This window comes from Notechis scutatus, chromosome 1 (assembly GCF_049901735.1).
Source record: "Notechis scutatus isolate UNSWTSFEM ecotype Mainland chromosome 1, rNotScu1.2, whole genome shotgun sequence".
In the NCBI taxonomy this organism is placed as follows: Eukaryota; Metazoa; Chordata; class Lepidosauria; order Squamata; family Elapidae; genus Notechis; species Notechis scutatus.
The window spans coordinates 20784341-21072698 of NC_142009.1; the positions used below are offsets into that span (position 1 = coordinate 20784341).

Below are 288358 nucleotides of genomic sequence, written 5' to 3' on the forward strand. Positions count from 1 at the left end.
TCAGAGCATTAATTTCTCCATGGAGGAGACAGCTTCTACAACTCCTGGTCTGGACCATCTGGAAACATTTGGTCTGCATTAATTAAGCCATTAAGTAACTAAGCGCCTAAAATTTTAGTACGACAAATAGCTTATTAGTAATTCTCCCAGCTTCCATCCTGACAAAGCTGGGGAAAAAAATGACAGTTTTTTCCCCACAAATTGTATGAATTCTTGTATCTCATCTCTAGATGTTGAGATCTCAGCCCCTGTTCTATGAAATCTTGGTTATAGGATGTGAAATGTGCTCTCAATAATTTTAGGACTTATCTTTATACAACAGGCTATAACCATAGCAAAAAACATGTTAATTTTCAGAATTAACTAATTGGTTAGGTTTCATAATATACTGAATCAAAATCTAATCATACTAGCTATATTCACATGACATCCTGAGCCACAAAGTATCCTATTACATTGCACAAACACACCTTTATTGTGTTGTCCCTACTTCTCTAATGCTACAAAAAGAGACCCCAGAATGACACAGATATAGATTTAAAATTTTTGAAATACAGATCCTTTTCATGTAGGGTGACCTGCATGGATTTTTACTAAGCTGATGGATTTCCATCATTCAAAGCTTGTGCCAAAGACTAGATTGAGGCCACAATATATTGTTGCAGAGAAAATGCATTCCTTTGCAGTTGCTGTAAAGAATGCACCAGAAAACTCAGAGACAAAACAAATGGAACAAATGGAAAACGAGGTCATTGTCCTAGTTTATAAAGTATTTTTCCTTCAGTTGCACCAGTGCTTCATTTACAGCATATTTTTTCCAAAACACAGCAGCTACAAGATATGAATCAGAAATCTTACCTACTGCAAGAGAATAGGGAACAGCAGATCTCACAAGAATATGGGTATGGCAGGTACAACCATTTGTTTAGTGGCTTCAAAGATATAAGGGCACTAAAAAATGTGACTTGGGACCATTGATGCAGGCTTTCAACAAATAATGTCAGTGGGGGAAGCTAGATTTGCTTAACCATCACTTGATTGACTTAACAACTACCATGATTTGCTTAACAACTGTGGAAAGAAAGGGTGTGAAATTTGCCGCAACTCACTTAATGATCACCTTGCCTTGCATAGTTATGGAAATTCTGGTCCTAATTGTGGACGACCTGTGGTATCCATATACAGTGGTACAGTGGAGCCTCGGGTTGCAACCGTAATCCGTTCCAGGATTTCGGCCGCAACCTGATTTGGTCGTGATTGGAAGCACGACCGTCTGTGCATGTGTGGACAAAAAAAATGGCACCGATGGGGAAATTGGCGTGGAAAGGGAATCTTTCCGCGCCGATTTGTTCGCCATCTGATTTTTAAATCGTGACCCGATTCAAATTGCTACCCGATTTGGTCGTGAACAGAAGCGTTCATGATCCACATTCCACCGTATTCTATGTTGTTAAGACATGACCTTGACCATTATTGCAGACATTAAGAAGGATTCTGACAAACACAAAAGTGAAGGAATTGGGACTATTTTGCCTTCTGAAGAGAAGATTCAAGGGTGGTATGATAACAGTTTTCAAAGGTCATGGGGAAGTGGTTAAAATCTATTTATTCAGTACAGGACATCCAATAATAAATTTAAGTCATAGGAAGGGAGCCCGTGTGAGTGCTAAGGAAAACATCTTACTAATTACTACGGTTGTGCAGTGTAGATAGTTACCAGAGAGATGGTGTGCTTTTCCCCTTCACTTCATGTCTTCAACAGAAGCTAAACACTTATGCTCAGTCTGAATGAAGCTGGATCTGTTCAGTCTTCCATTTTCATTCATGATCATTTCCTAACAGTCTTCTGCCCACTGATCAAGGACCATTCATTTCAAGTCCTCAGAACTTATCAGTGTCACCAAATGCAAATTATCTGACATAGTCATACTGTAGCCATCCAGATATAAGGCCCTTTAGGTTTTTCTTCGCACGAGGAACAGTTTTTTCCCCACTGTTTGTTTGCTTAAAGGTCAGTAGAGGAATTGATTTCTGTACAAAGCTTATACAGTAAATCTTTACAAAACAAATCATCTTTACAAACAAATCATCTAAAGTCTGAAAAGTAATCATGACATTCAGCACTGATATAAGGAGGGAAGAAAAAATGGAGAAGAGACAGAACGTCAACTGAGGTAGCCCAGAGAGGAACTAAAACCATGAGTACTAATACCATCTTTTCTGTAAGATTAAAGTCTGAAAGTATCCCCCCCCCCTCCGCCTTTATGCTCCAGAGAATTAGGGAGGGTCCAGTCTGAAGATTACTTCTTTACCCCCATCTCTCCTTTGGAATCAGATGTTGTTTATCAGACTGTTTGTCTAGGCTGAATTCTTTCTCCTGTCTCCCAAGGTTATTTTCACAGACTATTACACAGAAGCAGAGCAGGGGAAAAGTCTCTTAAGATTGCTCAGATTTATTCAAATAATTTCACCATCTGTTGCAGAATCTCTGAATCTTTTTTCAGTGGGTCAGATGGAAATTGGGTTCTGGAAAAAATAGGAAGCAATAGAATAATCCAACCTAGCAGATGATGCTGAATCTTCTCCCTCCCTTTTTCTATAGACACCTCCTCTTTTCAAATAATGTATCTCCATCCATCTCTCTCCCTCATTTTTTTTACCACATTTTTCCATAAACATAATCCTTGACTCACAACCATTTGTTTAGCAACTATTAGAAGTTACAACAGGACTGAAAAAATTGACTTGCAATTAGTCCCTGCACTTTTTTTTTGAACAAATTTTATTAATTTTTAAAGACATACAAAACATAAATACACAAAAACACAAAACATAAAAACATAAAAATCTCTTTTCTGAAAGTTGCTTGGTCCCGGGTTAAAACTCTTGGTACAGACACAAATTCAAATTCATATTCATTTTACATACCATTTCATATCTTATTAACATTTTCAATTTTCTATATAGCTTCTCCTCTCTTTTAAATTTTCTCAATTTTATTTTATTTATCTCCTCTCAATTCAAATCATAATATTTATTATTCTTTGTCTGTTCTATTTCCAGCTATCCATTTATCTTTCTTCTTTGAAAAAAAAACTTCTCCTATACACTAAATGGAGTATGATGCCTTTATCTCTTTCCCCTATCTTTATAATACTTAATATAAAACACATAACTTTCATTGGGATTCTGTCTGGTACATTCTAAAATTATACTATATTATCAAAACCAATACAAATCTATTCATTAATATTGATATTCATTTATATCTTAGACATTTAACACATTACTTTTCAGTTAAATCACATACTTTTATGGGAGCACCTATTTTCCATAGTTATTCCCCCCAACATCACATATTATAGATCATTATTTCATTACGATGTTCCTCCTTCTTCTACTTCCAGTCTCTCATTTCACAAAAGTTTCACTATGATAACATAGTCTAATCATTAATATTAACAATCATTTATATCTTAAACATTTTACTAATTTCAATTAAATATCATGCCTTTGTGGGAACACTTATGCTTTCCAAAATTATTTCCCCCATCACATATCTTAAATCATATTTCATTACAGTACTCCCCTTTTTCTTAACAAAAATTTCACTAGGTTATACTAAATATTTTATCACATTTTAAATTACATATTATTTCCAATTTTCTATGGTTATTTCTAAATACAAATATAAAAATGCAATCTTATGTACCTTTCTAGAATCCCTTTTTCAATAAAATTTATCCATTATCTCTAAAAACTTTGCTTCTTCACATCTTGCTCACCACCATTAAGGCTTCTCATCCCTTCCTTTCTCCCTTGCTTCTTCTTCTCCTTGTCCTCTTTAGCCCTTGTCTCTCCACCTCCCTTTTATTCTGCTTTCCCCTTTCTGTTGTTTCCTAACATAATGTCCCCTTTTCACCTTATTCTTCTCTTTGGGGTTGTTTTTCCAGATCTTAAAGTCTTCTTTTCCTTTTTCTCTTTCTTTTCCCCTTCTCCGACCAAAGTTATTTGTTCATCAAAGATGGCTTCTTTCTTTGTCCCCACCATCCTGTTGCTCATTCAGCTTTACATAAGTATAAACCGCCATTTCTAAAAATTGAAAAAGAGTGCCAAGGACATCTTTCCTTTCTTGCTTTTCTTTTTCATATTTTTGATATACAAGTTTCAGTCCATCCACAAGTGATGCCATTGTGTAGAGAAAAAGTTTTTCCAAACAACCACCCAAGTGCTTTTAATCAGAAATAATTCTCAAAAGTTCCAAAATCACCAGACAATCCAAACAGGCTGTTTCTTTTAAATACCTTCTCCTTCTTCACTTTCTCTTTCTGGGGTTAAAGTTTAATCACAAAGTTCCCTTTAAAATATATCTTTTAGAAGCCTTATTGATGTTTAGTAACTCTTTAAAGTTCTAGGCAATCTTCTCCTTATTTTCAAACTTTGCTCCAATTTTTTTTCCTCTCCCTTCCCACTCACAGCCAAAAGCTTTTTCCCATCCGCTGTCACGTTAGGAAGGAGAGTGAAATGAAAAAAAAAAAAAAACTTTCCCTTTTAGGATATTCGCAGCTTGTAACTCTCACAAGAAACAATGTATACTTAGCAGCCTTCAAGATTCCAGGTCACTTTCTCTTGCTTTGTCCCAGTTGAAAGCAGCTTTCATATTTCTTCCAGCTTTCTCCCTCCTGCACCTGCTTGTCCGGCTGCAGATTTCTTTGCTGGCGGCCATTGCTGACCGCCATTCCTCCGCCTTGGGAAAAGGGGTTTTTGCCAGCTGGGGAGGGGGTCTGCGACACCCCAAACCCCTGTCCGGATCCCCTGTCTTCAGCTGCCTCTACGGGCAGCTATATCCCCAGATCCAAACGGATCGGGGGAACCTTGGCGGCGACGCAGCAGGGATCGCGCAGTATCGCGAATTCCTGCCGCCGCCGAAACCTTGCACACGGAAGTCTAATTAGTCCCTGCACTTTTGACTGTCACAGAATCCCTATGATTTGTGTGCTTGGCAATCAGCATGTATTTATTATGGTTACAGCATTCTATGATCATGGGTATCACCATCTGTATTCTTCTCAGCCAGCTTCCAACAAGCAAAGCCAGTAAGGGAAGCTGGATTTGCTAACAACTGCCTGATTCACTTAACAACTACAGTGATTTGCTTAACAATTGCAGCAAAAAAGATCATAAAACTGGGCACAACTCATTGAACAACTTTAATAAAACCTGAAAGAAGGTTTGAAGAGGAAAGTAGCATGGATCAAGGAAGACGGTCCTATATTTTAAGAAAATACATTTTTACAGAAGTTTATGCCAGTTCTTAGTTCAGTAGGTCATGGATGTCCCAAAGGTGCTTTTTCAAAAGGCAACTGGACTGGACTTTGTTTTTCCTTGAAGATGTTTTGTTTCTCATCCAAGAAGAAGTTGAACTGGACTTGTACAGAAGAAATTATATCAAAGCAAAATAAGAATCAGTGCATCTGGGTAAGAAAATGATCTGTCAGAGATATTTTAAACTGGTTCCTACATTGAAAAGGTTGCTGAACCTGATGGCCTTAAAATAAAATCAAACTATTTGATTTGATGAGTTTGAAAGAAAAACATTCAAGCCAGCTTTGCTCAACAAGGATACCAGAAACTAATACATTATAATTAGTATTCGATAAACACTGACACAATCTGGTTGTCTTTCTGAGGAAAGTGGCACCCCAAATACATCAGGAATTCTATTCACAACATAATTGCTGTTTATTGGCTTTGCCTTATAACGGTTTCTTGTTCTTGAATCTTGCTTACACAAGGCATCTTACATAATTTGAACCTTGTTTGTTAGGGGTGGAAATGTACAAAGCCATGCTGGCTTTTCTCACAGACTGCAAAAGCTGATACCATCCAGACCTTTTTCCTACTTGTTTGCATCTTTCTTCTGAATCAGCTTGAAAGACAGAATGAAAAGCCAGCTGTGGGAATAATAAGCATGCTGCTGTAAAAGAAATGCACGTGCAGCCATGCGTAAGAGCACTTGGCCTCTCTTCCTTCCTGCACAAAACAATTACTCATTCTGAATGGCTGCAGCAAGACTAAAAGAGCAAAAAAGAAAGGGGAATTAATTTGTCTCTCTCTGGCTGTGTTCACACAACTTGATTAACCCAGTTAATCATATTATGGGTTTGCACAATACATTGAAAAGTAAACGAATTAAATAGGTTGGGTTTCCAACCAGGATACACCCCAAGAGAAGAATAAAACATTAACCAACGGGATTTACAAATGAATTTGTTTGGTCTTTCACTACTACTGACCTGTTAAAGGACATATTCTCTTGCTTTCACTGCTCTTGGGTAGCTTTTGTTCAAGAAAGAACAAAATTAACTCATTTGTGGAATGGATCCAGTGGCCCGGTCCATCTGTCATGTTTCCTTCTTCAGGACCAGTGCAGAGAGTGAGCAACCTGTGATCTTGGGACCATATGTAGGTCTTGGCTTAATTTATTGTGCCTTGCTCCTTCCCAGATCTCTGATAGGAATAATTAACTCTTTGGCCAGCAACCTCCCATTTAAGAGAAAAGGAAGAAAGAAGTTGATGTCCAGAGGAATTGAAAAGGGATGGTGGTGTCTGATACTTTGGTATTGTTCTTTACCAGTTGCTTACCTGCTTCCCATTACCAAGGGAGGTGGCTTATCAATATATTTTTCTTATGAGAATGGAGCTTTTTTATGGCAAAAAGGTGATTCATTAATGAAAATGGATTCTCAGGTAATAGGCAAGATTGAGTTACTGGGGTAGTTTTGGGTCAAGAAATAAGGAGGGAGTGTTGGGTCAAGTTTTGGGTCAAGAAATAAGGAGGGAGTGTTAGTTCAAATCTTTTTGAGCAGAGAAACTAAATAATCAAGAATCAGCCTAATTAGCAGGCAAAAAGCATACAGTACAGATAGTCCTTAACTTTGGGACCAGAATTTCTGTTGTTAAGTAAGGCAGTTGTTAAGTGAGTCACAGCCAATTTTACAACCTGTTTTGCCATGGTTGCTAAGTGAATCTGGATTCCCCCATTGACTTTGCTTGTTGGCAGGTGGCTGAGAAGGTTGCAAATGGCAATCATGTGATCCCAGGATCTATAAATAAATATATTGTAAATATATAAATGTATCATAAATGTATGCCGGTTGCCAATCAACATCGTGGGGATGCTACGACAGTTGAAGGTGCGAGGAACCAGTTGTAAGTGATTTTTTAGGTCACTCAATGAATGATTGTAAGTTGAGGACTGCCTGTAGCCTCATCACTCAGGCTCAAATCCAATGGACGTGGAAAGAGTGTAACACTTGTTTTCAACTGCCTGTACCTCTGTCTTCAGATTTGCAGACCCAGTGGCTGCTATACTGGGTTAAAAGGGCTACACAGGAGCAGATTGCTTCCTGAAGAGAGCTGGTTCTGTTGTGTCCACTTAGAAGGTTTGTCACCTCTTGCCTTGGGAGTGGTCATTTCACCATGTACCCTCTGGCTTGATTGAATGAATTGGACTCATCTGATGGGTCCTTGGTGAGTCCAAAGAGAGGGCCTTGGCGGAGTTTCTCCAGCTGATGTCTAATCTCAGCTCTCCCTTAGAAGGCTAGAAGAGGTGAAGATCTCAAGTGGGCGTGGGAGAGGAACTGTGATGAATCATTATCCTGGTAACATGGCTGTATTTAACCATTTTTGCAAATGCAAGAAAGGAGGAGAGACATGCAGAATGTCTTGACACAGATTTGCTTGGAGCTGAGGGGCAAGGATTTAACTGTTTCTCCTCAGGCTAATAAAATTTCTCAGTTTCCCAGAAGACAGAACTGTTACCTAGCAACCAGCAAGGTAGAGGTTCGTTCCTTTCTCTGGGCCTAGTTAAGAGGCATGGCCCTGCTTTGTGGTCAAGATGAGAAAGTTGCTTTATTGTAGAGAAAGAGGGAAAAAAAAACCCCAATGGGATGAGGGAAGGGCAATAGAAACCTAATCTGTGATATTGCTATGGTTCTTATTGGAAGATGTATTCTGGAGTAGACCACCTTTTTGACATGAATAAAATACACGGGTGCAAAAATGAGTTTATTTCTTACAATCCTTATATATTGAAATAATAACAGTGAATGAAGCATAGCATTCAATCACCCAGATATTGATCTTTTTTGTTTCTTTTATCTTTCTGAGAAATTAGCTGAGAAAGGATCAGAAAGACTTCCATGGGGCTACCTTCAAAAAGTATTGGCCCACTGTTGCTACTCTTCATCAGTTTAAAAGCTTTCCTCAGGGACCCATGGAGCAGCAGAGCTAAGGTTCAGATGCATTAGCGTGACTGCAATTTGCCCTTCGGATAAATAAATAAAACTTTGAAGCTGGCAAGAGAGACAACAAATGTGCAGAGAAATACAAAAGCAAGCAAGGTCTATATGAATGGAACTAGATCTTTGGGAGGCATCTTCTGTCACATTTTTAAAGCTAAGCAGCAAAACCTAGTAACCTTTTACCTTATAGTTATTGTCAGCTAGTAAAGAAGCTATACAGTTTAAAGAATAAAATAGGCTGTTATGTATTAAGAACCTGCCTGAAGTTCCCCTTCTGGTCCGCCATCTGAGCGGGAGCGCCGATCGCTCCCATTGGCTGATGCCGTTTGACAGCCGGCTATAAAAGGGAGCTGTCAACGGCATCAGCTGTCGCCGCCAGCTGGCTGTCAGATTGCATCTGAAGCCGCGGCGACCCTTTATTCCTTGAATAAAGTATGTTAGCCTAGCCCTGGCTCAGTCTCCCTTCTGTAACCGCCGCTCTACAACACTGGCGACGAGGGCGGGATGCAGTAAAGACGTCCAGGCGAAACAATTGAGCCGAAGTCACACAGAGAAAGAGCTGAAGCCGCTAAGTGCCGAGTGAAGTCACCGCCGCCGGCGCTCCAAAAGAGCGCAAACTTCAAAGCTTCGCAGCTGAGGACGAACGCCGCTGACAGGCGCTACTGAAACGCTTTTCTAAAAGCGACCGCTAATTTTTTCCTCACCTAGCAGACCCACTGTTGTCAGCTCAAATGGCATCTACGCCGACCTTCCCACATTTCCAGCCCGGAACAGAGACTTGGGAATCCTACATTAACAGATTTGAATGTTTTTTAAACGCTATAGACTTGTCTAGGGCTACAGACCTGAGGAAAAAGTCTTATTTTTAAGCTTCTGTGGGGCTACAGTTTTCGACACTGCCTCAGCATTAGTGTCACCACGACCCATTAAGGCTATTCCCTGGGAAGAGCTGAAAGATATTTTAGCCAACCACTATTCCCCAAACCCTCTCAGATAGCTAGGAGGCTAGCCTTTAGGAGAAGGGTTCAAGCTGAGGGAGAAACCGTGAGCCAATATATGGCAGCCCTAAGATCTGCTGCCATACACTGCGGTTTCAGGGATTACCTGGAGGACATGCTTCTGGACCAGATAGTGGGTGGTATTAGGGATTTAAAGCTCCAGAGAAGGCTGTTAGCAAAGAAAGATCTAACTTTATCCATAGCCATTGAAGAAGCTCAAGCTGCTGAACTATCTGAAATATCTGCAGCTGAGATTCAGGGAGCTACCCCAAAACAAGGACAGGCTACAGTCCATTATGATGATGTATCCCAGGAGGAAATAGAAGAACCATTAGAGGTAAATCGCCTCACACACCCAGAACACCTTTAGCTCCACCAAGAAGAAACAACAACCAGTTCACCAAACAACAGCCCCCTTGTGCAGGCTGTGGAGGTAACCACCTTAGATCCAGTTGCAGGTTCAGGAATGCTATTTGCCTAAACTGCCAGAAAAAAGGGCATATAGCCAGAGTTTGTCAAGCTGAGCAAGCCCCCTTCCAAAGATCTCGAGTCTCTGCCTCATCCCAAAGGCAAGTAAAAACTGCTATACCTGCCATCACGCGGGCAGTTTCTCCACGAACCCTAACAAAATAGCGTTTCTCTTCTCTTAGAAGATAAACCCTGCCACATGGAGGTGGACACCGGGTCAACCCTCTCCATCATCGCTTGGTCCATGCTGAAGAAGATTCTACCTTCGTTCCCAAGGACTGCCTGCCACCTGAACCTTCGGGACTACCAGGAAAGACCATTCCGGTCCTGGGTAAGGAAAATTCCTTATTCAATTCCAAAACTTTAGAGGTTACTTGCCACTGGTAGTTGTTGATGGTGCCCTACCTAGCTTGCTAGGACTGGATTGGTTCCCTGCCCTAGGTCTAAACATCACAGGGATTCACTCTGTCAAAAACTCTGAAGTTGATGCCCTTTTTAATGACTACGCTGATGTCTTCAGCAATGACCTGGGCTGTTATACGGGCACCCCCATATCCTTCAATGTGGGCCACAAGCCACCCCTATCCGTTTGAAACCTCGAAGGGTTCCCTTCGCCATTAGGCCCAAATTAGACGCTGAGCTAGACAAACTCATTAATCAAGGAGTTTTGGAACAGGTAGATTTTGCCAAGTGGGAAACACCCATAGTCACCCCTTTAAAAAGGATGGTAGCGTGAGAATTTGCACGGACTATAAGACGTCCATCAACCATTTCCTTCAAGTTAGCACATACCCAGTACCTGTTATTCAACACCTGCTTCACACATTTGAGCCAGGCGTACTTTTTGCAAAATTGGACATGTCCCAGGCATACCAACAGTTCCCTGCGGACCAGCACACTGCTGACCTCCAAACCATAGTAACACACAGGGCGCCTTCAGATGTAAACGTTTACAGTTTGGGGTCAGCGTAGCCCCAGGCATTTTTCAATCACTCATGGAAAGAATCCTCCAGGGCCTACCCGGGTGGTTCCATACTTTGATGACATTTTAGTTTCGCCCCTAACAAGGCACAACTGCTACTCAGAGTAAGGTCTGTTCTTGACAGATTTAGACTAAATGGGCTCAAATAAAAAGATAAATGCACCATAGCTACCAACCAAGTAGACTTCCTGGGTTATCGAATTGATGCCTCAGGGATTCACCCCATAGAAAGTAAAGTCAGGGCCATTCACGAGGCACCCACTCCCTCTAACAAAACTGAATTACAGGCCTTTTAGGGCTCCTAAATTTCTATGCATCCTTCCTACTCCACAAAGCCTCTGTAGCTGAGCCCCTACATAGGCTCCTAGACAAGGAGGTCTCCTGGCACTGGGGACATAAAGAAGCCAACGCTTTCCAGGCAGTGAAGTCGCTGTTAACCTCAAACGCAGTGTTAGTTCAATTTAACAAGGACTTGCCCCTAGTACTGCCGCTGATGCCTCACCTTTTGGGATAGGAGCAGTTTTAAGCCACAGGCTTTCAAATGGATCTGAGGCACCCATTGCCTATTTTTCAAGAACATTCTCTGCTGCTGAGAGAAATTACAGCCAGATCGATAAGGAGGCTTTGGCAGCTGTAGCTGCTGTAAAAAGTTCCATGAGTTTCTCTATGGCCATTTTTTGAACTGGTAACTGACCACAAACCTTTGTTAGGGCTGTTAGCTGGGGACAAACAAACCCCACAGGTACTTTCCCCGAGAATGACTAGGTGGACACTTTTTTTGGCCGCTTATTCATACACCTTGATCCATCATCCTGGAATTAACCTGAGCCACGCAGATGCCCTCAACAGGTGCCCCCTGCCTACACCAGTCGAGGACCCAGCTCCCATCCACACAATCTTCGAGTGCATGGGACTGGACCTCCCACTTTCAGCCGGGGATGTTGCTGCGCACTCAAAAAGACCCATTGATTTCCCAGGTCCTGGACTGGGTGGGAAGGGGTGGCCAGATATACATTTTGCCCCTGATTTAATTCCTTTAAGATTCGCAAGCAGGAGTTGTCTGCAATACAGGGCTGTTTGTTATGGGGGACAAGGGTGGTCATTCCTGCCTCCTTGCAAGAGCCAGTTCTAAAAACACTGCACGAGGTCATCCGGGCATGGTACGGATGAAGGCCTTGGCCCGCAGCTACGTTTGGTGGCCTGGACTAGATGCCCAAATTGCCAGTTGGGTCAACGCATGCCAGGCCTGCCAGGCGACAAGGGCAGCTCCACCCATAGCTACACCCACCAGATGGGAAGATGCAGGGGCACCCTGGGCCAGGCTGCATATTGACCTAGCTGGCCCCATGCTGGGAAAACATTCTTGGTGGTAGTGGACTCGTTTTCCAAATGGACTGAAGTAGCCATGCTGTCTTCCACCACAACTCAAGCCATCACTAGGGTTTTGACCAGACTGTTTGCTACTCATGGACTGCCAGACACCTTGGTGTCAGATAACGGGCCTCAATTCAGCTCAAAGCGAATTTGCCATCTTCACTGCCAACCTGGGCATCAGGCATGCCCTTACAGCCCCCTTTCACCCCGCCAGTAATGGGATGGCAGAGAGGGCTGTTAGGTGAGCCAAAGAAGTTTGGCCAAACTGAGGCAGGCAGACTGGCACTCCAAGCTGTCCACTTACCTACTCACGCAACATGCCACACCATGCCCCACAACCAACAAGTCACCTGCTGAACCTTTGATGGGCAGGCGACTCCGAACCACCTAGACAGGTTGCACCCCCACTACTCACTCAGCACACCCTGGCATCTGCAGCCATGCCAGGGCTTTGCCTGCAAGACCTGGTATATGCCAGGAACTATGCAGGGCACCCGTTATGGCTGCCAGGGCGGATAGTTTCTATTACAGGGCCCAGGTCTTACCGAGTCCTCCTGGAAGATGGGAGAACCTGGAGGAGGCATATCTCGACCAGCTCAGGAGACGCTGGACCTCGCCTGCCGCCCAAAGCCTGGACAACCCGCCGCCGAGCCACCCAGTCTACTCGCCGCCTGCCGCAGCCGTCCCACAGAACTACCCGGTCTACCAGAGGCCCGACTTCCCAGCCAGCCGACCACCGCAGGAAGACTCACCAGAGCCGCCTCCAGATAGCAGGTCCGGATCGGCTGTCGACCCTCCGCAGAGACGCCTGGCACCGCCGGAGAAGACAGAGACTGTGTTGCAGCCCCAAGCCTCCAGAGCCGCGGAGGACAAGCCGCGAGCGAAGGCCGCCATTGTGGCTACAGGACTACGCATGCGCGCAACCAGGGGAAGGAGTGTTATGTATTAAGAACCTGCCTGAAGTTCCCCTTCTGGTCCGCCATCTGAGCGGGAGCGCCGATCGCTCCCATTGGCTGATGCCGTTTGACAGCCGGCTATAAAGGGAGCTGTCAAACGGCATCAGCTGTCGCCGCTCCAGCTGGCTGTCAGGTTGCATCTGAAGCGCGGCGACCCTTTATTCCTTGAATAAAGTATGTTAGCCTAGCCCTGGCTCAGTCTCCCTTCTGTAACCGCCGCTCTACAACATAGGCAATAATATTGTCCCTATGACAGGCTATGGAAGTGAAACTTAGAGCAGGATAGAAAAAGTGTTGATGCTTTTGACTTTGGTGTTGGTGAAGACTCTTGAGAATATCATGGACAACCAGGAAAACTAACCAATGGATCATTGAATACAAATTACCAGGTTGAGATTATCCTATTTTAGACACATTATGTGAAGACTTAGCTCTCTGGAGAAGGTTCTAATGTTAGGAAAAGTGGAAAGAAAGAAGACAGCAGCAAAGTAGGTAGGCTCAATTACAGATTGATAGCTACATCACTGGAAAATTTGAAGGATCAGGTTTGGGACAGATGTGCTTGGGAAAATCTAAAATACTATCAGGTTGCTAAGATTCAACACCAACTTGATGGCACCTAAGGAATCAATCAAACAAACAAACAAACAAAGGAAGACTAGACAGCAGTTATCTGACTGCTCTGGAATTGTTGCTAGAAAAGGAAGAATTAAATTTTGGCATGAACCCAAATAAAAATTGTGCTGTAGTAACTCAGATAGATTAGATTTAGATAAGACAGATGATCGATTCAGTGTAACCTGCACAACAAAACCAACATTCTGTGTTTGCAAATATCTTCAACTATATTTTCCAGGATCTTTCATAAACTGGAAAGAGGAGACTTGGGGACTGCAGTGCAAGACAGAGATTATCCAAGTCAAAGTAACATATAAATGAACGTGCTAATGGTGAAGTACATGCTAGATGGGCAGGACTTGACTTTTGCAAGCATATATGTTGCTCACATACGTATCCAATCAATACTAACAATACTCACCATCTGCCATATTGTGGGGCATATTACTATAAATTACAAATGTGGTAAGCATGTTACCCTGAAAGCTTTATAGCACTTCTTAATTATATTCTCAGGATGCATCCAAATGCTCTTAAATTGAGTAGGCTGTCCTTTCTGATTATCTCCGCTGCCTCAAATTCTCTACATTGCCCAGCTTCTGATGTACCTTGCAACCTTGACCATATAAGGAGGCATTGCTCTGGGCTGAATTCTCTCTCTCTCTCTCTCTCTCTCCCCCTCTGTGCCCTGGTCAACACTGGAGTTTAGAGAATCGCCTGCAATCTGATCCCATCAGCGATGTTGGTTTGGTATGCTTAATGTTAAGGCTTCTAATGTTCGCAAGAGAAAAAGCTTTCACGGATTTTCTGTTCTGCTGCTGGTGTAACAATGCGGTTAAAAAATGTGTGTGTATTCAAAAAAAAAATCAATTGATGGCTGTAGTGGGAATGTAGATCTTACTTACAAAGAAAGTGGTTGAGCTGAAATGCATTTTGATGCCCTTTTGAAGTCTGTAAGTTTCGTCAGGGCAGCCAAATGCATTTCACTGTCTTTCGTGTAGAACTGAGGATGGGTTTGTGCTCATTTTAATCATTCTTCCTTCTATGGAAACATAATGGGAAAACTTTGCTTCACTGTCATCTCCCTTTCTCATCTCTTGGAAAGCATTATGGAGAAAAGGTATAGGAGAGAAAAAACAGGAGGCTGGACTGGAACCAAGCTTAGCTGGGCCAACTTATTTTTACTGATAAGCCTGTACTTTTTCTTTTTATTCCTAACTGGAGCCATTGCTGGTGTGAGGACAAATTTGTCTGGAGGAAAGTTGGAGAAGGTTTTAAAATTCCTTCTTCCCCTTTCAATCAATGAAGCACCCCACTGAATGTTTGTTTGTTTGTATGATGCCTTTATTATTTTTAGAAGAGTGGCAAAAACATCCAACACACCCTCCTCCTATTTTTAAGAAGAGATTGGATAACCATTTGTCTGAAGTGGTGTAAGGTTTCCTGCCTAAGCAGGGGGTTGGACTAGAAGACCTCCAAGGTCTCTTCCAACTCTGTTATTCTATTCTATTCTATTTTCCCTGCAACAATGACCCTATGAGGTGAGTAGGGTTGAGAGAGAGAGGGACTGACCCAAGGTCACCAACCTGGCTTTCATGCCTAAGACAGGACTAGAACTCACGGTCTCTCACTTTCTAGCCTGGTGCCTTAACCAATAGAACAAACCAGCTCTCTTTATACCAAAATTCTTGCTATTTATCTTTTAATTTCTACCAAATTGTATGCAGCTCCTGGATTGCAAAAGTTTAAGATAAAGCCATTGGGTCTACCTATTTCACAAAGCATACTATGAGAATGAAACCAAGCCCCTTAGGAGTACTTAGAGAAAGATGTTTAAAGGACAAAAGCTGCAGATTCAAGAGGCTGTGAGTGATGTTTAGTCAGGAAATACGTTTTGATTCATATTTATATATCCTTTTTAAATATATTTATTTCCCCCCTTTCTCTACCTTTTTTCCTCTTTGTACTTTTCCATATTTTTATTAATTTATTTTAATTGTTTATCTTTGTATTTTTAAACTTCACTGAAGTTATTATTAAAGAAAGGAAATATGTTTTGATAAAATTCATGCTCGAACTAGGAGGCACTGACCATCTTGTCACATCTTGTTGCCACATCCTTAACAAAGAATATTAGAGGGTAAAACGTGACAAATGGTTGCAGGAATTGGGTGTATCTAGTCTAATGAAAAGAAGGAGTAGGGATGACACGATACTAATGTTCTAATATTTGAGGGGCTGTCACAAAGAAGAGGGATTCAGCCTATTCTCCAAAGCACCAGAAGGCAAGACAGAAATGATGGATGGAAACTAATCAAGGAGAAACAACCAAAACTAAGGAGCAATTTCCTGACAGTCAGAACAATAAACCGGTGGAACGGAATCCCAAAATCCCTTCCAAAATCCCTTTTCTACGTTGGCTCCAATTTGCCTGCACAGATGCAGAGTAACAGTGACATCATTAAGCAGACTTTGCAATTACCTCTTGCATCCCAGGATCTGATGCAAGTATGTAGATTACAGTGTTCGCATGATGACATTGTCATCCATGTATAGCCTTTTTCCTCATTCCGCCTCCCTTTCCTGGAAAAAGACACGTGAGCTCTACCCTCCACCTATTCTGAAATTGGCAGAAATTTCAATCGTTTGTTTAGTGACAGTTCAAAGTTACAACAGCACACTGAAAAATGTAACTTATGACCATTTTTCACGCAACCGTTGCAGTATTCTCATGGTCACACAATCAAAATTCAGATGCTTGGCAAGTGGTTCATGTTTATGACGGTTGCAGTGTCCCAGGATCTTGTGATCAGCTTTTGCGACCTTCTGACAAGCAAAATCAATGGGGAATTCAGATTCACTTAACAATCGTTTTACAAACTGAACAGATCTAATGATTCACTTAACAACACTGGCAAGAAAAATCATAAAATGGGTCAAACTCACTTAACAAATATTTCACTTAGCAACATAAATTTTGGGTTCAGTTGTGGTCGTAACTTGAGGACTACCTGTATCTGTATGCTCATGTCATCAAAATTGACAACTGTCTCCTAGTTATGATGGTAGCAGTGTTCCAATATCCTTTTGCGACCTTCCCATCAGGAAGTTCAATGGGGAAGCCAGATTCACTTATCAATTATGTTTCTATCTTAATGATTGCGGTGATTCGATTAAGAACTGTGGCAAGAAAGGTTGTAAAATGGGACAAAGCTCACTTAACAAATGTCTTACTTTGCAATAGAAATGCTGGCCTCAATTGTGGTCGTAAGTAGAGAATACTTATTTCTAAAAGAGGTATAACCACAGTAGATTTAAAACTCTCGCACTCATGGGCGAAAGGTAGGATGAAGGTAACATCATGGACACATACTTGTGCTTGTCCTATGATCAGTTAGGAAAAAAAGGTGCAAGTTAGGAAAAAAAGATAATATTTTCTGTCCTCTTAACAGGGGAAGACCAGAGCAGAGAGAAGAAGAGGGATAAAGGGAGTTTTGGCTTGCTATTTCAACTCCTAAAGACCCTAGTAGGCAGGGGTGGGATTCAATTTTTTTAAACAACTGGTTCTGTGGTAGTGGCTTAGGTGGTGGGCATGGCTTGGTGGTAATGTGACTGGCTGGGCGTGGCCAACTCAACATCACTCACATCAAGGTACGCATCTCCTCGTCTGGCCTCTCGTGACTGTGGGGATGCTGCAATAGTCGTAAGTGTGAAAAATAGTTATAAGTCACTTTTTTCAGTGCTATTGTAACTTTGAATGGTCACTCCACACAAGCAAAGTACCAGCAAAGGAGGGGGAAAAAAACTCCAGAAAAGTTCCAGAGACAGGAAGTCTAAGCCTGCCAAAAATATAATAAGGGTTAACGGAGAGGCAGTTTCTGTAAGCAACACCAGAATGTTTCCTTCCTGCCTTCCTTACAGGATTAGGCCAGTAATTTTCTTCTAACAACCGGTTCTCCGAACTGCTTACAATGTTAACAACCGGTTCTAGCGAATAGGTGCGAACTTGCAGAATCCGACCCCTGCTAGTAAGCAATTGGATAAAATGTTCAAAAGAGTTTGAAGTTTTTCTGGAGCTGTATTGCTTATGTTGAGTCATGAAGCCTAGGGCTGTTTACACTGGTGTTTTTCAAACTTGGCTACTTTAAGATGTACGGACGTCAATTCCCAGAATTATTAGTGGGCAAAGGCTTCTCATATTTTGCGTTTACAGGGAGATGCTTTGAACTGCGTAAGGACCTTTTGAACAAAATGCAGATGCATGGATAATGCCTTTAGATCTAATTGAGGAGTGGTATATACCGGGATCTCACACATACTCATAACTTGGGGTTCTCCTGGACCTCACAATCCCTGTTTGATGAACAGGTGGCAGTTGTGGGTAGGAGAGCCTTTGCACAACTTCATGTTGTGTGCCAGTTGCAGCCTTTCCTGGGCTAGGCTTCCCTGTGCTGAGTCGTTCAGTCCCTGGTCATCTCACAAATGGACTATTGTAATGTGCTCTACATGGGGCTACCCTTGAAGAACATTCAGAAGCTACAGCCGATGCAGAGTGTGGCATGGTGGGTAGTTTCGGCCTTCCAAGAATGGCTCCTATGACACCGCTGTTCCATGAGCTGCACTGGTTACCAGTCCACTTCCAGGTGCACTTTAAGGTGTAAAGCCCTTCATGGCAAGTGTCCAGGTTACTTGAGGGACCGTCCCACCCCACTGGGATTGGCCCATCCCAGTTGTGCCAGCAGAGGAGGCAGCCCCAATATTCTGGCGGGTGGGGTCCAGGAGGAGGGCATTCTCAGCTGTTGTTCCTTCCCTCTGGAACATCTTGTCCCCCGATGTGAGGTTGACCCCAACCCACCTATCTTTTCATAAGGGCCTAAAGATATGGCTGTGCCAGTCAGCTTCGGGCACCAGTGGGGGATCAACGCAATGGAGGTGGTTGATTAATAACAGATCCCATCTCTCCCACATCTCTCCACGTGTCTTTGGTTTTTAAGGTTTGATTTTAACATTTTTGTTTAACTAGGATGTAACTGTAAGCTGCCCAGAGTTACCTTATGATAAGATGAGTGGCCAATACATTTTATAAATAAATAAATAAATAAAAATGAATCACAGGCAGGTTGAGGGGGGAATTCTTCTAAACTAGCTGGAGATGTTTATGGGGAAAGACCAATAAGGAAAGATGCCCAGCGGTCTCTTCCTCTTTGCTTACATTCTGAAAAGGAAAATAAATACTGATATTTTTTTTTTTAAAAAAAAAGTAGAATCCTATAGGGGTTTAAAGAGTTTTATTCGGACGCCTGACTACAATGATGCCTTTACAAAATGGAATATACGGGAGATTTTAAATGCCCATTTTCTCTACTATTTATGTATCTCAAAAGGTCTTTATTTCTTGGTGGCCTCTTCAGGCTTCTTGGCATCTGATGGGGGGATCTGGGCATGGGCTTCAAAAGTGACTGGGATTGTGATCTCTGCAGACTGAATGGCTGGTTTGGGCAAGGGTGCCTCTACGGTCAGCATGCCATCTGGGGAAAGCGATGATCGGACCACGGATGCATCAATGCCGGGAGGCAACCTGTGAAAGAAAGAGCACATCAGAATGGTCTGGGAGGCTTATGAGGTAAATCCAAATGACTTCATTGGGTTGTTTCCTTCCTTTAAATTGGGCATCTGTTACTGTGAATGACCCTTTCCCACAATGAGTTTTAACCAGTATTGAGAGATACCGGCAAATTATTGTTTGGCAACATCTGGAGGTCCATTGGTTCCCCCTGGTCAATCTTGACTGTAAAAGAGACTCCAAATTGCCATTATGTCCAACCAGCAGTACTCAGAAGAGTTTGAAACTGACTTGTAATAATCCTGAGGAGTTCAAGACACCGAATATTTAGGATTAAAAATAATTGCTTATCTTAAACTACAGGCAGCCCTCAATTTCACAACGATTCATTTAGTGACCATTTAGAGTCACGGGCACTGACAAAACACCTGATCCTCATGCTTGGCAAAATTTGGGAATTTGACCCCCAGGGTCATGTGATTGCAATTTGTGACTTTCCCAGCCAGCTTTTGGCAGGCAAACTCAACAGGGGGAAGCCGAATTTGCTTAACAAATGCACGATTCACTTAATAACTTGCAGTAATTGGCTTAACAACTGTGGCAGAAAAGGTCCTGAGATCTGGTGTGACTCACTTAACAACTGTCTTCCTTTGCAACAGAAATTTTAGTCCCAACTGTGGCCAAAGATGAGGATTACTTGTGTTGCAGATTTATGTAGCAGCAAAAATCCCTTCATCCGCACTCCTCATATAAGGGAAGTGAAAGGAAAGTGTTCTTCTCTCAAATTGAGCAGGAAAATATATCAGCATGCTCTGGTTTCCTTTGATTAAACAAGGTCACTATTGGAATCCTAGAAGTGTTTCTTCTCTCTAACGGTATCTGCCTTCTGGAACTTGGTTCCTCCTGTGACGTGGATGGCCTCCATTCTGCTGTGTGTGTGTTTTTAGAAGAGTTGTGAAGAACCAGCAAAGGAGAGGAAGATCACACTTGCCATAGTTTGAATCTCACCAGGTTCAAGGTTGACTCAACCTTCCATCCTTCCAAGGTGGGTAAAACGAGGGCCCAGATTGTTGGGGGTAACAGGCTGTAAACTCTGTAAACTGCTTAGAGAGTGCTGTAAAAAGCACTGTGAAGCAGTATATAAGTTTAAGTGCTATTGCTATTTTACCTTTTTATCTTGAATCAATTTTCCAGTAAGTTTTTGTTCGACTGTTGTTTCACTACTTCTCACCTCCTACTTTTGCATGGTTTTTTTAACTACTAGTTTTTTTTAACTACACTGCACACTACTCTTGTGGGGCACATGGGGGTCCAGAAATACCTCTCATTTGACATTGAAAAAGGTAAGAAGAGGTATGTGATGCCCCCTGGAAATCTGATAGATTCCAGCAATGCCCTAACTTAGTCATCCCCAAATGTTCTTGCTTGGTGGCCCAGCGGGGGTGGGTGGGGAGGAGGGAATTGTTCCGTGTGATGGTAGGCATGCACACAGCTCTATTTGCACAGCCCGATTCTGAACAGGCTGCAGCCCACTAGTGGCTGCGGCCCATAGGAGACCATCCTCTATGGCAATGGTCCCCAAACTTGGCAACTTTAAGACTTGTGGACTTCAACTCCCAGAATTCTCCAGCCAGCTATGCTGGCTGGAGAATTCTGGGAGTTGAAGTCCACAAGTCTTAAAGTTGCCAAGTTTGGAGACCTCGGCTCTATGGTCAGGGATAATGGGGCTAGGAGTCCTATGTGATCTGGAAGGCCACTGCTAACCCACATTCCCTCTAAAGGTTTCCTCTTGATATAATGTCAGTATTTTACAACATTTGAAGTATTAGGATGATGGAACTATATGGTATTATTTTTCTCCCTGTTGAGAATCATGATAAAAAAACTGCCTATATAAAACTGCTTATATAATGACCCCTTTATAAAGTACTGTATATGTGGTTGATGTATTAACTGAGCTCACTTCTGTTCACTCTGCTATAGAAAGGCAAAGAGCAAGAGAAGGTTCAGAAAGGGATATGCAACATTTTTAACAGCCATTATCTTCTGGAGAGGAAGGAAACTAAGGTGGAAAGCTTATTTGCGTGCACAGCTGGGGGAAGTATGCTTCAAAGACCAAAAAGAGGATATAAAGCAGGGGTATCCAACCTTGGCAACTTTAAGTCTTGTGGAATTCTGGGAGTTGAAGTCCACAGGTCTAACAAGTTGTCAAGGTTGGACACCCCGGTATAAAACCACCTCTCCACACACAGATATCTTCTAGGTCAAACTACAAGCAGGTATTTATTCAACAATAGCAATTAGCAATAGCATTTAGACTTACTGTATATACTACTTCACAGTGCTTTACAGCCCTCTCTAAGTGATTTACATTACAGAGTCGGCATCAGTGGTGGGATTCAAAAAAATTTACTACCAGTTCTGTGGGCGTGGCTTGGTGGGCGTGGCATGGCTTGGTGGGCATGGCAGGGGAAGGATACTGTAAAATCTCCATTCCCACCCCACTCCAAGGGAAGGATTCTATAAAATCTCCATTCTCTCCCCACCCCACTAACCTGCTTTCCAGCTCCACTCTCCTGTGCAGGGCAACAAAAGAAAACTCAGCCGATCAGCTGGGATTTGGGAGACAGAGAATAGATGGGGGCGGGGCCAGTCAGAGGTGGCATTTGCCGGTTCTCCGAACTACTCAAAATTTCCACTAACGGTTCTCCAGAACTGGTCAGAACCTGCTGAATACCACCTCTGGTCGGCATGTTGCCCCAATCTGGTTCCTCAATTTACCAGCCTTGGAAGGATGGAAGGCTGAGTCAATCTTGAGCCAGTCAGGATCGAACACCGAGCTGTGGGCAGACTTAGCCCACAATGCTACGTTCTAACCACAGTCTCATCGTGGCTCCTGTATTCTCTCTATTCAGAGAATATAGTGGAGAGGCAAATCACGTGTTTGCTATTGCTGCCAACTTTCTCACCTGCATGGGTCATTTGGGGAGTCATAACATCTACTTACGTGTATTTCCTTGTGAAACATCTGGAAATGAATCCATGCTCATCTTGTTTTTCTTCATGTTTGCCTGGAAAAGAAAATACCTCTGTGACAGAACCATCAGTGCTTTCCTATTTTAAAAAAATGAAAAGATTCTATGTAGTCTATTTTAGACTACGAAGACTATTCTACATAGATTATTCAGACTATTCTGAATAAGGCTTAAAAGGCTGACTTCCCAAGCCCCGGCCTGCAGTGGCCAGTCCCTCCCACCTGCTTCCAGGACACCCCTGCAAGTAGCTATTGGAGGTAGAAGCCTTTCTCTTCTGATGTTTTTCCCAACAAAAAATAGTTTGGTTTCATATAGCCATCATTCAGAAGAGTACAATAGGACCAGTTAAGCAAAATTGTGCCTTAATTTTAGGTGTAGTAATTTTGTGTGTAATGATGTTGGATAACCTTCTCCATTTAAAAAAAGGTTAAAATAAATGAAAATTTAAATGCACAAATGTCTTTTTGGAAGAGTATGAACAGAAGGTTCCTTGCTGAATTTGGAGAGAGTTCTTTGGGAGGAGCCAGAGGCTGTAGACACAGTATAGATAATCTTCAACAACCACAATAGGAGTCAAAATGTGCATTGTTAAGGGAGTCACACCCAATTTTACAATCTTTTTTTGCCACTTTTTTTAAAGCAAATTCACTGCGCTTGTTAAGTGTCATTAAGCAAATCTGGCTTTCTCCATTGACCTTGCTTGTCAGAAGTTAGCTAGGAAGCTCACAAATGGTGATCACATAACCACAAGTCGCACATGCAACCATCATAAATGCATGCCAGTTGCCAAGCATCTAAATTTTGATCCCCTGTCCAAAGAGATGCTGCAACAGACGTAAGTATGAGGACCTGTTGTGAGTCAGTTTTTCAGTGCCATTGTAATTTTGAATGGTTGCTAAAGAAATGATTGCAAGTCAAGGATTAACTATACATTCATCTTGCCTTCAAAGCATCAGTCAAGGTCCTGCTGATTGAATTGTTATTTTTCTCTCTCTCTCTCTCTCTCTTTTTGCATGACTGTTGCTGAATCATCAACAGAAGCTTCATCTACAAACCATAATAGGCTTGTTGGGCCCAAAAGGCCCAAAAGTATTTTGGAATGTTCTTTTTAGGTCACTTGGCTACTCTTGCTATTATACCTCAAAAAGGACAACCATACACTTCTCTTGGCAACAGATGAAGTATATAGAACTAGGCCAAGATAACATTCAATGGGCTTGGTGGAAAAGCCTCTTCTTATTTGTCTATGGCGATTCTCAGTTATCCAGGTCATGGTTGTCCCAAAGGTGCTTTTTCAAGAGGCAACTGGATTTTCTTGCTTTTCTTTGAAGACGTTTCGCTTCTCATCCAAGAAGCTTCTTCAAGCTTCTACTAAACCTCAAAAAAGACAAACATCCAGTTCTCTTGGCAACAAAGTACTTTGCCACAGTCTACTTCTGAGATATTTTTCAACTTCTAAATATAGCACCTGGATTATTGGGTGGTCTCTCATCCTATCACCAAACAAGTCCGTCCTTGTTTATCTATTCAAGATCAGTCGTGCTGCCTTTTGTTCATATGAGAATTGATATATTAAGTCTTAAAATCAACAAAAAATGCTTGAAGTAACTCTAATGGAAGAATTCTAATTAACACAGAGGATGATTGGTTGGACAGGGATGTCAATGGGAGGTGGAATTTTAAAAAATCAAGTTAACAGATAATAGATAATCAGAGTTGGAAGGGACCTTATAGGTTATCTAGTCCAATCCCCTTCCCAAGTGGGAGACCCTACACCATTTCTGACAAATGGCAGTCCAATCTCTTCTTGGAAGTCTCAAGTGATGGCGCTCCCACAACTTCCGAGGACAAGCTGTTCCTTTGGTTGATTGTTCTCACTGTCAGAAAGTTTCTCCTTATTTCCAGGTTAAATCTCTCCTTGCTCAGTTTCCATCCATTATTCCTTGTCTGGCCTACAGGCGCTTTAGAAAATAGCTTGACGCCTTCTCTCTGTGGCAGTCCCTCAGATATTGGAAGACCGCTATCATGTCTCCCTTGGTCCTTCTCTTCACTAGACTAGCCATGTCCAGTTCCTGTAACCATTCTTTATATATTTTAGTCTCCAGTCTCCTAATCATCCTGGTTGCTCTTCTCTGTACTTTTTCTAGAGTCTCAACATCTTTTTAATAGTGTGGTGACCAAGACTGGATGCAGTATTCTAGGTATGGTCTTATTAAGGCTTTATAGAGTGGTATTAGTACCTCCCTTAATCTCAATTGTATCCCTCTGTTAATGCAACTTAGGGTTGCATTAGCTTTTTTGGCTGCTGCTGCACACTGCTGGCTCATATTTATCTGGTTGTCCACTAAGACTCCAAGATTCCTCTCACAGTTACTGCTATTGAGCCTGGTTTCATCCAGTCTAGTCAGGAGCCATGATTACATGATCAAAGCCTCACCCCTGATTTTCACGTATTGTGTCTGGTGGTGTTTTAAAAGGGGGGCAGGGCTTTCATTGCACAACTGTAGCCACCATCTTGATATTTTGTCAACCTCCACAGATCGAAAATTCAAGATGTCTGCTGTGATCACATGACTGAAGCCCTGTCCCTTTTAGGTAATGGGCATTGAGTTTGGTTGCTTCAATCTCACAATAATAGACTCTGACTTGACTTTTTTAACCCCCGCCCGCCCTCCCCAGACAGCTTTGCTTGGTAAGCAGTTATTGTTATAAGCGTTGAGACAGAAAAATGTCCGTGATGTGATTAAGTGAATGCACTGCTTGGCTAACTTGCTGCTGTAATCTTTTGAAGCTCCTTTAGTTGGCACATTTCAGCAAAAAGCAAGAAATATCTTTTGCCTTTGACTGAGTATGATTTAAACGTGCATGTTGAATCCAAGAGACCTATGTCATAGGGAAGTTGGATAATATACTTCCAAAAAAGTCTATCTGGCACCTAATCAGATTCCTTGATTTTAATCAGGCATGGAATAGGCCAGCTGCAATCCAGCTGGCAAGGGAGACAGGGAAGTGAAGTTTCCCAGCTAAGCAATTTCTTTGTTTGCTTCCTCTGTTCTCACCCACCTTTGTTCTTTTTATCTCCGCTCGTAGGCATTGCACAACTGATTCTGATAGAACCACCTCTACAAGAGGTCCTGATATATGAACCATATTTGTCTTTTAAGAGGCAGAACTATTCTGCTGCAGTAGACCAACCCGAAATTAGAAGTCCCCAGCTTTTAAAATAAGACCGATAAACTTTAAACTTGATTTGTTGTTTATTTTGTTCCCCAGCTTAGTGTGTTGTGTCTACCAAGCTCTTTGGCTGGTTTTCATGTATTGCAGAGAGAAAAATGAGATAATTTGGTACTAAATTCATAGCGTTGTACAGACCACCGTGGAATTTGGCATTAGATAGCCAGCTGGGTGACCTTGGCCCAGTCCTTCATTCTCAGACCTCGAAGAAGAAAACAAGGGCAAAGCACTTTTGAAAAATGCCGCCAAGAAAACCGTGGTTGCCTCTAGTCAAGGCTGACTCAAAAACACACAAGGCACACAAACAAAAACTTTTCAAGGCTCATAGACCTGGAAGCCATTACTCTCATTTCAGTGGGTTTGCACTACACTTTGCTCAACTGAGGCGATTTCTGTACCTGCTTATACAATTAATAGGCAAATATAAAATCCCGTTAATTTCAGCAATGTTGTTATGGTCAGCCGAAGGCTGTAATGCCCACCTAAGTCCCAAACAAGCTCCACACATGTCTTAAAAACCAGCAACAAGAGCAGCTACAATCTGTCCTTTTCCTCTTCTGCTTTCGAGAGGTCTCATGGAAAAACTAAACTTTTAGGGCAGATCTGCAGTTTCTGAAGGGCCAGTCCCCACATTCTGAATGTAAGAAAAGATGACTTTATCCACCATCACCTCCCAGCGTATTTCCAGGGTGTTTTCACCTGCAATAGAAAATTGTTAATTTCTGACCCAAGAGGGGGTCTCCAGCAGCAGCCCGAACTCTGACTGGCTCCAGTGCATGTATTAAAGATGCTTTTTCAAGAGGCAGCTGGAGCACACATAAACTTTCCAGTGGGCTGCTGCATTGCTTTTGAAATTCATATATAGAACTAGGGCAAGATAACATTCAATGGGCTTGGTGGAAAAGCCTCTTCTTATTTGTCTATGGAGATTCCCAGTCATCCAGGTCATGGTTGTTCCAAAGGTGCTTTTCTCAAGAGGCAACTGGATTTTCTTGCTTTTCTTTGAAGACATTTCACTTTGTATCCAAGAAGCTTCTTCAAGCTTCTATACCTCAAAAAGGACAAACATCCAGTTCTCTTGGCAACAGACGAAGTACTTTGCCACGGTCTACTTCTGAGATATTTTTCAACTTCTAAATATAGGACCTGGATTACTGGGTGGTCTCCCATCCTACCACCAAACAGGTCTGTCCCTGTTTATCTATTCAAGATCAGTCTCTTGTTTGAATGAGAATTGATATATTAAATCTTAAAAACAACAAAAAATGCTTGAAGTAACTCTAATGGAAGAATTCTAACTAACCCAAAGGATGATTGGGTTAGGGTTCATGCTCAGGCCACCACAGGTGCCCCCCAAGACAAGTGATGTCATGCTGGCTGGCCACGCCCACCCCAGCCCCACGAGGTCCAACACAAACCTGATGCGGCCCTCAATGAAATTGAGTTTGACTCCCCTGCCCTAGTGGGCTGTTAAATGTGGTCTCCCTGGGAAATCTCCTTTGCGCTCCTTGCCAAAAGTTCTCCAAAGTTCCTCTTCTCTTTCCTATATCTAAATACCTTTAGGTTGCAATGTAGGATTGTTGCTATGGTTAGTCCTCGACTTACAACAGTTCATTCAGTGACCATTTGAAATTACGATGACGCTGAAAAAAGTGACTTATGACTGTTTTTCACAATTAGGACCATTGAGTTGTATCCATGTCACATGATCCAAAATCAGACGCTTGGCCACCGACTGATATTTATATGACGGTTGCAGTGTCTCAGAGTCGTATAAGTCAACTTTTGCGACCTTCTGACAAGCAAAGTCAATGGGGAAGCAGGTTCCCTTAACGGCCATGCTACTAACTTAACAACTGCAGTGATTCAGGTAACAAACCTGGGGCGAGAAATGCCATAAAATGGGGCAAATTAATGAACGTCTCACTTAGCAACATAAATTTGGGGGCTTTATTGTGGTCGTAAGTGGAGGACTACCTGTGCTTTGCTTCTCTGAAGCTGAAAGTCTCAGCTCTTCATTGCTACCAAGTTTCCAACAAGGAACACCTTTTTTTTTTTGCTTTCATTAGGATGGCCTGAAAGCTATGAAGCTACAAATAAGGGCGTTTAAAAAAGAGAGAGAGAAAGGAGTTGGACCAATGACAGGATCAAAGGAGCTGGTGTAAGAAGTGGGTGTGAACATACGTGTGCAAACAACTCTGAGAAAGCGAAAGAAAAGCACAGAGATTAGTGAGAAGAGAACAGTCCCTAAAAGGAAAAGAGGGAGACTGGTAGATTGACCCACCCAGGAACCAGCCAGAAGGACAGAAAGAGCCAGATGCAAGGGAATCACCCAGCAGGTGTTCTAGTGACCGTAGTCCACAGCCTGGACTCATTGCCAATCCCTTGCAGCCTGGACTGGAATAACAGAATAACGGAGTTGGAAGGGACCTTAGAGCTCTTCTAGTCCAACCCCTTGCACAAGCAGGAGACTGTATGCCATTCCAGACAAGTGGCTGTCCAGTCTCTTCTTAAAAGCCTCCAATGATGGAGCACCCACAACTTCTGGAGGCAAGCAATGGTTCCCCTGGTTGATTGTTCTCACTGTTAGGAAGTTTCTCCTTAGTTCTGGGTTGCTTCTCTCCTTGGTTGCTTCTCTCCCATCGCTTCTGTCTTGCCTTCTAGTACCTTGGAGAACAAGTTGATCCCCTCATCTTTGTGGCAGCCCCTCAAATATTGGAAGAGTGCTATCATGGCACCCTCTGATCACCCCTAGCGCTGGAATGTCTGAAGTTGATGAAGAAACAACCAGAAGCAGCAGCCAGGGAGAGAAGCAGCTTAGATTGCAGTGTGGAATCACCCCTTACAAGTAGTCCTCAATTTACGATCAATATTTAGCAACTATTTAAAGTTACGACGGCACTGAAAAAAAAGGTGAATTACGGCCAACCCTCACACTTATGACAGGTGCAGCGATCTGGATGCTTGGCAAACGGCTCGGCTTGCCCTTAACAACAGTTGCAACGTCCTGCACTTACGGGATCCCCCTTCGCAAGCTTCCCAGCCAGCTTCTGTCCAGTAAAAGTAAATAGGAAAGCTGGCAGGGAAGGTTGAAAGTCACAGTCACATGATGTCTCACTTAATGACTGCGCCCCCCCCCAAAAGTCATAAAACTGGGTACGGTCACATGACACCTCCCTCATGTTTTTAATAAAACAATACATTAAAATGAACATGCTGCCTTTTGTATAGGACGTGAACCTCCTGAAACCAAAGAACGGAGCTTCGTCATTACGTCCTGTTAAAAGCGTGGTGAGCACTCAAAGAGCCTTCTGTACAATCCACTAATAAGCCTCTTGTGACCAGTGAAGTAAGAGCTGTTGACGAGGCTTTCTAAGAAAAAGGGCTGCTGGCATCAATTGACTAAAACGTTAGACTTAGGGCTCAAAAAGGCCCACTGATTGATTGGTTCACGTATGGCTCATTTTTTCCACTCGAAATGCATTGTCTAAATACGCGTTTCTTTTGGCTTGGAGACTACTAGTTCAAGTATTAAAGATTTTTTATATACATATTTCATGCAATGTTAGTGTCCGTATTATTTAAAAAAAATAACAAATTCTAGTTCTACAGGATGGGTCGATACAAAGCCCTCCAATAAAGTTTATAAAGAAAAGGGGGGGGAAAAAACTAAGAAGAAGCGAAAACTTTAAAAGGATCGGATTAAAGAAGTAAACAGGGGAAAGGATTAACGCCTGCATGATATAAGGCAGCTGTATTCCTTCAGATTTCTTTCAATATAAATTCAATCAGTAAAATAAATAAAAAAATAAATATATTCCTTAAGCACTTAATCTGTTCCTTTAAAAATGTTTCTCCTTTGATAGTGTGGCTATTAAAATCTCAATTATAAACACCAATATATAAAGGAGAATATTTGTAGCTCAGGATTGTCTTCGGTGCTCTTGAACTTGGTTGTTTTCTTGAAGACGTTTCATTACCCAAACTAGGTAACATCATCAATGCTAATGAAATGTCTGCAAGAATTTTCTGACTGAGAACAATCAACCAACAGAACAGAAGTTGCCCTCAGAAGTTGTGGGAGCTTCATCACTGGAGGCTTTCAAGAAGAGACTGGACTGCCATCTGTCAGAAATGGTGTAGGGTCTCCTGCTTGGGCGGCGGGGGGGGGGGGTTGGACTAGATGACCTACAAGGTCCCTTCCAACTCTCTTAATCTGTAATCTTACTCTGAGAGACCTCAAAGAGAAGCTACTCACCAGTGATTTCTACTATGCCATCCTTCGTCTTCACCATCAACTCTTCCGGTGCAAAATGATTGACATCCAATGCCACTTTCCAGCTATCTGAAGTCTGCCGGATCTCAGAGACGCCGCTGCTCAACTGGCGGCTCAAAGCCCGGTTGTAGGCAGGGTTGGGTCCTGGCGAGCTGACGACGGGGCTAGCAGCCACTGGCTCTGGACTTGAGCTGACCAGAGGTCGTAGGTAACCTGGCCAGCTGGTGGTCCCGGCAGGCCACTTGTACCAGTCCTCGGGAATCAGCGGCATGCCAAAGGACTGGTCCAAAAGCCTGCTGCCCCTGTACCAGTCCCAGCTGGGGCTGCGTAGAAAAGTGAAGGGCACTTGACGTTCCGACATGTCCTGTCCCAGAGACGTCCCAAAACTCTCTGCCTGGACCTGGAGTGTGAAGATCTACTCCCTCTAGCTGGCCCTTATCAACACACAGCCAGCTATTTTGGGACAAGAATCCCAGTTCTCTATTAATGGAAATTACGCTTGGCTGGAGGAAGTTATTACACAGGTCTCTATGACATTCCCCCTGTGCATTTGTCATCCTCTGCTTTCTCGGCTGGGGAGGGGGAGCAAGGAGGGAGGGGGAAAGGAGAACAATTCCCGTTGCAGGACTGCAGGGCCTCGAATTCCGATCTTGCCCTTTTGATCTCGGCAGTCTGAAAATAAAGTAAGACTAAGTCAAAGAATGTCTGAAGTACAGCAAAAATCACCCCATCATTCTTGCAACACCAGAACTTTCCGGACAGAGTGACATGGGTTGTTTATTTTCGCCCAGTCTTTCTTGGCTCCTATTCTCCTTTTTAATATTGTTTTTTTTAAGCACATAAAACAAAACTCTCAGACATGTGCGTGCTAAAATGTGCATAAAACATATCAAATGAAATGTGTTTTTTTTTCAATTTCTAAAACAGAATCAGTGGAGATACTCTGGAGAAAGGAAAGGAGAGGAGAAGGGAGGGGAGGAGAGGGGGAAAGGGGGAAAGGAGAAGAAAGGGAGGGAGGGAAAGAGAGAGAGGGAGAGGGAGGGAGAGAGAGAGAGAGAGAGAGAGAGAGAGAGAGAGAGAGAGAGAGAGAAACCCTTTACATTGAAGGCTGGGACAATCACCTTCCATTTAATATAGAAATCTATAGCGGGAGATCTAAGCTAAAAGCAGCAACTTTTGTAACTCTGTTAGTAAAGATTCATACATTAATGCATACCCATTAGCTTCTAAATTTTGTTACTGAGTGCTTGGACTTGCTTTTTTCTCCTGTTTTACTTCTGATGTTTGTCAGTCAGGCTTTTTGCCTTCCCATTAAAGAGAGGGGTTAAAATATAACAGTAGATATTTCCCCATATTACTTAACATTCATTTTCTCAAGCCATGCTGGTTCTGAGAATAACCCAGCATAATTTGGGATAGAATTCAATTCTGAATTATGAACTACTAGTTGATGGTCGGTGGTCCTCATGAATTATGACCTGGCTGAACACATTTTGGCACCTGGATTAGAAAAGTCTGAATGTCACCTTCTTTTGGTTAATTAAGATTTGGGACATAATCCAGCAATCTCTTCTACAAACATCAAGGAAATGAATGGGAATCAGGGCCAGCCCTAACATTTGGCAGAAGAGAGCAGCCTACATTAGGCCAGAAGGTCTTATGTGACATGAAAGAGTAGCACATTTGAGTCACTTATTTATCATTGTATCCTTTTTTTTTAAATGCCAAAGTGGTCAGAGGGCTTTGTGGGATCTTGTGCTTCATGTATCCAAATTACTTGCTTGATTCCAGGCCCTGAATTGTGAATACTGTAGTTGTAAGTGGGAAGGTGTCATTCATTGCCCTGCCATTGGGAGCCAGTCTCTTATTGCTTAACTCATTTGACCCATGACTTTTAAAAAGCAGTAACTCCAACCAATAACTCCATAGCTCATTTCTTTCAACACTGTGCTTTAAGAGCAAATGACAGTTGAAGATTGGGTTGGCCCTGCCGTTAAGCAGGACACTATACTGGGATGTCAGAAGTTTGACAATTTAGCTGGGGTGCCAAGTAGATGGCCCTGGATCTGCAGCCATTCCATGTCTGGTCGTGTTTAGTCAACGTCTCTCTTAGTTGTTGGACTAAGGAGTCAAGGGTGGTGACTCGTCTTTCCCTGAGCAGTAAAAGGACATCGAGGTTCTGGAGGGAGATGAAGATCTTTCACACCTTCCTAGTGGCCATGAGTCATCAAGTGGAAAAGAGCCACTTCAGAAGGAAGAGACCCTCTGAGGTCATCTGCCTCATCTAGCCAAGATGGTCCCTAGAGGATCCAGTGGCTTTTCTGGCACATTCTATATGCTTGACTGTAAAGTATGACTTAGCCTGGTAGTTAATAATATAGCCCATTTTCATCCCAATGCTTAAAGGGAAGAACTTTCTACAGAAGTAGACTAATTTTGAAATATTGGGGGGGGGGGTTGTAATTGAAGCAATTTGTATTTTACTACAAGGAGAAAATAAAACACCTGGGAGTTATCTGCCTTCAGGTCAGAAATATCATAGCTGGCTACCCTTGGTGAGATAGAGAAGGCAGATAAAAATGTTGGAACAACCCATTTCTAACCTCCAATTCCATGCTGGAACAAGGTTATGCCATGCTTTTTTTTAAAAAGTGTTTTGTTAAATTTGTATTTTGTCTAGAAGCTCAAAGGTGATAGCATTTCTTTCTTCCATTGTTTCCTCACAACAACAATCTTATAAGAAGTGTTACAAGAGAACCTATGGGTATACTCAGGGGTAGGATTCTACCAGTTCGCACCTATTCGCTAGAACCGGTTGTTAACATTCTAAGCAGTTTGGAGAACTGGTTGTTAGAAGAAATTACTGTCCTAATCCTGTAAGGAAGGCAGGAAGGAAACATTCTGGTGTTGCTTACAGAAACTGCCTCTCCGTTAACCCTTATTATATTCTTGGCAGGACTAGACTTCCTGTCTCAGGAACTTCTCTGGAGTTATTTTTCCCTCCTTTGCTGGTACTTTGCTTGTGTGGAGTGACCATTCAAAGTTACAATGGCACTGAAAAAAGTGACATGATCATTTTTCACACTTACGACTGTGGCAGCATCCCCACAGTCATGAGAGGCCAGGCGAGGAGATGCGTGCCTCGATGTAAGTGATACTGAGTTGGCCACACCCAGCCAATAACATGACCACCAAGCCATGCCCACCAACTTAGCCATGCCCACAGAACCGGTTGTTAAAAAATTTGAATCCCACCCCTGGGTATACTGGTGAAGGTGTTGGACCAGAAGTAAAAGACTGCCCATTCTTTCTCAGACCATTCAGACCACCTTATCTCAGGAGATTGATGTTACATTGGGACAGAAAATAGCAGACTTCTCTATCTCCATCTGTACATTATGAATGGTGTGATATAAAGCTAAAGAGAAAAAAAACAAATAAATTAGGGCTGAGAGTTAATGACTGGTACAAAGTTATTCAGTGATGGCAACCAAGTCAATTAAGGATTTAAAGATAATAGTTTGGGAAGCCCCCACTCCTAAAGAATGAAATAGTTTGAGGAATATTAAAAGAGGCAGAATATTATATTTCCCAATGGAGAAAGTGAGAAAAATCTTATCAAAGGCAGAAAGCAGCCCCAGTCTTCCTGCCACAGCCTCAGGCAGAAGCCTGAAGCCTTTAGAGTTCGATATTTTGTACCTATTCACAAAGCCAGGCTATCCTATTCATAAACAAAAGACCTTCAGTCACAGCAACCACAGAAAGCTGGAGCTGATGAGATTAAGAATTTACATTCCCCCACTGAAATCCTAAGGATAGGACATGACCTTTAGGACATAATAGGAATAACCCACCACCATTGGAATAGTAAAAGACACAAGGCTCACTACATTGCACAACCCTCTGGAGCATCTCAATCACCAAACCCCAGAACTCTATAAAAATCCACCCATTCATCCAGCCAATTGGGCAGCCACCCCAGAAACATACTACTGCCACTGAAGTTTCTGAAAACCAAATAAACAGAGGCCTTCTTTCCTTGTTGCCAGCCTCCATTTTATTTCCAGCGTATTTCTCCCAGCTTGGAACCGGACCGGATTTTTCTTCCAACAATAGCATTTCCACAAAGCTAATTTTAATTTCAAGGGTTGAAATGAATGAACCTTTTGGTTGAATAAACCTTTTGGTTGAATGAACCTTTTGGTTAGTTCACTAGGTTTTATGCTAGTGAAAATGAGCATCAAGCAGATTTATCAGAAAACGAGCATCAAGCAGTTTTCTAAATATTACTGAACTACATATCCCGGCAGTCTCAGTTATCCCATAAAGAAAGACATATCTTCCAATGTTCACAAAATAAGTACACCCATTTTTTGTTTCAAACATCAGGACCATGTCAGCATTATAGCTTTTGAGAGTGAAGAAATGTATATAGGCAGTGGTGGGATTCAAATAATTTAACAACTGGTTCACCCAGGGTTAGTTTGGCTCTTGTGGGAGGTGTGGCCCATACCCATCTTCCAGCTCCACTGCACATGTGGGATGAACCTCCTGTGACAGCCAACCTGACCCTTGGTGAACCAGTTGTTAAATTTCCACCCTTTGCCAAAAGGCTCTTTCCGAGGGTGCTTGTCTGCATGTTGGTCTTGCGGCTGTTTCAGCCTTCTGGGCACAACTCCTTTAAGAGGTGAGGTTTCCCAAGGAACGAGGAGGGGGGGGGTTACCATAGAGACAAGGAGTTGATGCTCCCAAGAGCTTGTGCGGGAAGATGAAGAATTGGAGGGGAGTGGAGGGAGGGATTCCACCCTCCCCATGGAGCTGTGTACAGGGGATGTTGGTCAGCCTGCGGGCAAAAATGAGAGGGGCGAGGAATTAAGTTGGCAGCACGATCAAAGCTGGGCCCAATGTAGGGGAGACTGCGGGGTTAGTTTGGCCAGGCAAATTATTACACACACGTATACACATTCTATCAATGTGGATCCTGGGCGCTGCACTGCACTGCAATGGAGAAACAGGCAACAGAGCAGCCGGCATGAGGGAAGGAGCCAGCCGCTGGCTGGCAGGGAGAGCCAGCCGCTCTGTTGCCCATTTCACCATTGCAGCGCAGTGCCGCGCCCAAGATCCACTTTGATAGTGGGGGGTGGGTAATTTAACAACCAGTTCGCCTGAATTGGTGCGAACTGGCAGAATTCCACCACTATATATATATGCCCAGAATTTTCAGGGCTTCACTGCTTAGAACAGGGGTCCCCAAACTTGGCAATTTTAAGACGTATGGACTTCAACTCCTAGAATTCTGGGAGTTGAAGTCCACAAGTCTTAAAGTTGCCAAGTTTGGAGACCTCTGACTTAAAAGTGTGCAATTTCTGTGGAAGTTAATTTGACTCTCCTTCACAGGGTATATTCCCGCAACATCCATCCATTCCTGTCTCATTGTTTTTCATCTACTAACGCCAACAAGTCACAGATCAGGAAAGAGGAGGAACCATTATGTTGAGTTAGGGGGAACAGGGGATTAAAATAACTTTTTGCCATTCTAAATTATTAGATTTGCGGCCCTAAATGAAAAAAAATATTAATTCAATGTTGAGGCCCTGGACGCCCAGTGTCCCCCCTTTCAAGGCCATAATTGCTTAATTCCCATTGACAGCAGTTGCCTTTTTATACCCTGTTCTCTGATCCCACCTTCCCTACCCCAACGACATTGCCTTGTGTAATTGCATAGTTGCAACTTAAACCCATCTAAATCCCTCATCCTACTTTTCCTTTATGCTCTTTTGTCAGGGCAGTGTAGAAAAACTTTTAAAGAGCTCATCTTTAATTAAGGATTGGTTTCCTAGAATTTATATCCATCTAGCAAGTTTATCTTTTTATCTACCCATCTTGATGTATCTATCTATCAATCTATCTATTTGGAAGCTACATTAATATATATAAACTTAAGAAAAGATATATATATATATATATATATATATATATATATATATATATATATATATATATATATATATATATATATATATATATATATATATGGATCTTGTTATTCGGGTTTCTCCCGCGTAAGATTCAAAGTATCTAGGCACGTTTCGGCAAGCCACTCGCCATCTTCAGGCTGGTGCTTTGGCTTAGTGCCAGTGCAAGCAAACACTGCTTGCACTGGCACTAAGCAGCACCAGCCTGAGATGGCAGTGGACCCTGCAAATCCTAGATACTTGAATCTTACGCGAGAAAACCCAATAACCAAAGATCCACATACAAATACCATATATATATATATATATATATATATATATATATATATATATATATATATATATATATATATATTCTTTTCTTAAGTTTTCGGGTACTACATGTATGGCATTCAGCTTTGTTCGGGTATTTTCCCACGTCATTGTAGTTGTGCTTTTAAAGTTGTTAGTAGCGTTTGGCAGAATCTCATCTGCCATCATCAGGCTTCTGTATGGTTGATGAATGATGAACACTATACAGAAGCCTGATGATGGCAGATGAGATTCTGCCGAAACGTTGCTACAACTTTAAAAGCACAACTACAATGACGTGGGAAAATACCCGAACAAAGCTGAATGCCGTGTGTGTGTGTGTGTGTGTGTGTGTGAATTGCAAAAAAAGAAATATAGAAAATACAGAAATTTTTTTTATCTGATATTGTAAAGGGGAAAAATAAATAAAGTACAAAATTTTCTTTTTCTTTTTCTTTTTCTTTTTCTTTTTCTTTTTCTTTCTCTCTCTCTCTCTCTCTCTCTCTCTCTCTCTCTCTCTCTCTCTCTCTCTCTCTCTCGTGAGATGAGTCCTCTTGCGTTAGAGATTATTCTGCAGCTGGATTGAACTGTGAGTCACTAGTGGAGAGGCAGCCAATTTTCCGTGCTTGGTTGCTGATGGTGTTAATATATTCTGGGTAGCAGCTGCTGATGGGCATGCAAATGACATACTGATTTATAAATCCATTTTCCCTAAGCTGCTTTTTTGTTGTTGTTGTTGAAAAAGGGTGGGCATGCTTGATCCCTCTAGGTTTAATACAAAAATCAAAGCAACTTTTTACAGATTATGATGGGACTAATTGCCACAACATGTAACAAACAGTGGGTTTTTCTGTGGCCAGTTGAGATTCCTAATTAATTAAGTAGAGAGTCCATTTGCTTGATTCTGTACTCTTTCAGTTTCTTTTTGATGCAACAATCAGTATTTTCCAACCCATGAAAAATGTGTAGCGCATGCACCTACACACACACACACACACACACACACAGATATACACACACACACGAAGGCAGATAACATGGACAATTTACCTTTTCCCCCTCTACAAATGAAGAAGTATTTATAACCGCCATAATTTAACAGAAACCAGTATGGTAGCCAAAGGAGGAAGCCATATTAGGATAGAATCATAGAGTTGCAAGGAGACATTTTGGATAGTAACTCCAACCTCCTTTAAAGCCTCTATTTCACCTCCTCAATGAAGGAGAATCTACACGTCTATAACTGAATGCAGTATTGAACTGCTCTTTTGATTTTCCCCCTGATATTGAACTGGGATCTGCTTTCCTTTCTTTTAAATCCATTACAGGTGGTCCTTATTTAATGACTACCTTATTCAGTAATTATCTGTAATTCCGATGGTGATGAAAAAGTAACTACTGCCAATTCTTGGCATTTACAATCTTTACAGGTCTATAAAACAAGGGAAACCTGAAGTAAGATTGTGAGTACAGGTGTGGTTTCACTTGGTGATTATCTTGCTTAATGACCAAGTTGCCAGTCCCAATTATGGTCACTAAATGAGTATCTGTATTCTCTCCCCTGAACATTAGAAAAAAGGTTATTGGTTTTCGTCTGTGTGCTTTCAAGTATTTAATGTGTTTGAAGCGTATTAATATAGCTGATCTCAGACTTTTCAAGACTAAACATTCCCATTTCCTCAGTTTCTCTTCATTACCTTTATTATCCACCCCCAGTAATAGTTCTTGCCCTTCTATGTGTATATCTTAGTGGAATCCCAAAGGCGCTTTTTCAGGAGGCAATTGGATTTTTTTAAAAAAATTTCTTTGAGGACATTTTGCTTCTCATCCAAAAAGCTTCTTCAGCTCTGACTGGATAGTGGGGAATGGAAGGATTTATATTCCTTGCAGATGGCTGATCATTTGCATATTTTTGAAGCAGGGCTGTCAAACTTGCAGCCCATGGGCTGGATGAATCACATGCTGGCCACGCCCATGGCTAGTTTAGTGAAGGGGGGGAAAAGTCACACTATGTCATGTGATCACATCGTATGACACAAGTTTGACAGCCCTATTTTAGAGGGTCATTGAAGCACTTAGATGTTTATCTGTGTCCTCAGGGTGACACCATTCAAAGAGTGGGATGAGTCTTAGTGGGATGCTAAAAACTGGGCACAATTCTCCAAGTTGGGCCAACTAAGGCAGATTAAAGTGGCACCATTACTTCCCATGGCTTGGAAATTATGCTACCTTTGATATACTATAAAATTGCAGTGAATTTTTTGAAGCCACATCACACCACTGACTCACCTCCAGTTTGCCACCAATATTCCACATTTTTTCCCTACCATTAGCATTACCAAACCCACTATTACTGAGTCTATATCTATGCCTTTCATTTTTCTTTCCTAAAGGTGATGAACTTTGCATTTCATTCTGTTAAATTTCATTTTGTTATGCTCAGTCCATTTCTTTTCCACATTGATTGATTTGAATTTTATTTCTGTCTTCTAAAATATTAGTTTTTCCTTCCCCATTTTGTATTGTCTGCACAATCGATTAGTATTCCTGTTGTTTCTTCATCCAAGTCAATTTATGACAACATTGAAGACTACCGAAATTAAGCCCTAACCTTCTAGCACTCTAATCATTCTAGTTTGATGAGAAACCATTAATTAGCACTCATGAATAGGGTTTTCAAATCAGCTGTTTTTCCACTTAATTGTTATGCCATTCAGCTTACACATAACTAGCTTATCAAACAGAATGTTATGGGGCATTTTATCAAATGTTTTGCTGAAATAAGTATCTTTTCCTCGTTATATTAAATCACAGGAAGGAAGGCCCTGATAATGTTTCCTGTGTTCACCCATCTTGTTTTCATCTCATAAAAGAGATAGCCTTAAGCCATCCCGTACTGTGTTAAAATCCTTTATTTCCCTCCTTTTTCCAGCATTGTCCAAAAACAGGCTTGAGGTATGGAAACACTGTTAAAGTTTGTCACCTGTTATCTAAAATGTCAGAATTAATTCCCACACAATCAGTGAAAAACAAGATATTTTTACCCTTAGGAGATTGTGCAATGTAGTGAGTTTTGTGTCTTCTGCTAAATGGTAGAGGTTAGTCCTATTATGTCCTGAAGGATAATCCCATCATCCTGGAGCTGAAGGTCTTTTGTTTTGTAGATAGGCTGGCCCAGTCTTTCTTAATGGGCACAAAATATCTGCTGGGGACAGGGAGCTGGGACTCTGAGTTTCTGTCTCTAAGATTTTTTATTTCTCTTTTAGGGCAAATATTTTATCCTGCCTTTTCAATATTCCTCAAAATATTTCATTCTTCCAGGTGTATGGCAGGGTGGTGGCTTCCCACAGAAGAAAAGTTCAGTGCAAGAGAGTTTGAATGTTGTTTCTGTAGATACAGGTAAGCCTCGACTTGCAACCACAACTGGGACTAGGATTTCTATTGCTATGCAATGTGTTAAGTGAGTTGCACCTGATTATACAACTTTTCTGCCATTGTTATTAACCAAATCACTGTAGATGTTAAGTGAATCAGAATACATAATAACAGAGATGGAAGGGACCTTGGAGGTCTTCTAATCCAACCCTCTGCTCAAACAGGAGACCCTGTACCACTTCAGACAAGTGGCTGTCCAATCTCTTGTTAGAAACTCCTGATTTTTTACAACTTCTGGAGGCAAGTTGTTTCACTGATTAATTGTTCTGTCAGGAAATTTCCCCTTAGTTCTAGGTTGAATCACATGGTTAATTGAATCTGGCTTGCCCCATTGACTTAGCTTGTTGGAAACCAGTTGGGAAGGTCACAAATGGTGATCATATGACCCTGAAACCATTATAAATACAGGTTGGCTGCCAAGTGCTGCCTGAATTTTGAACACACAACTGTGGGGATGTTGTGAAGATTGCAAACATGAGGACTGGTTGTAAGTACCTTTTTTGGTGCTGTTGTAACTTTGAATAGTTATTAAACTGTTGAGAATGGAATCAAAGGCAATTAAATAAGGCCGTGGTTGTAGGCAGCCCTTGTTGTTTAGCCTGTAGAAAGTGGACTGCAACTTGTAGAGCAATGCTAAGTTCAAAGCATCTTTGAAGATGGCAAATAATATCCCTCTGATCTCACTAGGCAGATCCTATCTTCCACGCAGCACCATCTGATTCCCACTAGGCTTTAAAGCAGATTAGAAAGTTGATTATGTCATGGACAGGCTAGGAGAAACCAGCATGATTTTGGGGAGAGGAAAATCAGATGTAGCAGCAATAGCTGCTTACATGCAAAACAGCTTCCAGGCAAATATGTGGAAACTGTAGACTTCATCTCCTCCTGCTGGCCAGATGTGCACACAACAACAGAATCCTAGCTGTTCTGTTTTTCAAAAGCCGATTGTCTATTCAAAGGAATCATCCACTGCTGGAATAGACTGGGCTTACTACATCTACCTGTGCAATCCAGGAATACTCCTTTGAGATTGGAGCTGAGCTAGCAGTGCTTTCATACTTTCATTCCAGGTTATACCAATTAAGCTTTCCATTTCAGCTCCCCAATTTACATGGGGGCAAATCCCTCTTGTGAAATTAGACCCAGTAATTTATTGCTAACCTGTTGCGGAACATGCCGAGACCTAGCCCAAGAACCGATCTATCTATCTATCTATCTATCTATCTATCTATCTATCTATCTATCTATCTATCTATCTATCTATCTATCTATCTATCTATTCCCTCACTGCCGTACTCAGTTTTCAGCCCATTGCTGATTTGGAAAAAAATGACCAGTTATAGCACAGCTTTTTCCAACCTAACAATTTTCTGATATATTAGAATTACATGCCTAAGTTAATTTACATACATGGAAAGTTCCAAGCTTCCTATGCTGCACTATTGTATCTGCTATGTCTTTATCACTCCTTGGTTATCTTGCTGCCCAAATTCTGCCATCATGTCTTGCATTTTTCTAAGTGTTCCATTTAATGTGAGGATGGTGATACAGTTGGGCATGAGGAGGAGATATGCAAGCAGTCTCAGTGTTCTATATTAACATACTCCAAACCCTGAATCCTGATTGGTCCACACGGACCGCAACCTGATTGGACAACTAAACGGCCGTGATTGGCACGCTAAGAATCAACCGCGATTGGCCGAGCTGATCGCGGGAGATTCAAAGCCCTGTCATTGGCCGCTGAGCCGCGAGCAATCCCTATATGAAGGGTTGCCGCGGATCGCAGGTCTTGTACAGAACTGTATACTGAATAAAGAGCTGAATGATCACTTTTGGTCTCGCGTCTCTGTGGGGACCGATCTACCCGATCTAACACTCTGGTCACTGGTATCTTAGTATTTTATATTTGTGTTTTTTTCCTATAGAAATCTCCCACCCGCCAGTGAAAATTTTTCATCCTCTCTTTATAGAAACAGCATGATACAGTGCAGCGGTGAATTCATTCTTGTGTCTAGGAATCACATTTTCTAAAGATTAAGATCGCTAAGATCAGACCTATAGCACATTTAGTCCAACACCAAGATTTTGTGTCACCCAAGAATCAACTGGGTACTGCACATCCAAGAAACATCCATGCAAGAAGGGCAGGAGGACAATGGTTTTAATTTTTAAAATCTTGCCCTAGTAAAAAGGTGACAGAGTAGTCATGACATCACCAGAGGGGCATGTGAGATATATAGCCAATTTCCTTTTTTAAACTGTACTTTTAAAAATATGTATGTCCTATTATGAAGTTATTTGACTTCCTTCTTGGCTAACCAAATACAGTGTAGAAGTTGTTTTAAGTTTTCAATCAACTTTGATTCAATCATCTCTCATTTATTGTATTATGCTTCCAACACTGATATGCCCAAAAAACCCTCTTTTCTATATGAATGAAATACTATAGGAAGTGTCATTTCAAGCCAGAACTGAATTGCAAATTTAGGACAGTTGGAAGAAAAGAATTTTCTATCCAATCTGTTAATATATCAAACTAACAGCTGTAAAATGTATCAAGTATTGGATTAGGTAACTTTGAAATAGTAGTTTGAAATATTCACACAATGTATTTGACTATTAGTGGCTGTTTTCTATGTTGACTGAACCCTTTGTTGTGTTGAGACAGTATGCCTGAGCTTCAAATGCTTCAATTCGTTAGGCCTTCTCTGGCATCTTCGAAAGCATCTGAATAGCCCTCTTTGGCCACTGGATGCTGAGCTGAGTGGACTTTTACCCCGATTTTATAGGAGCCCTTGTTCTCATTAGCTTGAACACAATGGAACTTCTGCCTTCCAGAATGCCTGGTGCTGATGATCTCCTTGAAGACAACTGGGTTGGTGGATATTTAAGTGGATTCATAAAGGGTTTTTTTCTCACATTTTAGACACAAATGTAGCCAAATTCCCCTTCTGTGAAAAGAAGTGAAGGAGGACGATACATTCCGATGTGGTTAGGTCTCATTTTTCAGAGTCTTCTCACTATCTTTCCCTGCATGAGGGCATAAATATAGAACTCTTTATTAAATTTAACAGATAATCAGAGTTGGAAGGGACCTTGTAGGTCATCTAGTCCAACCCACTGCCCAAGCGGGAGACCCTACACCATTTCTGACAAATGGCAGTCCAATCTCTTCTTGAAAGTCTCAAGAGATGGCGCTCCCACAACTTCCAAAAGCAAGCTGTACCATTGGTTGATTGTTCTCACAGTCAGAAAGTTTCTCGTTTCCAGGTTAAATCTCTCCTTGTTCAGTTTCCATACATTATTCCTTGTCTGCACTTGTTAATCTTGTCATCACTCCTTATCACCCATCCCCTCCCACTTGTTACTGTATGACTGTAACTTTGTCGCTTGTATCCTTACGATTTATATTGACTGTTTCCTAGTGTGATTGATTGTTTATTGTACCCTATGACTGTCATTTTGATTCTCGACTCCTGACAAATGTATCTTTTCTTTTATGTATGCTGAGAGTATTTACACCAAGACAAATTCCTTGTGTGTCCAATCACACTTGGCCAATAAGGTATTCTATTCTATTTGTACCTATTTCCTGTATTCTTACTCATGTTTATACCTATTATCTTGTAAGCGATTGACAAATAAAATAAAATAAAATTATATGTTTAAAGATTCCTTATAATCCTGGCCAATAGCAGTCTTTAAAGAGAAATATTTATGCAAAGGTTTTGTTTTTTATAATTGCAATTGAAATGAAAACTGCTCATTATGTAGATTACCTTTTTCATTCAGGATAAATACGAAATTCTACTGTAAAATGTTTAAAGTCTGAAATATGAGATATATGCTGCATTTAGGAAGCTAGATACTTCAGGGTAGAAAGGTATTTTTTCCAAGAGGCTTCTAAAAAGAATTCAGAAGTCAAAGCTACTCAGTAAACTTGCTTGGAAGCAACTGCCAAAAAAAAAAAAAAAGGATAAAACTTTTGTTTTCATTTTTAAATGTTTTTGTCTATCCTAGGATTTGGATATAAACATTTTTTAAATGCAGGGGCTCCCGAGCACTTTATTAATTGGTTATTATTTGAAATGTAAAAGCAGCATTCTTTCAGAATATTTAACATTTTCCCCTACTTTTTAGAAATTCACAATCTGCTAGAGGTGTTTTAATTTTCATTAATAAATTTTTAAAATGTATAATGGAACAGAAATAAGTGATCCAGAAGAATATTTTTAATATTGGTAAATAAATGATTTAATAACTATATTGCTTTTATTAATTACTATGGCCCTATGTTCTATGTATGCTAGATGTTCCAGAAATTCTACATTGATTTTTTTGAATATCTTTTTTAATTTAGCTGTGGATCGGAGATTTTAGAGATTTGTTAGAATGTAATTCTATTCAAGCTAAATTTAATCCCTTCCCTGTACATGGAGAGTGTTAGAAGATATTAAAATGTAATGGTGTGCCTTCTTCACAGCAAGAACATATATACACACACATATACATGTATGTATGTATGTATCTATATCTATATGTATATGTATATCTATATCATCTATATCTATATCTATATCTATATCTATATCTATCTATCTATCTATTATCTATCTATCTATCTATCTATCTATCTATCTATCTATCTATCTATCTATCTATCTAGACATATATACATTGTTCTCAACTTGATTAAGTTTAGAAGCATGATCCTTAGTTACCATAATCAAATAGATGAATATAGATTCTGTTACAATATCCAATCATGGTCCCATAACTTCCTCAATTATTACAAGAAAAGACTCATCCTACTTTTGGAAAATAGTATTTATAACTTTTTATAAAAGAGATAAAACATTTTTTAAAACATTTTTAAAATGTGAATCTGCCAATTTTAATGAGGTTTTGGGAAGATTTTTTGGGATGTATAAATATTTCCACTGATGTATTATTGCATTATGTCATGGAAAAACTAAACAGGAACAATTAAAAAAAACTAAACAGGAATTTTGGGGAAATAAATTGAGGGACTTTTAATTTATGTTATGTTTATATAAAGTGTTTATCCTTCAATTGGAATAATTCTTTTTGTCTCTCAGAACAATACTTTAATGCACTTGATACAAAATATTAACTGAATTGCACAATGAGAAGATCCTGAGAATGAGGGGAAAGATCTGGTATAGTACATCACTGGTCTCTTGTCTGAAACAGCAACAATAAAAATTTATATTAAGGATGCTCAAGGCAAAATATGTAATAACTCTCATCAGCAAATTTTACATTTTTATCATCTATTTTATAATACTAATCCATATTTACATGGAATAAAATTAATTAAAATAGCTCTTATCTATGATTACCTATGGCCATTTTGTTTAAGCTAGAAGTTCCTTCATTTCCACATGAAATAAAAGACATTATTAAATCCATGCAAACAAGAAAAGTTCCTGGCCCTGATGATTATGATATTGGTTTCCCAAAAAGCCATTAAAACCTGACTTCTCTAGAGAGTCTTGAATAAATTGGTGATGTGGAATCCTCCCACTATGGATATGGATATATATAGTAGGTAGTCCTTGACTTATGAACATTCGCTTAGTGATGATTGAAAGTTACAGTGGCACTTTAAAAAGTGACTTACTAGTATCCCCATGGTCATGTGATCAAAACTTGGCTACTTGGCAACTGGCAGTCATTTATGTTGGTTGCAGAGTATCATATGATCACCATCTGTGACCTTGCCAACAGCCTTGCATAGCAATGGACATTTTTATTCCAAGTGTGGTTGTAAGTTGAGGACTACCTGTAATGATTGTTTTTTGGGTCACAGTTGCTTTATTTTAATTTTTATAATTAGTTTTATTTTAATGGTGTGATTTTTCCTATTTTGACATATTTAAAGCTTAGTTATTATTACCTTTATAGTCAGAGTACAACATGTGCACCCCCCCAAGACAACTCACAGTGAGGACAGAAGTCCCTAACCCAGTCCCAATCTTATTATACTATGTGACCTTGTTGCACAATGCACCAGCCCCGCAATACTATGTTGACATGAAGTTATTTTCCGTTCAGAAGTCTGACAGCCCACGGGTAGGAACTGTTCTTCAGCCTGTTGGTGCTGCTGGCTATGCTTCTATATCTCCTACCTGATGGTAGGAGAGTGAAGAAATGCTGACCAGGATGTGAGTCATCCCTGAAAATTTTCCTCACCCTTCTAAGGCAGTGAGCCCTATCGATGTCATCTAGTGGTATCAGGGAACAGCCCACAATGTTTTGTGCTGTGCTCACCACCCTCTGTAATGTGTTTCTATCCGTGGCTGTCAAGCCAGCATACCACACTGTAATGCAATATGTGAAGATGCTTTCTATAGTGGACCGGTAAAAGGAGGTCATCAGTCTTTGTTCCACTTTATTCTTTCACAAGACCCTGAGGAAAGGGAGTCTCTGTTGGCCACCTGGGTTGTGTTGATTTTCCAGGTGAGATCTTCGCTGAGGTAGACTCCCAGGAATTTAAAGGAGACTCTCTTCACACATGTAAAGTGGGGCGGGTTCCTCTCTCTTCTTCCGGAAGTCTAACACCATCTTCTTTGTCTTGCTGATGTTTAGTTGCAGGTTGTTTTCTAAGCACCATGAGGATAATTTTTGAACCTCCCCCCTGTATGCTGTTTCGTCTCCACCTGTAATGAGACCCAATATGGTAGTATCATCTGCAAACTTAATGATCACAGTGGATGGGTCAGACGATACACAATCATGTGTGTACAGTGAGACTGAGCACACAGCCCTGTGGGGAGCCAGTACTAAACTTCAGGTTAGATTACTTAGTTAGATTGACTCAGTAAATAAATGTTTTTACTTTTATTGGAAGTTTATAAAAGCTTATAAAAATGAATTTGAGTAATTTTTCCTAAGTTCTTCTCACAAGGTCTATGCAAGTGGGACTTGCTTGCTAATTTTGCAAATAATTATCCAAATTCTTTGTTAAATATATTTTGTTAAATGCCAAAAGTTTTATTCTGAACCCAAACTACAGAAAAAAAATATCTTTGCACAATATAATTTCATAAAATGCTAACATGTCTCAAATGAGAAGCGACTTTGTTTTGTGTGAGAGAGAGAAAGAGAGCAGAATGCAGGCCTAGAGAGTGGTGGCATCGTTGCTGGTGGTTGGGCTCAAACACCTGATGGGACGTCCAGGTGACAGTCGGAGTGAGAGGTTGGGAAATGAGCCCGAGATGTGGCTGTGGTGGTGGTGGTGGGGAGGAGGAGACCTCATGGGCTTTTCCATCATGATCCCAGTGCCAAGATCCCAATGCTAAGACACCCTGGTTAACACGTTTGAACTCAAGAGGATGCAGCAGTGGAAGGCTGTCGCAAGCATGAAATGGGTGCGCCAGGTCTCACATACACACTCATATGGCTGGGATGGGCCAGCATTTGAAAGTCCTTGGAGACGCTCTCCTCTAGGCTGCCCTGCTTTTCCTTTATCCTTTATCCTTTTGGATAAAGAAACTGGCATTCAAGAAGGTAACACCGTTCTCTCTGCAAAAGCTGATACTATTCAAGGAGAGAAGCAATCTAGAGCTAAGAGGAAATTTCCAGACAGTTAAAATCAGGGGTGGGATGCAAATATTTTTACCACTGGTTCTGTGGGCGTAGCTAGGTGGGCATGGTCACGTGATTGGATGGGCGTGGTTTCTTTTTTTGCAGCATCCCCCTACGGTCCATTTTTTGGGGGGCCCCTGGGCCTCAGGGAAGCCTCCTGGGAGGCCGTTTTTGCTCCCAGGAGGCTTCCCTGAGGCCCAGGAAGGCAAAAAAACAGAGCGCGCGGGGGGGGGGGCAGCCCCACCACCCCTGCATTCCATTTTTTTTGGCCCCCTGGGGCCTCAGGGAAGCCTCCTGGGCAAAGCAGTAAGACAGCGAGGGGGATCTTAGCACAGCTGATCGTCAGGAGGAAAAAAAAATACCTTAAGGAATGACTGGGTGGGGGGGGGGAGAGAATCCAGTCAGCAATGCCAAGCATGCACGGTAAGGACTGACTCGGTGGGGAGGGGAGGGGCGGGAGGAGAGGAGCAGGGCCAGCCAGGGGCACGATTTGCCAGTTCTCCTAACTGCGCAGAATCGTAACAACCGGTTCTATAGAACAGGTCCAAAACGGTAGAATCCCGCCCCTGGTTAAAACAATTAATCACTGAAGCAACTTGCCTCCAGAAATTGTGAATGCTCCAACACTGGAAGTTTTTAAGAAGAGATTGGGCAACCATTTGTCTGAAATGGTATAGGGTTTCTTGTCTGAGCAGGGGGTTGGACTAGAAGACCTCCAAGGTCCCTTCCAACTCTTCTATTCTATTCTATTCTATTCTATTCTATTCTACTCTATTCTACTCTATTCTATTCTATTCTATTCTAAACAGAGCAGTAGATATTTTAAATATACTTTATACTATATATTTTATATTTATTTTAGATATACTTTAAATATACTTCTAAAAAATGGAATCTGTAGTTGGCAGTCTAGATGGACATACAAAAGTTATTTGATATTGCAGTGGAAATTTTTGCAGCTGATGTTGGCCCAATATGGATTTATTGATAAACTTTACTAATTAAAAAGGCATCAGTTATTAAAATAGCAAACAAGTGAAAACTTTCCTTCCTTCACAAAACAGGGGGTCCAAGAAAGAATGAGAAGTATCCAACAAGCATTTTGTGCTCTGAAAATTGCTTTTTATTAGTCCCTCGTTTGAAAGTAGAGTACTCGTTGGAGTTCTTGTGTTGGAACTTTTAACTTTCCTTCTAATAAACATGTATTTCAGGTTCCACTTTTTCAAAGCACTCACCTTCCAGCTCCCTTGGCAGTTCCTTCCCTTGTAAAATATGTGCAAAAATCATAAAAAGGCTTCACCATCAACTTGGATTTATAGAGAACTCTCATTTGCAAGTAAAGCTAAAGCTCTCATAGGAATTCATGTGTTGTAAACTCAACTAATAAATATTAATAACCAAAGGACAGATTTCCTCTTTGGAGTAACTGGTTCTTGTCCAGACTCCAGGCAATAATGTTAATCAAAACTCTTAGATTTATTTTTTTTACTGTTAGTCTATTTCAGACTGCAATGAAGAATTTTAAATAAAATGTGGTATTCCAATCCTTCATCCAGGATTATTACAAATAGAATTTTCCTCATCTTTTTGTTTTGTTCTATCTCATCAAGGATCAGAGGCATCCATGAAGTGGGAAGAAATAATGGAATGACCATTGTGCTATTGTGATTCAAGCTTTGTGGTGACATCATGCACACCTACAATATGAGCAGATGTTGGATTATAATGGTGCAACACTCCTTTCATCATTTTGATAAAAGAATTGGAACCTGCAATAAAGGATATACTTTTATTGAGGATGTGCCTTATCTCTGTCTTCTTATATTTAATTTGATATTGAGACTATTGTTCAGGCCATAGAAATAAAGCCCTGGCATAAAGCCAGCTGGAATTGAACACAAAATTATTACTCCATGCTGATATCTTATTATTATGAAAATTGTATATTAGAATTCATTAATGCATTAAAAAAAGTTTGGAAAGTTATGAAGTTACTCATTTAGCTGATTTAAGTATCATACATATCCTATACACTCTTAAGATAGTTATGGAATTTTTACTTGGTGTCTAAACATGCTTAAATATTTCAACAGATTAATATTGATGTAGAAATATGGTAAAACAAAACAAAACACCACCCTCAGTGAGTTTACTGGATGGTAAAATTAGGCAGCTGATGGTCTCATTTGTCCAGTAGTAGGTGGGATACTTATGCACAAACACATACATTGGCTCTTAACGAATGCTGGATATTACCCAAAGTTGACTCAGCCTTCCATCCTTCCGAGGTCAGTAAAATGAGGACCCAGATTGTTAGGGCAATATGCTTGCTGACTCTGAAAACCTCTTAAGAGAGGGCTGTAAAACACTATTAAGTGGTATATAAGTCTAAGTGCTATTGCTATTATCACCTGCCACTTTTACACACCATCTACTAAGAAAGACTTGTGCTGACTGCAAAGGATTTCCCGTTGTGAGGTCTCGGGTTCCACTCCCAATTCTATATCTTTATGGGTGCCCTCCAGGGTTTTGAGAGGAATTCTTTGCACACATATCTGGATATTCATTTGAGTATATCTTTGAAATAGACTTTGGCAACAAGTCAGTCTATTGAGCGTGGTTGTGCCTACAGTGACTAGCAGCAGCTCAATTTCAGATCAGGGTTTTCCCCCAGCTCTTTCTCTACCCACTGGTATTGAACTTTGGACTTTTCCATGCAAAGCATAGTTTCTGCCACTGACCTATGGCTTTTCATTGACACTGTCCCATCCCCGAGCAAGGATTCTATTTCATCACGGAGATTCCATTACAATATAGATATTGTACATTTTATTATAATTGAACCAGATCATTGAATCTACAGCTTAACTCACAATCTAGAAAGAGAGAGAGAGAGAGAGAGAAGAGGAAGAGAAATATTTTCTACAACATATTTTGTTCCTGTTTGCTATCTCTTGCAGAGACTGCCGATGAATGCTAGGAAGACTGAACATTTTCCCTGATAAACCACCTTTTTTCTGTTCATTACTGCTGGCTGGGTTTTGCTGTTATAGAAACTAGAAAGCCAGGGAGAATGCAATAATGGGGAGGAGCACTGTGGTTGCAGTCCTTGTTAACTTGGTTTGGAAACTGCTGTCCATTAATCAATGTTTAATATTGTCAAATTGGTCATAGAGTGCCAACCCACACAAAGGCTGTGTGTGATTTAATGGGAGAAGTTTTGACCAAACTCATTGCCTGCCCTCCTTCCCAAACACTTATAAAAACAATAAGAATATAAATTGTTGAACGCTAGACAGAACAGAACTCTGTTCTGCAGAGAAGCCTCAAGCCATATTTTTTAAAAATGGAGTCCGTTATTCCTTTCATCTTGTCAACCAAACCAGACTTTCTTTTATGTTATAATTGTGCCTGGCAGTGCTTGATCTCCATAATCCCAGAGGTACTTGGTGTACCACATAAAAACAGAGATAAACAGAAGTCATTTTCCTTCAAAACATTTTCAAACTCAGACTGACTAAACAGGTTCAAAATAATAAAGGTTTCAGAACACAGGAAGAATTATTTGGCCAAAATCCATCAATTATACCCCATCCCCCAATATTTCTACCAGTGGTGGGATTCAAACTTTTTTTACTACTGGTTCTGTGAGCGTGGCTTGGTGGGCATGGCAGGGGAAGGATATTGTAAAATCCCCAGTCAGAGGTGGTATTTGCTGGTTCTCTGAACTAATCAAAATTTCCGTTACCAGTTCTCTAGAACTGGTCAGAACCTGCTGAATACCACCTTTGATTTCTACACTGAATTTCAAAATACTATTCTGGAGTCTAAAATTTGGCTATTAAAAGTTGAGGGCTGAGATTTGGTGGCTCTGAGCCTAAAAAAACTGGAGGATAATAACAGCCCATAAATTTGTATGACAAAAATTCTTTCAAAATGTCTGCCTTATTTTGGCTTTGGAATGGCTATAGGTCAGAATTAATTGTTCCGGTTTCCACAGGAACAACTTCTGGAGAGAAACCTTAAAACTAAATAGGATGATTTGCAGATTTCATATCTATGGAACAGAGAAAACCTAACCAACAGAGCAGTGTTTCTCAACTTCAACAGCTCTGAGCTTCAACAACTTTAAAATATGTGGGCTTCAGCTCCCTGAATTTCCAGCAGGCTGGCTGTGGAATTTTGGGAGTCAAAGTTCACACACTTTAAAGTTTCCGAGATTGAGAAATGCTGCAATAAAAAGTGCTTCCACAGATGTTATAGACCCATCATTTTATTTTTATTATGCTAACAAAGGATCTACCAATATTTCTGTTCCCCTATCTTGCATGTCTTCAGCTATTCAAATTCAATTTATTAGTCCTCATTGTGTCTTTTATTTTTTTAGAAATACCCTTTGACTTGATTGAAAGGGTTCTTAATAGATTTCAGTGGCTTGTCAAGGAAATCCTATAGATGCATGTATAAAATGTATAGAAAATCCTATAGATCAGGGGTCCCCAACCACTGGTCCGCGGACCGGTACTGGTCCGCAGAACAAGTCCTACCGGGCCGCTGGCTTGCTGGGTGCCGCCATCTTTTTTTGATGAAAAAGTGCTTCCGGTGAGCTTTTCGGGTAGAAAGCTCACCGGAAGCACGTTTTCATCAAAAAGAAGATGGCGCGCTGCTTCGGTGAGCTTTTCCGGGTAGAAAGCCATTTCTACCCGGAAAAGCTCACGGAAGCTAGTGCCGCCATCTTTTTGATGAAAACGTGCTTCCGTGAGGTCACCGGAAGCACTTTTTCATCAAAAAAAGATGGCGGCGCCCAGCTGATGCCGGTACCGGGCCGCGGCGTAAAAAAGGTTGGGGATCACTGCTATAGATGCATGTTTCTTTCCTGCCCCCATGGTAACTATAATGCCCTACAGCAGGGCCTCCAACCTCTGGGCCCCAGTGGGCTGTGATGTGTTTGCAACCGGGCCGTCGAAACAGTGGGCAAGTGCGTAGGTGCGCATATGCGTGAGCAGCAGGTGAGTGTGTGCATGTGTGCTCCATCTGCATGAGCGGCAGACGCGTGTGCACGCTGCTAGTGCAAATGGAGCTGTGGATATGCTAGCGCTTGCCAGCTGCTCGTGTGGAACAATCCCCTCTCTCCCCCAGCTCCGCTGGTCCTCAAGACCGGAAAGATTTATGCCCATTTGGGCATTTTGCATTAAAGCTATCATTTGTGTACTGTAAACTTTACTGAGTTTTGACATGGTTTGCAAGGAAGGTACCTGGTTCTGCTCTAAATTACATTACTGCCAATTCCAGCACAGCTCACCTGTACGATTAGAAACTCTCAATCTCTCCCTTTCTCTTCTGGTTTTGTTTAGCTGATTGAAGAACTTGTCGTCCAAGTTCAACAGCTCGAGGTGTGTAGATTACTATTCATACAAAGTGCTTTTTTATACTACATCAAGCTGGCAATCCACCATTTCCAACAACCCTTGGGCTTTTTCGCCAGCTTGCTGTCATGGGGCAGGGGATAGTATCATCTGTCAGTTCAGATTATTTGTCCAGCTAGCTCTTCATTGTTTGCTCTCAGCAGCAGTTCTCCAAAGTATTAGGAAGGGAACAATCAAGAAATATCACTTGGACCTTTTCAACAAATATACCTGAAATCAATTTGGTTTCTGCAGGTGGCAGCATCTACCAGGAAATGCTTGGCATCTGTTATTGGTGACTATATTCAATAATCTCAGGGTGCAGCAATTAGGCTGTGGCTGGTTTTAGGCCCACAGAGGTGAACCCTCTTTTAAAAGCTAAAAATTCAGTATTCATCTCTGCATCCTTTTGAAGCCTTCCTTCCTTCCTTCCTTCCTTCCTTCCTTCCTTCCTTCCTTCCTTCCTTCCTTCCTTCTTCTCCATACATCCACCTCAATTTTTGACAGCTATCAGAGCTTTTCTTCCCCCATGAACATGACTGAATTATGCCCATTCCCACCCATCTCCTTTTTGTCCAAATAAATTAAACCCCAAACTTCAGTTGGTACCAAAATTGAAATAAATATCTGCAAGAAATAAATTAAAAAGTCAATCCCAAGGAAGAATCTTCCGTGGCCTGTTTGTTAAGAAAACAAGAGCAAGAAATTAAAAAGCCCCCCTGCCTTTTCTTCCTTTTCCGGCATCCAAAGTTCTTTGCTGGAATTGAAATTTGTTCATTTGTTCTACTTATCTTATGGAATCATAGGTGCATTATATTCCTCTGGAGAATTCTTTCTACCTTTTATTGGTAGAAATTAAAGAATGAAATGAGAGCAATGTGCCTCTCCTCCGTGTAAGCAGCCATATATTTGAGTCCTCACCGGGAAAGATTTGAGCCACATCAAAATGTCACATCCTATTTGAGTTTTTCATCCTTTCTGCTGAGCTGCATTTTCAAAGATAGCTTCATGGTTTTCCCTGGGGCACACGGGTCCCGCTTACAGCATTTCTGACTCCCCACTTAAGGTTTGGGCCCAAATTCATAAGGCTCTGGCCCACGGGACACATCTAGCATCTCCAGGAATGCCAAGATGAGTCCCTGAAGGGACCAGAGAAATGACAGAGACAAACCCTGGTGGAGGAATTAAGTTGGGCCATGCCTGGAAAAAGGGGATGGAGACAGGGTTGGAGAGAAAGCTGGATCAGTTCATTGCTCAAAGTGGCTGGCAGGGAGTGCTCAAAATCCAGTGCTCTCAGAACTGCTTCGGCTGTTGTAGCTTGGACTGCGGCTCTGGGTGCGAGTCCGGCTCCTGCTGCTGCTGTAGCTGTCATAGCTGCGGCTGCGGCTGCGACTGTAGGAGTAGCTGGTAAGTGAGCTGGAAGAGGAAGGGCTGGGTCGATAGTAGGGGATTGGACGCTTCCGAGCACTGGGGGAAGAAAAAGAAAGAGTCTCATACCTTGGCAATAATAATAATAATATGAAGTGGATGGAACTGAATGGGGAGGGAGCGTTGGCTTTAGCACAGAGGACAGCTTTAAAAACTTGGAATGGAGGACAGCACTGACGATCATGATATCACCACATTAACTTTGAATTCTTGGAAGTGTTTTGTCAAGTCTGCTCACTTCCCATTCATTTTTTAAACTGAAATTTCTTTTCTAAAATAAAGTCAGATGGGATATACAGCAAATAAATATGATCATACATAGAAGTCTTATAAAGGAGTTTCAAATGTTCAGTTCATAATTTATTTATTTTTTTAATGCAAACAATGGAGAATAGAATCTGTAATTGTTTAAGATTAAACTACAAAGTTTGCAGATTTGTTCCTTTTTATCTGGTGTGTACGGATTAAGTGGACTTGTAACTCCTCCTAAATACCTCCTCTTATTAAACTGGACTCCTCAGTGCTAAAGCTGCTGCCCCACCAGTAGTTAGTCCTGGATTAGCCAGCTAAAACAACCAAATGTGAAAGAATTAATAGTGCTTGTGATTTGCTGGAGACACTGGAGAATTAAAGCTGTAAAAAACAGAGGTTAGATGTTAGTTAGAAGCAGACTTTTTTTCCTGGAAGCAGCACTGCCTCACTCTAAAGAAGCATTATTTCCTGGCCAAAAGCCCACCCATAATTGTCCACATAATTAAAGTCCTAGGAGATGCAGTAGACTAACTATAAACATTGAATACAGTCCCAAGCCAGGATATATGTAAGTTAAATATAATTTCAAGCCTGTTAATTTGGGCTGAAAGAATCACTGATCTAAATCACGGGATCTTGAATAAAGGCTCAGTAGAAACAGTTGGGAGTATCCTGGATCAGGCATGCCTTGACTGCACTGAATAAAACAATTAAAAGGGTGTATACTGAATATACTGGGAGTGGCATGAGTTAGACAATCAGTTAGATTGTTGGGTGTACCCTTCTCTGGACATTGGTATGTGTGAAACTGCCTTCAGTCACTCCAATAAATCTTCAGATTCCTCCAATTTCAGATAGCCTGGCACATGCACCTCAGCTCAGTGTCATTCTGAACTTTTTAGAATCCATTTGAGTTTTCCATTACTTTTTTGTGTGGCAGGCCAGTTTAGATATCTCTACAGATGATATACAAGGGATATCTTTATTCTGAATGTATCAAAGATTTCTACTAAAGCTAGGCTTACAATACCTTAATGTTGCACAATGTTGAGAAATCATCTCTCTCTCTTGGGCTGGGTCCCAATTAATGGCTAATCAATGCTGCAAGATGTGCCCAAATTGCTTAGACAGCCTGGATGTATGTTAAATTGCCCCCAATTGCAATAGGAAGTCAATTAGTTGTTTTGCTCAACATAGATTTAGACCTAAGGAAATCATTTGATGCCTTGGGAATGTTTGGTATACAATAATGATTAAGGTATCAGGCTAGAAACCAGGAGACTGTGAGTTCTAGTCCTGCCTTAAACATGAAGCCAGCTGAGTGACCTTGGGCCAGTCATATCCTCTCAGCCCTAGGAAGAATGGCAAGCCACTTCTGAAATCTTTCCAAGAAAACTTCAGAAACTAATCCAGGCAGTCGCCAAATGTCAATACTGACTCATGTATCATCTTCAGCAATAGACATTTTCTTAAGAGAGTATTTTTCATATGAAAAAGGAGTGGAAGAGAAAATAATTCTTTATATCACTTCAAAACTTACCTCTGTTTTCAATGTTTTGCCCTTACTGACTATGAAAATAAACCAGTCAGAGATCATGGAATCAGCATTATGTTATAGTGCCAGATTTCATTTGACATGTGATAAAATCACACAGCCTGATCAGAAGGAGGGCCACGTTTCCTATTTTTTGAAATTCAAAACATTTCACCTTTTTGACAAATTGTCACTACAGTATGGAGATAGAGAAATTTCCCAGGAGGCAATTTTTAAAATATGTGAAAAATGTAGCCCTTTTTTCATCCAGTCCTCTAATCTTAGAGGACAAGAAAAAGTCCCATTCTTCCCATCTGCAGCCAGATAAACTTCTCCTGGTGTCGAAACGTGAAGGTGAAGCAATGCCCTGTGGAGAACATGAAATGTGTGAGGAAGATAGGAGGGTCTAGAAAGAAACCAGGCTGTTTCATCAACACCAAACCCATCTATAATTCCTTCACGCCATTAGATACCAATCAAAGCAACACTTGAACTACATCATCCTAGCTTCATTATTAATGAGAAAAGAGAGAAAGAGAGACAGACAGGCAGACAGAAACAGAAGTGATAAAGCATAGCTCTACAAAGCTTCACAAAGTGATGGATTCAAGGACACACAACAGGTTTCTGATGGAAGGGAATGTTACCATGGTAACCCAGCCCTGCAGCTATGGGCTTCACTTGAAGTTTCTTCAGGAAGAACCTTGAAAGAGGATGGAAAAGGAGAGATTTGCATCTTTAACAGTGGGGAGAGCAAAGCAGAAGACAGTAAGAACGTGGGGAATTGGTAGGTGAAGGGAGTTACATTTGCACAAGAATAATAGAGCTCAGTTGCCTTTTAGATTTGACTAAAGGTTTTCATCAATCTACAAAGCTGAACCTCCTTCCAATAGTGAGCTTGAGGGAGTAGTGATTATTAAGGAAGTAATAAGGAAGTGGCTTTTAAATATTTTGCATTGTAGGCATCATGTATGCAGAAAAAGGTAAACTTGTGAATCAAAATATATTATTTACTTATGTAAAAAAAATGTAAATCAATGTGCTACCCATCTGCCCAATAAGTTGACAGTGGCCAGCAGAGGTGGTATTCAGCAGGTTCTGACCAGTTCTGGAGAACCGGTAGCAGAAATTTTGAGTAGTTCAGAGAACCGGCCAATACCACCTCTGACTGGAGATTTTACAGTATCCTTCTCCTGCCACGCCCACCAAGCCACCCCCACAGAACCAGTAGCTGACTGGTCAGCTTATATTATTTGATTAGAAAAACTCCCAAATTCCTTGATAATAACTTACGAGTTTGTAAAGTGCTGGTGGCAATTGAAGAGAGGAAGAAGGGAGGAAGAAGAGGCAGAGGGGAGTGAAGTTAATTTTAAGGCACACTTCCCCAATATGATGTCCTCCAACTGTGCTGCAGTAAAAATCCCATTATCTTATCACACTGACTGAGGCTAATAGGATTTTCAGTCAGAGAGATCTGGAGTAGTCTGAGTTTGGAAAGGCAACTAAAGCAATTACATCAAACCAATATTGTGAATGAATGCATTAGCTTTACATTTAACTTTAGTTTGAACCATGGTTTGCTTCTGTGTAATTTGGGGAAGAAAAAAAAAAGAATGTGGAAGGAAGAAGGAAGGAGCAGACTGACTGACTCTCTGTAATAACCATCTTAGGAATGTGTCCCCCTGAATATGTTTCCTGTGTATTTTCTACACAGAAACACAACTGACAGGTTAATGCAGAAAGTCAAGGTCTATCAGACATTTCAGACCAAAGCGTTTAAGGCTGGTTTCTCAATCATAGCTGCTTGAAGATATGCGGACTTTTTCTTTTTTTAAGGAATAGTCAACTTGGTACAGATAGTCCTCGACTTACAACCATTCATTTAGCGACTGCACAAAGTTACAACAGCACTGAAAAAAGTGACGTATGACAGATTCTCGCACTTATGATCATTGCAGCACCCCCAAATTACATCATTCAAATTCAGGTGCTTGGCGACCATTATGTATTTACTAGGGTTGTAGTGTATCAGGGTCATGTGGTCACAATTTGTGACCTTACCAGCTAACTTCCAATAATGCAAAGTCAATGGGGGAAGCTGAATTTACTTAACAACTATGTGATTCACTTAACTGATGTGATTCACTTAACAACTCTTGCAGAAAAGATCATACAATCAGGCACAACTCACTTAGCAGCTGCCCTGTTTAACAACAAAAAAAATCTGGTCCTAATTGTGGTTATAAGTCAAAAACTATCTGTATGCCAGGCAAAGCAAAAGCTTTTCTAGACAAAGAATTCAATAGACATGCAGGACTCAAATACACGTGCAAATTGTGAACAAAGTCAGGTTGGGGCTGACTGCTCTGTGGAGTTAGACATTATACCAGAGGCAAGTTCAAGAGAAGAGTGAAAAAAGATAAGCTTTAGTTATCTCTTCTGCTGGAAACTCTAACCTCCTTTACCCTAATAGATGTCTGAATGTATCTCAAGCCCCCAATGCCTCTTCTTCTTCCTCTGTAGATGCCTATGTTTCCAAGTTATCTTTCAGAGATAAAAAGATTTTAAATGCTAAATAATTTAAATAAAAATGTTTCCATTAATGCCAATATTATCTGTATACCAGGAGTGGGATTCAAAGTTTAAATAACCGGTTCTGTGGGCGTGGCTTAGGTGGTGCACATGGCTTGGTGGTCATGTGACTGGGTGGACATGGCTTGGTGGTCATGTCTTGGCTGGGCATGGCCAACTCAATATCACTCACATCGAGGCACGCATCTCCTCGCCTGGCCTCTCATGACTGTGGGGATGCTGCAACAGTTGTAAGCGTGAAAAATGGTCATAAGTCACTTTTTTCAGTGCCATTGTAACTTTGAATGGTCACTCCACACAAGCAAAGTACCAGCAAAGGAGGAGAAAAAAACTCCAGAGAAGTTCCTGAGACAGGAAGTCTAGTCCTGCCAAGAATGTAATAAGGGTTAACGGAGAGGCAGTTTCTGTAAGCAACACCAGAATGTTTCCTTCCTGCCTTCCTTACAGGATTAGGCCAGTAATTTATTCTGACAACTGGTTCTCCGAACTGCTTAGAATGTTAACAACTGGTTCTAGTGAATAGGTGCGAACTGGTAGAAACCCACCCCTGCTGTATATATCAAAATGTTATACAAATTTCTGAAATTATAAGATGGTAACATTTAGCTAAATTTCACAGTCATCTTTACTTGTTTTGTCTCGGTATGAGTTGAAGTTTAATTCTGAAACCACGCCTAAGGTTTATTTTTGGAATTCTTTCAATTTTATTTATTTATTTAATTTATTAATCAAATTTCTACACTGCCCATCTCACCTAAGTGACTAGGTGGTTTCCAAACATTTTATTAACGCTGAGATAATGTTCTGGCCTATCTTCTTTTTATGATGATTTTACTCTGTAGACTCTAACCCCAAACAGACAGAGATAAATTTGCCAATGCAAATTTCTTGGCTTAATTGTACTAGTTATTAATGTCAACTTTCTTCAATATAGTCTGGTTTTTATATAACTGCTACTGTTAGTATAATGTTTTCAGATGTGTATATTGTTTTTTTAGCTGCAGACTTTAGATTGAAGAATATTCATGTTGTCAATCTTTTAGGATATTTTTCTATATGAAGCAGATCATGTAAATCTGTCTCCAGTGAAATCTGAGTGCTGGGCATATGCAGCATTGTTACCTCTAGAAAGGTAGATGTTTGGAAAATACAGATCAAGGAATTTTTAAATCACTAGGTAGGACCAGATTTCTGAAAATTTCAGAGAATGCTTTAATTCTCCTGAAATCAGTTTGCATTTGCACACTTTACAAATTTTCAGACCAGCAATTATCTGCCATGGACTCTACAAGCATTTTATTTTATTTTTAAATTTTTTATTCTACATTCTGTTTGCAAAAGAATTTTATGAAACTCAAACGCTATTTTCCAAGTTTTGCTGTAAATAACAAATTTTGGCCCCCATGTTCAGGGGCTTGCCATAGGAATGGAGAATCTAATATTTACCTAGTGATTCTTCTAGGCTCCATGAAACTTGGAGAATCACGCCTTCTCTTTCTGATGGGGGAATAGCTGCGGGAACGTCGCCGGGCACGGGTTGGTTCTGTGTCACTATGACGTGTTCGTGGCTCATTGTCCTTCTCTCTAGTAGTTAAAAAAAACACATTTACATGCTACTTCCATAAATATTTAAGACACTCTGGACTTGAGGAGTTCAGGTTATGAGATTGTGGTCATCCTGGGCTATGCGTTGTAGGTAAAATAATAATCGAGTTCCCACCAGGCCTATAAACAAACCCACACTGTAGCACGGATATAACATTTATTTTACATGTTTATGTACTGTCTATGTCCAAATGTCTCTCCTTGTTTATAAAATATTAATGTGAAAACAGCACTGCAAAAGGCAGATATTCTACTGTTGCCTGAAAAAACAATTTATTTCTGAAAAAATAAATAAATAAAACCAATATGTAAATATTTAATTTTTTTATAAAAAAGAGCAACTTTTACCCAAAATCAGGCAAAGCAGGCAGGCAGATTGAGTTGCTCACAGAATCACAGATTCATTCAGAGATCTATCTTTCTGCCATTGCCTACCTGAGTCTGCACTGAATAATAGAACCTTCAGTCCTAAGGAAGGTTTGGCTCTGCTTAAGATCTAAAGATTAGCTAGAAAGCAAGAAAACCAACGATTTCCTGCTTTCTAGTTAATCTAAATCTTCGGCACAGCAGAACAGCTGATGGTCAGGAAAAAAAGAGGAAAAATAGCAACTTAGCAGGCAAGTTTGCCAGGTAAGGAGTGAGTGGGCGGGGAGGGTTCCCGCAGGCCATGTGGGTAGCACAGCCTTGTGTTCCTGTGCAGTCTGGATTAATTGCTTTGGGGGGTGCTCTGGAGGTGACATTTCTCTGTGGACCATCAATTTTTTTCGTGGACCACTAGAGGGCCGCAGCCCACTGGTTGGCAACCACTGATCTAGTCCAACCCCCTGCCCAAGCGGGAGACCCTACACCATTTCTGACAAATGGCAGTCCAATCTCTTCTTGAAAGTCTCAAGTGATGACGCTCCCACAACTTCTGAGGGCAAACTGTTCCATTGGTTGATTGGAATAAGCAGCTCAGTTCAGATACTTTGCGTGAGAGAAAAAGGGTATAACCAGGGGTGTCAAACTTGTGGCCCATGCCCGGATGCGTCACATCCGTCCAGTTTAGTGAAGGAGAAAAAAGTCCCGCTATGTCATGTGACGACACAAGTTTGACGCCCCTGATATAAGCTATTACCATTAACTCCTTCCTAATAGTTTTCAGAGTATATGCTTGATGTAGATTGTAGCGTGCTTCAGTTTTGCAAGATTCTATGTATAGGCGTAAAAAAATAAAAAAAATCTGCTTGGAAGAAACATCACGCAACTTTCTTGGTTTTGAGGCCTCACACAGCCCTTAATTTCCAAACACCACCAGAACAGCAACAGGGTCTCTTCTTAAAGGACCATAATAACTCACACCAGATGAGCACGCAACTCACCAGGAAGGGCTCTGTTAAAAACTGCAATTACCACTGTTTTCTCCATTCTGCAAACTGAGAGGAACAGGACAGAGTAGACCAAATATATTTATATTTTGAACCAAGTATTATGTGTACAAGTATTAATTAATGGAAGAAGCATAACAAGAGTCCTGAATTTGTTCCTCAGTTTGTTGTGTACTCAAAATGCATAATTGTTAAAAGGAATGTACTTTAAATCATAGTATGAGCAAAGAAATTCTAAAATCAATGAAAAGGTATGCATTAAAAATGATCCTAAAGTTCTCAGGCAAGACTATCACTTTCCCCATCTTGTTAGAAGTAGGGATTGCAGCCTCCATACCTGCTGCTTGTTGTTTTTTTCTGTGATCCCGATCGAGTCCTGCTGCGCCCAGCTCTCTTCTCCCGAGATCGGGATCGGGATTTTGATGGAGACTGACTAGAGCTCCAGGAACTGCTTCGAGATAGACTCCTCCTTCGTTCAGAATTGTGTCTGGAGTGTTTGACTGAAGTCGGAGAACAACTATGTGGTCTTCCCCGGTGGTGCCTCTCTTTTGCCCTAAAAGATGCAGTGGGTTAAGATTTAAAAGGCCGCAAGATCAGATCCATGCAAAGGTATGGACACAAAATATGTTACCTTTTAAGGACCTAGGAAAAGCCTACTGGGTTAGAATACAGATCGATCTAATTCGGCAGATACTCCCACTTCCTGTAGTTGCCACAGCAGTTCTCCTGACTTGCACCCTCAGCTGTTTTCACTTATTGAATCTGGAAGTTCAATTTTGTATTGGTCAAAAGCAGCTGATAATCTAATTTTTAGTTATTCAGTATGTTACTCCAGTGCATTACACTTGCATATTTTCTCAGATGCTGTATGTGTCAGCAAAAAAAGAGATTGCTATTTAGATCTATCTTTCCTAATCCGATGGTTTCATATATGTTGGGATGCTAACATCTCAAGATTTTCCATAGAAAATGTTGGTTGTTGGAGCCTCAACACATCTGAAAAGTACCAATTTGGCAAATTTGCATTACATTTGTTTTAGAAGAGATGCAAACCCGAATACAGATATCTTATTATCTGTACATGCCATTTGCTTCACTCATACTAAATGCTTTCCAAAGAACTGATATGAATTCTACTAACCTTGTGAACAGAATGGGATATCTTATTTAAATAAACCCTTAGATCATTAGAATGGTCACCCAATGGCCACTGAATACTACTGTGGAGTTCTTTCCCATGAAAGGAAAAGCCAGTTGCATTCTCTACCAATCTCTTCCATAGAAATACATGGGTGCCAGAAACAGGTATGGGAAGAAGGTGGACAATAGGACCGGTGAACAGCTATTTCCTCTTTTGATTCTGCCTGTTTCCTTGATCTGAAGCAGGGGTGGGTTTCTACCAGTTCTGTCCATTCTGTAGAACCAGTAGCTCTGACGAGCAGCAGACATAGAACCAGTTCTATGTCTGCTGATGTTTTTGCCCACCCACCCACCCGGGCTCTTACCTGAATTTTATTTCCTGATTTTTTTTCAACTTCAGCTGCCGTGCGAGGCAGTTAAAAAAGCAGGGGAAAAAAGGGCTGCTTCTCTGCACACAGCATGCTGATGACGATTTACAGGCGAGCACCGGCAGCGTGCAGGGAAGCACATCATAAATCACCAAACCTCGTAAATGACCGAACTGGTAGTCGGATCCCACCCCTGATCTAAAGGTTATTTAAATCTAGTCAATGACCAAAGTAATGCACATTGGTTTTGAGTAGGCACCCTTTAGATATTCTTGAAGGATGTAAGCTTATTATTATTAATATTGATCATCGCACAGTCAGCCAGATGTACAGACTGGGTTTGGCATTTTTGTCTACCTATCGAGTCCTTACCAAGGACCTGGGATAGGCAGATCTGGATGCTTGATGGTGTTACAGATATCATTGCGGGATGGAAGTTGTTCCCAGTAAAGCCACCTTTTGCAAATGACTGATGGCAAATTTGTCAATACCAATGGTGTTCAAGTGGTACTCCAGTTGTTTTGGGCTTGCAACCTATTACTATTGGTACTACTCCTACTTGCCTTTGCCACAGTCATTCTACTATCTGTTTGTATTTTGTTATCTTCTCCTTTCTCTATTATTATTATTATTATTATTATTATTATTATTATTATTATTATTATTATTATTATTAGTAGTAGTATTGATTTAATATTCAATTTGATTCACAGTTGGGGATTGGTAAAAACCTGAAACAGTTCAAGTCCTAAGAGATTATTATTATTATTTCCAGGGGTGAGATTCAAATTTTGTAACAACCGGTTCTGTGGGCATGGCTAGGTGGGCATGGCTAGGTGGGCGTGGCCATGTAACTGGGTGGGTATGGATTTTTTTGCAGCACCTCTCCCCATTTTTTGGACCTTCTGGGCCTCAAGAGAGCCTCCTGGGGGGCGTTTTTGCTCCCAGAAGGCTTCCCTGAGGCCCAGGAAGGCAAAAAATGGAGGGGGTGGATTTTTTGCCTTCGTGGGCCTCAAGGAAGCCTTCTGGGCAAAGCAGTAAGTAAGTGAGGAGAATCCCGGCACAGCTGATCATAGGAACAGCTGATCATCGGGAGGGGGAAAAAAGGAATACCTTAAGGAGTGACTGGGCGGGGAAGAACGCAATCAGCGATGTCTGGCATATGCGTGATATTGTGCATGTACGATAAGGACTGACTGGGAGGGGAGGGGTGGCCAGAGATGGGTGGAGCCAGCTAGGGGCACGATTTGCCGGTTCTCCGAACTGTGCAGAATCATAACAACCGATTCTATAGAACCAGTCCGAACTGGTAGAATCCCACCCCTGGTTATTTCAGAGAAAATGAACATGTTGGATAGAGAGGTTGGAGACAGTGAAGAAGCCTGTCATCTTGTTTGTGATCTTGCTGGAAATTTCTCACTTGCAGCTGAAAACACAGGACAGTCAAAAATGTCAGGAGGTATGATAGCCATATACATATCACCAAACAATGGGGCAAAGAGCATACATATTTATATAGAAGTGCAAATGCTAATTTGTAGGAATAGATTCAAATGTGGAAAGAATTAAGTCTGTCGCACCATCATTCATTCCATTGTATCACTCAAGGCGCTGTAAAGCCAAGTCACATCTCTCCATTGAGCTCATTAATAGCTCTTTATAAAGGTATTTTATCATGGTGCCAGAATTAAGGAGAGATGGAACTAGGAGTTGAGAGAGCTTTAAAATGAATATGATGTAAGGACGACCAAAAAAGAATACCTAATGAAAAACAGAGTGGGGAAAAGGCAGTCAAGCAATCTAATTTTGTTTTGATAATTAAGTAGTTGACACATTTTCTAAACCTGTGTTCACCTTTCAGGTTGGAATTAAATTCTCACAAAAAGGAAAGTTCCTTTATAAAGCTATTCCAATTCAATTTTTGAGAGGACAGAGCTGTTTCCATCAGCAGGATGTGGAGCAGAATTTTATCTTAACATCTGGTGTGCAAAGTACAGGAAGAAAACAGAATATTTCAGGATTTACAGCATATCTATGCTTCCTGGGGAACTTTTATCTTAGGATGGCTGACATATATACCACTGTAGATGCAGGATATTATCTGCAAGTGGTAGTACTCGATTATTATAATTTAAATTTAAATCTATCTTGCTGTGGTGACTGATCAGGTGACCTATATGTCTAGGTAATCTGCTATCTAAAATGTCATTGTGGGACATTTCGAACCTCTTTGTTTCTATTATTCTTTATCTTTAAATCAGGCTTGTTCTGGCCATTGCTCCAAATAATGTAGTGTCTTTGAAAACAGGATATACTTTACATAAATTCCTTTCAAAGGGAATTTTAAAAAGTTTAAGAACTGTAATCAATCCTCAAGGATTTTTTTCAAAACAGATGGTCTTTATTTTTGGGGTCTGGAGTACACAAAACCCATTTTTGCAAATTTGTACTGAATCCAGGAATGTGACTTACGTAACAAACATTTTTGCTCAACTCAAAATGTTGGCCGTCAAAAGCTACCCATTTGCCACTGAGATACAGCTAAACTCAATCCCAGATAGCATCTAATCCAAGGAGGTATTCCTGACTACAGGGTTGGATGCTTGAATTGAACTATTCATTCATGCACTGAGCTAGTCATACATGCACCACAATCTTTGGCTCTTACGTTTTCAGATGTACCCTGTGGTTCTTTTCTGCCCCGGTTGTTGCGTGGTATTGATGTGAATAGGTAGACCCTTCTGAGTCACTGCTATATCCTGTATGGCTGACCGACCAGGATGATTCCTTGCTTGCAGAGGTTTTGGCCCTGCGACGCCCTTTGCGCTTGTGTTTTGATGTGGATCTGGTGTGACGCCTGTGGGAGGGTTTGTCTCCTCCAGAGCATCTCCCTGGGGATGTGGACCTCCGGGGGGTCTTGGCCCCATGTTTGTTCCCCCTGCTTTCTTTGGCGTGGAGCGATAGGGTTTCGGTCTTTATGTGCCCTTTGGCTGAAGGCGACAGGGAACCCAACCTCTGGTAGAATGAAAAAAAGGGAGCGAGCAGGAGGGGGAAAAAGAAAGAAAAAGGAGAGGAGAGGTTTTTAAAAGAAACCCCCCACCAACAAGGAAAGCTGCAGTACACAACGGCAATGCACAATGATTGAATAAGGCAGGCTACACAGAAACTACTCTGCACCTCGATCCCCTGTTCAATCTCTCGTCCTTAAACAACGCAGCTCATGCAAATCTCTGGCATGCAAAACAGAAAATGAACCAAAACCAAATGTAAATAGGAGGGAAAGTTCAATCGGGAGGAGGGAATCACCTTGGAAAAATGAAATTACATGATATATAATTTTTGTAATGATTTAAAATGATATTTAAAAAGAGAGAAAGGGGAGGATGTGGACGAGGGAATATTATGGGATGAAGAAAGGATTAGAAACAGGGGTCCAAGTGTGGGGTTGGATTAAAAAAAATTATTTGTTGATAGCCAATCGAGGAGTAGAAGACAGAAGTATGGGGAGGAACATGGTGGTGTAAATGATGGAAGGGGAAAGGGATGGTGTGGGGCAGGGGGGGGGGAGGAAACAAATTTTAAACAAAAAGGAAACTCCACAAATGTCATCAGTACTGAAAATAAACAAAGAAAAGTTTCTGAACTCTTCCTGGGTTTTGAACTTTGTGCAGAGTCTCCACCAGCGTTCTATTCTCTTTTATTTCTCTTTAAATTTCACTTTATAATATTTTTGTTAAATTACCACTTTTTTTTAAGTCCCTCTTGGTTAACGTCCACTTACCAAGAAAGTGGCATTTCCTCCTTTAGTAGGTAAGGTATGAAGAGAAGGGAAAAGTTGGGCAATATAAGTGAATCATTAGATTGACAAAAATGCAAGAGAGAAAGAGAGAGAAAGAAAGAGAAAGAGAGAGAGAGAGAAAGAGAGAAGAGAAATAAAAAAACAAAACCACCCTTGTCTCCTAGGGCCTTGCAGCAAACAATTAGGGAAAAGAGGGAAACAATCTCTCTGTTCCTCTCTCTGGGTCAATTATCAGAACTGGATTTCTATTTGGCTCCTTTAAAAAAAAACCCTCCAAGAACTGGTCTTTGTGCCTTGACTTACTTCCCACGGAGAAGCAATGACAACATGGGGGTGATGAGGATTTATTTATTTATTTGGAGAGTTGAATATGATTGGCTTTCTTATTAAACCCAACCAACAATGTGGTTTCCATCCAGATTTGGAATATGAGAAATTTGTAATCCCCAGACCTGAAGCAGGAAGCCCTTGTCTGCTGAAGATTTGAAGCAGTTTCTCTCCTTATCCTGATGTTTCATTCTGTCTCTGATCCTGAGCAACCAGGTCTCCTAATTCAAAACTTCTCCACTCTCAACAGCCATGCAGACTGGGGATATTGAAAATTGTGTATTGAAAGGATAGCATACTGGTGACATCCATTCAACTCTGCCATTAGCTTTGGTTAACCAGGTGTATTTTGAGAAATATTTCAGAAGAACAGCAGTGTTCCTTCATTCCTCCCTTTCATCTAATCTTGTTCTATTATAGGTTCATGGATTCTCCTTTCTTTAGCAGAGGAAAATCTTCCCCTTCACTGCTGCATTTCCCCTTTTAATTTTAGTCATTGGAAAATTAGCCATGGGATTAGTATGGAAACATCTACTTTAGGAGATGGGCTTTCCCCCCCCCCCCACAAATAAAAAGCTATATAGTTATAACATATATTTTTTGTTCTAAGAAATAATTATTGTGATACAGAAAAGCTTAATGTGGATTCTGTGCTATTTCAAAATTCCATCACTGTAAATAATGTATTAAGATAGAAGAAACTAGGCTGACAGACATCATTACCAAATCAAATCTTTGTTATGATCATAGACTGGCATAAACAGAAATCATCATATTCTCTGTACTTCAAGCATTTATAAACTTTTAACCAATGTTACCATAATATTTTTCCCAGAAAACCCTGATCATTGTAATTTCCCATGGATCTTCAGTCTCACTCTTTACAGAACAGTTTAAAAAATCCCCTCATTAGAATAAGAGGCTGTACCAATGTAAATTTTCCTTGAACAATTGAATGGCAGAATGCAACTGGATCAGATAACAAATCTATTTTCCTAAAAAGTTTAATGGTTTGCTCAAATTCTTTCAACAAACATGGTAAGGTAGCCTTCAAATGTCTGAATCCCAATTGTACTTTGCCCTAGTCATTTTAAGTTTAGTGGGCCTACATACACCAATTTGCTTGTTTATAATAATTAAATACACTGTACAATGCCTTATTCCCATTAAAACAAAGCCTTGTTTTCCATGTTTTTGGTTAGTTTTTCCATCCAGCTAAATGAAAACAATAAGTTTACATGTGGTGCCTTTCCTAAAATGGTGCTTTCCAATGGCCCTGCTAGATGAGCAAAATAAAAGCTGCAGTCCAGTTGCAGTCAAAATAAAAGTTGCAGTCCAGCACATCTGGAGGGCATCAGGTTAGGCAAGGCTGATCTACACATATCATGATGCTGATAGGAACTTCTTATGGCTTCTCTTGGCCAGAAAAGGCCTTCATATTATTATCAAGATTAATTCAAAATGGAATTAAAAACAAGTGTGTGGCTTAGTTCTACAAATACACATCAGAGATTATCTGAACATGTCTCTACCAACTCAGCATCCTAGGGATGAAGTTCTACCTCTGAATTATTCTTACAGAAGATTAAAATTATAGGTATCACTGGGCACTTTGATTCTGGTGTTGTCATTGAGGAGCTAGACTAGAAACAGGGAGACTGTGCATTCTAGTCCTGCCCTAGACATGGAAGTAGACTGGTTGACTTGGGCCACTCTTTCTTCCCAACTCGCCTATCACCATAGTTGTTGTGAGGGAAATAGGAGAAGTAGTGGTATATATATCATCTTGAGTTGTACAAAGACAGGTGGGATATATCTCAAATGAATAAAATACATTTCCCACTTCTGAAGTCTGCCAGATGCCCTTGGACAAGTATATTGTTCAATCTAAATTTGATTAGTAAAGACTTTTACAAAGAAAACCTTGTTCTGAAGTTGTAGCTAACAAGTGACTCTTTAGTGAGAAATCAAAGGGAATCTTAAGGATGACTATGAGGTGGACAGTGAAGGAATGAGGCATTTTACAAAGATTGCAATTGTTCTCTATCTAGTAATCAATATAGACACAGACAATCAGCATTTTCTTTTTATAATTACAGGAAAAAGAGTAATTACAATGATATATAGCTTCCAAGATATTTGGAATTTATCTTAAGCATGGATATTATATTTCCCAGGATCCAAAGCTGGAATGTTATGTTATGGGGATAAAGCCCCATGAAAGCAATGAAGCAGAGCTGCTGACGTTTGTAGTACTATCAAAGTATTATGATTTTTGCATATCCATATTTACCATAAAAGCACAACATTATGAACTTAATGCTTTTTTGTTTTTCTTACAATAAGAGAACTGAAAACAATGGACAAAATGGCATTAAGGGATTCTGCTTTATGAAGTACTACATATTTACAACAAAAATGAGGAATGCTATCTATCAAGCTTCTTCTTGGTATTTTAGGGTCAGAAATAATTATTTTTAATTCAAAAGAAATTAAATATCTGATAGATCACCTAGGAATTCCAGGATCAGGTGGGAAGCGGGGAAAAATATTTTGGAAAAAACCATGACAATCCATTTCTGTAATGCTAATAAGAAATTGCATGGATGGTATCAGCAGACATTAATCTTGACTCAAGGGCATCGTTTCTTTTTTATATTTTTATTAAAAAGAACTTGCTTTTTAAGGCTTCAGAAAGCTAAAGTTTGGGAAATAGCTTGAGAATATCACCTCTCCAAAAATAAAAAATTCAGGCCACCAAAGCTTTAGCTGTTTTGGATAAGGGTGCAGGCACAATAGACTATGGGCAACACCTGGAGGAATCTCAGAGGCTGGATGTAGGAATGTAAAAAAACTCTTGAGTCAGAAGAAAGAAAGGGACTTCTCCATGTGTTTCTGTGATAAGCATATGACCACTACAACTCCTTGCAGTGGAAAAAACTATTAAACTCAGTGAAATTATGTATGGGGACACGTGCAGAAAAATTCAGTACACTTTTTGCCAAATCCTCAAATATATTAATGTCTAAGATCTGTGATCATGTAGACTTGAGTTCATCATACAGAACTAAAAACATTCCTGACACAGGATTTGTAATGTGTGGTTTTAAAGTCACATTAACTGTGAATGTATAGATTATACTTACAAATCTTTAAGGAATAAGGACTCTTTTGATTCTTTCTTCATGTTCTACCAATATTATAATTCCATGTGATGCTATAACTCTTGTCATCTCAGATAGTCTATCCTAGTTTGGTGAGCTGTAGATATCCTGATGAGGTATAACTCTGAACATGGACCTGATAGCTCGATTTGATACAGGATGTAGTATAACGTTTTTGGAATATGCCAGGTTGGAAATTCTTAAGTCAAAAGATTATTGGTGTAGTCCTTCAACATTTCACTGACAGAAATAAGGAACCACATTCATGTATTTGGAACTATTTCACAAAGAATTTCCGTACTCGTAAAGCATTACTGCATTATTCTTGATGTACCAATATTATCAATTTTTTCTTTCTCCCTTCCTTTTATTCTTGTTTCATTTTCTAGTGAAATGTGATAGCTAATAAACACACAATAAATAATTATTATTGGGACATTAAATGGATCTTAGTAATTCTGAAGAAATATACATATATATATATATTTGTTTTCTTAAGTTTTCATGGGTACTTACATGTATGGTATTCAGCTTTGTTCAGGTATTTTCCCACGTCATTATAGTTGTGCTTTTAAAGTTGTAGCAACGTTTCGGCAGAATCTCATCTGCCATCATCAGGCTTCTGTGTTGTGTTCGTCTGTGAGTCTTGGAAGATCTGCTTGTAAGTTTCAACGTGGTTTCACTATTCACTCAAGTCCCGATAAAAAAAACTCTTGAAATCATCAAAAATATATACCAACCAGCTAAACACCTCATGGAACTAGCAGAACACTGCTTAACCAACACATATTTCATATACAAAGGACAAAGATACAAACGAATTGAAGGAGCCCCTATGGGATCACCACTGTCACCCGTCATTGCAAACCTGTTCATGGAAGAATTCGAATCCAGAGCCCTGGCCAATGCCACCCACAAACCCAAACTATGGTTAAGATACATCGATGACACATTTGTGATTTGGCCCCATGGAAAAGAAAACCTAAACAATTTCCTAACACACCTAAACAGCACACACCCCAAAATCAAGTTCACCATGGAAACGGAAACAAACAAACAACTACCATTCCTAGATGTACTAATCTACAAAAAAACAGATGGCACACTAGGACACACCATATACCAGAAGAAAACACACACCAACCACTACCTCAATGCCCAATCCCACCACCACCCAGCACAGATAAACTCCGTGGACAAAACACTAATCGCCAGAACCAAACACCTGGCAGACAAGACACACATAAAGACTGAACTATGCACCCTGACTAAAGTACTGACAGTTAATGGCTTCCACAAAAGCAAAATCACCGGCTTGATCCACAAAAACACATTGAGGCATAATGGAGACCTAGAAGATGAACAGACCTATGGAACAGCTGTCCTGCCCTACATAAGAGGTACTACAGACAAAATCAGTAAGATACTACACAGACATCACATCAAGACTGCCTTCAAAACAGACAGAAAAATAGCAGCCATCCTAAGAAACCCCAAAGATAAAATTGACCTGGAAAACCAAAGCATATATGAAGTCCCCTGTGCATCATGCCCTACCACATACATTGGACAGACCAATAGAAGAATAAGTACCCGCCTGGATGAACACAAAAATGCAGTCAAAAAGCTGGAACACACTTCCTCACTAGTCCAACACATGAAAGCCACAGGTCATAGCATCAACTTCAATGGCACCAAAACCCTAGCCACTATAGAAAACCCCAGCCACAGAATTATCAGAGAAGCCACAGAGATTGAAAAAAGACCTGAAAGCATGAATAGAAGAGATGATTCCACCAGACTGTCAATTATTTGGAAGCCTGCACTCACAAACAAAAAAATCTCCACACCACAAGCCAGGCAAACACCTGGGCACAAACAGATCCCCCCTGATACCTCCAGCTCAAACACACCCCAACCAGGCACCCAGATAAAACCTAGCTTCCTAATAAATGATAGCCGTCCATTTACTTGGAGCCAAGCTGCACTAAAAGCCTCCAATACAGGAACACAATGTTGCCAGCCAATCAAGACAAAAAAAGCCACAAAACAGACAGAAGATATTAAAAACACCAATCAAGCAGAACACAGCAAACTCCAAGACCAATAAACACAGACCAAGACTCCCAACCAATCAGAATGAAGAAAAAACCATTCTGGCACAGCAGAAGGCTCGCCCCAAATTTAAAACTGAAACAACTGTAAAAGTCTGACTCACAGATGAACTCAATACAGAAGCCTGATGATGGCAGATGAGATTCTGCTGAAACATTGCTACAACTTTAAAAGCACAACTATAATGACGTGGGAAAATACCCGAACAAAGCTGAATACCATATATATATACATACATATATATGTTTTCTGAGGTTCTCGCGGGTATTTGTATGTGGATCTTTGGTTATTCGGGTTTTCTCCCGCGTAAGATTGGAAGTATTTAGGCAACGTTTCAATGAAGTCTCATTCATCATCTTCAGGCTTGTGTCTTCGGCTCTGTGCTTCTCAGAGGAGCACAGAGCCGAAGGCACAAGCCTGAAGATGATGAATGAGACTTCATCAAACGCTGCCTAGATACTTCCAATCTTACGCGGGAGAAAACCCGAATAACCAACGATCCACATACACACACACATACACACACACACATACCAAGGATCTCACTGCAAGCAAATTTAAATATTTCACTGCCAGTTGATCTCTCATGGGACAAGTGCTGCTAATTATGACAGGCTACCATTTAGTCCTTTCCTTGAAAAAAAACATCTAGAGTGGGTAATGAGATATTTGAAGGGTCTCTTCCATCTTTTGTTTTTTAAATAAACTTGTAAACCTGTTTATGATGTTCAGTGGTCTAAAACTACTCCATAAAAAGCAGGAATCATGCTTCTATTTTCTAGTATGTCCTGCCATAGATATCTCGGGCTTATTAAAAATTAAAGGAAGATAGAAGACACCTTTCCCTACTTTTTCAGAATTAACTTGTAGAAATCTGGGGAAAGGGATTGGAATTTTAAAAATTGTAACACAGTTTGCATGCATCTATGAAAAGGAAAAATATCCTCTAACTAATCCCAAAAGAAAAACTGGGTAATGATTTGAAAACTGGAACATTGGGAAAGGACTGAAAAGCCTTTAGCAAGCTTGTCAGGATATGAAAGGAATATCTTTCTCTTGGGCTCTTTAAATTTCAATTGCTTGAATTATATTGCATTGGCAAAAACATGTATGTCATGTCTCAAAGTTTGTTGCAGAGTTGGCTGTAAGATGGGCAGCTAAATGAATGTTTTTAATCAATCAATAAATAAGGTCAAAATGGCCTCTCAAATGGCAGTGGTTGCAAAAGGACACGTCTAAATGTTGCTCTTTGCTTTGGGGTTGCTGGATCTAAGGAGCTCCGTTGGTTAACATCAGGGGGCTGGTCAATGGCAATCCTGCTGAGGGGTTTCGGCCTGGGCTCAGCTGGTGGCCAATCTACCTTTTCCAAGCATGCCCAACTAAATCTCAAGAGAGTTAGCAATCCTTCTAAAATGTATATACCTACCAGTGAGGCACGCTATGGAGGCTTCAGCATGAACAAGAAAACAAAAGGAAATCAGTATATGTCATTCTGAAAAGTTAGCATTTCCACCACCAAACTAGCACCACCATGAGCTCAGGCAACAGTCTTTAACTCCTTCAAATTGTTAAATACGTATTGGAATTGGGGTGGTGATTGTGAAAACCATCTGATTCAGGCCAGAAAGGGCGGGAGGTACAGAGATGATATAGTTGTTTTCTACCTACAAAGTACGCACCTTGACTTTTTTGGTGCCAGTATTAGATCAAATAATATTTTTTCCATGATGGATTTGTCTTGTATTCTGCTCCAGCAGGATTACATTGTCAAATCATGATGGAAAACCAATCAAGAAGTGGTGAGCAGATTGTTCTTTCTGTTCCATATGTTCTAATATGAGTTAATTCATTAGACAATTGTGGTAATATATCCGTCCCTTCCAAGCCCTGTTTCATTAAATGCCCTTAAATTTAAGGGCTTTGCCCTTAAATCGTTTTTGTGCTCAGTTGTGACATTCCTGGATTTTTTTATGATATGCATGAGGGATCCCAATACTACAAGCAGTTCCATTCTTTCTGTGCTTCTTAACCTGAGTTGAAGTGCTGTTTTGATAGACTGCAAAATGCTTTATGCTTTGTTGATAAAAACAGCTTATTAAAAGGTTGTGCTTGTGTGTTTATGAATGTGTGCATTAAATCAGAGGAGGATCATTGGAGAAATGGTCTCCATATCAGTGACCTATCTTGAAGGAACCTCTAACAATCCTTTGCTTCTGGACATTTCTTAATGCAAGTCAGACTTGCTTCATTACAAATGTCCCCTGCAATAAACAGCATAAGATGGAAAAGCAAAGAGGGTCTGATTTGAACCAGGAAAATAGGAGGCTTATAAGCACGCACTAAATGGAGCAAATTAATTTATCCCTGGAAAAATAATTGGAAGCATAGTGGAGTATGAAACTCAAAATCCATTGGGGTATGTGCATTTTCTGGCCCAATTCAGTTGTTTAGGTATTTCATGTTAGGTCAATTGACTGCAGAAAGTTAGTATCAGAAACAGATCTTGAAATCTACCACATAGCTCAAACTTTCTGGCATTCAGTATTTTCTAGGATTAAGATTTGGGTGATAATGGTATTTGCTTTACTATGCAGCAGATACTTAGTTTCTGTTGCTGCTTCCCAAAATGTGAACCATGACAGGCAAGCAAATGTTTGTCAGCCTTAAATAACTTGGGAAGAACCCTATAGGGTTACTGTTCATACACCTGAGGATAAGGGATTGAGGAATCTTTGTTCAGATATCAGAACATAGGGGGCAAAGGGGTATATAGCAAAGAGGATAGGGGATTGTGCTTTGGAGTAGATTGGGGACAAATCCCACCAGTTGCCTTACCTTAATCTTTCCCAATCCAGTACCCTCCAGATATGTTGGGCTTCCACCAAAGCTAAATCCAGAGGACATTAGGTTGGGGAAGGCTGCTTTATCCCTAAGCAAAGCTAAGGCGGAGAAAAACCTGAGTATACAAAAGGATGACCAAGTAAACTTTACAGGAGGAGAAATATGGATATAATTTTAAGTAATCTTTGAGGTAATTGGCTATGGAATGAACATAGAAGGGCCAAAAAAAATCCAAATCCTTATTGATTATGGGCCTTTATAATGTGTTATTTTGCTGAATGAGAATCGTTTAAAGTTCAGAGAAAAACACCTGATTTAGGTCAAAAACTTTTAGTGCTAGCTATCCTTTCCACTATTTTTGAGGCTATTTTTAAAAACTTTGTATGTTTTAGAGCTAATCATGTCCCTTTTCTTAAGATAATTCAAAATATATGGGACAAAGTGGAGAGGAGTTGAGGGAAGGAAGGATGATTTCCTAGACTGGCCACATAGGAACGAGTGGGAGAGCAAACCATCAGAGAAGCTGCTTTTCTGTTTGACAATGACTTCCCAAGAAGAAAAAAGGCATCTGAAGGCTTATTTTGTGGTAAACATTCCTGAAAGTTGTATCAAAGCCAGATCTAGTCAATGGAGTCACTCCAAAACTGTGTTATTCTAGTCATACACTGACATTTATCTTATTCTTCTAGTTTTTAACTTCTTTCAACTTTCCATGAAGTGATATCCTATGAAGTCTAGCCCAACTTGGAACCTCATCAAGAGCCACCATTTTAAATACAAATAAATGTTTGTGGCAAACTGAAAAATGTATACAGTCAGTCCTCATTTAGCAACTACCTTATTTAACAACCATCTGCAGTTATGATGGTGACAAAAAAGTAATTTTATGATCAATCCTCACATTTGCAACCTTCCCAGTCATTAGAACGAAGGAAAAACATACTCATGATTTCCTTTAGTGACTTCAGTTGTCATTGGCAATTGTGGTCACTAAACAAGGACTACCTGTATTGTAATTCATTATCAATCTCTGTCTAGGCAATATTTTAAGATTATTAAGGTTGTTAAAGTTATTCTTGCTTCGCTTGAAACTGATGCTTTGGTGTAAATAGCTTTATGTTTCTGAATTGTGTACAGTATACAAAATTGTGATTACTACTGTATATTTGGAATTAACTTTTTCACAGCTTCTGCAAACTCAGTAACTACTAAATACAATGATGAGGATTCTATGGATAGTCCCTCTATTTAAAGATTCTTTAATGGGGATCATTACATGACTTATTTTTAATCAGCCATATTAAAAATCATATTTAAACCACACAGAGGAAATCAAATCAGCTGACATAATTATACCATTTATGAAAACAAACACAAGATCGAAGAGCTGAAAACACACAGAAATGCATTCTAACAATATAACATTTTTTAAAAAGAAAAAAGAAAGAAAAAACACGGGGAAAAAGAAAAGCATGATTTTGTAGCTGTTTTTAAAAAAATACAATGAAAATTGTACAGAGCCACCAAAAAGAGACAAGCGTAAGGAGAGAGAAAGAAGGAGAGAAAGAATGAAAGAGATACAGAGAGAGAGAGAGAAATAGAAAGACAGAAAAATAACATTTAATCAAACTACGGTGCTTTTCAACAGGCTGATCTGTAGAAGTGAACGTGCGGAGGGAGAAAAATACCTACCTTCTGTTTGATCAGGAATGCAATAATAAAAAAAGAAACAATAATCTCCACATTTGGAGGGCAAAATGGGAAAAAGACAATGACTCTTTAGTAATGCACTTCAGACCCCTTTGCTTTGCTCTGAGTTTTCTTTTGACTCAGCTTTTCTTTTTGATCCATCAAGGTAAACATATTTTTTGCTATCTATATATAGGCATATTTATCAATTGTCTAAAAAGCACAGCCATTGGGAAATAAAATTTTAAAAAGTTACTATGTAACATTTAAAATTTTTAAAGTACACAAAAAGTCCCAACAGCATGCAAGAAAAGCAGCAAATGAAAGCAGAAAATGTCAAGATTTAAGGTTCTCTTTGTAATGGGGAATAGGCCAAAAGTGACTTCCCTCAAAAGATGGAGGCATTATATAAGGTGACCATGAGGGAAAGATATAAGTGGGGAGGAGAGGGGGAGGCACAGTGAGAAATGGGAGGGTAGTGTATGGACCGAAAGAGTTGTAAAGGAGGCCCACAAGTGTAAAAAGTTGACATGAACATTGAAAGAATCTCTTTATAAGGGAAGTCAATGTCTCTTTGAGTTTAATAGAGTTTCAGTCCTGTATCTACCTCTCAAGGTGTTTTAATTGGTTTTGCAGAGAGAATTGGATGATTTGGGGATAGGTGAGGATACTGCTGATTTTATTTTATAAAATCTTTATGAAAACCTACCAAAGATATCAGCTCAGAGAAGTTGGTATTGTACCAAGGATGGATAAAGGATGGCACTTGTATCATAATACGGGGGGCGGGGGGTGCAGTAATTTTCCTCACCTACCTCCACCCTTTTCTACCTATGGCTACAGTCCATCCTAACTCCTATTCTCCAGTAACTGGTGTTTGGAATTATACTGAATATGGAGGTAGCAATTCAGGGCACAGGCAACTTGCAATCTTTAATGTTGTGTTGTGGGTTACATTTTATAAAGTGGGTGGAGCTAGGATAAAGAGAGGACTGGGCAGAACAAAAACTAAGTTTGATTTTGCTTAATGTTACCTTAATAAAAATTAAATTCAACATTGTTAGTATGATTGTTTGGAATATCAGTATATGTCTCTCTGGTTTAGAGGCAAAAGAATTCCTAATTTTTGTGTCTCTAAAACCAGAGATCAGGATAGGGAATCTTATAATTAGCCTAATGACCAGGTGAAGGAAGATAATTCGGATTCTGATTTTTCCTGATAATTTTATTAAAATATATTTGGATTCAAAAGTTTTTGATTTTCTTCTAACTTTTTCAAATCTGCCTTTTATATTAAAAGAATCTCTGGAACAGCTTAACAGATCTTTCCATTTGGCAAAAGTTAAAATTTAAGTAAAGTTTAATTGAACATATGTGTTTTAACGATGTATGTAATTGTCTTCCCTTTTAAACATGAAATCTAAGGGACCAAAATGCTTAAGAGTCATAAATAAGTAAAGAAAGATATCTGTGAATTTCTTAATTGGCTGGAGGGTTCTAGAGTAACATACATACATGTGTATATATACACACACACACACATTTCTAGATTCATATATACATATATATATATATGACAATAGAGAAAAAAGAAAAAGCTAATGGTTTGCATTTCTGTACATTACAAAGTGGCAGAAATCAGAATGAAATAAAAGTCCCTCTAGTCCCCTTTCCTGTTTCTACTGAGCAAGAAATCAAGCTTTATAATGTCACATTTCAAATTGGGAGCTAAAAAAAAGCAGTGTTTCAGATAAAAAATAAAAACAAAGACTTTTAGAAAGTCATTGGCCACTGATGTTTAAAACAGGAAAATATGAAGCAGGACAAGAAGGGCTTTGTTTTGGAATCTTTAAAACTAGCTATTTATTTTTTTAAAAAAACTCTTTTAAATAAATATTTCCCAAATTTCAGAGATGTGAAGCATATTAATAGATTACATATTAGGATTTAAGCCAGTTTCACTAACTTGGATTCATCCTGATATTTATTGGTTATTTCTTCTGAAATTAAGCCATTATCTTGGATCTCTGCATTAATAGTTAATTGATTGCCCAATCGCAGCTGATATTGGAGGAAAAAAATAGCTGGTCCAATGAAACCGATGCTGGAATAGGGATTCAGACAGATAGTAAAATCAGGTGGCCCCTATTGAGGTTTCCAAAGCCCATTTTGTTCTCTAACTGATCCAAATCTCAGGGCATACAAGTCACGTTATGCTTTAAAGCATTATTTTAAAAGCAAAGAGCATAAAATTGAAATGACTAATGGAATAAATACAGTACTTTGTGTTTATGTGTACATGCATGTATGTTTTGTACATGGAAAGAAGAAAAATAAAAATGATAAGAATAACAACAAGCAAATGTGTCAGAAAGTGGATGTGATATATCTGAGACACAAAATGGGGGGTAAGGTTTATGATCAAGAAAAAAGAATGGGTAAGCTGAGGAGAAATAGAGAGCCCTATTGAATTCTCTGTGAAGATGACTTGCAGGGGCTTGCATTAATAAACCATTAACAATTGGGAGGACCAGGAACTCTGTTTTTAGGTAATGGATTCCATGCTGGAGCATGATGCACCAGTGGTTGTGATCAGCCCAAAGCCTGAACACCCCTCAGCCAGAAATGAGGTCTCAGTACATATGGCTCAATACAGCTAAATGCCTCTTGAAGAGACAGGCAACAGAAAATCATGTCATGCCTGACTCTGTCCCTAGGGTCAGAATCTCCGCTTTTTCAAATAGAACAGTAGTGCAATCCAATGCAACAATCTCATTAGCCAGAGTTGGGTCAAAACAAATTGTCAAGTAAGAGATTGACAATGAATAAGCAGCTTTTCATCCAAAATTTGAGCTAAGACATCTGAGGGGACACATATATTTGCCTTCATTTGTAAGGCATCTGAGATCAACTGAGCTAAGACTTGTTCCAAGTGCTCTGTGTCATCCTGAAAATGTGATGGCCTTTCCTTCCATCTCTAGGGTGCCTGAAATTTTACTGCCGGTTCACTTCAACACTGGATCACTTCAGTAATCAATCAGTCACTGAGTTCTGCCATGAAACACATTAGCTGATTCTGGACCTGTTATTGCCTCCCAATCTAATTTATATCAAAGGCTTCCTGAGAATATAATACGTTTGCATGTATGCAAACTGTGTCTTCTGTCATAAGATTCTTTGCAGAAAGCAAATAGCTGGGAATCTGTTGGCCACTGGTCATATTAGATAGGGTTGGTGGGATTATAATTCAACAATAGTTGAAAGGCTACAGATTTTCTATTCCTGTGGCAGATTATTTTCTTTCCCCCCAGAATGACAGATATGTTACAATATAAGGAATGAACAACCAGCAATGCTATTAATAGAGACAAACAAGATTTTTATATTTATTAATATTATTTCAAGTGATTTGTATATCCTCTTTCCATTACATATTTCCAATTGTTGAAGAATTTAAAAAAAATGAAGCATAACTGAAAAACATCAAGTTTCTTGTAACCATCTTTTGCAAAATTAGTTTTCAAAGTTTTCAGAGCATTTATTAAATATTTGGACCAGAGGCAACCATGAAGATGAAAAAAAAGTGGATACTACTTGACTATCAATGGTTCTATAATGGTCCTTTGAATTTTTCGATGTGAGACAAGAGCAAATTTATTACTTATTTCCAATTATGTTTGGGTTGGGTTTAGATGATATTCTTATGACAGTGTAGGAGAAGGAGTAGCAGAACCTGTGGGTGGAATTAAAAGAGAGATCAGCGTAGAATCCCTACATAACCACAAGTGAACTAAGTCCATCCTCCTTTGAATTCCATTGATTTGAGAAGATTAATGTCAGAGGCAAAAGATTAGGTCCACTTCTGGTTAATGACTGAAATGGAAGTTATTTGAATTTGAGATTAGGTCCACCTATGAAGATCCAATTAAACTGATTTATTGCTAATCACACTAATGCATAAGAATCTTTTCAATTAATGATTAACACCTGCTTGGGGTTAGATAAGAATCAACGGAATTATATATGTATCCATGTATTCATAACTATGTTTTTAGTTATACCTATTATTTTGTAAGCAATTGACAAAAATAAATAAATAAAATAAAAATAAATAAATAAAAATAAATTCAAGGGAGGTTGGGCATAGTTTACTTGTGGCTATATACGGATTCTAGGCTTATCCTACTTTTAACTCCACCCCCAGATTTTGCCACTCTTGTTCCTTCAGAAAGGCCCACCAACAAACAAGCAACTGTCCCAGGAAGCTGTGGGTAAGTGTCATGGAGAATTGTTCCTTTCATTGACCTTTTAGAAAGGAGGGTATATGATCAAGAATGAATCATCTTCCTATTCACAGTACAGATGATTGTGCTCCTTGTCTTTCCCAGTAACAATTCTTTAGTGTTTAATTTATTATCATAAGTATTATTGCTATTAAAATGTCACAACAGTGACAGAAACCACTGCCCTGTCACTAGAGATTTTGATTAACACCCAGCTATGTTTGACATCAAAAGAACAAGTCAATGTGAACAATACCTTCAAAATAGGAAGGTGCCTTATACACTTCATTGAATTCAGCATTATCTGTCCTAAATGGACTTTCTTTCTCATCCTGCCACCCTCCAAAGATGGTGAATGACAACTTCCTGTTTTTGGCCACTTAGCAATGGAATTTTATGAGTTGTAATTCAATACATTTAGAGGTTACAGAAGGATGATCTGTGGTTGCTGGGGATTTATAGGAATTGAAATCCACATATCTTCAAGTGGCCAAGTTTGAGAAATACTCAGTAGCTTTTGAGGGGTTCAAGCAGTTACAGACTGCCTCTGGGGAACTTCTGTAAACAAATAATATGCTCTTTCTCGCTGATTTAAGGAATGTTCCTATCCTCGAAGGGGCTTGTGGATAAAAGTTAACAATCTCTACAATTGCTAGAAATCATGAACAGGCCATGAAAGAGGGTGATAAAGGTGTCTGCGCATTTTGTGTGTGTATTTGTGTGCACAAGAGAGAGAGAAAGAGAGAAAGAAAAACAGGATTTAGAATGTTTTACACTTACAACACCCCAGCTTTTTGAACTGAAAAGATTTGCCAGCAAACTTTTCCCCTCATTCCTAATCTTAACTAAAAACCTGAGAAACGGTTCATTTCTCCCCATGGTTTCATTTTTTTGCCCCTTCATATTGCACAGGTATATGAAGTTGCTTGGATATAGATAGCTGGATTGTAATTATCATAGCAGAATAATGGTTTTGGGGAATCTTACTCTGAATCAACAGAGTCTTTGCCATCCATCATATCCTGAGCAAAGTGTCCAAAAGAGAGCAAGGGAGGAATGAAAGGAGGGGACAAGGCTGCTTTGGAAAGGAGGAATAGGTGAGGCTCAAATCATGGTAAAAACAGAAGCATCCGTACCTCCTGTTTCTTCTCCGACAGGGCACCATGGCTATGGCGACCATTCTGGGCACTGCCCTTGTGCCCATTTTGATGAGGCGTGGCTGATCGGCTGTGGCCAGTGCAAGAGGAGGATGGGCTGTGGCTGGATCTGTGGCTGCTGGCCCTTTGACCATCCTCTCTGTATTTGGGGCTCAATCTGTAGACAGAAGGGAAGGCAAAGGAACTGTCTATCCTTGTAAGTCATACTGAAGGCAGGTAGCAGAAGGAAGGCTGCTGCTTATCACAACAAGTCGGGGATGCACAATGTGGCTTTTATGGTTGGGCTGTGATTTTTCTTTTTCCTCTGAGTACACATGTGTGAGGGGAGGGGTTTGGGATTTTAAAAAAATCAACTGTATTAATCTTATTTTGGAGTTTATGCTTTTTATATATTACCTTTCTCAGCTGATGGAAAGCCTTGTTGCTTTGTTGCTCTTATTAAATCAGAGTTACAAGCCACTCCACAGATTGCCAAAAGGGCGGGGGGGGAGAATATTTGGAGGAGTCTGCATGCCAGCCTAGGTCTTCCACTGCCTACCCCTGAATCAGAGGAAGCCTACTTGTGGAAAAGCTGTACAGAAAATAGTACATTATTGTCTGTACCATGGTATTTAAGGCCAGTTTTCTCTGTCTAATGTCTTCCTTATATGGGAATTACTGCATTAGGTATTATCTTCAAACAGCCACATTTACAAGATTTCAATCCAGTGTTCTCCTAATTTCTGACACACTTCTTACCAAATAATGTTAATATTATAGCTCAGCACTCTAACTGAACAGCAGCCATATTTTAATTCAACATTGCAGAACAGTTTGTGTCAAATTTCATTTCCAGTTATTTAGACATATGTGTTCTGGTACAGATGTAGTTAAAGTTAGGAAGGATTTTCAGGGGCTGCCTTGAATAAAATGAACTCTATTTAGTAGCATTCCTCTTTCATGCTCCTACCCTTTAAAAGAAAACTGGAAGGGAAAAAAACCTGGGTCATCGAGCAGACTCAGAACCATAGCAATGTGTGAACCTACTGCAATGTTGAGTTTTTGTAGTCTTTGCTACCATTTTTAGTTTTTATTGTGCATCGCCTTGAATTATTTGAGGATCAGGCAGCCTTAGAAATTGACTAAATGAAATCATAAATAATATTGTATGTCCACTAAAAATGTGCCATATCAGACTCAACCACAGCTTACCTGCCTGTGGATTTGCAGTCACTGTATTCCGAGGAAATGGAAAGGCTCCGAGAACTACAACTGCTATGTCTGTGGGAGCGACGAGGAGACAGTTCACTGTGAGATCTGTAAGAAGGCAGTGAGAAGCTGGAGCATAAGGTAGCTAAGCAGAAAACAGTGATCGGATACTCTCTCATGGGATTAGCAAGGTTGCACTCGAAATTATGGATTGTTCTGCCCCTCAAGTGCTGCTGGCTAACTCTCTGGTTTTCACTGCAGTGGTGGGAAAGGAGGAAGGGAAGAAAAGAAGAGGATGACCAGCAGCAAGGACTCAATAACAATGCTGATGGGTGCAAAGACTTGAATGACCAGGTTAAGGATAGATGGTCATCGATAAAATCCAGTTATGCTGTGCTAGGAATCAAAAACAACTTGATTGCATATAATTAACCAACAAATCAAATGATCAATCAATCAATCAATCAATCAATCAATCAAACCTGCCCTGTCAAGTGTTGCTGTTGACCTTGTTGTCTTATTGCAGGGAAAGGCAAACTGTGTTGTGGTTCGCTGGCAGCCTGTGCAGACAGCAGCGTAATTGGACAGTGGAGAAGAACAGGGACCAGTCCGGGAGTCTGGAGAGGACTTGGACGAGGGTCCTGCGTCCAATGCAGAGATGGGGCCAGGACCATCTGGGAGTAGGGTGCTAACTCCGGAGCCTCCGGAGTCTGGCAACAGCGAAGCAGAGGACCCAGGGGAGCCTGTTCCCAGTGTGCATGTGCACAGAGCTGCTAGAAGGCAAGAGCAGCTGAAACAAAAGGGGCAACTTGGGAGTAAGGCTGCGAGGTGATTGCCCCTCCCATAAGGTATAAAGGACAGGCAAAGGTAAAGAAACCTTTGCAGGAAGCAAAATCACTCATTCAGTTCAGATTCATTCTTGAAGCTCTTTGTACTTCGGTGGATTTTTTTCTAGCTCATTGGACACTTCTATTATTGGCAGCACTTCACAGGGAAGAAAGATGGGTGCTTATCTCGAGGGACTGTTTGAGATTCATTACCAACTGAGAATGAAAATAATTCCCAGAATTGCAATAAAACAAGACTTGTTCTTAAAATAAGTGTCTGTGTAATTACGGTCAGAGAAGCCTTGGTCAGAACAAACTGTTTAAAATTGGATGTCACTGGGCAATCTCATTCTATGTTCAAAATATTACAAGAGTTCTTAGCCCTCTCACCCTAAAATTTCATATGATCTTATAGGAATGCCCTGAGATACTGGGAGATTTGGCAGGTGTGCAAGATTCAGATTGTGTGGGTTTTTTTCTTTATTCATTTCAATCTGGGGACTCTCTGGATATTAACTGGGGTGCTCCATTTCTGATTCTTATCAACTTGCTGTTTTCACAGACATTTTAATGGAAAATATTTAAATGTTTGTAATGAAACTCTTATGAAAATATGGATCTTTAAATGTTGGAACAGAAAAGGAGGTACAAAGAAAACACAATATTCAACAGCAAAACCTTCAAAGACATTGGACTTTTATTTAGAGGCTTCTGAACAAGAACAGAGGGGGGGAAAATTCAGAGTCAGATTCTCTTCAAAGTCCTCAGCCAGCCAGAAAGCAGGAGGGACAACAGCCTGAGCCTCCTTATGACGGTGTCCCAAACCTGGATGTGAAAATTTACTTTTTTTCAAAAGAATTTTCCCAAGCTACGGGTATTTTTTTTAATCAATTTCACCCTTGCTTCTTCTGGAGACTTTGCTGCACTATCATTGATGTTTCTTGTCACCCTTAGAAGCTATGTGTACACACACACACACACACACACACACACACGTTTGCTGAATCCAGTGATCCATGAATTAACCAAACTTGCTGGGTTCATACAGTAATTTACACCAAGTATTTACACCAAGACAAATTCCTTGTGTGTCCAATCACATTTGGCCAATAAAGTATTCTATTCTATTCTATTCTATTCTATTCTATTCTATTCTATTCTATTCTATTCTATTCTATTCTATTCTATTCTATTCTATTCTATTCTATTTTAAACCGAAGTCATACAAAAGGAATGCCTAGAACACCCTACCCAACTCCATTGTTACAGCCTCAACCCCTCACAGCTTCAACCTCAAACTGTCTACTATGGACCTCACCCCATTCTTAAGAGGTCCTTAAAGGGGGCCGTGCATAAGCGCACCAGCGTGCCTACCGTCCTTGTCTTACTGTCCCCATTTATCTGTATTTACTTCCTTTGTTCTTGTTTATATTCATACTTATATCTTGTACATGTTTGGCAAATAAATAAACCTAACCAAATTGTGCAACTGATCTGATTAAGAGTCTTTCAAGAACCCAGCCTGAGTCTATTCTGAAAAACAATTGTCTTGACACAGCCCATTATCTTGTAAACAAGGTTTTTGTAAGTTACTGCCCTTACATTACAAAACATCTCCCCCCTGACAATTTGGCAGGTCTCCACTCTTTTAACCTTTGGCATTTTACCCAGACCTGGCTTTTTACCCAGGGGCTGGGATAGAATAGAATAAATAGAATGAAATGTTGGAGCTGGCTGTGCAGTTTCCTAAAACGATGATTATAGCACCAGGGTTTTGTTTTGTTTTTGGTATGTTTTTATATATATTGGGTTTTACTGCTGTTGGGAGCTGCCTGGACTTGTTTAAGATGGGCAGGCATACAAATCTTTTAAATAAGAGCTCTCTACATGCTTCCCAGGTTGTAAATCTAAAAGTATTTCTGATATGCATAGGTTTCTACTGAAAATCGAGGGAGAAAATTTGCTAGACACAGGATCAAAAAGTAATGTTAATGCGCAAGAAATCATGCATTGCCTATTCTGAATTAAAAACTTTCCCACAGGTGTGGGAGGGTTAAATCAGATTCAGCTCTCTGGAAGAAAAAGCAAAATGTTCAGAATGATCTCTCCACCCCCAACTCAATTTTAATTCCCTTCAACCCCACAAAATTTATCAACAATCTTTATCTCAGTTATTCAGAAGTTATTACTTTAATCAGGGATAAGCAACCTGGAGCTCATGCTGGTGCTTTTCAGGACTCCTGCTCTATTTGATCTTTTAAAAGAGAAATGGAGATTTATTGTTGCAGATAATCCAGCTTTTCCTAATTTGCTCATTGCAAATGTATTAGGGTGTAATTCCCAATTTTTGTTGTTCTTCTGTTCATACATTTAAATTGTTTTAACATTGTTTTCACTTTCCAGAGTTGCAAGGAACACAGGTGGCCTTATATGTTTAATACGTTAATAATCCCATGCTAGCAAATGAATTCTGAAGGATTCTGAATCAGGAAAGTGAGTAACTTGGCAACTGCAAGTTCCAGCAGTTTTCTTGGTAAGGTTTTCAGAGGTGGTTTTCCCTTGCCACCTTCTTCCTAGGGCTGAGTTTCTAGCCTGATATCATAACCAATACCCCAAGCTGGCTCTCCTGTAAGTAATGTGAACAATACACAGGAAATTCCCTTGTGGGCAAACTATGATGAATTCAGGCCTGGTCAACAAGGCAAGTGCCCCAAATTAATCACCTTCTACCCACTCTATGTAAAAATCAAGTAATAGCATTTATTCCACCTTCTGATGAATTCCTCCCTCTTAATTCTGCTTCATAGGTCACTGCCAGTGGGATGTAACACTATCACAGGTAGATTATCTGGAAACTTTAGAAAGATGCTTTCTAAAGCAATAGTTTGAAGCAGAGACTGAAATGCTTAGACGGAGATTTTTCAGCATTTTCTTGCCATGTTTCGTGTGTTGATTTCACTCCCTTTTGTGATTTGACAACTTCCATTAAGGTCTATTCCAGTATCAATATCAGCACTGCTACATCTGTTAATGCTATGTTCTTGCAGCCAACACAAGCAACAAGCCAACAGGAAGAAAAAGAAATTATTGATGAATTAAAATTATTTAAATTAGAGGTTTATAAAAAAAATATTACAATTACATGATTTTAAAGGCTGTCTTAAAAGAGGCATTTTCCTCCTTTCTGATATATAGGAAAGAGTGCCTCTTCTTGGATGAAGCACTTCCCTTACATCAGAGACTATGCATCTTAAGTGTGGCATTTTCACTTCCTTCTACTTTCCACAGGAAGGAATGTTTTTATTAAATGGGAAAAAGACACCAGCTTTATATCACACCATCCAGATGTGTTTTATAGATTCCAACATCCTACCCTATCTGCTCTCTAGCTTTAGAAATTCATAAGCATTGCAGACTGACAATTGAAAACTCACCTTTTTCTGTCTTTATTTTTTTCTTTCCTTTTGCTCTTGGGACTTCTGGATCTACAAGAGAGCAGGAAACAAAATGTTCAGAAGGAGGAAGAAAGAAGAGAGAGTACCGGTGGGGTAAAACAAACAGAAGGAACAGCCATTTGGTTGGGCCTATTAAGTAATTTGCAGATAGTCTCACCCCCCTGGCACCTTCTTTTTCTTCATTTAACAAATGCCCCCATCTCCCCTCCCCCATCTTATTTTTATCCTAATCCCAACCCTTATGAAACCTCACTTCTCGTTGCTCTGCATATGCAGACCTTTTATGTTGCTAAAATGAAAGGGGATGTGGGTAGTGTCAGGGAAGGCTGTATGGGCACAATATGTGGCATACAATTCTTCTATTATGGTTAGGTTGCTGTGGAGCTATTCCTCTGGATTTTTTATTGGGATATCAAGATCATATTTCTTGATGAGTTGCTATCACATCACTTGAAGAGGTATTTCTGCCAAGTGAAGCAGTTTTCTCACTGCTACCAAGCTTTTCAACTTTTCATTCAATATGATAGGTGGCCTACAGCCAGTGGTGTGCTAGTGCTGGCTTCTACCTGTTCACGAGAGCCAATTATTGAATTTTGGGGAATTTTGCAAGGTGGTTGGCTGAAAGTAGAGCTGAGCTATGACACCTAGTGAACTGCAGCATATCCCCAGACATGGAGCTGGCAGAATTCGTTGTTATACACTTATCAGCATAGCACTGCTTACAGCTATAAAGCTATCTTTGCTATAGTCTCTAGCCCATTTCAAAACAATCTGTATGAATATGCCAGGCTGTTTTAAGCCCATCACAGGAAAAAGGGTCAAATGATTAAGTTTAAATTAATATTTTCTTCAAACTGCAAGTCAATTTATTGTCTATCTTACTCACTATAAAGCAGACAGTAGCATATACTTGACCTTGGCTAAATTCAAAAACTAAACAAGATTAAAGCTGGTCAACACTTGGACAGGAGACCAGCAGAAAACTGAAAAAGCCTCAAAGAGGAAGGCACTGGCTAATCTTCCTGGTGTTATTGCCAAGAATATATGGTTCTTCCATGTAATCACCAGGAATCAGGCTTGATTAGGGCCAGAGTTAACTTCTATGTACAAAGAAAGGAAAGGGGTGCTAGCCTTGGAATGCAAAGCAGTGAAAACCAGAAGGGGGAGAAAGCTATACCGTTTGCCCTCACCTGTGCCTCCTCTTCTTATGAGATCCAGATCCAGACCTGACAGGCAACCAACCAGAGGAAAACAAATGGGAAGGAAAGGGAGAGGGATACATTGTTTGAAACAGAGGATTAATAGCACAACCAAATATTAACTGGAATGTTCAAAGGCTTTTTTTCTTTGACCTCACCCCCTTCCTAAGAGGTCTGTAGGGGGCGTGCATAAGCGCACCAATCGTGCCTACCGTCCCCGTCCTATTGTTTTTTTTTATTTTTCTTATAAGTATCTATCTCATGTATTCAAAACTATATTTATTCTTATACCTGTATCTTGTGAGCAATTGACAAATCAAATAAAATCTAAATGTAAATATGACAATATTGTATGACAAAACTGGAATCCAAGGTAGAGACAGTGTAAGTGTGTTGACATTGACTCCTAATGACTGAAATTTTGACAGGAAACTTTAGTCTTCACTCAGAAGGGTGTACATTTAATTGTGTTATATAACTATTTCTCTGTGTTTGTGTGTGTAGGGGGTGAATGTGTGGGGTGAGAGAGAGGGAAAGAGAGAGGAAAGGAGGGAGGGAGGGAGGGAGGGAGGAAGGAAGGAAATTGTACACACTATGGAGATTCTCAGTCATATTATCCCACAGACGCTTTTTCAAAAGGCAACTGGACTTCGCTTTTTTCCTTGAAGACACTTCATTTCTCATCCAAGAAGCTTCTGAAGAAGATTTTGAAGAACATCTTGGATGAGAAGCAAAACATCTTCAAAAAAAAAAAAAAAAAAAACCAACAACAACCCAAAAACAAAGTCCAGTTGCCTTTTGAAAAAGCACCTTTGAGAGAGTGGTCATTTGTTTCCCTAATATTACCAACCCTTCAATCTATTCCTGCTGTAAGTTAATGCATCTTCTAAAGATACTGTCCCAAATTGTTAGGGAAGGCTCCCGTCAGGAACTTTTCAGAGTTTTTGGTATCAGTGGATCCTTTAGCTCAGTGATCCCCAACCTTTTTGACGCCGTGGCCCGGTACCGGCATCAGCTGGGCACCACGGCCCGGTACCGGCATCAGCTGGGCGCCGCCATCTTTTTGATGAAAAAGTGCTTTCGGTGAGCTTTTACCCGGAAAAGCTCACCGGAAGCACTTTTTCATGAAAAAGATGGCGCGCCCAGCAAGCCGCGGACCGGTAGGAGTTGTTCTGCGGACGGTACCGGTCCGCGGACCGGTGGTTGGGGACCCCTGCTTTAGCTGTTGGGAGGCTAAATCAATATCTTTTTCCTTAATGGATTTGCTCCAGAACTGAGTTGTAGCATTTCTTCAAAACAGGGATACATCATTTTTTCCAGTGAGTCCTTCATGTATACAGTATTTTTCTATACTCAACATTGTATAAAAGTTCTTGTGTATAGTTTAGTTGTGTATAAGTGTCTATGTACATTTGTATATACACACTCATATACAAGCACAGAGTCATTCTCTAAATCCCATCACATGACCAAGAAACTAAATCCAAAGTGTGAATATTAAAAAGGGAATATTTTGACAATCTGCTCTGAAACCTAAACCTTATGAGTGCCATAAAAGCATTTAAAAAAACATAAAAGTATAAAACATGTAAAGGTGCTCCTTGGCTTATGAATATACATTTAGTTGTCAAGATTCTGACCACATTGAAAAAAGTGACTTATGACTTGTGCTTATACTTCTGACAATCGCGGCACCTCACAGTCACATGATTGTGATTCGGGCACTTGGCAACTGATATGCATTTATGACAGTTGCAGAATCCATGTGTGTTGTGTGTGTGTGTGTGTGTGTGTCACATGATCTCAGTTTGTGATATTCTCAGCCAGCTTCCAACAAGCAAAGTCAACGGAGGAAGCGGGATCATGGTAAAAAAAAAATTACCAGATGTGGTCACATGATGACCCAATGACCACATGGCTTAGTGACTGAAGTTCCAGTCCCAATTGTGGTCATAAGTCAAGGACTACCTGTACCATAATTTGAATGGGAGTGAATTTTGTTTTTTTAGTGCAGTCTGTGGTAGCCAAAGATCAGAAGTCCTTTTATTTTCACATTAATAAATTTCATTAGAAGGCATAAATTTTCATGATTTACAGCACAATGCATCGGATGCAGAGTGGCTAAACTGCTGTAGTTTTTACACTGGGTTAGCGGAGGAAGCAGAAGAGAGGACTGTTGTACAGATGCATGTTGCACATTAGACAGTCAGGTTACCAATATATTATATGATAAATTCAGGTGGTTTTTTTAAAGTTTAAGAAGAAAGACAACAACCTTCTTTGTAAGATTTATAAAGTGCAAACAATTCTATCCATATCCAAGCCTGACAAAGTTCTTTCAAACCAAGATGAATGCTTGCTAATATGGCTAAATTGGAAATCTGTTCTCAAAAACACACAGTTTAAATGGGACAGACTTATTTTGACTGCTTAATCCCTAATGGTATATCGTCTCTTGAGTAACTCAATACACTGACCCATTTAGCCCACAGTTTCTCAATATCAACAATTTTCCTATGTTTGGATTTTAATTTGCAGACTTCTCTAGCCAGCTGAGAAATTCTGGGAGTGGAAGTCCACACATAAAATGGCTGACATTAAAAATTCTAGGCTAGGCCAATGTTTCCTTTGCTCTCCTCAATCTCGCTTGAAGAACAAACTGTACCCGTTGGCTACGTTCCTTTTAACTGGAGATACATGAAAATGCCCTTAGCCGCTCAACAAAGATAGCCAAACAGATTACCTGTCCCTCCGGTGTTTTTTTCCACTTTTCTTCTTTTTCTCCTTCCGAACTGGGGAAGAACTACCCCTACTGTAAGTAATAACAAGTATCAGATGTTAGTTAGTAAAAGGTAGGAAGGAAAAAAACACAGGCAGGGATGGATTTACCATATAATATGTTGGTACTGTGTATCCCCAATATTCTGAGTGGGTGGAAAAGCTGTAGTTTTGGAACATGGGAAAATGGAGGGACCGTCCTATTCTCTTTCTCAGTCTGTGTCTCATGTATGTCTTGCACTCAATGCATCAGTATTGGATTTTTTGTTAGTTCTGAGCAGGATTTCTCAACCTTGGCAATTTTAAGATATGTGGATTTCAACTCTCAGAATTCCCCAGCCTCTGATTATGAAGGATAAGAAATATGTTTTATAAAGTGTTTCTTCTCTTTTAAGAATATATTTTGGTATTATACTGCCAGAATGCTCAGTCATCAAGGGAGTTACAGTTCCCAAGGCAAGAAGAAGGGCACCAAATTGGAGTAGATGAATGACCACACACAAAGTGAATACACACAACCACACAACCTCATAGATGTACACCTACATAATCCCATGCAAGGGGATTTCTTAATAAATTCCAGCTATGGGTATATCTGATATGAGCTACAAAATTCTGGATCAGTGGAGTCTAGATTGGTGGGATATCAAAAAGGCAAGATGGCAGGTGCGTCACAATGCGAGTCCTACCTCTTTTGTACATGCGGATGTGCATGGAAAACAGACAGGACTTGCATTGCAGTGTACCTTCTGCCATCTTGCCTTTTTAGACATGCACATGCCACCATGGCCCTGGATATCCATTGGGTCACTGATGGCAAACCACAACATTTTGAGTCACACATGAGTGTTCATCAATGCCCAACAACAACTATTCTTGAAAACATACAAGATTCTTGTGTATTTTTCAGAGACTGTGAAAGCCTCATGAGAATGGGGTGTGATCTTGCATAGCCTATGGACGGTCTGCAAGTCATACAAAAGAGCTGTGCTCTTATATGGGCTCCAGAGCCTCCAGAAATCATGTGAGAACAGAGCATTTTCCGCAGCTGAAGGCCTCATATGATCTGGGTATCTTGTGTAGGGCACAGGGGTCTGTCAATAGAAAGAAAACATTGCCTAAAGGTAATTGGTATATAACAGATCCTGAGATCACTGGGACCTGGGGGAAATCTCATGCACCTTGGGAAACAGCATGAAGCGGCCTTTTTGAGAAACTGCGATGGTGCTAAGACTGAAGTTGAGTTCCATCATTCAAAGGATTTGGGGGAGAGGGAAAAGGTGGGTGGGAGAAGGTTTGTTTAGAGACTCCAGTCCTAGTTCTAGCTGGATACCTAATCTGTAAGGGAAAATAACATATAACAATTCTTTTGTAATCATCTCATTATAGGCCATGCACTTCTAGGAAATGCTTTCCCCATTCAAGAGGAATAGGATTTTCACTTTCCTCTGAAAGTGTACTGCCTTTTGCAAAAGATAAATGACTTCACAAATGCTGAGACAGAGTTTATAGTTATAGGTAGGTATGTTTTCCACAAGGACAAGAAAATTACAAGGTACAAATGACAGGTTAGCAACTTAAACCAAAGGGCCAGATTAATCAATAAAAGAATTTTGTTTAAAAACCTCTGAAAGAGCCAGGAACAAAGAATTTTGGACAGGATTTTCATATCCAAGTTTCAGATTGCTGGGGAAAAAATGCATGACATCAATTATGTTTGCCCTCCCCACAAAAAACCTGAGACTCACCTATGCTCTGATCCAGGTTTCCTTTTTTTGCTGAAGTTGCAAAACAGAAACAGACAAAGCAGATATTAAGGAAAATCTCTTCATAAAGAGAATTTGGGAAAGGGACCAGCTTCTAAAATTGGATTTATTATAAGATGGGGATTTCCCTTTCTCTCACCATCCCCAAAGATTCTATTTATTAACTTTCTGCAAGTTCTGTCATTCTGCATGAGCTCTGAATAAACCCATGAGTATCTAAAGAATCAAGATTTCCTGAACAAGGTATTCGTTCACATTGAGATGAAAAAAATAGGCTTCAGAAGCTGTGGATCCTCTTTGAAAGAGATCCTCAGAGATGCATAAGGATTTTGCAGCATTGCTAAGTGACAAAGCATAAAACATTGACATGCAAAGTAGTCAATCATATTTGAGTCTAATTTTTGTATGAACTCAAACCAATTATTCAGTTTTCAATACAGCATGTTTTGTAAATGCTAGAAATAGGATTAAAATCATGGATTTTAGTTATCCATGGGAAAGTGCAACATATAAACATAGTCAATCTAGAAGACTTTAGTTATTTAATTATTTAATATCCTACACATTTCTCCAAGAAGCTCAAGGAATTCTAACAATTAAGTGAAAACCATTTCATGAACATTAGGAATCAGAATGTGTGTCATATCTGATATTAATGGAAGGATTAGTGCCATCTAGTGTTGGAAGTAACAAGAAGCTACCCTGCCAAAATGTAAGGGAAACATGACATTTAAGTCTTCCTCTGGATTCATCAGGACAGACCTATATTTCATCCAACTGAAGACCAGTCAGGTACCACTATAATTTCTTTCCTTGCCCATGGTTCAGGGTAATTTCTTTTTAAGCAAAAGTTATTTGTGGATACACTTAATATTGCTTTTGTATGGTTAGCACTAGTAATGAGCATTTATGAGATAATTCATTAGGAAGTTGTAGTTTGAAGTATCATCATACAGCAGGTGCTATAAGTGCCTAGAAGGGACTTTAAAAATGCCTAAGAATTTAGGAACCAACGGGGAGTTACATTTTGCAAATCTTCCTGAAAAATGCTTTAATCTGCATTTGACTAGTTACTGTGTAGATTGAGACATGGTTGTCCCATTTTACATTTCCCAACCATTGGAGGAAGAGAAGATTAAGCTGTTAAAATGGTTGTTCAAATATGGGAGGGGAAAGAATGACAAATACATCATTGCTATAAATGCTCAAGGTCTTTTTAACATCCCTGGAGAGACCTGAAGGGGGGACTTTAATTGAAATCTGCTGATCCAGCCCTCCTCCTTCCATTTCTCCACATTTTCCTCACTTCATGCTGGGTCAATTTTTTCCCCCCATTGTTTTTGTCCTTTTAAGCCAGTAACCCAATATAATAGAATGTGTATAGAAACCCCACTAACTCATGGTATTACATTCTTGTTTTCCTGACCAGAATGAAAAGTGTCCATCGATTCAATCATTTCAAATTCTGAAATATTGTATTTCTGTACAGAGCCTCCCTGTGAGGATTGAGGCCAGTGGGACTAAAGGCAAAAAGTTAAGATGATGGTTGCAACTATATAATCAAATCCATCAACTTTTTGACACCCTCTCCCCTGTAATATCTTGCTTGAGGCAATTGCTGTCACTGTTGCTCCTAAAGGCTTTCCCAATCCCTATAAAATATCTTAGTTCACCTGCTAGGCAGCCATTTTGCCTTTGTCAAAAGAGACATTCCAGGGTGCTCTTGCTTTGAGTGATTATTTACTGGGCTCACCAAAATGGCTAAATAAATCTAGTTGGCTTGGCAGACACCAAACAAGCAAGTCATAGAAGAAGCAGAGCGAATAGCAGATACAGCCAGATAGTTTTATCACCCCATAGTTCCTCCTTTTAAATGCTTCTCACTAAAAAAACTTGTTCCTCAAAACAGTTGTTCTCTGAAGAGAAGAGCACACTGAAGCAAAGAACCTGGAAGGTTGATGGGAAGCGGGAAAGGAAATGGGTGTTCCTGCTCCTTGGCCTACATTGCCTCTTACAGCTGGCTGCAGTTCAATATCAGGCTCGAGATATTACTGACAGAGCTGGGCAGCCATTCATATTTAAAAAGATCTGTGACACAGGAGCAGGCTGGTCTTTACATTAGGTGGGAGAAACTGGAGATGTCAGCTGTGGTTGTGATATCCTCAGCATTTCATTTTGATCTATTTCATTCTGATATATGGGGTCTCAGCCTTAATTGTATCCTGAAGATCAGGAACACTGCTGCCTAAAAATGTCCAAGAATTGGGGAATTTCTTCCTGATGGCTGTCTTCCAATATTTGAGGGGCTGCCACAAAGAAGAGACAGTCAACCTATTCTCCAAAAGACCTGAAGGCAGGACAAGAAGCAATGGATGGAAACTAATCAAGGAGAGAACCAACCCAGAACTAAGGAAAAATTTCCTGACAATGAGAACAATTAACCAGTGTTAATTGGCTTGCCTCATAAAGTTGTGGGTGCTTCATCACTGGAGTTTTTGAAGATGAGATTGGACAACCATTTCTCTGAAATGATTTAGGGCAGGGGTGTCAAACTCATGGCCCGCGAAATGGATGCATCACACGCTGGCCATGCCTACCCCCAGTTTAGTGCATTTGATACCCTTAGTATAGGGTCTGCTTGGGCAGTGGGTTGGACTGGAGGACCTCCTTGGTCCCTTTCAACTTTGTTATTCTGTTATTCTTTCTGTGATCATGTATATCCATCCAATCAAGCCCAAAGAAAGTCCAGAATGATATAGGATGTCCTGCTGTGGTACGGAGTTGGACAAAAAGAGCTTTCCCACCCTTTTATTCTATTCTATGCATTTCCCTTATGTGTTTGCATCATGATCTAATTGAGTGAGATGCTTCACTGCAGCCTTGTTGCATCTGCCCCCCCCCTTAGGTTTTGGAACTGCCACTCCTGGAATTTTCCACTAGCAAACACATCTGGAAGTCAACAGTTGGAGGAAGGATGGAAACATTTTGGAAACAAAGATGATAGGCTGTTTGATTCTGTAGGTAATCTCTTAGTCTTCAAGCACAACTGCTCCTGTTGCCATGCCTTCCTTCTTTAATGGATGTGAATCATGTTTAATGCAAAGAACATCATGCTCAATTGTATAGGGAGCCTCCTAAAAGTCCAGCTCGCTTGCTCTCACACAAGGCAACAAGGCCAGGTAATCCTTTGGCAGCATCTTTACAGAGGTCTAACCATTGTCAGATGCTACTGATGCAATAGATTTTGCTCTCTAAAGCAAGGGTGAGATGGCGTCCACCCTCCCTATTCCCTTTATTGAAGGCCATTTGACTGATAAGTGAGCCCTAATGAATTTGTATAAAATGAAATTTAGATTTATACTCTGTTTATCAGGCAGAAAGTCAAGGCTGGCAACTGAGTAGCATTCTTGCCTAAAGCTGATGGCAGCAAGCTAGATTGGGAGATAAAGGCTCTGTTCTCAATAGGCAGAACAGCTTGGGAAGCTAAAGATCATCTAGACCAGCTCATTCCTATTGTCCGTTAGCATTTATTCCTCAGGTGATTGTTTCCCTTTGCTTCTAGGATCGACAGCCCAGCTGAGGAGAGGGAAATCAATTGCCCTTTCATGGGGCCTTTTCCAAGTCCTTCACTACCTTCAGCCACCTACTCCAAATATATCTAATTGAAAAAACTTCATTTGGCATAGTGGGATGGGGGAGGGGATCCTTTCAGTTTTGATACAGTTTCCAAGGTAGAGGTTTCTCAAGGAGTGGAGTAAAAACGGAAGGATTCAAAGTCTCATTTGCTCCATCTTCTCACGTGTGTGTGTGTGTGTGTGTGTGTGTGTGTGTGTGTGTGTGTTGTTAATATTAATGCTATCAGTTCTGGTTGCAGAAAACCAGATGAGCCCTTGATGTAGTAAAAAGATACAGAACACTCTAATTCTTTATTGCCATTTGATGATTATCTTGATTTATGCAACCCAGATCTGGTAACTCTATTAATGTGCATGCTCCAAACAATGGACCATTTAATATCATATCTGGCTTGCCCACAAGATGGCGACCATGAAAGTCTATTTATATTCTCTAGATATAAAGGGGTGTGTGTGTGTGTGTGTGTGTGTGTAGCCCTCTGTCTCAGCAAATTACTCTGGGCAGTTAATAATTTAAAACATATATTACAATTAAAAAAAAAACATTTTAAAACAAAACAGTAAAAAGTATTAAACAGTAAAAAATATGAAAATGTCTAATTCAAAATACATACAAAAACAAGGTATCTAGCCTATTAACAATACACTCAGGAGGCTGAGCCCTTGGCACATGTTGCGCTCCAGACTCGCAGGCATAGCCAGGTTTTTAGTGCGTTATGAAAGGCTAACAGGGTTGGGCCCATTCTAATCTCCAAAGGGAGGTTGTTCTACAGCGCAAGAGCCACTGCAGAAAAAGCTTGTCTTTTAGTCCTTGTCAGTCGATATTCTTTGGCTGACAGGATCATGTGATGTGAGAAAGACCTGAAGAAATGCTGCTTAAGGAATGGTCAGGTAAGAGATGACAGAGCCTGGAGCTACATAATGTACTCAGAAGGGACTCTCCCTAACTTCTCAGACTGTAAAGGAGATGGCAGGAGATTTGTACTTTCAGACATGCAAGATTTTGTTAATACAGTATAGTTTTACAATAAAGTAGAATTAGCTCATCTGGTAATCTTTCCTGCCTGGTTTACCTGGGAAGGTTGACAATAGATAAAATAATATTGAATCAGACATCAGCCAACTTTTCCAGTTAAGGAAGGAGTCTTTTTTGCCAGATTCAGGCTCTAATACCTCTCTAACTTCCCTAACCCATGCTCTCAAAATGCTTTAACCTTGGCAACTATGACTTCCCAAATGTCTAGATCATCAAGAAGTTGTAGCCTATTGCATCAGGAGAGTATCAGGTCAGAAAAGGCTATCAACTCATTGATTCATCTAGCCGAGTGGTTCTCAACTTGTGGTCCTGGATCACTGGAGGTCCTCAATGTCATCACAGGGTGTACGTGAAGGCTTGAAGAAATGTTATGATCTAAATATTGAGTTAAGTCTTGGGGGTCCATGGCCATGGAATATGGCCACACAAGAAGGAGGGGTCTGTGGTGAAGAAAAGGCGAACAACCACTGATCAAGCCTATTATATAGCAGACTATGCTACTTGGCAGCAGTGTAAGACTATTTTTTATTCAAAATGCAAACAAGCAATAGAGGGTAATACAGAGATATAGAAAACTCTCTTTCCTGCCATCTAAGGATCATTCTGATTATTTCAGCCTAGATCTGGAAGCCCTCGGTATAGACCTAATTAGAGATGTCAAGAATCACACTCAGAATTTTTTGCATAAATGCATAAATGAAGCAGCTCAATTGGATAATCCCAGATTCAAGTCATACACTTCCAGACATCAGTTCCATTGAAGAGACTCACCGGTTTCGCCGGTGACCTGATTTTTTTTTCTTTTTTTTCTTTGGTGGTGGAGAGGTGGAGCTACTAGACTGTCTCTTCAGCCTAAGGAAGAAGTAAACAGAAGACACTAAAGTCATTTCTTTAATGATTTCTCACAGGAGAAGAGAAGATATGTCTGAATCAGAGGTGGTATTCAGCAGGTTCTGACCAGTTCTGGAGAACCGGTAGCAGAAATTTTGAGTAGTTCGGAGAACCAGCAAATGCCACCTCTGACTGGAGATTTTACAGTATCCTTCCACTGTCATGCCCACCAAGCCATGCCCACAGAACCGGTAGTAAAAAAATTTGAATCTCACCACTGGTCTGAATCTGAACATAAGTAGTACCACTAATGACTAAATCCTCATCTTTACAACCACCAATTCATTCATTTCTTGACACACTTATTGGTTTTATTTTCATTTGCAAATCTATCACCTTACGTGATCCTTTCCCCATACTACAACTGTAATTGCAGGGCTCAAATTATGGTTGTAACTCGAGGACTAGATGGTAAGTCAATGTACGATGATTGAATCAAGATAAAAGGGAGCTCCAGCAATCCCAGAAGAGTAAAAAGAGAGTTCTTAAAATTTTTAAGAGCAAAGACAAAAATGATAATACCTGTTTTATAATAAACCTTAGATACATAATATGAAAACAGCTGCATAAGCAGAAAAGGCATTTCCTGATTTTAGAAAGATATGTTTGCAATGATTGAAAAGATGTTTTTATTTGTGAGCCATGGTGGTGCAGTGGTTAGAATGCAGTATTATAAGTTAACTCTGCCCATAGTCAAGAGTTCAATCCTGACCGGCTCAAGGTTGATTCAGCCTTCCATCCTTCCAAGGTCGGTAAAATGAGGACCTAGATTGTTGGGGGCAATATGCTGACTCTGAAAACTGTGAGAGAGTGCTATAAAGCACTAAAGCACATTATATAAGACCAGTCTAAATAATATTGCGATTGCTATCTTTGCCACTATTATTTCAAGCCAGAGGAGATGCTTGTACATTTGAAGACCCTCACTGATGGTATTAAGCTACATATAGGAAAGGTCTTCCCTCACAGGACTCCTTAGCATTTGTCCCCCTGCCTTCACTTATGGAATAGTCTCTCGAAAGAGGTACATATTATAGTTAGTGTTAGCATTTATCGTTTCAAAGTTTCATGTATATAAAAACTTAATTATTTCTACTTCTTGTTTGCTGCTGCAAACGACGCATCAGAAGGGAAGCAAAAGATAATTGTTTAACATAAACATGCCTGTAGGGTGGAGGTGGGGGGTGGAGGTGTTTGTGTATCTGTGGGTGTCAGTGACAACAGCATTTTATTTATTTTTTATTTATTTTTGTCAATTGCTTACAAGATAATAGGTATAAGTAAAAACATAGTTATGAATACATGGATACATATAAGAAAAATAAGAAAAATAAAAAGAAACAATAGGACAGGGACCTACACATTGGTGCGCTTATGCACACCCCTACAGACCTCTTAGGAAGGGGTGAGGTCAATAGTAGACAGTCTAAAGTTAAAGTTTTGGGGTTGGGAAGAAACCACAGAGTCAGGTAGAGTATTCAGACATTGACCACTCTGTTGCTGAAGTCATATTTCCTGCAATCAAGTTTAGTGCAATTAACCTTGAGTTTCTATCTATTGTTTGCTCTTGTGTTGTTATGGTTGAAGCTGAAGTATTCGTTTGACAGGTAGGACATTGCAATGTATGATTTTATATACTATACATAGATCGGACCGAAGGCAGCGTAGTTCTAGGTTTTCTAGGTCTAGAATTTCGAGTCTGGTGGCATAAGGTATTCTGCAATGAGTAGAGGAGTGGAGAACTCTTCTTGTGAAATATTTCTGGACTTTCTCAACTCTGTTAATATCAGATACGTAATGTGGGTTCCAGACTGATGAGCTGTATTCGAGTATTGGTCTAGCAAATGTTTTGTATGCTCTAGTTATTAGTGTAATATTACCAGAGAAAAAGCTACGTAAGATTAGGTTAACAACTCTTAATGCCTTTTTGGCTATGTAGTTACAGTGGGCTCTAGCACTTAGGTCATTTGAGATGAGTAGTCCAAGATCCTTGACAGAGTTTGGATCATCAACGAGATCTTGACTATTCAGCCTGTATTTTTATTTTTATTTTTTTGCCAATATGTAGGACAGAGCATTTATTTGTTGACATTTGAAGTTGCCATTTGCTTGACCATTCTGATACATAGTCAAGGTCTTTTTGAAGGGTAGCAGTATTGTCTGTTGTGTTGAATAGCATTACATCATCAGCGAAGAGAACGCAGTTGCTCTTGATATGATCACAGAGGTCATTTATGTTGAGCAGGGGTCTCAAACACAATTTACCTGGGGGCCACTGGAGGCAGAGTCTGGGTGAGGCTGGGCCGCATAATATTATATTTTATATTATACTTTATATTTATATTATACACTAATATTATACTTTCATATCACAGTGGGGGCCACAGGATATCATCCTGCGGGCGCAATTGGCCAGCGGGCCGTGAGAATGAGATATCTGATGTAGAGTATGAAGAGAGTTGGTCCTAGAACACTGCCTTGGGGTTTGTTTGTTTTTTTATAATATTCTCTCTGGGTGACAAAGACAGAAATTAAAACCATAAAATAGAGAAATGGAAAACTAAGGTAAGATTAAAAGCAAATTAAAAAAAAGCAGTGAAACTAAGCCAGCAACAGTAGAGTCAAGGTATGTACAGCACTTAATAAATAAAAGTGGGTCCCTTTACAGGGAGTAGAGATATGATGACTTCATTTATTTCACAAAAAGGGCCTTGTGTGCCTATTTCTTCATATCACCATGAGGGATAAATCAGAAAATGACCTGAATTAAATGGAAAGCTCAGAATTGTCAGGGCCTTTTCCATACAGAATTAACTGCCGGGTAAAATTATTGGTCCTTAAAATTGCTGAATGCAGAATCCTAGAATTATACATTGGATTCGTGAAACACTCTACAGTACATCCTGAATTGGAAAGGAAAACTAAACACAAATAGTCTTCACAGCAATCTAGGCTTTTTTCACCACACCCTGCAGACATCCCTGATGAATTCTCTTAAATTCATCAGTCTGCAATAATGAAAAGAAATCCTACACAATCAATATAGAAAGTAGATTTAAACTAGGCAGTGGCTTGAAGTTATCTTTTTGGTTACATTTGTACAATTTGTTCCCCGTTCAAGTTCTTTGGCATTGGCAGTCTGCCCCCAAAGCATAGCAGAGATGTATAAATATTATCCCTTTTAGCTGAGTACAACCTGTGGACCTGACCTGGTTAAAAATCTAGCAGCCACATTTGCATGAATCTTCATTTGTTTCTTTTGGGTCTTTGCATATTGTGCAAACCCAGCTTGTTTAGTTCATTTATGTTCAATGTTGTATAATCAGGTTATTCATAAAGTATGGAGCCACCTGCATAGTATGTAAATTAATGTGGCCTTTGGGGGATTAATCAGCCCATTGCAGTCTAGTCCCCTGAGTGCTGGCAACTTTGACACAGATCTGACAATAAAAAAGATTCTTTGTTTTGGCCAGGGAGGAAGATTTTTCCATCCCAGTTTAAAATAAGCAGTGGTACTTTACCAGAGAGATGCATTAAAAAAGGCACATCTGGGTATTCGGTGTATGAATAGACAGTGCAGAGAAAAAGGGTAAAATATGATTGAGAATTTAGAGGGTTTTATCTTGACACATGGGACATCTATTGTGTGGGATAAAAAAAATCAGGATGGCAGCTATAGTGTGCAGCAAGTGTCCAAATGAAGTCAGAGACACTGACAAGAACTTGTAGTTTTATATAAATAAATATATGCTACAGCAAACAAGATAATCGGGCTAAAAGGAGCACCATGAAGTAAATCATAGAGCATACAGGGCACACAGAAGAAAAAGGTGGGAAAAAGGGAAACTCCCCCTTCACACCCACAGCAACCAATCAGAGTGCAGATTGCCTCATGCAAGAGCCAGCATTCTCCAATCAATCAACTATAACGGTGTCCTGGCTCCCTGCACAACCCACTGCTCCTGCTACTAAATTTAAATATCTTAAGATATAGTCATATGAAGACCATCAATGTGGCATCAATGTATATAGAAAAGGGATGGGGCATTAGCTGCCTGCCATCTTGATTTTTTTTTTTTTTTACATTTCCCCTCTATGGGCATTCCCAGTGCTATAGCTATCATCTTGTCTTTTGATGGATTTTACTTCAAATACATCCAACTCCTTTAACCTTTCATCCCAGAAAATAAATAACTGGCAAAACTGGTCACATGGAATTGCATAGAAGTCTGGCCCCGAACAAGGGCAAGGAGATAAATAAGAAATTTTATCACTTCCAAAATGACCAAAAACTTTGTCTCCCAAAATCAAAAATCCCACATGACAGCTGAAATCTAAGCTTTTATCTTAGCTAGAATTGTGATGTCATTGGTGGATGTGGGGGCTTATCCTAAGAACAGTAGAAGAATCTGAGATTTCTCTACCAGTATTTGTTATAATAAGATTTTCTGCATTTGTCAGGAAGTTAGTATTTCATTTCAAAATTTCACTGAAAAAAACCTCTTTTCCTAGGCATTAGAAAATTGGCCCAGCTGCTCCATCTGTTTCCTTGACTTGCTCATTTTAATATCTAAATAACCATTTGTTCATGGCATAGGAATTTTTTTGTTTTTTTTAATCTATTTGGAAGTTATTATTTAGCAGATGAAAATCCATAGTTCCGTTTGAAATGAACCAACAGTAAAGCTCTTATCTCTAAGATTAAGTTTCATGTAATAAAAGAGCTGTGATTAAACTTCATAGAATACTAAAATCTTGCTAGAAAATCAGTGCACCAAACTCCCAATAGAGTTTCCCTTGCAGCCGCAGCTGATATCTGTGACACTCACCTGTATTCTTGGTGACTGCTGTCATATTGGTAACAGTCAGCTGCACAGTCACACTGCAATGGGCAACCTTCTTCATACTCTGCATATTGTATGGCATATTCTTCTCCATCTACCATATGATGATTTTCTATCACTCTGTCCAAGAAAAAAAGAGGAAAACAATCCTTCAGAGTAGTGGTGGGATTCACATTTTTTTAACTACTGGTTCTGTGAGTGTGGCTTGGTGGGCGTGGCAGGGGAAGGATACTGTAAAATCTCCCATTCTCTCCCCATCCCACTAACCTGCTTTCCAGCTCCATTCTCCTGAGCAGGGCAACCAAAGAAGACCCAGCCGATCAGCTGGGACTCAGGAAGACACAGAATAGATGGGGGCGGGGCCAGTCAGAGGTGGGATTTACCGGTTCTCCGAACTACTCAAAATTTCCGCTACCGGTTCTCCAGAACTGGTCAGAACCTGCTGAATACCACCTCTGCTTCAGAGCTTACCTTGTTGTAGTATTATGGGGAAAGCCCCTTTGTGAATATGATTTTATTCATGCTTGTACCAGGATTCTTTGTGTGTTTGACTGCACATTGTAAAACAGCAGAGAAAACAACTCTCATTATTACTATAGGCCACAATCACATTTAAACTTCTTTTCTGTAATGTTTTGTTAGTATGTGTGTATCTGTGTATATATGGATGATATAGCTATACATACACGTATCCATTCTAATTATAAGGGGAAATGGAGTGACTGAGCAAAATTTCAATTTTCAGCAAATTTGCAGGGGTTAATACATTCCTAGTTCAGATTAATTCCACAAATACAGATAATCCTCGACTTACAATCACAATTGAGACCAAAATTTATGTTGCTAAGTGAGACAGTTGTTAGGTGAATTTTGCCCCATTTCTTGCCCATTTCTGTGAATCACTACAGTTAAGTTAGTAACATGGTTGTTAAGTGAACCTGGCTTCCTTATTGACTTTGCTTGTGGGAAGTTTGCAAAAGATGATCACATGACCCCAGGACAAAGACTGAATTTTGATCATGTGACTGTGGGGATGCTGCAGTGGTCATAAGCATGAAAAACAATCATAAGTGATTTTTTTCAGTGCCTTTGTAACTTTGAACGGTCACTAAACAAGCTGTTGTAAGTCGAACACTATCTGTACTTATAAGGCTGTCCACCCCATTATTACACTTTTGTGTTGAGTGGTGTTTCTAAAATGCTTTTGAAAAGTTGCTTTAAAGTAAGTTTTGGAATAAATTATATTTCAAAATCTACTTAGGTATGTGCATGTTCTCTAAAGCAGTGATCGCTAACCGGTGGGCCGTGAGAACATTTTGGTGGTCCACAGAGAAATGTCACCCCCAAAGCACCCCCCAAAGCAATTAATCCAGGTTGTGCGGGAATACAAGGCTTGTGTTGCTTGCATTGCGAACAACTCGAGATAGTGAGGGGAGGGGGGAAAGGGAGGAGGGCGGAACTTGCCCAACTTGCCCCACACGCCTCACCTGGCCACAGGGCTGCTTCTTTCTGCTTCTTTCTTCTTCTGCTTTTGGCTGCATGCAAGGAAAGCAGCAAAAGTCTTTCTTTCCCCCAACAGAAAGAAGTCTTTCTTTCCCCCAACAGAAATGAGTCTTTGGAACCCTGCAAGCCATCCTGCTCCAAGAGGCTGTGCCATTCTAGTGGAGTTTTGGGGAGAGAAAGAAAGACTTCTGCTGCTTTCCTTGCATGAAGCCCAAAGTCTCTCTCTCTCCCCCCCTGAGAATGGAGCTGGAAATGGTATCCTGCGATCCCAAATAAAGAATGATCGATCCGTAGGAAAATGGGGTGGGGGATTTTCCTGCATAATTTTGGGGATTTTCCCAGGGTCTCTGCTGCTTCTGCTTTTTCTGCAGAGACCCTGGGAAAATCCCCAAAAAAGTCTGCAGGAAAATCCCCCATCCCGTTTTCCTACCGATCAATTGTTCTTTATTTGGAATCGCAGGTAATGTGTGTGTCTCTCTCTCTTTCCCCCTGAGAATGGAGCTGAAAAGCAGGTTAGGAATGTGGCTGCCATGGAGGGGGTGGGGGTATGACGGACATATGTGTGTGTGTGTGTGAGAGAGAGAGAGAGAGAGAGAGAGAGAGAGAGAGAGAGAGAGAGAACATCACCGCCAGCCCTCCAAGATTAGACTGGATCCCTCCCTCCCTCCCTCCCTCTCTCTCCAATGTCAGTAAGCCACCGCCATTCAAAATTCATATTAGTGGTTTGCGGGATTTAAAATTATGAGATTGGTGGTCCCTGAGGTCCAAAAGGTTGGCGACCCCTGGTCTAAAGATATTATTTTAAAACATAGATACCGTGTTTCTCACATAATAAGGCCAGGCCATATTTTAAAATAGACCTAAATTTGGGGAGGGGCTTAATTTGATTTTATGCCCAAAAAACATGCTGGGCCTTCCTATTGGTGGAGGCCGTATCGTTGGAGAAACACGGTAGTTCTCGAGTTACAACCACAATTGAGCTCAACATTTCTGTTTTTAAGTGACATATAATAACAACATTTCTGTTGCTAAGTGAATCTGGCTTCCCCATTGACTTTGCTTGTCAGAATATATGAACTAGTTGCCAAGCAATTGAATTTGAATTTTGATCACATGATCATAGGATGCTACAAAGGTTGTAACTGTGAAAAATTGTCGTTAGTCACTTTTTTTCAGTAATGTTGTAATTTTGAATGATCACTAAACAATTTTCTATGTCAAGGATTACCTGTATTTTAATGCATCTGAGTATTATGATATAATATGGGGAAAGGCTTCACCCAATAATTCTAATGTCAACTCACATTGAAATTTATAAAATTTAAAAATGCACAAATATTAAATTGAGCAGTTTTATATAAAAAGTGTAGGAATATATATCTAATAATATTACCACTACTTTGGAACAATCAGCTTGAATAATCTCTTTTGTGTCCCAATTGAAGTTTGCCTTAATGAAAGTGATATTTGTTGTATTTGGCATATGCAGTTTCTGCAGAACTCTGCCAAATAGAATGGTCAGCAAAACTAAAAATCCCCCATCAATTTTTAATATCTGGAGAAAGACTGAGGAAGAGGCAGACAGTCCATTTGGTCTTATATTTCTTACTAGAGTGAAATATATTAAATTGCTATTTTAAGCTACTATAATTCATTCTAAATTTGCACATATAAATTAGCATCTTAATATAAATTAGCATACACTAATCTTATTCAAAGACCAGCATTGTCCAAAGACCTCCTGTGTCAGCATGCAGTTGCCTGGAGCTCTCTGCTATCATGTCACATTTACAACCAGCCTGACATATTGTTCTTTCTAGCTGACCCTGACAGTACAGGCAGTGTAGAAAACAGGGACAGCTACTGAGCTGGTAAGAGCAGGGTGTAAAGGCTGGGAGAAAGAGAAATGAAATCTAATGGTTAGCAGACGAATATGAATTCTAAGACAGCCTTTTCAAGACACCTCAGGGCAAGACGCTTGATGGGATCAGAAGTGAGGAGAAATCTCAAGATCCACTGAAGGAAAGAAAGTATTGTCATAGCCAAATCTACCAAAGACAGATAACTTGGGGGAAGAAAAAAAAACTAGAATAATAAACACCCTTGCTTATATTTAAGAGATTGATTGATTGATTATATGCCATTTTCATTTTGTACCACATAGAATTTCCCCAGGAAGATCTATGATAATCTATAAGAGAATAATAGAATAACAGCATTGAAAGGGACCCTGGAGATAAAAGATAATCAGAGTTGGAAGGGACCTTGTAGGTCATGTAGTCCAACCCCCCACCCAAGTGGGAGACTGTACACCATTTTTGACAAATGGCAGTCCAATCTCCTCATGAAAGTCTCAAGCGATGGCGCTCCCACAACTTTCGAACGCAAGCTGTTCCACTGGTTAATTGTTCTCTCTGTTAGGAAATTTTTCTTTAATTCCAGGTTGGTTCTCTCCTTGATTAGTTTCCATCCATTGTTTCTTGCCTTCTGGTAATTTGGAAAATAGGTTGACCCCCTCTTCTTTGTGGCAGCCCCACCAATATTGGAACACTGCTATCATGTCACCCTCTAGTCCTTTTTTGTTTTTTACAAGACTAGCCACATCCAATTCTTGCAACTGTATTTCATGTTTTAGCCTCCAGATCCCTAATCATCTTGGTTGCTCTTTTCTGTACTTTTTCAGAGTCTCAGCGTATTTTTTATAATATGGTGATCAAAACTGGATGCAATATTCTAAGTGTGGTCTTACTAAAACTTTATAATTGGTACTATCCTACTTATCTCTAAATAGGGAGTGGGAAAGGTATGTAAAAGTAGAAGAGTTCTCAAATAGTGAAGAAAATTCTAAGACTGAAAACTTTACTTTGCTAGTAGAAGAGTATTTTAGCCCAAGAATTTTTGGCATATATCAGTCAAGTTAGTTGACTTTCCTTTGCATTATGGATTTATTGACACTTCCTGGGTATTTCAGAATTTGGTTGCTGAGCTAAATTGTAACACTGCTTAAAATGAACCTTACCTTGTTTTGCTACATTAATAAGAGAATAATCACAAAAATGATTTGGGTGCTGCATCTTGGATCAAATCCACAACTGCCAAAGCCCTCATGACATCTCTGTAAGTACTATTTATAATCCAGATGACATTTTAAATCTGGGAATTTGGCTGTGGTTTCCTCAATTATTTCTTGGATTAGGTAGAATGGGAAGAGGAGTCCCTTTAATTGTATTTATTTATTAAAAATTAACCCATGCTTTGTCAATAAGAGTAAATTATTTACTGAGAGCTTTCTATCTTTACAATTCCAAAAAGTATTGAATCAGCATGCAAGCAATGCCTCCTCACCAAACAAGAAATCCATCATGGACAAAAATAAGAGAAAATCACTATAATAACATTTGGAAATGTCACCCCCTCTGCCTTTGTCTCTGCTTTTTCAGAAAAAGCGTGTAATTACAATATTATAGCTGACTAATGTTTTAGGTGGAACTCTCCAGCCTTCCCTTGGAAAGATGTCAGGAGGGGAAAATTGCAGGAAGAGTAATACAGCCCAGCAGATACTGCCTGGGAGACATTAATCTCTGCTGTTCAAGAAGCTTAACCCGATTATAAGCCAAGTGAATAATTGGCTGTTGTAAGGGAAATGAACCCCAGGATGTTTGAGGGAGCAATATTAGTGGGCTGGAGAAACAAAAAAAGGGAGCATAGCGTTTGGATGGGTTAAAAAGCTTACTCATACGGTAGTTTTCTCCAGGATAAAAGATAGTATCCTTTAAGTCAAAGTTTGTCCTTTGGTAAGTTCATGGACATATCCATGCATTCTTCTGGTTAACATTACCACCTTTTTTTCTATTGTTATTGGAGAGCAAAATAAAGGGAAATTCTTAAAACAGTACTCATGAGTTTCAATTCATCATTGTCTCGTGACAGAGGACTGAGAAGGGGATTATATTGTCTGTGTGTCCAGTTTGTTTGCAATAATTTGGGGGCAAGAAAACAATGAAAGACAATACAAATGTTCTTCTAATGAATGAAAAGTTGAATCTCGTTGCTCTCTATTAGATTTTACTTTGTGATACCGTTATGTATTCATAGCTGATAGATTGCAAGCTACAGAACAGCATCATAAAGCAGGCTGTACATCCTTCACTAGTTCTATCACAAGATCAACCAAAAGAAGGTTATGTTGGATTGGGCCCAAAACCTAACTAATCCAGCCCAGGCAAGCCAAAGAGTTGGATATCCATGATCTAGACCAGGGCTGTCAAACTCATGGCCCATGGGCTGGATGCGTCACATGCTGGCCACGCCATGCCCAATTTAGTAAAGGGGGGGAAGTCGTGTTACTTTATGTGACAACACCATGACAATGTGAGTTTGACACCCCTGATCTAGACCAAGAGATGGAAACTCTTCAGAATCAGGATTCCCTAAAACTCAGTCTTACAAGGTTGAGTTGAAGTCTTTTTTTTTCCTATCCAAAACCCCAGTCTCCAGACACAAAGACAGAATCTCCGCAGCATCATTTCAGTGGGCAGGGTAGAGATATAAAATTACTTTGTAAAGTTATTACATAAAGTTACTGATGATAATTCACTCCTTGTTGCCAGATTACCTTACTTAATGTCATGCCCCTGTCAGAGTCTGAATCTGAGGAGGAAGATGAACAGCTGAACAGGGAATGGGAGTGTGGCTCCGTTGGTTATGGAGGAGGCTGGGGAAAGATAAAGTCCGGCTGGGCAGAGCAGGGAAGAGATAGAACAAGAGAGAGGAAGTTTTGAGGAAGACCCAGGCCCACTCCCTCTTCATCTTAGGGCACGCAGGGAGGAATGGAGAAGAGAGCAACATGGGTTGCATGGTTTATGGGGGAGGAAAGGGTCCTGATTCCCTTCATTAGCCACACCTGGGAATGAAACTTTATAAGAACTGCATGCTGTCTGTGGCAGCTGCTGGGAGCAAATGTGACTTTATCTTGTGATGACTTTGCTTATCTGTGTTCCTGGCATCTTCCCAACCATGTGAGTTTTGCTGTGCCTTCAAGTCTGGAATTCTTGCTCCTGCCATGCCAAACTAATTACCTCAGTTTGGCTTGATTGGACTTCAAGTTACATTTTTTGTTGACCATGTTTTGGACTCGATTCTCTGCAGTTAAAGGCTGTTCCTGGGAGAGTTTTTCTCCAGCCGGAAGGTAACCTGAACATTGGGGGCAAAGTTGGAGCTATTAAAGGGACTCTTATTGATTATCTGACTGTGTTGCCTTTGTGCCATGCCCCAGATCATCACACCTACAGCTGTCATAGGTAAGGATGTAAACAGGAGTGGAGAGAGTGCTAAAGCCTTTGGGACCCTGTAAATCAGGACTGTCAAACTCCTGGCCAATGGGCCGGATGCTGGCCACACCCATGACCTGGGTTAGCAAAGGGGAAAAAAATCCTGATGTGTTACGTGACACTGCCGTGACAATGTTTAACACCCGTGCTGTAAATCATAGGCCACAGATTAAACTCCTACCCTCATCAACACTGACTGGAACTAGCCCTAAAGAAGGAAGAAACACCATAATAGAATGCTACCCATTCCCCAATCCAATTCAGAAGAATACCATGATAAATTGTGTGCTGAAAACTACTAAGAGATCAAAAGAAGAGGTGACCATTATCCACTTCTGCCAGAGATCACCTACAAGCATGATCAGTGCCATTTCTGTCCTGTCCTCAGCATATCCTTAATTCTCACCTCTAAAATGATATACTGTATATACAATATAGTCATGTAGAACATAAGAGATGACAAGATTTGCACTAAAATACATGATGGTATTGTATATGTATAAAATAGAAGAAGTGGGGCAGGCAAGAAGAAAAGGGAGTTTTGAAGCACTTCAATCCCCCAAATGATCTCCTTTAGCTGCTTTTCATCTGGTAGAAGAAGCTTTTACATTGTGGTTGAAATGAAACTTTTGGGGGTCTCAGTGGAGCTTGAGATACAAATGCAGCCTGCTCTTGCTAATCTATAGTTTAAGTTACATGTAATAAACATCATTTGGGTTTACATAACATTCTTATCTTGTAGTACATTGACCCATACACTAACCAAATATCACATTAACCTAACCAAGGCCAGCAGCAATCAACTTTTCTGGTACCTGTGAAATGTGTTATGTAGATGCTGCCAGCAGAACCTTAGCTAACCTAGTTAATCTTATTACATAAATGTGGCTAGCTAGTCCTTACTTAAAATAAGGCATTATATCTGCAGCAAGATCATGATTACAAGCAAAGTGGATGGAGGTTGCAAAAAAAAGAAACCGATCTCACCTTGAAAGCTAAGGCTTAGGACTCCTTTGGCATCTTTTGACTCCATTCTGAGCATTATGCCTTGTTTAGAGTTTTGAAGCATGAATTCAGCTCCAGAAAAAGAACAAACTAGGTTTCTGGCTCCATCTTATGGCCGTTGGAGGAGCCTTGGCCAATCACAATTACAGCATTCTCTTAAAGATACAACAGTATTAAATGACTATCCTGGTTTATATATTGCCAATCCAACTGTTAGGTGACTATCATTCCTAACAGCCAGTGTCTCATTTGCATTCAGAAATTAATTGAAAATTAAGGCAAGATAAAATATATCACAGTGGCAAGTACCAGCCAATAAATGAATCACTGTATTTTAGATCATTTGATGCTTCCAGGTGGTTTTCAAGAGTAGCCCTATGTAAACAACAGATGGCTGATGCTTCATTTAACATCTTTATAAACATAATAAGTAAATTTTACAAACCAGTTGTAGATTTCTCCAACACAGAGCAAACTCAAACAGAAGTAGACATGTTACAAGTTCAGAGGTTCAGCAGTAACTTCAGCAGCTCAGAAACAGACATCAGTTTCACTTTAGTTCAGCAAGCAAGCAAGATACAGAGGAGCAGTTTCATTTCAATAGACAGACTCAGAGCTCAACATAGCTGCAGAGTTGCAGAGCTTAATATAAAGCCACGACTAGGTTACTTCTAATTTCAGTTTCCAAACTCTCCTCATTGGTTGATTTAGTTGCTGTGCCTATTCATTGGCTGACCTTGTTACCATGCTCTATTCCAGATCATGGATATACTCTGACATGCCTGTTTTTCTCCTTAGGACCATGGCTAAATCTCTGTTGTCCCAAATGGCCAGGCCTAACAAAGTTTTCATATTAATAAATTAACTTTATTCGTGTCCTGAAAATCCTTCTGATTTCTCTCTTGACTCCCTGATGGCTGTCCTGGCTGATGGCTGTACATTCATATGTAATTCATTTGCTGTGCAATGTGTAGTTCATTAGTTCAATCAATCAGTCAGTCAGAATAGAGCTGGAAGGGACCTTGGAAGTCTTCTCATCCAACCTCCTGCCCAAGCAGGAGAATCTATACCATTTCCGACAAGTGACTGTCCAGTCTCTTCTTAAAACCTCCAGTGATGAAGCACTCACAACTTCTGAAGGCAAGCTGTTCCACTGGTTAATTGTTCTCTCTGTTAGGAAGTTTCTAATTAATTCCAGGTTGCTTCCCTCCTTCATTAGTTTCCTTCCATTGTTAAGAAACAATGAAAGAGTCTTGCCTTCTGGTGCTTTGGAAAATAAGTTGATCTTCTGTTCTTCGTGGCAATCCCACAAATACTGGAATACACCCGTAGTCCTTTTTTTCTCTAGTCTAACCATACCCAATTCCTGTAACTGTTCTTCATATGTTTTAGTCTCCATGCGTTTAGTTCAGGAGAAGCAACATCCTTAATAATGAAAAGGGTTGTGTAGGGGATGGACCACAATCTTTATCATCCATTAGGAAATAAACTCCAGAGATGCAGAAGAGAAGTTTACAGTTCTGTTCACAGCAAGTTGTATTCTTCTTTTCATAAGTTGGTGGCTTTTTGACAAGCAGCAAATAGACTGGTTAACTAGCCAATGACATCAGGGATGGTTGGTCATTTGACAGAAAAAGACCTCTTTGGTTGGGATGATGAATTTAGCCTGAATTGAATTAGCTTTGACACAATCTATCCACAGTATAGGAAGAGTACTTCAGAAACCAAGGGTTAGTTTAACAGAGAGCAATCTCTTTGCAGGCTTGCCCAGCCAATTAACCTTTTCTAGTGTTCAAGATGAATATTGAACTTAATGAACTATCTGTTGAATGGTCAGTCAAGTACATATACATGAATACCCAGGTGCATGCAAATACAAATATTGGGATAAACTAAAACAATGATATACCAAAGATCAGGGAAAGATCAAAGAACAACTGCTGGATAAAAGAGTTGGCCAGGACTTGAATTTCAATGATGAAAAGCTGGCTAAGAACAGCCCAATCCCTTTCTAATAGTCACCTCCACGAGTCTTTTGTAACAATACTCTATGATAAAAGCCAGCTGGTCAGAATCAACACTTTTAGATTATAAAAGGAGACGAAAAGGAACTGTGCTTGCTTATCTCTGTGTGTGCTTGTGTGAAAAGTATAAAAGTTTCTCGGATCCATACCTTGCAATTTTATTTGCTGTTTTTTGCTATTACTTCTCTGCTATTCCCCTCAACTCAGCAATCTTTCTAGAGTTACAAAATAACTTTTCCCAACTATCTGATGACTAATTTAGATAATTCTCCTGCTAATATTAGTTGGGAAAATCATGTTCATCATCAGTGACTGTCTCTAATTAGTTGTGCTGGAAGTGAGGAATGTACTAAAGCAGGGGTGTCAAACTTGTGTTGTCACAGCGGCGTCACGTGACATATCAGGACTTTTTCCCCTTCACAAAATCGGGTGGGGGCGGGGCCGGCACATGGGCTGCGAGTTTGACACCCCTATACTAAAAGGACAACTATATTCAAGCTGTGATTCAATAAAACTGTGCAAAGGCTGTACTATACTAAAAAACGGTTACTTTCTGGAGTGATTGAACCAGATAAGGACAAAGTTCCTGAGAAGGAGTGAAAAGGTTGTCTCTGGTTTCTTCCCTTAAGATACACTTTCCCAGAATTGAAATTATTGTGCAGTAAAATCTAGACCCCCATCTGAACTGGACAGAACCATCAAAGGGGCTACGTTGGGGGGGGGGAGAGAAAACTATGTTTCCTAATAAGTATTTAGAGACAGAAGAGATTCTTACAACTATCTTCCTCTGTGGTTTCATGGATAAAAACTTAAATATCTTTAGTCCAGCATTTTGCAATTGGATTCCTTTCCAATAGCCATATTGGATTGTAATTGAGAATAATCACCATCACTTCAATTATCTGATATTTGGGGCACACTGCTCCTGCTATTTTTATGGCATTGATGGCAGTTATATCTTAAATAAACTGGGTAGAACCGTGATGGCGAACCTATGGCACGCGTGCCACAGGTGGCACACAGACCCATTTGTGTGGGCATGTGAGCCCAGCCAAACTTACCTGCACTGTGTACGCACGCCTCCCAGATGATTTTCAGCCCGTTTGAGGCCATTTTCGTCTTCCCAGAGGCTTGAGGGAAGCCTCTGCAGCCTCGAGAGGCCAAAAAATGGGCCTTTCAGAAATACCAGAAGTGCCGAAACTGGCCAGTTTTCAGCCTCCAGAGGCTTCTCTCGGGTCTCCGGGAGGGTGAAAACAGTCTCCCCTGGACTCCAGAGGCCCTCCAGAGGCCGAAAAAATGGGCCTTTTGGAAATACCGGAAGTGCCGAAACAGGCCCATTTTTCGGCCTCCCACGGCTGCAGAAGCTTCTCTTGAGCATCCGGGATGGTGAAAATGGCCTCAAATGGGCTGAAAATCAGCTGGGAGGCGTGCGCATGTGCAGTGCAGGTAAGGGGGCAGGGACGGGAGTATTGCATGTGCATGCGCAGGGGGGCACATTGCATTGTGGGTGCTGGCATGTGCATGCTTTCCGCACACCACAACAAAAAAGTTCGCCATCACTGGGATAGAACAATGTACAGGATAATTATGAGCACCAGAACTCTTCTGGTGAAGGTTTGTATTAGTTGTATCAGAGCAACAGTAAGCGATGAAATTTTAACTGACTGCCATGGGATTTACTGTTTCCTTCAGCAGGGAGACTTCCCCCCCTCAGTGGATAGAAAAAAAGAATACCGGATGGAATGTCCAGCTCATCCTTCTTGGTGGCATTCTAAGTTTCTACATGCAAGAATTTGGGTGCAATTAGACTCTTTTGAGTCTCCTCCACAGAGCTGGAAAGAGAGAAGCCAAATTGACATGATTGCATAGCAACTCTCCATACTTACATATGTCGTCCGTGTTGGTCTTCACGAGTGAGAACACCCTCCTTTTCCATCAGCATTTGCCGGAAGGTGCCAACCTTCTGCCGGATATCCTCTTCAGAATACCTGTTGGAAAGAAGGAAGGAAGGAAGGAAGGAAGGAAGGAAGGAAGGAAGGAAGGAAGGAAGGAAGGAAGGAAGATGGGAAGCACATCAGCAATGTTCAGAGTTTACCCTCCTACAGATATCAATCTTTCCTTTATTAAAGGAATCTCCTCCAAATCACAAGTCAACCATCTTGACTTTTTTTATACCTCCCTTCCCCCAAGAACAATCCTGCTAAGAATAATTAGCATCTGGGGCTACTGAATATCTCTTATAATTAGCATCTGGGGCTACTGAATATCTCTTTCCATTTCCCCATATTAATTCAATAACAGAAGACTTTACTTTGGCTTGCCAAAGCAACAGCACCAACAAGAAACTGCACTAATGGCCTCATTCTGCTTGGTCTACTACAGCATTTCCTCTTTGATGCTATAAGGTGCTGAGCACACCATCTGCCTTTGGTCTCCATAGCAGAGCCTCTGGGATTCAGTTGTGCACAAAGAGTCCAGGAATTAAGATATCAATAATTCTTATTTATCTAACTTCAAAGAACATATAAAGCAACATATCTGGGAGTCCCATAGTGACTCTACAATGTGGAATAAACCTCACAGACATACAAGGAGGAAATTAGGAAGGGATGCATACTGAAAGAACTGATGCACGCTTTCACACAAATTGGAAAATTGGCCTTTTTTCAAATTGCAGCTTTGCCTTTGGAATGGTACTTATTGTGTTATATAAACATCTCAGATCAAATAATTTGTTGTTATTGTGGCAGGGGTGGCTCCTATATTAACAGAATAAGAGAATAACAGAGTTGGAAGGGACCTTGGAAGTCTTCAACCCCTGCTCAGGCAGGAAACCCTATAGCATTTCAGACAAATTGTTGTCCAATCTCTTCTTAAAAATTCCCAGTGTTCACAACTTCTGGAGGCAAATTATTCCATTGATTAATTGTTCTAATTGTCAGGAAATTTATCCATAGTTCTAGGGTGCTTCTCTGCTTGATTTGTTTCCATCCATTGCTTCTTATCCTGCCTTCTGGTGCTTTGGAGAATAGGTTGATTGTCTCTTCTTAGATATTGGAACACTATGCATAATAGCCACCCCAAATCTTCTTAGCATTGACTGTTATCACCCAATATACTGTACACAGTGGCCATCTTTTTGATCTTTCCAGCAACTTCCTACCAGCCTATCCTCTGTTCAACCCTTCCCCCAACCTTCTTACTGCCCTCCATCTTCAATGATATGTTTTTCAGCAACTATAAAAAAAATGAATGCTTTATTCAATTTGCACAGAACGGCAAAAAGATGAGATGTAACTTAGAGAAATAATTAACAAACCTAACTCCTTAATGCCTCTATACTTAACTATATTCCAGTGAATGGAATCAGCCATAAAGTAGACATTTCCCCCTTAAAAATTTAATCTACTTCCCCTATTTTCAGATGCCAGTATCTACCTGGCAAATCACTGACTGTCTTCACACTTTACTCTCAGTCTTAATGTGCTTTGTTTAGTTTTCACTTAGTGTGATGTGTGAAGCCAGTCACCATGCCTTATTTAACAAATCCTATTTAAATTAAATCAGGATTCAAAGCAATGTATACGGCCAGCCACTGACCTGATTTCTGGGTGCATTTCAGAATGTCCATGGAACAGTGGTTCCTAAACTGGGAGGGTAATTACCCCCAGGGTGGTAATTTGAGCATGTCCTAATTGTACAAATAGAACAATTTGTAATTGCTTGATTGTGAATTGAGGGTCGAATTTGGGGCTGCCACTGTTAAGATAATTGTAAAATAAGAGATTCTGCAATTTTTGTCAGGTTAATGACATTATTTGAGAAGAAAAAAAGGGTTATTGGGTTAAACAGTTTAAGAACCACTCCCCTCGAAGTTAAGTCCCCAAATATGGACTTCTCTATCCTTTATCACTATAACAGAAGTGTTATGCAGGTTTCTACTGCTTTGTTGAATTATTTATGTAGGGTGTGTTTTCCATGTAGCTAGTCACTTAGCAAGTATGCAGCCATAAACACTGAATAAATAAAAAAATGCATAAATAATTAAAGTATGGCATAAGCTCTAAATTCCATGCAGGTCATAGGGTCTTTCCCCACGACTGAATTAAAAAGCTTTTTACTCTTGAATGGCCAGAAAACAATCCCAGCATTAAATTTGCTATTCTCCTTAGTAGTCGGTATCTTGCTTCTATTGTTCCTCTCCCCAGTCAGAGCAAATCTTGACCCTGAAGACTCTTCTTCACTTAATAGTTGGGAATTGAATTCAGAGGCAAGGATGTCTTTATCTACTTCTGTGAAGCATTCATCTGTTTTAGGTTGAAAATGGTTCTTCTCTCCAAAGTAAATGCTAATAACCTTTTAAGAGATTTTATTTTATTTATTTATTTATTTATTTTGTCAAGCGATTATAAAATTACAGGTATAAGCATGGACATAGTTATGAGTACATGAAATGGATACATATAATAAAAATAAAAAGAAACAATAGGACAGGGACGGTAGGCATGTTGGTGCGCTTATGCACGCCCCCTACAGACCTCTTAGGAAAGGGTTGAGGTGAATAGTAGACAGTCTAAGGTTAAAGTTTTTGGGGTTTGGGGAAGAAACCACAGAGGCTGTTGTTAGACCTTGCTCAAGTAAGTGGGGAAATGCTATTTTTATATAATCACAGCTTATAACCATTTATTTCACACTCATGGGCTAAGGACAAGATGAAAGCCATGTGAAAGGGGAAAATAAGAATGATTGCAGAATTATACGGGCTTGTAAATAATTAACTGCAACGTAAGATGCTTTTGCTCTGCTATTGTATCGGGATAAAAAGACACCCCTCTCTTTAACCAAGACAGGAGAAATAAAAATGAAAGCAGATGGAAGGTAATATTTCTACATCACATTTAACCAGGTCTAATGAAGATCTGGCACAGTGTTTCTCAACTTTGGCCACTTTAGGCTGGCTGGGGGATTCTGGGAGTTGAAGTCCACACAACATAACATTGCCAAGGTTGAGAAGCACTTGTCTAGCAGCTACTTTTGTACACTCCCCTGTTGACTTTGGCTAGTGTAATCCTTAGTTTTATTTGTTGTCACTTAATGTGTTGTGTGAAGTTAACTCAGATCATTATCTCATTGCATGATGTAGTGTGTGAACCCAGAAAATAGATTAATTCAGAAATAAGGTTAATTGTTATCAATCAATCAATTAATCAGAATAAAGCTGGAAGGGACCTTGGAGGTCTTCTAATCCAACCTCCTACTCAAGCAGGAGACCCTGATCTAGAAGAAAAAATAGACCCATCCTAAAAACTGATTGAATTGAATTTGGATTTGATTCCACTACTGCCAAACTCCAAACCAATTCAAGCAGCTCACAATATATGTGTGTGTATATATATATACATACAACCATACACACACACACACATATATAGGCATAGGCATAGGCATAGGCATGTAGAAAGATAGATAGATGGATGGATGGATGGATAGATAGATAGATGATAGATAGATAGATAGATAGATAGATAGATAGATAGATAGATAGATAGATAGATAGATAGTGTGTGTGTGTGTGTGTGTGTGTGTGTAAAAATTCAACCAGGTAAATAAAAATATACTTAAGGAAATAAGATAGAAAATGATGCTTCAGATATACTACCATTTGGGAAATGAGGAAATCAAACCAAAGCAAGCAGCTTGTTTCTGCTATTAAGATGGAAAGGAAAAGCTTGTGTGGGTTCTTACAGATGGCTCAGCTGCCATCAAAGCCCTGATAAATATTTCATGGCTTCCTTGCATGCTTAGCTTTTCAATAATAGAACAGTTGACTTTAGGTTGGCATTCAAATACACAGAAGGGACTATTGGCTCTTCCCCACCTCTGTCAGCAACCTTCTCTCTGCCTTGCATATTTTTATTGCTGTCACCCGTTTCCTCTCTTCATGAAACAGCAAGGTGCAAAACATTTCCCCTTCTTTTTCCACGTAGTTCTCACTCCTTACACGCAGGTGAGACACATATGCCAAACTAGATGTAAGAGATCATTGCTTGCAGATGATGGTGGTGATACTGGATGTATTGTAATTCATATTCATATCTATATAAAACTATATTGTTCTCTGTTTATCATATTTTTTATATATTTTGATATTTTTCTGTTGGGGGTTTTAATTTCTCTGCTATGGTCTTTCAATTCTTACACCCTGCACACAGGTGAGATACCTGTGCCAAACTAGATGTAAGGGATCATTGTAGTACAAATGATGATGATGATGATGATGATGATGATGATGATGATACTGGATATATTATACAAGTAGTCCCCAAATTACAACAGTTCATTTAGTGACCGTTCAAAGTTACAACAGCGCTGAAAAATGTGACTTATGACTTTTTCACATTTATGACCTTTGCAGCAACCTCATGATCATGTGATCAAAATTCAGATGCTTGCTAACTGGTTCCTGTTTATGATTGTTGCTGTGCAAAGTCCATGATGGGGAAGCCAGATTCACTTAACAACTGGGTTATTAACATATCAACTGCAGTGATTCACTTAACAACTATTCCCCATCCCTAACACTTTCTCACCACAGTTGATGATGGGAACTGGAATTCAGTCTTCGAAGAATGATACTTTGCACAGCCATACTCATTTGGGCTGTATTTTGTTTACTATAGAGCAGTGTTTTTCAATCTTGGCTATTTTAAGATGTGTGGACCTCACCTCACAGAATTCTGGCTGAGAAAGTTACCAGTTTTTTTTTTTAAAAACATGTTCTAAAGTGAAGTCTGTGAAATCAGCTTCAAGCTAATTGTCTCTTTTCTTTTCTTCCCAGAAGGAAATTGGAATGGTCTCCTTAAAGAAGGTTCCAATTAACTGTTGTAGTGAATAAAAGTGTAAAAAAAAATTGACAGACAAATGAGAGTTACCCTAATTCTTCAGAGGGCATCAGCAAGATACCACTGGGTGTCACCTGATGAGATGGTGGGAAGGTTAGACAAGGAGTGGAAGAGAAAACAGAACACAGAAAAAGAACCAAGTCAGTTAGCAGATGATCTCATGAATGGGTATCAGGTTTTAATGTTGTTGTTTATTAAATGGCAACTTAGCCCAAGTGACCAGAAACCCAGAAAGAAACTTTCCAACTTCTTCCAAGAGACTTCCTGCACTAATAATGTTAACCTAGTTTGGTAATTAAATGTCTGCAAAAAAAAAACCCAACCAAGCTCAGAGAGAACCAAGAACCTTTCAGACTCTTCCTTATTGTCAACCCTACAAGGCAGACGAGATGAAGAAACCAGCATCAGGACCAATTTTATGGTAACTATAAAAGCAAAACAACCTCCAAAAACATTGCCAAGAAAACTTTAAAGTCTTGTTCAAGATGTCACCAGGAGTCATTACTAACTTGAAGGCAAACACACATAGAGTAACAGAACCTTGCAAATCTGAATGGGTTCCCCTTTCCCTTCCTCTATCTTCATTTGAACTAAGGAGGGGCTTATCTAAGATACTTTCTTAAATTATTTTCTTGGCCTGGTCTCAAGACTCTCTTATCTGATTGTTGACTTTGATACTTGCTTTTCCTCCTGTCCTACAAGTCCATTCTCTGTGTCCTCCACACTTTTTGAACTCATTATAAATGAGGGTGGGAAATTATTTTTATTATTTCTAAGATTCTCTAATTATCGCAGTGTTTTTCAACCTTGGCAATTTTATAATGTATGGACTTCAACTTTTATAATTCTCCAGGCAGCAAGCTAGTTGAGGAATTCTGGAGTTGAAGTCCACACATCTTAAAGTTGGCAAGGTTAAAAAAACACTGATTTACCTCTTACAGTAAGAATTTCTTCCTGATATCTGTACTGTTTCTTCTTTCCTGATCTCACCCCGGGTGCATGGGACTTGACAACTAGCTACAGAGCACATAGCAATGTGCTTAAGTTCCAAAAGGAATACCTTTCTCCTATTGCCTGCCTCCAACCCCCTAATACAGTGATACTCTACCTCTGGGTAGCTTACAATTAAAATCATAAATATTTAAAATATTTAAAACACACACACAGTATGTGAAGACAGCAAAATTGCCATTATCATGTCTGCCAAAGGAGGACCATTTCCATCTCTGTTGTTGCTAGGCAAAATGCCAAGGCCGTTTCCTTGAAGAATGCCATAACTATGGCAACAGTCTTACACCTTGGTCTATGGAGGTTATAATATAAATATTACATTGTAAGTGCTAAGTATGGGGACAAATCTTCCCACTGTCAAGAAGCAAGATTAAACAGAGTGATACCACTGTGCCAGCAATATGTGGCAGGAGAGGTTTGCCAGAAAACAATTAACTTTTTTTCCCTCAGGAACTAAGGAGCTGATTCAGAATTGAGTAGGATTCCTCCCTCACCACTGTTATTTGCCATTGAGATCAGCAATGTTTTCAAGTCCTGGTCTTTGTCCTAACATCCTCCCCAAAACTGCCCAAATTATTATTGTTAAATTTTTAAATTTCTTTTGTTTTATTATATACAGCATACAGAGTCACTACATGAGATGGGAGGCTATACAAATGTGATAAAATATTTTGAATTTTGGTATAAGAACACTGACATTTTGTGAAATTGTGATGTACCTCTCACGAGGTCTCAAAATGATGTGGCCGTTCTCATGAGTGACCTATGCTCATTTCTCCTTTTTGTGGGAGACCCACAACAATCAGACACAAATAGAAATTGGCTACAGTGGAGCTAACTCTAACATCTATTTTCTTGCATGATGTGCCTCTTCCTGAATAGAATCCAATCCATTATCTTTCCCCTGCTGATACCTGCTTCAGATCAACCTAGGGGAACTTTGCTACTGTTTAGGAGAGCTTGGTTCTCCAGAAAGTCAGGCAGAAAAGGTGAAGAACCCATTTTTTTTTTACATTGGTCAAACCATGCTTCTATTTTAATGACACTTTTCACTGCAAAAGGCTCTCAGAATGACTCTTTTACAATCAAAGATGGTCAAGAGTGAAACACTCCCTGTCTAATAATTCGGGGGGGATCCATCTGATCACTGAAATAAAATGATTTTGATGATCAGATGGTTATTTTTTCAAATGACTAAGAGTTCCATTCAACAAAGCCACCAACTCTTCTATCCCTCATTAAAGCTCCCCTCCTTGACTTTTAGCAATAGGATCTGAATAAAAATAATAATCAAAAGAGGCATTTTTAGGCAAAGAAAACTTGCATCAGCCTGAAAGCTATAGCCAATCTAATAGACTGTGCTATTGTGATTAATCCAGCCTTAGATGGAGCTCTGCTGCCTTCCCTGTTGCCATCAGCCCCAAATCTATTTATTTATTTTATTTTATTTATTTTGATTTGTCAGTCGCTTACAAGATAATAGGTACAAGTATATACATAGTTATGAATACATGAAATGGGTACATATAAGAAAAATAAAAGAAACAATAGGACAGGGACAGTAGGCACGTTGGTGCGCTTATGCACACCCCCAATCTACACTGGTAGATTGTGCTTAGTAAACGTTGTGACTAATCCAGTCTCAGATGGAGCTCTATAAAGAGTCAGGCCTGAGAGATTAATAATAACCAACAGTTACCCATTGGGTGGTGAAAGATCCAGCTGAACGAGGTAAATATTTGCCATTGCACATTATTCATATCAACAATGTACTTGGTGACAGGATGTCAAAAGATTGTGGCATATGGGAGGCAACAGATGGCCACTCTTCTTATTAGCCCCTTTATATTTTATTTATTTATTTGCAGATGGAGCTGCTCAGGAAAAAAAAACTGGAGAGGACAGCTTTGAATGATAAACAAGGAAGAGAATTTGTGACTCTCAGTAGGAAGGAGACATAGAGCATTACCAATTAAACAAACTATGTCTGATTTTGGGATGCAAGCATATTCATTAGGGAAGTCCTTCAGAGTTCCTTCTTTAGTGCTTTGGGGTGTCATCTGATTAATTCTGAATTGCTCTGATCATGACTTCAGTATGTCCTGTTGAAAATAGGCCATTTTTTCAGTAAACTCAAGATGAGTTTATAGGAGATAACATAAACAGCTGTAACTTTTACATTTCTGACCCAATTACAGATAGTCCTCAACTTAAAATGAGTTGCTTAGAGACCATTTGAAGTTACAACAGACCCCAATAAAGCTACTTATAACCTGATTTGAAGTTCTGATGGTCAGGCACCCCTTGGTTAGGCATGGTCATATGATAACTAGCTAAACAACTGCCATGATTTACAACCATCATAGTGAGTTAATTTAGGATCGTAAATCAAGGACTGTCTTTAGGTCAATAGTATGATGGTATGGCTGTTTCGAGCATCCTGCAATTTGTGTTTTTGCTGAAAAGCAGCATTTTTTTGTTTTCACATGACCACAATTTACAACATTTCTGCTGAAAGCCAGCTTTTATTTCCAGTTACCAGTAAAAAAAAACAACACTAAACCCATAGTGAACAATGGTTTGGCTTAATACTGCATGACCACAGTGTTCACTTAACAACTGCTGCAAAAAATGGTTATAAAATTAGGCATGGTTGTATGATAACTAACTAAACAACTGCCATGATTTACAACCATCATAGTGAGTTCATTTAGGATCGTAAATCAAGGACTGTCTTTGGGTCAATAGCATGATGCCAAACAGCCATAGAGAGGTAGGGCTTTTTTAAAAAAAAAAAGGAGAAGAAAAGATTTTCTTGCATTCTGACTGTTTGTGAGAGATGTGTAGGACAATGATCTATCCAGTCTATCCAGGCAAAAAATCCTGCAGTATTTCAGACAAACAGATGCAAGGAGCATCCTCCCCTTTTGCTAAGAGAGTATTTGCATCACTATTTCAACCCAGGGGACACTGTAGAGATGCCACTAAATAAATAACATATAGAATGTAATACAGAACAGAGGGGAGAAGGAATTATGGAATCAGGGGTGTTTCAAAGGGTGTAAAAGAAAGTTAGATGATGGGCACAGCCATGTGAGTGAAGTCGCACAATGTGATGCAGATAAAATCATGGTGCTTTGAAAGCATGGCTATGGCTGTCATGTACACTTTTCTCATCCCGCTCCAGACAGCCATGTATAGAATTAGACTGAATAGAAAGCAGTTAACAAAAAATGTCAGGTTCCTCTTATGCTATTCTCAAAAAACACTAGAAAAGTTGATGGGGGAAATAAAAAAGAAAGCCCCTATAAGCAATAAACTTATAAGCAGCTTGGAAATCATAGCCTATAACCTACTCCCCTGTATTCCTTGGTGTTCTTTGCCTTCCTTTTATTCATTTGTTGGTTTATTCGTAAGATGTATATGAGTGCCCAACTCGTAATAATCACGTCCAAACTCATGCAATTATATATACTGAATAATTATAGGTAACAAATCAAACAAGAAGAAAAACATAACCCGTTACTAAATGAATTGCTGCAATTGTTAAGTTAGTAGCATGGTTGTTAAGTGAATCTGTGTAGACTATGCTTGTCAGAAGGTCACAAAATGGGATCACATGACTCCAGGAAACTACAACCAACATAAATATTAATAAGTTGCCAAGCATCTGAATTTTGATCATGTGACCATGGGGATTCAACAATAGTCATAAGTCTGAAAAAAAATGGTCCTGTGACTTTTTTTAGTGCAGCTGTAGCTTTGAATGGTCAGTAAACGGACTCTTGTAAGACTGCTTATATTTTGGATTTTCCCCATTTAAATATTTAGTGCCCAATTATATTGGTGACCATAAAAGCATTAGGAGAAAAGAATATTGACATAGGGATAGGATGCACTGAAAAGTGGAGGTTCTGCAAATGAATGTCCTACACATAGGCTTCTTGGAGTCTTGAAAACATGCAGGAAACATTTTGTCAACGTTCCAGCAAACCTCCATTCCAATCAGTAACTCCAAGACCAACATATCTCAAAAGTACCTTTATTAGAAAAGCACCTGGCACATCTGTGGAGACCTGTTTTTTCGGCTTCCCACAATTTCTCAAACTACAAATCCATCACCCTTCGGTCATCATCACATCGTCCAATCATGATCCGTCCAAAAGTAAGATCCTTATTTCATCCTGCACCATGCTAAATGACCTTGAACTAACAAAGAATTTTATTTTGCTTACTTAGAGCTACTTAATTAAAATCATCCCCCTTCCACCCTCCCAGGCTATGGAATATGGCTTCCAAAGTTGACACATCTAAGCATCACCTATACTAACATTATTTTATTCCAATTCTTCTGCAAATTGTATTTAGAGAAAATCTATGTCTTTTTATGCACAGCTTTGCCTAACAAGCACAATCTTGTGGCTTATCCAAGCTTTTATTTCAGTTACCATCAATATGCTTTTAGTTTTCAGTAATATACTCGGGGGTGAGGGTCCCCGTAATTTCTTTTAATATATTATTTCATAGAATAAAGAATGAAGGAATGAAGAATAAAGCGTGCTGGCAGATATGTGTACATTATTACTACTTGGACCATGGTGAAATTTGCATGTTGCATTGTTCACCAAGCTATTAACTTAAATTGGAAAATGCTGGACCGATATTGGCAGTGATAATGCTATATCTACATATAAAGGATCTATTTTGCTAGGCTAATGACTTTCTGAATGTATCAGTGATCTGTTTAAAAATCCTAGTCAATTAGTTAGGAGCTTCTAATCAAATATATCTCATATTTTCTTACAATGCTGTCTTTCTACTGAGAGCAATAGAAAACAGGCCTTCTGCCAATGCCAAGGAAGTGAATCTGACAGGCTTGACCTCTTAAGACAGTTGCTGCTGCTAGTTAAATCTGAGTCACAAACCAGCTGGCTGAGTTAGAAGCAGCTGCTTCCCTTTAGGAGGACAGAAAAACTCATGTCATACCTTCCCAGTGGCCTTCTGCTCCCCTGCTCCCTGTGATGCATCAGTCCCTTGGTGCACCAGTAGTCAAAAACAGAAAAGCGACGTAGGGTTGAAATGGGAGACAGCATTGCCTGGGGAATCTCTCTTTCCAACATTAAGAGCAAAACACCTCTCTTCCCCTAACTGGTTTTTCTTCTCAAAGATGCAGGAAACCCGTCACTCAAGCAGATGATGCCCTGCAGCAAATCTGAACTATACAGATTCATGTTCAGGTTGATTTAATTTGAATAGCGGATTAGCCAGTAATTAGAGCATGCCCTTTCCCTACAATTTTGGGGATTATGCAATCTGTGGTAGACTAGCAGGTAAATCATAATGTTTGAGATTTCATGTGATGGGAAGAACTGCATTTTTTTTTACTACTCTCTTGCAGAAAAAAAAGGTGAGGTTTCAGTGTGTGGAAATCCAACACCTAACCAAAGATGCTTCCCCTTTATGTACTGTTTTTTATAAGGATGGATTAGATGTGCATGTGTTCATTTGCAGTACAGATACCTTAGATGAAAATATTGTGTGTTTTTTAAAAAAAGCAATCTCTTACTTGCTATTAACTGTTACAATATCCACATATCCTTAAGTTCTTTAAACTTTAGGGTTTTCATATGACAATCTTTATTTTTTATTAAAATATTCTCTGCAAAACCTGTGGCTGATTTCATGTAACCTGCTAAAATAATGATTTCTTTGGTTTGGCCTTTATGACTTATGAAGTATAATTGCTGAATGTGCCAAAGGTGTTATATTCAGTGCACAATTTTTATTTATTTATTTTATGTATTTATTAGAGTGTCATGGTGGTCTAGCGATGAAAGTGCTTGCCTTCCATTTGGAAGGTTGAGAGTTCAATACTAGGTATCGATAGATGTTTCTTTCCTAGGATGCAAAGAAAAAAAAATCTGCTGTGAACTGCACATGGCATCAGGAAGGGCTTCTGGTCAGTAAATGCTCAGCTCCATCCAATTACCCCAACTCTACCCCGAATAAAGAAATTACGTGGTTGTAAAAAATGAGTTTTTTATGTATTAAGTTTGTTTGCTGCCCATCTTTCAGTGTGATGACCCTGCTACTGAGTCGCTGTCGTTATTACATTATGCTTTGATGCAGCATATAAATTTTGTGAGTATGGCAGGTGCAGAAGCAAAACGGGTCAGAATTTGAGAGGGGAACAAGACAGAATATCCAAAAGGAATTCAATTGGTCAAACTCTCCTAGATATAGTTCCCCAGCATGGCAGAGAGGTGGTGTTGACCATGATGCTGTTTTCCTATATGAACAATGTGGGTGTGTGACAGTCAGTTCTAGAAGGGCCACAAGCAAACAACCAGAAACAAGATGGGACTATTACTAAATCAAGAGGTAGATGGAAACCATTACATCATATGAGCGAAAGGTGGCATGGAAATTTGATCCTTAGTTTCACTATAAATAGGGCTTCCATTTAATACACAGCAATTATTGAAATTCTTTCACCATATCAATATCAATCGCATATACTACTTCACAGTGGTTTACAGCCCTCAGTTTACAGTGTCAGTCTATTGTTCCTAGGTCCTCATTTTACTCACCTCTGAAAGGTGGAAGATTCAGTCAACCTTGAGCTGGTGAGAATAGAACTGCTGTCAGTCTGCAGAATTAGCTTGCAATAACAGAATTCTAACCACAGCACCATCAGGACTCTTCACGATAATTTCATTACTTTTTCTGCAATATATCTATTTATTAGAAGTTCTTGAATCAGTTTTTCAGCTTCCGGTTTGTCATGAGAAGCCTGATAGGGTAGATCCCTCAGAAACATTGGGGTAGCTATTGTGCAAACTTGGGTACTAGGTCAAACAAGTACTCACTAAACCAATAGTACTGACGATGCTATCCAGTTTGGGTAATGAAATGTCTGCAGGAAAACAACCATGCTCCTCACTCACTCAACCCTCACTTACCCTTGCTCCTCCATCATCTCCTGCAGCTCCATGCACTTCAGCTCCACCCGCCGTTTCCTCTCATGGTCCAGGATTTCTCGGTGTGCCTTCTTCACCAAGCCAGATTCTACCAGTCGTACCTCCTCTTCTGGTTTGTGCCAAGTACCTGAGGCACTGGGCTGGGGGAAGCCATTAGATGTCTCCTGTGGTGAAGGCATCTTGGTGCCGTTGTTATAGACAGACATGTAAACTGGGTGGTCTTTGGTGGTATAGGCTGAAAACTAGGAAGAGAGGAAAAGCACATGTTTATTTTTTCATTCCGGAGGGGGGGGGAAATCTGCTCATTTACAATTAAAATTAACATCAGCAGATAATTTCGCTGGGATCACACTCTGGTTGTGTTCACTCAACACACTTAATTGATGAATGAATGACTTCATTTCTGAATATGAACAATGTATTGAATCTTGAACAAGTTAGTTTTATATAACATGCTAAGCCACAAACAATCCAAGCATAGTATGTAGATTCAGCAACAACTTTTAACTAACCTGGTTATGTTGAATTCACACAGCCAAAATACTTTTAAGGTGCAAAAGAGATGCAATAATAATGATGAGTTGAAGTCCATGTATCTTAAAGCTACCCAAGTTGGGAAATACTGCCCTAGGATGCATTTCTTATGAATAAATATCTGTTATAGGGATAAAATATGCTTCACTAATAATTATTCATTATTCACAACAATCAATACATTAAAACATATTTAAATGTACATGTGAGTAGATGCTAAAAAAATAACATCTGAGAATCAGTTGTTATTGAAACATTAAGTGATTCTTGAATGTCTACTTAAACAAAAGATCTGCTTAGGAAACACTTGCCATATTTTGAAGGCCACCATGGAAATGGCCCATGGAGTCTCATACATTTACCATTATGGAGATTCAAAAAAGGGCTCCCAATGCCACATTCAACCCTTGGAGAGCTTGATATCTGAATGGTTCATGTATTATTTTGCTCTCAAGCCTTTAAGACTGCTTTTCTCAATCTAATAGCCTCCAGTGTGTTACCCTTTAATCTCTATGCTGGTTAGGAGATGATGGAATCTCAAATGTAACATATGAAAGTCACCAGTTTAAGGAAGGCTGTGTTTAGTCACTTGAAAGTGAAAGCATAACGCTTTAATCCTGATACTGACACAAAGAAACCATAGCCAACAAAAGAAACTGGCATAAATTGCATGAGATAAATCAATGTTTGAATTTCAGAATCAGAATTTGATTTCATTGTGGAGAATAATACTGAATGGAGGAAAGCAAGCAGAGAGAAATTTTACTGATTAGAATTACTCAGTGTTATAAGTCATCAAACAGAAACTCATATCTTCAAAACTGCTACATATCAGTAACCAAAAACAGGCAATGTCGATAGCTATGTATTGCATTTTGTCAAAATCTGATTGCCAGAATTCAGCTATTGTCAATTTGAATAGTTGCAAAAGCTTTGAATGGCAAAGAAAACTGATAAAAAGACACATCTACTTTTTAAAATTAATTTATTCTAGCTCCTACCTTCTCTTATCTTATCCAGTCAAGAAGTTTATTTTCAGCTTAATAAAAAAAAAATAAGCAACAGCTGAGGAAGGGAGGAGGATGGCACCCAAGAATGATCGAGAAAGAATCTGCAATATCATGATGCACACAGTGCTGGGAATTAATTTAAACAATGTTGTTTTAAATAGGTTTAAGCCATGCATTGTGTCAGGGCTCCAACAAATCCACCCTCATTCAAATCAAAAGTCTCTAACCGCATCTCAGAAAAAGTAAATTGGTTTGTTAGAAGTGGCCACGTTGATGCAGCCGATACTAAATCCCATCATATATTTCCCCCTTGACCCTGGTCTTCCCCCCCGCCCCCGCCCCAATGTGACTTCTCCAGTGGGACAAATCCATCTCCAAGAGTCATCCATCATGCTCTACAATAACCTTCTTATGCTCTGTCAACTTTGGGCTACTGAGGTGATTATCTAGGCATTTCAAGAATGCCTTGTTTCCCCCCACTCCCTTTTTCTGGCAGCTAGAAAGACCAAAGGAGTATCTTTTTAGTTGACACATTGATGACCTCAAGAGAGATTGATGAACTGCTATTCTCACAATTTCTAAGCCAGCTGAAGGTCAATAGAGGATCCAAAATCTGGAAACCACATCTCTAACCCAACTGAGATTCCAGATTGGGAAAGATGATGGTTCTTTCTCCATGTAGGGGAGTGGGTTCCCAGGATACCCACAGCAAGAATCATCAGCTTTGCTGCTGGGTACAATCAGGCATGAAAACCCATGCCTCTTTATAATGTGAGTTGCATGCATTGCACAGTGTAAAGGTGGGCAGGGCTACTGTTCCCCGCTCCATTATGAAGCTTGCCCATTTCCCCATGATGCTGTGGGTGTTCTGAGGTTGCTGCTCCAAAGAAAATTCAACCTCCCTTGCAAATGACAGGGGGAGTTCCTTGAAAAGGACCCCACCTCCCATTTCAGGTGGCAAAAATCTATCATGCTATCCTCCAGTCCTTCATGTTTGTATGGAGGTACAGTTCGCACTCTTTTCACATTGTGGCTGGTTGTTAATCCTTATCACGAAAATGAAGTGGAGTAAGCTAAGAAGAAAGGCTGGGATAAAACTGTCTTGTTTTGCTCCTCCCTACTGACCAGCTGATCATTGAGCACTGTTACTTTCCCATCAAAATGGTACCCATTATCTACTCGCAGTTGTATACATTTGAACTGCTAGGTTGGCAGGAGTTGGGGCAAGGATGCAAGTAAATCCCATTGCATAGCACCCAGATGTTAAACCTAGTGTCAACCTGCAAAACAACTTCAGCTGAAGCCATGCTTCCTTCTGCTAGAAAAAGTGCAGAGAAGAGCAACCAAGATGATTAGGGGCCTGGAGACTGAAACATACGAAGAACGGTTGCAGGAACTGGGCATGGCTGGTCTAGTGAAGAGAAGGACCAGTTGAGACATGATAGCAGTCTTGAGGGGCTGCCACAGAGAGGAAGGGGTCAATCTATTTTCTAAAGCACCTGTAGGCCAGACAAGGAATAATGGATGGAAACTGAGCAAGGAGAGATTTAACCTGGAAATAAGGAGAAACTTTCTGACAGCGAGAATAATCAACCAATGGAACAGCTTGTTTTTGGAAGTTGTGGGAGCTTCATCACTTGAGACTTTCAAGAAGAGATTGGACTGCCATTTGTCAGAAATGGTGTAAGGGTCTCCTGCTTGGGTGGGGGGAGAGAGTTGGACTCAATGACCTACAAGGTCTCTTCTAACTCTGATTATCTAAGTCCTGACTTTCCTCAGTTCATTACTCGGAACAATGACACCTGGGCTACCAGATTTCCAGCCAACAAGTCCAGTGTCTTAACCGCTGACCCACCATGCCACCCTAAGTAAGGTAACAGAAACTTGCAAGCCTAAAAGTACACCTCCCCACTCCACAACCTTATAGTCCAAGAAACTTGGGAGGGTTCCTTTTGAGACTTTGCCATGCTGTCCTTTTTTTCTGTGGGCTCAGCTGTCTCTTCTGTGTTCATTGCGTAAATCTGCTCTTCTTTCTCTTCTGTCTCTTGAGGATGTTCTCACAGACCTTTACATCGTGAGAAGCACTAACCAGCAATGTGTGAAGATGGAGCTCAGTACAGTGACACTTGCCCCATGGCTATGAGAGAGAGGTGGGATGGCTTTGTAGAGCTGCATTTTTTGTAAGGAATTGGAATAGGGCAGAGGTCTTCAAACTTGGCAACTTTAAGACTTGTGGACTTCAACTCCCAGAATTCTCCAGCCAGCATAGCATTTTAACAAGATTCCTCAAAGATACATTTTAATTGAAACTTGGTAACAAAATAATAGAACCCCAGGAAGAGAAAGTGGAAAAAAGAAGCAAGTAGAAACAGCCTTGGATTATTTGGATTACTTGGTGATTTTTGGTTTTTGCATCTAGATGACTAAAATTAACCGGGTGGTTGTTTAAAAGTTTTTAAAATGGTATCACTCTTAGAAGAACTGAAAACGGAACTTAAAAATGGAAAGAAGATGCACAAGAAGGAGAAGTTCTTTTGGCTTCGTGTTTCAATTCTTAGAAATGGAGATCTGGAACTATGAGAAGCAACAAGAAATGCTTGCAGAACAAGAAGATTGGGACAAAGAAGAAGCTATCTTTAATGATCAAATAATTTTAAGTGGGGGGAAAAAAGAAAAGGGGGGAAAGAGAGTGAAAGGTTTAAGATTAGAAAAAACAACCAAAAAGAAGAACAATTTGAAAGATAAGTATAATATTAGAAAGCAACAGAAGAGGGGATTACGGATGAGAGAGTTAGAAGTAGAGAGACGAGGGGGTAAAAAGGGGAGGGAGAAGAAGAGGGGGAAGAAGGCAAGGAAAAGAAGTTGTAAAAGACAGAAACAAGAAATGGAGAAACAGGGAAAAGATATCAGGATTGTAAAAAGTATTTAGAGATAATGGGTGAAAATTTAATTGTAAAAGGGATTCTGCAAAGGTACCTAAGATAGCTTTGTTATATTACAAATAGAAATAACTTTAGAAAATATGATGATGGATAAAATATTTATTGTAATGCAGTGGGATGTTTGTTAATAAATAAATGAATTTAAATGACTGAATTAAAAGGGAACATTTTTAATTATTAGTAATGATTTATAAAAATAAGTGAGAAATATGGAAAAAAAAGAATTAACTATGGAAAGTTTATAAGTGTTCCCAAGGAAGTATGATATTCAATTGAAAAGAAATGTTAAAGATATTAAGATTTTAATGCATATTAATGATAGAATTGAATTGGAATGGAATGTGTTTTATTTACATATATATATATATATATATATATATATATATATATATATATATATATATATATATATATAATTTTTTCTTTTTAAGAATATAGTGTCTATTTTAAGAATGTACCAAGCAGAATTCGATTGGAAGTTATGTATTATATTGAACGCTATAATCTTAAAGCTATACATTGAAGCTTAAATAAGAGCTTGAATGGATAAAATTAAAGGATATAAAGGTGTCATACTCTAATTGGTAACTACAGCGAGAAATTTGCTTAATAAGAAAAGATAATGTGAAATTGTAACAGGACAGACAAAAGTATAAATATAATGATTTGAATTGAGATAATTAAATCAAAGTTGAGAAAATTAAAAGAGGGGGAAAACTATGTAGAAAATATAAAATGGTAATAAGATATGGAATAGAATATAAAAATGAGCATGAAATTGAGTTTCGTGTCTGTATGAAGAAGTGATAACCTGGGACCATGCTATTTTCAAAAAAGATGTTTTATTTGTGTTTTGTTTTTGTGGAAACCTGAATAAAATTTTCAAAAAAAAAAAAAAAAGAATCTGCACATTTACACAGTGTGCTCTTTTGCTTTTTCAAAATTAGTATCATTTTGGTAGGTACTGGCTACCTTTGACTTACAGTCATTTATTTAAAGACCATTCAAAGTGACAAGGGCACTGGGAAAAGTGACTTACAATTGGTCCTCACTCTTATGACCATCACAGTCCTGTGATCAAAATGTGGGGACTTGGCAACAGGCATGTGTTTGTGGTGGTTGTAGTACCATGTGATTGCCATTTGCAACCTCATTAGCTAGGTTCCAGCCATCAAAGTCAGTGGGGGAAGCTGGATTCATTAAACAACTACAGCAATTTGCTTAACTGTGAGGGGAAAAAAAGATTGTAAAATCAGAAGTGATTTACTTAACAAGCACCTTGCTTAGCTATGGAAATTCTGGTCCCATCTGTGGTCGTAAGTCAAGGACTACCTGTACGTGCAAAAAAAAAATTACTCTCTGCTTCCACATATGTTTAACTTTTATAATTGCAAAAAAAAAAAAAAAAAAACCAGCCAAAAATCCCAACCAGACCTCTTTGAAAAGAGAATGAAAGCTGGGCAAATTCCATGACCCTGGAATTTCTTTCCTCATCTGAAGAAGCAAAGTGAGCATAACCATTTAATAGCTGAGTGTTATCTTCATTCATTTAATTTCTATTAATTTCTAATGTAATAGGGCCTTGCAAGATAGGATGTCTTGGTGTCTTCCCTCAATAAAGCAGAAATTGTGAGATTGGAATCCAAGCTTAATTTTTTTGCCCAGCTTGTTGCAATTCACTACTTCAGATCTTTGTCTGCAATCCCTTTGTTGCCAAGAGCAAAGCTACGCTGATGCTAAGAAGTACTTGCCTAATGCACTTGGTGTGGGACTCAAGGATTTCCTTCTTTCATTTTTTGTTTTCCCTCTGCAACCCAGTAGACACCACAACTTTCCTACTGACTGATATTCAATGGGAACAAACAAAGAATGAGGCCCTTTCCATTATGGGCTCATCGCTGTACGGTTTCTAATACCACACAAATATCTGGCTGCTTAAAAGAAACCCAGGGAAGCCATCATGTGTTCTGTGTTATCACATATTTGCAGTTAGCTTGCTTTTTCTTTGAGCAAAAGAATGAAGGTGAAAAGATTTCAAAAGCTGAGATTCAAAGGCAGGATTTTCTCATTCAGCAGTCTTGGATCTGCGGGTAGCGGTTGTTTTGCGCCTGTAGCAGCTGTGACAAGATTCAGAATGTTCTGTACAGAGTAGAACCATGCACAAATGTACTCTAATCTGCTTCAAGCCAAGGGCTAGTGCAGGCTATGTTAATTAAAGAACCTGAGCAAGGAAAACAAAGGCCAAGCAGAAGGAAATTAAGCTGGGAAGGCTGCCTCTTGTCTCTGAGCTTTATCAACATTCTCCTCAGCAGTCAGAAACTGTGACTGGGATTCTGCTTTGGAAGCACAGATCCTTTTGGGAATTCTGCTTGGATGTTTTATGAGCTTTTTATTATGGGAGTTGTAATGGCTTGCCTCGCCTGCATACGTGATCTCCCCAATTCCCATTCTTTGCTTTCAACTCGGTGGAAGACAAGATGCTTCCTTTTCCTTGCTTCTGCAGAACAAAAGATGCTGATTTGCCAATTCAGTCATTCACCTTGCAGTGGACAAGAACAAAGATTCAGGAAGACAGCAGTGTAGGGCAAGAGAAAGGACATTGGAATATGAATGAATGACTGAGTGAGTGAGTGAGTGACACTGTGCATCAAAAGATACACTACTTGCCTTCCAAAGGAAAAACACCAATTAGAGAGAACTGAGAATAATAGAGTTGGAAGGGAACTTGGAGGTCTTCTAGTCCAACCCCCTGTTCAAGCAGGAGACTCTATGCCATTTCAGACAAATGGCTGTCCAGTTTCTTTCTGCAAATCTCCAGTGATGGAGCACCCACAAATTCTAGAGGCAAACCTTTCCATTAATTGTTCTCACTGACAGGAATTTTTTTCTTATTTCTAGGTTGGATATCTCTTTGATATCTTCCATCCATTACCTCTTGTCCTGCCCTCAAGTGCTTTAGAACCTTTAGCTTTGCTGGCTGAGGGACTCTGGAAGTTGAAGTCCACAAGTCTTAAAGTTGCCAAGGTTGGAGACCCCTGCTTTAGAAAATAAGTCAAGAAATAAGAGCCTCAAAAAGTATCACAATGCAGTAAAGGACAAGTCATCAGAAAGTGAAGATATTAAGCTATGGTAGAGAGTTGTTTTTTTTTTAAACTCTGCAATGTTGTTTTATCAGAGTCGCATTCTTGTGCAGAAATCTTAATCTCTACCAGAGACTTGTAACTTTTGATTATTTCTTGAATATATGAGCAACGTTCATAGCCAGGAGAAAGCATAGGCAAGCAGGCAAAAATAGTGGCTAGTCTGTCAGCATTCCAATGAAACACCCCATTTCATTCAGCACTCAGAAATGAAGTCCATCCAAGTGTAAACATTTATTTAAGAAGTCATATTGGCACATCTGGGAAAACCTGAATCTGGGAATTCTGGGTTTTCTCTTCCCAATTGAAAATCAAAAGCCCATCCCCTGCACCCACCAGTCCATCACATGGTCCAATCAACCATCACCTCAACTGGAGACATTCCTCCGGACACTCGTCTCCAGGTGCAGGGTAACTTGTCCTTCACTTTATGAGAAGAATGTTGTTGAGTCTAATCTTCCACCTCTCTATGAAATCCTTCCTCCCAAATTCCCAGGCACTAAATGTGGCAGCCTCAAACTTCTAAATAAAATATGGCTTTCAAGGCTGACATAGTCTTTACCAAAAGCAGCAATTTCTCCCAAATCAAGCTGCCCCTACCATCAGCCCCATAAGGGTGGTTCCTAGAAAGCCAGATGTAACAACTCACCTTTTTATCTCTATAAGCCATGCAAAGACAAGACCCCCCCCAAAAAAACAATAATTCACTGTCCTTCTTGAATCTGCCATGGCTTCCTTGATGCTGCTTTTTATGAGTTTTGATTGAAATTCACTCAGGGAGCTCTAATTCATAGGTTATAATCAGAGGCATGATGGGATACCAGTCTCACCATTTATTTTTACTCATTTTTATTTGCCCATAGCATTTCTACATCACTTGTCTCACCTAAATGACTCTGGGCTGTTCATAATAAGAATTATGAAGAACAGAAAAGGAATTGGAATCAGCGATGATCAGTGAGGCAGGGTAGTTACATTCTCATTATACAGTAGACTAGGTTACAACAGGTACAGGTAGTTTCTAGGGAAATTTAGCTATTCTATGAGCACTTTGTCTGATTGGGCAACTATGCAGGACAGAGCATTTATTTGTTGAGATTTGAAGTTGCTATTTGCTTGACCATTCTGATACATAGTCAAGGTCTTTTTGAATGGTAGCAGTATTGTCTGTGGTGTTGAATAGCTTTGCATCATCAGTGAAGCGAACGCAGTTGCTCTTGATATGATCACAGAGGTCATTTATGTAGAGTATGAAAAGAGTTGGTCCTAGAACACTGCCTTGGGGGACACCACTGTTGACAGGTACAGAATTTGCTAGGACGCTCCCAATTTTGACCATTTGTTGTCTGTTTGACAGGAGTGCTTCTATCCAAACTATTGCAGAAGATGAGATCGAGGCAGTTGTTAAGTCTAGTGTTTGTTGGTTACTAGTTGTTCTAATCCCAGATTTGTTACTGCATTGTATAAGGTTGCATGTGTGAGTTCAGTTGTACATTCGTTAAGGGTCCAGTTAATATGAGGTAAATTGAAGTCACCAAGAAAGATAAAAGCATGTGGGCAGGATGCTGCCCATGTTAGTAGTGTATTTAGCTTGTTTGCATGTTCGATGTCATAATCAGGGTCTCTGTAACATAGTAAGAACCAAAATGTGATATTTAAGGACAGTTCACAGATGATGGTGTCAGGATAAGCAAGCTCCTGGGTAACTTGGATGTTTTTTAGATGTAGGGATTTTTTTATAGAAGATAGCAACACCACCTCCTCTATGGATTTCACGATCTGATTGGTAAACATGATAGTCTATTACTGTGGTAATGGAGTCAGGGAGAGATGCACCGAGCCATGTTTCACAGACAAATATAATGTCGAATTTAGCCATATTTAGTAAGAGGAGAAATTCAGGTATTTTATTTACAAGGCTTCTTGCATTGAGTAGCTTGCATTTAAGGCCAGTTGTGGTTGGAATAGAGGTAATTAGGAGTGTGCGTGACTAGTTTTGAGTGATGTTGGATTGGATGGGGTGGGGTTGGATGTGGAGTTGTGGGTTGTGTGACTTTCTTTTGATGCAAACAGCTCGGTAGTCAATGTATAGATCCTTTTCTCCATTGTCTAGACCGTTTTTGAGTTCTTTGTGGAGTTCACGGGAGCGGATTCTTTGCAGTATGGATAAGTCTGGTCTTGAGAGAAGTTTTTTGTGGTTGGGATTGGTTTTTGCAATGGTGTTTCTTGGTGAATCTAACTCTAAACTCAAGACACCAGAACCATTTTCTCAGTATCACTGTATGGAAATGCACCTTGTTCCCTCAAAAACTAAATCAATCTTCCTTCAGCAGGAACCCTGCAGAAATTTTCAATTATAGCTCCATTCTGGATCATCACAGGATTGGATTTGTATTCCAACCCTTCTGGGAGGCACTGGATTGAGAAAGGTGGATTAGATGTTTCTGTGGGCAGATGATAAGCAGGCTTCAGATTTGAGGGACTGTTTTGTTTTTAACAGAATCCTAAGAACCACAAACAGGTGCAAAATACCAAGAACCTATTCCCACAAAAATCTACTCATGGCTTTCCTTTCAAGTATTCTGTCTACAACCTAATATCTTTAGATGGTGGGGATGATGTTTTTAACTCATCAGATGAAAGTCATGGCTAGCTGGGTGTGCCACTTATAACTCTACCTAAACCAGGACGCCCTGAATATAACAAATCATGACTTCAGCATCTTAATTATCACTTTGCTAGACTACTGTAACATACTTTAAGTCAGTTTCTTAAAAGGTGTATCTGGTACAAAATGTAACAGCCAGTCTGCTGGTAGGACAAACATATTATTGCAGCACTTAGTATAACACCAGTATAGAAGTCTTGGCATTACACTAAGCTCCCAGGCTTAAGTCAAAGTTTTAGTTATTACCTATACAGAATACAAAGCCCTAAAATGGTAAAACTGGGATAGGTCAGGTTGTCAGAATTGGCTTTGCTATTTTTGGTCCAAATATCTAGGGAGGGCCTCTGAGTCATAGCCCCTCAAGAGGCAAATGGAGTGTGGGCCAGAATGCAATTGCTTTCAGGCCTAGCTGTAAGCTTTCCCATGGATGTACATTATCATCATCATCTTCTTCTTCTTCTTCAATGAACCCATAATCCCTTGCGGGGTGGAGTCTGGGCAACTGAATGGAGCCAAGTATACTGGCCGGATGCCCTTCCTATCACCAATGCAGTTATATTCAGCAGATATATTCTCATTGTGCCCAGAGAGAGAAATATCTGCCTCCACCTAGGAGCGAACTCACAGCCTCCTGATTGTGAGGCAAGCACTCCACCTCCAGGCCACTGGACCACTCTTTCCCGTGGAACCCATTATTCCTGGGATTTTGTAAGACTGCTGAAAGTGTCCCATTTAGATATGCTTCAAATGATACTGTGCAATACTATCTTATATAGATTTGTTTAGATCTTGGTGTTTTACTCTGTTACATCATTCAGAATCTCAGTTTACAAATATTAGAAATCAGTACATGTTTTGCTCATCCCCCCTCCCCCCCGAAATCTTGGGGAAGGTTTTCCTAACCAGAGGCTTTCCCATATATAGAGACTGCAGCTCCCAAATTTCCAAGCCCTGGCAATAGTGGTTGAAACTTTTGGCTATTCTGCCCTGCCACATCTGGAAACACCAGGCTGGGAAAGGCTGATATACACTGATTTCTTTACCTTGCCAATCAAATACTACCAATTCCCCCTCCCGACCTCTGTCCCACTTTGTATTTTGTTGAGCGTTTATTTTTAAAAACAGTACTTTCCAATTCTGAGTAAATTACCCCAAATTGGGTAACGATACACAAACCCCACAAATATACAAATCACAACAGGGGCATTTAAATGGACTTGACTGAGTGTTTTACCTACAGAGGGACTTTCTGATAAGTGGTTTTGGGTAATGAAGGAAAAGGTATAAGAAGAAAATTAAATCAACATCATTCTATTGTTTTGAAGCTAGGGCTGCCTGCTCATTAAATATCTTTTTTTACTTGATTGATCACCTGTCTCCAGGTTGATTAATTAAGTAAATTTAAATCAACATGTCCATTATTAAAGCTTCACTGCAACTGCCTTTTACTGATTTCAAGGAGACTATGAAATGACTTTCAATTTAAGAAGCAAAACATGCATATAATCAGGCCATCTTTAAAAATACATACCTTACTCACTGCTTGAGAAATACACTAATATTAGAATAGCTTCCAGGGACAAACAACCATGCTCTTACTCCTTGACCCAATAAAATCATTCTCCCTGAGGAATTAACTAACAATAAATGTTGTTCAATCTGCAGATTATTTCATTGATTCTAGTTGCCTTTCATTGTGTCACAATATTTAACCTAAAAAAAGAGTAAAATTGTACTGATCTGACCATTCAGACATATGGGGGGAAGGGGGAGATAGAAAGTGAAAGAATTATTCTCTGTGGAGCTAACATGGTGCCAAGAAAGAGTAAACTTAGTAATCCTAGATCAGTGGTTTTCAACCCTGGCAACTTTAAGATGTGTTGCTGCCTAGGGAATTCTGGGAGTTGAAGTCCACACATCTCAATGTTGCCAAGGCTGAGAAACACTGACCCATATGGATATATGGATAGTCCTTGACTTACAACAGTTTGCTTAGTGACTGCTCAAAGTTACAGCGGCACTGAAAAAAGTGACTTATGACCATTTTTTACACATTTGGATGTTTGAAAACTGACTCACATTTATGACGGTTGCAATGTCCTGGGGTCATGTGGTTGCTTTTCGCGACCTTCTGACAAGCAAAGTCAATGGGGAAACTAGATTCACTTAACAAAATGGTGTTAGTAACTTAACAACTGCAGCGATTCACTTCATAAATGTGGCAAGGAAAGTCGTAAAATGGGGCAAAACTCACTTAACAAATTTCTCACTCAGCAACATAAATTTTGGGCTCCGTTGTTGAGGAGTACCTGTAGCAGCTAACACTTGATGAATTAAGGAGAAATCTTGCTTGATGGGCTTGGTGAACATGTTTATAGGCTGAGGAAATAGTAGAAGCTCTCCAGACAAGCAGATAAAAACTTTAAAGCTTATTTTGCACCCCTCTTCTTTTGGGGTTCTAATGTTTAAAGTCCAGAGCAGGAAATTAAAATATGACATTTTACATTAACTGTCAAACCCCAAATTCCTATGATTATAACAATACTCTAAGGAAAATAACTGCAAGCCCAGAGAACTTGTGAAATCAGGTTCCCATAGCTTTATACAATTGACCAAAGTAATGCCACTAAGGAAAGCAATTTTCATCCTTGAAAACCTCCCATTTTTGCAGATGTGCTCAACAGGATGGAGCCAAAAGAGTCAAGGTGGAAGCTACAACTGCACCATAAAAAAAAGGTCAGAGCTTTGATTGTGCAGCTGTAACTACCATTTTGCATCAACACATGTAAAGAAGGTAGGGGCATTGATGTGTGATTGTGACTACCACCCTGACATTTTTTTTAACTTTCTTGGGGACTCCCCCTTCCCCCCTCAAATATGCATGCTTAAAAATACTCTAAATGCATAAAAATAACACTACAGTATCTTTACACAAACTTAAACATTTGACCTGCAGCAACAAGGGATAGACAAAATTGGCACACATTGTTAAATGATAGCAAAGGGCCAATTATCTCTGTTCACCTTTTGCTATCTTTGTCTTCCAGACCTTTCCTTCCTTTTGCATTTGCTGTCATGCACAATTCTTCTCCTGTCCCCTAGGAAGAAGGCAGACATAACTCAGCTGGAGAAATAATGAGAATCCTGGTCCTGACAAATAATCCCAAAGAGCTGATGATGCACAGAGGCAGATTGTATAACAGCCATACAGTATGTGGTGGTCTCTTAATTCAGTCAAGAAGAAAAGAGCTCAGTCAGTGATATCTGGAGTGCTGGACAAACCTCCAGATTATAGAGTTGGAAGTCTAATTTATTACAATCCCTCTCAGCCCTAGAAAGCAGGCATCTAATCTAATCTAATCTAATCTTATCTATCTATCTATCTATCTATCTATCTATCTATCTATCTATCTATCTATCTATCATTCATTCATTCATTCATTCATTCATTCATTCATTCATTCATTCACACTCTGGGTGGCATACAAAACTAGAAAAAAATATAAAACTAAAAATGAAAACAGATGCCCCAGTCTAAAAGGAGCAACAAAATCAGCAAAACAAAACAGGGGTCTTAGACCAGGGCTGAAGAACCATGGCCCTTTATGACTTGTGGACTTCAATTCCCAGAATTTCCTGAGCCAGCCATGCTGAAGTCCACAAGTCATAAAGGGCCATGGTTCCCCACCCTTGCCTTAGACTAGGGGTGTCAAACTCATGGCCCGTAGGCCAGATGCGTCATGTGCCCCACCTGGTTTAGTGAAGGGAGGGAAAGTCCCGATACATCACATGACAACACCGTGACAATGCAAGTTTGACACCCCTGCCTTAGACAAATAACAAACATCAACCCCAGGCCTGGGACCAACACCAGCTTTTTCAAAGCTTTCTGGGAGATATTTATATTAAGGGGAACTGGATGGGAAGATGATGTATGATTTTTAAACTGAAGAAACATCAATAACCTGCCACTTGAGGAAGTCAGGTCCAACCTTTACATTGTCGGTTCCACCCAATTCTTAATTGATGAGGTCTCATGGTTGGTTAAGGCCTTCTGTGAGGTGGCAGGAGGCTGGATCTGAGCAGTAATCAATGTGTCAGCTTTGGAAGCTTCTAGTTCTAATCAGGGGTGGGATTCTACCAGTTCGTACCTATTCACTAGAACCGGTTGTTAACATTCTAAGCAGTTTGGAGAACTGGTTGTTAGAAGAAATTACTGGCCTAATCCTGTAAGGAAGGCAGGAAGGAAACATTCTGGTGTTGCTTACAGAAACTGCCTCTCTGTTAACCCTTATTACATTCTTGGCAGGACTAGACTTCCTGTCTCAGGAACGTCTCTGGAGTTTTTCCCCCCTCCTTTGCTGGTACTTTGCTTGTGTGGAGTGACCATTCAAAGTTACAATGGCACTGAAAAAAGTGACATGATCATTTTTCACACTTACGACTGTTGCAGCATCCCCACAGTCATGAAAGGCCAGGCGAGGAGATGCGTGCCTCGATGTAAGTGATATTGAGTTGGCCATGCCCAGCCAATAACATGACCACCAAGCCATGTCCACCCAGTCACATGACCACCAAGCCACGCCCACCACCTAAGCCACGCCCACAGAACTGGTTGTTAAAAATTTGAATCCCACCCCTGGTTCTAATTTAGCTTCCAAAGCTGACAGGAACGCTGACACAATTCTCCTTTGTGTGAGAGGAGGTGTTTCCATCACCTTTGAAAGAAGCAGAGATGCCTTTATTAAATAAAACTGTTTTTAATCATTATATGCCTGTCTCCATACCACCTCTACATGAGATGGAGTAGCAAGTACATTAATAAATAAATGCCAACTTTTCTTTTAAAAGTTGTAGCAAAAGTCAGAGCCCTACATCTATAAAAGACCCTAAAAGAAGCTGATTATTATCATGAAAATTGCATGATGGTTAAGGGTGGTTAAGATCTTCAGAAAGTCTGGGATCAGAATCCTCTAGATTGCTCAGTAGTTTTTGTTACTAACAACCATAATTGTGGGGAATTCCTTATATAGAGGTATTCTGTAATTTATATGTTCTCCTGGAGTCACAGCTCCTGCTTAAAGCTCCGTCTTTTCCCCATCACCTTTAATAACTCCTGATAGACCTATGGGAAGAAAGGCACACTGTAGACAGCAATTCCTCTCCACATATACATGGCTCCTGGCAGACCCTGCCATGCACATCAGCCTGTGCAAATGATTTTAATTGGGTGCACGCTGCATGGGTCTGAAATGCCAGGTGCTGAAATTCTCCCCATAAATTTCAATCTGAGAATGTGACATGAAATCCATTTCCCAGTTACTGGCACATTTTTGTTGATTAGCTAAACCCTGCCTCCTTGTAAATGGATGTAAAAATCTATCCCTCTAAACAAGCAGAGACTGATGTCAGCGATGGAGGCAAGCCGGTTTTTGATGGCTGTCCTGAAAAACCATGTTCCAAAAATGTACAGAGACGAGGCTTCTATCAATGGCCACAATCACAGTCTAATACAGGTTGACAGACAGCCAATACATAGGAGGAGGATAATTCATAATCATAAATCATACATATGCTTATTTTCAGTAGTTAGTGGGACAATTTTCATTTGAATCACGACATGCAAGGAGGGGCAATTTCATTTCCTTCCAGATATGATTCTGGTGAAATTGTTCTTTTATATCCTGCTAAAGGGTTTAGGGAGAATCCCGCTCCCCAGCAAAATGGAAGGCAATAAAAACCGACGATCACTTAACCATGAGCCAGCCATGTGTGGCGGCAGCCAAAAAAGCGGATACAATCCTTGGTTGAAATGTGTTTAAATATTAGTAGCTCGGGTTGTTGGTTAGGTTGTTGGTTTGAGCTCAGAGCGTGGCAATTTGGTTGCAAATGTTTTTGTCATCATTTGAGGAGACATCGTCAGTGTGTTTTGAACAAGAGGGTCAACTTATTTTCCAGAGCACTAGAGGGTAGGACAAGAAACAATGGATAGAAACTAATCAAGGAGAGAAGCAATCTGGAATTAAAGACTTTCCTGACAGAGGGAACCAGTGGAACAGTTTGCCTTCAGATGCTGTGGGTGCAAGGGGTTTGGACTTAGAAGACCTCTACAATCCCTTCAAGCTCTATTCTGATTGATTGTTTGAAAAGAGAGAAATTTAGTGGGGATGTGACTGAAATGGAAAGGCTTACATTTTCCTTTCTGCCTGATGGGCTCCAGATGAAGATTGCTGCCATCTGTAATGTCAATAATTAATGGAGGGAGAGAAAAACTTAGCATGATTCTTAATGGTAGATTATGCACTACTTATTATGGAACAGAAAAGAAGACTTTTAAATAAATCAAAGACACACAAAGCTAGGTTGTATAGCCTATTTAAATCAGGGCTACTTTGTGTTCTTTTTCTTCAATAATTTTATTAAGAATTATATAAAATGATGAATTAATACAAAAACTATATATGTGTGTGTACGTGTGTGTGTGTGTGTATACACACATATATACATACACACATATACATGATATATGTACATACATATATACATACACAATATATACATACATGTTTACATACACAAACACAAGTGCATGCAAAGAAAGACACATCCATACACACATCCACACACACACCCATACACAGCATGGGGGGCGGCGGAATCCATTCTCAAAAAAGATTATAAGAAAAAGAAACTTTCTTCTTCATTTTCAGCAAGCATATTCAATATTAACAACTTATCTCTATCTCTTAAAATACAACCAGCTACATCTTCATTCCATACCTCACCTCATTTACTATAAATTATCTCTAAATCTTCAGCTCTCCTTATTAATCAGCAAAGGTCCAGTAAAAAAGTAACAATACCTAACAAAATAAGTGTATAATCCTTCTTTCCATTTAATTTAAATACCCCTCTTCTCTCTCTTAACCATTAAGCATTGCAAAATAAAAAAGCTATTAAACATTACCAGATATAATAATATCTTATTTGAACTAAATGTTAGAAATTAATGCATTACACTGTTAAACATTTCCAAAAGAAAAACTATCCAATCCAAATAAGCAGGCGTGGGATTCAAATTTTTAACAACCAGTGGGTGTGGTTTAGTTGGTGGGCGTGGCTTGGTGGTCATGTTATTGGCTGGGCATGGCCAACTCAATATCATTCACATTGAGGCACGCATCTCCTCGCCTGGGGTCTCATGACTGTGGGGATCCTGCAACAATTGTAAGTGTGAAAAATGGTCATAAGTCACTTTTTTCAGTGCCATTGTAACTTTGAATGGTCACTCCACACAAGCAAAGTACCAGCAAAGGAGGGGAAAAAAATTTCAGAGACGTTCCTGAGACAGGAACTCTAGTCCTGCCAAGAATGTAATAAGGGTTAACGGAGAGGCGGTTTCTGTAAGCAACACCAGAATGTTTCCTTCCTGCCTTCCTTACAGGATTAGGCCAGTAATTTCTTCTAACAACCGGTTCTCCAAACTGCTTAGAATGTTAACAACCGGTTCTAGCAAATAGGTGCGAACTGGTAGAATCCCACCCTGCAAATAAGTATTAAACATTCACCAAAGATAGCAACTCATTTAACTGTAGTCAGATAAAAGAATTTTGTATTTTTTCCTTCTTCCAGGGTTACATCATGTTCTTAGTTAATTGGTTAGTTAATTCTCCATAAATGACTGTTCAGTTTTTATAATATTGCAATATTTTTCTTCATGATTAACTTGTTTGCTTGTTTGTTTGTTTTTTCTATTTTTTTTCCTGATCCTCTACATATAGTTTAAACTCTTTTGCCCATATTTTAGTTAAAGAAGAATTGCAAGAATTGCTAGGAAGATTCTTAAAGTTCAATTTCTGTTGGTTATGAGCTGTTTGTCATGTCAATTATGAAACCCTTAAAGTGCTATTGTTTGTAAAATGTTGACAACTAGAAATCATCTTTGCATGTCAACAAATTACCTATTAGCAGGTGTATAAATCAATTAAAGAAATAAATAACCTGCTAACTATTACTACATTTTCATTGTCAAATGCAAATGCAGTTATATGCAAGGCATTCAAGAATGTAAAGGATGTAATTTTCAAAGATACATTCTAAGAAAAATGATTTTATTACCATGGCTTGCTTCAAAATATTTTTCAAAAATTATTCTGCAACCCAGACTACCAATAGCTGCTCTCTAATATTAGAAATATCCTGCCAGTGGTGAAACCTTCAGGGATCTCGTGAATATTCAACATTTAGAAAAGATAATTTTAGGGAATAACTCATTTGAATGCTTGTAGGAGGGCATCCATTTCCCAGAGATTTGCAGACTTGCAGGGAAGAAAATTCTCTGTTTTCACACACATGGCATTCTACGAGTTTCCTTGTAATTCTAGAACAATCATTCTTATCTCCTGCTGAATCCACCACGGTAAGTGGCTGATTGCTTAATTACATTCTGTCCTCCCTTCTTTTTGTGCACTGATAGCAGACTAAAAATATGCATAGTCAAAGCTGAGGCCAACAGGGTTAGACAGCTGTATTTACGTTTCTCCTTGGTATTTGAGTGCTTCTTCAGAATTGGCTGAAAATTAGAAATGCATTAGCCAGCATATGTCCCCAGCTTGTAGTATGCCACCAACATTGATGAGGTTGCCATGAATCACATGCACAGGGTGTTACTTAAATGCATAATTGGGGGTGAGGGTAGGCAAAGGACCGGATCTGAATAATAAATCCTTGGGTGTGTTTTCCAGAGCCCTTTCCCAAAAAGTAATTAAATTCACCTTTGTCATATGACAGAGGCAGGGATGATTAAATCAGAAGGGACCCTCATAATAATTCCTCATTTGATTCACTTAACTTTATTTAAAAGTAACCATATTTAGTTTGGGTTTTGTACATCCACTTTTCCCTAAAATTACATAACACATCTAAAGCAGCTAATCTTGGATCAATAAAATACAACTGGTATTTGCAAAATAAGCCATTATACAGAATAACAGAATTGGAAGGGATCTTGGAGATTTTATAGTCCAATACCTTGCTCAAGCAGGAGACCCTATAACAGGGGTCTCCAAATTTGGCAAGTTTAAGACTTGGATTTCAACTCCCAGAATTCTCCAGCCAGCCTAGCAAATTCTGGGAGTTGAAGTCCACAAGTCTTAAACTTGCCAAGTTTGGAGGCCTCTGCCCTATAACCATTGTAGGGCTGTCCAATCTCTTCTTTAAAACCTCCAGTGATGCCTGAGCACACCTTAGCATGGCTCGACATGGTGCCTTTCCTCACACAACGTTATCGGGACAATAGCTGGCACAACCTAGCTATCCTCCATTTTAGATTAGACTAGTCTGATCTGTCTGCCCAGTCCCTGTGTAACCTTCTTTCCTCCTCTATACTTTTATCAGGTTTATTTGTGCATGTACCACATCAGGTGCTGAGTTGCTAGGAGACATTCAAGGGAAAGGTAGCAGTTGCTAAGTGCCCAAGGAACAAACACAGTGACCAGGATGCTGAGAAATAATTCAGTCAACTACCTCAGTCGTCCCTCACGCAAACTGGTTGAAAGAGAACCACTGCCAAGGAACAGCAAGGAGGGAACCATCATTCATGGAATTTGGCTAACTCTTGGTCTCAGAACATACAGAATTGACATAGAAAGCCAAGAATTATAGGTACCTTTCCCATTAATCCCAGATTTAAGTTTTCCTGTTTTACAACAAACCTAGCTAAATATCACTGCTGGTGGGGATACTTTATAGCTCTCCTTCTATTACATTTTTAAACACCACCCTATTTAATATGTATCCCAAACATATTTGTGTTTGTCTTCCACTATTTCAGTTCTTCCTGTGATGCTCCCACACATCCTGATCTTCCTAGAGCATCTCCTGTTGCCATGGCACCCAAGAAGAGTCTCACTTTTCTCTCCCCATAGCCTGCCTGAACTAGGCCTGGTGGAATGAAAGGGTGGCCTGGTCACCTGGGCAACCAAGCTGATATATCCCACCCCACTGGATGATGCATTACCGTAGAAACCTACCTGCTGTTTGCCCACCCATCTGTTTATTCCTCACCTGGGTGTTTTCATAGCTCCTGTCCCTGGCCCAGGTCGTGCTCTTCACATCCCATATAGCAGGTGGGCATAATTCTGGTTTCAAAAGAACTTCAAATTCCAACATTGCTTCCAGAAACAAAAGGGTGGCTTTGGGGGAGGCCCCAGAGGCAAAATGGCAGCTCAGATGCTAGAAACAAATACTTAACACCGCATTCAGCTTAAGAAAGTTTCTAAAACCATCAACAAAATAAGATATCACTTTAGGCACATAGTTGTGCACAGAGCATCAATACCAAAGACCTGCTCACCTCGGATGCCGTTCTCATTCAATATAATGAGACCCTACCCATCGCCGTCACATGCGACGCCTCACCATTTGGCGTCGGCGCTGTCCTCAGCCATACACTCCCAGACGGAAAAGAAGCACCCATCGCTTTCTTTTCAAGAACACTCAGCAAACCCGAAAGAAACTACAGCCAATTAGATAAGGAGGCACTGGCCATCGTCGCAGCAGTAAAGAAGTTCCACAGTACCTCTACGGCCGCCGATTCACCCTCATCACGGACCACAAGCCGCTGCTAGGCATCCTGGCGGGGAACAAGGCCACCCGAACATCCTATCCCCAGGATGACAAGGTGGTCTGAGTTCCTCGCCGCCTACGACTACCGGCTCACACACAGACCGGGTAAGACGATCTCCCATGCAGACGCGTTGAGCCGCTCGCCGCTTCCCGACCTAGACGGCGATCCAGCTCCCACGACGACCACCCTCAGCATAGAGACATTGCCGGACCTACCCATAACCCGCGTCAGACATTGCCCGAGAGACTAATAAAGACAAGCGTCTGACGCGGTATTACATTGGGTAGCAAAGGGATGGCCAGAGAAAGACAGCGATGATGCATTCAGGACATTCCGAAACCGGCAAACAGAACTGTCACTACAAAAGGTTGTTTGTTATGGGGGACAGGGTGGTCATACCGGAAAAACTGCAAGGGAAGGTATTACAATTATTACGAAGGGCACCCGGGGATTGTGAGGACTAAAGCTTTAGCCAGAAGCTATGCTTGGTGGCCAGGTATGGACAAGGAGATCGAGGCCTGGGTAGCCAAGTGCTCGCGCTGCCAAGAAACCAGACCAAATCCCCCGCAGCACCAATTTTAGAATGGGAAACACCCAGGGGACCATGGTCGAGACTCCATATAGACTTTGCCGGGCCCACAAAAGGGAACACATTCCTCATCACGGTGGATGCTTACTCCAACTGGCTGGAGGTAAGCAACATGAAGACCACCACAACAGATGCGGTAATCAAGGTCTTAAACAAACTCTTCGCAACCCACGGTCTCCCGGATGTCATCGTGTCAGACAACGGACCCCAGTTCACCTCGCTGGAATTCGAAAGATTCCTAGCGGAGCGAGGCATACGACACGCACTGACAGCGACGGCGCATCCGGCGGCCAATGGTAGGGCAGAACGGATGGTTCAATTTACAAAAAGAACCCTCCAAAAGATCGAACACGGGGACATACAAGAAAAAATAAATAAAATGCTCCTAATACAACATATCACCCCTAACACAACGACTAACAAAAGCCCGGCAGAATTACTAATGGGGAGAAAACTAAGGTCACCACTCGACAGACTACACCCCACATACAACCCGGAAAAACCCCCGGACTCATCTAGCAAGCACCGGGTTTTTGCACCAGGCGACGCAGTCTATGCAAAAAACCTTACCGGAGACCCACTATGGGTACCGGCAACTATAACCCAACTGACAGGACCCCACTCCTACCGGCTACAGACAACCGACGGACAAACATGGAACGCCACATCGATCAAATAAGATCAAGAACAAAAAACACAACCGACACGCAACCAAACACAGGCGACCCCGATAACACAAACCAAGAGGGGAGGGAAGATACAGAGGATCAAATAGGAAATAACCAGCAATACTCACCAGTCAACAGCCAGCCCGAAGTCTCACCAGGAAGGAACAGCCAGGCCAGCTCAACCAGCCCGGAAAGACCAGGCAGGAGCGGCGAAAGTCGCAGCTTCGACCAACCCGGGTAGACCGGGAGGGAGCTGCAACAAGAGGCCCAGCGACACCTTCCAGGGGTTCCATCGACAGGGCCAAGAGAAACAGAAGTCCCGACCGAACCGGCCGGGAACCAAACAACAACTAAGCTGCGCAAGTCAAGTAGACAAGTACGAAGCCCGCCTACCTACGGGACTACGTTACGTAGGACCGAACCAAGAGGGAGGGTGTTCTGTACAAGTCAATTTACATACTCGTAGCCCAGCGTCGCGATTGGTTAAGACGCGCGGCGACGGATTGGTCGGCGAGCCGCACTGATTGGTCGTTCACGAATCCCCAGCGATTGGTGGAAACAAATCGCGGGAGATTCAGCGGTGTCATTGGCCGGGGCCGCCGCGGCTCGGGAATAAAAAGCCGCAGTTTTTCCCTTCAAGCTTAAGCTGTATCAGGAGCCAATAAAGAGCTGAAACCAAGTCACTGACTCCGAGCTTCCTTTCACGACGGACACGACAGAATCCATTCTCAAAAAAGATTATAAGAAAAAGAAACTTTCTTCTTCATTTTCAGAAAGCATATTCAATATTAACAACTTATCTCTATCTCTTAAAATACAACCAGCTACATCTTCATTCCATACCTCACCTCATTTACTATAAATTATCTCTAAATCTTCAGCTCTCCTTATTAATCAGCAAAGGTCCAGTAAAAAAGTAACAATACCTAACAAAATAAGTGTATAATCCTTCTTTCCATTTAATTTAAATACCCCTCTTCTCTCTCTTAACCATTAAGCATTGCAAAATAAAAAAGCTATTAAACATTACCAGATATAATAATATCTTATTTGAACTAAATGTTAGAAACTAATGCATTACACTGTTAAACATTTCCAAAAGAAAAACTATCCAATCCAAATAAGCAGGGGTGGGATTCAAAATTTTTAACAACCAGTGGGTGTGGCTTAGTTGGTGGGCGTGGCTTGGTGGTCATGTTATTGGCTGGGCATGGCCAACTCAATATCATTCACATTGAGGCACGCATCTCCTCGCCTGGGGTCTCATGACTGTGGGGATCCTGCAACAATTGTAAGTGTGAAAAATGGTCATAAGTCACTTTTTTCAGTGCCATTGTAACTTTGAATGGTCACTCCACCCAAGCAAAGTACCAGCAAAGGAGGGGGAAAAAACTCCAGAGAAGTTCCTGAGACAGGAAGTCTAGTCCTGCCAAGAATGTAATAAGGGTTAACGGAGAGGCGGTTTCTGTAAGCAACACCAGAATGTTTCCTTCCTGCCTTCCTTACAGGATTAGGCCAGTAATTTCTTCTAACAACCGGTTCTCCAAACTGCTTAGAATGTTAACAACCGGTTCTAGCAAATAGGTGCGAACTGGTAGAATCCCACCCCTGCAAATAAGTATTAAACATTCACCAAAGATAGCAACTCATTTAACTGTAGTCAGATAAAAGAATTTTGTATTTTTTCCTTCTTCCAGGGTTACATCATGTTCTTAGTTAATTGGTTAGTTAATTCTCCATAAATGACTGTTCAGTTTTTATAATATTGCAATATTTTTCTTCATGATTAACTTGTTTGCTTGTTTGTTTGTTTTTTCTATTTTTTTTCCTGATCCTCTACATATAGTTTAAACTCTTTTGCCCATATTTTAGTTAAGGAAGAATTGCAAGAATTGCTAGGAAGATTCTTCAAGTTCAATTTCTGTTGGTTATGAGCTTTGTTTGTCATGTCAGTTATTAAACCCTTAAAGTGCTATCATTTGTAAAATGTTGACAACTAGAAATCATCTTTGCATGTCAACAAATTACCTATTAGCAGGTGTATAAATCAATTAAAGAAATAAATAACCTGCTAACTATTACTATATTTTCATTGTCAAATGCAAATACAGTTATATGCAAGGCATTCAAGAATGTAAAGGATGTAATTTTCAAAGATACATTCTAAGAAAAATGATTTTATTACCATGGCTTGCTTCAAAATATTTTTCAAAAATTATTCCGCAACCCAGAAACCAATAGTTGCTCTCTAATATTAGAAATATCCTGCCAGTGGTGAAACCTTCAGGGATCTCGTGAATATTCAACATTTAGAAAAGATAATTTTAGGGAATAACTCATTTGAATGCTTGTAGGAGGGCATCCATTTCCCAGAGATTTGCAGACTTGCAGGGAAGAAAATTCTCTGTTTTCACACACATGGCATTCTACGAGTTTCCTTGTAATTCTAGAACAATCATTCTTATCTCCTGCTGAATCCACCACGGTAAGTGGCTGATTGCTTAATTACATTCTGTCCTCCCTTCTTTTTGTGCACTGATAGCAGACTAAAAATATGCATAGTCAAAGCTGAGGCCAACAGGGTTAGACAGCTGTATTTACGTTTCTCCTTGGTATTTGAGTGCTTCTTCAGAATTGGCTGAAAATTAGAAATGCATTAGCCAGCATATGTCCCCAGCTTGTAGTATGCCACCAACATTGATGAGGTTGCCATGAATCACATGCACAGGGTGTTACTTAAATGCATAATTGGGGGTGAGGGTAGGCAAAGGACCGGATCTGAATAATAAATCCTTGGGTGTGTTTTCCAGAGCCCTTTCCAAAAAAAGTAATTAAATTCACCTTTGTCATATGACAGAGGCAGGGATGATTAAATCAGAAGGGACCCTCATAATAATTCCTCAGTTGATTCACTTAACTTTATTTAAAAGTAACCATATTTAGTTTGGGTTTTGTACATCCACTTTTCCCTAAAATTACATAACACATCTAAAGCAGCTAATCTTGGATCAATAAAATACAACTGGTATTTGCAAAATAAGCCATTATACAGAATAACAGAATTGGAAGGGATCTTGGAGATTTTATAGTCCAATACCTTGCTCAAGCAGGAGACCCTATAACAGGGGTCTCCAAATTTGGCAAGTTTAAGACTTGTGGATTTCAACTCCCAGAATTCTCCAGCCAGCCTAGCAAATTCTGGGAGTTGAAGTCCACAAGTCTTAAACTTGCCAAGTTTGGAGGCCTCTGCCCTATAACCATTGTAGGGCTGTCCAATCTCTTCTTTAAAACCTCCAGTGATGCCTGAGCACACCTTAGCATGGCTCGACATGGTGCCTTTCCTCACACAACGTTCTCGGGACAATAGCTGGCACAACCTAGCTATCCTCCATTTTAGATTAGACTAGTCTGATCTGTCTGCCCAGTCCCTGTGTAACCTTCTTTCCTCCTCTATACTTTTATCAGGTTTATTTGTGCATGTACCACATCAGGTGCTGAGTTGCTAGGAGACATTCAAGGGAAAGGTAGCAGTTGCTAAGTGCCCAAGGAACAAACACAGTGACCAGGATGCTGAGAAATAATTCAGTCAACTACCTCAGTCGTCCCTCACGCAAACTGGTTGAAAGAGAACCACTGCCAAGGAACAGCAAGGAGGGAACCATCATTCATGGAATTTGGCTAACTCTTGGTCTCAGAACATACAGAATTGACATAGAAAGCCAAGAATTATAGGTACCTTTCCCATTAATCCCAGATTTAAGTTTTCCTGTTTTACAACAAACCTAGCTAAATATCACTGCTGGTGGGGATACTTTATAGCTCTCCTTCTATTACATTTTTTAAACACCACCCTATTTAATATGTATCCCAAACATATTTGTGTTTGTCTTCCACTATTTCAGTTCTTCCTGTGATGCTCCCACACATCCTGATCTTCCTAGAGCATCTCCTGTTGCCATGGCACCCAAGAAGAGTCTCACTTTTCTCTCCCCATAGCCTGCCTGAACTAGGCCTGGTGGAATGAAAGGGTGGCCTGGTCACCTGGGCAACCAAGCTGATATATCCCACCCCACTGGATGATGCATTACCGTAGAAACCTACCTGCTGTTTGCCCACCCATCTGTTTATTCCTCACCTGGGTGTTTTCATAGCTCCTGTCCCTGGCCCAGGTCGTGCTCTTCACATCCCATATAGCAGGTGGGCATAATTCTGGTTTCAAAAGAACTTCAAATTCCAACATTGCTTCCAGAAACAAAAGGGTGGCTTTGGGGAGGCCCCAGAGGCAAAATGGCAGCTCAGATGCTAGAAACAAATACTTAACACCACATTCAGCTTAAGAAAGTTTCTACAACCATCAACAAAATAAGATATCACTTTAGGCACATAGTTGTGCACAGAGCATCAACCTGGGTGAGAAGCTGTTTAGACCAAATGTCCTTGAGCAATACTGTCATGGTTTGACAAAGGATGAAGAAGTTCAACATTTAAAGGAAAGCAAGAGCAAAGACCTAGCTGACAGAAACTGGAAGGGATTTTGTCATACATGAATGGGAAAGGAACTGGGGAATTGGAGGATTGGGTGCTTTGTTTTATAAATTAGTGTAAGCCTGTTTAAGATTGGACTCTTCTGGGGTGTAAGTTTCCCTTGCTACAGAGGAAGGAAATATGCCCCTGGTTTTCAGCAGTTGTGGATAAGGGAGATGGGTCAGAAAAGCTGCCATGACCCTGCAACTGAGCTCTTTTTTTGCATGCATCAAATATGTGATGCACATAAAAGGAGGTAAGGCTTTTATCCCATTATCACAGTAAACAACTTGATTCTATTATTTGCACCTTGGTTGTTGGGGGGGGGGGGAGGATATGGATGGCTACATAAAAGAAAATAATTGGCTAAATGATGTACAAGTTGCAGGGCATCTAGACTAAGATAGACCACCTACAGTTCCCAGCACCCAGTTTTTGGCTCCAGGACATCTTAAATTCATATCACCATGTGTTATTACATGGCTGGCTCTTGTTAAATCTTTGCAAAGCACATCACCGTTGGAATATTTAGAAAATCCTTTCCAGAAGGCAACAGATGGTACCTGGCTTTATATATCTTCCCTTTAAAAGGTCTTCTTTTTCAGAGGTGATGTAAAGGATCTCCATGCAAACACATCAAAGTGACAGCATTATTTTCCCTTTCCAACCATCTCCCCTCCTGCTTTGTAAACTCAACAGCAGCACCTAACATTCTGTATCTTTAGATGGACAATGACTAATGCTACAGACTTTCTGAGGGACAAAGAGATGCAGTTAGATGAGACTTCAAGTCAGGACTCCTCTCTGAGGCACTTCATTGGGCAGGGTAAGGTTGGATCATTTCTGACTGTTTCCATTGCATCCCTCAGGGTAAAATATTTTCAAGTGTTGGCAAAAGTGGTGAGCTTCCATACTAGTCAATGTGTAAAATGTGATTCTACATGCACATTTGTATCCCTTGGGTATTCAATCTGTTTGCATAGCAACCAAGCTGAAGAATCCAAGCTGTTTATAGGGCTTCAGTATTGAAATATTTTACTGTCAATAATTACTGGTTATCAAGACCTTGGTATTTGCTAGAAAGCTGTTTCTTTCAGTCTTGGATATTCTGAAGTTCTCATAAATCCAGAGCTTAGAGAAAGGAATCTTTCAAATGCATACTGAGATTTTTGGTTTTTTTAATTGCTTCATTTATTTTAAGATAAAACAGAGTTCAGAAGCTCAACCCTGATATGTCTTCCTTCAAATTAAGACTTTTTAGAATCTAATATATCATGAAATGGCAAACATGTTATACGATATTATCTTGATAATCTTGTCCAGCAAGATTATATTCTGTTCTAAAGAAATACTACCAGAGTGCTTGGCCCCTTCCAACAGGAATATATTCTTATATACTGTACTCATACTTATATACTTATTTATTTATATCCCCTCTTTATTATTTTTATAAACAATTCAAGGTGGTAAACATATTATTACTCCTTCCTCCCACAACTATTTCTCCCAGAACTTTGTGAAGTGAGTTGGGTTGAGAGGGATGTCTGGCCCAAAGTCACCCAGTCAACTTTCATGCCTAAGGCAAGACTTGAACTCACAGTCTCCTGGTTTCTAAACTAGTGCCTTAATATCTGGACCAAACTGGCTCCATTGTTTTGTGATGTGTAGAAGTACAATATCATATTTTTCCTTCCTCAATCCCTTTCAATCAGTTACATCATCTCTTCTACCCCTGTAGGTATCAAGGAGTTGTACCAGGATCAACAGCTCTGTGATATCACTCTGGTGGCTGATGGAAGAAGATTTCCATGCCACAGGTAGGCAACTGTTGTCAATAAATGAATTAAAATCTTCTATACAGTTTCTGCAAAAGAGGTTGTTTGCAGTTTCCATTTCTAATTTTCTGGCTTATTCTCAAGGTGATTGAATTTTTAAAAACTTAGTTTGGCAGTCAGAGGGAATATGATGTTACTGCTGATACTGTTCATTTTTATACATCATTCTGTCATTTTGAAGCTTCTGTAATTGCCCGTGTCTCTGAAACTCGAAAAAAAACCTAAATAAGAGGAGTTCCTATGTAATTTTTTTTTCCTTTGGAATTTAATCTAAATTTAGGAAATGAAATGGAAGTGGGAAGCACTGCAGGTCACTAAAAGGGGATTGACCACTGAAAAATAGGATATTTGGACATACTTTTTCATCATTTCCTAATGAATGAAAAAATATCACATTGCACCAGTGAGAATTTCAAAGTTCTCTTCTTTGAAAAGTTTAGTCCTCTTTAATCCACTTGAATAAAAACTAGTAAATATTGTATGGCTCTAGGAATAACTCATGATGTATTTAGGGGGAATTCATAATTGATGTTGAAATGAAATAGGTCATTTAAAAACAGTAACTGTGAAAGGGACCTTGGAATCCTAGTGGATGATCACTTAAATATGAGCCAGCAGTGTGCAGCAGCAACCAAAAAAGCTAATACTGTACAATTCTTCATTGTATAAACAGGCATGGAATCAAATTCACGTGAAGTATTAATACCACCTTATAAATCCTTAGTAAGACTATATTTGGAATAATGCATCCAGTTTTGGTCACCACACTACAAAAAAGATGTGGCAGCTTTGGAAAAAGTGCAAGAGCAACTAAGATGATTAAACACCTGAAGATTAAAAAAAAATGAAGAATGGTTTGGGTTTCACTAGTCTAGAGAAAAGTATGACCAGGGGTGATAGCAATGTTTCATTATTTGAAGGGCTGCCACAAAGAAGAGGGGATCACCTTATTTTCCAAAGCACCAGAGGGCAGGACAAGAAACAATGGATGGAAACTAATCAAGGGGAGAAACAACCTGGAATTAAGGAGAAACTTTCTAACAGTGAGAACAATTAACCAGTGGAATAGCTTGCCTTCAGAAGTTGTGGGTGTTCATCACCAGAGGTTTTTAAGAAGAGTCTGGACAGCCACTTGTCTGAAATGGTATAGGGTAGGGGTGTCGAACTCACATTGTCAAGGCGGCATCACGTGACATATCGGGACTTCCCCCCCCTTCACTAAATGGGGGGAGATCATGTGATGCATCCGGCCCATGGACTGCGTGTTTGACACCCCTGATATAGGGTCTCCTGCTTGAGCTGGACTAGAAGACCTCCAAGGTCCCTTCCAGCTCTATTGTATTTTATTCTATTTCTATGGCAGATTGATAGATTCTAATTCTTGTTCTATCCTAGCAGCAATATTGAGAAGAGTTGGAACTCAAACAACATCCAGATACTCACTGGCTTCTCAGATTTGTTAGAGGATCTATCCACAAAGAGCCCACCAAAGTTAAATAATTGGCCCACAGAAAATAACTCATGATAATAGAATTATATGGAGAATATAAAGCAGATTAGCCCTACACTGAATGCAATTACTCTTCCATCTAGCAGCTTATGGTAGCCCGCAATTTAGACCAATTGGAAGGTCTCTGCTGAGTCTTTCTTAAATCCTGCTTTTTGAGATCTTGGAGATACTGTGAATTAAACTAGAACAATTTTCTTGCAAAGAGTGTGCACTTTTCCACAATGATTACTGCTTTCTCTTTCTTCTGGTTGCTTCCCCATCAGAATACTCTTAGCTTCGGTCAGCCTCTACTTCCAGCGCATGCTCACCAGCACCTTCAAGGAATCACGGGAAGGAGAAATCGTGCTTATGGACTTATCTGCCACTTGCCTCCAAAGCCTCCTGGATTATGTCTACACTGGGGAATTGCTGCTTCTTGGAGATGAGGCAGAAGAACTGTTCACGGCAGCCAGTAGACTTCAGATTACTTCTGCACTAGATATTATCACGAGGTATAGGAAGGAATCTAAATCAGTTTATTTACATGTCTGAATCAGTGAAGATGATTATTTTTATAGGCCTTAAGATCTTGTTCCTAATGTGTCCCGGATAAATAATTCCCCATGAAACCCTGCTTCTTGGCATTGCCCAGAAATACCAGGATTTTGGTAACTTCTGGAAGTATTGAGGTACCACACATGCAATCCCTTGTGTTATTGGCCAAACTAGCTGGCACTGAGAGGAATTGAACCCCAAATTTTTGGACAATACTAGCTTGACTACTCTAGGATGCCAGCAGATTCTGTTTAATTGCTTTTTTTTTTTTTTATGTCAGGACAAAATCTGTCTGGGGGAACCACACCATTTTGTAGGAATCTGTGTTTCCGTTGCTAAAGGTTCTATCAATCACATCCAATACCTCTTACAGATCTTCCTAATTTGTCTAATTCCTTTTAATTTATTTTTTTTGTTTTAAAAGATATGTGCACTGCCCTTTGAGTATCAGAATTACTTAGAGAAGTACAATAAAATACAATAAAAACTAATCTCATTAGAATATAACAAGCAATTACACAAAATGAGACTGAGTGTTCAAGGTTCATTTTTACCAAAGTCTATTATGTCATCTCTTGCTCTTTATAGATTTCTCAGAGAAAGGATTTCCATGGAGAATTGTCTGGAGCTTTATGTGCTGGCATATTCCCACAACCACCGACCTCTACTCCACTCAACGTCAAGTTACATTGCTTTTCACTTTGAACATCTCTCAGAGCTTCCTGCTTTCTTATACTTGGATGTTGGTATCCTGATTACCATTATTGCTTCAGAAATCCTGGTTGTGGACTCAGAACTGATTGTGTACAGAGCTGTGCGCCGTTGGGTCACCTATAATCTTGCTGAGCGACTCCCAAAGTTTGCAGCACTTATGGATTATGTTCGTCTTCCCCTCTTGACCCCAGAGGAACTTGCTGAGGTCCGGGCTCAAACAGAAGAATTTTATGAGTGTGTGCGTCTCCCTTGGGAGGAGCTTAGTGTGGAAGAAAGGTTGTGGGCAAGTAGAGGGCTGAGGCATGGCATGTATCGTGAAGGAATGGTGTGCGTGGGTCTCCCAAAATGGAGTGAAGTCAATTTTGAGGATGAGAAGTTGGATTCTCATGTGCATTTCTTTGACCCTTCCATCGATCAATGGGATCAGCTCCCTGACCTGAAATCAGTGACATCTCCCAGTTGTACCTCCATGGGTCATAAACTCTACATATCTGGTGGGCAGCATTTAGATGGTTCATATTCAGACAACCTACTTGTATATGATACTCTTGGGGGCTGCTGGTCCCAGCTTCCCTCCATGTCCACAGGTCGAGCTTGGCATGCTTTCCTCGTATGCAAGAAAAAGATATACGTTGCTGGTGGCTGGGATGCTGCAGGGACACTGATAAGTGCAGAGACCTATGACTTGGAGCAAGAAGAATGGATAACCATCTCTAGCCTTCCCTTTCCACTGTCCTATTTTGCTTCTGCGGCACTCAGGAGCAAGCTGTATCTCATTGGTGGAGAGATGGGTGACTCTGACTTGCCAATTCCCCACAAGGGATTCCTGGTTTATGATGTCATATCAGGAGCCTGGTCCCAGATCCCCACAGCCTTGGAATTTTATGAAGCCAGTGCCGTCACGTTGGGCAACAACATCTTTGTGGTTGGTGGGCTCTCTGGAGAGGATACTCAAGGAATCCGCCACTTCACCCAGTGTTGTATTTGCTTGCTCAGAGATGGTACCACCAATCCTAACATCTCTGTCCCATTGCTTCCCATAGCTATCTCTTATCCTGGCGTTGCCTGCTGGAGAAAGAGGATCTATGTCTTTGGAGGAGACAGCAATAACCGTTATTCCAGTATAATCCTGTACTGGGAGCCAGGCCAAAACTCCTGGACCCAGTGCTCAGCAAGCCTACCTGATCCTAACTATGGGGCATTTGGGTTTGGCTGCATACCACTTAAGGTGCCTCGAAAACATATCCTCAGCATCTTTCATAGGGGATCAGCCACAGCAGTAACAGAGCACGCAAGCTGCAGTTAAGTATGCTACATGGCACCCCACCTACTTGGCAACCATTGCTGCTGTTTTTCATGAACGAGCTAATATTTCAAAGGAGAGACCGGAAGGCAAATATCTAGTGGTTATCTTAGGTCACAGTATTAATTCAGACGTCCTCTATGAGCAACCAAATCAGCTTCCACCGCTTTTGACATGAAACAGTCATTTTGACTCTCATCTCCCCTTTCTATCTCCTTGACTTCTCCAAAACTTTGCCTCTGCAACAGAGCCCAACATATTGTACATCTTGCCTCAATTTTCTATGTGAGTTTTCTTCTATCTCAGTCAAACTGACATTCCAATTACTGCAGGATGTGGAAAATCAGGGCCACTGCTGAAAATTGGGATGTCTTATATTCTCCGGTTTATAAATATTCTCTGAAATGCAAAACTTCAGCCAACAATTAGAAGCTCTAACTGTTCTTCAGTCTGTTTATTATCAGGCTCCAAAACTGTGTACAGACTGCAGTAGAATATCTGGACCAGCTTACATTCCGCTTCCTGATGCATTGTTTTGCTTTAGGCATTTTTAGTGCTCCATGTGAAATATTATGTGAGAGTCCTACATCACCCAGAAAAGGGTCCTTCAAAGAAGGTTCTAGGCCTCTGTAGGCCCTTCCTCCACTCCGGGAATGATCCAAAGGCAACACAAAACTGGGTCGAAGAAATAAGAGAGTTTTCAAAATAGCTATGGAAGATTTATAGGGAATACTGAAAACAACAGGACTAAGGCCAAGGAGCAAGAAAGAAACAAGAGATGGCAGAGTATATGATTTTCATACTTTGAGCCACACACAGTGAAAAGTCTGCTAACAGAGGAAGTTTATATGAGGAGAAGAAAAGACATGGAAAAGGAGGGAGCCAGGCAAAACGCCAACTCTTAAAGCAACACAGCTTCTGAACAGAAGCAACATTTCTGACAGCTGATTGCCCCAATGGTGTCTGTTTCCTTTACTATAACCAGTAGCTACTGACTATCCTTTGTGATAATCATCTTGGTAGGAGATGACAAGCAGCTGCAGCTGTTCCTTTATTCCATGCTGTCTGCTGCTTTCCCATATCTAGGGAAGGAGGCAGGGGGATCAAATTTAAAGTTATGCCTTCAATACACAGATAGCATAGAAACAATTCTGGTCTGTGCTAATTTTTGAATCTCTTTGTCTGTTTGTGGGCTTGTAGAATATTGGCCTGAAGATCAAGCTGCATCTGCAGAGCTGTTTATTTGTTTCCCTGTGGTGGTTTTGTGATAAGCAAGCTTGCCCAGAGATCCAGATTGATACTTCCTGAAGCGAGGTATTACCTACCAGCATTATAACGTAACATGATGATCTAACTTCAGTTATGTGTGGTTAGCTTAAAAAAGACTCAAGGAGCAGAACCAAAGTTGATGCTAGCGATGACTGGATATTAATTGATCTAGAACTGTATTAAAACTGATCTGAAATACCTTTTGGCCATGTATTTTTTTCTGGATTTGGGGTGCAAAAGTGCCTGATATTACAGCGGAATCCCTTGTTATTCCATATAACTATAACAGTGTTTTGCTCTTTTATTCTTAGAAGTTCATTTGGATTCTTTCCCATGGCCCGCCCCCACATCCCCTCAAATTGCTATTTGTGCACTGCAATAAACCAATATGCGACATAAGCACATACTTGATTCCAATACAATTGAAATGCTTTGCTAATTTGCAGAGCTTGGATCCTGGTAACATATGAAACAGGACTCAGATCCATTTCATGGATTTATTTATTAGATTTTCCTCCTACCTTTATTATTTCATAAGTAACTCAAGGCAGCAAATATACATAATAGTCCTTCCTCCTCCTCTTTTCCCAACAACCCTGTGAGGTGGGTTAGGCTGAGAGACAGTAACTGGCTCAAAGGTACCGAGTCGGCTTTCATGGCTAAGGCAGGACTAGAACTCACAGTCTCCTGACAGGTTTAATTCTTATGACCAAATAATCAAAATCACCTCTGCACTATATCTCAGAATGAATTCTGTGTATTTGAAGGCCCTAATTTAATAGCCCTTGAAGAAGAGTGAATGGGTTCAGAAAGCATTGGAATCATCCTAATAGCCTTTTGAGGACTATTTTGGTTATTATGGCCTCACATCCAATTCTAGGTTAATAACAATATTAAGAAGATTCATTTGTACTGAATGCAAACCCACTACAATCTCAACACCATTATTTTTTGTAGCACATTATCAATACTGTATTATATATCTGCAGGTGAAGGGTAAAAACAAAAGAGGATTGAAGGAGTTTGAATTTGCGACAGAGATTTTCCAAGCTAATCTGGGAAAGGAGAACACTCCATCCCACAATTTTCTCCATTGTTGTCCAGTGTCAGACATAAACATGAACGCCGAAAATGTTTTCTGGGTCACTTTGTAGTGAGGTTCAATCTTAAGTTTTTTCCCCTCCTATTTTTATGCATGTTCACAGGTCCTTAAGTCCAGTCATCTCCCTCTTCTGTATGTGTCAGGCACTGTTTTAGTTATATAGATCAGGGATCCCCAACCTTTTCGACGCCGCTGCCCGGTTCGCGCCAGCTGGGCGCTGCGGCCCGGTTCCGGCGTCAGCTGGGCGCGCATGCCTGGTTCCGGCGTCAGCTGGGCGCCGCCATTTTTTTGACGAAAAATCACTTCCGTGACGTCACGGAAGTGATTTTCGTCAAAAGATAGCGGCGCTAGCGCTCGGTGAGCTTTTTCGGGTAGAAATGGCTTTCTACCCGAAAAGCTCACGAGCGCGCCGCCATCTTTTTGATGAAAAATTGCTTTTTTACCAAAAAGATGGCGGCGCCCAGCAACCAGCGGCCCGGTAAGGCTTGTTCCGCGGCCGGTACGGTCCGCGGACCGGCGGTTGGGGACCCCTGATATAGATGACATTCAAGCCCAAATTCTGGAAATAGAGAAGATTTAAGGCACTAGAATTCACAAGGAGTGGAGTGTAGTCTGGAGTGAATCAGAGCATGGAGAAACCCACCTACCCACCCTTAATGTGAAAGTAAGTAACATTCATCCAAGCTGTGTTATTTCCCATGGGATGCAGGTGTATCTAGCTGTATATCCTCTCTGTATTTTGCCTAGCTAGTCAACCAAATAGGATGGGATGAGAGGAGATAGCTTGGGTCTAGTTGCCTTGGAAATAGCAACATTTCTCTTGCCACAGCTCTGCAATTAGTTCTGTAGACTTGTTTTGGGCAGGGGGGGAAATCACCAAAAGGAAGCGTTCATGATCACACATATACAGTAGTAATTCTTTCTTTTCTAGCTCAACATTGAGTCAAGCAGAACTGTTCCTCCTCCTGTTTCGCACAAAACTTTAAGCGCTCACCTTTCAGAAAGTGGGATACATCCCTGCTTGGATAGAAGATTTCAGTGAGTGAAGTCCTAGTTCTCCTCGCTAAAAGGAAGACTCGAGATGTTTCTGCTTGATGCTTTGAAATCTATGAAAAGGAAGAGCAGAAAGTGTAACTTCTCCCAAGCTTCAGATATCACCCTAAAATTGAAAATTCAGAAAATGGGATTTATATTTCTCGGACAGGCTTTAAGTTCTGCATTTTCTTATCCAGAAAGGCTGTTGTTCCTCACAGTGATTCAGGAAAACAATATAAATGGAAGAGGGATAAATCTGCAGCATTTAGAAATGTAGAAGATGTTGCCCACTGATCCTTCTGGACAAATCTCTGGGGATGACACAGGATTTATTCTATACTATAAAAGGTGCAAAAATCTTAAAGCTTCCCAGTCTAGACTATAGCCTGGATTTCCAAGTACCAATCGGATCTAGGACTAAAGGGCAGGACTGAAGGCTGGGAATTTGTGGATACAATTTAGACTTTATGTAAAGACCAAAACCCACTTCTCAACTTGATGTTTTCAAGAGCTACTTCATTAGCTTGAGAGCTGCCACAGTGAAACCTTTTCACACGTCACTTTTAGTGAGTCCAAAAACAAAACAAAACAAAACAAAAAAAGAGGCACAGTATGCTATTAACTCTTTTAAAAAACTTTACTGTGAAATATTGCACTACTCAGAGTTTTTTCATTTTGGTCAATTAGCTGGGACATTTTTCATTAACCAATGTTTGGTTTATTACTGGGTTTGATATGTAATATATTTTCAAGATCATACTTAAGAAGATATAATCTAAGAAACCAGTCCTGCTAAAAATTACCAAGAGTCCAGATTTTCCTTTTCACTACTTAAGTATGACCCCTTCTTCACCCACTTAATACAACTCTTGCATACAATACAATCAACAGGAGGGGGAAAGTCTATAAAAGAAAAGACCAATAAAAGATTCAATAGCATTAGCTTAGAATAGATCTCTACCAGAAAGTTCTACTAACTAAAGTCTTTTTTTAAAAAAACAAAAAACTTTTAAACTTCTTCAGAATTGAAGAAGCTTCTTGGTTGAGAAGCGAAACATCTTCAAAGAAAAACAAGAAAGTCCCATTGCCTCTTGAAAAAAACCACCTTTGGGACAACTATGACCGAGAATCTCCATAGACTTTTAAATTCCCTAAGACTTTTGGGATACTCTATAGCTGTGATGGGGAACCTATGGCACGCATGCCAGAAGTGGCACACAGAGCCATTTCTGCCACCACACGAGCCATCGCCCCAGATCAGGTCCACTGTGCATACGTGTGCACCTACCGCAAGCCCTCTGATTGTCAGATATCTGCCGTGCATGAACAGAGATGAACGACGCACAGGAGGGGTTTCGCATGCATGCACAGAGATGTGTGGTGCACAGGGGCACACACGCATGCACAGGGGTGGGGAGTTGCACTTCTTCTTCTTCTTCTTTTTCTTCAGCGTTTGTCTCGCGCTCTGGCGAGGTCCGCTAATGTCCTTGAGTACTGCTTCCACGCCTCTGTCTGCCACGTATGTCGGGTCTGCCTTCGCGATCTCTAGATCGGCCTTGATCGTGTCCATCCAGCGTTGCTTAGGTCTACCACGCGGTCTCGCTCCTCCGACAATCACCTTCATCGCAGATTTGATGATGGATTCTTCCTTGGCGCGACTCACATGGCCGAACCATCGTAGCCGGGACTGCCTTATGACCGTAGGGATGGGCACGACGTTGAACCGTCTGCGCACTTCTTCATTCCTGACGCGATCGAGTAGGGTGAGGCCTACCGACCATCGGAGCATTCGCATCTCCATTGTCTGGAGTCTGCTTTCGACTTCTTTGGTCGTCGGCCAGCACTCTGCGCCGTATATGGCCACGGGCGCACCACAGAGTTATAGATTTTTGCCTTCAGGCGCATCGGCATCTTCTTGTCACAGAGGACGCCCGTGACGGACTTCCATTTGCCCCACGCTGCGTTGATCCTGGCTGCCACCTCAGTTTGTAGTAGGCCTTCTTCCCCAAGAGTAGTTCCCAGGTACTTGAAGGTGGAGGCGCGCGGTAGCTCCTGCCCGTTCACGTGGATGGAGCCTGTCGTTTCGTTGTCAGTGGTCAGGTATTCGGACTTCTTATGCCGTGCATGAACAGAGATGAACGACGCACAGGAGGGGTTTCGCATGCATGCACAGAGATGTGTGGTGCACAGGGGCACACATGCATGCACAGGGGGTGGGGAGTTGCACACGCATTACATTATGGGTGCAGGCATGCATGTTTATGTACGCTTGCACACACCCACACTTTTGGCACACGAGGACCAAAAGGTTAGCCATCACTGCTCTATAGATTAGAGATCAGTTTAATCACTGCTTACTGGGCTATCTTCTAACCATCTCCCACATCCTACTGGACATCTTATCTTTTGTGCTATTAGACTCAATCCCAGCCTGCCAGATCTTACAAAGCTTTGGCCACCGAGTTTGTTCCCTAGTCTAGAAAACTTGCTTTGATGTCAGAGATGCCATTGAAGTCCCTGCCTGCTGCCATAGAATTTCACTCTGCCTCACTGGTGCTTTTTTTAAACTCCTTTGAACCTCATGCCATGTCTGGATTCAAAGAGGCGACACAAGTAGAGCAGAAGCTGATGAAGACCAATCCATTTCTCAAGAGGATTTTGTTCATCTTCGAAACTATTTGATGGAGGACCAAGTATAGAGAAAGGATTGGCTGTTCCCAGGTTCTTGCATGCATTGGCCAGACCTTGGGTGTTGTGTCTAGTTTGGTGAAGGAGAATTCAGTCAGAATGGAACAAATGCAGAGAAGGGGAATGAAGATGATCAAGAGGTTTAGAAACTAAGTCCTATGAAGAAAGTTTAAAGAATCTAAATATATTTTCTCTTGGGAAGAGAAGCTAGGTATTGACAATGAAGGAAGAATAGGACTGCTCTTCAGTTCCACTGTCAACTCTGAAGATGGCCTGACTGAGGGCATCATGGAGGCTTCAGTGTTGCTACAATGGTGCTGAGGGAAAGGAAGGCGGGGGGGGGGGAATGGTGATAGCTGGGGTTTTGTAGCCAAAGCAAAGTAGTTCCCCCTGAGAACCAAGGACATTCCCACAGGGGGCTGAAAGGAGTGAAGTTTCCAAGCAACCGGACAGCACTTTGATTGGACCATGTGACTGATTGGGAAAGGTGAAAGCCATGGGAAGCCATCAGTTTTCACCAGTCTGTGCCAATATGATATGTCCAATAAACCTGTTCTTTGAAGAAATTGCTTGCCCCGAAGTTCTGCTTGCTATGGCCCTATTACTTGGAACCCTGACGTCCTCTTCTAATTCTTCATGGTGTAATTGACTTCATTTTATCTGGACAGGCTGTTACCAACTGTTTCTTTATTTTTTTGTATACTCCTGCCATGGGCACTTTGTCTTTTTTCAGCCTCTTGCTATTGTATTCCAAATTCCCATTAGGATCTTCTCCAATTACTCTTGCTTTTACATTATCGGTAATGCAATGTTTTGTCTAAATTTAACATTGCCTTTTCTCAGGTAGCAGGCAATTCTTTGTTTCATGCCTACAGTCATCATCCCTGTGAATGTTTAAGTGCTGAAGATAAAATCTGTTACACTTCAGCTTCTTCTCCACTTATTTGCGGCGTTGCATTTAACAGGTTTTTTTTTTTTCAAAAAAAAATATTGATCAGTAAGAATGTCACACAAAAGTAGGTCATTGTCTGTTCTCTATTGTTCTTGTGTTTGGGACACAGAAAAATAGATTTAGATTCTGACTGAATGTTAGGAAAAATATCCTAATAGTAAGAGTTGTTTGATAGTATAATCTAAAACTCAGAGAAGTGGATGGGCCACCACTCACTCAACGCATTCAAGCAGAGGTTGGACAATCCTCTGCATTAATGCTATTATTGAACTAGGCAGGAGTTGGCTTGATGGTCTAAACAGCCTTCCAAATTTATGACTGGAACTTGTTTTCTACATATCCACAGTAATAAACTTAGGATGACGTTTGGCTCACATGGATTGCAAAATCTATCTATCAGGAAACCCTATTCCAAATATAACGTTGCCATAAAAGCAACAACTGCCTTCCTATTGACGTTTAAATTGATTTTACTAAATAATTTGACCTTTACTCTATAGAAGTGCTATTCTGCCCTTATACAGTTATAACATCCTTAGATTGAATTCAATATAGATTTACAAGAACCATTTTCACGTCCCCAATCCATATCTAATGTTTTACTGAAACTTGAATTAGGATCTCTTTCTATAATTGCTTGCATACAAATGTGCTGTCTGGTTGAAATTATATTTGGGGAGCAATTCTTTTGTTAACTTGTTCTTATTGACAAATTCCACAGTTCCTGGAAGAAAGTCATATCAAATACTCTCTTATGGGACTTCCCAATACACATTCATTTTTTTTATTTCATCTTCCTTGATATTCCCATAATTTTTAAAGAGATAGTTTCTCCACAGAGAAAGGCCCTTAATTCACTTGATCAAAGTTTGTGGAAGGACAGTTAAATAATATCCCCTGTTTAGATAGTTACTACTTGTGTTTGGAAGTAGTCACTGAAACAATAGTTCACTTTCTCCTGAACTGCCCATTACATCTGGATTATAAATTTGTTCTGATGTACCCCTTCTTGCCATGTATACACACTGGCCTAAAACTGAGATTGTGCACCTCTTATTAACAGACATGTACCTGAATTTTCCAAGAAAGCTGCTAAATGCTGTTATCAGAAGACAATGGATTTAAACTTAATTTAGCCTGGAGTGCTTGGTTCTTTAGGGGACTATAAAGAGAACTACTCACTGCTATTATCTCTGTTATTATTGCTCTTTATATACAGATATAAAAACACTTTATTTGATTTTACTGTATTTTACTTGTGAGGTTATTCCCATTGGTTCCCATTTACTCGTCTTACAAATACATACACTGCTTTTTCCATCTAATTTGTTCATTGGCCATGAATTTATAACTAATGAAACACTTTCTGCTTCTTGTCCTTGGTTTATCTTTGTTTCCTTTCCAACTCTGAAGATGAGTTGGAAAGTCAAAGCATTGAGACAACTCCACGGAAGAGATGCCTACCAATTAGGGCTGCACAGAGACCCAGATTCAAAGGACAAAATGTGGCTCTGCGTGTGTGTGAGTGTACACATAGCACCTATTGGGAAAAAACATTCTGTTTTTTAAATAATTTGAAGGTTGTTTCTCTTAGCTCACTATGCAGCTGCACACTCTCCGATGCCTCTTTTGTCCTATGAATCCAAATAGGGCATGGCTAGGTGGGCATGGCCAGGTGATTAAGTAGGCGTGGGTTTTTTTTGGCAGCACCATGCCACCACCCTACCCCATTTTTGGGCCTTCCTGGCCTCAGAGAAGCCTCTGGGGGGCCATTTTTGCTCCCAGAAGGCTCCCCTGGTGCTCAGGAAGAAAAAACATGGGGCATAGGAGGGGCACACCGGACCCCCTCCATGCTCTGTTTGGGGCCTTCCTGGCCTCAGAGGAGCCTCTGGGTGGCCATCTTTGCTCCCAGGAAACTTCCCTGGGGCCCAGGAAGGTAAAAAATGGAGGGGTCTATGCCCCCTCCCTCCATTTTTTGCCTTCCTGGGCCTCAGGGAAGCCTCCTGGGCAAAGCAGTAAGAAGCGAGGGGAATCCCGCTTTGATTGAATACCTTAAGGAGCGACTGGGCAGGCGAGCATCGGGTGGATGCATCAGGTGGGTGGGGCAAGCGAGCAAGCAGTGACTGGGCAACAGGGTTGGCGGCATGGCCAGCCAGAAGTTACTACCGGTTCGGCGACCCACGCCAAATCCTTGCTACCGGTTCCCTGGAATCAGCGTGAACTGGCTGAATACCACCACTGAAAGTTGATTTTGGGAAAACATGCAGGAAATATCCAGAGAGTGGTATGGTGGCCTAGAGGTGGAGCTCTCGCCTCACAATCAGGAGGCTTTGAGTTTGATCCTAGATAAAGGCATCTATTTCTCTCTCTGGACACACTGAGTATATCTTCTGGGGGAAAAAAACTCTGCATTGGCAACAGGAAGGGCATCCAGCCAGTAAACACTCAGCTTCATTCAGTTGCCCAGACTCCACACTGCAGGGGATTATGGGGTCATTAAAAGAGGTTGATGATGCAGGAAATACCCAGAGAACAAGAATATCCATAAATGGCATCTCCAGGGGGAGGAGCTGACATATAAAAAAAGTGGCAGAACTTGCATTGGGATGCTTTGTCCACCAACTGGACAATTTTGACCACCTCTCCCTTTCAATGCCAGTGACATGCATAAAACATAGCAACATACTGGGATCAAATTTATATTTATTAATTTAGATGTGAAATTTTAGACAAGATTGTATCTCGAGCTACAGTTTTCGCAGTGGTCGGAATGCAATATTGCAGGCTAATTCAGATCACTGCGAGGAGTCCAATCCTGACTGACTCAAGGTTGACTTAGCCTTCCATCCTTCCAAGATTGGTAAAACGAGGACCTAGATTGTTGGGGGCAATATGCTAACTCTGTAAATTGCTTAGAGAGGGCTGTAAAGCAGGGGTCCCCAACCACCGGTCCCTTGACCGGTACCGGTCCGTGCTTGGTGGGCATGGCAGGGGAAGGATACTGCAAAATCTCCATTCCCACCCCACTCCTGGGGGAAGGTTACTGCAAAATCCCCATTCCCTCCCCACCCCACTAACCTGCTTTCCAGCTCCGTTCTCCTGTGCAGGGCAACCAAAGAAGACCCAGCCAATCAGCTGGGACTCAGGAAGACAGAGAATAGATGGGGGTGGGGCCAGTCAGAGGTGGTATTTGCTGGTTCTCTGAACTACTCAAAATTTCCGCTACCGGTTCTCCAGAACTGGTCAGAACCTGCTGAATACCACCTCTGCCTATAATACAAAAGATACAGATGGGATACAGGTGAGTGTGAGGAGTAAGGGCCAGAGAATTGCAAAGCATAGCAAAGATAATCATGTTATAAATAGCTTGCAAACTGCTTGGTGTGCACCAATTTGCTCATCTTTTGGACCACAGAGGCCCAATAATGAATAATTTGCAAGCTCAGTAGAAGAGCTTGTTAAGGAAAGCCGAGCAGGTTAAGGAAAGAGCTCTTCCTTCCTTCCCAACTAATGTCAGCACAAAGGGAAAACGTTCACCTACCACTTCTTTTATCCAAGCGTGACGGTGGGGAAGAGGCAAATTTGGGTGAATGGCTAGACCAGCAGGTTTAGCAATCTGTTATAACTCATTCCACATTTTGTCTAACTGATGACAGTCAGTGCCAAGGGAAACTGTGGAGAAGCTGGAAGGTTGGCTTATGCTGCCTTCCTGCACCTGTCAGCTATTATTCAGGCTGCCTTTGAATATAGGTTGAGTGCGCTTCTGAAAGACTGGAATACCCATGTTTAAAAATAATCTGTCAACCAGGAGATGACGAACAACCAGGTGCTGTCAATGGCTCTCCAGTTGCCCTGTGATGTCTCTACTACAGAGAGTGCCACCTCTTAGTTAAGCAGATTCTTCTTTCAAAACCAGAGCCTCCAAACTGGGAGGAACTCAGAAACCTGGCAAAAGTTGGGAGAAAGCCTGGTTAAAAAGACCCATAATTTCCCACTGCCCAAACCAGAAGAGCCCTTGAAGAATGGGACAAGCCCACTCCAACCTAAAGAGGCTAGTAGAGTCAGGGGAGCAAGCCCCAGAAAGTGGGAAATGAAAACATAATAGGAATAAAATGAACAAAGAACTAGGGACATCAGTCAAAAAGAACAACAACAACCCGAACTGATTTGGGTACAAAAAAAAAATTCCTGCTCTTTTTTTTCTACCAGTCCAATTTGATGACAGAAATTCTGCTCTCAATTTTCTTTTCAAAAGAGAAGTAAGATTTTGATCCTGGAGTGTGGGGAAGGATGTGGGATATTCTCAGTCTTGCAACAAACCTCAATTTTGTGGGAAGAGGCTATCCTTTCCCTTCTAAAACCTGTTATGTCACAACCGTTTGTAATCTATGGCAATTTAAATTATGCCGATGATGTAAATTGTGAACAATGGCACAAAATCAGTCTGGGTTCCAGTGCGTTGTTCAGACCAGGGGTCTCCAACCTTGGCCATTTTACGGCTTGTGGACTTCAACTCCCAGAATTCCTCAACCAGCATGACAGGGGAATTCTGGGAGTTGAAATCCACCAGTCGTAAAGTTGCCAAGTTTGGAGACCTCTAATCCAGAGGTCTCCGACTTGGCAACTTTAAGCCTTTAAGAAGGTTACTGCAAAGCTGGCTGGGGAATTCTGGGAGTTGAAGTCTGCCTGGCTTAAAGTTGCCAAGGTTGGAGACCCCTAGTTCAAGACTATCTTGGATGCAAATCACTATTATTTTGGGGAGACGTGCGAATAGAAATTTGATCTGTTGTGTACGAATTCTGCTGAACGGGAGCTCATTAAATTAAGATTTAACTGTACTTAGTTATGAATTGGCCAAGAAAAGATGAAAGAGCAGTCATATTTTATCTTTCCAGTCTAGAGGTGAGATGCATATATATCTTACTCATGATTTGCAGCTCTCTTAGCTTTCTGTTCCTCAATTCAACAATTCAAGAAAAGTCAGCATTTGAGGAAACTCTTAAATGTGGCAGGTTAGGAATTTATGCCACTGTTGCTGCTTATAACTGCCTGTAATAGTTCCTGGAGAAGTGAAGGAAGGAGCAGGAGCATTATTGGAAAGATTCCTTAGTCCAGGAAAAGAGACAAAAGGTGAGTAACTCTTTACTTTTATTATGCTAGGTATAAATTGATCTGAAGAATTAATTTGCCCGGCTTTTGAGATCCTCTTATCCTGTTAACAATAAAGACAATCCAAGACGGTCTTGCTTCTTCATCACATTTGCCAGGCTTTGACACTTCCCACAGCATCTGGGATGGAGTTCATAAGAGAGATGACCATGCATTCCACACCCTTTTTGTATAAACGTTGACAACAAGCGCATGTACAAGAAGGATGGAGTGCATGTCTGGATGCCGCCCCACCATCATACCAATCTTGACTCTCCTCCCGCTGGATGCTGCTGGGAATTCTTGATCTTGAGAACTTGTGTGAGAAACTATGACAAATTCGAAGAGTTGTTTTGAAAGCCCATTGATGCCTGGCCCTAATCCTCAAGCACCGCTGAAAAGGAGAAACACACAACACCAGAATGCATTTGCCAACTATCAAACTGATCAAGGAGAGATTCAACCTAGAAATAAGGAGATTTTTTTTTTCCAGAACAATCAACCAATGGAACAGCTTGCCTTCAGAAGTTGTGGGTCCCTCATCACTGGAAGCTTTCAAGAAGAGACTGGACAGCCATCTGTCAGAAATGGTATAGGGTCTCCTGCTTGGGCGGGGATTGGACTAGATGACCTACAACTGGATTTCTTCGTAGTTCTCCGCTGCTGGGCAGCCGTAGGGGCAGAGAGGTGGATGTCTCCTGCAGCACCCTGCTGGCCAAACTGGGGCATGGGGGGCTGTGTGCGCTCCCCCCATGCCCTGTTTCAACTTGGATGGCCTCCTGCACCATGTTGTTGGCCAAAATGGGGCATTGGGGGACTGCACAAGCCCCACACACACCAGGGGTGGGATTCTACTAGTTCGTACTTATTCGCTAGAACCGGTTGTTAACATTCTAAGCAGTTTGGAGAACCGGTTGTTAGAAGAAATTACTGGCCTAATCCTGTAAGGAAAGCAGGAAGGAAACATTCTGGTGTTGCTTACAGAAACTGCCTCTCTGTTAGCCCTTATTACATTCTTGGCAGGACTAGACTTCCTGTCTCAGGAACGTCTCTGGAGTTTTGCCCCCTTTCTTTGCTGGTACTTTGCTTGTGTGGAGTGACCATTCAAAGTTACAATGGCACTGAAAAAAGTGACTTATAACTATTTTTCACACTTACAACTGTTGCAGCATCCTCACAGTCTTGAGAGGCCAGGCAAGGAGATGTGTGTCTCGTTGTGAGTGATATTGAGTTGGCCATGCCCAGCCAATAACATGACCACCAAGCCACATCCACCCAGTCCCACGACCACCAAGCCACGCCCACAGAACCAGTTGTTAAAAAAGTTTGAATCCCACCCCTGCCCCACACCCCATTTTGGCTGCCAGAGGCACCACGGGGCGGTCCTCTACTATTTCCAGGCCAGCCCCACAGGCCAGATTTAAGCACCCCACAGGCTGGATCTGGCCTGCGGGCCTTGAGTTTGATACTCCTGATCTACAAGTTCCCTTCCAACTCCGTTATTCTATTCTATTCTAAACCATCAATATGAAAACAGCCAGAGGGATTTCCTAGGGTAACATAATCAAGCAGGTCATGTCTCTCTGATCGGGTTGCCCTAAAGATAACCAAAACAGATTAGCAACATATGTAGGAAGCAGGATGAAGGGAAGGGGTGGCCCTTTAAGTATTGTCATCCAAAGCTGCTAAGGCAGCAAATCCCAGCCTTGATGCCTCTGCAGTCCAACCTTTCCACAGGGCTTTATTTGAGCATTTGGACTTTCAACCAGGATTCTCAGTTGTGATCAGCAATGGACAGGAAGCTAGTGAAGTTCTAATCAAATCTCATTAACCCAATGAAAATGCATGAAAGACGAATAAATATAAATCTCAGTAAATGATCTTTTGGAGACACTGTATGTGCATTCTCTAAAGCTTAGCAGAGATTTCAGGAGATTAAATGGTTCTGAAAAGAGATTAGATGAATCTGTGGAGGAGAAAAGGTCATTTGGTGGCTATTAGTCATCATAAAACTGCATAAAGATGTTACAGGCTGCAGGATTTTCATTCATGGTTCCAGCCACACACTTTCCCCATCATTCCCCAACTTAGCCAGCACGTTTTGATTATTGAATATAATCAACTGGCATTGGATTCTTTGGCATCTTTTTTTTCCTTTTCCCTTAAAAAAAGCTCAGTTTTGAAAATCTTGTTTTTCCCCCCAAACCAAACCTGATGCATGGACAGTCCTGTATTAAAAGGTAAGGACACCCACCTGCACTGTACAATACTGTGGTTCAGATAACAGATAATCAGAGTTGGAAGGGACCTTGTAGGTCATCTAGTCCAACCCCCCCGCCCAAGTGTGAGACCCTACACCATTTTTGACAAATGGCAGTCCAATCTCTTCTTGAAAGTCTCAAGAATGATGGTGCTCCCACAACTTCCGAGGGCCACTTCTGTTCCATTGGTTGAGTGTTCTCACTGTCATTCCTTATTTCCAGGTTAAATCTCTCCTTGTTCAGTTTCCATTAATTATTCCTTGTCTGGCCTTCGGGTGCCTTGGAAAATAGCTTGACCCCTTCCTCTCTGTGGCAGCCCCTCAAATATTGGAAGACCGCTATCATGTCTCCCCTGTTCAAGCCTACAGGGAGGTTTCCACCTGGATACCCAAAGTGGAGAGTCTCTTGTGCTTCCCCTTTCTCCCACTTTGCCCAAGACTTGCAAGAGCTAGGCAGAAGGATGGAGGGGCTAAGTAGAGAAGAAATTGACTCCTGAGTCAACAGTCCCTACATCACTGCTGCAGAGGTGGTATTCATCAGGTTCTGACCAGTTATGGAGAAATGGTAGCGGAAATTTTGAATAGTTCAGAGAACCGGCAAATACCACCTCTGACTGGCCTTGTCCCCATCTATTCTCTGCCTCCCGAGTCCCAGCTGATTAGCTGGGTCTTCTTTTGTTGCCCTGCACAGGAGAACAGAGCTGGAAAGCAGGTTAGTGGGGTGGGGAGGGAATGGAAGATTTTACAGTAATCTTCCCCACGCCACGCCCACCAAGCAATGCCCACCAAGCAACACCACGCCCACCAAGTCACGCCCATGGAACCGGTAATAAAAAAAAAATGAATCCCACCACTCCACTGCTGCCATGACCTTAATCATGTCCTCCACTGGATTGGCTGCAAATGGAGCCAGGAAGGCCTGGGCTGCACAATTTAAGTCCATGGAGGCCTTGGTAGCTCCCCACAGTCCTTTCCTCACTCTGCTCCTTCCTGCTTGTGAAGAAAGTGGAGAGAGGAATACAGGTAGTTCTCGACTTAACGGCCACAATAGAGCCCCCAAATTTTTGTTGTGGTTAAGTGAGACATTTGTTAAGTGAGTTTTGCCCCATTTTATAACATTTCTTGCCATAGCTATTAAGTCAATCACTGAAGTTGTTAAATTAGTAACCTGGTTGTTAAGTGAATCTGGCTTCCCCATTGACTTTGTTTGACAGAAGGTCGCAAAAGGGGATCATGTGACCCAGGGACATTGCAACTGTCATAAATGTGAACCAGTGGCCAAATGTCTGAATTCTGTTCACGTGACCATAGGGATGCCGCAAAGGTTGTAACTATGAAAAATGGTCCTAAGTCACTTTATTCGGTGCCATTGTTTGCTTTGAATGGTCGCTAAATGAACTGTTGTATGTTGAGGACTATCTGTAGATTATTAGATGACCAAGGGACTCCTTCTAAGGCAGGGGTGTCAAATTCAAGGCGTGCAGGCTGGATCTGGCCCATGGGCTGTTTAGATCCAGCCTGCGGGGCTGGCCTGAAAATAGCAAAGGACCGGCCCATGGTGCCTTTGCTAGCAAAGCCTGGACAGCTTCCTGCAGCACCCTGTTTTTGGCCTGGACAGCCTCCTGCAGCACCCTGTTTTTGGCCTGGACAGCCTCCTGCAGCACCCTGCTGGCCAAAATGGGCTTGGGGGGGGCATGGAAGCCATCCAGGCCGAAAATGAGGCATGCGGGAGCTGCCCACGGGCCTCACAGGCCCCATTTTGGCCGGCAGGGTGTTGCAGGACACTGTCCGTCTTGTCTCCTACCCCCCATTCAGCCAGCCCGCAAAGGACAACTTGAATGCTGATCCAGCACCCCAAGAAATCCAGTTTGACCTCCCTGTTCTAAGGTGATGGGGAGCAACTGTGTTCTGCAAGGGCTAGTAAGAATCTTTATTGCATGCTCAGAAGAGGCCTCTAAAAGAGCAGAGTGCCTTCTGCAAATATCAAAATGCACCATTCTTTTTATGCCTACCATTTGGCACTTCTTTCTCTCACCTTTCAATTGTGCAATAGACTTCTTAGCCAACAGTTCTTGGCTTGAGCAACTGGCTTTCCATGCCTTCCGGAAAAGGAGATAACAAACACTAAAACAAAGGGCAACAGATAAACAAAAAAAAACCAGGCTGTTGTTTTTCCTAGTCTTGTGAACAGAGGCAGTCTATGGACATAATAAATATCATATTTAGGGTACACAGTGTTAATATCCAAAGCAAGAATAGAGTCCTGTTAGTTTAGAGTGGCTCGGGATCCCTTTACATTCTTAAAAATGGTTGAGGACTCCGAAAAGCTTTGGGTTTTTTTTTTTTTGTGGGTTATATCTATCAATATTTACTGTATTAGAAATTAAAACTGAGAAATTGTAAAATATTTATTTGAATTTGCAGGCCCCTGAATGGATCCCCTGGGGTCCCACACTTTGACAATTGCTGATTTAGAGGAATGTAGAGACACTGTTGTAAAGTCATCCCCTAAGTATTTTCTAAAATGTTCCAGTTACAGAGGTTGTAGTATGACTGACAAGATTTTCTTTCTCATTGCCATGCAACAAGCCAAAGATGACCAAACCTATAACTTTGCTTTGTTCATGGTTCTTCTGCAATGGTTTTGGCAAGAAACCCAATGATCATTGCAGCTGAGCATGCGAATAAATGACACTTTGGTTCCAATTGCTTTGGTTCCTTATTAACCTAAATTAAAGGCATTTGTCTCAGAACAGTTTGTTGACGTTATTAATATCTCAACTCGCACATTTGCTTCCCATCTATCTACTCTTTTACAATTAAGATTTATTTTTTTTTACAAAAGAGAGGCATGTCACACAGAAACCATAAGATGCCAAGGAAAGGGGCTATGAACATACTACTGTTCATCGATAATCAATTGCCTACTTGGCCCTGTTGCTAACTGTGCCTGCTTATATCAAATAGGATATTCAAAAGAAAGTGATTATTTACAGTATGTCTATTTACTTCTTAACAGAAAACACCTGCTAAGCTCTGTTTACAAAACAAGTGAATTCTCAGTCTGCTGATGCTCCATTCTACCAGCTAAAGACAACAATAAAGCAATTGCCTCATTTTCATTGTGGGCTGCAATGTTGTATATTAGAGTTCCTCCCAACATTTTCACCTATACCGTATATTCAGCTATTGAGCAGTGTGGTGGCCTAATGGGGAAGACACTCACCTCCCACTTGGAAGGTTGAGAGTTCAATTCTAGGTATCAGCAGAAGTTAGGTGTAAAATAAAAAATATCTGCTGCTAACTCTGTGTGGCACAGGAAGAGCATTCGGCCAGTAGAAACTCAGCTTCACCCAGTCAGCCTGACTCTACCCCAAATTAAGGAATTACAGAGTCATAAAAAGAGAGTTATTCAACTACTGAATATTAGGCAAAAATGCTCTGAAACATTGCCTTCAAACTGATTTCCGAATTTCAAAATTAAAGCAAATAAGATGAGAAAGCTGGTTTTCACATAGTCAGTGATGAAGATCTGATTGTTGCAAAGACAAACGACCAATGGAAACCATCCCTCTTCTGCAAAACAGGGGATCAGCCACCTTTTAAGATGGTACAGGAGATGAAAATAGATTTAAAATTGTTTCGCTATACACAGCTTATTCTGAAAACACAACAGCCACTAGAAATCTTTCATTATGGTTCTTCAAATTTTCTTGAATAAAGAAAATAACATTACTAGTTTGGGGATTCCTGTTGAGGTTGCTTATTTGATTCTACTCCTCCCTATGAAATGAAGCCAGAGTCAGTATGATTGGGGCAGTTTATAAATATTGTAAGTACTGTAAATAAATGAAATTTACTACAACCCAATAACATTCAGGAGTGGGGGACAATAAATCACATTTTAAAAAAGAATATGCTTCGCATGGAAGAAAAGCAAATCTCAAATTGCTTTAGTTCAAACAACACGATAAACCACAAAAAATTGACCTGAACTAAATTTAGCATGATGGGCAAACACAGCTGCTAAGTCTTTTGCTGACCAATATAAGCAATCTGTGTAAATATATATTTATTCTTTGCCATGGTTCTACAAGCAATTTATATAAAAAGCTTCACTTCTAAAATAAAAACATATACTTCATATATTCATACCATACCTGGCTCAACTCTCAAGAGAGGGGGAGAGGGAGGAAGGGAGGGAGAGGGGGAGAGAGAGGCAAAATTAAAAAAAAAATATTTTTAATTTAAGTACTGTAATTAAAATTAAATTAATTTAATTACATGCAGTTGATAGGATTATACCTCATCTGTTTATCCCTTAGGCATATTACACATTATTCTTTGATGGCAACTTTTAGTAGCAGCTTTAGAGCTACATTTGAGATTTTCAATGAATCTCAGATTCTATTCTCTTACCATAAAATTACAATTTACTAATCACAATGACTTGGACCATAACTATTAAGATTAATCAAATCAACCCCAACCCTGTGATGATCACAGATTCAGCAATATTTTTTCAGTGCATGAAGGCCTTTAACTTGATGTTTCATTTATTTGTTCACAATATTTGTAAACCAGCAGTGAAATTATTGTTAGGAATTACATTTATACTGCCTCAGTACCAACACGCACAATGTGGATATGCTTAATACAGACTATTATTTATTTAAATTTATTGGGCACCCAACTCCAGCAGTCTCTGGACGATGTAGAAAAAAATAAAAAAAAGACATAAAAACAGCTAAAAGTACTAAATCAGATAGCCCAGGCTAAAATGATCAAATAACAATGTCAACAAATAAAAAACAAACAGGAGCCATTAGATAAATAATATATATCAAATCCAGATCTGGGATCAAAGCCATGTTTTAATTTTTTTCCTAGGAGGGAGAGAACACTGTTCTTAATATCTGAGGGAAGCTCTTCCATACATTGAATGATACATTAATCAAAATATTATTTGCACAACATATTAAGCCACAAAAACTAATCCAGGTTAAGAATAATCAATTTTAACATATTGTGTAAAAACACCTCATTTTTAAAGGGACTAGTTTAACCAGGGGTGGGATTCAAATTTTTTAACAACCGGTTCTGTGGGTGTGGCTTAGTTGGTAGGTGTGGCTTAGTGGTCATGTTACTGGCTGGGCGTGGCCAACTCAACATCACTCACATTGAGGCATGCATCTCCTTACCTGGCCTCTCATGACTGTGGGGATGCTGCAACAGTTGTAAGTGTGAAAAACGGTCATAAGTCACTTTTTTTCAATGGTCACTCCACACAAGCAAAGTACCAGCAAAGGAGGGGGAAAAAAACTCCAGAGAAGTTCCTGAGACAGGAAGTCTATTCCTGCCAAGAATGTAATAAGGGTTAACAGAGAGGCAGTTTCTGTAAGCAACACCAGAATGTTTCCTTCCTGCTTTCCTTACAGGATTAGGCCAGTAATTTCTTCTAATAACTGGTTCTCCGAACTGCTTAGAATGTTAACAACCGGTTCTAGTGAATAGGTACGAACTGGTAGAAACCCACCCGTGAGTTTAACTATGTTCAGCAAATAGAGTCTTGGAAAAGGCCCAAATCAGAACACACACACCCAAGAAAGTTGAAGAAAGTTAAAAGAATATTCTACAAGGATTAACTATTATTTATCTGTCTTAATGATGGCTAGAAAGGTGTAGGGTGTAACCTCTGCTGGCCTTGTGGCACTAATATATTGTGGGAAGCTACCCCGCTCCTAGAAGAATGAAATATTTTGAGAAATATTTTTAAAAGGCAGGATAAAATATTTCCCTTAAAAGAGAAATAAAAATCTTAAGGGAGACAGAAATTCAGAGCCCTAGCTCCCAAGCAGATACTAAGCTGAGGCCAGTTTTAGAAATGCAGATTTGGTAATCCATTATTCCCTGCAGCAAGGTCTGGATCTGAACGAAGGTAGGGTTAGCCTTCAGCCACAATAGGAATTGCCAACAAACCCCTTCATTGTATCAGCCAAACTTCAACCAAACATAAGCTCAGACAAACTCCTAAGACTTGTACATGGCTGTCTGACAATAGCCAATAGAATACATGTTCTTGCACAGGAACAGGAAGCTCAAGTTCAAAGCCCAAGAGAAGGTATACAGTAAATACCCCCCACTCTTCATTTCATGTGGTCAGCTACCCCAAACCATGTGCTTGGTGGTTCTGCTTCACCATTAAACCTTCTTTCCAGCCTCCATTTTGTCTCCAGTGCCTTGGAACTGAACCAGATGGATATTTCTTCTAACAATATGTTTGATGATGATGCAGTCCTGCATCAGTCCTGCAACCAAGCCCCATTGTTTCGATGCACGAGCGATAAATCATATTTTACAGTTTTGCTTAATGTGAAACTTCTGAGGGTGTCTGCAGTTTATTCAATAATGTATAGATAAGCATATTATAGTTTAATGTGGTGTGTGAGCCCAGTCTCTGAATAAATTTGCATAAAATTACCATATCTGAGGAATGGTATGTGGTCCTTCCCCATATCCTGGATGCTTAGCTCCAGTGCATTCCACTAATCAGTGTGAGATGATCACCTCAGCTGCTACACTTCACTCCAAGGCTTGGTGGTAAATCAAAGCTCTCCAAATACTTGATTCATATGTAGAACTTGACTAGTCTTGGAAGATTTTCAGACACATTCATCTAGATTAGAGATTATTGCAGGCAAGTACAAACTCCCTAATGCAAGAGTTGATTGCCCACTGCAGGACAATTTCAGAATCTTCATGCACCAGATTTTAAACTCTCAGCATCTCCTCCTGCCCTTTTGAATTAACAGATACAAGGCCATTTGGGTGGCTGAAATATATTTACATAACTTTCCTCTCTAACTGGGAACTGCTCGTTTCTGCCTTGTCAGCTTCAGTTCTTACATTAGCTGTCAAACATAATTTACATTTAGGTCCTACTAATTTTCCTCCCTTGACGGTTAACAGGGCCAACCGAAAATCTTTTTTATGGTAATTTTGACTTTTTGCAAACTGCCCTGGGAAGCTGTTCAGGGGGTCAGATGTAAATCAAATAAATCAGAGTTGGCATTTTGGGGCCAAAGGCCACACTTAGACTTTTACTGGTGTCCTAAGGGCTGCATTTCAAAGATGAGAGGAGGCCAAGATGAAGTCTAAATTTAATTTATATCATTTAATTAAATACAGTAGATGTGAATAATCCCTATGCATTTAATACTTTCCCCTTTCCATCACATTAAAAGTATTATTTAGCAGCAACTCTGGAAGGATCTGTAAGTCATACACAAGGCTTTGGGGAACCATATACAAATTCCGGGGCCTCAGGCTGTGACCCCTAAAGTAAATAATGGAAAGATGTGCATTTTATATAAGATAATGAAACAGATGCCCTTCAATGACTCAGCAAAGATTTCTGATATTACAGAAATCCCATTCTTAACAAAATAAGCAACGTGGTCCTCCTTAGACCAGTGTTCCTCAACTTCAGAAACTTAAAATGGGTGAACTCCCATAATTCCCTGGGATTCCCATACTGAGGGGGGCCATGATAGCAGCATTCCAGTATTTGAGAGGCTGCCACAAAGCAGGGGAATAGAGTGTCAATTTATTGTCCAAAGCAAGAAACCATGGATGGAAACTAATCAAGGAGAGAAGCAACTTGGAATTAAGGAAAAACTTCCGAACAGTGAGGACAATTAACCAGTGGCACAGTTTGCCTTCAGACATGGTGGGTGCTTCATCACCAGAGGTTTTTAAGAGACTGGACAGTCACTTGTCTGACATGGTATAGGATCTCCTGCTTGAGCAGGGGGCTGGACTAGAAGACCTCCAGGGTCCCTTCCAGCTCTATCCTGATTGATTGATTCTGATTGATCAATCGATCGATAGATTGACATCTTAATTGTGGAGGTTGAGAAACAGTGCCTTAGACCATGAGCCCTCATCTTGAGAGGTTAATGTCAGAGGATTTACCACTGAGTAAATGGGCACGGGGACAAAGCTTCACAGATGCTAGTCAGCTATCTGAGTTTGGCTTTACAACAGCTTTGGATTCTTTCTCCTGAACACAAGGTGGAACTATATGGCAGAAGACCTGCTCTGACTCAGTTGTGGCAGGTTTTTCTTATGCTGTATTTGGTAGCCACCCAAAGTTGGGAGGGAGTTGGATAGCCCATAAATCAAACAAACACACAAATACCAAGAAAGGAGAATATTTGTATCTCAGGGTTGAAATGAGGGGTCCTTGGTGGTCTCTGAGATTGACCATTTTCTTGCAGAGAAATATGCTTTCAGAGGACTGATGATGTTACCTAGAGGGGTAATGAAACGTCTGCAAGAAAACAACCAGGCTCAGAGACCACCAAGGATCCCTCAAATACAGAAATAGCTTTTAAAAAGAGGGAAAGTACAATGAAAAGATATAGGCCAGAACACTTAAAAGTTCCATCTACTTTACACATTAAAACAAATGTACCATTCCCAACCATTAGTCAAATCAAAATGTCATTCTTTTTTATGCTTCCCTGAATGTCATAATGCAGTTGGCATGTAAATACACGGGCAAACACATTCAAACAAAATTATGTAGTTCCCAATAGAAGCTAGTACAAGTTTTAATCTTTTTTTTAAAAAAATTTGATTTAAAAACAGAATGGAACAAACTTATGAATGAACACCAGCGACGTTGATAAAGATCAGGCTGCAACATTTTTCCTGGATGGAAATTTTCAAGTTACAACGTTCTTTGACTCTTTTGTCTTCTGTTACTTGATTTTGGAGTCTTGCCCAATGAAGCAGTTCTCTCAGTAGACAGAAGAAAGTAATTTTTCAGGGGCAACACCCCAGTTATGGAACTATTTCACAAGGAAAGGACTACTCTGTCTTGCTTTCTGTGATGGCTGAAATATATGTTTCACCCAGGCCAATGCAGGGTAACCAATGCTCCAGGACTGGATAGTTTTCTCTAGAGGAGGGGTAACCAGCAGTGGTGGGATTCAAAAGTTTTTACTACTGATTCTGTGGGTGTGACTTGGTGGCCATGGCTTGGTGGGCATGGCAGGGAAAGGATACTGTAAAATCCCCATTCCCCCCTCCCCAACCCACTAACCTGCTTTCCAGCTCTGTTCTCCTGTGCAGGGCAACAAAAGAAGACCCAGCCAATCAGCTGGGACTCGGGAGGCAGAGAATAGATAGGGGCAGGGCCAGTCAGAGGTGGGATTTGCCAATTCTCTGAACTACTCAAAATTTCCGCTGCCGGTTCTCCACAACTGGTCAGAACCTGGTGAATACCGGACTCCGGTCTACCGGCCTCTGGGCTGTGTCCTACTAACTGACCATGGCCTATACAGAATTGGGCCACGCAAGTAGCTGGCTGGTGTGCGTGCATGTGTGCTTGTGCAGTTTAATTTGCACAAGGAGCAGGTTAGTGGGCAATTACAGGCGTGCTGGCCCGCCACTCATGCAAGTCAGTTGCATGCGGGCAAGCTGGCCTGCCACCCTCGCTGCGTGTGCATGTATGTGCATGCCAGCCTGCCACTTGTACAGCCGCTACTCTAGGCCAATGTTTCTCAACCTCAGCAATTTTAAGCTGTGTGTGGACTTCAACTCTCAGAATTCCCAAGCCAGCATCATTAAAGTTGCTGAGGTTGACACATGACCATCCTTTTCAAGATGAATTTTTCAAGATGATTTTTTTGTATGTTATGATCTTGTTTGAGGAGGAGTGGTGGCTTTATTGTTGTGGTTTTTTTAATTTAATTCTTTCAATTGAAGATTGATTTTGGCATTTATTTGTACACTGCACTGGGAGCCTTTGGGAGGAAGGGCAGCATAAGATAAAAACAAATAAATAAAATAAAACAAATAGCAGTCTTATTTGGGATAAGAATCCTGACTACAGTGGCTTACACCCTTATCACCACCCAGCTAGACTACTGCAGCATCCTCTACATAGGTCCACTCAAAAACTTTAGTTTTGGAAAAATACAAGGTCCTAGGTACTCAAAGGGATTTACTGGTAGACCTTGCGCTGGATTCCTAGCAGCTTCCAGGTGCAATTTAAAGTGTTGGATTTAACCTATAAAAACTTGCTTATTGGATTACCTGCAAGATGCACCTTCCTACTACATTTGGCCCACCATACAATTGCGCTGGAGAAGCAATTGGTTGTCCCCCTCCCCATTTCTAGAAAGTCAAGGGGGAGATCCTCCCAAATGGATGTCATCTTGTTGGATGTCAGGTTGCCTTCAATGTTTTTTTTTTTTTTTTTTTTTTTGATCTTTCAGGAAAAAAACTGAAGACTGGCCTTTGGAGCCAGACACAATATATTGTGTTTGGGTTTTAATTATTTTATGTTCTCATGTTTTCATATTGCTATTGCATAATCCTTATTTCGTGAGCCATCAAGACTCCTACAACCTGGAACATGACATCGACTTAATAAAATTGTAGCAAAGTGATAGCATTGTGAACAGCAACAATATCACAGAATAACAAAAGTTGGGAGGACCTGGGAGGTCTTCTAATCCAACCCTGCCTCTGGTAGGAAATCTTATAGTATTTCAGAGAAATGGTGTCCAATCTCTTCTTTAAAATCTCCAGCGTTGGAGCACCTACAAGTTCTGATATATGCCTGAACAGCAAAAAAATTAGAATATAAGGAGACGTGGGAAACTTGTGTAAATTTTGCAACATCAAATGAGATACAATATATCCACTTTTTCAAAATAAGTGGAAGAAAGGGTTCAAGATATATCACTCTTCAGCAGGAATCAAAATTACCCATACTAATCCAACCAATTAACTGCAGTCAAGAATAAATGTAGGGGGTGTGCATAAGCACACCAATGTGCCTACCATCCCAGTCCTATTGTTTCTTTTTATTTTTCTTATATGTATCCATTTCATGTATTCATAACTATGTTTATACTTATACCTATTATCTTGTAAGCGATTGACAAACAAACAAATAAATAAATAAATAAATAAATAAATAAATAAATCATCAATCAATAAATTTGAGTTAGCTTAGTATCATTATTCTGCATTTCAACCTGTAGATCCAGAGAAATGCATTATTTTCAAAAGGGGAGAAATCATATAGGATGGACAGACTCATGTTAAATGCCTACATATTTTTTTTTGTTCTTCTTTCAACAATTTGTTTTTCTTTCACTGCTTTAAACACCCACATAGCCAGCACAAACTGTGACAGACACTGATAGTAAAGAAATTAGCATGTACACTAATGATTCCAGCATTTCCGCCATCACTCTTAAATACTGTTTATCTCTAGTTCCAAAATGAGACACTAAAATGTATGCATGTAAGCATTCCAACAACAACATTTGGCAATTGGAGATGGCATTTTTTCCAAATTCCTTTCATCTGTTTCAAGGTCTGCTGGAATCAAATGGCGAGATGAGCAGTGACATTTGGAAGAAAGAGCGATCTCTTGAGAGAATTGAAGAGCCACATGTCGCTTGACCTCGCAATCTGGCAAGTCTTTCCTTTCCTTCAATTATTTTTATGTCACCCGGCCCCTTTCTTGTTAATGTTGTGGATTGTGTACAGACAAGCTGTCTGATACATTGATAGATGGGAAGTTCAACAGACCACAGGCCAAAATCTTCTCAATCTACAGCAGATCCTTTCTAATCTGGATTTAGCTCTACAGTATATTAGAAAATCACAATTCCAGCTACTGGCCTTGACTAACTTCACATTTTCAGACTTTTATAACATCAGGGATGTCATGTGGGATGGATCAAGTTTGACCTGGTGTTCCCTGCTTTCATCTTCCATACATGACTCAAAACTGTTGAGGGTCATCATCTGAAGACTGGGCAATGATATGACCAGTAGGCTGAAGAAATCCAAGTTTTGTTCTCCCCTGATAGTGGAGAACAAGGGACATCTCACCCTGGAGGGTTGTGTGTTGATAGCTAAGATTTGCTTTAAAGTTGAAAAATAAAACTGTGTCAAATTAAGGTCAACTCCAGGTGACAATGGGCACCTGTGTACTTTTCTAGTCAATAAGCATAAGTGATTTGTCAATGCTGTCTTGTCCTCTGAATGCATCCAAAACTCATTGAGCTGTTTGAGGTGGGTTTTTTTTATGTATTGCTTGTTAGCTTCTTAGAATTAATTGTTGAAGATGGGGAGGGTGGGATATTTTCCATTTTTAAAAAAATGAAACAGTCACTTGTTCTAGTCCCAACAACACAATGTCACATAACCAACAGTCAACCAATTCTAGGACCATTGAATTCCAGTTTGTCCTTAGGGAAGAACCAACAATGTACCCGTTCCTGTGCCGGTTGTGCTTTCCCTCCATTTATTTTGTCTAAAAAAACAACAGGATTTTTATCCCAACAACAGAATCAACTCCATTTGGACTTACCATGACTTCCTCTTTTCCCTGGAAAATCATTGCTACAGCCGGCCCACAGATGGCCCTCTAGGATGATAAGCCAGAACCAAAAGAAGGAGGGTAAGGGCATATCACACAAAGCCTTCACTTTGAACAAGGAGCAACTGGAACACAAAGCTCCCTTACACTCCTTCCTGTCCACGAGGACCCCATAATCAGGAAGGATGGGCAGAGTCAACCCAGGGTCTATAGCAGGGGACTTCAAACTTGACAGCTTTAAGACTGTGGACTTCAACTCCCAGAATTCCTCCTCCAGTCTTGTTAGCTCAGGAATTCTAGGAGTTGAAGTCCACAAGTCTTAAACTTGCCAAGTTTGAAGACTCTTGGTCTATGGGTACAGTGGCTTATAGCAAGGGAGAACTCCTTGTTAATCACAAATCACTTGACCAATTGGCTAGGATTGCCCAGCATAGTGAACTGCTAACTAGCCGAGCAGATTGGAATTTATCAACCAGTGCAGATTCACCCTCTGTGATTAATCAGTGTTGTATAAACCCAGGTTATCGTGTTGAATAAATTTGAGTGTGGCATCTTATCTTTTGTCTCTTTATCATTTTTGTTGGAGAGTTGCTAGCACAAAACAAACAAAAAATGCAAGTGCTATCATTTCTCATGTCCCAATCCTGTCTTGAAAATGTACCTCCTGGTAGGACATGGAAATATCACATCTCTAGCCCTCCTGTACACATACATACATGTACACTGAGACAACTTATTCTTTGTGCCATTTCTTAACCTTTAGCTGCTGTGGGAAATTATTTTGAAGAGAAAACCTTATATTAAAAGACTCATCAGCTCCCCGGAGAACAGAATATGACAGATTAAATCAGTCTCTTCAAATCTGGTGTCTCTCCAAATGCAGCTCCCATAATTCCCAGATGTGTGGGTTAATAGCTGGCTGACAAATCTGAAAGCTGTCATTTCAAATCAAATCGAATCAAACCAAATTAAATCTTTATTACTGTCATAGACCAGCATAAAGCTGTCATCTGATAGAATTAGTAAAGGCTCCTGGATTAAATGAACACACAGCAAGTAATAACAAATCTTCAGCTATGAGAAGGCAGCTTGTATCATGATCTTTTATACAATACAATTGTACATCTGACCAGGAATGCCCATTGGGGTAAACTCTAAAATGCCAAGCCTGTAGCCACACCAGTGTGATCTGCCTGTTTTTCGTATACACCATATGGGCACCTAGAAACATAAGTAGAGTTTGATCACACCATCTGAGCTGCCCACTTGACTTTTTTTTAACCATGCTCTACGGACACCTTTGCTCCTGTCCCCGGTTTGGTTAGTAAAATGTTAAAAGGTGTGCAGATCTCATCTTCTGAGGTCCTTTACAGTTGCTGTCCATTCTTGTGCCCAATCATTGTGATCAACAATGAGAATTGTTCTCATTCAAAACTGTTTCTGAGAGGAAGGAGAGCTCAAAACATAATGTGCTCGATTGCCACCCCTCTTAATAGCAATAATCCCCAGTTCTCAAATTCTTTTGCAGCCTAAAACAGAAAAATCTCACATATATATATATCTTGGTCAAATCCTGGAAGTAAAACAGCAACACTAAAATATGAAATAACTGTTAATTGCACCCATACAGTTTTGGAAGTGCTAATTCAATAGCATAGGTGGTGGCTGGGGGTCCTTAATGCTCTCTGAGCTTGGTGGGTTTCTTGGGTTTCTTTACCAAACTAGGTAACATCAGAAATAGAGATTTGTAAGGAATTATTCTGTATCTCCTCTTTGTCTATTACTCTACCAGCTTTTTGTCCCATCTTTCTGCCTTTATGTCCAGGCACACATGTACAGAGCACAGGCTCTTAGGCCTTTCTCTTGTAGGATGTAGCTAGCCAGGTGCTAGGCTTTGCTAACCCGTGTAATGTATTTCTTGTAAATTAATCTCCCTTCTGTTAATAAATATGAGAAGTGCTTCTCTAACCATTGCTCAAATCAGATTCCTGCTCTGGGGAATACTCAGATGTCCATACAGAATGCTTCAACCTCCTAACGCATGGCACTCAAAAGACATCAGCTGCTTAAGACAGCCACCTCTTTGATCTAATGCTCGGGCCAATTCTTGCTAGGCAGTACTGCTCATTTCCTCCTGGGGAGTGATAAGCCATCTGCCAGCTCCACATCCTTCGTAGCAGTGGTTGTTTTTGCAAAGAGTCATTTAGCTCAGGGGTCTCCAACCTTGGCAAACTTTAAGACTTGTGGACTTCAACTCCCAGAATGTGGACTTCAATTCCTCAGCAAAGCTGGCTGAGGAATTCTGGGAGTTGAAGTCCACAAGTCTTAAAAGTTGCCAAGATTGATCTAGTTAACCAGCTGCAAATTTCTTTTAACTTGCAAAACAGGAGGATGACACGAACAAGCTGAAAAGCAAGGGGCTCCTGCAGCAATGGGCTAAGGTGGAATCCGAGAGACTTGATGATAACCCACCACTCACTTTCATTAACATCCGCGTGCTCGCCAATCTCATTTTGTTCTCTTTCTTTGCCTCTGATTAACAAAGCAGCCATTGGGAGCACGGCTGGCACAGCACTAGCATTCGTGGAATGGGAAACACAGTTAATAGGCAATGAATGCAATTTTCAAAGATCAAAGCAGAGGATTCTGGATTCTTTCAGTATTGGGCTAAAGAGCAATGGAGGGGGGGAAAGAGTATGTATTCTCCCGATCAGATTTGTTTGAAAGGAAACTGAAATATTTTCCTTGGATGGAATAAAGACTTGGAATTAGGAATATCAGCCTAAACATTAACAAATACAAATTAATGTGCACTTCCATAGTTCCTGCTTTGGTCCCTTTCTGAGACATCAAAGGACAGGCAGATAACCATTTTGATTTAATACATTAAAAAGTGTCATGCCTTGACCTGGATTCAGCCGAGCAATTGGGGCTCTTCAGCAAAGAACCTTATTAGAAATAAATGTACCGGTCAGCCTTTTATAAAGTTATGTAATAAATTTAGTCAGAAAGTGGTAGCATGTTACTAATATAGGATATGGAGAAGAGATTAAGCATCCCGCTCTGAACATTTGAAAGGAAGGTGAGGATAATCAATCCATGCTGAAGATGAGGTGGCAGTGGTTGGGGCATCATTGTCCATATGAACCAATAGGAACCTATAGAAAGCCAAATGTCTACAGAGATTCTCAGTCAGCCATGTCATGGTTGTCCCAAAGATGCTTCCCCGCCCCCCCCAAAAAAAGGCAACTGGACTTTGTTTTTCCTTGAAAGCGTTTCTCTTCTCATCCAAGAAGCCTTTTTGTAGAAGCTTCTTGGATGAGAAGCAAAACATCTTCAATAGCAATAGCAATAGCAACAGCACTTACTTATATACCGCTCCATAGTGCTTTACAACACTCTCTGAGCAGTTTACAGAGTCAGCATATCGCGCCCAACAATCTGGGTCCACATTTTATCAACCTTGGAAGGATGGAAGGCTGAATCAACCTTGAGCCCAGTCAGGATCAAACTCCAGATTATAGGCAGAATTAGACTGCAATACTGCATTCTAACCACTGCACCATCAGGGCCCTTATGTCTATTTTTATTGTGTTGTTTTTAGTGTTTTTTCATGAGCCACCCAGAGCCCGCTTTGGAGCAGAAAATAATAAAATAAAATAATTTGAATATGTAGTTTATCCAGACAATTTAATCAAGGTGTCTCATGATTTTTATAGTTCATTCACAGGTCCTAGTTCCAAGATTAGAATATGATCTCTAATCAGTAGACAGAGAATTGTGTACAGCAGAGAAAGAATTCTTTGTAAAGCACCTAGAGGACACGGATTATTGAACAGGTTAAATAAAATAAAATAAACCATTAACTAATTTTACAGTGGACGATTGTAAAATGTTCTTATCTTTTCAACCACAATCATAAAAGAGAATAATTAATGATCACAAATTAAAAATACTGAATAATAGGCAAATATTAAACAGGAACAGCTTTATGCATCTCCTTCGTAGGCAGAAACTGCGCCATCTGGATGCCTTTCTTTTAGGAGAGTCATAAGTGAAAGATAACATTTCAGCCCAAAGTGAACTCCTAGTGGTTTCATAAACAGTGTCTTTTTAAAAAGATTTTTATCCCACTTTTTCATATTTATTATTTACAGTTAATAAATGTTACAATATATACATAATAAATATCCATTGCAAATGGCAGCTTTGCTTGGAACAGTTTACATGCAGTGATGATACCACTGTAGAAAGTTAGCACCCACCCCTCTCCTAGAAGAATAAAATATTTTAGCGAAGATTTAAAAAGGCAAAATATTATATTTCCCCTAAAAGAGAAATGGAAATCTTAAGGGAGACAGAAACTCAGAGCTTCAGCAGATATTTGGTGCCTATTGAGAAGGACTGGGCCAGCCTATCTAGAAGACAAAAGACCTTCAGCTCCAGGGTGATGGGATTAAGGCATGAGCCTCCAGGACATAATAGGACTATCTAGCAGCAGGGCTCACTGGTTACAAAATCACCTGGGGACATTGCATCACCCAGCAAGCTTCAACCAAGCTTGACTCAGAAAACCTACAAGGTTAGCTATGACCCCTACAGCAGCCAATAGCTTGAACAGGAACAGGAAGCTCCAGTTCAAATCCCAAGAGAGGGTATAAATAACTCTCTCTCCCAACTCCATGTGTTCAGCTGCCCAGGACCTCAAACCCATGTGGTCCTTTTCCAGTCAGCCTCCATGTTTCCAGTGTCTTTCTTCCCACTCGGAACTGAACCACATCGATATTTCTTCTAACACCACTAACCCCATAAAACATCCACATTTGTCTATCCCAGATCTTTGGGAAAGACTGGATAGGTGGATAAAACAGTCTGAACATCTGACTGACTGTGCAATGAATCATAATAAATAATTCCTTATTTATCCCTTGTTGCAGCAACAGGAAACCAGATCACCATACCTTTTTCTGAGATGTTTCCTTGACTTCCCAATTTAGCCTACTGTCTGAAATTTCTTAGTGGTCTTCCATCAAGCAGTAATCAAGCACAACCATGCCTAGATCAACCAAGGTTAGCTAGCTACTAAAAGCCAAGACACAGAAAAAGGTGTGCATGGAGGGAGACATACTACCCATAGAAATTTTCCTAGAAAGAAGCTTCCAGTGGCATTATTTCACAGTTTACTAAGGGTCATGGAGTGGAATTGTTGCACATAATTCAGTTGTTCAACACTCAATTATTTATTGCTGAGATTTTTGGAAAAGAATCCAAGCTTTAGGTGACTATTAGGTTCCATCTTAGGGACGTGGTGGCTCAGTGGCTAAGACGCTGAGCTTGTCAATCAGAAAGGTTGCCAGTTCAGTGGTTTGAATCCCTAGTTCCACGTAACAGAGTGAGCTCCCATTACTTGTCCCAGCTTCTGCCAACCTAGCAATTTGAAAGCATGTAAAAATGCAAGTAGAAAAATAAGGACCACTTTGGTTGGAAGATAACAGCGTTCCGTGTGCCTTTGGCGTTTAGTCATGGCCGGCCACATGACCATGGAGACGTCTTTGGACAGCACTGGCTCTTCGGTTTTGCAACGGAGATGAGCACTGTCCCCCTAGAGCCAGAAACGACTAGCAGGTATATGCGGAAAAAACCTTTACCTTTACCTAGGTTCCATCAAAATTCTCCAGTGCATATCCACATAGTTGGGAAGAAACCTTCTGCAAGAATGAGAATAATTTCAAAGTTTTCCACATCTAACTTTCTTCCTAGATTTGAAGCCCTAACTTATCTACTTATGGCTGAATAAGCTGTCTCAGTTTCCAGCTCTGGAAGCATCTTATACATCCAAACTCATAACTACGCTCCCAAGACATGGTGATTGTTTAATATCTCTGAATGTTGCAATGTCCATCAGCAAGATTGATCGTGAACATGGATTATGGGTTACACACCATTATATTTTTTTACCCCAAAAGGGACCCTGCAGTTGTTGTAATCCCATCTGTTTTTGTTTTCAGTAGCAGTCCATCAGTTGACATGAATGGAGCCAGAACCAGCAGAGCAACAACTAGTGCACAGATATCGTAGAAGATCAAGAAGAAGCAGGAACAAGCACAAAACCTCAACAATATTTCCTTTCCCCCTCTTAATATTATCTATGCATATATGTAATATTAAAATATTGCTTTCCCACTGCAAAAAAAGATTTTGATGTGATGCTCTGTATCATTGCAACAAGATAATTTGGGGAAAATGTTTTTCCTTATGTAACGCAGATTTATACCTGGGGGAAAAAACCATACTAAAATAATATTGAGGTTATTGTGTTCATATCAGCTTCAGAATGCCTTTTTCCCAATAATAATTTATCAACACTTTACAAACAGTCCACCAAAGGAATCTTGAGATTATCATATTCATGGATTCATCAAAATGCTTTCTTTCCACAGCTCAGTGTGCATAACCAGAAAAATTGCATGGAAAAATGCTGAAGGAATGGCAAGCTGAGATAAAATGGAAAGTTGAAGCAAACCACTTCTGAAATTAATTCTAAAAGTTCTAATAAACAGGAACACAGAAGCAATAGACTGGAGAGAGAAGCAAATCAACAATAAAGCAGGTGGAAAATGCCAAATTCTACTGAAAAGCTAATATATAAATTGTCAGACATAGAACCATAACATTCAAAGGATCCCCCAAAATCCTTAAACTTTGCTCTTGGGACCCCTTCCCAACTTTTATAAATTATGGAGGACCCCACAACATTGTTTTTTCATATATTTATTAATATTTAGTGTATAAAAATAAAATTGATGCATTCATGGAATATTTATTTATTGAATGATGTAAAAATAACATTGTCAAACCCTTTAGAAGTTAGCATAAATGAAATATTTTTCATGAGCAAACCCTGCATTTGTAAACATTTTTTTAAAATTAGAAAAGTGCCATTGTTTATAATTTTTGCAAATATATATGTTCAACATCTGGCAAATAATTTTGATTTCAAGGACCCATGAGGGACCCATGTGGCATCCCACATGTCCTCAGACCACATTTGAAGGAGAGAATATTTATAGCTCAGGGTTGGGCTGTGGCATTCTTTGTGCTCATTGAATGAGGCTTGTTCTCTGTTTATATACAAGTGACTTGCCCTATCAGTGTTAGTGAGAATGGTCTTGATCATTTCTTGATTAGACTGTTGTTTACTATTTCAAGGTTTATCTCATTCCCTTCAAGGTGATAATGTTACCTAGTTGGATAACAAAACATCTGCAAGAAAGCAACCAAGCTCAGAGGCCACCGGGGACTCCACATTTGTTAAGAAACACAGATATAGCCCCAATTTCAAATCCATTTCCACAGCATTTTTAATAAGCAACCACTGTTCTCCTGAAACCTCTAAGGAGATTTCCCCTTCTTCAGAGGCAGCATATTTCCCTGTCGTATGACTCATATTGTCATGCAGTTCTCCTGTAAATTTAGTCCAGGGGTGAATAACCATATGGTACCTGAGACTTTCACTTAATTAGGGCAGAGATGGCATGTCAGTGTTACAAACGAGACAGAGACACATTGCATGTGTACCTCCAAATCAATCTTTCCTATATGTGTTTTTGTTTTTTTAGAAAGTTGGCTCCCCCCCCCCCGCCCCCCACTTTGACTCTTTGCAATCTTTTAGGCCTATTTTAAGGTTTACACCAGAGCTTGTGTGTGTTTCCTGCCTCCATATGGCATCACTGAGTGTCGATAGTGGTGTCACAGAAAATTCCAGAGTTGTGAGCAAGAGGTTTGTTCTGGAGGACTCTTTTTTTAAATTAAACTCAGCCGTTCCATGCTGGTTCAGATTCAGTATTCACACACCCTGCTTATCCTAATTTAGCTAAACTTAAGGCTGGTACCACATATGTCACATGAAGGAAACTTGCTATCTTGAATTTGGCTAGCTTTCTCTGTGGATGCTGAACAAAGCCAGCCCATTTGGATACCGTATGGTTCCATATATTATAGAACTACCCAGATCATGGATTAATACAATATCCAAGTTAACTATGTTGTGTGAATAAAAGCCAATTTGTGCCATAATCGCCCCCAGGCTTCTGAGCACATTTATTTATTGGTACTGTTCTGCTTTTTATTGATAAGAATTCCAAAGTTGCTGATCCCAAAATAGCCATCATTTGTTCTCTCTTCAGCACATTAGGACACAATACAATCTCTTTCCATTTTGTTGAACCTTGTGTTCTATGACTTAATTTCTTGACTACCACCTGGACTAAAGCTACCTAAAAGCTGTTCATTCTTGGGAAAATAAACTGATTTCCCTCTTCCTTTTGCCTCTCACTTCAGCCCAGTGTAGAAATAGAACTCGTGGATTCTATTTATAAAGCTTAGAAATTGAGCTGTGCTCATAAACACACAGTGGGGAAAATATACACTTTCCCTGCAATTGAAAACAGAGTTATACAGTCCTGCACTTAGACTGGCATTCTACTACATCTTGAACAATCAAAACAGAGGTGGGGATTTATTTCACATTCAGCATTAATTGCAATCACTTTTGATATAGCCAGAAATAAGACCTGCAATTGGATATAATTTGACTGCCTATTTTGCTCTCTTTTTTTACAATACAATCTTTTGCAGTGCCAAAGACAAGCAATTTGCAATGTTTTCATTTCTAAAATAAATTCAAGATGAAAACCTGTCCAAGATGACTGCTTGTCATGAGCCCATGCACTTTGCTTTCATTCACTAGGAGAAAAAGAATATATCATATAGGATTGAATTGACGTTGTGTGCTATGAAACTTCTATCGCAAATTATTATCTAGGTCCCCTATATGTACATGTGCAAATTTGAAGCAAGAGAGGAATTGGTTAGTTATGGATGTGACACATTTAAGCACACACCAACAAAATTCCAAATTACGTATTTCTCAGAAAGAGCCATCACGGAGAGGCATTGAAGTGATAGCCAACAGAGAACCAGTCTATTCTCCCTCCTCATACACAAGGCATGTTGGCCAGCACAGGTCACAGCTGCACCACACATTAAGCATGACATGTTGCATGAACCCAGCAAATTCAATTAATTTATTGTAGATCCATTAATCCACTGAATTAATTCTGTGATCCAGTTAAGCATGTTGTTTGAATGCTGTATCTATCTATCTATCTATCTATCTATCTATCTATCTATCTATCTATCTATCTATCTATCTATCTATCTATCTATATCATATGTCTATCATCTATATCTATCTACAGTATCTGTCTATCATCTGTATCTATCTATCTATCATTTATATCTATGTCTATCATCTATATCTATCATCTATATATCATCTATCTATCATCTCTATCTATCTATCATCTATCTGTCTGTCTATCTATCTATCTATCTATCTATCTATCTATCTATCTATCTATCTATCTATCTATCTATCTATCTATCTATCTATCTATCTATCTATCTATCTATTGTATCTATCGATCTATCTATTTCTATCCATCTATCATCTATAGCTTTGCAGTGCTTCAGAGCACATAGATCAAAGGCATTACAGAACACATGGAGATACTCACATAGCCTCAGTCAGCAACTCTTTAAAGCAGCTGCATCTTCTCTTAGATGCCTCTATAGCTGCAGAATGGCTTTGGGAAATGACAATTTGGATTAATGAGCTGCAGACAGAATTCCATGTGAATTCCATGTGCATCATGGGTGATACCCAAAAGAATTATTTTGAGAGGGCTAAATTACCTAATTCTCAGAAAAGAGCCATCACAGGGAGGCCTTGAAGAGATAAGCAACAGATGAACAGTCCATTCTCCTTTCTCATACTCAAGGCATGTTGGCCAGCACAGATCACAAGCAACAACAAAATGGGGGAAATTGTATTATCCCCTTGTTTATTAGCCTAAATTAAGTGAGTTTGTCCGTTCCCTTATTTTCCAGCAAAGGCAGAGGGAGAGAGAGAAAGGAAGGAGACCATCATACAGGTAGTCCTTGACTTACAGCCATTTGTTTAGTGACCATTTGAAGTTACAATGACACTGAAAAAAGTGACTTGCAACTTATCCTCACACTTATAACTGTGACATCTTCACGGTCGCATGTACAGAATTTGAGTGCTTGGCAATAAGCATGTATTTACGAAAGTTGCAGCATCCTATGGTCATGTGAACAACATTTGGGAACTTCCTAGCCAACTTTCAACAAAGTTGAGGAGTCCAGATTCACTTAATGGCCATTGGACTGATTTCACAACTGCAATGATTCACTTAACAATCATGGCAAGGTCGTAAAATTGGGCACAATTCACTTAACAACTACCTTGCTTAGCAATGGAAATTCTGGTCTCAGTGTGGTTGTAAGTCAAGGATTTCCTATATAGCCTTCAGTGAAGAGTTAATCTCCAGACTATTGGGCTTCTGCTGAGCTTGTCAGCTGGAAAACCTGGGTTCAACACCTGAGCATCTTGCAACGGGGTGAGCTCCCATTATTCACCTCAGCTCCTGCCTACCTAGCAGTTCTAAGGCATGCAAATGTGAGTGGATAAATAGGTACCACTTCAGTGGGAAGGTAACAGTGTTTTGTGCACCTCAGTGTATAGTCATGCTGGCCACATGAACAGGGAAATATCTTTGGGCGATGCTGGCTCCCTCAGCTAAGAAATGAATGGAATGGAATGGAATGGGAGGGGAGGGGAGGGGAGGGGAGGGGAGGGGAGAGGGATGGAATGGAATGGAATGGAATAGGAGTTGAAAGGGACCTTGGCCAGGGGTGGGATTCAAATTTTTTAACAACCGGTTCTGTGGGCGTGGCTTAGTTGGTAAGCGTGGCTTGGTGGTCATGTGATGGGGTGGACATGGCTTGGTGGTCATGTTACTGTCTGGGCGTGGCCAACTCAACATCACTCACATTGAGGCAAGCATCTCCTCGCCTGGCCTCTCATGACTGTGGGGATGCTGCAACAGTCGTAAGTGTGAAAAAGGATCATGTCACTTTTTTCAATGGTCACTCCACACAAGCAAAGTACCAGCAAAGGAGGGGGAAAAAACTCCAGAGAAGTTCCTGAGACAGGAAGTCTAGTCCGTTAACCCTTATTAAACGGAGAGGCAGTTTCTGTAAGCAACACCAGAATGTTTCCTTCCTGCCTGCCTTACAGGATTAGGCCAGTAATTTCTTCTAACAACCGGTTCTCCGAACTGCTTAGAATGTTAACAACCGGTTCTAGCGAATAGGTGCGAACTGGTAGAAACCCACCCCTGACCTTGGCAGTCTTCTAGTCCAACCCCCTGCTTAGGCAGGAAACTCTATACCATTTCAGACAAATGGTTATCCAAATGGAGATGAGCATTGTCCTCTAGAGTTGGACATGACCGGGCAGAGGAAACCTTTATTGCAAAAGTATTCTGAAGGTTTGGGGGATTTTTTTTCATTGTTGTGCATTCTGGGGCCTTCCTGTTTCAGGCACTTGCAAAGAAAATCATCCCTCTGGTTCTAAAAAAGAAAAAAAAATACTCTTGTTGCACTATGCTGTCCTTGCACTTCACCAGTGCCAAAAATAACCCCTCTTTCGGTATGTTATAACCCTGCAATCTGTTCTCTTGTGTGTTTGCCATATTTGCATTGCTGTCTGATCAGAGGTTTCCCGAAGCAGCATGGAGGCATCAAAACTTTAAAATACCAAATAATAAAAATACAAATATCACACTCCAAAAAGAAATTAACAACAGAGAGTAAGCCAAATGAATGCCATCTGGACTACAAAAGCTTCATAGAATGCAGGCAGGCAATGTTTAAGTTCTAGAATCTTTAAAACAGGGATCTCCAACCTTGGCAGCTTTAAGCCTGGAGGACTTCAACTCCCAGAATTCCCCAGCTGGCTTTAAAACTCTCTGAAATCCCTGTAAAAAATGCACAGTGTGAATAAGCTAGCAAAGGGTAAAGTTCTGTCCCTCTCATAAAAATAAAATGGCAGGATTCACTCATTTAACCTGGTTAGTGAATTAATCCATTTACAACTGCATTCACACAGCATATTTAATCTGGTTAGCGATTAACTCATTAAATTATATTATATAATATAAATTAAGACTATAATGCACTGAGCTCCAAACTAACCAAACAACCCACACTTACTATCAGCATCTCTTTCCCCCACCCCATCTCCCAAGGTCATTCTCACATACCATTACACCAGCACCCTGGGTTGTTGAAAGTCAGCCTTTCCTTTTCACATACACATACCCAAAACACAGGTTGGAATATTTTGAACATGCCCAGGGCCATCCATGGGGGAGAGGAGGTGTCAGTAAAGTCAAGATGATGTCAGTGTCATGTTATTAATAATCACTGTTATTTACATGCATTGTGCACGCAATGTACACTAAAAAGGGGTAGGGCTTTGACTATGCACCTGAAGGTGCCATGTTGACTTTATTGACTCTCCAGCCTAATGGATGACCTGGTTAAAGAAATGAGCTGAAAATCAATCAAACCAGAACTCCGACCAAAATAAAATGCCAAAGAAACAGTAATGTAGTTCATTCGGTAATAGTACTTTAGAAAAAGATCTGAAATATTTTATTATAAACTCAATAGTCATTGGCAGCATGTTATGTGTAGGATATGACCAGGCTGAGCCCGTGGGGGTCAGGCACATCATTGGTCACAAGTCCCTTCACACCCATAAGAGATCTAAGTCCAGCCCGCTTTGAATTCCGTTGACTCATTTACCGCCAATTTGCTTTGACGTTAGTACGTAGTTCAGATTCTTCTAGAGAATGTTAGCGTGCAATAAACCTGTATTCATTTGAACTGCCTTGATTCCTGATTTCCTGTGCTTGACAATGTGCCTGCAAAGGGCTGTAATAATGTTAGATGGAATCCCTAGCTATGTTGTTTCCAAATCACAGGCAGAAAATAATAGTTCCACTTAATTCTGTGTTGATTAGATTCTACTACAAATACATAGATTGGATTTTCGAATACAGTTTGAGGGGAATTCATACTCAGAAAATGGCAGTAAGGATGATCAAGAACTAGAAATTAACTACTATGAGCAAAGAATGAAGGAACCAGATATATTTAATCTTGAGAAAAGAGACGTGGGACTTCCAGTGAGACTGCTATGGTAAGATAAACATCTCTCTCATGGCAGAACTGTGCCGAAATCTCCCCAGGGAAAGAGGAGATTTTGATATAGTCCATGTATCTCCAGACAGCTGCTCCTTGTGAGTAGACTGCAGGAATCAATGTTTTGGAGTTGGCTTCTGAGTTGAGTGAATGGGAGTCAAGGGAGGAACCATCTTTGCTCACTCATGAATAAGACCTTTTTAAGGATATAAAACTTGATTAAGTCTCATTTCTTAACCACCTTGGATATATTTCATTGCCTTTGAAATATTAAAATCCTTCAAAACTACAAATTATACTGAACTTGATGAGTGAGTCATCAACCATCAGAAAGAATTTTTAAATACAATTTTAAAGTTTTGAAAAAATATAACTTTTTGGATTACACAGAAAAATGGTTTCTACAGTGTTGATTTTGGAACGTTATCAACAGATTAAGGGTCCAGATGGACTTGGAATTACAATTTTGAATTAAGTGGAAGAACCCTTCCTGTGAATTTTAAATTAATTAGAAGAATCCTTCCTGTGGGAAATGGTGATAGTTTGGAGTTCTTTAAGCAGAAACAAGAAAATGGGACCTTGAAGTTTTTACACTAGAGAGTACTAAAGGATAATAAATTTGTCTTGTTAATAAAGAATGGAGCAAAAAACTTTGATGGATATTTTTGAATATTGGCCTTTGAAATTATTTGATATGATAGATGATGTGTTAATGAAGTTACAGAAGAACAAGCTACATTGGATAAGTTTGCAATTAATTTGAATGTGGATTTAAATATGACAAGCAATGAGAAGGACATGGAGAAAAATGTACTGGATATACAAATGAAACCAGTTGTTTCATTTCTTAAAGAAGATGTACAATTACTAACCAGAAAAGTGATTTGGATAACTCCTTTTCCTGTATGTTCAGGACAGATCTATTAAAGTCATGAAGGGGTTTTTGAGAAGTGACCAAAAAGAAAAAGACAAACTTTACTTACTGGATGTACAAAAGAGGCCCATTAAAGTTTTGGAAGTTTTATCTTGAGACAAAAAAAAAAGATGAACAGAAACCAAGCTTTAGAACTGTATTTGAAGGGATTAAAATTAAAATTGTTAAAAGTACAGGGAAGGAATATAGGCTTATTCCATCAAGATTATGGATTCTGCTTTTAGTTAAGAGAGTGATTACGAAGGGAAGAGAGCATATATTGTATGAAATGATGGCGATGAACTCGTAAAATTGTTTATATTTGTTGGGATAAAGTGGGGTGTTGCTTCTTTCCAACCTTTGTTTTCTTTTTTACACAATTTTTCTTTTTGTATATATATTTTTGTAATCTGCATTAGTTTTTTTTCTGTTTTCTGTTTGGAATCTTTAACAAAATGATTTGGAACAAAAACAGAGAAATGGGAGGTATGACAGCCCTGTTCAAATCCCTGGAAGGATCCCATGTAGAAGGAAGGGAAGACATGCTCTCTTTCATTCCAGAGAATAATGAAGATGTGAAATAATGGATTTAAATTACAAGAAGGTTGATTCCAGTTGAACCTTAGGAACTCTCCTAAATGTAGTTTGACATTAGAACAAATTATCCATAGAGAGGGCAGATTCTGCTTTACTGGATGTATTCAAGCAGAGGTGAGACAGCCAGTTGTCACAGATGCTTAATTCCTGCATTGAGCAGGCTATTGGAATTGATGACCTGAATAGCCCTTTCCAGTGCTATGCTTCTATTATTTCCAGAGGCATCTGCCCGGTGTCTGTGGAAATGGGATATACTGGATTAGAAAGACAAACAAGGCTTGGTTCTTCTTAAGTTCTGATTCATTATTTATTATGAGGTTTGATGACATTCATTTCTAGTGCTTATATACTTAATGAATGGCTGGCTTCATACATTGTCCGATAAATAGTAAACTTAGGTTAGCAGTACACCTTTATGTCTATGAAGATTCTCAGTCATTCGGGTCATGGTTGTCCTAAAGGTGCCTTTTCCCCGCCCACAAATGGCAACTGGACTTTGTTTTTCTTTGAAGGCATTTCACTTCTCATCCAAGAAGCTTCTTCAGATCTGACTGGATGGTGGGGAATGGAAGGATTTATATTCCTTTCAGACAGCTGGTCGTTTGCATTCTTTTAGAGAGTTGTTGACACCCATTTGCACTACTCAGGTAACCCTGACAACACAGATAAACCTCCAGGTAGCCTCAACAACTCGCTAAAAGAATGCAAATGACCAGCTGTCTGCAAGGAGTATAAATCTTTCCATTCCCCCACCATCTAGTCGGAGATGAAGTTCAGTTGCCTCTTGGGGGAGGGGGGAAGCACCTTTGGGACAGTACATCTTTACTATGTTCACATCTTTTTCCAACCTGACATTCTCCACATGTATGGGATTGCAACTTCCAGAATTCCCTAAATAGCATGATATACATGGCTGGGAATATTTGGCATTGAAGTCCCAATGCTGCAGCGCAAGTTGGGATTTCTACATACCTAGTTCTGACCAAGGATGCTTAATGATGGGTTGGGTACAGAAATGAATATTGCCACTTGATCAGTGGTGGGATTCAAATTTTTTTACTACCGGTTCTGTGGGGGTGGCTTGGTGGGCGTGGCAGGAGAAGGATACTGTAAAATCTCCAGTCAGAGGTGGTATTTGCCGGTTCTCCGAACTACTCAAAATTTCCGCTACCGGTTCTCCAAAACTGGTCAGAACCTGCTGAATACCAACTCTGCATTTGATCAAAGTAAGCATGAGAAGAGGTAGTCCTTCCAATGTGCTGAACACAAGGATAAAACCAACCCCTCCCAGGGAGAGCTCACAATCAATCACCACTACTCGAAGGTGTTTCTGGAGATAAATATAGTCACTGCAAAATAATTTATATTACAGGTAGTCCTCAACTTATAACCATTCATTTAGTGACCGTTCAAACTTATGACACTGAAAAAAAGTGACTTATGGCCATTTTTCACACTTATGACCACTGCAACATCTCCATGGTCACATGATCCAAATTCGGACTGTTGGCGACTGGCTCGTATTTATGACGGTTGCAGTGTGCTGGGGTCATGTGAACACCTTTTGCGACCTTCTGACAAACAAAATCAATGGGGAAGCCACAAAGTCACTTAACAGTCATTTTTCTAACTGGACAACTGCATCGGTTCACTTAACAACTGTGGCCAGAAAGGTCATAAAATGGGGCAAAACTCACTTAACAACTTAGCAGTGGAAATTTTGGATGCAAATGCTGTCATAAGCCAAGGACAACTTGTACCTAATAGACTTCTTGCTACTTTAAGTGTTTCCATCTAATCCCTTATTCATAGTCCATAAATAAGAACTGTGTGACTTATTCTATGTTATATTTTATATTTTATATTCTAGCCTTCAAAACAGAGACTACTAACGTCCATAGGTCCTTTTAGGAACCTTTGCAGCTACAGGAGCGATAAAAATACTTTAAACACATGGTGTTGTATTTTGTTCTTGCATTTATCTTAATTTCCTCTAAGGGTTCAAAGCAGTGCATACGGTGATGGATTTGTCCTTTATTTTTATCCTCGATATATCCCCACGCCATGTGACAGGCTGGGCTAAGAGATAACATGAAACGCATCATTACTATTTAAGCTCCAAAGCTGAATAAAAAAAAAAAATTGAACGTCAGTCTCTCTATCCCCAGTCCAGCCCAAGAATTATTGCACTATCCTGGCTCTTTAGAGCCATCATCCAATATACTGTATATGCGGATGAAGCATGTAGCAATAACACGTAGACTTTATATCACTTCATAGGGCTTTACAGCCCTCTCTAAGCATTTTACAGGATCACCATATTCAGTCTGGATCCTCATTTTACTGACCTCGGAAGGATGGAAGGCTGAGTCAGGATCGAGCCAGTCAGGATCGAACTGCTGGCAGTCAGCAGAATTAGCCTACAATACTGCATTCTAACCACTGCGCCACCATGGTTCTACATAACCCTGCTTTCTACTCAGAATTCCAGAAAGAGAAGGTCCTTGTGGGGATTGCACGCATCTAGCCTACCAGTTCTATTATTTTAATGTTTTCCCATTCCAGCGCATGGAAAAAAGTCCCAGTGGAAGGCCACGCTAATTGCATCAAAAGAACAAGCCGCCCATTTTGCAGGTACACCCGAAATTACATCAGAAGCATACCTAGTGGAATTGCCAGAGAAAGAGAGAGAGGGAGGGAGGAAGAGAGAGAGAGAGAAAGAGAGAGAGGGGGGGCATTGCAATAAAACTGGCACGACAATGACCCTACAGGGCTGGTAGAAGCAATATTTAGCAGTGAGCAGCAATTTCCCTGCAGCAACTCAAGGGTGTTTTCTCATCAAGCGCCATGCTGAAGTCGCAGATTTTGCTGCTGAAACTCTGCAGAGGGACAGGCAAGCACCAAGGAGGGGACGCAATCCTACGAAGGAAGAATAGAATAAGCCAAATGTAGACCCTGTCATGTTCACGGGCATCCCGCGATCCTTGACAAGTTTTTTCCCCCTGATTTAATTCTTTTTTTTTTAATCTTGTTTTAACAATCACCACACACACACACAAAATCACAAGACAAGCTGAGCATCATCTTTGTTTTCCAGAATGCTTCTAAGCTCCACATGGACCCCGGTGGCATTTTGAGAAAATAAATATGGTGGGAGTCTGCAGCTCAGTGTTTTCTTTGGAAGTCTGCCTGTGCAGCTCAGAATGCCAGCTTTACCATTCCTCTTCTTTTGGACAGATTCCTAAGTGTAGGGATCCGTTTCTCAACCTATCGCTTAAGGGCACACAACCTGTCTACCCAATATTTGCAGTGCTTTCTCCTCCTTGGAATCTGGACCATTCAAGTCCTGGAAGTCCTTTTACAGGCGTTTGCAGAAAGAATAAATGCCTGCTAGTTGGCCCAGCTTGGTTTGGACATGTGTCAACTTATTCAGAAAAAAGACCACGGGAACTAAGGGTGGTAGGTAGCTGGAAAGCTAGAGAAGCAGTAGAAAATGATTAGTTTGCCTTCTAGTCAATGAGCTTTTAACTGGCCCTACTTAGTCATAAGGCTTACATTTAGAATAGGAATAGGAATAGGAATAAGAACAGAGCAGAGCAGAGCGGAGCGGAGCGGAGCGGAACGGAACGGAACGGAATAGAATTAGAATAGAGTAGAGTAGAGTAGAGTAGAGTAGAGTAGAGTAGAGTAGAGTAGAGTAGAGTAGAGAATAGAGAATAGAGAATAGAGAATAGAGAATAGAGAATAGAGAATAGAATAGAATAGAATAGAATAGAATAGAATAGAATAGAATAGAATAGAACAGAATAACTTTGAATAGAATAACTAGAATGATCTCCTTCGTTTAAGGAGAAGGTGACCTTTCTCTTAGTGAGAATAACAAACTGCCGATTTATATCTTCCCCTTATATTTAGGAGGAAAACTGAACTCCAGTGATGCCAGAACAACACACTTATGACACTAGACCCAGTCTAGCAGGTTTATAAAAGCTGTTCCTTGACCTGGCAGGATAGTCTTTGCCAACTAGTACAATTTCAATTGGTGTGTGTGTGTGTGTGTGTGTGTGTATTCCTCTTGAAAGATGGGTACAGCTCTTCATCCTCCAAACTAGAGCAAAATTTTATTCTTTGGCAGCTGGTGCAAAAGCTATAGAAAAATGAGTTCTAATCTAGGATCTGGTTGACAAGAGTGGAAAGACTTTCTAGGGCAGTTGGAAAATGTTGGAAGGTCTGAAAGTAGGAGAAAATAAAATTTTCATGGGTAGTTACAAGAAAAGTAACAAACAGGAACAGTTCGCAAGGTCATCTCAACAGACATTATGTCCCATTCAAAGATAATAATCTCAGGTAGGAAAAGGATAGGCAGAGAGGTCTATTCTTTCTTTTTTCTTTTTCCCTGTGCTTCTTCTCACTTTAATTTCAGACGCTGCTTGTCAAGGGAAATATAATTAAACTCAATACCTTTCAGATTGGCAGCTGAGCTTGTGCAAACAAAACAAAAAAGATAAGAGCCTCATGTTTCTTTTTCTTTTTTTCTTTTCAAAAGACAGACAGCCTTAGAGAGATGGGACTGTTAAAAACCAGCGTGTTCCTCCCCGTGTTTTATGTTGCCACCGAAAGACAACCTCCAAAATGAAGTTAGCCTTGAAATTAATCTGCTCCACAAGATATACTGCCAAGAGGGCAATTCTGCTCCTTAAAATTCTCCAAGTACGGTATTTTCAGGGATTTCCTCATAATTAGAAATTGCTAGATGACACTGCTAAATGTGTGAGCAGTGGTTACTGGTTTGCACATAGATCTAAACCATGGCTTGTTCAACTATTTTTTTAATAAGCAACAATTGGCCAGGTTCTCAAAATGTGCCTTACAAACTCTATTGTCTGGATCTGTACCACCCACTAAGCCAGATGTCTATGCGAGCTGAGGAATTCTGGGACTTGAAGTCCACAAGTCTTAAAGTTGCCAAGTTTGGAGATCCAATGCCAGACCCAGCCCAGGAAGATTCGGTGTGATGAATGATTCCAACCAGAGGTGGTATTCAGCAGGTTCTGACCAGTTCTGGAGAACCGGTAGCGGAAATTTTGAGTAGTTCGGAGAACCAGCAAATACCACCTGACTGGAGATTTTATAGTATCCTTCCCCTGCCCCACCCACCAAGCCACACCCACAGAACCGGTAGTAAAAAAATTTGAATCCCACCACTGATTCCAACCATCATGGTGAATATGTTAATGCTTCCTTTCAAAGTTAGGTTAGAAGGGATTGAAGAATATAGCTGTATCCCTGCAATACGTTTAATGTAGTTATTGCACTAACCCAATTTTATTGGGTGAGTTCAGAAAAATGAGATAATTCTGTAGTCAGGTGAAGTGTATTGTACCAATGCAGTTAAAAGCTGCCACAAAGTGCCTTTAAAACCTTACAGAATGTTTTGCTTTTCTCACCTCAGTAGTCCCCAAACTTCCTCTGCTTCAAAATAAGATGTAGCTCCAGAAATATTTCTACACTTAGGTTTTGCAGAGAATAAGTGCCAAAATTGATCTTGATGGGAGGTGTGCAATTAGAAAGGGACCCCACATATTTCCATATCAATTCTTGATCAAGGGCAATTCTTGATCAATTCTTGATCAAGATGCAATTCTCTGTATCTCAGTTGAAAACCATGACTTTATCGGGAAGTTATTAATCATTCATACTGCACTATAATAAGCACTGCCTTTGCTATCTTGAGCTTCGTTCTGAGAAGAAAGCTGCTTAAAAATACAATTCTGATAATTTTAGAAGCGAGGAGGCTGAGAATCAAGTTCTCAGGAGAGAATGAATCTACTGAAAACCTGAAGCCTTTTGGATGAGAAGTGAAACATTTCCAAGGAAAAAACCAAGAAAGTCCAGTTACCTTTTGAAAAGCACTCTTGGGACAAATATGACCTGGATGATTGAGAATCTCCATAGACAAATCGCCTGGAGTGTCTTCCTCCTCCTCCTCCTCCTCCTCCTCCTCCTCCCCATAGTCTGGGGCTTTGCAATAGCGATAGCACTTAGACTTATATACCACTTTATAGTACTTTACAGCCCTCTCTAAGCAGTTTACAGAGTCAGCCTACAACAATCTGTGTCCTCACTTTACTGACCTCAGAAGGATGGAAGGCTGAGTTAACCTTGCGCTTGGTGAGATTCGATCTGCCAAATTGCAGGCAGCTGGCTGCAACAGAAGTAGCTTGCAGTACTGCACTCTAACCGCTGCATCACTGAGATTCAACTGTACAATTACTGTAAAATTCACTAAAACAGGGGTCTCCAACCTTGGCCACTTTAAGGCTGCTTCAGTGGTTCAAGGTTGACTCAACGTTCCATTTTTCCAAGGTTGGTAAAATGAGGATCCAGATTGTTGGGGAGGGGCAATATATTGACATATGCAAACTACTCAGAGAGAACTGTGAGGCTTTATGAAATGTTATGTAAATCTAAGTACTATTGCTATTGCCATTAGAAATGTACCTTTCATTTTGGGGGTTTTAAAAGAAAGTTGGGGGAGGAGGGTTCATCATCTGAACTCTATATCCAATCTCCCCTTATATAGTTTAGTCTGCATTCTGCATAATTAAGACAGTCATAGATTATTATTATTATTATTATTATTATTATTATTATTATTATTATTATTATTATTAATAATAATAATAATAATAATAATAATAATAATAATAATAATAATAATAATAATTGTACAGTCAGCCAGATGTTCAGACTGGGTTTGGCATTTTTGTCTACCTATTAAGTCCTTACCAAGGACCTGGGATAGCAGATCTGGATGTTTGATGGTGTTACAGGTATTGCCGCAGGATGGAAGCAGTTCCAAGTAAAGCTGCCTTCTGCAATTGACTGATATCAAATTTGTCAATGCCGATGGTGTTCAAGTGCTGCTCCAGTTGTTTTGGGATTGCACCCAAGGCACCTATTACTATTGGTACTATCCTTGCTTGCCTTTGCCATAGACATTCTATTTCTATTTGTAGGTCTTTGTATTTTGTTATCTTCTCCAGGTCTTCTCTTCTGCTGTCTCCAGGCACTGCCACATCCACCATTCAGACTTTTTTGTCTTTCTTATCAACAACTGTTAAGTCCGGGGTGTTATGTGGCAGGTGCCTTATTATTATTATTATTGTTATTGTTATTATTATTATTTTCCTGAGATTTTTAGCCATTCTTAGTTTTCCTCTTTTAGGGATGGGCAGATATATGTTCACTGGGGATCATGGTTGGAATAAGACAAAAGAGAGTAAAATAACTTCACAGGTTTTAGATATGTGCAAAAGTCACCATGAATTTTTATTGCTCTAGTTTGAGAGGAGGAAGAAAAACAGAGATTGTAGAATGGTAAGTGAAACTAAGGAGGATGAGTGCTAAACAAGTGAGGAGGCATTGAGCGATATAATAGGGATTTGTGTTGTTTTAACAGCTCCAGCTCACCTTCTGCTACCTCAAACTCTGGCTAATAGGTTGTTAGCAAGGGAGAGAAACAACTATGTCTCCTATCGGACTGATTAGCCCCCATTGCTGGTTGCTAAGCAACGTGTTTGAAGGTTCACCTAGTTATCTCCAAACGGGCTTAGGAGCCCAAATGAAGGGCAAGGAAAGAAACGGAAGAAGAAATAGAAATGCTTGTTTGAGTATGTGTGTGGATGTGTGCACATACACAAAGTTGCTTAGCAACAAGACTCCTTCTTGACTTTCCTGCTGAAGAATCAACAACAATGTGTTTCAGAAAAGGAATATTGTATATTGTATATTATATACTGTATATTGTGGGGAAGTGATGGAATCACAGAATCCTAGAGCTAGGTGGGATCACTTCAACCATGCTCAGAACAGGATTCCAGATCAAAGCATCTCTGACAGATAGCTGTCCAGCATTTGCTTGACTGCATCTAGCAAAGGAAAGCCCAGCACCTCACTGGCTAATTGATTCCCTTGTTGAACTGCACTTTCTAATCAATCACATTCTCCTCTTTGCAATGCATATTGGGAGGCTGATTCATAAGAGGGTAGAACTTTCATCACTTAAAAGAATGGGATCATCAGCAAGTACTCCAGCTATGCCTATTTATGAAACACAACTCTTGCTATTAATTTTGATCCCTGATAAAGTGTCCTTACAACTGAGCCTTTTTCCTTGGCTTTCAGTGAGACATGTCAGGCACAAGCAACATGGATAGGCCCAAATAGATATTTTATAGCAGTGTTCCAATATATCAGAGGCTGCCACAAAGAAGAGGGAGTCAAGCTATTCTCCAAAGCACCTGAAGGCAGGACAAGAAGCAATGGGTGGAAACTAATCAAGGAGAGAAGCAAGCCAGAGCTAAGGAGAAATTTCCTGACAGTTAGAACAATTAATCAGTGGGACAACTTGCCTCCAGAAGTTGTGAATGCTCAAACCCTGGGGTTTTTTCAGAAGAGATTGGATAACCATTATTCTATTCTATTGTTGATCACCCATATTACAAGTATCTCACCAAACCCTCTGGCTCCCCTCGGGAAACAGCAGATATAGACCTGGTGGGGTTTGATCTCAAATGTTTCCTCCCCCAAACATACTCTAAGATGGAAGGTCTTCCTGGCAGGATCTCCTCCCCTTCAGCCAGTGATTCCACCACAGGCCTGGCATAAAAATATCATTAGTATGCTGGCTGGGAATAAGAAGAGTTGTAGAGAATTAATTGGAGAGGTGAGATTATTCTTATCCTTAGAGAATTGTACTAGCTTCAAGCAGGCTTTCAGGCAAAATCAAAAATGATGAGCAAGACCAAAACAACTTAGGTCCAGGTTCTCTGAGATAATAGCAATAGCACTTAGACTTATATACTGCTTTAGAGTGCTTTACAGCCCTCTCTAAGCGGTTTACGGAGTCAGCCTATTGCCCCCAACAATCTGAGTCCTCATTTTACCAACCTCAGAAGGATGGAAGGCTGAATCAACCTTGAGCCTGGTGAGATTTGAACTGCCAAATTGCAGGCAGCAGCCAATTAGCAGAAGTAACCTGTAATACTGCACTCTAATCACTCCACCACCTTGGGTCATGATGTCCTACGCTGCATGATTCCTATCTATGGAGATTCTCAGTCATCCAGGTCATGGTTGTCCCAAAGGTGCTTTTTCAAAAGGCAGCTGGACTCAGTGGTGGGATTCAAATAATTTAACAACTGGTTCTCTGCCCTAATGATTTCTTCCAACAACCAGTTCACCAAACTGCTCAGAAAGTTAACAACCGGTTTCCTGAACTAGTGTGAACTGGCTGAATCCCACCATTGGCTGGACTTCCTTTGTTTTTGCTTGAAAATGTTTCAATTCTCATTGAAGAAGCTTCTTCAGTTCTGAAAGGACTGAACTGAAGAAGCTGAATCTCATCTTCTTGGATGAGAAGCGAAACGTCCTCAAGCAAGAACAAAGAAAGTCCAGCTGCTGTTTGAAAAGGCACCATTGGGACTGCATGATCCATATATTTCTCAGGAGAAGTCCATCTTCAGGTGCCAGGTCAACTGAGATACCAATTTGGGATTGGGTCTTCTCACTTGTGGACCCTGGTTGTGAGACATATTCCTAGGAGATAATAATCACCTACCTTCTGTAGAGGCCTTTAAGAGATCTGTCAAGACCAGCTTTATAGCCTGCCTTTTTAAAAATCATCTTTAGTTTTAAATGTTTTTTAAAAGAGTTCTTTATTTTAAGCTATCTCTCTTTAATGTAATCTAATGGTTTACATTTTATTGTAAAGCATGCTGGGCCATTTAAAAAAGCATCAGAGAAACAGCCTAAGAAACAAATTATAGAAGCAATAGCTCTTAAGGAACAATATTGTTGCCCTTGCTAATGGCATTTTCCACCCCTAAGGAAGCTCATATATCTCCTCCTCATTTCTCTGCCCACAGAAAAGATGAAAGACGTCATTTCACAAAGACCTCCGGAGAGATACGGTTTGCCTCACCTTCACCCATAAAAATGTTAGAGTAGGGAATATGATCCACGAGTGTGTAGAGATGCAGACATTTTTCCACAGAATCCTTTTGTTTTCCTCCATACAGGTAAAGTATCTGCGTTATGCAACTTCCATGCTAGGGGGTGACATATCTCAAAATCATGGAATCCAAGACAGAGGTGAAAGATTTTGCCCAGCTTGTGAACATTTTGGACAGTTGATGAAAGCAGAAATTCAGATCACCTAGAGCAGGGGGTCAAACTTGATTTTATTGAGGGCCACATCAGAGTTGTGTTTGATCTCAGGGGGGCTGGGGGGGCAAGGCTGGGGTGTGTGGCCAGCTTGACATCACTCATGTTGGGGGCACCTGGGGGATCTATTGTCTCCAGTGGAGGAAAAGCAAGACACGGGAGAACTCTAAACCCTTATCCTCCCTTATCCTCTGCTGATGGCCAAGTGCTAAGGCAAGACTTTCTTTCCCTCCCTCCTTCCTTCCTTCCTTTTCTTCCTTTTCCTTCCTTCTTCATTCTCCTTTCTTTTTCCTTCCCTGCTCTCTTCCCATCTTCCCTTCTTTGTCTTTCCTCTTTCCCTTTCTCCTTTCCTGTCCCTTCTTGGATGCTCAAATGCAAAAGGGGAAACATTTCTCGTTTTGTTTTGCCAGCAAGAATGGGGCCCGGGGCTCCATTTTTGCTGCCAGAGGCACCGCGGGCCAGTCCATCACCATTTCCACAGCTGCCCTGCGGGCCAGATCTAAGCACCCCATGGGCCAGATTTAGCCCACGGGTCTTGAGTTTGACACCCCTGACCTACAGCATAAAACATCATTGCTGGGTTGGGTCATGTGTCATATAGTAGTCAACCACACACATTAATAAGCAGGGAGAAGAGGACAATAATCCTGCTATATTATGACTCCCCAGTGGCTGGCTTTCCAAGGCATACAGGTCTTAATTCCGGTGTTAAGGTACATTTATCAAGACTAGTGGTCATTGATAGATTTATTGCCTGTTAATTTCTTTCATTTTTGGCCTTATTTATTTAGGATAGATCTATTATTGCCATTCTGCCCTAAAGACCTCTGGCCTCATTACAATATCTGGGCAGGAAATGTGATGATTCTCTTTCTTTCAAGCAACCTAAGTGATCTCTAAATTTGGAATAATAGTGAACTTCACAGCTCATTTTAAAGTTGTACATCTATTCTCTTAAAACCCATTTTTATATAATAGACTAATCATTTATACTTCAGGCTGAATTCCTGCCTCTGTTATTTTGAGTGATGCATTAAATCTAAACTTATGGCATCTTTTTTTTTAAAAGCCCATTTTTAACCTCCTCCTCCCATCCCTCCAGGGGCACTTGCAAAAATTCACTGAGTGGCTGAATATAGTGTCTGCTACTCAACTCCTCATCCACATACCATTAAGCTTCTTATCAGGATAGAAGTCAGACTTTCATTGTTAGGATTACTTAAAAACAACAATAACCAACTTTGCATCTTTAAAAGCAGTACCCAAAGTGATACATTTTGGGTTTTTTCCCCCCATTGGAATTTTCCAGGTTTTTCTAGTTTTTATCTCTATTATTGCTTTGGAAAAGCTTAAAAAACAAGTAGACATGAATAACCTATGCCTTCTTCACAGTGGTTCTTCTTCAGAACTGACTTCCATAATTTTGCACTCTCCTGATGTTTTGGACTATAACTGATATTACTGACTGACCTTCTTACCGATGGTCAAAGAAAATGTAAAGTAGTACAGTTCTGAGGAAAATTGTTCATTTTAGTTTTCTGGAGATCAAGTCCCCATTTGGCCTTTAAATATATGCTAGGCCAAATTCCAAATAGAAGCTGGAAGTAGGACAAAAATAAAAATTAAGATATAATTATAATTTAATTGAATAATAATGTGATTATTCACCACCTTGGAAAGATTCTGGAGATTCACACCAGAGGAAGATTAAATTACTTTTGGTGATATTGGGACCTATCAGAGTATCATTATGGCTTATAGAAGATCTTCTTCCTCCTCGGGCAGTAGAAAGGTGATCTGAGAGGGAAATGAAGGCTGATCCCAGTCCTAAGAAGCAGTGGAAACTCAGTTGATTTCCAAGTACAATAGACTTGTCTAAAGAACTCAGAGAAGGATTCTCTTTGAATAATGACCTACATATGAGTTAAAGCTCACCTTGTGAACAAGAGTTATATAAAAGCTGGTCTGATGATCTAACTTAGATTGAGCTAGAGAAGTTTAAAAGCTTTCAGTTCCATCCTGTAACTGAAAATATCTGTTTACAAACTTTCTACTGACATTTAGCAATCCATTGCCATGTATCTTGTAGAATTTGTTATTCTTAACCCTTCAATTCTTTTGATGGTAAGTTGCAGCTTTATCTCAGGCTGAGCAAAAACATCCATACCAGGAGAAATCTAGGAGTCAGCCCTATGGCCATTTAAGTAGCCCGACAATATTATAATCTGTCTTCCAGCAAGGAATCTGTTTCTAAAACCTTGGTCTCACTGAAAAAACTCCAGCTCCATCCATCCTTCCCTTCCTCTATGAGAGGTTATGCCTTAGGAATTGAGTGACGTTTCTTAAATTAGAGCTAAGATTCCTGCCAACAGCTCACATAATGCATTGTTGAATTGCAACTGACTGACTGACGCCTGTTGCCCAAGCATTGCTTTGGAACTGTCCATGGTCTTGACTCTTTGCCTGAAAGTTCCCCTGTGATTCTAACCAGGAGAGGAGAAAAAGACTAAAACAAGGCATAACCCAGCCAACATTCCCTCCAGGAATTCGGTTCTGTTACTTGGTGACAATGGTCATGTGACCAGCATGACCATGTGCCAAAATGTACAGCTGTTACCTTCTGACTGAAGTGATACCTATTTATTACTTATATTTACATGCATATTTTTTGTCCTGATGGGTATCTGTGTCAAAATCAGACATTTGGATGATGGGGTGAATTCAAAGTAAATTGAATTGTCACTCAGATCAGAGAAGAAATTCCCCCCACATAAGAATGTATAGAGTCTGGCCTTTTAGTAAAATAAAGCTTTTTTCCCCTAGTGTGATCGCAAGGTAGAAAAGGTTGTATCCATCTTACTGGTATTTCCCAAAACAAGATGGACTTCCAGGTTTGATGCCTGATTGCAAAAGACAATTTTATAATTATGCGTGCCTCATAGAAAGGTATAAAACATGCATCCATGGAACTATGTTCATAGACACAAACTATCAGAAATTTGGTCTGTCTCCCTACAGTAATTTTTTCCCTCTACCAATATAATAAATCATCTCCCTGAAGATTCTTCTCTTTTAGCACAGTTGGCTGGTAGCCCAACAGCTAAATCTTTTCTCAACATTCCTCACAATGCTAGTTCAAGATTTGCCAGAGGCTTACAATGAAAACATTTTCTCTTTTTCATCCATTCTGTATCCTCTGACCTGAGTTCCTCTCCTTCAAACTTTCTAGATTAACTGGATAATATCTCAAATATATTTCACAAGTGAAACAGGAGCAATGGAGTGAAATTGGTATTTTTGTTTCATAGCTCTATTTTCAGGGACCTAAAGAAGAGAAAGAAACATTCTAAGATGGAAGAAAATTCATGAAAAGTGACAAGAGTAAAATAAATAAAATAAAACCTAATCATGCATTGTCTCAGATGAAACATCTAATGCACAAGCTATAAAATATTTTCAAATATGAAACATGATTGCATTTACCAATCAAACTTTACTAGGGAGGTTATACCATTATGCAGCAACTATTTCAAAAATACTTACTCGGTTGCATGCCCATATCCAAAAATCTACCAATTACTAAAGAGAATCATGTGTGACTTTTAAAATAAAACAAAATATTAAATACTATTACATAGCAATGTTGGATAAAGTCAACATTTTAAATACTCTTCCAAACAGTACAAAAAAAACACAGATATAACAACTGTCCAATACTGGCTCCAATATGGAAGCATTTAATGTAAATGTAATTTCTTAGGAATAAGGGTTTTTAAAAGACATTTTCTGAAAGGTAAAAGGAACAGCATATAGACAGCATGAATAGGCTGCCATCTATTATTGTCAACCAATTCCCGGAACAGTTTTGCAAATGCTATTAGAATGTTTCCCTTTTAATTGTAAAGATATTATCGTGGTGGAGGGAGGGAGAGAAGACATTAAAGCATGAAAAACAGTGGAAGCTCAGCAAACTTACCGATAATTGATTCGGTATTAAACCACTTTAGAAAGCACTTGTCCATCTTGGAAATGACAAGGCCACATTTAAATTGTAAGTGAAGAATCTGTACGGCTGTAACACTCATAGAAAAAGAAAGATGATTCTTATGCATAATTGGCTGTCAGTGTTAATGAGGGGCAGTGCAGAGCAGGCCCACAAAAAAACCCCACCCTTATTCATTCTTGGAAAACTGATCAGAGGCCAGCAAAATCTGACTCTCCATTGAATCTGAACAAAATAATTGAAACTGGTTTAGAAAAGGGCTGTCTCTGGGTGGTGGGATTCAAATTTTTTTACTACAGGTTCTGTGGGCATGGCTTGGTGGGCATGGTGTGGCTTAGTGTATGTGGCAGGGGAAGGATACTGCAAAATCCCCATTCCCTCCCCACCCCACTAACCTGCTTTCCAGCTCCGTTCTCCTGTGGAGGGCAACCAAAGAAGACCCAGCCGACCAGCTGGGACTCGGGAGGCAGAGAATAGATGGGAGCAGGGCCAGTCAGAGGTGGTATTTGCCCGTTCTCTGAACTACTCAAAATTTCTGCTACCCGTTCCCCAGAACTGTTGCCTCTGTTGCCATGGGACTGGAACATGCACTCCACTACATTTCCATATATTTGCCTCCTTGTAGGGCAAATTCAAAGCTGCAAAACAAGCTTTGTTGTTGCTGAACAAGAAAGACAATTCTCTAAGAATGCTACAAGGGCAGGCAAGGGGCAGCAATCCTATTTTTCATTATGCAACCCTCTCTCCGCCAATCTGCAGTTGTCTGGCTTGTCACACATCAATTTAATCCCTTCAGGAAGGAATTACCCCCATGGAGCTTTTCTAGTAATGAAGTTACTATCACAATAAACAGGAATCCTGCCCTTGAGAAGCTGTTAGAGACTCCCACCCCCCTAACTCCCCTGGGAATTGCATGGAGAATGTTAAGAAATCATTTGGCTCCAGCTGTAGTGCGTAGTGACTGAGTGATGAATTGTTTCCTCCGATCAATTTTTTAAATGTATAGAATAAAGCTCTAATCTCAGGTTTACACATTGGACTCTATTATAAGATGCTTCTGAATTTTTCTGAAGGCCAACAATGATAGTACCATAATGGGAATCTAGAGGGTAGGGGGAGAAGGGGAGTGATGAGACTTGCATGACAACATTGTGCTGTGTGACTTACCTACTTGCATTAACATTGATGAATGCGATGCAGAAAGAAAATGGTGAAATTCATGTGATCATGTCTTTGCTTGAAGGAACCAAACAATTTAGGCATTGTTGCTACAGATGCCACAAGCTACCACTCCAAAAAGATTGATTTTGTCAAATAAGAGCTACTAAGCCAAGACCGCAGTGCTTGGTTTGCAGATGTCCCTGAGGAAAATACTACAGACACAGCAGATGCTTCTTTCTATGGCAACAAGGATGCCCATTGTAGATATTTGGTCAATGGCATGAGGATCAGGTTGAGCAGATTGGAGGACCATATAAACCAATGTGTTGTCTCCCAAAGGTGGCCAACACATCACTGAATGACTCCGTGAAGTTTGCAAGCAGGACCCAATGGGGCTCAGTCAATTTCTTATCCCCAGGAAGAGAGGTTAAGTTTCATTCTGAGCAAGTAAGCCTATGAATTCCAGTAACCCAGCATCTCTCTAATATGATGGCTACATGTCCTTCATAACCCCCAATCAGTGTTGCTGTTGTTACGCTACCTAGAAATTATGGGAAATGAAGTCTTCAATTCCCACATTGAAGACAAGGCTGCCCTTTCGGCGAGAGTCTGCTTAATCCAGTTTTAAAACTACTGGTTTCATGAATGTCACAACTTTCCATAGCAAAATACATTTTTTAAAGTATTTGTGGTACAGAATGCACGTTTGTGGGAGGATGAGACTGTAGCTTTTATGCTAAGCATTTTGTCCATCACTTTGACTGGATGTTCCTGAAGTTCTTTCCAGGGATTTGTGAAACCATTAGAATAGCTTCACTGGAACAGACCACACAGCTCATCTAAGTAGTGAAGCAATTTGATGGCTATCTCATTTATCCTGCGTGAAAAACATGTCAGTTCCTGCTTGACCCAGTTCAACAGATACCAACTGTTCACATTACAAAGATGAGCTCCTCCCTCGGTCAATTCAGGTCCCTTCATGTGTCAATGAAATTACTAGGTCAGTTGATCAGTAGCTAGCACCATCGACAGGGGATGAGGGTGTCATGCATCAACATAACACACACATACAAAAGAGCTGAGGCTTGCTTTGTGACATTATGCCTATCGTCTTGTCTGTTTTTACTCTCTCATAGATACTGCTGCCAGCAACCCTATTTTCATCCCTTCTTGTGACCTTACAGTGATTAAAATAACCATAAAGATGTAATGTCTTGAGAGGCCCATTTGTGCAGGGACGCTCTAGGATTTAATCATTATTCTTGGAATGCTTAATTCAAATTTAGGTAAGGAATTTGCATTTACCACAGATATCACTACCACCTTCTAGATCAGTTCTTCCCAAACGTTTTCCTTCATTACCCCAAAATTCAAGGATTGGTCATATCTCTCTTCCTTTTGCATCATTATAACTTTGGTTGTAATCCAAGGACTATTATAAAAACAATATCATTGCATTATATTTGTCATTTCAGCCAATTTCAATTGATAATTTCACTGATTTTTGTTTTAATAGGAATACTATGGAAGATTTCTGAATATATTCTTGTACATATATATTCTTGTACATATGGCAATCTTTAAATCAATTCCTATTGTAAAAAAAAAAGTATCATTACCACTTTTATCCAATTGTAGGTAATTTACTCAGATTTGGAAGCATTGCTCTAGATGAATTAGCTAGACCAATGAACTGGTCTAGGATATGTTTCCCAGGACATGTAACCCCCTTATCATCTGGTTAAGCATGTTGTGCAAATAAGACCATTGGCTGATGGCCATTTAACTGATGAGATTTGAGTCTCACAGCATTTGGAAGACCAAAGATACAAGTACCAGTTGGATGGTACTCACACAACATGCTTAACCAGTTAAAGAATTATCCATTTTCTGGATTCATACAATCCAATAAAGTAAACCAATAGGTTAGCTTAGTATAACTTGTTAAATTACCAAATATGATTAACAGTAATCAAGCTTAGCATGTTATGTCAATTTTGCCTCTGCTACTGTCCTACACTGAGCTCCATGGTTTTCCCATAACAGTAGCTACCATAATGTGCAGCAAGCATTCTCCTTGTGCAAAATTAGTAGGCAAGGAGATTCCATTAAGGGTGACATATAAAACAATAGCATGCGTAATAGTAGTGGTTGGATTATGACACAGGTAACTTAAATTCTAGTCCAAATTCTAGCACTGCCTACCTTAAGAAAAGTGGACCTATATACGAGCATGTTGCCTCGATCTCATTCCTGGTAGAAAGACAAACTATGAATCTAATTAACCAGTACAGGTGGAACTTTAAGATAGTACCTATGAAGATCTCAATGTTTTTTTTAATGAGTTTGTATTTCATGTGTTTGCTTAGCATCCTCCAAATGGAATCAAAGAGATGAGAGTATATTCAGAGGAATGTACTAGCCAAAAAGCTTCTAAAAGATTCATACTACCCTTTAGAATTGTCTCTGCTGTGCTCCTGAAGTAAAAATCTAGACGAGCGTTTCTCAATTTTGGCAGCTTTAAGATGTCTGGACTTCAACTCCCAGAATTCCACAGCTAGCTAGAGTTGAAAAACACTGCGTAGACAATGCAGGATAGCAACAAGATTTATTCTTTATAATATTTAATCAGACCCAAATTAATCTCTAACCAGGGGATCAGGATCAATCATAAAAACTGCATGTTATAACCCTAAAGTCTAACTTGTGAATTCCTTGCCCCATATTCAAAATTATATTCAGGAATTTAGATGGGAAATTAGCTGGGGATGACATTTTCAAGCATGTCAAAGACTGCCTTTGCATAACAGATATAATCAGCTGATTCAAAATCTAGCGGTAGCTGCATTTGCACAATGCAGTATATAAAATCTGGTTTGTTTTAACTTTTGTGAGGATGTATAAGTATGTGAGAAAGAACAAGATACTGAATGAGGGTTTTTCTACATATGGCAATCTTCTATATGTAAGATTGTAATTTTCCTCAACCAGCCATCACTGTGGTAATTTTCATGTAATTACCATCTGCCTCTACATCCCCTTCCTACTAATGTACTTTTTCCTTCATTTTTCTGAACCTTTTTCAATGGATCTGTGACAGATTGGTATGATCGTATACGATGACATGAACTTGTGCCTCAAGTGAGAACTCAGTGTTGTTTTATTTGTTTTTCTAACCAGCCATGGTATTCCTGAGGGTCTTTTCCAATAGCAAAAGTTTAAAAGTATTTGTATTTTTTTAACTACTATCTTCTTCGAAGTCTGACTTTTGCAACCTCAGAGTTATAGGAAAAAACATGGCTTGAACAATTCTAATTATTGAAGATAATTAACAGCATCGGAATTTTTTTTTCCTACTCTGAATATCTTTGCTACTTAACCAATTGCTAATCTGTGATGTATTTCTTGGCTGCTGGTTCCTTCACTTTTGATAGTTGATCCTAAAAGACGGACACTATCTTTTAATGTCTTCATTTTTAATTGTGAGTGCAATAGCTGTTATTCTTAGTTTGATTTTCTGTATATTTAATAATAGTTTCATTATTCTTATTGCTGTGCCCTTTATATTTCCATTACTTGAATTTGAAGATCATTTGCAATTTCAGGCATCAGAGTAGAGTTACTAGTACAAGTCAGGTTCCTAAGATTCTGTTCCTCCAATTTTAAAAGCCATGCCCATTTTCTTCGAATGCATCTTCTTTCAATCTATATTCACATATGAGTAAAATAAATAAGGAAAGACCATATAGCCTTGACTCATATACTTGCCAACCTGGAGTTAATCAGTTTTATCATGTTCTTGAAACTATGGTTTTCTGACTCATGTATTGGTTTTGCATAAGGACAATGAGAGAGTCCCGTTCACCTAAGGACATTCCATAGTTTGACACGGTTGACCTAATCAAAGATCTTCCTTCCTTCCTTCCTTCCTTCCTTCCTTCCTTCCTTCCTTCCTTCCTTCCTTCCTTCCTTCCTTCCTTCCTTCCTTCCTTCCTTTACGCTGTCCATCTTCCCATTAGGTGACTTTGGGCAGCTCACAGATTATAGCACATTCTGTCTTCTTTTTGGTATTCTTTGACTTTCTCAATGAGTCAACATGCATCATAATAATGTTTTGCATTCCTTCCTTGGCCCTTTGTAAGACCTCTTTGAACATCTGGCATTTCACTTTCCATGTCTTTTAATCTGCATTGGATTATCCTAAGCATTAGTTTGCTAGTGTGTAAAATTAATGATACCGGGCAATAGTTACAAACTCTACAGTATTAGGTGTCCTTTCTTTATCATCAGGATACAGGCTGAGTTTTTCCAGTCTGTTGCCCACATCGTTCTCCAGATTTGCTGGTATAATTTAGTTCAGAACCTTTACAGATTTTTCCTGTTACTTGACATATTTCTGCATCAATGCCTTCCAGTATGGTAATGGCTACAGTACTCATCTAACTTTATTTTCTAAAATTAGCAGTTCTTGTAAATAGAAATCATTTCTAAAATCACGTAATCTAGGAGTGTAAGGTTGTTCACAATAAAGAAACAAGGGAAATGTTGTACAGTAGTCTTTAACCCCTGTTATAATATAGCAAAATAGCACTACAATTGCTAATCATTCAATAATACAAGTAAATGTATATATGAAGGATTGTGCAATGCTTCAGACTTAATTCCAAAAAGACAGTTCGGAGCATGTGAGAACCCAGCATCTGTCTGTAACTCTTTAAAGCAGGGGTGGGGGGCTACGGGCCCTTTAGGACCTGTGGACTTCAACTCCCAGAATTCCTGAGCCAGCATGGAATTCTGGGAGTTGAAATCCACAGGTCATAAAGGGGCCATAGTTTCCCATCCCTGCAAACCAACTTGTAAAATACAGGCTAAAACACAGTCTGTAAAATACAGGCTGAAATGAACAAGGACACATATTCAATTTTGGAGCTGCTAAGATTGTTGGACGAGCAGGCACAAAAACAGCCAGGGAGGTGATTAAAGCCTGGGAAATAGGTCCCTCGTCAGTCAACAGGAGTACTGATTTACCACCAATCTATCAAGTACTTAGAAGATGAGGGCCGGGGAGCACAAGCAAATGATAGCCAAATAACTTAAAAACCAGGTATCAACACACCCCAATCAGCATCTAATAAGGCCACCTACAACAGGCTCTATAAATACCACACAGAGTACAGCACACACTCTGCTAGAGAGAAGTTCCCTTAAGATGGGCTTCAGGACAAGTCCGAAAGCTTGGAAGACAAAACCTCTGGTCCCGATGATCCTGATTGGATCCTGCAACATTATCCTGGGACACGTATATTTGCCTTCATTCATAAAATTCTTAAATCTGTGGGGCACGTGAAAGATACAACACTATACAACTCTAACCACAACGATTCCTAAATTACCCCCTGTTGGTGGAACATTGTTCCATTTCATTAGAAGCTTTTTCGTATGTACCTTTTATTGATTGCCATTATATAAAGCAGTGCAGCCATTCTTAGACAGAGAGGATTATGTAACTTGGCTGGCTACCTGTCCAGAAAATGGGGACATTAAGGAAAGCAGGCAGAAAGAGCAAGACAAGCCATTATATTCTAAAACATGGTATGTGAACAGTCACATATCCAAACGTTACCCAACTCATTTAGCTTGTCACAATGACATGACCTCTTGCAGCATATCCCCAGCCTGGGAAACTGCCAAAAACTTCACATATATTCAGAGACAGGGGACAAAAAAAAAGTCCCTGACAAAATGCTGAAATGTGAAAACTGAGACAGAGGGTGAAGACCTTTCTTGCTTAAGCATCAGCTAGGTGACAATGCACCATTTTAATGACGGTTCCAGAAGCCATCAAACCAACGGGATGCTACAACCGGCTTCTTTTCTGCATCAAGCAATGGATTGAAAATGTATTAGATCAGCGAGAACGTAATCCACCTTGATCTATATTACAAGTTCAGAACTAGCAACTTCCATGGGAAAGAAGGACAAGAGGATGAGAACGATGAAAAGCAGCATCATGCCATGAGCCTCACCTATTTTGTACCTGCAACAGCAAGTGAAACAGAGCTGCTAGGGCACCAGCAAAATGTGGTTTCCTTCATTTCAAAACTCATGGCAGAACCTCTAATCTACACGGTTGCCTGCAGCCATGAAAACCTTGGTTCCAGCCCTCTGAAGTTGTTAGTGGACTATTATTTTTAATGTGACCGAAAGGGGAAATGATTAAATACACAGCTGGAGACCATCAGATTAATTATATTTAACTTTAAATGAACAGGTAGATGAAATCCCCCCTGACACACATTCCCCTTGTAGTTCAGAGTATGCTCTCCCTGGGTACAGGTTGCACACCATTAATCTAGATTGGTGTTTCTCTGTCTCAGCAAGTCCAAGGAGGAGCTGATGAGATTGTGAAAAGGAGAGAGAGAGAGAGAGGAGAAATTTCAAGAACAAAGTGCAACGTACGAAGAGGTCTGTGGACAACGGGAAAAACAAGGATGGTTTTTCAAGGATTAAAAGGCATGGCAAGGTATAGCAAATGATGTTGATCTAAAGTAGATTTAGCTATTTATTTGTTTGTTTATGTATTTATTTAGTATTTATTTATTATTAAATTTATTTGCTACCCATCTCACCACAAAGTGACTCTTGGTAGCTTGCAAGGTTAAAAGCAATAAAACTATACAAATATATATACATACATATATGTATACACACACACACACACACACACACACACACACACGGGACATGGTAGCTCAATGGCTAAGATGCTGAGCTTGTTGTTTAGAAAGGCCAGTAGTTCAGTGGTTCGAATCCCTAGGGCTGTGTAACGGAGTGAACTCCCATTACTTGTCCCAGCTTCTGCCAACCCAGCAGTTTGAAAGCATGTAAAAATGCAGGTAGAAAAGTAGGGACCACTTTGGTGGGAAGGTAACAGCATTTCGTGCACCTTCGGCATTTAATCATACCAACCACATGATCACGGAGATGTCTTCGGACAGCGCTGGCTCTTCGGCTTTGTAACAGAGATGAGCCAGAAATGACAAGCATGTATGTGCCAGGGGAACCTTTATCTTTATACACACACACACACACACACACACACACACATATGCATATACATATTTATGTGTGTGTGTGTATACATAAACATAAATACATATATGCATATACTGTACATACATGCATATACATACATAACATACACACAAATACTCTATATTTATATATACAGGTAGTCCTTGATATATAACAATTGAGCCCAAAACTTCTTTTACTAACTGAGACATTTGTTAAGTGAGTCTTGCCCCATTTTACAACCTTTCTTGCCACAGTTGTTAAGTGAATCACTAAAGTTGTTATATTAGAAACCTGGTTCTTAAGTGAATTTGGCTTCCCCATTGACTTTTCTTACTTAATAAGATGATCACATGACCCTGGGATACTGCAACCGTCATAAATATGGGTCAGTTGGGTCCAGCATCCAAATTCTGATTGCATGACCACAGGGATGCTGCAATAGTCCTAAGTGTGAAAAATAGTCATAAGTCACTTTATTTAGGGCTGTTATATTATAAAATTATAATTAAAATTATAAATTATGATAAAAAGATGGGGAGGGAGCTTTATTTCTTTTCCTTTGTTTATCTCATACCAGAGGTGGTATTTAGCAGGTTCTGACCAGTTCTGGAGAACTGGTAGCAGAAATTTTGAGTAGTTTGGAGAACCAGCAAATGCCACATCTGACTGGCCCCACCCCTGTCTATTCTCTGCCTCCCAAGTCCCAGCTGATTGGCTGGGTCTTCTTTTGTTGCCCTAGACAGGAGAACGGAGCTGGAAAGCAGGTTAGTGGGGTGGGGAAGGAATGGGGATTTTACAGTATCCTTTCCCTGCCATGCCCACCAAGCCATGCCCACCAAGTCATACCCACAGAATCAGTAGTAAAAATTTTTGAATCCCACCACTGCCTCAGACCTTATTTTCTTTGATTTAGTGTTTCTTTTCTGCACGTTGTACAATGTAGCTTACCCTCAAACGGAATATGCACAGACACAATTCGCAATTTTTTTTTAACCAACTACAGAATGGCTATTGAAAAGTAAACAGACTGTAAAAAAAAGAAACTGGAGCCTCATCACTATAAGGGGACTGAAAAAGCACAACCCGGTTCTAAACCACAAATCTCTTTAGAAGGGTCAGGTTAAATGTATACAAGCAACCCAACCCATCCACACAAATGCTGGACCCAAGCTGTGGGGGATGAGAACAAAGGCAGGCAAACTGGGAAAAGAACATTTCACAGACCCTCTTAATGGTAATGTCTTCCTTAAGCCAATACAAAGATCACAAAAGAGCGGACAAAGTTTATTGAATTGTGCTCGTATAACTGCAATGTCTTTAACTGACCTGATTATAACTGTTGGTAATCCTATGAAAAGCTCTTATACAGGATCCAAAATTAAACTGTCCATCATGCCAATTAGGGCTCCTTCTAATTTGCTGCCTTCTGCCCATTATCGTATATCATTTAAAAAAAAATTCTAGCAAGTTATTCATTCCACTTCTCATTCCTTATAGTGGATTTAACTTAAATGAGAAAAGTGTGTCGTTTGTGATAATCATCATCAAGAAAACAAGTCTTCTCTGCATTGTCCCATCCCTTCCCCCCCCAACACACACACACACACACACACACACAGTTACTGTTGGTGTCTCCAGCAATGTTACAATGTTAGAATTCCCAATTTACCGCTAAAAAGCTCCAGTTTAAGCCCCAGGTCACCATGATCTGCCTTGCTTGGTCTCCCACTTCTTATTATCTCTACGTTTTACTATAGAGGATCACTTTGGTTTTTAGTTTATTTCAGAACTCTTGTAGATCCCACCACTACCACCATAAGTTGTTTTTGACTAAAAACAACTAATCCCTACAAGATTTTCAGAAGTGGTTGGCCATTGACTTCTTTCTAGGACTGAGAAGGAGTGATTGGCCCAAAGTGACCCACTGACTCTTGCCAACCAAAATGTTCTACTGTTCATGATTGATCAGCAAATAGAATCTTTGCTCAAATCACAATGTCTTATACCCCAAAGACACAAAAATGCAAGGATTTCTTTATCCATAAAAGAAAACAACAATGTATTAAACAATCAAGATTTTGCTATCTTTGAAGGATGCCAAAATCTAAGCAGAAACGTCCATAGCATGGGAGGGAGGAGGAGGAAGAGGAAGTGGAAGAGGAAGAGGAGGAAGAAGAGAAGGAGGAGGAAAGAAGAAGAAGAAGAAGAAGAAGAAGAAGAAGAAGAAGAAGAAGAAGAAGAAGAAGAAGAAGAAGAAGAAGAAGAAGAAGAAGAAGAAGAAGAAGAAGAAGAAGAAGAAGAAGAAGAAGAAGAAGAAGAAGAAGAAGAAGAAGAAGAAGAAGAAGAAGAAGAAGAAGAAGAAGAAGACTAAAATATGTCACCTAAGGGTCCTTTTTACTTAATGGTGATTCACCCAGGGCCATCTGTAACATGTGTGTGTATTTACATGTATGTCAAACCCTGCAAAAAATATGGCATCATGCTCGAAGCCCTTCCTTTTTGTATGTGCAAAGCATGTATAAAAGGGACAGGCCTTCCCATTGCAATGTCCTGCCCATCATCTGGCAGATTTGACATGCATACATATACAGATGCCTTGATTGTCTCCCTTCCAAACTCTCCAGAAGCCTAATTCTCATTCTTCAATTAGCAAGAATAGAGCCAATTCTGGATGTTAGGGTTGGAGGAGAAGGAAGAGTTGCTTTGTTTTTTGAAAATCCCAGTTCCTACAAGCGATATACTTTTTATTTTTAGCCTAGTTCTTCCCCATGTAGCTAGGAATATATTATTGTCATTCTTGTTGCCATCTATTTATCAGCTGTCTCTTAAAACAAGTTCTTTAGGCAAGGTAAAACAAAACAAATTAGTTTTGTATAATTAAATACCAAATTAAGATCCTAAACAACCCTAAAACTAGCAGAAGGATGATTAAATTCTGGCGAGTGCTTTGAAACGTAACAAGAACTAAAACATCTCAGAACTAAAAATAGTGCAAATGTCATCAGCAACAAAGTCTTTGTAAGTCAAAACTGTGTTCGCTCATAGTTAATCAGTTCAGCTAAAGACCCAATGCCTGCATTTCTGCAATAGGATAAACTTGGTTCAATTAAACTTTGGCTTCTTTTGGGCAGGCAAATAATGTTTGGTTTCAGTGTGTTTGGTGAAGTTTATGAGTCTATGTATTATTGAAACTCAGAAAATGGGTCAATTCAGTGACCAAGTTAAGTGTGTGGATGCAAGTGCTAAATTATACATTAGAACTTTAAACCTCCCCATTAATCTTTCAAAAGGAGGTGGCTCTTAAAGGTCCAAGAGGTTGTTTTTTTCTTTTCTTAAAGGGCTTGTCTGTCAGTGAAAAGAGAAAATGTGGGTGCCAGACAAACAGACCAAAAGAAAGCTGTCCCCAGACAAGAAGCCCGTGTTTTGCCTCAGTTGCCTCCGGTGACAAGGAAATGGACAGTCATTAACCTTCTCAGCAGTGACATTCAGTAATTTGTCTAATTAGATTTTAAAAAGGATGAGGGCAGCAACAGCAAAGCAGGCATGGAGGGGCTGAGTTTTCACAAATTGTGAGCAAGAAACATCACAGGAAATCTAGAACTTGTTAAGAAAACACTATCTTGGTGGGAAGGTACTGTGAATGAGAGCTTCCTTCCAGCTGATGTCAACCCAACCTGACTGTTATAATGAGAGTTGTAGACCAATGCATCTAGAAGCTGCCAGCAAGGAGAAGGCTATATCTATGGGTTAATTTTATAATGGTACAATGGACCAAGGGACACCCAATTTCAAATTATCCCTTCAAGCTCCACAAAACTCATTGACCTGCTCTCTCAACCTACTTGAAGATAAATTGGCAAAACCCATGCAGATCAGTTTAAGACTAGGGGGAGAGCATGAAATACCACCATGATTTTAATCACTGTCATATGGATCATCAACAACTGTTCAACACATCCTCACTGTGAACTGAAAACAGAGCCAAGAACTCTATCATCAAACTGCTTGTGGCCAAAAATATAATATAATGTAATAGGAACAGGTGAGGGAGCCACATTGTATCCTGCAAAGGAAACAAAGATATAACACTCACCTGCTTCAAGAGGCTAAACTGTACATAAGATTTCCTTCTCAATAATTGCATTCAGACAACATGCTTAACCAAGTAGAGATCATATCAGGATATGTTTTGCTAGCATTTTATGGCTCAGTGTGCTCTGCGAACTCACACCCTTTGATTAGTTTATGGTGCAATGATTGTACTGCTCTGCAGAATACAATACAATGTTTTGTACGAAGTAGACACATTCAGCAGCCATCACATTAAATTATTTCTGTGCACTCAGTGCAATCAATCTCTCCCCATGCTTCCTCATCTGTAAAATGGGTGTGCCTCTGGCTTCCCTTTCAAGTATTTTCTTGCATGTTAAAATGTTACAGAAGTTCAAAGCAGCTGCCACAGTGGCCACAATGAAAAATTCTTTGCAAAAATGTGACTACTATTGGCTCAGCCTGAATTATAGAGGACTGCAAGACCTAGTGTGGCTGGAGGAATATATAATATTCCTTCTCCGACATAATGTATACATCATTAAAAAAATTGCAACACAATTATACAACGAACCAGGAAGTTTCTGGTTCAAATCCTGTCTTTGCCAGTACCCTTTTTTAAAAAGCTAATGTCTCTCTGCCCCCACCTGATAGTTGCTACCAGGATGCAATTTATCAGGACATGAAACAATTGCCCAGCTGGGAAAAGGGCCCACAGCTCAGTGGCACGTCCTATATTTTATGCATGCCCAGTACAACTACAGAAGGAAGTCTTGCAAGCCAATGATTCTTCCCATTATATCACCCTGGGAGCTCAAGGTGGCAGAACTGGAGATTTTCTAGTTTTTATTCCTATAAGTTAACCACCATAGGCTATGAGAGGGAAACTCAGTCACTCCATGAGTGGAAAGAACTCGAATCCAGATCTCCTTCCCTGGTTCCATTTTTTTTTAAAATACTGACCTTATCTGGTGTTCTCTAGATAGTTAAGATTAGAATGGCCACAAACCAGCTGTTCTGCCAGTTGTTATCTAAGTTAGAAATGATGCAAATGGTAATCTTACATAACCTGATTGAGGAAAGGTAGAATAGGACCATCCTGGAGATGGGCAAATAGTCTATCTCCTGATGCAGCTTGATATTTTCAACTATCCAAGCAATGAGGTCATGTACTTTTTTAATTTGCTGTCCCCAGCATTTAAAAATCTTGGTTGGGTTAGCATAAGACACTTAACCATGTAATTTAAAAATCTAATAGCTATATATGCATACCATGTAAGGGGGGGTGATTTGTTTGCCTCAGTGGTTCAGTGGGTTATATGAACCCAGCCCATTGGATTATGGTTTAATATATTGAGAGAACCCAAACGGATGAAGCTGGTTACTAGGTGAAGTATATAACACATGCCCCACCCATGTTCATCTATGTTAAATCCTAAGCAGGTGGAAACTCACATGCAATGTCTATGTTCACGTGGCATGCTTACTCATATCCCGATTTAACGTTATGGCCAGACAAACAACAAGTATGTGAAATCAATAGCTGAATTCCCACTATATGATGAAGTACCACCTATACCATTTTAATCTAGTATGTTCCGCAGATTCAACCTTAGCTCTTATGCTGCTGAGCCCAAAGGATCTCCTTAACTTAGCTTACGTCATTTACAGGCTACTATTTCTGTATATAAGCAGATCGGTCTGTTCACATACTTATGCAAAGTCTTATACACTGATTGGCTGAACTGTCTGCACAATTCATGCTTTCTTTTCACCTTTGCCTGGTCTTAGATGTTCCTGTTAAGCCTTTTCTTGCAACCCATACAGAAAACTTCTGTTGTACCGTGCAACTTTCCGTATGTGCCAAAATGTGCCCTCTGCAAATACAGAGGATTCCCTTTAGGGCACTCCCCACAACATTCAGAGCAGAACGAAGGAATATGCTTAATCTCTACGCAACATCCCTTACCAAATTGCAACTTCAAATCTCTGGGGAATGTTTCCAAATTATCCTTGGTGAATTATTCCAAAAAAAGCTACTTAATACCCTAAGGTGGACTAAGGTTCTTATCTTTCCTCTCTCCTCTGTTGTCTTTGCAGAAATGTGATCCACCTTATAACCCAGTGGAGAGAAAAAACAACCCTTGGGAAACATCCAAGTCATCTTCTCTTAAGAAAAGGTTGGAACAAACCTCTCTTCCCACTCTAAAACAAAAAAACGCACCACTTTCATTTGTTTTGCTCCTGGACTTGGGTGACCAAATGAAGACAGTGGATCTTTAGGAAAATAACATGGAATGATGTAAAATTCCAGAGATGTTCCCCTCTGGATGAACATTAATTTCCAAAGCATATAACTTTATCCTATTTCTCTCCCCCCCCCTCCTCTCTTACACACACACACTCAAAGGGAAGACCTAGGTATACTTCCTAATCTCCCTTCCCCTTCCAAAAGAGAGCTGTCAAATTACTGTAAGTCAACATCCCCCTCCTCTCAGGGACCAATGCCTTGCTTTTAATTTGTCCACCAGAGAAGGAGTGCATTCTTTGACATCGAGCCAAGTCTCAAGAGCTTCCCCATGAAGCCCTTTGGGTTATTGGCTTCTTCCTTTCTTAAACAAAACAAACCACATTGAGAGAATCTTAGAGTCTCTCATCTGCCTCCTTCTCCCAAGAGGCATAACCACTATCCACCTTCTGCTCTCTCCCCCACACCCACCCACTCACGAGGCTCCCGTTCTTTCCACTGATCTTTGCAAAGAGAGAATACCGAGCACAATCAAACAGACACAACAGATGGGGACTGCAGCCAAAAAGCCTCTTGCTAAGCTTCCCTGCACCCCCCACCCCCACCCCACATCCTCCTCCACCACTGCCGCTTCTCCCTTAGGCAATCGCAGCGCTTCGCGGTCTGCTGTGACCCTCGAGCACCAGTTCTCTCCCCACGGCCCCCACTTTCCTCCCCCTCGGCCCAAGGCAAGCAAGGTTGTCCCCTTCCACCCACCCACCCCCTCCTGTCTTATCGTACCTTGCTGGGGAATTCTGCGCCCTTGTGATCTTGTGTCCGTGCCAGTCACTGCAGCTGGGTTTGGCCTCGCCTCTCTCCTGCCAGCCTCTTCTCCCTACTGGATTCCCCGGGATTTCAGCCTTCTCTGCTTTTCTGCTTTTCCTCGGATTCTCGCCCCAGCTCCGGCTTCGTCCCCGGCTTCTTCGCCGGCCAATCTTGCTTCTCGACAATCGCCCTGCCGTTCTCTTTCGGAGCATCCCCCAGTGAACGGCTCCTGAAGTGCTGGACAGCTCAGGACCATAGAGTCAGCCGTGGCGTGGTGCAAGACCGTCACCTGACTCCCAGCTTTCACCTTCCACAGAGCCCCCTAAAGACGAGAAGAGAAGAAAGCAGGCAAGAAGCTGAAAAGAGAAGATAAAGATAAAAACTGTTATACAGCAATCCAGTTTTATGGTGCGCGTGCCTGTGTGTGTGTGTGTGTGTGTGTGTGTGTGTGTGTGTGTGTGTGTGTGTGTGTGTGTGTGTGTGAGAGAGAGAGAGAGAGAGAGAGAGAGAGAGAGAGAGAGAGATGCAAACGGAATAATATATTTTCGAAAACAAAACGAACTGGCTTCCAGCTCTATTCTGATTAACGGATTCACTGTCTTTTTCAGTAGTTCTGGAATAAATAACATGTCAATATGAGAATGGCATTAAAACGTATAGTGTGAAGTGCTTCTAGCAGGATAACGTTCTGTAGAGATTCACAGTCATCCAGGTCATGGTTGCCCCAAAGGTGCTTTTTCAAGAGGCAACTGGACTTTCTTGTCTTTTTCTTTGAAGACGTTTTCACTTCTCATCCAAGACGCTTCTTCAGCTCCTGACTGGATGGTGGGGAATGGGAGGATCTTCAAGGAATATAAATCCTGCCATCCTGAAAAAGCACCTTTGGGACTTGAACCCTATGCAAAACTCTGGTTGGCCACTAGAGGGAAGGAAAGAATCAAACTGTTCCGTATCCCTTTGCTGGCATACCTAGTGATTGTCTGAATTTTGCAGTTCTGATCTATTAAACTGAATTTAAGGAATCAGACAGGCAGCTGAGCTCTCTTCTCAGAATTGCTTTCCATCATTTCCCCCCATTCTTTATAAAATATTCCATTTTATCTATTAAATTATTTATTTATGACATTTCTCTGACCGCCTGAAACCAACCAGACAGTAGGCAGCTTACAGAATATTAAAACAAGAATGCAGAGTCAGAATGAGATAAATTTCAATCAATAAATTTTATAAATAAAAATAATAATAGCTGTTTCCTGAGAACATGAAATTTCTCAAGAACTGTTTTTTTTTTAATTTTCTCTTATTTATTATATTTATTCATTTGCACTAAACAAAAATATGAATTTTTCCTGAGCAAATTATAATTTTCATATGATTCACTGATGGATGCTTCTGTTTTGACAATATAAGGTCAGCCTTCAGCCAATGAACAATGGCAATTATAGTTGAAAGTTGAATTCACCTTGAGTAGTATTGAGTATTGATAGTGTTGTATTTGCTTAACTGGTTGAATGGATGCTTCCAGTATTAAAAAGGAAACTGTAAAACTTCCAGTAAACTGTGGATTCTGACTCTGCCATTGATGTCGGTGAACAAGGATGAGGCTAGTAAGGAACTGTCTGATAATTTTAAAACCAATGCGAAGATATTAGTGAGGAGATGAATGTCAGCAAAGAGATTTCACGCCATAAGAACTATGTTGAATCAGAGCAAAATTCAATCTAGGCCAGCATCCTATTTATAATAGACACCAATTATATCCTTTTAGGAAAGCTTCTAAAAAGTAATAAGGCCAACAGACAGTTTTGATTTTATAGCCAGTCAAATGTAAGCAAGTAATAGTTAAACACATTTTGGCTTTCTTCAGGAACAAGAAACCTTTTGGCTCAGGGCACTTTTGGAATTTGGAAAACATGGTAGATACACTTACAAAATAGATACCATCAGGGCTTGCCTAGTCATAATACCCATAAACTGGAAGGTGAATTATTGACCTCCTTCTTCAATTTTGTTGTTGTTAGTCGTGAAGTAGTGTCCGACCCATCACAACCCCATGGACAACATTCCTCCAGGCCTTCCTCTCCTCTACCATCTCCCAGAGTCCATTTAAGCTCACATCTACTGCTTCAGTGACTCCATCCAGCCACCCCATTCTCTGTCATCCCCTTCTTCTTTTGCCCTCAATCGTTCCCAGCATTAGGCTCTTCTCCAGTGAGTCCCTCCTTCTCATTAGGTGGCCAAAGTATTTGAGTTTCATCTTCAGGATCTGGCTTTCTAAAAAGCAGTCAGGATTGATCTCCTCTAGGACTGACCGGTTGGATTAACTTGCAGTCCAAGGGACTCGGAGGAGTCTTCTCCAGCACCATAGTTCAAAGGCCTCAATTTTTTGGTGCTCAGCCTTCCTTAGGGTCCAACTTTCACAGCCATACCTTGCAACTTGGAAAACCATATGGTTTTCCTTCTTCAGTTAGGCCTTTTAAATAAAGGAGTCCATAGGATATGGTGAAAAGATGGTGGCCACAATGGTACATTTGAAACTGCATCCTTTTATTATGAGCACTGTGCATGTCACATACATAAATAGGTAGATAGATCTTCAAGCATGCTATCTTGACTGTTTTGATTACATCCTCTGGGTACCCTGATTAAGTGAGATATTTGTGTGGCACAAACATAGCTATTGAAATAGGAGAGGGTAGCCTTCTACAGCATGTCGCCTTCCTATTTACTTTATTTTATTAAATTTATAAATGTCAGGAAGGTGGAACAGGAAGATATTATAGGGAAGAAGTAAGATATCTGGAATCTATTCATGTCTTCAACTGCTAGGCTCTTTGTTCTAGAGTCAACTTGTTGCATTACTTCAATTACCTGGAGGTGATTGAATGGATTACACATTTTTAAAATAAACATTTCTGTGTATAGGACAGTATTAACTCAATAAGCCAATGACCCAATAAAATTTTGTGGGTTGGTTTTGGCAACAGAAAGTCACACTAAATGCCTACAAAGATTCTCAGTCATCCAGGTCATGGTTACCCCAAAGGTGCTTTTTCAAGAGGCAACTGGACTTTCTGGTTTTTCTTTGAAGATGTTTCACTTCTCATCCAAGAAGCTTCTTCAGCATTTTGGATGAGAAGCAAAATTGAAGAAGCTTCTTGGATGAGAAGCAAAACATCTTCAGAGAAAAACCAGAAAGTCCAATTGCCTCTTGAAAACGCATCTTTAAGTCATACTAAATGCATTAATAATCTCCATTTTGGCAATCAAGAGCCTCCAGCCACTTTGTCCAGATAAGACCTAATATCCCATGAACCTGTGCACCAGGAGAATATTGGCAAGACTTAATGCCAATATTATCTCCTTCCCCATTGGTCAGGCAGACAGCAGTAGGTGTGATTTGACTATAGAAATCAATTAGTTTTGGGGAGATATGTTTTGTGTGACCAAGGCCTTCATTTTGATGGAAATGTTTTCCTTTTCAGCATCTTTTTCTCATTAGCTCTTTTCCTTGAAAGACCAGGTAGATGTTATGAGTCAGGACTCAGGTGCTGGCCCTAACTGTGATGAAGAGACTCTAGCAGATCCTATGTAATGTCAGCCTCAGGAAACATAAAGCCAAAAACCACATGAGGCTGATCAAAAACAGGTACTACCTGGACAGCTGGACCAGTCAGATAAGAATGACATAAGACCTTTCAGCCCCTGCACACAGTAAGTAAAGAGGAGAGTAGAACAGAGAGATTTCTTGCAAATAAGGGAGTAAATCTTTGGTTAATGACAGCTGGCTGTAGAGGCAATTCTGATCCATGTTCCTTTGCTGGAAACAACTGTCTGATTTATCTGATTTATTGATTTATTTATTTATTTAAAAAAAAAAAAAAAAAAAAAAAAAAAAAAAAAAAAAAAAAAAAAAAAAAAAAAAAAAAAAAAAAAAAAAAAAAAAGAAACCACCACCCCCCGCCCCCCCCCCCCCCCCCCCCCCCCCCCCCCCCACCCCAAGACCAAAACCCCATTTATCTGGCTCTTGTATGACAAATCATGTGGATTCTGCATCTGAAATTCTGACCTCTGGACTGTCTGACCCCTTACACAACTCTTGGAACATTAGACTGACTTTGGACTATTTTCTATGCTATTTTTAAAAGCTAACTATTCAAGCAAGCATCTGTCATGAGTCTGTTCTGATTTGCATGCTCTGACTGTTGTTATCTCTTTGACCTTGCATAAACTGTGAATTACCATAGCAACTGTGTGAGAATATTTGAACCACTAGCAGGACAGTAGGCAAAACAGAACAACTGACTGAGATTTGGAGTTTCTATAATACCACCATGCTAGAGTTCATCCTAGTCTATCTGGAAAAAATTCTAATCCTCTGGAGATTCAATGCCATGTTCAATTGGTCTTTTTTTTAATATTCCTACAGTACATGAAATCCCCCATTGCTCACTTAAGAATGTGGGAACAGAGCTAGGTGACTTTGATGTGCTTTCATACATGCAGGACATCAAATAAGAGATATGCATGTGTGGACACTCTAAGGGAAAACAATAAATTCTATTGCCAAAGGGAGCAATAGAAATTTAAACAAGCAAGAAGTTAAATGAGCAAATTACAAAACTGAAATGGCAAGCAAGACTTGCACTAGACTTAGTTTAGACTTAGTTCTAAACGCTAAGTTTGCCAAGTTCAGTATGAATTACTCCTGTGTAAAACCCTATAATAGTTTTTTTTTAAACTTGTCAACTTCATAATGTGTGGATTTCAACTCCCAGAATTCCCCAGTCAGCCAGTAACAGTGTTTTAAGTCAATGTGACTTACTCACATTGTAAAGGCCTATAAAATTATAACCTTCTTGTGTAACAGAGTTTATTATTTACTATTTCAGTTCCTGTGCCTTTCTATCCCTTGAGCTCATGGTCATACGGTTAAGAGTGAACTTTGTAAAGTGAATGAGGGACAGGTGTCTCAGTCATACTTGTTGATTTGGTGAATTTATAAACTGCTGTTTAGTATATAATTCCCAGGGTGTGCTATTATTCACATAATTAATCTTGCCTTTTACAAAAAGGCACCCTCCCTTCTCACAAGCATCTCAGAGTGCAGAATTATTTGCTTAGTATTTTTCTCACCATCTCTATTCCCCCTACCTCCTCCAGGGAGTGGCGGGGGGTGGGGGGGAAGAAATGTCATTTTTACTTAGAAACAAAAAGCTGCTGGGGAAAAGATATAGGGTTTTCTTTGCATTAATAGAACTTGAACATTGCAGCAGCGGAAGCTTGGTGCGTTGTTGCTGAGCAGTGTGGTAAATCACAGCAGATGAATTAAAATCCCCAAATAAAGCGGTAAATGGCAATCATAAAACCTCCAAACACCCTACATAAATCAGGAAAGAAAATCTTTCTCAACAGGCTTGCAGGAGGAGAGGGCTCTATTTAAGGAAGCCCTGTCTCTATGAAAAGAGATGCAGGGATGGAGAATTGGGCATTTGGAGCTGTCTGGGTCAAACAAGTGACGGGTACAAGAGCAAGTGGCAGAAAGTAGGTCACTAATATGTCAGTATAAGGCTGAAATTGGGTGGCAGTTTTTATTACTTTTGATCCAAGGAAGAAAGTCATTGCTTTGCATGCAGAAAGCGCAAAATTGAATGCCTGGCATCTCCAGGTGACACTTGGAGCCCTTCTGTTTGGATTCTGCTATAGCATCCTGACACACTGTAATGAGCTTTGCTTGGTTTCAGTTTAGGGTGTGGTATTAGCCAGGACATGAGTGGTGTGGTGGCCTAGAGGTAGACTTCTCACCTCACAATCAGGAGGTTGTGAGTTCAATCCTAGGTAGAGGCAAATATTTCTCTCTCTGGGCACACTGATAATTTTATGTGCTGAACAAAACTCCACCTTGGCAACAGGAAGGGCATCCGGCCATTAAAACACTCTGCTAGCTCCATTCAATTGCCCAGACTCCACCCCGCAAGGGATTATGGGGTCATTAAAAGAAGATGATTAGCCAGGACCACCAGATTTAGGCAGCAAAAACCCACATGATCTCTTAGTGGCAGCCAAGAGACAGAAAACTACCTCTTTGCTGACATCAAACGATTGTCTGGATTTTGCAGCTCTGACTCAATAGTTTGATCTGCTATAATTTATAAACCATAGTTTATGCTCAGTTTGATGTCTGAACCATGCTGCTATGATTTGAATGGACTATGATTAAAACTGGTTTAGCAGGGTTTCAACCTAGCCTATTTATTTTCTATAATTTAAATAGATATTTGAATTTTAATGATTCAGATTTGAGCTGTGCCACCACAGCTCATTCTTGCATGTCACACCAATGCCAAAACAGATATCAAGGTGAAAAAGTGTGTCCATTCTTTTTATTTATTTGATGTTGATGCTTCCAGACTGCAATCTATTTACAGTATATTGAGTTGTCCCTTCACAAGTAGTTTGGAAAAGTAATTACTTCCCTGATTGGATATTACCCTAACCAAAGCCAAACTATATTGATTAGTTTGGCAATGCATTGCTAATCCAAGAAAATTGCATTGCCAATTAAAATGAATCTAGGGTTAGGGTTAGATCTACTTGGAATCATGGTCAAAAACTGATGCTAGGGTTAGATTCTTAGAAGTTTTCTAAGAAAGGAGACATTGGCAGCTTTTCGTTCAAAATTGTTTGTGGGCCCACAGTAAAATAAATGGCAAAATCCCATTGCCAATGAAAATGGAATTACAGCTAGGGTTAGAATAAGGGTTAGGTCAACTTAGACTCATGATCAAAAAACTAAATGCTAGGGATAGCATCTTAATAATTTTCTAAGGAATGCAACATTTACAGTTTTTTGTTCGGACTTGTTTGTAGACCATAGTAAAATACATGGGAAAATCCCATTGACAATGAAAATGAATCACAATATGGGCTAGGGTTAGGGTTAGGTCTACTTGGAGTCATGGCCAAAAACTAATACTGAGGATAGATTCTTAGTGGTTTTATAGGGAAAGAAGCATTGAGAGCTTTTCTTTTGGAATAACTTGTGGACCACATGGGAAAATCCCATTGACAAAGAACATGAATCTATGGATAGGGTTAGGGTTAGGGTTAGGGTTAGAGTTAGGGTTAGGGTTAGGGTTAGGGTTAGGGTTAGGGTTAGGGTTAGGGTTAGAGTTAGAGTTAGAGTTAGAGTTAGAGTTAGAGTTAGAGTTAGGTCTACTTGGAGTCTTGCCCAAGTCTTGCTAGGGATAGATTCTTAGCAATTTTCTAAGCAAAGATATGTTGACAGGTTTCTGTTCAAAGATGCTTGTGGACCCTAATCAAATACATGGGGAAATCCCATTGCCAATGAAAATGAATCTAGGTTTAAGATTAGGGTTAAGGAACCTACTTGGAGTTATGACCAAAAATTAATGCTAGGGAGAGATTTTTAACTGTTTTAGCTACAAACGAAAAGCTGTCAACTTCTCTTTGCTTAGAAAACCTCAAAGAATCTATCCCCAGCATTAGTTTTTGGCCATGACTCCAAGAAGACCCAACCCTAACCCTAGGGAGAGGAGAGGGAAAGGAGGGGGAGAAAAAGATTTGCTGCTCTGCAACTTATGGTGGTAGTGGTGGGATCTACAAGAGTTCTGAAATAAAAGCAAAAACTAAAAACCAAAGTGATCCTCTATAGTAAAACGTAGAGATAATAAGAAGTGACTGCTCTGAGAAGGAGGAAAACAAATGATAGGAAGAACAAATTCTGTTCCAACCTTACCAGATAACAGTGCTTAGCTCACCCCACCCTTTTCTAGCTGCTTTTTTGAAATCTTGCCGATGAAATATTCATGGGGCTTCTGCTCTGAGCAATGACTTTGTCTTCATTCTAGGTCTGCTTCTTAATAGCTCTGATAGTGCAGGCCATAAATGTAATTTGTAGGGAAAGTGGGCTGCATGCATTGCAATGTTGAACATACATGGATGGAGGGCAGCAATTGTTTCTTTGTGTGGTACTAAACCATGTAAGTATGGCAATTAAAATAAGGAGCAGAGAAGAAGCTTTGCTGGTCCTTTTTTTTTTTTTTTTTGCTTCTGAAGTGGCTCATCTTTAAAAAAAAAAAATCAGGAAGATCTGCCACAAACTTTGGCATAGCAAATAACGTAGCATGGTTCAGCAACCACTTTAATTGTGATAAGCTGGCCATATTTCTCATTCAAAGAGACAAGCAAGCAGGAGGAAAGAGAAATTTTGGGATGTGAAAAAGGGCATTGCATCTACCCACCCCAACACATGGAACCACATTGGAGATTTCCATTAATTTAATTTTGGAAACAGGGACCTCTACTTCATTCAGAATATTCTGCTTCTATAATTTTCTAGCTTTAAAAAGAGGAGTCGTGCTTGGAAAACAGGTCTTCAGAAGTACAAAACACTCTTTATTCTCCTTCCTTCCTTCCTTCCTTCCTTCCTTCCTTCCTTCCTTCCTTCCTTCCTTCCTTCCTTCCTTCCTTCCTTCCTTCCTTCTTTACTTCCCCACATTTTAAGAATTTCCCAGCAGGAAGGTCCATAGGAGAGGCAGTGTCAAAAAAAACCTCAAAATGATGCCTGTGCAAATGTTTAAAGGGGGAGGGCAGGATTTCGATCACGATTGTGACTAGCCATTTTGATACTTTTTTATCCTTGCCTATGGATGCCCTTCCTTCCAGAACAAGTTACAAAAATCAATGATTCACATAACTTGGCCCTCAAGTGTATAATCTGAAGAGATAAAGAAATATCTTGGCAAAGAAGGGGTGGGGGGAGAAAATGAAGGGTGTGGTAGGTCTCATTGTCCAGCTAATATAATTTGAACTGGATAATACACAGATTTGAACTGTCTCTGCTGTCCAGGTCTCTTCCTTTCTCCTCTGTTAATCTTTCCTCTGCTTGTTTTCCATTCATAAATTCAAGCTTAATTTGCCCCTCACCCCCCACCCCCGCTCACAAACTGGCATGGCAAACAGAAATGATTTGGACAGGGGGTCAAAGAGGAAGATGAGAAAAAAGGAGCCATGGTGGCACAGTGATTAGAATGCAGCACTGTAGGCTAACTCTGCTCACTGTCAGGAGTTTGATCCTGTCAGGAGCTCAAGGTTGACTCAGCCTTCCACCCTTCTGAGATCAGTAAAATAAGGACCCAGATTGTTGAAGGCAATATGCTGACTCTGTAAACCACTTAGAAAGGGCTGTAAAGCACTATGAAGGGGTAGATAAGTCTAAGCGCTATTGCTATTGCAATTGCTAAAAAGTCAAAATGGTGATGTAATGGTATGCATGAATGACCTTGAGATACAGGCGGAAGAACCACAGCCAAGGAAGAGTTGAGGAGAGACCTAGGATCACCAAGATTCCAACACTACAGAATAAATATCATCATCATCATCATTACCCACAAAAGGAGAAATGTCTGAGAAGAGACTCTCTGCAGTTTCTTGTGCTGTAAAGGCAAGGGGGAGGAAAATGTAGTCAAACTTGCAACATTCTGTTTATTTAACTTTACAATAAAGTAGAATCCGTCTATCTGGTCATGCTTCCTGACTGGACTGTCTCACAAGGTTGGCAATAATCTTGCAAATCTGAAAGTACATTTCCCTCCCCTCCCTCACCTTTACAGGCCAAGAAACTAGAGGAGGTCTCTTCTGAGGCATTTGCCATGCCCCTAGTTCTTCCATGGAGTTAGCTGCTGTTTGCCTAACCATTGTCTAGTCTGCAGATCTACTACCTATCTCCCACATACCATTTCAGGTGGTTACACTCACATAATCATCTACAGCAGGGGTGGGCAACTATGGCCCCTTTACAACCCATGGACTTCAATTCCCAGAATTCCTGAGCCAGCCATGCTCAGTTGAAGTGCAGAGGTCATAAAGGGGCCACAGTGGCCCATTCCCAAACTGTAGTGTACATTATACATTAGCCTCACTGTACATTCAGTTTTTCTCATGGTTAAGATCTGATTAATATTGTCAGATTTGTATGGGCAGGAATTGCTACAGTTAATTATGAAAATGAGAAAGAACGAAAAGAGTTGAGTTTGGTAGCAGAAGGTCCAACCTTCAGCTATTAAGTATGCACTGTAAGGAAAAGCTTGGCTGTGACATTTCACACTATCAGCCCATATTCCTAATGTAAGGAATATAAAAGGCCAAGTTGGGCCCTTTTTCTTTTTAAGGACACCGTGTCATCAAAACCCATGAGTCCAATTGCCATACAGGCAACACGATGATTGTACACATCAAAGACCATGGGCATCATTTAATCCTGAATATTTGTAGGATGGGCATCCCTCTCTGCACATATCATAAATCAGAGATATAGTTAATATACTGAATAAATAACCTTCCTTTCCCACACCTTAATGATTCATTCAGTTTCCTTCTCTTTCTCACCGGTCTCTTTTGCTCTTGAACCTTCCTCTCCTGTTGTGTTGTTTTGAAGGCCATCTGCTAGCACATTCTAGCGAAAACAAGTTGGATCCAAGTCTTAATAGCTAGTAATTAATTTTCATTTCCTTTAGTGGAGGGAGAAAAGCCAAGTTTGCTAGAGTCTTGCCTGCCATTTAGTGATTAACCTTCAGGTGAGACATCACTTAAAGTAATGCAGTGGGAAAGAAACTTGGGGTGAAATTATTCTCGAAGAAGGACATATAGAATGACTAAATGCCTTTCATTTCTGGTACCACCTGGGGAGGATGGGATCAAGTTTCTGCTCTGCCATAAATCTTGATGGTTAATTTGGGTGTCTCACACTGCCTATTATTCTAAATCAGTGTTTCTCAGCCTGGACATGTGAAGAAAATATATGGACTTCAACTACCAGAATTCTGAACATTGGCTTTGCTGACTGAGGGGTCCATCCACCCATGTGGGAGTCAACAAGGTTGAGAAACACTGCTCTGTTATAAAATGAGGGTGCACCAGAGGTGGTATTCGGTAGGTTCTGACCAGTTCTGGAGAACCAGTAACGGAAATTTTGAGTAGTTCAGAGAACAGCAAATACCACCTCCAACTGGCCCCGTCCCCATCTATTCTCTGCCTCCCAAGTCCCAGTTGATCGGCTGGGTCTTCTTTGGTTGCCCTGCACAGGAGAACAGAGCTGGAAAGCAGGTTAGTGGGGTGGGGAGGGAATGGGATTTTGCAGTAACCTTCCCCCAGGAATGGGGAGGGAATGGAGATTTTACGGTATCCTTCCCCTGCCATGGCCACCAAGCCACAGCCACCAAGCCACACCATGTCCACCAAGCCATGGCCTCAGAACAAGTAGTAAAAAAAATTGAATCCCACCACTGGGGTGCACAACTTTCATTGGTTTGAGACCCTGTTGCAAAAGTAGGCCAGGCTTCTTAAGGAATCAAATGGTGCACGAAGCCTCTGCAAAACCTGAGGGATTTATTTTGGCCCCTACCTCAAGGGATCTCAACCTCAGCAGTGCTATAATCCTCCAAACCCACGTGAGACCAATAGTCAGAAAACACCAATAGTTTCTTGGGAGCTAAAGCTAGCAAAAAATTAATAGCCATACGTAGAAAACAAGTGTCAATCAAGCAAAAACTGTGGCAGAACCTAAAACCTAATTGTGAAAGAGTACAGAGATAGTAATAACAATAGCGCTTAGACTTATATATCGCTTCACAGTGCTTTACAGCAGGAGTCACCAACCTTTTGGACCTCAGGGACCACCAAACTCATAATTTTAAATCCCACAGACCAGAAACCCTGGGGAAAAAAATCTGCAGGAAAATTCCCCACCCTGTTTTCCTACCGATCGATCGTTCTTTATTTGGGATCGCAGGATACCGTCTCCAGCTCTGTCCTCAGGGAGGAAGAGAGAGAGAGAGAGACTTTGGGCTTCATGCAAGGAAAGCGGCAGAAGCAGCAGAAGTCTTTCTTTCTCTCCCCCAAACTCCACCAGAAATGAGGCTTTGTGACACTTGTTGCGCCAATGCAGCCTCTTGGAGCAGGATGCCTTGCAGGGTCCCAAAGACTCATTTCTGGTGGAGTTTGGGGGAGAGAAAGACTTTTTTAGCTGCTTTCCTTGTGTGCAGCCAAAAGCAGAGTAAGAAAGAAGAGGAAAGAAGCAGCCCGGTGGCCAGGTGAGGCGCGTGGGATGAGTGGGCGCGTGGGGTGAATTCCGCCCCTCTGCCCTTTCCCTCTTCCCCTCACTACCTGGTGTTATTCACAATGCAAGCAACGTAAGCCTTGTGTTCCCGCGGACCATGTGGGCTGCACTTTGTGTTCCTGCACAGCCTGGATTAATTGCTTTGGGAGTTGCTTTGGGGGTGACATTTCTCTGCGGACCACCAAAATTTTCTCATGGACCACCAGTGGTCCCCAGCCCACTGGTTGGCAACCACTGCTTTACAGCTCTCGCTAAGCAGTTTACAGAGACAGCATATTGCCTTCAACAATCTGGGTTCTCCTTTTACCGACCTCAGAAGGATGGAAGCAATGGTGGCCTGCAACTGGTTTAACAACTGGTTCTGTGAGTGCATGCAGCAGCCCACCAGTGGATGGAAGGCTGAGTCAATCTTGAGCCAGTGAGATTCGAACTGCCAAATTGCAGGTAGCTGGCAGTCAGCAGATGTAGCCTGCAGTACTGCACTCTGCACCACTGCAGCTCTCAGTTACATTGAAGTAAAAAGTACAAAAGCACCTTAGCCCTGAAAGAGAGGAAACAGTGAGAAAGAAGCTCAAGATTGCTCCAAAGAAAGATGCAAAGAATGAATTAAGCAGTCTGCTTTCTCCATGCTACACATCACCTCCTTGCCATCTTCTCCTGTTAGTAGACTGGTCATTTCCTTGACCTTTTTCTTGTTTCTTACATGTTGAAAGAATGTTTTTCTTTTTTCTTTTGCAAGTCTTTGTTCATTCTGAGCCTTAGCTTTCCTGACTTTGTTCTTGCAGATTCGGGCTATTTGCTGGTATTCTGTTTCAGTTATATGTCCCTCTTTCCATTTTTTATACAGATAAAAAAATTTTTTTTAATCTGAAAAAGTACTAAGCCACCATTTTATCACAAGTATCGTGAGCGTTCTATGAGTGCCAGATTAGAAATCATAAAAATACATACATGTACACATACAATATGTATATAACAGCATCTTTATAAGAATTATGGAAAGACAAAGGCATTTTAGACCTTTTCAGAAATTTGACAAGCTGAGTTTTGCTAATTTTAAAGACAGCTCACTGAAGCAGATTTTTAATATGAGAAGAAGGACTGAATATTTAAAAGGTCCCAATTTTCATCTCAGAACTATTAGAGGACTTGGTTAGTATTTCGGTGATAAGGAAAACTGAATAATGTATGATGGCTCCATTTACTGGAGGCTGTTTTAATCAAATTCAGAATAAGCACTGTAACCCCCAACCAATAGAGTTCACAGCAGGACAGTGCAAAGGGCAGATTTGACTTTCCTAATAGATCCCTGAGGGTTTCTGACTCACAATTATTGAATTATAAATTATTATGATTATTTATGGGGAAATGCCTTTTTTTTAAAACTTAAAATAAGCTGATGAATTGAAGAAAGGCTAAGGGGGAACATAGGCAGAAATCTGAAAGAAAAAAAAAAAACAATGAGTCCTATTTGGAACTCATATCTATGTAAATCTCAGATTTAGTTGTTGGGTTGTTTTTTAAAAAATAAAATTCAAGTCGGATTTTTACTAGATATCAACCGGGTGTTGGCCCTTAATTAAAGCATCTTAGAAATCTGAAGTTCATTCATCCCGCTTTACAGAGGAGCCTGCATGGAAATACAAAATTCATTTTTAATTACATTTTTAATGCTGACAATGAGTTTCTCGTTCATTAGTAATGCAACAACATTATTTGAGATTTTGAATTCCGTTTCCATTAAAGGACAGCCAAGCCAACTTATAGATGTTAACAATTATGAATCACTTCATATTATTATTTAATATTATCAATTATTATAAAGTATATACATAATATATATACATATATCAGAAAGGTCGGCAGTTCGGTGGTTTGAATCCCTAGCACCACATAACGGAGTGAGCTCCCATTACTTGTCCCAGCTTCTGCCAACCTAGCAGTTCGAAAGCATGTAAAAATGCAAGTAGAAAACTAGGGACCACTTTGGTGGGAAGGTAACAGCGTTTCGTGCGCCTTCGGCATTTAGTCATGTCGGCCACATGACCACGGAGATGTCTTCAGACAACACTGGCTCTTCGGCTTTGTAACGGAGATTAGCACTGCCCCCTAGAGCCGGAAATAACTAGCACATATGTGCAAGGGGAACCTTTACCTTTACCTATATACATAACCTACAATAATTTAATATTATTATAAATAGGAGGTATCTGAGGAGCTATCTCATCCCAATAGGATTGGCCCATCCCATTCACTCCAGCAAAGAAGGCTTGCTATGGACTCCATCTGCCAAGGAACTTCAGCTGACAGGGTCCACAAGAAGAGCCTTTTCTGCTCTGGCCCCTACTCTTTGGACTATTCAGTGGTTAAATATTCCCCTACCCTTTTGGTTTTCCAGAAGGACCTTCAAACCTGACTCTGCCAGCTGGCCTGGGAAGCTTTGGGGCTGCTTTATGCTGGAGGTGGGGTAGAGAAAAGATCCCAATCCCCATATCACCTGTAGAAAGTTAGCACCAACCCCTCTCCTAGAAAAATGAAATTTGAGAAGTATTAAGAAGGTAGAATATTATATTTCCCCCAGAAGAGAAATAAAAATCTTAAAGAGAGACAGAAATTCAGAGCCACAGTTCACTGCCCCCAAGCAGATACTCAGCTGAGGCCAGCCTTCAGAAATGCAGATTTGGTAATCCATTACTCCCAGCAGCATGGTCTGAACAAAGGTAGGATTAGCCCTCAGCTACAATAGGAATTGCACAACAAGCCCCTTCATTGCATCAGCACACTTCAACCAAACTTGATTCAGACAAACATGACCCCACTTGGCCCCATGGGAGTTTGACTACAGCCAATAGAATACATTTCTTGCACAGGAACAGGAAGCTCAAGGGCAAGACCCAAGCAAAGGTATAAATAACCCTCATTCTCCACTCCATGTGGTCAGCTGCCCAGGACCTCAAACCCATGTGGTCCTGTTCATCAATAAACCATCTTTCCAATCAGCCTACATGTTTCCAGTGCCTTTCTCCCGACTTGGAACTGAACCAGAAGGACATTTCTTCCAATACACCCCTTGTCTTAGTGTTTAATTTCTATTTAATCCTCGTTAATTTTAATTGTTTTTACATTATCTTTGTATCATTTTGTAAGCTGCTCAGAGCCACTTCAACAGTAAGCTGGGCTGCATACAAGGCCAATGCATATGGGCTGCATATGAGGCAAATGTGTTTGGGAGCCCTTCTCATTCTGTAGAACAAGGCTGTGCACCCCAGGATCTCTCCCTAAAAATGATGCCTACAAGACAAATATGTCCTACACATTTTACTACATGGAATGGTCTAATTTAAAAGAAGGGTCTTGGAAGGAGCCCCCAAAGTTGAGTGTCATGCCCTTGTCAGAGTCTGAATCCGAGGAGGAAGACAAACAGCTGACAGGGAATGGGAGTGTGGCTCCATTGGCTATGGAGGAGGCTGGGGAAGGGCAAAGTCTGGCAGGGCAGAGCAGGGAAGAGATAGAACAAGAGAGAGGGAGTTGAGAGGAAGACCCAGGTCCACCCCCTCTTCATCCTAGGGTACACAGGGAGGAACAGAGAAGAGAGCAACGTGGGTTGTGTGGCTTATGTGGCTTATGTGGGAAGAAAGGGCTCTGATTCCCTTCATTAGCCACATCTGGGAATGAAAGTTTATAAGAACTGAATGCTGACTGTGGCAGCTGTTGGGAGCAAATGTGACTTTATCCTGTGTTGTCGTTGCTTATCTGTGTTCCTGGCATCTTCCCAGCTGTGTGAGTTTTGCCATGCCTTTACGTCTGGAATTCTTGCTGCTGCCCTGCCAAACTACTTACCTCAGTTTGGTTTGATTGGACTTAAAGTTACAGTTTGTGTTGACCATGTTTTGGACATAATTCTCTGCAGTCAAAGGCTGTTCCTGGGAGACATTTTCTCCAGCCAGAAGGTAACCTGGACATTGGCGGCAAAATTTGAGGTAATAAAGGGACTCCTACTGATTATGTGATTGTGTTGCCTTTGTGCCATGCTCCGGGTCATCACTTTGAGATGGTGAAGCATATAAAAAAGGGCTGTAATCACACATTGATGGCTTTCATTTTGGCTTTGGAGACTCCTCACCCACAAACATCCTGTTTAAAAGCATCACTTAGGAAAGAAAAGCTGCTGGTACCTCTTCCCTCAAATCAAGGGTAAAATTTTAACCATCTTTCATTTACGTACTTCATGACAGCCTGTATGTATGTATTTGGTATTCAGCATTGTTCGGGTATTTTACCACGTCATTATAATTGTTATTTTAAAGTTGTAGCAACGTTTCAGCAGAATCTCATCTGCCATCATCAGGCTTCTGTATTGTAGTCGTCTGTGTATAAATACCCACGAAAACTTAAGAAAACACACACACACACACACACACACACGTATGTGTATATATATATATATATGTGTGTGTGTGTGTGTGTGTGTGTGTGTGTGTGTGTGTTTTCTTAAAAGACCTGAATACGCCAAGACCTGCATATATATATATATATATATATATGTATTAATCTCCAATACTGAACACTTCAATGAGAGAATAATCAGGGAAGCCATTGAAATAGAGAAACACCCCCATAACATGAATAAACGGGATGACGCCTCCCGCCTACCAGACATCTGGAAACTAGCCCTTATCAACAAATGAGTCCCAGCCATGAAAACCAACACCAGACCCAAAACAACACATGACACCACCACCATTCTCTCTCACCAGACTCAAACCCAAACCCATCCCATAGACGAAAGACAACCACCGTCCAGAAACCAGACCACGGCTGCATCATCAGCTGCCACATACCCTGACCCCCAAACCAAGCAAACGGACACATGCCATGAACACATATCCAAGCCTCAAACTCGGAGCCAAACCAAAACCCAGAACGTCACATCACAGCCACCCACTCAGGATATCACATCACATAACTCAGGAGGTTACATCACAAAACCTCAGGATGTTGCAACACAGCCAACGACCCAGGAGATTACAGCACAAGACCCAGGATGTCACAACAATAGAACTCAGAAGGTCATCACACAGCCCATGACCCAGGTCATTACAACCCAGGAGATTACAGCACAAGACCCAGGATGTCAAAACAATAGAACTCAGAAGGTCATCACACAGCCCATTACCCAGGTCGTTACAACACAGGAGGCTGATAGACACACAGCCAATACCTCAGCCACACATGTTCTTCTGAAAAAGCCAGCCAATCTGCAAACATCAACTCCATCAACCAATCAAGAAATGACAACACAGCCAACCTCCCCACCAGTATATATAGGGAGACGGCAGCTCCAATCACGCTTTGCTTGCACAAGCATGAAGCTGAAAGCACCAGCCTGAAGATGGCGAGTGGGACCTCATCGAAATGTTGCCAAGATGCTCTCAACCTTACATGGGAAAAGACCCGAACACGCCAAGACCTGCATACCTGTACCCCTGAAAATCTACGATTATATATGTATTATTTGTTTTCTCAAGTTTTCGCGGGTACTTACATGTATGGCATTCAGCTTTGTTCGGGTATTTTCCCACGTCATTGTAGCTGTGCTTTTAAAGTTGTAGCAACGTTTCGGCAGAATCTCATCTGCCATCATCAGGCTTCTGATTGTGTCTGTCTGTGAGTCAGGCCCCCACAGTTGTTTCAGTTTTAAATTTGGGGCAGCCTATTGCTGTGCCAGAATGGTTTTTTCTTCATCCTGATTGGTTGGGAATCTAGGTCTGTGTTTATTGGTCTTGGAGTTTGCTGTGTTCTGCTTGATTGGTGTTTCTAATATCTTCTGTCTGTTTAGTGGCTCTTTTTGTGTCTTGATTGGCTGGCAACATTGTGTTCCTTTATTGGAGGCCTTTTGTGCAGCTTGGCTCCGGGTAAATGGATGGCTATCATTTGTTAGGAAGCTAGGTTTCATCTGGGTGCCTGATTGGGGTGTGTTTGAGCTGGAGGTATCAGGGGGGATCTGTTTGTGCCCAGGTGTTTGCCTGGCTAGTGGTGTGGAGATTTTTTTGTTTGTGAGTGCAGGCTTCCAAATGATTCCAAATGACACAAAAAGACCCACTAAACAGACAGAAGATATTAGAAACACCAATCAAGCAGAACACAGCAAACTCCAAGACCAATAAACACAGACCTAGATTCCCAACTAATCAGGATGAAGAAAAAACCATTCTGGCACAGCAATAGGCTGCCCCAAATTTAAAACTGAAACAACTGTGGGGGCCTGACTCACAGACAGACACAATACAGAAGCCTGATGATGGCAGATGAGATTCTGCCGAAACGTTGCTACAACTTTAAAAGCACAACTACAATGACGTGGGAAAATACCTGAACAAAGCTGAATGCCATACATGTAAGTACATATATAAACTTAATATATATATATATATATATATATATATATATATATATATATATATATATATATATATATATATATATATATATATATTCCACTGATAATGCTCACCCATGATGAGCTCCACTTTTTAATACTGATAGTGCATTCGAGAGATGTACATAGCTGCATTGATCCTTTTGCATTTTACAAGATACCTGTGGTGTGATTAATGGATATCCTTCACATAAGACAGTTACTCCATATCTTTCTCCGTATGGACCTGCACTGTCATTTAATACTGCAAACAGAGTGTTACCAGTTGCTCTGCCAAAAATACAAACTCCCACAAATGATAGCAATTTGTTTTAAAAATATTCTCCTTTCCTCCCTCTCTTTCTCTCTCTTGCCCTATCTCTTCCCTTCTTTCTTCCTCTTTTCCTCCTTTTCTGTCTCCCTCCCTCTCTCTCCCAACCCTTTCTCTCCCTCCCTCCCTCCCTCCCTTTCTTTCTTTCTCTGTCTCCTGCTCTTTCTTTTTCCTTCATCTCACTCCAACTAATGGCTCTCTGGTTTTTAGGTGATCTGGATTCACATGACTCCTGTAACAATAAAATGGATAGCTGAGCAAGACTTGTCATCTTCTCTGTGGAGACTTCTCCCAATTCTAAAACATCCTCTCAAGAATAACAGAACAGAGTTGGAAGGAGCCTCAGAGGTCCTCTAGTCCAACCCCTTCTCTAGATCCTATACAATTTCAGACAAATGACTGTCCAGTCTCTCCTTAAAAACCTCCAACAATGGAGCACCCACAACTTCTGAAGACAAGCTTTTTCACTGGTTAATTGTTCTCACTGTCAGGAAATTTCTCTTTAGTTCCAGGTTGCTTTATTAGTTTCCATCCATTGCTTCTTGTCCTGCCTTTTGGTGCTTTTGGTTGACCCTCTCTTCTTTATGGCAGCCCTTCAAATATTGGAACACTACTATCATATCTCCCCTAGTCCATCTTTTCATTAAACTAGACAGACCCATTTCCTGCAACACTTTTTCATATGTTTTAGCCTCCGGACCCCTAATTGTCTTTGTTGCTCTTCTCTGAACTCTTTCTAGAGTCTTAACATCTTTTTTATACTGTGGTGATCAAAACTGGATGCAGTATTCCAAGTAAGGCATTATGAAGTGGTACTAACACTTCATGTGATCTTGATTTCATCCCTCTGTTAAAGCAGCCTAGGATTGAATAGGATTGAATTAGGAACAATTTCCCAGGTGCCAATGGCTTTTGAACATTCACAACTTAACACATAATTATTTTCTGCCAATATTTGAGGCATTTCTGGGCAAAGATGATTATTTCTACAATTTTGTAAACAACAAACTAAAAGACTCAAGGTCCATCCCACCCCTGAAAGGACCTAATGGTAAAGACTGCAACAACAACACCATCAAAGCAAACCTCTTCAACACATTTTGGCTCAGTATTTGTAAACAGCAATGGATCATGCCCAGTATTTCCTAATCGAACCACAGACAACTACAATGATCTAATGCATATCGATTTTACAGAAGACATTGTTGAAAAAGCACTGCACAATCTAAAACCATCTCTAGCTATTGGACCGGACAGAATATGTACCTACTTCTTTAAAAAGCTACACACTGCCATAGCTGAACCTCTAAGCATAATCTTTGAAAAATTTTGCAGGACCAACTCCTTGCCAAAACTATGGTCACAAGCCACGGTCATCCCCATCTTCAAAAAGGCAGACCCCAGCCTAGTTGAAAATTACAGACCAATCTTCTTATCTGCGTCACCTGTAAAGTCATGGAATCAATTATTAACCAATCCATTATCCTACACTTAGAGACAAACAACCTACTCTCCAATAAACAATTTGGTTTCAGAAAAAAACTATCCTGTAATCTGCAACTCTTACACTGCAAAAACATATGGACTACACAACTCGATCAGGGCAAAGCAATAGACGCAATCTACATAGACTTCTGTAAAGCCTTTGATTCAGTGGTACATGACAAACTACTCCTAAAACTAAAATCTTACAGTATCTCTGGACACCTGCATAACTGGATAGAAGCATTCCTGTCAAACAGACAACAAATGGTCAAAATTGGGAGCGTCCTAACAAATTCTGTACCTGTCAACAGTAGTGTCCCCCAAGGCAGTGTTTCAGGACCAACTCTCTTCATACTCTACATAAATGACCTCTGTGATCATATTAAGAACAACTGCGTTCTCTTCGCTGATGATGTAAAGCTATTCAACACCACAGACAATACTACTACCCTCCAAAAAGATCTTGACTATGTATCAGAATGGTCAAACAAATGGCAACTTCAAATCTCAACAAATAAATGCTCTGTCTTACATATTGGCAGAATAAATCAGAAAATAAAATACAAGCTAAATAATCAAGACCTTGTTGAGGATTCAAACTTTGTCAAGGACCTTGGAGTCCTCATCTCAAATGATCTAAGTGCTAGAGCCCACTGTAACTACATAGCCAAAAAGGCATTAAGAGTTGTTAATCTAATCCTACGTAGCTTCTTCTCTGGTAATATCACACTACTAACTAGAGCATACAAAACATTTGCTAGACCTATACTTGAATACAGCTCATCAGTCTGGAACCCATATCTCTACTCATTGCAGAATACCTTATGCCACCAGACTTGAAATTCTAGACCTAGAAAACCTAGAACTACGCTGCCTCCGGTCTGATCTAAATATAGTACATGAAATCATACATTGCAATGTCCTACCTGCAAATGAATACTTCAGCTTCAATCATAACAATACAAGAGCACACAATAGATACAAACTCAAGGTTAACCGCACCAAGCTTGACTGCAGAAAATACGACTTCAGCAATAGAGTGGTCAATGTTTGGAATACTCTACCTGACTCTGTGGTTTCTTCCCCAAACCCCCAAACCTTTAACCTTAGACTGTCTACTATTGACCTCACCCCCTTCCTAAGAGGCCTGTAGGGGGCGTGCATAAGCATACCAATTGTGCCTTCTGTCCCTGTCCTATTGTTTTTTATTTTTCTTATAAGTATCTATCTCATGTATTCAAAACTACATTAATTCTTATACCTGTATCTTGTAAGCGATTGACAAATCAAATAAAATGAAAAATAAAAAAAATGTAAAAATATTAAAAAACTTACAGAGTGCTAATTTCTTAGAGGGTTAAAACTCTGTGCTTACAAAGAAATGAAATTCAACTCATACATTTCCATGTTATTAAGGGCACATAAATAACACAAACCCAATGTTAAAATCAGAAACCAGCTTCGGTTCAAATATAAAATGCTGCTTTCTTCCAAGTTCAAAACCTGGAGCCATAGAGAATAATGCAGGAATAACCATGTTGGCCTGTTGAAGCAAAAACAAGTCCTATTTCACCTGTAAAAACATTTGTATATTAGTCCACTTCAATAAATGTTCAGGACAGTATTCTGGGAGAAGAGAATTGTATCTTCACCAGTTGTTGGAAAGTAGGGAGGGAAAATATAAGGAAGAATATGATGAACATTTATAAAACAATTGTGAATCAAGGGCAGAATTTCAGGATCTTCAGGATATAAATTTAATAAAATAAACTCTTTCCCTGAAAATAGTCAGTGACTAACAGATTCCTTTCTTTTATCTGACTTTTATCTTATGACTTTTATGTGCTGTAGGTCATCCTGGAACAACCCAATTTTGAAGACAGCATAGAAGTTTTAAGCAAGAAGAGAGAGAGAGAGAGAGAGAGAGAGAGAGAGAGAGAGAGAGAGAGAGAGAGAGATCTATACCACCATTTCTCAAATTTAGCACTTTTAAGACACATGGACTTCAACTTGTGTATTTTGGGGGCATCTATGGATCCATGGGAGGAGGATGGCAACATGTCTACTGAAAAACAATGCACATTAACCAAGTGCTCTATTACCAAAACAGATACCCACACAACTTTATCAAAACTTGTCTGACAACCTGAATCAACTACAGCACAAACAACACAACCTATGAAAAGATAACATTACCTTATATCAAAAACATCTCAACCAAGAAACTAGTATAATCACAGCATTACTGTAGCACACAAATCAATTAAAGTCATCCAAAACATATTAAGTAAACCAAAAAAGTCCAGTAGCCCAAGAAGAAGGGGAAAAACATGAATGACCTACAACACAGAGTTTAAGGACTATAACAGCCACTATGTAGGACAGGCAGGCAGAAGTCTAGAAGAACACATCAATGAACACCAACTACCAGTCAGAAGACACAATGAAAACTCCTTAATGTCATAACAGATGGACAGACAACCATAGTTTCAACTGGAAAACTGTGAGCATCCTAGACTAAACTAAATCCAAAAGTACTAGGGAATTCCTAGAAGCTTGGCATTCAAATAAATCGATCATCAATAATCACATAGAAATAAAACATATTTACATACATTCAAAAGAGACAATAAAAAAGGAGGAAGGAAGTAAAGAAAGGTCAGAACACTTCCCCTCCAGCCGCCAATGCCCAGATAAGCATGGATTAACACCAGACAAACAATTCAGCAGGAAACAATATCCTCATAAGGAACTACCAAGAAGTAGACTATACATACAGAACGCTGGCAGGGCAAGCTACTGCATATAAACAGAGAGAAAAGCAACCCTGCACTTTCTGGACCTGATGATGTTCCTAGTTGGGTAATGAAATGTCTGCTAGCAAATGACCAAGGTCAGAGAGCAGCAAGCTGGCTAGAGTAAGAGGAGACAACTCTTGAATGAGTCACCTTGTGGCAAGATGGGTGGCAAACAAGTTTAATAAATAAATAAACAAACAAACAAATAAATAATGGTCCATGTCTGTTTCCTTTAGGGCAGACTTCCCCAACCCAGATGTTGCCCTCCAGATGTGTAGAACTGTGACTTTGGCTATCCTGGCAAGCTTGGTCACTGACCAAAATTTTATCTGCTGCATCAAAGTCCACCCAACTGGGAAATATCAATCTGGGGTTTTAAAAACAGAGCTTGTAATAAATATTGCAAATGCTGATGCAACCCTAACCCCTGTTGCCAGCCCCAATTAGTAACCCAGAGTGCATCCATTCTGTGGGCTCCCGGGTGAAGAATTTACTGCTTTTCTGCTGTAAGCTATAAGCAGAAATGCACCCAGCTTGAAAAGAAACAGCAGGAAATTGAGCACACTAAAATGGAAATGCATTACAAAGTAGGTCAGCTGGCATAAACACATACACACACACTCACTTTTAAAATACAAACATTGGTTCAAGCTTCCCTCCTATTGATATCTTTGCCCTTCCCTTCTTAGAACTCCCTCCTAAAATATTATTGGAATTCCACCATACCAAATGCTGCTCTTCCCTCAATTTCTGACATGGTTTGCGGCCATTAATCATCCCTTCAATCTGCAAGTGTAATGGACACGGTTTTTTCTCTCTTGCTCAAGCTCTTCCTTGTTCATATTCATGGTATTATAAAGCACCATCCATGCTAATGGGCAGGATAAAGATTGCTTTAAGGAAGTTCCATCTATAACCTGGCAAAGAAGATATGCTCTAAAGCAGGGGTGTCCAACCTTGGCAACTTTAAGACTTGTGGACTTTGCTGGCTGAGGAATTCTGGGAGTTGAAGTCCACAAGTCTTAAAGTTGCCAAGGTTGGACACCCCTGCTCTAAAGACAAAAGGGAATGACAATGAGGACAATAAGAAGAAGAATATTGTGTGTTGGTTTGTTTTGGAGGTGGTATTCAGCAGGTTCTGACCAGTTCTGGAGAACCGGTAGTGGAAATTTTGACTAGTTCAGAGAACCAGCAAATACCACCTCTGACTGGAGATTTTACAGTATCCTTCCCCTGCCACGCCCACCAAGCCACGCCCACAGAACCGGCAGTAAAAAAAATTGAATCCCACCACTGTTAATTGTTTGGTTCTTAATCTGGCTTTTCTGTAGGGATTCAAGTTGTCATTTAACAACTATCTTGTGGGTTAGAAATAGCTGAAAGATAGAGATGGCCAATGTTATCCAGTGATCTTTAATGACTAGATTATTATTTTTTCAACCTGGGCAACTTTAACGTGTAGACTTCAATTCCCCAACCAGCATGATTAATAGGGTTTAAATTTGGACTTTCTTAATCCTTGTCCAATTCCTGTAATAGCTAAGATTCTTCCATGTCACTCTGGACTCCTGATGAACACGTAGACATGTCTGTGCAGTTTTCTTGCCAATAATCCAGTCCCTCACACTTCTCACACAATACTTTTTCAACATCCCAATCTAACCTACCATACTGAGCTTTCCTTGTCCCCTTGGAGATACGTTTTAGATTCCAAGCTTTTTGGAGCAAGGAATCATCTTCTGTCAACTGCCATGTATACGAATGATGTAAAATAACATAAAATAAAATTGAAGAATTAGAGTCCAAAACATTTATAGTACTTAGTATAGTCAGCCAGCAGAGGGCATGTGGGCTCACACTCAGTCAGAAAGAGCTTGGCCAAGGTTATATAAGTATATAAGTATATAAGTATATATAGTATATAAGTGTATAAGTATATAAGTATATATATAAGTATATATATATATATGGTATTATATATATATGAATATATATATATATATATATATATATATTTGTTTTCTTAAGTTTTCAGGGTACTTACATGTATGATATTCAGCTTTGTTCGGGTATTTTCCCACATCATTATAGTTGTGCTTTTAAAGTTGTAGCAACGTTTCGGCAGAATCTCATCTGCCATCATCATTCTGTATTGTGTTCGTCTATGAGTCAGACTTTTACAGTTGTTTCAGTTTTAAATTTGGGGCTAGCCTACTGCTGTGCCAGAATGGTTTTTTCTTCATCCTGATTGGTTGGGAGTCTTGGTTTGTGTTTATTGGTCTTGGAGTTTGCTGTGTTCTGCTTGATTGGTGTTTCTAATATCTTCTGTCTGTTTTGTGGCTTTTTTTTGTCTTGGTTGGCTTGGCAACATTGTGTTCCTGTATTGGAGGCTTTTAGTGCAGCTTGGCTCTGAGTAAATGGACGGCTATCATTTGTTAGGAAGCTAGGTTTCATCTGGGTGCCTGGTTGGGGTGTGTTTGAGCTGGAGGTATCAGCGGGGATCTGTTTGTGCCCAGGTGTTTGCCTGGCTTGTGGTGTGGAGATTTTTTTGTTTGTGAGTGCAGGCTTCCAAATAATTGACAGTCTGGTGGAATCATCTCTTCTATTCATGCTTTCAGGTCTTTTTTCAATCTCTATGGCTTCTCTGATAATTCTATGGCTGGGGTTTTCTATAGTGACTAGGGTTTTGGTGCCATTGAAGTTGATGCTATGACCTGTGGCTTTCATGTGTTGGACTAGTGAGGAAGTGTGTTCCAGCTTTTTGACTGCATTTTTGTGTTCATCCAGGTGGGTACTTATTCTTCTATTGGTCTGTCCAATGTATGTGGCCGGGCATGATGCACAGGGGACTTCATATATGCCTTGGTTTTCCAGGTCAATTTTATCTTTGGGGTTTCTAAGGATGGCTGCTATTTTTCTGTCTGTTTTGAAGGCAGTCTTGATGTGATGCCTGTGTAGTATCTTACTGATTTTGTCTGTAGTACCTCTTATGTAGGGCAGGACAGCTGTTCCATAGGTCTGTTCATCTTCTGGGTCTCTATTATGTTTCAGTGTGTTTTTGTGGATCAAGCTGGTGATTTTGCTTTTGTGGAAGCCGTTGGCTGTCAGTACTTTAGTCAGGGTGCATAGTTCAGTGTTAATGTGTGTCTTGTCTGCCAGGCGTTTGGTTCTGGCGATTAGTGTTTTGGCCACGGAGTTTATCTGTGCTGGGTGGTGGTGGGATTGGGCCTTGAGGTAGCGGTTGGTGTGTGTTTTCTTCTGGTATATGGTGTGTCCTAGTGTGCCATCTGTTTTTTTGTAGATTAGTACATCTAGGAATGGTAGTTGTTTGTTTGTTTCCGTTTTCATGGTGAACTTGATTTTGGGGTGTGTGCTGTATAGGTGTGTTAGGAAATTGTTTAGGTTTAGCTGCTGTGCTGTGATGGAATTTGAGGTCAAATAGTATGCCTGCTCTTTTAACTTCCAGCTTCTCATAGGTTTTGGTCTGGCTGTTTATTTTCTTAAGTTTTCGCGGGTACTTACATGTATGGTATTCAGCTTTGTTCGGGTATTTTCCCAAGCTGAATACCATACATGTAAGTACCCGCGAAAACTTAAGAAAACAAATATCAGACCTCTACAGGGAGGAAATAAACAGCCAGACCAAAACCTATGAGAAGCTAGAAGTTAAAAGAGCAGGCATACTATTGACCTCAAATTCCTACACAGCTGCAGAGACAACAATGCAACACCAACCTGCTTCAAATTAACATTTCATCACAGCACAGCAGCTACTAAAAGTATCCTGAAAAGAACTGAAATGGCTCTACTCAGGAACGAGCTCCACAGAAAGAGATTCCAATTGGATCAGTTAAACAAAGATTTGCTAGCACTACACCTGGAATTGAGCAGCAAAATCCACCCTCTACTTTGGTACAAGATAAAACAACTTACAACTTGGAGAGCTGAAACTGAAACCACTTACAAAAATGACAAACTCTTGAAGAAACTAAAGAAATTAAAACATGACAAGAAAGCCCCCAACAACTCACAACAACACCTGAAACAATTAGTATATAATGTTTCCAACAGAGAACTCACCAAAACAGAAACAGATGTCCTAACCAAAGGATTTAATTATGCTATAGCACCCCAAAAAATCCCCAGAGAATCCATCATATGTGCAGTAGAATCCAGCCTAACTAAATTAAATACAGATGAAGCTGATAGAATTAAGAAGAAAGATTGCTTGCAAGGTATTTTGCCTACCACGTATATGTCTGTATATAATTGTTGTATATAAACCACTGTTAAATGTCTAAGTCTCTGTGTGCTGTGTTTTGCTCCTGGCAGAAGTCATAATAGCAGTCACGCTGCAAACGCTCTGACATGCTCTCCAAAATTTACACCACCAAGACTCTGGGTTTCAGAGAGACCCATAAAAACCTACTAAGCCATTTAGGAAAACCAAATTGCTTCTGCTACACTGGTGTAATGCATTAATCTTTTGGCCCCAATAGCAATAACCTGATTAGAAGATAAGAACATTCGGAGAATCAGCAGGTAGCTTTCTCTCTGGTCAGGTGAATGCTTGGCTCAGAAGAACCTGAAATATATTTATTTACTCTTGCAATGGTATAATTGGGAAAGTTTAGCCCAGAGTTAAGCAACCTGCTGGTTATATACAGTGTGCAAACCTCTCTTACATGCACCTCCTAGAACAGGGTTTCTCAACCTTGGCAACTTTAAGCATTGCTGGCTGGGGAATTCTGGGAGTTGAAGCCCACACAGCTTAAAGTTGGCAAAGGTGCTTTTTCAAAAGGCAATTGGACTTTCTTTGTTTTTCCTCATCCAAGAAGCTTCTTCAGTTCCTGGATGAGAAGTGAAACATCTTCAAGGAAAAACAAAGTCCAGTTGCCTTTTGAAAAAGCCCCTTTGGGACAACAATGACCTGGATGACTGAGAATCTCCATTGACATAAAATGGCCAAGGTTGGGAAACAGTGATCTAAAGCAATACTGTTTAGATATGCAGATTTGCTTATTTCAAAATATGCTACACCAGACCTGCTGTGTTGGGTGGCATTCTGGCTTATTGTCCCGGAGAGAAGCCCTGCCTTTCTCACCAAAGCACCTCCTCATAGCTCATTCTTGAGGTCGCCTCTTTCCTCTAATCCTGAAATCCCAAGATCTACCATGTGTGATGACCCAGGGTGGGATACAAAACAAACACAGTCACAGAAAACAGGTGAAGCCCCTTTTATTCCTTCAGTTTGCTTCCAAGCTCCAAATATCTTTGCCGGAAGACAAAAAAACTCCCACACAGTTACGCAAAGAAGGAAAAAAGCAACACAAACCAGGCAAGATATGAGCTGGAGGATGTCCACAGATAACACACACTGGGAAGGACACCAAACTCAGAGACGAATTATAAACTAGAGATATTTACACGATTTGTTGCCAGCGTTTGCCAGTATGCAGATCCAAACTCTTATTCAGTCATCACACCTGCAGCCCATGAAGAGGATCAAGGCCCTCTCCTCCCGAGGAGACCACATCTCTCCCTTATTCTCTCCTCCCAGTGTGCCCTAGGATGGATAGGGGATGGGCCTGGGTCCTCCTCTGACTGCTCAGCCGGCCTCTGCCCTTCCTCAGCCTCCTCCACAACCTCTGGAGCCAACACTTCCACTCCCTGTCAGCTGTTCCTCTTCTCCCTCAGAGTCAGTCTCCACCAGGGGCATGACACTATGTTCTATTTTACCCCCAGCAGCAAGGAAATTTACCACAACGTGCAAAATCCTCTTCTCAACATTTCATTAAAGATAATGATCAATAGCCTTAGAGAGGTAGGATTGTTTAATTACCTCTCCAAGTTTTGTTTTGTTTTTTGAAAAAAAAACAATCCTTCCATCTCCTGCTGGAACACAGCATCCAGCTGGTATCTTTTATAATTCCAGACCTGTCGAATGAGGAAGTGAAGTCTCTCAGAAACTGATAAGAGTTATCCATTATTTTTCCAGCAGCATCTATCTCCAAGACATCAGCCCATTAAAAAAAAAAAAGCCCGCTCTCCAAAGTAATCGGGAGCAGGAACAGAAAGGTCAGCGCTGCTTGAAACCAGCCTCTGCTTCATACTAAACGTATCCTGAAAAGAACTGAAATGGCTCTACTCAGGAACGAGCTCCACAGAAAGAGATTCCAATTGGATCAGTTAAACAAAATTTGCTAGCACTAACCTGGAATTGAGCAGCAAAATCCACCCTCTACTTTGGGACAAGATAAAACAACTTACAACTTGGAGAGCTGTGAAACCACTTACAAAATGACAAACTCTTGAAGAAACTAAAGAAATTAGAAAATGACAAGAAAGCCCCCAACAACTCACAACAACACCTGAAACAATTAGTATATAACGTTTCCAACAGATAACTCACCAAAACAGAAACAGATGTCCTAACCAAAGGATTTAATTATGCTATAGCACCTCAAAAAATCCCCAGAGAATCCATCATATGTGCAGTAGAATCCAGCCTAACTAAATTAAATACAGATGAAGCTGATAGAATTAAGAAGAAAGATTGCTTGCAAGGTATTTTGCCTACCACGTATATGTCTGTATATAATTGTTGTATATAAACCACTGTTAAATGTCTAAGTCTCTGTGTGCTGTGTTTTGCTCCTGGCAGAAGTCATAATAGCAGTCACGCTGCAAACGCTCTGACATGCTCTCCAAAATTTACACCACCAAGACTCTGGGTTTCAGAGAGACCCATAAAAACCTACTAAGCCATTTAGGAAAACCAAATTGCTTCTGCTACACTGGTGTAATGCATTAATCTTTTGGCCCCAATAGCAATAACCTGATTAGAAGATAAGAACATTCGGAGAATCAGCAGGTAGCTTTCTCTCCGGTCAGGTGAATGCTTGGCTCAGAAGAACCTGAAATATATTTATTTACTCTTGCAATGGTATAATTGGGAAAGTTTAGCCCAGAGTTAAGCAACCTGCTGGATATATACAGTATGCAAACCTCTCTTACATGCACCTCCTAGAACAGGGTTTCTCAACCTTGGCAACTTTAAGCATTGCTGGCTGGGGAATTCTGGGAGTTGAAGCCCACACAGCTTGAAGTTGGCAAGGTGCTTTTTCAAAAGGCAATTGGACTTTCTTTGTTTTCCTCATCCAAGAAGCTTCTTCAGTTCCTGGATGAGAAGTGAAACATCTTCAAGGAAAAACAAAGTCCAGTTGCCTTTGAAAAAAGCCCTTTGGGACAACAATGACCTGGATGACTGAGAATCTCCATTGACATAAAGTGGCCAAGGTTGAGAAACAGTGATCTAAAGCAATACAGTTTAGATATGCAGATTTTCTTATTTCAAAATATGCTACACCAGACCTGCTGTGTTGGGTGGCATTCTGGCTTATTGTCCCAGAGAGAAGCCCTGCCTTTCTCATCAAAGCACCTCCTCATAGCTCATTATTGAGGTCGCCTCTTTCCTCTAATCCTGAAATCCCAAGATCTACCATGTGTGATGACCCAGGGTGGGATACAAAACAAACACAGTCACAGAAAACAGGTGAAGCCCCTTTTATTCCTTCAGTTTGCTTCCAAGCTCCAAATATCTTTGCTGGAAGACAAAAAACTCCCACACAGTTACACAAAGAAGGAAAAAAGCAACACAAACCAGGCAAGATATGAGCTGGAGGATGTCCACAGATAACACACATTGGGAAGGACACCAAACTCAGAGATGAATTATAAACTAGAGATATTTACACGATTTGTTTCCAGCATTTGCCAGTACGCAGATCCAAACTCTTATTCAGTCGTCACACCTGCAGCCCATGAAGAGGATCAAGGCCCTCTCCTCCCGAGGAGACCACATCTCTCCCTTATCCTCTCCTCCCAGTGTGCCCTAGGATGGATGGGGATGGGCCTGGGTCCTCCTCTGAGTGCTCAGCCAGCCTCTACCCTTCCTCAGCCTCCTCCACAACCTCTGGAGCCAACACTTCTGTTATGAATCAATAGAGTAACTAATATAAAATTCAAAGTAGGTTTTGAAGGCCTGCACATCTGATTGGTCCTCAAAGACAAACGAGGATTGGTCAGGATGAGGCCACTTATTATTGGTTATTATTTGAACTTATCGCAAAGACTATTGGTTAATAGGGCAGCAGCCAACCCTATAAAGGGTTACTGCTGCCCATAGAGTTTGCTCTGTTCTATTCTATTACTGTTATTATTAAAGAGTGGAAGTCACTGATCAGATGTCTGGTCTCCTTATTCGCCAAACTTAACAACTTCCACTCCCTGTCAGCTGTTCCTCCTCTCCCTCAGAGTCAGTCTCCACCAGGGGCATGACACTATGTTCTATTTTACCCCCAGCAGCAAGGAAATTTACCACAACGTGCAAAATCCTCTTCTCAACATTTCATTAAAGATAATGATCAATAGCCTTAGAGAGGTAGGATTGTTTAATTACCTCTCCAAGTTTTGTTTTGTTTTTGAAAAAAAACAATCCTTCCATCTCCTGCTGGAACACAGCATCCAGCTGGTATCTTTTATAATTCCAGACCTGTCGAATGAGGAAGTGAAGTCTCTCAGAAACTGATAAGAGTCATCCATTATTTTTCCAGCAGCATCTATCTCCAAGACATCAGCCCATTAAAAAAAAAAAAGCCCGCTCTCCAAAGTAATCGGGAGCAGGAACAGAAGGTCAGCGCTGCTTGAAACCAGCCTCTGCTTCATGCTTTTTAATCTTGGTGATCTGAAACAAGAAGCTGAAAATGGAAACTGAACTTGTCCTCAGCAGTGTGCACAAGTGGGGAAGGAGGCTGCTTCGTAATAAGTTAAACACATCAGCTAATGACAAGCCTCCCATCCTTAGAGAAGCAAGATTATACAGGCCCCGTCTATAGATGGTTGCCATTAAATTGAATATGTTTCAAAAGTTCTTGTGCTCTGGAGGGAATTACTACCTCTGGTAGTCATAATTGAAATGAAACACTAGTCACGCTGTAGCACTGGCCCAATTGGTTAAGGTGGGTAGGAGCTGGGGCCCAACAACACCTGGACAGTCCCCCCTACCTATCCATGCTTGCTTTTCCTTTTGGACTCTTCCTATGTTAGACTTTTTAAAAAGTTTATAAGTTGCAAGAGTTATTCTCCTGCAAAATTCTCTAATCCTTTATCACCCAGATAAGCAGTGATTAATACCGGACAAATAATCAAGCAGAAACAAAATTCTAATAGCAATAGCATTTATATATATAGTTTCACTATTCACTCAAGTCCCGATAAAAGAGACCCTTGAAATCATCAAAAATAAATACCAACCAGCTAAACACCTCATGGAACTAACAGAACACTGCTTAACCAACACATATTTCATATACAAAGGACAAAGATACAAACAAATTGAAGGAGCCCCTATGGGATCACCACTGTCACCCGTCATTGCAAACCTGTTCATGGAAGAATTCGAATCCAGAGCCCTGGCCAATGCCACCCACAAACCCAAACTATGGTTAAGATACATCGATGACACATTTGTGATTTGGCCCCATGGAAAAGAAAACCTAAACAATTTCCTAACACACCTAAACAGCACACACCCCAAAATCAAGTTCACCATGGAACGGAAACAAACAAACAACTACCATTCCTAGATGTACTAATCTACAAAAAAACAGATGGCACACTAGGACACACCATATACCAGAAGAAAACACACACCAACCGCTACCTCAAGGCCCAATCCCATCACCACCCAGCACAGATAAACTCCGTGGCCAAAACACTAATCGCCAGAACCAAACGCCTGGCAGACAAGACACACATTAAGACTGAACTATGCACCCTGACTAAAGTACTGACAGCCAACGGCTTCCACAAAAGCAAAATCACCAGCTTGATCCAGAAAAACACACTGAAACATAATAGAGACCCAAAAGATGAACAGACCTATGGAACAGCTGTCCTGCCCTACATAAGAGGTACTACAGACAAAATTAGTAAGGTACTACACAGACATCACATCAAGACTGCCTTCAAAACAGACAGAAAAATAGCAGCCATCCTTAGCAACCCCAAAGATAAAATTGACCTGGAAAACCAAGGCATATACGAAGTCCCCTGTGCATCATGCCCAGCCACATACATTGGACAGACCAATAGAAGAATAAGTACCCGCCTGGATGAACACAAAAATGCAGTCAAAAAGCTGGAACACACTTCCTCACTAGTCCAACACATGGAAGCCACAGGTCATAGCATCAACTTCAATGGCACCAAAACCCTAGCCACTATAGAAAACCCTAGCCACAGAATCATCAGAGAAGCCATAGAGATTGAAAAAAGACCTGAAAGCATGAATAGAAGAGATGATTCCACCAGGCTGTCAATCATTTGGAAGCCTGCACTCACAAACAAAAAATCTCCACACCACAAGCCAGGCAAACACCTGGGCACAAACAGATCCCCTTGATACCTCCAGCTCAAACACATCCCAACCAGGCACCCAGATGAAACCCAGCTTCCTAACTAATGATAGCCGTCCATTTACCCGAAGCCAAGCTGCACTAAAGGCCTCCAATAAAGTAACACAATGCTGCCAGCCAATCAAGATACAAAAAGAGCCAAAAACAGACAGAAGATATTAGAGACACCAATCAAGCAGAACACAGCAAACTCCGAGACCAATAAACACAGACCAAGACTCCCAACCAATCAGGATGAAGAAAAACCATTCTGGCACAGCAATAGGCTGCCCCAAATTTAAATCTGAAACCACTGTAAAAGTCTGACTCACAGACGGACACAATACAGAAGCCTGATGATGGCAGATGAGATTCTGCTGAAACGTTGCTACAACTTTAAAAGAACAACTACAATGACGTGGGAAAATACCCGAACAAAGCCATTTGTTTTCTGAGGTTATCGCGGGTATTTGTATGTGGTGAGCTGTGATCTTGCTGTTTGGCTTTGAGTTCATGGTCGTGATACATCTTCATGATGGGGGTCAGTTCGCTTCATGTATGGCTCAGAGGGTTTGAAGTGGGTAGTGATGCAGCTGCAGAGCGGCTTCTGGTCTGTGGTCGTGTCTCATCTTCTGTGTGGGCGTGAGTCTGCTTTTTACGTGGAAGTGTGGTGGTGGCATCTTGTGTGGCCCTCGTGGGTGTGGGTCTGGTGTCATTCATCATGTTAGGCACTCGTCTGTTCATGAGGGCGGGTTTCCAAATGGCTGGTAAGCGGGAGGTGTCATCTCTTTTATTCATGCTGTGTAGGCGTTTTCTATCTCTATGGCTTCTCTGATTATTCTGTTGTTGAAGTGTTCGGTTTTGGCGATAGTTCTGGTATTTTTAAAGTCAATCTCATGAAGATGCAGCACGACCACGAACTCGAAGCCAAACAGCAAGATCACAGCTCACCAGCTCAAATCCCCAGTAACTAAGACCAACCTGAGCACAACCAAGCCCCCACCTGAACAGAACACACCTCCAGCCAATCAGAACATGGCCAACCCCCTACCAATCAGAACACAGCCAAACCCCCAACCAATGAGAACACACCCCCACCCAATCAGAACACAGCCAAGCCCCCACCCAATCAAGTCACACCCCCACTAGCAGTTAAAAGGAAGAAGCAGCTGCAAGCTCACATCACTCTGAGAAGCACAGAGCTGAAGACAGAAGCCTGAAGATGATGAATGAGACTTCATCGAAACGTTGCCTAGATACTTCCAATCTTACGCGGGAGAAAACCTGAATAAAAGATTTGAACTGCCAAATTGTAGGCAGCCGGCAGTCAGCAGAAGTAGTCTGCAGTACTGCACTCTAAACATTGCACCATGCAAGGAACTACCAAGGAGAAAAACCACATCCCCATGAAAACTGGCAGGGCAAGCTACAGTATTTAAACAGGGAACAAACCCTACACTCACCAGTCATGATGATGTTACCTAGTTGGGTGCTGAAAGCAAACAACCAAATTCAAAGAACAGCAAGGACTCCACAACCCACTAAGCTGTTAAAAAAAACTAATCAAGTTGTTTTGTATGTTTTATAAATGCATTTGTTACTACTTTACTGATCTGGTTAAGCAAAACAATAGAGCCAGTTTGGTGTGATGGTTACAACACCAGGCTAGAACCTGGGACAGAGGTGGTATTCAGCAGGTTCTGACCAGTTCTGGAGAACTGGCAGTGGAAATTTTGAGTAGTTCAGAGTACCGGCAAATACCACTTCCTACTGGCCCCATCCCCATCTATTCTCTGCCTCCTGAGTCCCAGCTGATCGGCTGGGTCTTCTTTGGTTGCCCTGCACAGGAGAACGGAGCTGGAAAGCAGGTTAGTGGGGTGGGAGGGAATGGGATTTTGCAGTATCCTACCCCTGCTACACCCACGAAGCCATGCCCAGAGAATTAGTAGTAAAAAAATTTGAATCCCCCCACTGACCTGAAGGTTTTGTGAGTCCCAGCCTCACCTTAGATACAAAGCCAGTTGGTGATCTTCAACCATTCATTCTCTCTTAATCCAAGAAAGCAAGCAATGGCAAACCATTTCCAAAAAACCTTGCCAAGAAACTATGGGGACTAATCCAGGGAATCAGCAGAAGTAAAAAAAAAAAAAAAAAAAGTCCACCAGTAACTTTATAAGCTTGCAAAATGAAATTATTACCAGTGAAAAATTCAAATCCTTTAACATTTTCACAGAGAGCATATTAAAGCAACTTCCTTGGCTGAAACTAATTTCCACCTAGAAAGACTCTTCTGCACTAATTGGTGTAATTGGTCTTGTTTTTTTATCACATTAATTTCCATGCTGGTTGCTCTTTGTTCTCAGTTCTGCAATTCCCAAAGACACAACTTCTATTTGGATACATCTTTCATGGATGAATGGGAATTGTTATGATGATTTTTTAATGGGGCGAAAGCAGAGTCCTAGAGGACTGAGACAGCGCTGGTTGTGTAGATTGTGTCTGCAGCATCTTGCAAGGGGGCAGATTTCTTTTACATCTCTAAGGACAGAAACATATCAGTGTTAGGAAGAATCGCAAGGAATGGGGTTTGAACGCTGAGCAGAAAGCAAACATTTCTGTAACCGTAAGGCTTATTGTATTCCTTGGCTAACAGACACAATGAAATAATGTACTGGGTGCCCAAATGCAAGAGCATTAATGGACTCAAAAGCAAAGAGTGCAAAAAGATCAATGCCCTCCAAACCAGGTCAGGACAGGATAGAAAGGGATCAATACAATTGAAAGAGCGAAATGCAAGGAGCTTCTCAGATTCCTGTTTAAGTTAAATCTAGCTAACAGAATATTGTTTCCACTCTTCTGTGAATGGCTTAACTTATGTAGCCTCTGTTGCTATCTCCCCAATCTATGGGAGCACTTTGAAATCAAAGGACAACGATTCTCTTCTTTTCCTCTGATCTTTCAATGTGGAGAACAAGAAGCAAAAAAATCACTATTTTCCTGGAGCAACTAAAATCCTGCCACCCCTCCTTCAACACTAAAGAGAAACGAACTGCAGCCTTTAAAATGATAGACCAAAAGGTGTTTTTTCCAAAAGGCAATTGGACTTTCTTGGTTTTTTTTCTTTTGGAGACGTTTTGCTTCTCATCCAAGAAGCTCCTTCAGCTGCGACAAGATGGTGGGGAATGGAAGGATTTATATTCCTTGCAGACAGCTGGTCATTTGCATCCTTTTAGAGCAGGGCTGTCAAACTCGCAGCCCACTGGCCATGCCCATGCCCAGTTTAGCAAAGGGGAAAGTCCTGATATGTTATGTGATGAAGCCGTGATGACGCGAGTTTGACACCCCTGTTTTAGAGGGTCGTTGAAGCATTGGAGGTTTATCTGCGTCGTCAGGGTCAGCTGAGTAGTGCTCCTGGTTCCTGTAGTCTGCAAAAAAAATTTCCCTCTGGAAATCCATTCCTATTCCCACACCATTCAATTGGCATTCATCCCTACATACTTTATACTGATAGTCCCAAAGGTGCTTTTTCCAAAAAGCAATTGGACTTTCTTGGTTTTATCTTTGAAAATGTTTCCCTTTTTGACTGGATTGGGTCTTAAATTAAAAGTGGCCATGAATTCAAGTTCTTTCCTAACAGGAAATTACTTGCATTCATGGCCACTTTTAATTTAAGCAGTAGACAACATACCCCCAGCTAGATATATCACCTAAGAGAGATGAATCCTGAAGGGATAAGTAGGAACGAACTTGATTAGTATGTCAATGTAAGTCCATCCAAGGTTCCAACCTTCCGTCCATCAGCCTTCCATCCTTCCAAGATCGGTAAAATGAGGATCCAGATTGTGGGGGTCAATATGCTGACTCGGTAAACCACTTAGAGAGGGCTGTAAAGCACTGTGAAATGGTATATAAGTCTAAGTGCTATTGTTATTGCTATCAGGAAATATAAGAATTTAGGCTAGATTGAAAAGACAAAGCTTCCTGAAGAAGACCACCACAAACCATTTCTAAATCATCAAGAAAACTGTATGATCAAATAGCCACCAAGAGTCAAGCTCAACTCCAATCAGATTTTGTCTTTCAGAACTATCCGCCCTTGATATTCACTCCTTCCTGGTAGCCTTATTTCTAGAACCCAATCAATCTTATAGTCAATAACTTGTCTTTATCTTCTCGGTGGGGGAATCAGACAAGTTTAAGTGCTACATATTTGGAGGGCACCAAACTGGAAAAGGCATTCTAAGTGATGCCCACAATAAATAATTAAACAACTAGGAGATGCAACCTGCATCTCTGTATCAATCCACCGTTCTTGGTGGCTGCTAAAAGATAACTTTGATGGTTTTGACTGCTTCCACAAGACTGCTTCCCCTGCCTCAATGGACCTGGAGAAAAAAGCCAAGAGACTCTTCAAAGTCTATTCTTTTTTTTTTAAAGCTCCTAGTAACATGAATGACAATCCCCACAATTCGGGGATACTACTGGTCTATTTGCACCCTGCCAATTAAGAGGGAAACTATCACTTTGATGAGAAAAGGGGACTCAGATGTGTAAACATTTATTAGATGCTAATGCATATGTAAACATGTAAATTTGGAGATAACTATTGTTATGCACCCAAATACCTATTAGTCTTCTTGTTAATTTAGACCCTCTCATTTATACTGCTGTGCATAGATTACCCCATGCATAGCAATGCCTATGCCCAATTCATGCCACACACATTTAAATTATAAAATCCTCTGGTGATTAGCCAAGTCTGAGAAGAGTCAGATCGTAGGTGATCCCAATGGTTTGTACTAGCCATTCTCAACCTTCCATTGCAGAGGTGTGATCACCAGCAATTAACAATTGTCTGCATCAGCAAAGCTGCAAGCTTTGTTCTATTTATTAATGTATTTTTATCACATTTCTACCCCATCACAATTTAATCACTTCAAGCAACTTACACAGAATATAAAACAAGGTAAAACATTCACCACTTATTAAACATTCCCAAAAGGGCTATCCAAGATAACATGAACAAGCTATAATAATAAATATGAATTTAAAGTGGGGAAAAGTATAAAAAGATAGCCTTGTATAACATACAATGTCTTATGAAACAGTTGGGTTCTTTAACCATTTTGAAGAAGAGAACTAGCCTGATTTGTATTGGGAGGCTGTTCCAGAGTGTCAACACTGCTACACAAATGCAATACTTTCTAACTTCAGCTTCCAAATATCTTAGGAATATGGAACCATAGCAGTGGTGGGATTCAATTTTTTTTAGTGCCGGTTCTGTGGGCGTGGCTTGGTGGGCTTGGTAGGGGAAGGATACTGTAAAATCTCCAGTCAGAAGTGGTACTTGCCGGTTCTCTGAACTACTCCAAATTTCTGCTACCTGTTCTGACCCACGCCCTTTTCCAACAAATCAAACACAATCCAAAGGGAACAGAAACCTAGTAATGCTTTTGCAAAATAATTAGCTGTGATAAGCACAAGCCTTGCGAAACTGTGCGAGACTTGCCAAAAAGAAAACAGACAAGAAATAATTTGCAATACAAGAATATTCAAAAATAAACTCAGGATACTGGAATGTCCATGAGGCTGGAGTTTCAAAACGTCTTTGCCTTCTGCAAAGTACATTCATTTCACAGCTGGCTTTTATCTTCTTGAAGGAGGTGCCATTACCGTGCAGCCTTACTCCTGAGTTGCCTGTGCTGTTGTAGCTGCTCTTTCCTACAAGCAATCCTGCGCGCATGCGCACTTTGCACAGGCTCCTCAGGAACCTCCTCATCACTGCTGCCAGCCCCCACAATCTCTGAAGGCAGCAGTCCACTCCCTAATGGTCCTGGCCCCTCAGATAACAGATAACAGATAATCAGAGTTGGAAGGGACATTGTAGGTCATTTAGTCCAACCCCCTGCTGCCCAAGCGGGAGACCCTACACCATTTCTGACAAATGGCAGTCCAATCTCTTCTTCAAAGTCTCAAGTGATGGCACTCCCACAACTTCTAAGTGCAAGTTGTTCCATTGGTTGATTGTTCTCACTGTCAGAAGGTTTCTCCTTGTTTCCAGGTTAAATCTCTCCTTGTTCAGTTTCCATCCATTATTCCTTGTCTGGCCTACAGGCGCTTTAGAAAATAGCTTGACCCCTTCCTCTCTGTGGCAGCCCCTCAAATATTGGAAGACCGCTATCATGTCTCCCCTGGTCCTTCTCTTTACTAGACTAGCCAAGCCCAGTTCCTGCAACCATTCGTTGTATGGTTTAGCCTCCAGTCCCCTAATCATCCTGGTTGCTCTTCTCTGTACTTTTTCTAGAGTTTCAACATCTTTTTTATAGTGTGGTGACCAAAACTGGATGCAGTACTCTAGGTGTGGTCTTACTAAGGCTTTATTAGAGTGGTATTAGTACTTCCCTTGATCTTAATTGTATCCCTCTGTTAATGCAATTTAGGATTGCATTGGCTTTTTTGGCTGCTGCTGCACACTGTTGGCTCATATTTAGCTGGTTGTCCACTAAGACTCCAAGATCCCTCTCACAGTTACTGCTATTGAGCCTAGTTTCACCCAGTCTGTATGTGTACTTTTGGTTTTTCTTGCCTAACTGTAGGACTTTACTTTTCTCTACATTGAATTTCATTTTGTTAGATACGGCCCAGTGTTCTAGTCCCATCAAGATCCATCTGGATCTTGAGCCTGTCTTCTTGGGTGTTAGCTATTCCTGCCAGCTTAGTATCATCTGCAAATTGGGTAAGTTCCCCTTCTATTCCCTCATCTGCATCCTCATTCTCCTCAGCCGTCCGCACCTGCTGCCGGCTAACCACAACACTACCAGTTCTCCAGAACTGGTCAGAACCTGCTGAATACCACCTCTGAACCATAGGTAATCCTCAACTTACAATCACAGGTGGGACCAGAATTCCTGTTGCTAAGCAAAACTGTTTAGTGAGTTGCATTCAATTTTATGCCATGATTTTAAGTGAGTCATTGCAGTTGTTAAGCAAATCATGCAGTAGTTAAGTGAATCCAGCTTCCCCAGCCCCCCCACCTCACTGATTTTTGTTATCCAATACGACTTGCCTCCAAAAACTGCGGGTGCTCCAACACTGCAGGTTTTAAAGAAGAGATTGGACAACCATTTGTCTGAAGTGGTATAGGGTTTCCTGCCTGAGCAGGGGGTTGGACTAGAAGACCTCCCAGGTCCCTTTCAGTTTTGTTATTCTGTTACCAGTCATCCAAAAGAGTCCAATGCCAAGAGTGACCAAAAGAGTGACCAGTGGATTTCCATCCCATATCAGGTCTGAACCCAGTCTGAAAAGGGTCAAAATAATTCATTTCTTCTAAGATAGTAAAAAATTAGTCTACTACTCTCATTAATCTTCCTTAAAAGGGGAGGCTAGGGACAGGACAATAGTTATCCACGATCCAATATATCCTCTTAAGAAGGTAGCACACCAGAGCTGCCTTCAGGTCTAACCCTCCTATAAAGAGACATTGACAATCTCCCGGATTATTTTGTCATTCATTATATTCCTATGATCTACCCATCATTTTACTAATTCAGCTCTCTCTGCAACTGGCATCTGCTTTGAAATGACAGGGTTCGTATTTGCATTTTGTAAGACAATCCCCTTAGATCATCCTTTCCATAAAATAATAAACTTGGATTGTAAGAACTCACTGGAATGATATGAGTTAAAGCTGTTTGACTAGTGAGACTTCAGATCCATATTTTTTAAGATGTCAGAATAATGACCATCACATGTAATATAGAAAGAAATGTACGTGATTTAGGCATCCTCTTCTTTAACATAATTTCATTCATAACTTCTAGCAATGGAAGGTTCAGCGATTCTTGTAATGTTGTATAAAATTCTGCCAGAAGTCCATCTGGGCCTGGTGCCTTTCCATTATTTTGCTTATATATCTCTCCCCAATGGAGAAGTTTGGGCCATAAGAATTGAACAATGCTAACTGATGATGGACAACTTCGTGGTTCTGTTCTCCCTTTTTATGGATCATAATCAAGAAGCTAAAGTTGGACAAAAGACACCTTCAAATAAAAGCCAGCTTCAAACCAAGGGCAATCCAACACACACATGGCCACCCAACTGCTTTAATAAAAATCATTTATATGTTCATTTCTTGCAAATGAATCTTACCAAAACATCACTTGTCTGATCTTGCCTGATTGGAGCAACTGATTCTGTACCTTCCTTACTATTAGGGAAAAAACAAACTGAGTGCAAAATTTTATTTCTTCAATGTATCAATGGAGGACTATGAAATGCTGAGAAAACAGAAAAGGCCAGCTGTCTGCGGAAAGGAGGGAAAGAGGGAGAGAGAAAGAGACGATGATGAGAAAAGCAGTTCCTTATCCTCAGCCAAGAAAGCTCTGTATATTTTGGGCTTCTATTTGCACTCTCCAAATTGTAGTCTGTGCAGATTCCTATTTTCATCTTCTGTCTTTTAGCAAGACAAAGCAGATTCTCTCCTGGCTTTCTCTTGACATGCTGGTGCCATGTTAAAACACAAAAAACACTTTAGCAGGGAAATGAAAGGCTGGCAAATGGAATGACATGGAGTGATGTATCAAGATCACTTTGAAAAGTCATTTTCATGTTGTTGTTGTTATAAACCAAGAAAACATTTGCCCAGCATTCTGTCCTTTAGCCAGATGACTTCAAGACAATCTAAAAACAGAGCAAGAGGTTGCAGAATATTGATTTCTGTCTTTTTTGTCAACTCACAAAGCATTCCTGACTTGCTCTCAAGTTGCCATAGGCAAGGGGGATGGGAAATTGAGCCTCACAGCTGCATCAAGGAATTTGCATTTCAGTCAAAACAAAGCACATTCCAACCGTCAATGTCAAGGTCATCTCCACAGAGACCCACAGGGGACGAAGGGAGTGACTTCTACAACCCGTAAACTTGCTTCATTGGGGAATGTGACTGATGACACATCTTGGGGGGAGGGGGAAACAGGGTCAGAGCCAAAGCGTAAATTAAGTGATGTCAGAGTTGGCTTCACTTGGTAAGTGCCAACATGAAGCTCCTAATAAATAATTGGATTTCTTTTGAAGTTTGGCCTGAGACTCATTATTTAATTAGGGCATCGGTCGGAACCGACATTTTTCTTATATTTTCCAGAGTTTTGCCAGGACTTCCTTTTAGGATATGTGCATAAGATTCAAATTTCTCTGATTATTTGTTGTGTCACACATTTTGTGGGAGATACGTTGGGCCTGTCCTATTTTTCTAGAGAGAAAAAACCCAATTCAGGACCCTGATCAATTGGATTGCTGTCTTCTATATAATTTGTTTGAAGATGACAAAACAATCAGGCAACATCATGGTGGTTGAGCATAGAAACATCCTTTTCAGATGCTACAGGTTCAATCCTCCAGTTCAACATAACCTTTTCTTTTGGGCTACAAGAATGGAAAGCAATTTGAATAATATAGGAAAATATGGGACAAATATTACAAAAATTGAGACAGTTCAGTAGCAAGTGATATTATAGTTTTAGAAGCTGGAGCAATCGTGCAATTAGAAAATATTAGATTTTGGATTGAACTATACAACCATTTCAGTAATATAGTAAAGCAGTCCTCCAGGCTTAAAGTTGCCAAGGTTGGAGACCCCTGTAGTAAAGCATTTTGTAAAAAAAAAAAAAAAGGTAAACCTGCTAAGATGACATCTCTAAACTTTGATCCAAGACCAGCCTTCTAGTGGATAAATTGCAAACTTTCCTATTACTGGATGTAAGATTCCTCTTCATAAGGAATGTCTTTGAAGTTAGTTCAAAAATTCCTATCAATGAACAACTTTGGTCGTCTGATTGAAATCCATTGCCTGCTATATTATTCTCATTAGCTACTGATTCATTCTCAGAAAATTATTGATTTCTCACTTCAAAGAATTCCAGTTCATTTTTAAATCAACAATAATCCTCTGTTACGATTTTCTCCAAAGTTTGGAGTGAATGCTATAATCCTGTTCACCTCTCAAAGGTTAGAATTCATTGGCCTGTTATTTTAATGCAGATTTATCCAATTTGAACTACCCATCTATCAAAACAGATTTATACTGTACAGAAAATCTGCACTTTGAAACAGTTTGCAACTTATAAAAATGCAAACGTACATGCAGATACGGGGTTTTTTTTTTTTATTTGATTGGGAAAAAAAAAAAAAAAAAAAAAAAAAAAAAAAAAAAAAAACCCCCCCCCCCCCAAGTACACAAAAATACCCATTCTTTTAGGAGAATATACACACAAACACCTCCAAAGATCCAGACTAACAATGTAGTGACTAGGGTAAAATTCATATCAAAATGGGAACATTAGGAGGAAGGTGTGGGAAAATGTATGTATTATTTGTCTATGGAGATTCTCATGGAGGTCACAGCTATCCAAAGGTGCTTTTTCAAGAGGCAATTGAACTTCCTTGGTTTTTCCTTGAAGACGTTTCACTTCTTATCCAAGAAGCTGAAGAAGTTTCTTGGGTGAGAAGTGAAACAACTTCAAGGAAAAACAACAGTTCCTTTTTAAAAAGCACCTTTGGGTATGTATTATTTCTTGCAGATATTTTTTTTTCATGCAGACTGGGAATATGTAACAGAACGATTGGAAAGATACAACTGAACATCACCTGACTTGCAAAAATTACCCATCAACTATCAGAGACAGTCTTCCCTGTGGTTCATCCAAAGTAGGGATTGATTTTCCACCCAATTCCATCATCGGTTTCTTTTTGCAGAGCAATAAAGATTCAGCTGCTCCAACATATACTTTTTTGTTTGTTCGATTACAATATATTTCAATGCTTCAGTTGTAACTGCATAAGTGACTCTGCTTCCTGTCTCCATCTGTTCTTACATCGCATCTCTTTTGTTGTTTTTCTGCAATTTAGAAACGGCCTTGATTAGAAGTGACAGAAAAACAAGATAAGACTCCTCTGAACATTTTTAAAAACATTACGTGAAATAAATCAGTTTCAAGTAAAGATTTTGGCAGAGAGGTTAGAGAGTGAAGCCTTGCCAGGCTCAAATCTGGGTTCCCTTGGGCCGTGGTTACACATATATACAGGGGGGGGGAGGGAGGGAGGGAGGGGATAGAGGGAGGGGGGAGAGGGAGGGAGGGGAGGGAGGGAGAGAGGGAGGGAGGGGAGGAAGAGAGATGAGGGAGGAGGGAGAGAGAGGGAGGGAGAGGGAGGGGAGGGAGGGAGGGAGGGGGAAGACAGAGAGACTGTCTTATTTCTCATACCCAATTCTCATTTGCCTCTTTGATGCTGATCAGTTTTCATTTAGCCACACAGAAGGCTAGGCTTCCCTCCCTCCCTCCTTCCACCTCTTGCCATACAGAGTCTTTCATCTGATTAAGGGCAGATGGAAGGCCTCTTCATCTCAGCATCTCTTTGGAGCCCTGAGGAGGCAGTTGCTACAGAGCACCATCCTCGCTTGCGACAGACACATCAAATGAACTGCAGTTCAAAGGCTGCAGTGCTAACAGGGACCCATTTTCCTTTAACAAAATCACTTGCCTTTTGCTTAAATGGTTCAGGGAGGGGGGAATCCTCACTTACCTTTTTAAAATGTCTGCTTTGCAGCAATCAAGGAGTAAGAAAGACAAAAAGAGAGATTTGTAAACAGGGCAATATTTGGACAAACGTTGGCCTACATGAAAGTACAAAAAGCACATGTCTTTAAAGGCTGAACAGAAACTTGGTTTACTCAATTGGACGTAACCAGTGGTGGAATTCAACCAGTGAAACAACTGGTTTAGTGAGTGCGCGATTTGCGTGCGCATGTGTGATTCGCACGTGCACAAAGCATTTGAAAACCGCTTATTTTCAGCTCCAAAACTCACCTTCTACTGCAGCCCCAGTGAGTAAAACAGCTGATTCACGCAGCAATCTGCTGTGCTGCACAAACCAGCTGAGCTGCAAAACACGGAAATATAGGACAGACTAGGGCAGGGGTGGGTGGGTGGGCAGGGCCAATTGATCGCCGGAATTACCAGTTCACCCAAACCAGTCCAAACCGGCTGAATCCCAGCCCTGGAAGTAACCAATTTTTTGGGGGGTGGGGAGCGGGGAGAGGGAATGACAGACACCCCTGGAATTTTGAGAGTGTGTCAAGAGCACTCACACAAAATGGCAGCCATGGTGAGTACAGTTGGTCGACAAGCATGCTTAATCAAAAGGCAAACTGGTATAGAAGCTCTTGATCACCTCCTAAAACCTTCCTTTCTTTTCCCATTTCCAAAACTCTAGGACAATGTTTGTCAACTGTAGCAATTTGAAGATATGCAGACCTCAACTCCCAGAATTCTGGAAACTAAAGTGCATAACTTGAAGTTACCAAGTTTGAGAAACACTGGTCTAGGATTTAACAAGCCATATTTTTCTTTTCTGACAATGCTTATAGAGCAGGCATGTTGTGGCACATGTCTCACAGTGCAGAATCAATTTTTCACTTGTTCCACCTTGTCTTCCTCAAAATGGGCAATTGCCTGGCCTCAGAAATAGAATTCACCAGGAATCCAAGAATCTTCATTTGAGAGTCTCCTATCATTTCTGTGGTTTTTATTTATTTATTTGGTTTGTCAATTGCTTACAAGATAATAGGTATAAGTAAAAACATAGTTATGAATACATGGATACATATAAGAAAAATATAACATATAAGAATACATGGATACATATAAGAAAAATAAATTATGTTACCTCATAAAATTAACTCAGCAACCAAGGATGGAAAAGCTGCAAAGAATCTTTGGATTGGGAAGGTAAAGAGTAGTGGATGAAAAAGCTTCATTTTTCGGAATTCCTTCAAAGGAGAAAAGAATTTTGGAGAAATTTTCAAGTTGGGATGTGGTATTCTTGCATGGTTCATTACAGCACGAGCCAATGAGTATATGTGAAGATCTTGTTTGTCATTGTACAATCATCTTTCCAGTGTCTGCAGCCTTCCTGACCAGAATGGGCCAACTCACCATGGCCAACTCACCACAGGACAACTCGCTGATTATCCATGCTTTTATTAAACTCCAGCAGACAAATTTATGCAGTCTGAAAAGAAATTCAGAATAAATTCACAAGGTCAATCTTAACCTTGCTTCATGTATACCAGCAGCAATGTTGTGATTAGAAGTTGGCCTTCCATCAATAATAAGAGTAAATAAAGCAATATTTGAGGGGGCTAGTCTCATGCTCAATACTTATTTGGCAAAACAATGTTTCCATGAACAACTTTCCAGTAAAAGATAGATGAATTTGTGCCTAAAATTATGCTCACAATTCTCACTAGATCATAAACTTCTGAGTGACATAAATTATCATACACTTTTGAGGGAATAGTTATTTTTTAAAGATTTTAGACAAGATAGACAGCGGGTATGTAAGTTTAAGTGACGTCAATTTTTCAAAGGCCAAGGAATGTCATACTATTTACGGTCTCTTACATCCCATTCTCTGAGAGAAACCTTTAAAGAGCTTCACATTCAAAAACTGTCAACACCCTGTTGGGTGGAAATGCTAAAGGATTGATTTATTCATTTATGTATTTATTTAATTTGTATTCTGCCTGTATTATTTTTACAAATAAATCAATGCAGCAAACATATCCAACACACCTTCCTCCTCCTGTTTTCCCCACAACAACAAACCTTGAGGTAGGTTGGGCTGAGAGAGACTAGACCAAAATCACCAGCTGGTTTTCACGGCTAAGGGAGGACTTGAACTGACAAGTGTTCTGCTTTCTAGCCTGATTCCTTAATCAATAGAACAAGCTGGCTCTCACCAATTATGCCTTTGTAGTAAGTTATAGGTAGAAGATTTGACTAGTACTTATTACATTGCAAACTTTTATCAGGAATCTAGAGCTAGATTCATTTTGCCTTTTTTAATCCAATCGAATCAGTCTAGTCTAGAAGAAGAAGAAATCTTTTTTCTGTTGTCTGATTATGATAAACAGATAACAAAACAGAAAACACAAGGAAGGCCCGAAAAGCACATGCTGACAAATAGTGCTGTTAAAATTAGAGGGGATGTATTGAACTGATATGGATTGCTGTAATTGTATATAATTTTGCTAAAACAAATGCAAATGAATGATTCAAATACAAACTTCAACAGAAAAAATAAATGTAAAATTATCCTATTGGCTTTTTCAGAACCAGCTGCTACAACTACTTATAAAGGTTCCCAAAATATCATTGGATTATTTTTTTTTCCTTCCTCCAGCATCAAGCTTCACTGAAAATTTTTTAACTTTACCTGGAAACATCCAGAGAAATTGTTCTTCCAATTCTTCACCCCACAAATTGAATCAGGATGCACACAGGGAGTGATTTTTTAAAAATCCAGGCAGAGCATTAATCACATTATTGTGGTTGTTATCCTAACTCTATTTGACCACACTCTGCAGACCCTTCTGAACTGGATGGAGAGTTCAAAAGGCCATTTATGCTAGAAAGCAACAGAAGAGGGAAATGCAGAAGAGAGAATTAGAACTAGAGAGACAAGGGGGTAAAAAGGGGAAGGAGAAGATGAGAGGGAAGAAAGAAAGGAAAAGAAGTTATAAAGGACAGAAGCAAAATATAGAGAAACGGCCTATTTAGAGATAATGGGTGAAAACTTAATGAAAAAGGGGATTCTGCAAAGGTACATAAGATAATCTGGTTATATTAGAAGCAGAAATAATTTTGAAAATATGAAATAATGTACGATTAAAATGTCTCATAAAATAGCTATCATAATTCAGTGGAATGCTTGTCAATAAATAAATGTAACAAAAGGTATATTTAATGATTTATAAAACATATGTGAAGAGAAATAAGGGAAAAATAATTATGGAGATTATATGTGTTTTTAAGGAAGTATGATATTTAATTGAAAAGAAGTGTTAAAGATGTTAAGATTTTAATGATTATTAATGATAGGACTGAACTGGAATGGATTGAGGGTTTATAATTACATATTTTTACAATCTTTCTTTTTTTTTAAAAAGAATATAGTGTGTATTATAAGAATGTACCAAGCAGAATTCGATTGGAAGTTATGTATTATGTATTATATCGAAGGTCATAAACTTAAGGTATATATTGAAGTTTAAAGAAGAGATGAATGGATGTAATTAAAAGATATAAAGGTGTCATACTCCAATTAGTAACTACAGGAGAAAAATTGTTTAATGAGAAAAGATAATATGAAATTGAAACAGAACAGACAAAAGTATAAATATAATGATTCGAATTGAGATGAGATAATCAAAATAAAATTGAGAAAATTAAAAGAGGGGAAAAACTATATAGAAAATGTAAAATAGTATAAGATATGGAATAGAATACAAAAAGGAGCATGAAATTGAGTTTTGTGTCTGTATAAAGAAGTTCAACCTGGGACCATGCTATTTTAAAAAAAGATGTTTTACTTGTATTTTGTATGTGTGAAAACCCAAATAAAACTTTATTTAAAAAAGGGGGGGCATTTATGCTTAGCTCTAATTAAAAATCTTGTGGCTCATTAGAAAAATAAGCCAGAGGGAGTGACATGAAATCAAACCAGAGGCGGGAAGAAGGGAGGAAGGGAAGGAAGGAAACATTACCTACATGGTTTAAAATCCTTCTGTTCAGTAATCTTTGTCTTTAAATAAGACAATATTGCACCAAATATTGCACCAAACTTGATTGCAGGAAATATGACTTCAGCAATAGAGTGGTCAATGTCTGGAATACTCTACCCGACTCTGTAGTTTCTTCCCCAAACCCCAAAAACTTTAACCTTAGACTGTCTACTATTGACCTCACCTCTTTCCTAAGAGGTCTGTAGGGGGTGTGCATAAGCGCACCAACGTGCCTACCGTCCCTGTCCTATTGTTTCTCTTATTCTTCTTTTATTTTTCTTATATGTACCCATTTCATGTATTCACAACTATGTATACACTTATACTTATTATCTTGTAAACAATTGGCAAATCAAATAAATAAAAATAAAATAATGTCCATGTTCATATAAATAATCCTTGCTTAATGACCATTTGTTCAGCGACCATTCAAAATTACAATGGCACTGAACAAAGGGACTTAGGACCCATGCCTGAAGTTACAGCTGTTGCAGCACTTCCATGATCAAATGAATCTGGGCATTTGGCAACCCTTCTCACTGATAATGAGTTGCCAAGCATTCCACAATCATATGATTTCCGTTTGCAATCTAGCCTACCAGCTTCCCCAAAAAGTCAATGGGGAAGCCACCAGGAAAGGTTGCAAACATCTGCTGCCTCCTGAAAGGAATCCCTCTGCTTTCTCAAGACTAGCTGAAAAAGGTCCACTCCAGTGGTGGGATTCAAATTTTTTTTACTACCAGTTCTGTGGGCATGGCTTGGTGGGCGTGGCAGGGGATGGTTACTGCAAAATCTGCATTCCCTCCCCATCCCACTAACCTGCTTTCCAGCTCCTTTCTCCTGTGCAGGGCAACAAAAGAAGACCCAGACGATCAGCTGGGACTCGGGAGGTAGAGAATAGATGGGGGGCAGGGCCAGTCAGAGGTGGGATTTGCCGGTTCTCTGAACTACTCAAAATTTCTGCTACCGGTTCTCCAGAACTGGTCAGAACCTGCTGAATACCACCTCTGGTCCACTCTGAAATCCAAGCAGGATTTTAGGTTGGAGTGTTTGCAGCATGGGGCATTTCCAACCAGCCCGCAAAAATGAGAAAAAGTCCTCTTGACTCTGGAGGATGGCTGCAAACACTCTGTGCTCCAAACACTTGTGCTAAAATCCTATCTGGATTTGGAGGTGGACCATTTTCAGCCAGCCTCTTTGAGGGTGAAAGAACAGAGAGATTCAAAGCCTCCCTACAGCAGACAGCTTTTTTGCTCCATCCGCTTAATAACCCAGGAGATCTCTTAATCACTGCAACTGGGAGTGTGTGCTGGCCATCTCTCTCTGTCTCTCTGTCTCTCTCTCTCTTGCACACACACGCACACACACACACACACACACAAACAAACACACCCACTGCAGTGAGTTTAACGGTTTTTATTCAAACCCCCAGCAATTCCAAGGTACAATGAGCAGGTCCAGTTGCCATACTCGGCAAGACTGGAGTGACAGAGACATTTTGATGAGATTCAGTCCATGAAAATGCAATACATAGTCCAAAGCCAGTCCAAACACGAGTTCAAGAAGCAAGAAGCAAGATGCAAGGAACAAGAACATGAAGTAAGGAGCTGGACACATTGTTCCAGCAATTCCCATCTCTTTGGGCAGGATTAAACAGGCAATGCCGATATGACCCATCACGATGAGCGAGGCTCAGGGGTAGGATACGACAGGGTTAACGACCGGTTTGGGATTTATGAGGTTTGGTGATTTATGATTTTTTATTTTTTTTTATTTGTCAATTGCTTACAAGATAATAGGTATAAGTAAAAACATAGTTATGAATACATGGATACATATAAGAAAAATAAAAGAAACAATAGGACAGGGACAGTAGGCACGTTGGTGCGCTTATGCACGCCCCCTACAGGCCTCTTAGGAAAGGGGTGAGGTCAATAGTAGACAGTCTAAGGTTAAAGTTTGTGGGGTTTGGGGAAAAAACCACAGAGTCAGGTAGAATATTCCAGACATTGACTACTCTGTTGCTGAAGTCGTATTTAGCTGCCAGCCGCCCACCTGTAAATCGTCATCAGCACACTGCGTGCAAAGAAGCAGCCTTTGAAACAGCCCTCTTCCTGCTTTTTTAACTGCAGCTGTGCCTCATTCGGCAGCTGAAGTTGAAAAATCAGGAAATAAAGGTCAGGTAAGACCCTGGGTGGGCAGGTGGGCAAAAACATCAGCAGACATAGAACCGGTTCTATGTCTGCTGCTCTTCAGAGCTACCGGTTCTACAGAGGTGGACAGAACCGGTAGAAATCCACCCCTGGTGAGGCTGCTTTCTCACGAGTAGCCTGGCTGACTAGCATTGCACCTGCCTCCTCTCCATACTGTGTGTCCTTGGATCGGAAGGAGGTGTAGACTCCATCTCCTCACCTTAGCTGACTGCCAGCAGCTGATCTCAGTCTTTGTCTGAAGCCTCCAGGCTAACATGCTACAGCTGCAGCTCCCTCAGTTTGGGCTCAGCCTGCCACCTGTCCAGAAGTTTCAGCTGTGGCTGCTCAGTCGAGCTGAAGCCCTCCGCTCCCTTGTCCAGGTCTCCATGCGCACCCGTACTCTCTTCCCCAGAAGTGCCATGACTCAACTCCTCCTCCTTCTTATGTCCAGAAAGTGAGTCATGACAGAGTTCCAGGGTTATAGTCATTGAGTTAAGCTGTCATATGATGTCTCACTTAATGACCACTTCACTCAAAACAACCTAAAGTCACTCCATGAGGGAGATGAGCAATTTCTAAATGTGATATGTAAACAAACAATCAAACAAACCAAACAAAAAGGGGGGCATGGTGGCTCAGTGGTTAAAGACCACTGAGAAAACTGACAGCCTGGGTTCGAGATCTGAGTGCCACAGGACGGAGTGAGCTCCTGTTGCTTGCCCCAGATCCTGCCCACCTAGCAGTTCGAAAATATGCAAATGCGAGTAGATGAATAGGTACCACAGGCCTTGGCCACATGACCACAGAAATATCTTCAGACAACGCTGGCTCCCTCAGCTAAGGAATAGAGATGAGCACCATTCCCTAGAGTTGAAAACGACTGGACAGGGGAAAACCTTTACCTTAACCTAAACCAATCAAAGTTTTGAGTCTCAACTGTGACCGTAAATCAAGGGTGACATGTAAAACCGAAATAAACAGTGCATCCTTCCCATTTATGCTTCCTTGCCATCTCTCTTCTGCCATCCCTCTCCCAACAAATGAAGGAAATTCTTCACCGGCAGCGAATTAATTGAGTCAGTGAGTTATAGCTCTAATTGTGCTTCCACAACTCGCTCTAGTTTTACATTATTATGGCAGGCTTTAATTACCTAGTTCACTCTGACACGGATTCTTGCTTCCTCCAAGGGCCGTTCCCCTGAGAGGCATGTTGCAAAGAGATGATCAGCATGGAGGAAACTGAAAGACAAGGGAGAGAGATGAGACCTCTTTAAGTGTGGAGCTTTCCTCAGACTAACCATCTCCACACTTAGTTGTTTTGGAGCAACCTGCAAAACTCGTTCAGATCAAAAAGGTGCCCAGGGAGACGTGACAGCATTTATTCATTCCTTCGTTTACTCAGTTTACATGTTATTGTATCCCCTGGATTCAAGAAGCAAGGGCGGTCTTTCTAAATGTGAAGATGCTCACCTGATGTTTTTTGTTTTGTTTTATTTTATCCTGCTTTTATTATTTTTTACAAATAACTCAAGGACTGCATCCAGTTTTGGTCACCACATTATAAAAAAGATGTTGAGACTCTAGAAAAAATACAGAGAAGAGCAACCAGGATGATTGGGGGACTGGAGGCTAAAACATACAATGAACGGTTGCAGGAACTGGGTTTGGCTAGTCTAGTGAAGAGAAGGACCAGGGGAGACATGATAGCAGTCTTCCAATATTTGAGGGGCTGCCACAGGGAGGAAGGGGCCAAGCTATTTTCTAAAGCGTCTGTAGGCCAGACAAGGAATAATGGATGGAAACTAAACAAGGAGAGATTTAACCTGGAAATGAGGAGAAACTTTCTGACAGTGAGAACAATCAACCGATGGAACAGAAGTTGCCCTTGAAAGTTGTGGGACCATCATCACTTGAAACTTTCAAGAAGAGATTGGGCTGCCATTTGTCAGAAATGGTGTAGGGTCTCCTGCTTCGGCAGGGGTTGGACTAGATGACCTACAAGTTCCCTTCCGATTATCTGTTTAAGGAGGCAAACTCCTTTGAAGCTCAAATGATCCTACTTTGGACATATTATGTGAAGACCCAGCACTCTGGAAAGGCTCTGATCAGTGGTGGGATTCAATTTTTTTTTACTACCGGTTCTGTGGGCATGGCTTGGTGGGCATGGCTTGGTGGGCATGGCAGGGGAAGGATACTGTTAGATCTGGAGGAGTGGGCGCAAAGAACGGAGACGAGGCATCGAATAGTGACTCAACTCTTTATTAGTGACTTCAGAAAGAGAAACAACACGCTAGGGCAGCAGCAGCTCCTTTTATAGAGCTGGCTGCTGTCACAGTGTCCAATGATTTAAGTTTGCCGCGCTGGAAGCGTCCAATCAGCGGCGACCCGCTATCAGCCAATCAGACTAGTCGGAAACGACCAATCACGATCTGCTAACTGCGGGCCAATGAGAAGTGCAGGATTACGAGCCTGCTGTGGAAGTAAAACTATTAGGATTTAAAACCAGTGCGTTTGCTTAGTTCGTAACACCCCTTCCCCCTAGGTTCCGTCTGAGGGGTGGGGTGATGTATTCATCCAAATAGGCAGGTCGTTTCACCTGTCTACTCGATTTGCGTTGCTGCACCGGTCTTTGCTCTGGCTCTGGTTCCGGTGTGCTGCGTGCCGGACTTGATGGCAACGATAGTCCAACCTCTTCGCTGGGTGACTCGGGGTTGTCATCTCTGCTTCCGTCACAGCTGTCATTTGGATTCCTTGGATTTGCTTCAGTTGCAGTACTGCTTTGTGGCGAGGCGATCACCTGGCTTGGTTCTCCTTCGGCAGGTGAGTATCCCCGGTTGGTTGTGCTGATTGCTGGTTTTCGCTTACTGGGTCGTATGCTAATTCTCTTCCGGTCCCTTCGGTTTCCCTTCCCCCCCTGGTTTGAAATTCAGGGCTTGTGATGGGGGTAGGTGCTAGTCGGGAGCGAAGTTGGTCGATGTGGCGCTTCCACGTTTTCCCATCATCGGTTTGTAAACGGTAGGATCGAGGGCCCGTAGGTTGGGTTACAGTAGCAGGGACCCACAATGGGTCGCCGGAAAAGTTTTTTGTAAAGACTAGGTCGCCTACCTTGAATGTGCGACACCTGCTGCTGGACCCCAGGGGTTTTTCCGGCGTGTAGGCAGGGTGTAGGCGATCAAGATGTGAGCGAAGTTTTCGGCCCATGAGTAGTTCAGCTGGGGTTCTGTTTGTGGTGCTGCTTGGGGTGATATGCTGGAGGAGAAGCATCCTGGTCACCTTGTCATCTATGTCCCCATGTTCCATCTTGTGTAGCATTTTCTTTATGAATTGGACCATGCGCTCAGCCCTGCCATTGGCCGCTGGGTGAGCCGGCGAAGTTAAAGCGTGGTGTATTCCCCGGTCTGCTAGGTACTGTTCAAATGCCAGAGCAGTGAATTGGGGGCCATTATCTGAGACCAGGACATCTGGTAACCTGTGCGTAGCGAATAGTCTGTTTAGTTTTTTGACAACTGCTTCTGTGGTGGTGCTCTTCATTTTGTGGACCTCCAGCCAGTTCGAATAGGCATCTACTGTTATAAGAAATGTGTGTCCCTTGGTGGGTCCCGCAAAATTGATGTGAATACGGGACCAAGGGCCTCGAGGTATTTCCCATTCAGTCAGTGGGGCTTTCGGTGGAGCTGAGTGAGTTTCCTGACATTTGGAGCAGGTGGCCACCCAGGTCTCTATTTGCTTATCTATACCTGGCCACCATGCGTAGCTCCTTGCCAGTGCCTTCATGCGCACGATGCCTGGGTGTCCATCGTGCAAGAGTTTTAGAACGTTTTGCTGTAGTCTCTCAGGGATTATGACTCTGTCTCCCCACAAGATGCATCCTTTTTGGGAGAAAAGTTCTGTCTGTCGGTTTTTGAAAGGTTTAAGGATGTCACTGGGTTCGTTGTCAGGCCAACCTCTTTCCACCCAGCTGAGGACTCGTGCCAAACAAGGATCTTTCTTTGTTTCCAAGGCGATGTCCCGTGCAGTCAGGGGTGGTGACGGAAGAGTTTCTATTTGTAGTGCAGCTAGGGTTGGAGCTGGGTCGCTTATGACTTCTGGAAGCGGAGAACGGCTCAAAGCATCAGCGTGGGGAATGGCTTTTCCGGGGCAATGTAGTAGTTGGTAATTGTAGGCAGCCAGAAACTCTGACCAACGTGTCATTCGGGGTGATAAAGTGTGGTGAGTTGGTTTGTCTCCCGCTAAGATGCCAAGTAATGGTTTGTGATCGGTGATTATGGCAAAGGGTCTTCCATATACATACTCATGGAATCGTTTGATTGCAGACATGATAGCGAGAGCCTCTTTATCGAGTTGGCTATAGTTTCTCTCGGTTTTAGATAAGGTTCTTGAAAAAAACGCAATAGGTGCCTCAGTTCCGTTTGGCAGGATGTGGCTCAAGATGGCTCCTACTCCAAACGGTGAGGCGTCGCAGGTGACAGTTAAAGGTAAAGTCTCATTATATTGCATTAAAACAGCATCTGAAGTTAAAAGGTCTTTAACTTGCTGAAAGGCTCGTTCTTCCCGGTGTCCCCAGATCCAGGGCGCCTTCTTGTCGAGGAGCCTATGCAGGGGTTCAGCAACGGTTGCTTTCTGGGGCAAGAAGATGTTATAAAAATTAATGAGTCCCAGGAAGGCTTGGAGATCTGTTTTAT

At 40.5% G+C, this 288358-nt stretch overlaps 3 protein-coding genes across 6 annotated transcripts; 1 reads left to right on the top strand and 2 right to left on the bottom strand.

Moving 5' to 3' along the window:
- Positions 1-18973: 18973 nt before the first annotated feature.
- HSPB1 (heat shock protein family B (small) member 1) lies at positions 18974-30205 on the bottom strand. The gene is made up of 3 exons (XM_026672437.2): positions 29793-30205; positions 22273-22336; positions 18974-19280 (listed from the first exon to the last, which is right to left on the bottom strand). The coding sequence occupies exons 1-3, from the start codon at positions 30169-30171 to the stop codon at positions 19091-19093; spliced, it is 633 nt and encodes a 210-aa protein (XP_026528222.1). The 5' UTR covers positions 30172-30205; the 3' UTR covers positions 18974-19090.
- A 21778-nt stretch (positions 30206-51983) lies between these two features.
- SRRM3 (serine/arginine repetitive matrix 3) lies at positions 51984-232644 on the bottom strand. Of its 4 annotated transcripts, none has more exons than XM_087957969.1 (16): positions 232220-232644; positions 164526-164637; positions 128545-128804; positions 115556-115657; positions 103793-103927; positions 98844-98924; positions 93384-93413; positions 91601-91669; positions 88849-88884; positions 87638-87688; positions 83380-83484; positions 82168-82345; positions 65482-65828; positions 61643-61858; positions 59780-59917; positions 51984-53994 (listed from the first exon to the last, which is right to left on the bottom strand). In XM_087957969.1, the coding sequence occupies exons 3-16, from the start codon at positions 128766-128768 to the stop codon at positions 53805-53807; spliced, it is 1902 nt and encodes a 633-aa protein (XP_087814095.1). In that variant the 5' UTR covers positions 128769-128804; positions 164526-164637; positions 232220-232644; the 3' UTR covers positions 51984-53804. The 4 variants fall into 4 exon arrangements, with proteins under 4 accessions (XP_087814095.1, XP_087814104.1, XP_087814113.1 ...); XM_087957978.1 differs by lacking the exon at positions 232220-232644 and adding an exon at positions 188018-188070; XM_087957987.1 differs by lacking the exon at positions 93384-93413.
- LOC113415112 (kelch-like protein 24) lies at positions 155997-161229 on the top strand. Its single transcript, XM_087954668.1, has 4 exons — positions 155997-156095; positions 156933-157081; positions 158873-159100; positions 159732-161229. The coding sequence occupies exons 1-4, from the start codon at positions 155997-155999 to the stop codon at positions 161161-161163; spliced, it is 1908 nt and encodes a 635-aa protein (XP_087810794.1). The 3' UTR covers positions 161164-161229.
- Positions 232645-288358: the final 55714 nt, after the last annotated feature.

Excerpts from the sequence above, each read along its gene's own strand:
- HSPB1 (XM_026672437.2), bottom strand. The coding sequence starts at position 30,171 with ATGTCGGAACGTCAAGTGCCCTTCACTTTTCTACGCAGCCCCAGCTGG. Across the intron at positions 22,337-29,792 it reads TGGCATAGTAGAAATCACTG|GCAAACATGAAGAAAAACAA; the intron begins GTGAGTAGCTTC and ends TTTCTTTTCCAG. Across the intron at positions 19,281-22,272 it reads TGTTTCACAAGGAAATACAC|GTTGCCTCCCGGCATTGATG; the intron begins GTAAGTAGATGT and ends TTTCTTTCACAG.
- SRRM3 (XM_087957969.1), bottom strand. The coding sequence starts at position 128,768 with ATGTCTGTCTATAACAACGGCACCAAGATGCCTTCACCACAGGAGACA. Across the intron at positions 103,928-115,555 it reads GACCAACACGGACGACATAT|AGTGATAGAAAATCATCATA; the intron begins GTAAGTATGGAG and ends TTTCTTGGACAG. Across the intron at positions 82,346-83,379 it reads GACTGCAAATCCACAGGCAG|ATTGAGCCCCAAATACAGAG; the intron begins GTAAGCTGTGGT and ends TTCTGTCTACAG.
- LOC113415112 (XM_087954668.1), top strand. The coding sequence starts at position 155,997 with ATGACTAATGCTACAGACTTTCTGAGGGACAAAGAGATGCAGTTAGAT. Across the intron at positions 156,096-156,932 it reads ACTTCATTGGGCAGGGTAAG|AAGTACAATATCATATTTTT; the intron begins GTTGGATCATTT and ends TGTGATGTGTAG. Across the intron at positions 159,101-159,731 it reads GCACTAGATATTATCACGAG|ATTTCTCAGAGAAAGGATTT; the intron begins GTATAGGAAGGA and ends TGCTCTTTATAG.